The 230,775-nt window shown below is 43.9% G+C and overlaps 4 protein-coding genes, 7 non-coding genes and 1 pseudogene across 38 annotated transcripts; 1 reads left to right on the forward strand and 11 right to left on the reverse strand.

The window, feature by feature from the left end:
• Positions 1-666: 666 nt before the first annotated feature.
• On the reverse strand, positions 667-25,825 carry MTMR4 (myotubularin related protein 4). 10 transcript variants are annotated; one of them, XM_067716030.1, is made up of 21 exons: positions 25,749-25,825; positions 25,285-25,343; positions 24,867-25,171; positions 23,381-23,419; positions 19,589-19,678; positions 19,115-19,231; positions 18,518-18,600; positions 16,364-16,524; positions 16,153-16,249; positions 15,837-15,950; positions 14,336-14,532; positions 13,970-14,098; positions 13,344-13,455; positions 12,650-12,845; positions 12,225-12,410; positions 11,964-12,134; positions 11,659-11,813; positions 5,233-6,634; positions 3,437-3,547; positions 3,129-3,217; positions 667-2,911 (listed from the first exon to the last, which is right to left on the reverse strand). In XM_067716030.1, the coding sequence occupies exons 4-21, from the start codon at positions 23,381-23,383 to the stop codon at positions 2,734-2,736; spliced, it is 3,591 nt and encodes a 1,196-aa protein (XP_067572131.1). In that variant the 5' UTR covers positions 23,384-23,419; positions 24,867-25,171; positions 25,285-25,343; positions 25,749-25,825; the 3' UTR covers positions 667-2,733. The 10 variants fall into 10 exon arrangements, with proteins under 10 accessions (XP_067572131.1, XP_067572125.1, XP_067572127.1 ...); XM_067716024.1 differs by having other exon boundaries at positions 21,103-23,419; XM_067716026.1 differs by having other exon boundaries at positions 21,103-23,419; positions 25,285-25,755.
• Positions 25,826-26,172: 347 nt separating this feature from the next.
• On the reverse strand, positions 26,173-49,013 carry SEPTIN4 (septin 4). Of its 8 annotated transcripts, XM_067716034.1 has the most exons (14): positions 47,519-49,013; positions 46,837-46,881; positions 45,620-45,627; positions 32,280-32,573; positions 31,844-31,937; positions 31,322-31,408; positions 30,695-30,818; positions 27,897-28,031; positions 27,666-27,783; positions 27,476-27,577; positions 27,182-27,278; positions 26,926-27,088; positions 26,667-26,766; positions 26,173-26,395 (listed from the first exon to the last, which is right to left on the reverse strand). In XM_067716034.1, exons 1-14 carry the CDS (start codon positions 49,011-49,013, stop codon positions 26,336-26,338), a joined length of 2,922 nt encoding a protein of 973 aa, XP_067572135.1. In that variant the 3' UTR covers positions 26,173-26,335. The 8 variants fall into 8 exon arrangements, with proteins under 8 accessions (XP_067572135.1, XP_067572138.1, XP_067572136.1 ...); XM_067716037.1 differs by lacking the exons at positions 45,620-45,627; positions 46,837-46,881; positions 47,519-49,013 and adding exons at positions 33,969-33,998; positions 37,511-37,648 and having other exon boundaries at positions 26,193-26,395; XM_067716035.1 differs by lacking the exons at positions 45,620-45,627; positions 46,837-46,881; positions 47,519-49,013 and adding exons at positions 33,969-33,998; positions 34,701-36,920 and having other exon boundaries at positions 26,194-26,395.
• A 13,633-nt stretch (positions 49,014-62,646) lies between these two features.
• Positions 62,647-141,159, reverse strand: TEX14 (testis expressed 14, intercellular bridge forming factor). Of its 8 annotated transcripts, none has more exons than XM_067717086.1 (32): positions 141,024-141,159; positions 119,452-119,566; positions 115,192-115,357; positions 114,229-114,362; positions 112,374-112,455; positions 111,665-111,795; positions 110,440-110,553; positions 109,087-109,210; positions 107,790-107,968; positions 102,698-102,849; positions 101,053-101,243; positions 100,113-100,248; positions 97,815-98,737; positions 94,059-94,165; positions 91,629-91,754; positions 91,340-91,428; positions 90,223-90,516; positions 89,286-89,386; positions 86,641-86,760; positions 84,791-84,857; positions 82,196-82,277; positions 78,710-78,772; positions 78,068-78,195; positions 77,266-77,471; positions 76,131-76,227; positions 74,674-74,748; positions 71,521-71,598; positions 70,330-70,429; positions 67,110-67,202; positions 65,080-65,189; positions 63,809-63,860; positions 62,647-63,003 (listed from the first exon to the last, which is right to left on the reverse strand). In XM_067717086.1, the coding sequence occupies exons 1-32, from the start codon at positions 141,157-141,159 to the stop codon at positions 62,967-62,969; spliced, it is 4,608 nt and encodes a 1,535-aa protein (XP_067573187.1). In that variant the 3' UTR covers positions 62,647-62,966. The 8 variants fall into 8 exon arrangements, with proteins under 8 accessions (XP_067573187.1, XP_067573184.1, XP_067573186.1 ...); XM_067717083.1 differs by having other exon boundaries at positions 63,809-63,896; XM_067717085.1 differs by having other exon boundaries at positions 97,815-98,740.
• LOC137213686 (small nucleolar RNA U3) lies at positions 120,239-120,453 on the reverse strand. The gene has a single exon (XR_010938314.1). It is a non-coding gene; the product is annotated as a small nucleolar RNA U3 (small nucleolar RNA).
• On the reverse strand, positions 123,890-124,103 carry LOC137213684 (small nucleolar RNA U3). Its single transcript, XR_010938312.1, has one exon. It is a non-coding gene; the product is annotated as a small nucleolar RNA U3 (small nucleolar RNA).
• LOC137213687 (small nucleolar RNA U3) lies at positions 128,155-128,364 on the reverse strand. The gene has a single exon (XR_010938315.1). It is a non-coding gene; the product is annotated as a small nucleolar RNA U3 (small nucleolar RNA).
• LOC137213685 (small nucleolar RNA U3) lies at positions 131,017-131,230 on the reverse strand. Its single transcript, XR_010938313.1, has one exon. It is a non-coding gene; the product is annotated as a small nucleolar RNA U3 (small nucleolar RNA).
• On the reverse strand, positions 132,971-133,161 carry LOC137213688 (small nucleolar RNA U3; annotated as a pseudogene).
• Positions 141,160-145,684: 4,525 nt separating the features above from the next.
• On the reverse strand, positions 145,685-145,848 carry LOC137213670 (U1 spliceosomal RNA). Its single transcript, XR_010938298.1, has one exon. It is a non-coding gene; the product is annotated as a U1 spliceosomal RNA (small nuclear RNA).
• Positions 145,849-146,721: 873 nt separating this feature from the next.
• On the reverse strand, positions 146,722-146,885 carry LOC137213672 (U1 spliceosomal RNA). Its single transcript, XR_010938300.1, has one exon. It is a non-coding gene; the product is annotated as a U1 spliceosomal RNA (small nuclear RNA).
• A 17,611-nt stretch (positions 146,886-164,496) lies between these two features.
• LOC137213673 (U1 spliceosomal RNA) lies at positions 164,497-164,660 on the reverse strand. The gene has a single exon (XR_010938301.1). It is a non-coding gene; the product is annotated as a U1 spliceosomal RNA (small nuclear RNA).
• Positions 164,661-176,501: 11,841 nt separating this feature from the next.
• RAD51C (RAD51 paralog C) lies at positions 176,502-230,227 on the forward strand. Of its 5 annotated transcripts, none has more exons than XM_067714096.1 (9): positions 176,502-176,685; positions 178,567-178,825; positions 179,408-179,574; positions 181,032-181,165; positions 191,389-191,520; positions 198,120-198,186; positions 198,895-198,955; positions 205,596-205,659; positions 207,109-210,242. In XM_067714096.1, the coding sequence occupies exons 1-9, from the start codon at positions 176,568-176,570 to the stop codon at positions 207,223-207,225; spliced, it is 1,119 nt and encodes a 372-aa protein (XP_067570197.1). In that variant the 5' UTR covers positions 176,502-176,567; the 3' UTR covers positions 207,226-210,242. The 5 variants fall into 5 exon arrangements, with proteins under 5 accessions (XP_067570197.1, XP_067570202.1, XP_067570200.1 ...); XM_067714101.1 differs by having other exon boundaries at positions 178,567-178,650; positions 179,392-179,574; XM_067714098.1 differs by having other exon boundaries at positions 176,503-176,685; positions 205,599-205,659.
• The last annotated feature ends 548 nt before the right edge of the window (positions 230,228-230,775 follow it).

Here is a 230,775-nt window from a genome sequence, read left to right on the forward strand (position 1 = left end):
CGCCAGGTAGTGTTACGTCCTGCAAAGAGATCGGCCTGGTTAACCCCCGTGGAATGCTGACCCATATTTCCCTGCGGCCGGCGGAGCTGTGGGACTTTAGAATTAAGCAAGTGAGCAGTGGGGCAGTACAAAATCGGACGTTTCTCGACAGAAAAGGGCACAACTCTATAACCTTAGTCCTAACAGTTGAATTGCTTGTCTCTCCAAATAAAAATGGTGATGGTGGTAAGGTATCCTGAATACACAAATTCACCTTTTAGAGAGTAGCATTTTACATGTTATGAAATATACTCTTTTCAGCCAATATTTTTCCCAAGACCGTTTACCCAAAGTGGAAAGAAAACGGAAGGAGCCTGTGAGGAGGGAAGCAGGAAGCAGGGAGACAGGTACAATCCCGTGTGCCTGATCAACCAGCTGGTGAAATTTTAGATATTAAAGAGAAATAAACCTCACATGAGATGGGATAGAACCCTGTAGGATCCATAAGCGTAACTCCCCTATCTGATCAATAACTAAGCTTGTGCTGATAAAAAGAGGGCCATTTAAAAAATGGAAATGGTTGGGAGGAAGGGGTATAATGTTTCAGTCCTTTCTCATGGTCAAAGAAAAAATGAGTATTAAGTTTTCTTAGAAACTGAAAATGAAGAAAAAGACCCAACAAAGCAGCACTAATATAGAGATTTTATTTAAATTGTATCGAGTTTTTACAGCACATTGCATGTTTGTCACAACGCAACTGCACAGTTTGGATTTTTGGCCACATCATGTCACTTACACCCACAAGAGCTCTGAAAGGAGTATTTGATGAATACATCTGAGCTGAGAGCCCAGAGTCTCTCTCCAAGGCCATGCAGTATGTTCACTGATGGGACAGCCCCTCAAAACAGCCACACAAAGTAGACAGATACAGTCTCCTCAAACGTTGCCAATCGAAGTGCAGTGAAAGTCAAGTTAATTAAAAAGCCACTCACAACTGGCAGTAAATTTTAATGACTGAGAAAATGCTTAGAAGAATTTTATTATCAAGACAAGGAATAGTTTGTTATTTTTTCAATGATCTCAGGAATTTCCCGGACACAAAATCTCCATTATTCAACTCCATTTAAACGAAAAAAAGTTCCGCTAGACTGACCTAGTTACGCCAAAACTTTTTAGGTTACATCCATGGCAAGTATAAAAGCACAGATGCTTCTCAGTAGGGCTGAAGAAAAGGTCAGGACAAATAACAGTTCTTGTTCTAAATGCAGATCCTAGTTATTTTCGAATGAAAATTTTTTTTCTAGGAAGAAGCATGAACAAGTAGTAGTTAGACGGCTACCATAATTTTAAAACAGGGTAAGCCTAAGGGTAATTTACCTTCCATACACCAACGAATTAAGTAAAATATATAAGGAAATCCTAGTGGTTTCATTATAGGTCAAGGAGACTGTATCTGTCCCAACCACAGTACATGGCTATATCACTGTATCTTTTGGTTAAGTGCCACTGGTACATATTTAAGATGGAAAAACAAAAACAAAAAAAAACCCTTTGGTCCAAATGGACGCATTTTCTCTCCCAATTTTGGTATCGAGGCTTTATTCTCTTCTGTTTGGGTTCCATTGTTAAGTGCACAGAAATAGACAGCAGCATTTGTACTGAAACCCTCACATACCAAACAGCGTATTCTAGGAGGTAAAAACCAAACACTAGATTCTACCCTCAAGGTGTCAAGTGTTCAGGATAAGAAGCAGTGTGACCCAGAGGAGGCAGCAGCCAAGGGAAGGAGGACATGTGGGAAGAGGGCAATGGAACAACAACCAAAATAAACAGTGTTTTATTTTCATGCCAGGAGAGGATCAGGGTGTAGCTCCTGTGTTAGCACCAGGACAACTAGGAAGAGTCAGGCGCAAAGGGTAGGGCACAATCAGCAAATATTTCACAAGGATAATTTCTGCTTTTCCCTTCTCATTCTTCACAGTGCATACCTCGAGAGCTGCCACTGAGTAACAAAGACTCCTGCCTTCACAGCTCAAAGTAACTGATTTCTGCCAGGACTGAACGTCAGCAGAGTTTTCCTCTGCTCCCAAAAAGGTCTCACTCCCTAAAACTGTCCCCCTAAACTGAATATTCACTGATGCTGGCTGATGAGCCAAGTGAAAAATACAGCAAAACCTCCACTTGCTGAACCAGTCTTTAAACCAAACTCCACAGAAAGACAGAGCTAATGCAACTAGAGGGAGTGCCTCTAAGGACTGAGCCTTCATGCACAGACACAGAGCACAGAGGTACAGGGTATAGTTCATTTCAAATAGGATAGGAATTCCTATCTTATATACTATAATCTGCCTTTTTCAAGGTGGAGGAGAGATGGATCTGGTTATCATTTGGAGTTTGGTTATACATATGCCTTTCTATTGCTGTTTGGGGCACACATCACCAGGCAGTATCTATGAAATCATCATCTTGTGACCCCAGGAGAAAGAAACTGGAGCCACCAACTCAACGTTAAGCTTCCAGACTCTGGGTCTGGATCAGGACCATTACCCCAAGGTAAGGGTCTCACCAGTAGAGGACCTCCTGCCAAATTGGAATTCCTCTGCTCCAGTCTCATGGTACCAAGGAGGATTTCTCAAGACTGTATCTTTGAGCTCTGTGATTTCATGAGCCACACCAAGGAACCTTCAAAACTACACCTGAAGCAGATCCTCCCTTCAAACCTGCTAAAACTGGACAGGTCTTCTCCTCTGGCATTCAACTGGAAGCTGTAGCAATGGGTTTCTTCAGATGTTGGCTCATGAGTTCCCTGGCCCGAGATACTTGGATATGTTCGTAACATGAGTTACAGACGAGAACTGGATCATAGAGTTGTTGATCAGGAATGGGCAACTTCAGGTGGCAGCAGCCAGCACAAAATACATTCCCACAATTTCTGCCAAAGCACAAAGAGGGGAGAGTTCATCAGAAATGCCGATATACTGGGAACGAATGATACTCTGAAAGGCCTTACATGAGTAAAGAAAAAGTTGGGAGAAAACAAAAATAGTTCCTATTAAGATATCTCCATTTTCAGGTTAATTCAGTTTAGTTCATAACTATGTCCCTCAGTAGGCTTTACGAGCCATACTGAATCATAGGCAACATCTTACCTGCAATGGTGTCTGCGTTTGGCCAACCAGAATTCACAGTCACAATTATAGCAATGTGATGCCATATGGTCTGGAACCCAGCGAGTCACCTAACAGAAGGCAAAAGGAAAAATCCCAGGTCCTTGTCAACAGAGTGGAAAAGCAACACTGCAACAAGGAAAGCATCCCAGAAGAAAATGACAAGGCCTAGGCAGCTACTACTGCCCTACAGAGAGACTTGGCTGGGGAAGAACAGGTCAGTCATCTCTGAGAAGTATGAGAACTCACTGGCTTGCAAAAGGACCTGCCACATATTTGCCTGGACATACCTCAGTCTCTTTCTTATCAACAGGTTCCCAGCTTGCTTCTGAAAGGCAGTCTTCACTGTGATCAGAACCAAAATCTTCTGTATCACTGCCATCTGACTCCTTCAAACACGTCTAAAGGAAAAGCAAAGGCATCACCACCATCATCTTCATCAGCGCTAACATTCATTGTTTACTATGCATCAGGCACTGTTTCTAAGTGCATCACATGCGTGACCTTATTTAACTCCTCACAACAATCTTATGATGTATGCTATTATTATCCTCATTTTACAAATAAGGAAACGAAGCCATAGAGAGAGTTAAGAGCTAATAGGTAGTAAACGTGGGATTTGGACCTAGCGTCTGGCTTCAGACCCATGCTCTTTTTTTTTTTTTTTTTTTTTTTTTTTGCGGTACGCGGGCCTCTCACTGTTGTGGCCTCTCGCGTTGCGGAGCACAGTCTCCGGACGCGCAGGCTCAGCAACCATGGCCCACGGGCCCAGCCGCTCCGTGGCATGTGGGATCGTCCCGGAGCAGGGCACGAACCCGTGTCCCCTGCATCGGCAGATGGACTCTCAACCACTGCGCCACCTGGGAAGCCCCCAGACCCATGCTCTTAACCAATATGCTCCATCACAGTATGGAAAGAATATTTCTCCTGTTACATTCTAAATCGCAAACTACAGCCCACAGGCCAATTTGGCCCACTGCCTGTTTTTGTAAGTCAAGTTGGAAGACAGCCACGCTCAATTCATTTACACATGGTCATTATGGCTGCTTCTGTGTAAGACAGAAGAGCCTAGTAGCTGCAAAAGAGACTATATGTCTCACAAAGCCTGAAGTATTTACTGTCTGGCTCTTTACCAAACAAATTTGCTGACTCCTGTTCTAAACCATCACCCTGAATAGTAAGAAGTTGTTAGCCCTGACCATCCCACCAGCAGAGGAGTGGGCAGCAGGCAAGGGGGAATGTCCTAGAGCTGGCTTCTAGAAGCTCCCCGAGGGCTGCTGTGCCAGAACCCAAGGCCTCCTGACCCAGTGAAGCCTAGATAGTCCTCATCACCTCTCACCTGGCTTATTCCAAAACATCCTAACCAGCCTCCCCATCTGGGTTTCATCTGCTTGACACGCTGTTGCTAGGGTAGTAGCACTCTTTTTAGTACTCAATTGTTTTTTTTTTGGCCGTGCCATTCGAAGTCCCTCTAGGGTAGTACTCTTAAATGCAAATCTGATCATGTGACTCACTAGCCAAAACTTTTATTGCCTTGAGGGTAGAATCCACACAACACAGGCACTCAGGCTGACCTTTCTAATCCCTTTCCACTTCCCAAGGTCACCTCCCGCCACACTACCAACTCCCTCCCTCACAGTCCCAGCACAAGTGTGCGCGCATGCACACACGCGTGTGCGAACACACACACACCCCTTTATTCAAGCCATACCGCTGGAGTACCTATTGCCTCCATGCTTCTGCAAATGGTATTTCTTTTTCACTCTCTACATGGCTAAAAGCGACACATTCTTCAGCACTCGGCTCAAGCATTAGCTTCTCAGGAGAGACTTCCCCGAAATTTGACTCCACCCAGGCCCCCAACACCTGATGCTTCCCTCAACACTTAAGAACAGCATTCTAACTGTCTACTTGTCTCTCCCAATAGACTGTGAGCTCCTTGCGAGCAGGGACTACGTCTTTCATCCTACAGCCCAACCCCCTAACTCTGGCACACAGCAAGTACCCAATGAATGGATATGGAATGGGTGAAAGGCTGGACGGAAGGACAGAATGAGTGGCTGCGTGGCAGTAGGCGAGTACTTACAAAATCATCCTCGTAGTCCATGGGGGGCTCTGCTGGAGGGGCGCAGCAGTGGCGGATATCCAGCCTCATCTGAAGCTCACGCACCTGTCGACGTAGCTGTTCCACCTCTTGCTTGTACCCCGCTTCAATCTGCCGTAATCTATGCTGGATCACATCCGTGGGAAAGGGGAGTCCATCGTCATCCAGGTAGAGAGGAGGCACTGGAGAAGGGCAGCTTAGGGGAACAGGCTTCGTGCTGGAGACCTGCTTTGGGTGACCAGACAACCACATCTGGTTGTTTTTTCCTCCTGGACCAGTACAGTGTCCATTGGAATGAGTAGAACAGACCGGTGACCTCACCCCTTCTCTCTGAGCCCACTGTCCCCCGAAGCAAGACCCTGTTGCCCGCATCTGCTTACTGCTCGACCTCTTGCTACAACAGCCGTAGGAAAGCAGCCGCCGAGGGGTGGTCTCCCCGCTCGGGAATGAAGTCACCATCCCTTGGAAGCTGTCCCAGTTGGACCCTAAGAAAGAGAACTCACTGATCTGGCTCTGAGAAATTGGCTTTCGGGCCAGTTCCAATGGCACCTTTCCAAAGCGAGGGTTTTCCAATAACTGCCCATTCCTATTATTCCCTCTTTTGCCCATGTCTTCTTCCCCCTGAATCAGATCTGGCACAGAACCGGGCTGTTCCTGGTGGGAGACACTTGCCACAGACCCTGGGGGGTCTTGGTTTAGAAAGTCGGTGCTTGGGTCTGGAGGAATTTGGCAGGTAGCACTCAGTGGGTTGCAAAGGGTGCCCAGACCGTGAGTTGCAGCACCTCTGGAGGGCACACCTAGCACAGAGTCTAGCTGGGCCTGCTCGGGGGCACCTGTGAGGGAGTCCTGGGAAGACTCAGGAAAATCACAAGTTCCATCACGCTTGTTGGAAACAACTTTATAGAGTTCTCGGACAGCTGCTTTTTCAGGACAATGTTCAGGTGGCTCCTCTGTGCCATCTAAAGTCCTACCCAGCTCATCCTGGGCAGGAGGGTCTGGAGCTGGTGCCTTAGTCTCTTCTAGGACTTTGAACTCAGGATCAGAGGTGCTGCTCTTCGTTTCCTGGGGCACTGCAGCATTAAGCAGCCTGTAACTTGGAGAAGAGCTTCTGTGACTCTTGAAAGGTTTACTGCTCAAGTAGTCTTTCTGGCTGCTGGGCAGAGACGGAGGAAGAGCCGTTTCTCCTACAGTCTGCTGAAGACCTCCTAGCCCAGATTCCACGAAGGTTGCCTCTGATCCCTCAGGATTGCCATGCCAGGGCTCCAGGCCTGCTCTGGCCTCCTGACAGCGGTTATTCAGGTTGGGGTCACTGGACGTGCGCGTCAGGGGGCTGCTTGTGTCACAGGCAGAAAGAAGATCATCCACAGATCTCGTTTTAGGTAATCTGGAATGACAACACACCACTTCCAGGTCAGGAGCTGAGCTACCTCCATATACAGGAATTGGGTCATCAAAGCAATCAAAGCCAGAGTTCACAAGAAATAACAACATTTAAGATTACAGATGACCAATGTGCACTGCAAAGAGTCTACTCTGCAAAGAGTGGAGGACATGAACTCCGGAACCCAGGCTCTGTCCTCAGCTTTCATCAGTCTCACCCCACACAGTCTCCCTGGCAATCTCAACCACTCCTGTGGCTTCAACTGCCTTCTACGCTGATGCCTTCCCAATCTACCCTTCAGGCCAGGACTACATCTCGGCCTCACACCTAATGTCCAACCGCCTCTATCACACATGGCAAGACAGAAAGAAGGTGGGTTCTGGAGCTTGACGATGCTGGCTCTGACGCTGATTAGCTATGTGACTACAAGTAAGCTTTTTAACCTCTCAGACACTTGGTTTCTCTCCTCCATAAAATGACAGTAAATTACCTTGCAGAGATGCTACGAGGATTCAAAATATAGGCAACCAACCGCAAACTAATTAAGACTACACTCACAGGACTTCCCCAGCGGCCCAGTGGTTAAGACTCCGCGCTTCCACTGCAGGGGGCCCAAGTTCGATCTCTGGTTGGGGAACTAAGATCCCACCCACATGCCGCAGGGTGCGGCCAAAATAAATAAATAAATACATAAAGGCTACACTCACGACTCCTCATTTTTACAGCTTTCCTTATTATAAATTATCCCTCCATCACAGGAGTAACCAGCACAGCTTTTTACAACCACTTAGTGGCCGCGTGCTCCTATGAGTCCCAAGTCAGCACGGAAACTTCCCCTCGTGTACAGCACGCAAAGTTCTAGAGGCATTCTGGCACACCAAAGGGGTAACAGACATTTGCAAGAATGACCGCCCTAATTTTTAAAGTTCTAAAGTCCTTGGAGCAACAAAACTTGAGGGAAATTTGCCAGGAAACAGTGGAGACTTCGCTGGACTCCTATTTTCAGACGCCTCAGTCAGCCCAGCCCACACTGAAAAATCCCTCAAAGGTGCAGTTACAACAGAGCTAGCTGATTTTTTTTAAGTGTTTGGTTTTTGAAACTTATTAATACTTCTTTAAAAGTATTCTTGTGTTTGATTTTACTTTCGTGATCAATGTGTGTTTGTGTGGTAACAAATTCCAGGAAGGCAATGACAACAGTTACAATTACAGTCTCTGGAGTCCCACAGCAAGAGCTTGAATCTCACAGCTTGGCAACTTGTTAATTTTTTTCTTTTTCTTTTTTTTTTTTGTTTTACTTTTTACTATGGAAACTTTCAAACATACAAAATAAGTAGAGAGAAGAGTGTGAAGAAATCCAGTGTACTCTTTATCCAGATTCACCAATAGCAACAGCCTGCAGTCGCCCACAGCTGACGCCTGTGTGGACCGAAGGTCTAATTAATAATGCTGGTAGAGACAATCATGCCTGAGGAGTTTGGAACCACGAGAGAGCTCATCCAGCTAATGTGGTCAGGGAAGGCTACACAGACAGAGGAGGATCTGAGCTGGGGAGAGAAGAATGGGTTGTTGCACTTTAATGGAAGAAGAGGAAAGAGAGCAGGACGTTTCTGATCTAGGGAAAGGTAGAACCGAAGGTGAGTCAGGTCAGCTGTTAGAGAAACCATTTCCTTTAAAACCCTTATACAACTACTCCTCTAAATCCAACCCTATCTCGAACTGCCTGCAGCATACCTCCTGTGTGCTGTCAAAATATTTCAGTCCCAACCTGCCGGTATCTCCTCCTTCTCCCTGAACTGACGCATCTTCTCAACTTTTCAGTGTCTATAGGTGGTACTAATATCCTCCTCCTGGTTTCTAAGCTCAGAGACTTGGGACCTTTTTTTTTTTTTTGCGGTACGCGGGCCTCTCACTGTTGTGGCCTCTCCCGTTGCGGAGCACAGCCTCCGGACGCGCAGGCTCAGCAGCCATGGCCCACGGGCCCAGCCGCTATGCGGCACGTGGGATCTTCCCGGACCAGGGCACGAACCCGTGTCCCCTGCATCGGCAGGCGGACTCTCAACCACTGTGCCACCGGGGAAGCCCTGGGACCTGTCTTTGACTGACCTCTTTACTCTTCACTTCCACCCTTCAATGTTCAGGCAACTCCACAGAGTGCTAATGACTTCTCAACAACGTCTGAATTTAATCCTTTCTCTTTTCCAAGGACTCTTCCTTTCATATCTGAATTACAACAGTGCTGGCTGGTCTCTGTGCCTCCAACTACATTGCTCACTGATTAATTCTTGAAAAATCCCATTGTTACCAGGTCACAATGACTTACTATTGACAACTGAATCAAAATAAACTACTCAGGGGCTTCTCTGGTGGCGCAGTGGTTAAGAATCTGCCTGCTAATGCACGGGACACAGCTTCGAGCCCTGGTCCGGGAAGATCGCACATGCCACGGAGCAACTAAGCCCGTATGCCACAACTACTGAGCCTGCGCTCTAGAGCCCACGAGCCACAACTACTGAGCCCGTACGCCACAACTACTGAAACTCACGTGCCTAGAGCCTGTGCTCCTCAACAAGAGAAGCCACCGCAATGAGAAGCCCACGCACCACAACAAAGAATAGCCCCCACTCACCACAACTAGAGAAAGCCCACACACAGCAACAAAGACCCAATGAAGCCAAAAATAAATAAATAAAATAAATTTATAAAAAACAAAATTAACTCCTCAGTATAAAAGCCCTCAATGAACTATCCTGTTTATTTCTTTCTATTCCTCAAAATACCTCTTCCCAAACCCTGCCAGCTCCAGAGAGGTGGTTCTTCTTTTTTAAAAAATTAGAAACTCTCTCATGCTTCTAATTCTTTTGGACCCCTCTCCACTAACCTTGTTACCAAGCTCATAACTCCCATTATTCCATTCATTTGTTTGTTCATTTAAGCATTTACTAAATCACCTATTATGTGCCAGGCCCTGAGCCAGGCACTAGGGACAGTAAAAAGCCATGGTTCCTGCCTGGTCTTCCACGAAAACGTCTCTGAGTAAACAGTCACCCTATGACCCCTTTCTTACTTCTCATTTCTCTAGTAGCTTTGAACAAGACACATTCTTATTCGCTTAGATGCTAACTTAGAATTGTTCTCTAATTGTCCTATGCCTGATCTTACAGCTTTTTAAAGGTATCTTATAGGATCAATATCTTCTATGTCTTTGGTACAGCCCATAAAACCCAGTACAGTACTAGGCAACTTGTAGGTATTTAAGAGACATTTATTGGTTTGAAAACTTAGGTATTGATTTAAGGCCATGGTTGTTAAATGGGTCACAGAACTTATTAAGAATCTGATAAAAAGTTATGGCCCCTCTCCCTAGAAAAGCAAACTTATGAACCTATACTCAAATTCTGCATAGTTTGTGGAAAGAGAAAAATCACAGAATTCCTGAAGCCTATCCATAGGCCCCTGACAACGGACACAGCTCCAAAGACCCTAAAACTAGTAACTTGGGGGTTGGGGGTTTTTGTTTTCCTTTATAATATTCAACCAATTATGTAAGTTATATTTTAATTTTAAAAACCTTCCACCAGTAAACAAAGATCAAAGTTAGAAATGCACATATGCTTCGAACCAGGCATTTTCATTTCTAAGAATTTATCTGGCAGAAACGCCAGCACAAAAGCAAAGGTATACATATACGGTAACACTACTGAACTGTATACTTAAAAATGGTTTAGGGGACTTCCCTGGTGGCGCAGTGGTTAAGAATTCACCTGCCAATGCAGGGGACACGGGTTCGATCCCTGGTCCAGGAAGATCCCACATGCTGCAGAGCAACTAAGCCCATGCGAAACAACTACTGAGCCCATGCGCCACAACTACTGAAGCCTGCACACCTAGAGCCCCGTGCTCCACAACAAGAGAAGCCACCGCAATGAGAAGCCCTCACACCGCAACGAAGAGTAGCCCCCGCTCGCCGCAACTAGAGAAAGCCCGCATGCAGCAATGAAGACCCAACACAGCCAAAAATCAAGAAAATTTTTTTTAAAAAATGGTTTTGATGGTAAATATTGTATGTATTTTACAAAAAAAATTTTTTAAGATATACATATAAGGATGTTAACTAAAACACCCCTTATAATGATTAAAAAATGGGATAAACCTAAATGACCAATCGAAAACTGGTTTTATAAATTTTGATGCACTCTAATTTTGGACTACTATGCAGCCGCTAAAAACAATACAGCAGCTTTATGTGTGCTGTCATGGGTGACATCCTGACACACAGTGGGGAAAACAATTTGCAGAACGGTACACAAAATATGATTGGTTTTGGATTTAAAAAATGTTTCTACACGAGATTGTGAGAGTGGCTGTATCAGTGTAGAGATCAACATCTGGAAGTGCACGCACCAAAGCGCCAGCTGTAGACACCTGTGGGGACAGGGAACAGGGAGGCAGAACTGCCATTTTCTACTGTTATACTGCTTGGCTCTTTTTAAAAACAAAGAACAGATATTACTCTTATAACTTAACCAATCTCCATTCTACTTCCCCCCAAATATTCAGCCAGAATATAACTTTAACTTTTATGTCTCCCTTTAAATTCTGAGGGAGTAATGTGAAGGCTGTTCTCTTTCTGGGAACCCATTTCTCTGGAAGCTAATGCTGGACATAGCAAAGGTTATTACTAAGATAGCAAGGTTCCCACGCCAGTGAACATCGATCAAGACCATTCCCACAAGTCTTCCTGAAATAGTCCTTTCTGTTCTGTTCTCCTCTCCCCTGGGTCTATCACAAAGGGTAATAGCAGCTTGGAAAAAAGGTAACCACTCTTATCTTAAGGACGGACCTTGGGAACATACAGAGTGCCCTCCAAGCTAACTACGAGTCTTGGGCCAAGTTTGGCCTTCAACTGGCTCAAGAGGTTGCTTTAAAATATCTCATAAAAGGAAAAGAACAGCATTTAGGCAAGACACAAAGCAGTTGCTGCCTCCCTAGGGGAGAGAGGAGAGAGCAAAAAGGGCTCTTCTTACCTGTCCAGAGAGCGGCCAGAGAACTCCTGGCTCTGAGCCACCGGGGAAAGGTAGAGGTCCATGCTCTCCTCCCCGAGTGTGCATGGAGATGACGCTGGCAAGTAAACAGCTGTCCAGAGGTGCAGCGCCCGGACGTGACACACGGGGTGCAGGACCTAGGGAAGCAGCCCCGTACGTGGGTTCTGTGAGATGTTTCAGGGCCCCCTTCCTTCCTAAGCCTCTGGGCCCGAGTCCTTCCCGCTGACTCGGCCTTTTCTCCCTGTAGGTCTCCAAGACGCACCTACGGGATAAGGGTGCGGACTTACCATTTCTGAGCCTGATGTGTAGAGGAAGTTGTGGAAGTTCTTATTGCCAGCTCGCAGAAGGGCCCACACGGAGCAGGTTCGCTTGTAGATGTTGCGCTTCTCTCGCTCACAGGGGTTGTTGGCCAGGAACGTGCCGTAGAGACAGGAGTACGTGTGCTGCACCAGCTTTACCTAGACGGCCAAGACAGCTTGCACCGGGCCTGGGCTGCCGGCCCCCACCCTGGCCTCAGGCTCACGGACTTACCAGGCTCACGGACTTACCAGGAACGCTTCATTAAACTCAAACAGGCAGGGAAACTGCTTGAGCAACTGGTGAACAGAATCGAGCCACTGGAGGAACACAGGGCACTGCTCGTTCTGGTCCTCTGCGTTCTCCTGGTGGCCGCAGCGGTCTCCAAACTTGTGCCCAAAATCCAGCCAGTCAGATTCTACTAACACTTGGAAACCCTGCAACAAAGAGGAGGTTCAAGTATAGGGTCTCTCTGGGAAGGCTACTGTGCTCCTTCCAGGGATGCCCGAAGCAGGGGGCTGGCAGCTTCAGAGAAGAACATGCCCAAACCTAGAAGAGGACTTAAAGCCACCAGTGTCCTCTATGGAAAGATCCCCCAAACGGATCCAGAGGGCCTAGTACCTTCCCCAAACGCCCCCTTTCCCTCTGCTCTTTCCCACCCAACCCCTCCGAATACCTCCAACGTCCTGTAATACGGGTCCAGTAGTATTTTGGCCAGGGCTACGATCTGCGGCGTCCGGTCCCAGCCATCTGAGCAGTGCACCAGCACAGGCCGGCCCTCCCGGTCTACTGTATTAGCCACGAGCACAGCTGCCTTCAGCATCACCGACAGGTGCTGCAGCCATTTGGTGCTCTCCAGAGCCGACAACCAGCTACAAGAGAGCAGAGGTCACATCTGTCACTAAGGGCGCCAAGGCTACAACAGTCTCTCCGCCACCCACGGCCAGCCACACCTTAACACAGTCCCCAGTGAGAGCTGAAGCTAAGAGGCCCAGCCCATGGCCTTTCTGCCAAGAGGTGTCTAGCAAGAAGGTAGGGAAAATGGGACCTGGGGTGGACAAGACAGTCTTTGGATCAACAGAGGAATTTGGAAGCATCACACGCACATCTAGAAGCCACTTTCTCTCCCCAGTTCTCTGCGTCCTTGAGGACAACTCATCAAAACAAAAGGAACCCAGTGTCCTGTGGCCGTTCCAAAGCGTTGGCTGAGAAGTGGAAGAAGTGTTCTTGGAACTAGCCCATTGCACCTAGGCCCTCGGGTTTCCTGTGTCTCACACTCCCCAACTCCCCACCAGACCTTCCAAGCACGAGAAGTACTGGGTAAGGGATGAAACTGGAGGGTGGATGGAATCAGAACAGGGAACACCTACTTGCTGGGATCGGGCATCTGGCTACACACAGCGCGGAGGTACTGGAAGCTGTTCCGGATGGCATGGATGTTGGCCATTCCCATGAACACGACCTCACAGTTGGGGTAGTACTCTGCACACATAAGAGGAGAGTGGAGCGTAAGAGCGTGTTCTGGAAACAGGCATCCAGGACGAGAGCAGCCCAGTGGGCAAAGCTTCCCTGCAGGGCAGAGCACTCCAGGACGGGGACTCGATACACTCGGGAGATCTCAATACCCTTTTCCCTCCGGGTGCTCAAGTGCCGTAAGCTAATAGTGATGACGATAACCTCAATGACAACGATGCTCGAGGACTACTAGTAATGACGACATATAGTAAATCCTCAACAAACAGTAGCTGCCCTGTGCCAGTAACTTTATATATGTAACCTCTCTATCGCCCAACAACTTTGCAAGGCATGTTTCAGCCCCACTTTACAGATGAGAAAGTCAAACTCAGACAGATTAAGCAATTTAAGCATAGTCCTAGCCATTGAGTGGCAGAGTCCTGATCCCAGGCCAGGTTTGTTTGGCTCTTTCCACCACACAAGCTGTCCCCAAAGCCACCAGAGCACAGGCTGGCTGCAGTCACTGAGGTAACAGCAATACCTTCACATTCACAACCTCCACCCTTGGCCCGGTTGGCCACCGCCGCCGTGTAGGATCGGGCGTCCAGAATCAGCAGCTTCTGGGGGGCAGCTGTGCTCTCCACTCCGGAGCATGCAGTCAGGGAGGAATCTAAACACACACACAGCAGGGAGAGGACCCTGGGTCGGCCATCTGCCCAGGCGCACCCCACCCTGGGGCACTCCCTTTGATGAGACCCCTCACACGCCATCACCTTTTCGTCCCCACCGAAAGACAGGGACCCAGACACCTTGTGTGTTGTCGTCTTCATCCCACCCTCTCACTTGGAGCCCAGGAGGCCAAGGTGGGAGCCTAGTCCCCAGGGGGCCGACACCACCCACACCTTACCGAAGTCAGCATCACATGCCTCGCCGGCATCACTATTCCCGGTGCTGACAGAGCCCCCAGTGGTCCTTGTCCCTGGGTCCAGGGCACAGGCTTTAGCAATGGACGTGACTAAGTACTCATCATCGGCATTGCGCCAGCCCCACCAGCTGATCTCGGGCTGGCTGCAGCGGGCGATGGCAGCCCCGTTGCGTAGGTGTCTGACAAAACAGAAGAAACCATCAGGCCCTTGGCCTTCACAGCCCCCAGAGGCCCACTGCTGAGACCCCAGGGGGCCAGACCAAGACCTCCAGAGTGAACAGGGGCCACCAGATCATCCAGGCTATGATAACAGCAACCAAAAGCCCTTAACATCTCAAGACGGCTTTACAGTTTACAAAGCACTGTCACACATATTTCTCAAATGCGCTGTGTATTCCCAAGGTGACCTTGACTCATCAAATCTGCACAGCACCTGCTCCAGGTACAGACACCCAGCAGGAGAACAAGCCTGGGCCCAGAGCATGAACAACTCCAAACCTCATGGCTACTACCTGCCTCACAAATGTTTTTTTGTAAAGAACCAGGCAATAAATTTTCATCTTTGGGAGTCACAGCCAATCTCTGTCGCACATTCTTCTCTCTGTGTTTTCTTTTTTTAAATAACCTTTTAAAAATGTAAAAACCGGGACTTCCCTGGTGGCGCAGTGGTTAAGAATCCGCCTGTCAATGCAGGGGACACAGGTTCGAGCCCTGGTCTGGGAAGATCCCACATGCCACAGAGCAACTAAGCCCGTGCGCCACAACTACTGAGCCTGCGCTCTAGAGCCCACGAGCCACAACTACTGAAGCCCGCGCACCTAGAGCCCGTGCTCTGCAACAAGAGAAGCCACGACAATGAGAAGCCCGTGCACCGCAACAAAGAGTAGCCCCCGCTCGCCACAACTAGAGAAAGCCTGTGCGCAGCAACGAAGACCCAATGCAGCCAAAAATAAATAATTTTTTTAAAAAATGTAAAAACCATTCACAGCTCACAGGCTATACACAGAACAGGATACAGGCCGGATTTGGTTCACAGGCCATGGTTTGCCAACCCCTGTTCTAAAGCAATGTTTCACACACACACACACACACACACACACACGCCGGATTTGGTTCACAGGCCATGGTTTGCCAACCCCTGTTCTAAAGCAATGTTTCACACACACACACACACACACACACACACACACACACACACACACACGCAGGTCCTAAAAAGAAAGAAAGAAAAAAGAGAGAGAGAGAGAAAGGAAGGGAGGGAGGGAGGAAGGAAGAAAGGAAGAAAGAAAAATGTGTAAACTCCCCAAAAGCCTCATCCTCAGGAGAAAGAAAACTGAAGCAGTTTTTCTTTTAAAATTATTTCATAGCCACTTCCCGGAAGAGTGTCAATTCCCAGTCAACCACACTGCCGCAGACCTCCACTTCTGACTCTCCTCACTGCACGAAAAGCATCCCCCCACTTCCCCGGCCCCCACCGCCTCACCTATACACAACCACAGGGACCCGCTTCCAGGAGCGGAAGGAAGCCACATTCTGCAGCTCTTTATCTGTGATCCACACGGGAACCAGCAGCTTCTGGGGGTAACTGGGGCACAATCTGAGAAGAGACCAGATGGGGTCATGGAGCTTGATTAAAGACCTGTGATCACAAGATCCCCAGGGATGGCCCTGTGGGCAGAGGGACCAGGAGCCCTCCTCCCCTCACAGAGCCAGGAGCTGTGCCCACCGTGCTTTATCCACACGGGGAGGAAGTCTGGGTCTGGACAGGTGTTCTGGTTCCCCACCCAAGACCCTCTCACTTGTAGTTGCTGTTGATATGCGAGACTCTCCAGACGTTCTGCAGGTCAAAGCCCATCCTCGCAAGCTCGGCCTCCTGCCGACATCGTATGTGCTCTCCTGCAACACAGCCCCCGTGCCTGTCAGCATCCAAGGGCACAGGGTCCAGGGCGGAGGAGGGGTGAGAAGCAAGAGACAAAAAGAAGTCTCCTAACTAGAGCAGCCTGGCCTCACCTGGCTGACACAGGTGGGTGTGCTGGTCCTCCTCAGTCAGCCCCAGGCACCAGGCATGGTAGGCAAAGGCAAACAGGTCCTCAGGCTTCGCGGGTCTCGCCGTGGCCCGACTTAGCCGCGAGAGCCACTCTTGGCACTGCTTGAAAGTGGAGAAGTGGCACCTGCCAGGCAAGAAGCCACGAAGTGAGGCAAGAGGTGAGTGAACTCTGGGGCCATAAGGGTCAAAGACCCAGCCACAAAAAGGCTGTGGGGAGGGGAGACTGCAAAGCAGGAGGTAAGGCATGGGGACCCTGGGGAGGACCGGGGAGACTGGGCAACACCCAAGGGACATTGCCTTGCTGTGACAATTCTCTTCCCAAGAACTCTCGTCCTTGAGACGTAAGGATGCCCTCTAGCGGGGCCCGACCATTTCTTGTATCAAATCTGAATGCCATCAAATCTGGCCCTGAATGTCTGCTACCCCTTGTGTCTTCTCCCATGACTCTCCAGCACAAACCTTCTGTTTCAGGGAGGAAGTCCTACCCATGTCATTCCTGTCTCCTTGGTTTTTCACTTCTGCTTAATAATGTTTCCTCTCAGCCTAGCCATGTCCTACTGATACTCTGAAGAAAGTTGCAGTCCCACCTCTTCCTGGAGGCCTTCCGAGCCTAACCCATCCCACAGACCCCTTCCTCTGTTATTCTTAGTATGCTGGGAGTATTAAACAGTAAGTTTTCCCAGAGCATATTGCCACAGGCTAAGTCTTCCTTTAGCAACTAGACTTTAATCTCCTTGAAGGGAAGGGCAATGCGGATTCCTGTTCTTAATGCCTACAGACCCGAGTACATGGCAGGCTCTAAACTGGGAGTCTTTTTTTTTTTTTAATTAATTTTTATTGGCATATAGTTGATTTACAACATTGTGTTAGTTTCAGGTGTACAGAAAAGTGAATCAGTTATACATATACATATATCCACTTCTTTTTTAGATTCTATTCCCATATAGGTCATTACAGAATATTGAGTAGAGTTCCCTGTGCTATACAGTAGGTTCTTATTAGTCTGGGCATCCTTTTAATAATCCTTCGAGTGATTCCTCTTTCTCTCATATCCAGTCTGTCAGCAAATCCTATCATCTCTACCTTCAAATATCTGACCACTTCTCACCATTTTGATTGCTACCAACCTGGACCAGCCACCATGATTTCTCACCTGGGTAACAGTAATAGCTTCTTAATTAGTCTCCAGTTTCTGCCCTAGCTTTTGTCCCCAACCTTCTTCCATCTTTTCTCAATACAGCAGCCAGAGTGATTCTATAACAGACCACGTCATTCCTTTGCTCAAAACCCTCCAGTGGTTTTCTCACTTCCCTCAAAGTAAAAACCAGTCATTATGACAGCCTGACACCCCTCTTACCTCTCAGATCTTGTATCCCACTATCCTGACCCACTTGCCCTCCACTCCAGCCACACTAGCCTCTTTGCCATTCTTCCATTGTGCCAGGCTCATACCCACCTCAGGGCCTTTGCATGCACTGTCCCCTGTCTGCCACACTCTTCCCCCAAATACCCACATGGTCACTTTCTTCAAGTCTTGACTCAAATGTCACCTTTTCAGTGCAGGCTTCTCTGGTCACTTTGTTTAAACCTACAACCTTCACCCCCATAGCACTCCGTATCCCCTTTCCCTGCTTTATTTTTTAACTTTACATTACCATGATTTAACATATTTTACTTACTATTTACCACTCCTATCTCCCCACTGGAATATAAGCTCCATGAGGGCAGAAAATTGTGTGTTTGTTCCCCGCTGTATCCCCAGTGCTTAGAACAGTCTGGCATAGAGTAGAGTGCTCGATAAATACATGTTAAATGAATAAATAAATGAACCAACAACAATGTGAGTGCTCTGCACCAGACATCACCCTATGTGCTCTCAGATGCATCTTCTCATTTAATCCTTATGAAAACTCCGTGAGCATTATCCCCATTTCTTTAGGTCAAGACACTGTGGATCAGAAAATTGACCCCCCAACCCAGACAAGGTTTTCACTGTTTCTTCCAAATGGGGAAAGGGAGGCAGTATTTTTCCTTTCTTGCTCCAGAGAAACCCTGCAGCAGAGAGGTCTGGACAAGACTGGGGCCAGAGGACCTGAGCGAGGCTCCGTCGTTCTCACCTCACCACTTTGGAGTCCTTGCAGGCGATGTGCAACTGGAACATATCACGGCTCTCCACGCTGTCAATCATCCGGAGGGGGACCTGGAGAGGAAATGCAGACTGGCGCTCACATCCCCCCACTCCACATCACTGCTCATCCCCGCCCCCACCCAGATGCTGATGTATCAATAGAAGGAAGGAAACCAACATTTACTGTGGGCCTCCTAGGTGCCTGGTAACGGTGCTGGGTCCTCTACATATGTGACCCCAATTAATAATCACAAGAAACCACAAGGCAGGTGTTTTCACACCATATTATTAAGGAGGAAATTGCACCTCAGCTGGGTGATTGACCAAGGTCACACAGTTGGTAAGTGGCACTCTTCCAACAAAGCCACTGTGCCCCTAGCAACAGAGTGAGGGAAAGACAGAGAGGGGAAGGGAAAATTAAGTGAGAGAGACAGAAAGATAGACCTGCCGTTAGAGGAAGGACAATAAGAAAAAGAAGGGAACCCCAACTCTTTGGAAACATGATCAAGTAGAGCATTGGAGCAATCCCACCTTGAATTTCACAGGGATTCTGGCTTGGGTGTGGGAGAACAAGACAGAAACTCACGTTGATAACAGAATCCTTGAACTTGATATGCAGCCGGTAGTTGGAGATGGCAATGAGGGCATCAGCTGCGCGGCCCAGGAACTCCACTCCCTCACCCTGCAGCACTGTGAAGGGCACCTGCCGAGGGGCAGAGGGGCCCTCAGTCCAGAAGTCAGTCACCTCTCCATCCCCTCTCCAACCCCTGATCTGTAGGATCTCCTCTGGAAAAGCTGGGCCAAGGCAGGACAAAAGTTCTCTCCATGGTAACAGCACCAGACAACAGCTATACAGGAAAGCTGCCTTTCCTTCCCTGGGGCCAAAGTCTCCATAATGCACATACAGACAGGCTCCCCTCCCTCCAGAGACCAAGGAGCAGGAAGCCGGAGCTCCCACACTAGATCCCCTTGGAGATATTTGGGGTGCGGGAGGGAAGGGAGGGTGTTTTTTAACCAGGCAGGGAGCTCTACCCACCCTGGGCCCCCAACTCTTCCTTACCTGCAGATTCTCCTCCTCTTTCACTAGTTCCTTGGGGGGGAACAGATCCTTGGCTTGGATGTACTCCAGGCTGGGGGGCCCCTCCTCACCCTGTGGGGAAGGCCTCAGCCCTAAGTCACCAGGCTCCGCCTGGCCCATTAGGCCTCATTCTGCTCCCCTCCCCTCAATAAACCCACATACACCCCATACACACTTATAAAGGTTCTGGTCACCAGAGAATGGAAGAGAGACCTGGTTTGGTGGGAGGGGTGAAGTGGAGGGGGAACTCAATCCTCTCAAGCCTAAGAGAAGAGTAAGGTCCACAGAGTAACTGGGAATCTGCGCTCCTCAAAGAGGGAATCTCCTGTAGAGCCAAATTTCCCAAATGAAGGAGAGAAAATGAAGGAAAAGAAAGGCGAATGTAAGGGTAAGACAGAAGTGGGAATGGAAAGTGCTGCCCTGAGAAACAGGAACCAGGTGTGCAGTTGGTCACAGAGACAGGAGGGGACCCAGGCCCCTGAGGCCACCCCACTGAGGCTTCAATCTGGTGGGTGAAGGAGACAAAGAGGAGTGGGTTATGGGATTCAGTCCCAAGCCTCTAGAGGGCCTTCACGGATGCTTTCAAAAAGAGGATGTGCTTTGGAGCTGAGCTTCTCTTCCAGTTAGGCCCGCACTGCTAACAAGCTCCTGCCACCTGCCAAGCAACCTGCCTGACTGCTGATCTGAGGGGAACTCCTGAGGAATACCCACAGCAAGCAGAAGTAACTCCTTCCCAGCCACCAGGGAGGGAGGGGAGAAGAGGGGATCCACGTGCCCGGGAAGAACCAGGGGACCCAGGACAGCCAGGGGAGAGAGAGAGAGGAGGTCTGGCAGATATTGGGGGGGGGGGAAGGGGATAGATAGGGATATCTGAGAGGACAGATGGGGGAAGCTGGGAAGGAGCATTAAACCAGAGGGGGAGGGGGGGTGGCCTGGGAATGATGCAGAGGTACGGAGGCCTGCAGAGGCAGAGAGGCAGGGAAGATGGAGAAGAGAGGCTGGCTGGGGGACAGTCAAGGAGAAAAGACAGGCGTGTCAGGTGAGGGATGGAGTGGTGGAAGGGGGAGGGGACTGGAGCCAGGGAAACAGCTCAGACATCCTGTGCTCCCCGACCAGCCCCCTAACATCCCAGACGGCCTACTAGCCACATCCCACATCCCCAAGCAAGGATGCAGCGGGTGGGCCCAAGATGGAGAGGCGGAGGTAAAGGGATGTACCCCTGCAGGGCGGGGCCTGAAGATCTGCAGTCAAGGGCAGCGGCTTCAGGGCTAAAATGATGGGTCACAGAATTCCAATCCCCGGCCTTCCACAATCCCCGGCACCCGAAGATTAAAGCAAGTCCAAGAAAGAAAAGGGATTATGTCCCTTCCCCTGCCAGGGCCCTTGGTAAGGGGGATGGGCTGAAATTCGGGATCTCAAGGGCTGGCCCTGGGAAGGGCGGCGGGTGCAGCCAGCGTCGGGGTCCCCGGCCCGCCGCAGGCGGGGCCGGCACTTACGAAGCAGCTGAGCATGGAGCAGGAGACGCGGGCGGTCAGGCTCATGGTCGCGGGCGGTCTGGGCCAGCGCACATGTCCCCGGAGCCGCTGCGCTGCCCGCCAGTCTCGGGCGTCCGCCGCATCCCGGCTGCGGGGCCGGCCAGGTGCAGCCGCTGCGGCCAGGAGGCGAGCGCGGGCGGCGGTGCTCGGCGCGCGCCTCTCCCCTCCTCTCCACAATGGAGCGAGCCCAGCTCCGCCCAGGCGAGGGGAGCTCCCCGACCTTGCCGCGCCGGGAAGGCGGGGGCGGGGCGGGTCCCCGGGCCCCGCCCACAGCCCCCTACTCCTCCCTCCCCACCACCCCTCCGCGGCGTGGGAGCGCGTCCTCGGCGGGCTCCTAGGGGCTCCCAGGAGTCTGGGCTGCGGGACTGCCCCGCCCCCCCCACGGCGTGGGAGGGGGCGGCAGGACCGCCTACATCTTTTCATTTCCCATCTTCCCACGTGAGCCACCCCACACCACTGTTTCAGACGTCTGTCCCCACGCCCTCCCCTCCTCTTTGAGTCCCCCCAGTGCCTGCTCGGATTCCCAGGATGAGGCTCACCTCCCTCCACCCGAGGCCCTTTCCAGTTTCTAGGCTCCCTCCTTTCCCTCCAAAACCACCACTCACCATTCCCCAGTCCATCAGTGTCCTCCAATCCCCTGACCTCACTAATCCCACTCCCTTTTTGCCCCTTAGAATGGACACTGGTCTAGTGCCAGTTTGGTCATTACACACTCCTGAGAGGGAAATTCTCTGGGTTTTTTATTCCAAGGTCCCTGCCCAGCCCTACTTCTTCAGCTCCTCCTCTCCCCTTGTTTCACATCCTGTGTCTTCTGGGTAAGAAAGTCCTTCCTGGAGAAAGAATTTCTTAGGCTTGGAAAGAGAAGTGCTGGAACTATGGACCACAGAAGCTATGCAAAAACAAAACTCATGGAGGAGGGAGGGAGTTGGGTAGAGGGCCAGAGAATAAGGGGCAGTGATAAGAGGCTCAAAATGTCACCAAGAGTCACAGAAGGAACCGTTTGGAACCCCACACTCCCTGTCCCTGGTAACTTTCAGAAACCAGGGCTTTTGTTTCGGTTTTGGTCTTGGGGGGGGGAGGGAGGAATAGGAGAAAAACCTGACATTTTATTAAGCGCCTACTATGAGCCGGACATGTTTCAAACATTATCTCACTAAAACCATTCAACTCCCAAAGAAATTAGACTTCAGGCTTACAGAGAAAGTATGCAATTCACCTGAAGTACTTAAGTGGTGGTGCTAGAATTCAAAATTAGACCAGGCTGACTTTTCATTGCATCACAGAAGAGAAAAAGGAAAGGGGCTATCAGTTGGTGGGGGTCAGGACCAGCAGGCTTTCTGAGAAGAGACCAGAACAATACTGCACACCCCACACACCCATGTGTCTGTGGAGGAAAAGAGCGAGTCCTCTCACCAACTGAATGCCTTGACCTGTCCCTAAGCACAGGGGACATGTGAAAGAAATAAAGAGATACAGCCAGAGCAAGGACCTGGTCTGGACCCAGGCTTGTAGCTCCCCACTCCCTTCTCATCTCACTGCTTCCTCCCAGCTCTCAGGGCTTAAGGGGTTCCCTGAACTTGGGGTGAAAGAAGGGCAGTTACAGTTAGTGGAAATTTTATGGGATCATTATAACACACACACACACACACACACACACACACATACACACACACACACACACACACACACACATACACACACACACCGCCCCCAGTGATATTCTGGGCACCTTGAGGGTGCTCTCCTGCTATATATTCAGTCAGCTGTTGCCTACAGTAGCTTAACAGACAGCAGGACCTTGGAGGTAGAGAAGCCCCACAGTTTTAGTGGAGTCGCTCCTGATACAGCACCCACAATATTCAAGGGACCCAGTAGGAAGTACAAGGATCTTGATATAAAGGAGCCCTTGCTTTTCAGACCAGAACAGAGAGCTTCACCCAGGGACCAGGAGAGGCAAGAGAAGGGCCATTATGAAGAGCTAAGGGAGCCAGTGGTAGTGTGGGGAAAGCATGGCATAGCACATACAGAAAAAGATGTCTAGAGGCTTCCCGTCCCCGTGCTGTATATTGGCTGATGTTTTGCAGCCTAAGGAAGCCCTAATTTATCTCCAGGGCAGATGAACCTGCTTAGTTGCTGAACAGAGTAGCCTGGAGCTCAAGGTCCAGGAGAGGCGGGCAGCTTCATGGAGAAAGACACAAGGATTACAGAAAACACAGTGGTCTGAGGAAAGCGTACTCACCATTCTACCGTGGTGAGGGTCCTGGCTACCTGCTTCTCACTGTAGAGCCCGAGAAACATAAGCATAAAGAGCAACATTAACATCACCATAGAATCAACAAATGCCACACATCTACTCCTGAACTTCCCCACAACTCTTATTTGCCTTCCTCGCAGAGCATCCAGCCTCTCCACAAGTCACCATGCTAGACAGAGGCAATGGGAGCTACGTGAGGAGAAGGCAACAAGCGACTCTGCAGGGCATGAAGGCAGCCATCAAGTTCTGGACCAGGACTCAAGAGTCCTGATTCCCAGTCCCAGAAAGAGAAGTAAAACACTCCAAACCCTGTTCTTTGCGGGAGAGCAAAAGAACTGCCAACTCTGAAGAGAGAGAGGCTGCCCAACCAGGGCTCCCTTCTGGCCCTGGTGGGAACGTGAATCCACAAGAGCGCTCTGCCAGCCTCTGAGTCTGGGAGTAGCACCCACCTGACCTGTTTGCTGGGGGCAGAGTCCAGAGCAGAGGACAAGAGGGAGGGGACCACAACCTATGATCAGACGGCAGCAGGGCTGGACATGCCTTGCTGAGTGTACTTGACACCAAGTGGGGTGCAGGTTAGTGGGAGGAGGCCACACAACGGGGACAGAATCAGGCCAGTGCAGGCCTCAGAGTCAGTACCTGTCAAATGGGCCCAAGCAACAGAAATGTCAGGATGGGCCTCCTTGGCCCACTTAGGGAACCACTTAGGGAACCAGGCCCAGGTTTCACTGACATTTTTCTTTATGCCTGCTATCCGAGCTCAGGGGCAGTCCAGCAGTGCCCCGCAGAAGGCTGTGGGGATAAAAGTCTCCATCTGTGGCCCTACCTGCCTCCGTAATCACAGCCCACCCTCCCCATGGGGGAGCCAGCAGACTGCAAGCCAGAGGTGCTGCCTCACCGCCCACTGGCAAGCAGCCTCAGGGAAACGGAGAGAGGGAGAGACGAGGACAGTCCTGGGAGGCCCAGGGTTCCCGGACCTAGGTGATCTGGCCCCGGGGGGGGGGGGGGGGGGCGGGTCAGGCTGACAGGGGAGCCCAGGTACCCAGGTTCTAGGGGCGGAGCCTAAAGACTCGGAGGCGGAGCCCCGAATGACAGAAGGCGGGGCTCACGAAAGCCGGTGGGGCCGGGGCGGGGCCGGGCAAGACGCGGTCGTTGTGGCTCCCAAACTGGCAGTGCACGGGGCACGGTGACTCACCCAGGTGGCGTCCGCCCGACCCTCCGAGGCCGCGCTCTCACTACTTCCGTCTCCCGCAGCTGCGGAGGCCGCGCAGCTTCGACCCCACCACGGTGCCCCTCTCCCCAGCCAATCCTATCTCTGGCCTGTGCCCACCCTGGCCAATAGCCACACCAAGTCCCGCCCTGCCCCCCACCACGCAGCCGCCGCCCTCACTCTTTACGCCGCTCATTGGTCAAATTGGGCAGACGCCCTCCCAGCCTTTAGCCTATCGGGTGCCGGAAGACGAGACTGTACCTGGAGGGAGGAGGCGCGGCGCGGGAGAGGAGACGCGACCAATGGGAAATCACAGCGCGTCCCTGCGGTAGCCAATGGGAGAACAGTAAAAGGGGGGCCGCTAGCTAAGGCGCCAGGGGCCGGAAGTGGGGGCGGTCTGTCGCCTACTGGTAGCGCAATTGAAGGCGGGGCCTTGTAGGGACAGAGGCCTTACAGTCACTTCCGGTGACCACCCCGCCCCCGGGTTACTTCTCAAGTAGATCTCCGGTGGCTCCTTAGTTTATTCATTTTCCGTTTTGGTTTCGCCGCGGTCATCCGTCCCAAAGCTGGAAGGGAGAGAAAGACCCCGAACGCTAAGAGAGGAGGGAGGGCTGGGCCTGAGGCTCCGTCTGGGTCTTCGACTGGCGCGGGGTGGGGGAGGGTTTCCCTTCTTCCGCACCTTGACGTGTTCCTCCAACCTTCACTTTTCATCCGCGAACCGACCCTGCTCTCCGTGACCTGAATGAACGGTGCCTTCAGTTTTGAGAAGACCTCTCACCTGAGAAATAGGACTGAGACTGCCACGAGCTAGCTGCGACCTTCTGGTCTGTAAAGGGTGTGGGGAATAGGACTCTCCCGACGATCTAGCTCTTCGCTCCTCCCTTCCTCTCTCCCACGGGGAGCCAGAGCAGGCAGCAGGGCGGTGGGTGGCCGCTGGAGGTCGCCGTAGCCCCGAGATACCACCAACCCGACAGAAATGGAGAACAGTTGATTCATATTCTCAACCGATAGCTTCAGTTCAGGAGTGGGCCTGAATGCTTTAATAGCAGGCCCCAGGGCCATTATGTCCTCACATGTCTCTTTCTTATAGGACACTGGGACTTTTACTACATTTAGTAAATTCCAGGAAAACTGGAACCTTACCTGTGTTCAGTGCTTTAACTCCAAGGTTTAAAACAGTGTTTGTTGGGACGTCCCTGGTGGTGCAGTGGTTAAGAATCTGCCTGCCAATGCAGGGGACACGGGTTCGAGTCCTGGTCCGGGAAGATCCCACATGCCGTGAAGCAACCAGGCCAGTGCGCCACAACTACTGAGCCTGCACTTTAGAGCCCACGAGCCACAACTACTGAGCCCCCATGCCACAACTACTGAAGCCCGCGTGCCTAGAGCCTGTGCTCCACAACAAGAGAAGCCACTGCAATGAGAAGCCCGTGCACCGCAACGAAGGGTAGCCCCCACTCGCCGCAACTAGAGAAAGCCCGTGCACAGCAACGAAGACCCAACGCAGCCAAAAATAAATAAAATAAATAAATTTATAAAGATACAGACAGTGACACCAGAAGCCACCTACAGATTTGTTAAACTTTATTTCCTCTGAGTCTCTGGGGAGGCAGCAGGGATGTAAGGCGAAGTGGCAGTAGCTGCAGGGGCCTGAGCAGAGCTGGTGCTGGGAGGGGCTGGCATAGGCAGGACGAAGAGGCGGCGTTTAAATATTCAAGGCTGAAAGCCAGCTAATGGGTCTCCTTCATCTGTCTTTGGATTTTGTGCAGCATCTCCTGCATCCGTCGCAGCTGGAACAGGCACATGAATCAAAGTGGGGCCTTTCAGAGAGTCCTATAGATTTAGAGAGGTGCCCCCAACCTCTAATCCCTTCAGCCAGGGCCTTGGTAGCCCCGAGGTGTGATGGAGTCTCTGGGTAGAACCACTAAGCCACCAATCCAGGATCCAGATATGTACCAGGGCCAGGGATATTCCTATTCCCAAACCAAGAGATACTGAGGGTTGTGATTAAGCAGGGGTCCTCTCAGGCTGGCAACCCCTACTGCCCCACCCAACTCTCACCTCCTCATCTTTCTCTCGGATCAGCCTCTCGGTTTCTGGATCTGCCACTGATGGGACAGCAGGAATGGGGAAGTCGGTACCACTCTCTCGAGTCAGTTTGCTGAGGGGGAGGGGAAAGGGGGGTTGGTAAGGCTAGGGAGACCCCAGCACCCGCTTGGATTGAGCCCAGAGCCTATAGAACAAAGGAAGGGCTTTGTCTCACCCAAGGCTGTGTCCCAAACCCCACCCCTGCCAGCTCTGTCCTGGCCTTTGGCCATACTTGCGATTCCGTTCTTTCACCACCAGGCGGGTCATGCTCTGGATGCACTGTGCCCGGTAGTTCTCATAATGTGTCTCCCGGGTCACGTCCTTCAGGTCCTGCATGTGAGTACGCACCAGCATTGTCCGCAGCTTCACAAAGTCGCAGTGCCCTGGGTTTTCCACTGCACAGCAAGGCTAGGGGTCAGCCAGGCGCATGGGTACAGGAGAACCATTGAGGGCAAGGAGATACCCTGGTCACAAGCTCATTGCTTTACCTTCCACAATGCCCCAGGGGTAGAGCCGGCCCCGAACTCGCCGCCCTCTGGCCTCTACCACAGTGTTGCTGCCAATTACAGCAAATGGGATGCTTTCCTGGAAGAAGTTAGGGGTGTCTGTCAACACCGCCATTCTCACCTGTTCCTTTCCACCTTTATCTTCATCTTCTCTGGTTCATGCTAGGAAACCAGGGTCCTCTTCCACCCCAGTAGCCCACCCTTATATAGAATTCTACTTCTCTTTTCTGCCCAGAAGAAACAAGATGGGAAAGGGATGCCCTGGGGTGGCCCCACCTTTAGGGCTTGGTCCTGTAATTTGAAGTCCTCATCCTCGTCAGAGTCACAGTCTGGGAACTGGTAGACCTTGATTCCAAAGTGCTCAATCTCCTCCCGGATCTGGCAAACACATGAGGGGCCCATAGTTCTGGGGACCCCATCCTTTGCAGAAGCCCACCTGCTCCCCTCCCCCACCAGCTTCCCTCACTTTGCGTTTCTTGCGCTCCACTTCCGGAGGTGTCAGTGTGTCCGCCTTTGCCAAGATAGGCACGATGTTGACCCGCTGATGCAGGGCCTTCATAAATTCAACATCCAGTGGCCGGAGCCTGGGGAACAGGAAACTGTGACCACCTGCTAGTGGCAGCCCTGCCCCTGGTGCTCTTGGCCTGTTCCCTTGGCAACACCCGGTGATGCCAGGAGCCTCAGGCTCAGACCATACCCGTGGCCGAAGGGCGAGATGAAGTACAGGCAGCAGTGCACCCTGTTGTCTTGGATGTTCTTGCGGTTCAGGCCACTCTCATCTCGGAAATACTGCTCAAACTGCTGGTCGATGTATTCTGCCACAGGCTTCCAGCTGGGGCAGGGACAGACAAGCAGAGAAACTGGAAGTGAGGGCTGCCTAGTGAGCTCTGGGCCTGCAAGGAGCCCACGCCCCGAGCAGTCTTTTCAAGACTTTGCTATTCCCCGACTTGCTTGATTACATCATTGGGGAGGTACCTGGGTGGGTCAGGGGTGCATCTCAAACACCCTGACAGAAAATCAGACTAAGCACACAGACAGAGGTCAATAAATACTAGCTTGATGAAAGGAAAAGAGCCCAGATGACCAAAGAAAGCAATAAGACTAGCAAGGTGCCGGCAGGTGAAAACCAACTGGAGGCCAGGGCAGCCCTAAGTCAGGTTCGCAGTTCAGCCTCAGAGCCTTTGTTCGTGTGGTTCCATCATCTCCTCCACCTCTCCAAGCCCACTCCATCCTTCAAAGCCATATCCAAGAACCATCTCTCCCATGAAGGGTCCTGTGACTATAGCAATGCACACTGCTCTCCCCTTCCCGTCACCACACACAGAGGTTTTATATATATATATATATTCAACAACCTCAATTTTCAAGTCTCTTGCTCTTCTGTTCTTGAGTTTCATCCTCACTGATAGGTGCCCTGATGGGTGGCCATTATGAGCATCATTATTCTCATTTTATACGTGAAGAAGCTAAATCCAGAGCTGCGAAGAGACTTAATCCAGATCACTTTAGCTAGCAAACTCTCTACCCACTCAGGCTCCTGGCCTTCTGACTCCTAGTTCAGTGTGTCTGCCACCACAATGCCCAACCCACTTACTAAGCTAAGTTTTTACCTGATTGACATGTTAGAGACCTGCTGCGCCCCCCACTCCCCCACTCCCATTGCCACTAGACTGTAAGCCTCCCAGTGACAAGGATTATTTACACTTGTTCTGCATCCCTTAAAATGTCCAGCACAGGCTGGACACCTCATCTGCTGCTTCACTAAATGAGAACACGTGGTGGTGCCCTGCAAACTGTGAGGTGCCAGGCAGGTGAAATTATTATTATTATGAAAGGCAAGAGGAGGTAAGTAGACTGATTGAAGGAGGGAATGATACTTGCTACAGTAGGAGGCAGGTGCTGGTTGGGGCTCGAGTTTCAGGGCGAGCCCAGTTTGCTGAGACGTAGTCCCCGATCCGGAAGGGTGGTGATGACTGGAGACCACCTCAATCCAGCAGGACTATTTACAGAGACCATGCACCATGTACCAGCACAGTGTGTGGCAAGAATATAAGAAGTGGCCCTCCCCTCAAGGCTTAGATCATGAAGTTGAAGATGAACCAATGTGCTGAGCCGAAAGTCACATGTTGTGATGATCAAGCACAAATGGAGGGGATAGTGGTTCAGAGCACAGAAAGGTCCATAAGGGTCTGATCAGTCTGTGAGGCAATTATCCAGGGTCAGCTTCCTGGGCGTGTGACCCGTGCAGTCATACCGGGGCCCTGCGCTCAGAGAGGCCCACGTTTGGTTTATTCTCTGCTGTGGCCATGCTGAAATTCTTAATCATTTCGAACAGGGGACCCCACACTTTTATGTTTCACTGATCCTGAAATTATCATCTTAATATTCATGAGTATAATGTACACAGCCCTGTAAAAACTGTATGCTTTTTTGTTGTTGTTGTTGTTTTTGCGGTACGCGGGCCTCTCACTGCTGTGGCCTCTCCCGTTGTGGAGCACAGGCTCCGGACGCGCAGGCTCAGCGGCCATGGCTCACGGGCCCAGCCACTCCGCGGCATGTGGGATCCTCCCAGACCGGGGCATGAACCCGCGTCCCCTGCATCGGCAGGCGGACTCTCAACCACTGCGCCACCAGGGAAGCCCAAAACTGTATGTTTTTAATGCATATTCACATGCATCTTTCTGGGTTGATTTTCAGATCAACTGGGTGAGGTGGTAAGGCCAGCATTTTTCAGTTGAAGAAATGGGAATGTGGTCATTTGCTCAAGATCACGCAGTTCCTAAATGCTGCATCAAGATCTGAACTCTCAGTCTAGGTGTCTCAGCACCACCCTGCCTAACTCCCTCATCAAAGGCATCACCATTTCTCCTGTCCTTATCACCCATTCTCCTCCTCATCTACTCAGGTCTGTTTGACTGACCATTATCTAAGCATCCTTCTAGTTCCTGAAAAAAATGTCAGGGATGATTGCGGTGGGGCTGGTAAGCCACCTTTTATTTTGGCAGGTGGCCTAGAGGGTCCCGGGAGTTTAAACAAAGTTCCACCCATGCTCTCCCTTTGCCTCTTATTTCTCCCCTCACCCCTCCCTCCACGCACTCTCACGTCTTTAATAACTTGCTTGTAACACCTAAAATGTTGCTGGTGAAAGGAATGGAAGGAGGGAGGGTGACAACTTCTGACCACCTACTATGTGTCAGGCACTGTGCTACACGTTTTCACATGTGTTTGCTTTCTTGAGGCTCTTCTTTCCTATCTGTGTCCTCAACCCCATTCTAGAATTGTGGGTCAAATCAACGGAACATTAGAGATCATCTGTTCCAAGGCCTTCCCTCTCACTTTACAGAGACAGCTGTCCGGTAAAGGGCAGTGGCACGCTCGAGGGCACAAACCCCTTCTTCTTGACACTTGTGGGTGTGTCTGAGCCTATGTGCGCCCCTGTGTGTGTGTACGGAGTTGGTGGGGGTCGGGGCAGGGGCTGTGCTTGGTCAGACATACCACTCTGTGTTGTTGACCGCATCCCCAAAACCCGGTGTGTCCACAATGGTGAGCCGCAGCTTCACACCCTTCTCTTCTATGTCCACTGCATGTTTAGTGATCTCCACTGTTTGCATGATCCGCTCTGGAGAAGGGGGAAACTGAGGCCAGGGCAAGGGCAAGGGCCTGCCCAGTCAGGACACACCACCCACCCCAGCCAGTGCTGCCCAGACTGCCTCACCCACACTGCCCCCCTTCCCGCCCCCGGGGGCTGCCTGAGGGCCTGTTCTCTGGGAACCAGCAAGGAGCACATTTCCCAACACAGGAAATGCCGGTGGCTGTTGGCTCTGGCCCCAGCCTCTTCTCTGCTCCCGGCTCTTTTCTCGGATTCCTGGAATCCTTTGGGGGTCAGAGACTCACTCCAAGAGCAGGACTCTGGTCCCTGCCCTGCTTCGGCACCCAAATCTTTAGGGAGCCGGCTGGTGGGCTTCCAGGCCAAATAGGCCTACAGAGAGATGCCAGCAGTCTCTCTAGGAAGCCATGGCTTCCTGCGTGCTGGGGAAGGTCCCATCCCTCAGAGCCTGCAGTCAGTTCGATTTCCCAAGTCAGCTCTGCCTGCCTGTCTCCACGCTCCTCTCCTTTCCTCACCTTCAGCACTGAGGAGTTTCCGGTCCCGGTACAGATCAGTGAGGAAGAGGCTATTGACGAGAGTGGATTTCCCCAGACCAGACTCTCCTGACAGGGGAGAGAGGACAGAGGCACCAAATCAGATCTGTAACCAAGAGGCAACCCCGCCGGACCAAGGTGGCGGGGTTGCGGGGGCAGCTGCTCTCTCATCTAATTGGGAAGAGACTAAACTACAGCAGAGCTGGAAGAGCTCGTCCAGCCTTCTCATTTGGATGAGGCCCAGACAGGATAAGAGATTGCCCAAGGTCACACAGAGAAAGGCAACTACTAGAAAGCTGAGGGTTAAATATTCTTTGTACCTTGTCACCACCCCCTCTCCTGCAACATATACATACTTTTGGCCACCCGCGTCTCCCAACTATTTTGCAAAAAGGCACAGCCCCTGGCTTTCTCCTGCCCTACCCATGCCCACTCCCCACATATAGACCATCCCCACTTGAGACACCTCTTGCCCAGCCCTGCCCTGCCCCACCCCTCCTCTACCTGCCACCATGAGGGTAAAGTCAAAGCCTTTCTTCACGGACTTTCGGTGGACTTGATTGGGAAGGGTCGCAAAGCCCACATACTCCTTGTCATCCTAGTGGACGAGAAGGCAGAGTGCATCAGGGTATAGGCAGAAGAACCCCAGGACCAACGCCAGCCTTAAAGAGCAGAGTCAGCCTCCTTTGAGGCCCCACCTGGGGCTACCAGCTGGGCTCCCGTCCCTGCTGGTATTGTCAGTTTCCAACATACCTGGGGGGTGACACCACAGAGTTGGGGCCAACACAGGACAGAGAGGGGCTCCAGCTCAGCACGCACATGCGTGCGCACGCACACACACACACGTGCACGTACACACACGCTCGGGCTCCCTCTCCTCCCTCCCTGGGTCCTCCTGCACCAGCCCACTGAGAGGCAAAGGCAGGGCTGGACGCTCTACCTCAGAGGAGTCATAGGGATCGAGCTTGCCCCACGGGCTGCGGGGCCGAGCTGAGGGGCTGAGAGGGGCTGAGGCAGAGATGTACTGCTGGCTGTCAGAGGGCTGGGGCCACGAAGGGGGTCTGAACTCCAGGTCATCCTGGCAGAGGTCCGAGGCCTGGGGCCTCGGCTCCAGGATTTGGGGCCTGGACACCCAGGTCTTGGCCTCTGGTTGGTGGTAGGTCTCGCTTCCTGGGAAATCCTTCACGAACTTGTTCAGTTCTGCATCATCCGCGTCCTCCAGAAAGCGCTTGATCTGAGGGTTCGGGGTGGGGGGAGGTAGGCGGGCAGGTGGCAGGAAGGGAAGAATGAAGGAGGAAGACAGGAGAAGGCGAGAGGGAGAAAGGAAAGCACTTATGGTTACAAGGGAAAGAAACTGCACAGGCGGCCAAGCCAGAGGAAGCGCTCACCATCCCTCCCGCAACTGCTCACATGCCTCCCTGGTGCAAGGGTCCAAGACGTCAGGAAAGGCCCTGGGGTCCAGCAGCAGCCCTGGGCAGCCCCCAGAGCCCTTGCAAACTGCTCCAGTTTGGGAACTGAGGTAGCTCCAGTCCCAATGGTCCCTCTCAGCAGGGCACTTGTTGAGGCTGCCCTTCCAAGCCAGGACCAGGGACTGCCCCAAAGGCCAGGAAGTCAGGCTGAATGAGCGGGAGTGGACAGAGGCATCAGAGCCGAGAGGAGACTGTGGCTCAGGACTCAAGGAGCGTGCAGACAGCCAGAATGGGGTAGGGGCAGGAGGGAGCGAGGGAGGGGAGAAGGGAGCTCCCAGCCCCAGGCAAATCAAGGGTCTCTTCGCCTCCTGTCACTGCAGGCGCTGAGCTCTGGGACTGAGGTGCAGACTCTACTGCAGGTGCTCACTCCCCAGGACTCACTGCCCAGAACTCAGTACAGCTGACCTGACCCCCCTTATTCCAGACACTGAGCCACACAGAGCCTGAGCCTGGGCCCCAGGAGCGAAGGGGAAACCTGCCAGTGGATGCTGAGTGTGGGTGAAGGGGAGCTGGGAGGGACCAGGTGAGGGAGGACGGCAGGACACTTCTGACAGCCCCCAACGGTGAGGGATGTATAGGGGGAAGCACCCGCAGCTGCCCCTTGCCCCCTGTGCCCAGAGATAGGCTTTAGCCTGCAGTGCGGGAGGGGGTCTGGTCTCAACTGTGAACCGCACGGGTGGTAGGCAGCGAGGGGCTGGCTCCTCTGTGGAGACCTGCTCCACTCCATCTCCAGCTGGGAAGGCAGGTCACTGCCCCCCCGCCAACTCTGACCCTCAGCTCCAGACCCTAAAGCTTCCTCTCTCTCCTTTGGGGCCAGCCCCCTTTGCGGAGTGCCTGGCGGTGCTGGGCTCAGCTCGGCCTCACAAAACCCACGTGCCTCCCCCAGACAACGGACAAGGGCCGGCTTCACAGGCTGACTCACCCTCTGGGAATCAGCCAAGCCAGCGGGGGCTACCCCAGACCACTGTGGAGTCCCAGTCAGGGTGAGGGGAGATAACACGGCCGCGGTCTTCCTGCAGGCCCCCGTTTTACAAAGGGAAGAACTGAGGGATGCAGTCACGCCGCCAGGTTTATGCAGAGGGAAGGGACTAGAGGGGGAGGCTAGAGGGGAAAGTCCCCTAGGAGCTACTTCCAGGCGGTCGCCTCTCAAGTCCCCATACCTGCTTATAGCCGTAGTCTCCAGGGCTTGCCTAGACAGGAAAAGGGGCCTTTTAGACGGAAACTGGAAACAGCAGGTAGGGGCCAAGTGGCCAGACGAGACAGTCCTGAGGCAAGCCTGACCCAACAGGCTTTTTCTTACCCACAGTATTTGTGGGGGCCGGTGGGGTGACCACACATCCCAGTTTATGTTTGTTGTTCTGGCATAACTGCCCCTTTTCACTCTGCAAAGTGTCCCAGCCTGGACGATTAATTATATGGCAACAGAGAAGGGATGGGGCTGAGGATGGCAGCTGAAGAGTCTGGGGAATTCGGGGAAATCCTGCCCCTCTGCACAACCCCACAGTGACGCAGCAGTCGGTCTGGGGGTCAGGCTGAGGGTGGGAGAGAGAGGACTGCACTCCGCCTGGTTTCCCCAGAGGCACTGAGCGGCGGGGCTGCAAGGAAGGGAGAAAGGAAGGCACTGATGGAGACCCCCAGCCCTTGCAATCTTCAAGTAGAGTCGCCAGGAACCCAGTACCACTCTCCATGCCAGGGAGCTGCTCATCAGCACGGAGGGGCCCACAGGGGCTCTAGACAAGGAGTTAGGACACGAGGGGCCTCACCTCCTGTCTGTCCTTCCCTGCCCCCGGCTCCGCCAGTGACCAAATCATTTTCTGACTTTGAGCCCCAATCCCAGACAATGCAGGGGGAAGACAGGGCGGGTCCACCCATCTCCCAGAGCAGCACCTTACCCCAGCTTCAGTTCTGTCCTCAGGGACAGAACTGCCTTGCCATCCCAGTGAACGGTCCATGTCCCACGCTTCAGACTCCCTGTCAGCAAGCTCTAGGTCTAATTTTATCTCCCAAGAAAAGTTCCTCACACACAGAAACAGCCTGGTCTTGATGCTCTTGTTGGAATCCAGCGTCCTGACTTGCTCCTTTCCCTTTCTCTCTGACCCCCCTGTGTCTGTCAGGGGCCAAAAAAGCCTGTGGAATGTCCTTCCCCAACCCCTCCTCCTCCCTTCCCGTGGCTCCCACCCTCCAAGGACAGCTCAGCTGCAGCAGGATCACTCGTTTTTTCTGCAGTCCCCTCCTCCTCTGATTGGCTGCTCCGTGATGCCTGCCCGCTGCCTACCCCGATGGGCAGAGCACCAGCCTCCCAAGTCTGTCTGCAACACAGGCTCTTGATCCACTTGGCCTCTCCTGTAACCCCCAAGGACACTGAGGCCTGTCAGAGGGTTGAGACCTGTCCCCAAGGTGACCTGGTCCATCAGTACGTGGGGCAGCTACCCAGGAGACTCCAGTCCCAAAGGATTCCAATCTCTTTCACCTTAACTTCAAGCAGTGCTGAAGTAGTGTGGGGTGTCCTATAATCCCCTGGGTGTATGTTCTCTTAGGAATGGCCCCACTTTTCTTCCCAGTGTCCCTCTGTGTTCTCTCAGTGGAGAACCGCACTGCCTTCAGAAATCCGCCCCTAGATTTCCCTGCAGAAAGTCCCAGCCACAGAGAGGCCTTTGCTGCAGGGATTCCTTCCATACTAGGATACCTGACCTCTGACTCATGGGGACCTGTATCACTTTCATCACCCCATCACTTTCAGAGAGTCAGCAGGGGAGCTGCTAACACTTGGTCTCTGAGGGGCATGAGTTCAGGTCAAGGAGAGGCTGGGATCCCAGAGGCTTCCAAGTTGCCGATTAGGTGGGAGACAAACTGAGGGACCTAACTGGGAGCAGATGGAGCACTTGACTAGGAGTCAGGAGGCCAGTGTTTCTGGTTTGGCTAGAAATACCCTTTGTGATTTTGAATAGTGTCTTAATTTCAGGGCCCTAATGTCCAATTATGAATGGCCCTTCCTTGCCTCCCAGGAAGGCTGGGGAAAGAAAGCACTCCCAGATGACAGATACCTCAAGCTGCTTTGAACCTGGGGAGAGAAGGTACATCTCAAGTCACAGGATGGTTATTCATGTTAGCCAAGTCCTTCTTTTTGCATGCCAATTCAAAACCCCTGGGGCTCCTGGGCTGGGGAGCTCTCCCCACTGATCTCTGAAGCAGCTGGATGCCTGATCTCCTTTCACAAAGTGACCCTCATAGAGAAGTCTGGCTTGACATGAACCCCGTCAGCTTAAGGACTGGGCTGGCTTGAGGCAGGGGCCTGAGGCTGAGGACTCTGGTGCTGACAGGGTGCCTTTAAATACAGAGGAACAGGGTGGCCTCAGCCAAGCTGAAGCACCGAGACCTCAGCTGAACTGAACTTAGTGTGTGGCAGAAAAAGCCCCTCTCGGCCCCTGCACTAGGGACACTTGGCACTAAGAACAATCAGTGCTCCCCCAGGCTTCCATCCCTGGGACAATCAGTCTGTCCGTCCCCATGTGAGGAGAAGGATGGGGGCAGGGATAAAGACAGGCACCACTTGGCCTCTCCCAGGAAACCCCCCTTTGGGGAAGGTCACAGTGTCACCAAGACTTCCTGGCCAAGACTTGGGCCTCGGCCTGGACACAGCTTGAGAGAGAAGAGCCCAAAAGGCTGGCCTTTCTAGACCTGGAAGCTTCTGATTCCACAGGGCCCGGGGAGTTCCTCTCTGGAGGCTGCCCACAGCCAACATCCTGCCCCACAGGCTGGTCACGGATCTCCTCCTGTTGTAAACAGCCTGTGCTTCCCAATGCAGAGGGCAAAGGCTAGGGGGCTTCCAGACTGGGAGGAGAAGCTGGCATAGGGCCTGGAGGCCCTGACACTCAGCATAATGTGCTTGTGGCAGGCTCTGGCAATGATGGCAGGAAAAGAGCTTACACCCTCACGGCCAAACATCAAAACTTCCTACCTGGGGGGTCTTCAGGGTGGTTGGCTGGGGTTACTGTTTCTCCTCCCACCACAGGCAGGTGGCAGGAATGAGTTCCCTCCACCCTCCATCACTGCAGAGGGACCTGGTTTGGGGGAGGGGGGAGGATGCAGCAGGAGGAAGATTCCCCATGGTTCCTGTCTCAGAGGCAGAGGGATATAGCTGATTCCACGGGGTAGGATGGTGGCTGGGCCTCCCTCTCTCTGAGGTCCCTGGGCAGATGGTGCTGTGGGAAGGGAGGGCCCAAACGTCTCACCATCCCTCTTGGCGAGGCAGGCAGTGTTTGCGGGCCTCCTGTGTGTGTTTTCCAAGGAAGTTGGTGCTGGTCCCTGAGCCTAGGGTAGGTGGGCGAGGAAGAGTCACCCAGGTAACAGCTGATCTAGGCAAGGGTGGGGACCCTCGCCTCCGCCCCTGCCTGACTCACTCACCCCAGCCCACCAGCGCGTCTCGGCCGGCGCCCCCTCCCCACCCAGCACGGACCCACCCCTCCGTCTAAGAACGGGGCAGCACCCCGGTGGCCGGGGCCCACTCCGTGTCCGCTCGCATCAGAAGAAGAAACTTGGGAGCAGCGACGCAGCGCCGTCCGCCAGCCTGCCTGTGCCCGCGGCAGGCGACAGCGCCTCCCGCCCCGCACAGCCTGGACTGCGGCGCCGCGGGTCTCGGCGAAGCCGCCCGGGAGCGGCGGGCCCTGCGCGCCCGGCCCCGCCCCGCGCCCGCCAGCCTTACCATGGCTGCAGCCCGGGCCGGGCCGGCTCCGCCTGGACAGCGCCCGAGCGACCCGCGGCCGGAGCTGCGTGCCGACCTCACCACACCGCCTGCCCCCGCCCGCCGCCCAGAGAGCGGACCGGCCGGGGGCGGGGCCCGGCGGCGGGGCCCGGCGGCGGGGGGCGGGGCGGGGCGGGGCGGCCCCGGGGCGGGGCCTGCACCTCCGCGGCGCGGGGAGCCGGCGCAGGCTGGGCAAGGGGTGGCCGGCCCGCCGTGGGGCTTTGCAGCTCTCGACCCCCGGAGACAGAGTGCGGAGAGGCGTTCGAGACAGGGCTTCTCTGGTCACTTGGCTCTTCCTCACTCAGGCCCTAAAGAGTGGCCTGCCCAGGCAGCGCAGCACCGTGGGGGCTTGAGCCAGTCCCCAAAGAAAAAGGAAGGGCCCACCTGGTGTCCCCAGGAGAAGAAACCTTTGGAAGGAGAGGGGGGTTTGCCTCACAGGTTGGGGAGAAACGATCAGTTAGAGTCCACAAGGAGAGTCCACAAGGTTTGTGGGAATTGAACCCAGCTGATGTCCAAGTTACTGATTGTCCATACCGTCTGTACACCTCCTAAGGTGGAATGTCAGACAATCTCCACCTCCAGCCAAGCTGTGAGGAAGAGACAGGAGGTTCCCTTCGTGCAAGAGCCTACATTAAAGATTAAAGAGGATTTGCTGCATAAGTTATCCCGGATCATCTGTTGGAAGAATGGAAGGGAGAGGCTGAGTGGCCTTTCCGGGGAAGTGAAGCCTTGCCTGTGGCTGTGGAAGGCGGTGAGGGCCTCAGGAGAGGCCATGCTGGGCAAGCAGGTGAGATGCTGTGGGAACAGAATCCCCAGCAGCTTTAGAGGCATTAGAGGCTCAGAAGGGTCAGCAGCAGCTAGGAGAACATAGATGCTTAGGGGGTGGGGAGTTGGTGGGGATTTCCTGAGCTAATACAGGTCTGAGCTGGTCAGGCTTCTGTGGAAGTTTCCAGCAGCATGCCCCTCCCTGACTTCCAAGAGTCCTCTTCCAGGGCAGACTGACTGGCTTGAATACCTTTTAGACAAAACTGAGGCCACAGGCATGGCCCGCTCCCTCTATTGGTAGAAGTGCTAGAGGCCTGCCTACACTATTTCAGTGTGATCCGTGACCCAGTGGTCTTGGTTGGGATCTGTCAAAACTCGGCAGAGAGAGGGAGGGGGCCTGGGTACCACAGGTGAGATCAGGTTCAGAAAACATGGGACTGCTATTGAATATTTGGCAATGGTGGGCTGGAGGATAGAAGGGGTGTCATTGCTTAAAGAAGTGCAGGGAGCCCGGGTTCGATCCCTGGTTGGGGAACTAGATCCCGCATGCATGCTGCAACTAAGAGTTCGCATGCCGCAACTAAGGAGCCCACATGCTGCAACTAAGAAATCCGCATTCCGCAACAAAGTTCCTGTGTGCCACAACTAAGACCCACTGCAGCCAAAATAAATAACAAATAAATAAATTTAAAAAAAAAAAAAAGAATACCTCTTGGATGCTTCAGTCTGCAAGGCCTGGACTGTGAGTGCTGGGCCCAAGGGAGAAAGCCTATGTCAAGGAAGACAGGCCCTATCACAAAGGCTTATTTTCCACAATCATAATGTCCCTCCTTCCCCCAGTTCTGGCTGCTGCTCAAGTGTAGACACAAACACATCTCAGCTAGTAGCTCATCCTCAGCTGCAGCTGGAATCCCAGCTCTGCTCAGGCACCTGCTGCCCAGACCCCAGAGAGCCCTGTGTTTCCTAAGGCATGTTGGTGCCAGCTTGCTTTGAAGGAAGTGAGGCCCCAAAAGAGGGAGGGACCATGGAACTCATGGTCTTGATGGTCGCAGGCCCAACATGAAGCATGGGCTGGGCAAAATAAAAGCCTAAGGTAGACTCTGGGTCACTACCTATACAGCCCCGCATGCTAGCCCTGTAGCAATTCAGGGGTCTCCGTGAGAACTTGGCCCGGGAGTAAGTCCCCATGCCAGCTCTGGCAACTATCTCACTGCCTGAAAGTCCCTTCCCCTCCCTGTGCTTCTGTTTCCCCCGTTGAGAGAGAGGATTGTTCTACCCTCAACTCCAGCTCTCATGTTCTGTATTGGGACAGGTAGAGTCTGACACTTGGTCAGAAGCAGGGCTGAGATATAGCAGCCCTTGTGTGAGTCACTGATCACTGTGTGCTCTGTGCCACCACCAGCCAGCAGGTTGTCTGGCCAACCTTACCTCAGTGCCCCTCAGCTCTTGGAGCTCTGGTTCTCTCTTGAAATTCAACATCCCAGGAGTTCCCTGGTTTCCTAGTGGTTAGGATTCCAGGCTTTCACTGCTGGGGCCTGGGTTCAGTCCCTGGTTGGGGAACTGAGATCCTGCAAGCCGTGCAGGCAGAAAAAGGAAGGAAGGAAGGAAGGAAGGAAGGAAGGAAGGAAGGAAGGAAGGAAGGGAGGGAGGGAGGGAGGGAGGGAGGGAGGGAGGGAGGGAGGGAGGGAGGGAGGGAGGAATTCAACATCCCACCAGGCATTGATGTCCTTGACTAGGGTACAATTTCCGGGGCACTGCTGGGGTCGGGTATTCAAGCCAAGCGTCTGGAGAGTCGCCACACACCTTGCACAGAGGATGATTCTTCTGGGAAACTCATATCAGCAACCACGGCCCCAGTCTGCTGTCCTGGGCCCCCTCTACTTAGATCAGGCTAATATGGTCTTTACGGAAAACCTCCTGGCCGCCCCCTCCACTGGATCTTTCCTGCCCGCGCATGGGTGAAGGGTATATGGCACAGTGATGGCAAACAAGGATGCTGCACTTGGGCCAAGCCAGGGCCCAGGTCCAAAGTCAAGAATAAAGAGTAATTACCACTGGAAATCAGGACTTCAGATCTGCCTGACTAGCAAAGGCCACATTTGCCTCTCGGTAGCAGTTTCCCTTAAGTGGTGCAAGAACTAATAGTACCCCTGCCCCAGAGGTGTTGAGTCAGTGATGATACAGTCAGAGAGCCCTGGTGGAGCCAAACGTCTATCTATCACTGGCTTGTGTCTTTCAAGGAAACCTTAGCCAGTCTGTCCGGCAAGGTCTGTGCAGAGGCAAGAAACCAAAATACCCTAAGCCTCACTCCTTCCCTTGTTGCTCCCCAGTGTCCCATGATCCTGGGGCAGGCACGAGATGTGGGCAGCAAGGTCAGGGAACACAGTGTTTCCTGGCACCTGCTGAACGGCCGCAGCAAGGGACAGTTCCAGAGCCAACAGGATGATAGAAGCCAGCCAGAGGGCCCTTCCAACGTCCTCTCTGTGGCAGGACAGGGCACAGGAGGCTCAGGGATGGAAGGGATTTGCACACCTCCTAATACCACTACCCCCTGCGTGTCTGACTCCCTTCAATTCCCCCTCCCTTGACCTTCCAGCCTCTGCTCGAATATCTTCCATGGCCAAAAACTCATTGGCTCTAACAGCTGCCCTTCAATCTTTGGGTGGTGAGTTACCACCACCTGAGCCAAAGTCTGTCTCCCCCTGCTGTTGACCCTCCAAGGGCCTCCATGCTGGAAGCTTCGCTGACTCGTTGCCCTGGACTTTGTTTGTCCTTTGATATTCACTTCCTTCCAAGTGATCCATCTGTATACTTTTCTCTCCAAATTAACCACAAGCCCCTCAAGGATGGGGAGTATGTTTTCTATTTTAACCTCTACTCACTTCAACTCAGTGAATATGTCACGCGATGTCTGCCTGGGTGATCAGGCCTCTGCCCCCAAGAGATGTCTGATCGATATGGATTGACCAAGAGGAATCATTGCTTAGTTTCCACTCTGATTCTGGAGTACAGACAAGCCTTGAGGCTATGGGCTTCGCTGACCCATAACCTGCCCTTCATTCTGGCTGTTTACCAGCTCACGCTGACCTCCCAGCCTCTCAGTTCAAAGGCAGAGACCCAGATGTTACCCCCACTACAACCTTTCCTCTCACAATTCTTGATATCTAACGGTGCTACTGAAATATCAGGAAGTTATCTCCCAGGAATATGTGACTACAGAAAAAGAGTTTATACACCACACAGAAGAGTTTATGAACCCCTGGGGCAAGATGCTCCCTAGAGCGCTCCAGGCACTGATGAGCAAGCCCTGGGCCTCGGTGTCTTCATCTGTGAAATAGGGAGAAAAAGTCTACCTCATAGGTTTGCTGTGAAGATTCACTAAGGCGATACACTTAGCGCAGGTATAATCACTAAAATGAATGGCAGCTATTATCTCAGCTAACACCGAAATGATCAACACCAAACTAGCAACCGCCAACTGTGACTATTTCAAATGCCTTCCCTCCGAAGAATGAGCATGTGCATGTGTAATGGGTGTAGAGGGATGGGAGAGAAGACTTAGTCTAACGTGACATTGGAATGACCATGCTGCCACCAACTGTGGAGTCAGCTTCTCCAGCTAGACACCACTCTATCTCTAGAAAACAGGTCTTGGTCTCAGACTTATTGAACCCAATTCCCCAACACAGCCACTGTTGAGAGCCCTGGAGCTAGATGACTTTGCCGGTGGTAGGTGTGCCAAGGAAATGACTGGCTGACACAGTCCTCCCATCTACAGTGTCAGCGTCTGAGCTTCCCTCAGGAGCTGCCTTGCATTCTGTCCTCCTCCAGGCCTGCATTCAGCCCCCAAGGTGCAGCTGTCTCTTGCTTCTCCCCTCGTGGCAGCTGGGCCAAAGGCAGCTGAGCAGAGGAGGGTGAAGGGACATGATCATTTCTGTCACTCAGGACAGCCTTCCTCTGGCTGAGCAGCTGTCAGATGGCTTCTGCGTTACAGATTTTCTTTCTCATCTGAGTATGCACCTGCCCTCTGAGACCAAGCTGCCCAGTCTACTCAGGCCCACTGTCTCTCTTCTTACCTGAAAAACCCACCACTTTAAACAGCACCGAACTACTCTGATAGAAATGTGTAATGTTGGAGATGGGTTCCAGGCAGGGAACCAAGTAGCTTCTGGAAATACACTAGAAAGTCCAAAGTGGATGTGGCTGGTTCTTCCCTATGTGTGCTCATGCTGGGCAGAACAAAAAAGTGAAGGGATTCTGCCATCAAGCTCGGGAGGAAGGCATAGCATTTTCCTGCCCTCATTGCACGGACAGAGGGAGCAATCTGCCCAGGTCTCCCGGTGGAGGTAGGACATTACCCCCCTGCCCTGTGCTTCCAGAGGCTCTTGCTGAGGCATACCACACCACCTGTCCTAGGGTGGCCAACTGTCCCGGTTTGCTCAGGACTCAGGGAGTTCCCAGGATGCAAGACTTTCAATGTTAAAGTCAGGAGCACCCGGGGCAAACCCTGATGAGTTGGTCAACCTAGCCTGTGCCCAAAATAGCAAGTCTGGGCCAGAGGTCTCCAGCCTCCCATCCTGCTCTGGGCTTGACTGCCCACGGTAGCTGCAGTGAACAAGGTACCATCTGACAGGAAAAGCAGCGGGGTAGCGAGGGTCAGGCTGCTATGAAAAGCCTCCCAAGGTGCCCTGCCCCATTTTCAGCAGCTCTGCTCCATCCTTTCAACAACCCCCTTCCCTTTCAACTATGAGCCTCTGTACAAAGCAAGAGAAAATGAGGGGGTAGGAAAATGATTCTGGGGTTCCCTCCAGACAGCCCATACCCTAGGATCCTGTTAACATCCCCAGGAATGCGGAGCCTCCCTGTGCTGCTCCTAGGCTCTGGGTCCTTCCTTGCCAAGTTAGTCTACCTGAGCAAAACTTCCCTGTGACTCAGGAGCCAAGAGGAGGCTGGCCGTCCCATCCCCCAGGGACAAATGACATGTCACCCTTAAGATACTGAAGTGTGCCTTAGGTATCACTGAAACAGCCTCCTCTTGTTCCTGGCCTGTTTTCCAGAGTTGATTCCTTGCATAATTGATAGAGCAGGGAGTAAACCACCTTGTCCCCTGACAGCACATCCAAGGGTGAGTAGGTTAGGTGCCTTGAGGACACAGGATCTTGGGACCAGGGCAGCCCCTCCCAACAAGAGCTGCTTTATTCCAGGGAATTCCCCAGGGTTGTGTGAGAAGACAGCCCCCGCTGACCGCAGAGGGCACCATCAGGACCTTCCTATTGAGCTTCTGCTAGTTCTGGTACCAAAAAAAACCCCACCAGGAATGTTTCCCTCAGTCCAGCATAACCTCCTCCGGGAAGACTCCAGTCCCTAATGTCCCAAACCAAGGATGAGAAGCATCTGTCTACCCTGCTCCTTAGACAAAAAGGTCTTGAGGGGCCGCCTGGGAGGAGGCTGAATCACGCTGCGTCCCCAGCTGTGGACCCAGAAGGGCTTGTGAAGCTCAGCAACAAACAGGCTGCCATCCACGAGCCAGGCGCCATGGATGGGCCACCAGAGAATTCCTGCCGGGAATGGAATCTGGACCAGACTCCACAGTCAACCATTCCTAGATGAGAGGAACCAGAGGCCTTGGACACCAGCACCACAGAGTCTTCATCCTGGGACTGCCTGTGGGCCATGCAGCCTAGGGAGCAGTCTGAGGAAGGCCTAGCTCTTGCACACCCTGTGAGGAGAGTACCGGGCCCACCTCCATGCCACCCACTTCCAGAGATCCAGAGAAGACCAGCAGGCCCCGCTGCCTGGGAGTCTTCTCTTCCCAGCTTCTGGGGAGCAGCTCTGCTGCTGAACAGGCTGGAGAGCTGCAATTATCGAGACAGGATAAGAGCTATTTTGAGAAGGAGCCGTCCTGCTGCCAAGGCTTTTGACTTCCTAAACTAAAACAAGATGCATAAAGAAAGAGGGCAAGCTGGAGGAAAACAGGGAGGAACTTGCTCTGTCAAAAGCATCACATCCTGAATGAGGGGAAATACTAATCCCTTCCCAAAGGTATAGGTTTGCATCAAGGGGTGAACAAGAGGCTGGCTGTTAAGATATCCCCCCGCCGCCGGCTTTGGGAAGGAGTGGGTAACCTGACCGCCTCCCCGCAAAGTCCCTGCTGACTCCCTCTCTCCTAAGACCCTCCAAGGGCACTTATTCAGTCTGTTGCATTCATTTGAACATTTGAGCACGGACTATTTCATATTGTTGTTTCAATGTTTCCTGCCCATATGTCTTATCTCCCCATCCAGATGGTAAGTTTCTCAAGGCCAAAGAATGTGTGTGCGAGGCTTCAACGGTTTCCTCAATAGTGCCTAGCAGAGTGCTAAGCATCTGAATAAAAACTCTTTATGGAAGGAAGGGAGAAAAGGAGAAAGGAAGGAAGAGAGAAAGGCAGGAGGGAGAGAAGGATTTACTGTCTTGCATGGAGATAATCTCTAAAAGTAGCTGCTCCCACCCACAGCTGAGCCCAGGGCCCAGGGCTAGACAAGCAGCCATGGCAGAGGGGGGTGGCAGCCGCATTTCTGGCACATCCCCCGCAGCTGTTCTGGCTGTTGTCCCCTGCCACACGCACATCTCATTTGTCTTTTGCACCTGTAGTCAACTGTCCATCCTGGGCTAGTCCATTAGAGGCCATGCTGGACTTTGGGTAAGGGAGAGATATGGCAAGACAAAGAACAAAGGCAAAAGAGCTTGGACTATCTTATCAAACATGGACCAAGAAGAATGAAAGTACTTATAGGAACAACGCACTGTGAAATCAGGACACGCTTTGCCAAATTCAGGACACAGGGCTGCCGAGAGCAGAGTTCACCTTGTGCCTTTCCAAGTTGAGGACTCAAATAGTGTGTAACCCAGAAAAATGTCCCCTTTCTGGAGTGCCCTAGGCTGGAGAGGGGAGAGCCAAGCGGGATGGGTCCAGTCTATGGCTTCCCAGACAGCCTTCCCACAGAGCACTTGGCAGGATTCATCGTTTGCCAAAAGGTCTCTACTCCTTCTCTCCAGCGTTGCAACTAGCTCTGGTACCTTCATGTAAATGCCCCTCTGGGGAGATGCAGCCCCACAGGTGCACAGCTTGGCAAGTGGAACACAGGCTAGATTTCAGCCCCTGCTTCTCTGCCAGGTGCCCTTGTGCAGTGAACAACCTGCCCAACCATAGGGAGCACCTCTGTCTGTCTCCTTTCACATCTGCTTCCATTAAAGGGTAAGAGAGGCACCTGGATAAGGGGGAGCACGGAAAGACGGGAAGTAACTTCCCAGGGGCGTTCTTACCTCCTCATCTGTCATAATGGAGAGAGTAGAAGCCAGGCATTCCCAGGGGGTCAGCAAATGGAACTCAGAGAGTGCCAACAGGAGGGGAAAAAGAGAATTTTACTAAAGATGTCCAGTGAACTTGGGCACAACCTGGCCCAAATCCCTTCCTAGTCCAAAGTGGCCCAAATAACAATGGCTAGCATTTACTGTGTGCTCACTGTTGCCAGGCACCATGCTAAGTGCTTTACGTGTAATAGCTTGGTGAGTCCTTGCAGGAACCTTAAGAGGAAGCCATTGTTCCTAATAACAGATGGGGAAACTAATGATTGGAGAGGTAAAATAACTTACCCAAGGTCACAGTCAGAAAATAGTGGACACAGGGCTCAAACCCAATAATAAAATTCTAAAAACCTCTCCTTTATGGATCTTTGCTCCCTCTGAGGGGCAGGACTCCTGGTGGGGACTGGACTGCATTCCCAGGGCTCTCTCCTCTCTAGGAACGTCCTCATCTAGAGCCCTGGCCTCTCTTGTGCTCATAGGGCTGGAGCATGTTTTGGTCCATAACGCTTGAAGCAGGAATTCCTTGCCACTAAGATGCTCTGTATTAGGACTGGTTCCCACCTTCCCTCCTATCAGAGAGGTCAAGAGCACAAAGTGAGTGTGGGGGGAGGGGGGTCAGACCCTGGGGATTCTCAAGTTGGCTGGCTGCAGGACCCACTGATATCCTCACCTAGACATCCCTGGAGAGCCTGCCAGGGCGGCAGCCAATAAGTACCTCCCAGATCCTGGGATGGGGGCTTGAAGAGGGTTCTGAGGAAGCAGAGACACACGTGGGGATACCCCCTCAACCTGAATAAGTTTGGAGTTAGCCCTGAGTGAGACCATGAAGCAGGTCACTTGTGTTAACGGGGCTTTTGGTGTTTGCTTTTCATCACATGGTAGGTAAAGACCAGCTAATCTGAAAGGCCATGGGCTTAAATCGTTCTCCATTCCGAAAGTGACTCCTTCCCATTAAAAGGAGACTCTTGAGAATGAAAAAAGTTTCCAAGTCCCAAAGGAATGACTCTAATGGTAGAATTTTAGGCAAGATGAGACGTTCCTCTGCCCCTTCAAGTCAGAATCCCAGCACGGGCCATCCTAACAGATCTGGCTCTGCGGATACAGAGCCACCCTCCCAACTGTCCTCCTGCCTCCCAGCCCCCCAGAGTGGACCCACAGGAGGGAAAAGCACAGACCTTTTAGCCACCAGATGACACGATTGTACATTTCCTCAGAGACATCTGAAAGTAACAGAGATTGTTGCTCTTTTTTTCTCTCTGTGGGATACACGCCCCCTCCCCTCACTGCTTAACATCTCCCTTTCTAGCTCCACGTTTCTCCACACAAAGGTGCCCTCAGCCCTTGATGTCTCCAAGAAGCTCCTCCAGCCTGAGACTAAATATCACATTCCCACCCTCCCTCTCCCTTTTTCCCCACCCTCTCTTTGTGCCACTGTTAATGCCTCTCCCCCCTTGGAAGTCTAAGTCCCAGCTCATTTATGGCCCACTTTGTGGCCAGAATATTTACCTGAGGACCCTATTCTCTTTACCAGCTCAGTTCTTTATCTTCACTCTCGGGAAGTAGCTTCCCACCCTGCAAACCACTCTCTACTACCTTCCATTGAAAGGCTAAGCAGCGTTGCCTGGAAGAGTCAATGCCTGACTCTGGCCCAAGCATCGTCATCGATGTCATTAGCTTGGAGCTCAGAGAAGCTGGTGGGGAAGGAATGGAGCAATGGGCTCAAGGAGGGGTCTAGCTTTGGCTCTGAAAGGAGGGCAGCTCTGAGGCCCAGAATGCAGAGGGAGAACTTCTTGCCCACCCCAGCCTCCCACCTCACTAAATTGGGGCTGCACCTGGGTAGTCTGCTTCTTCACATACCCAAGAAGAAAGCACTAAACCTTTGAATGGGTTGTTTGGAGGTGTGCTTGCGGACCTGTGACACTTCCCTCAGCGGTTCCGGGCTTGGAGACTCCTTTGGTGATGGTGGTGGTGATGGACTTGGCTTCCCTCTCGGGGACATGAGATCCTCACAGAAAGGGCTTGATTCCATTTCAAAAAAGGACATTGAAGGGTCTACGGGAGAAGGGGACTTAGGCTCGGAATCAAGTGTTATTGGCTGGCTTTGGGGCATTTCAACTTCAGGGTTGAGTAAGGCCCACCATGAGGAGTCTGGCCCATATCTCGGTAAGGACCGAGGGGGTAAGGGCCGAGGGGTCAGTTCCAGTTCTGCATGGACAGAGGGCTTTCCAGAGGGCTCTGGATGCCTAAGTGTGGGTCCTGAGGACACATAATTACTTTTTGAGGGTCTTGTGGTATGCTGCTTATAGATGGGCTCTGGAGTGACAAACGTGGAAGATTTGCAGGGGCTCTCAGACATGGCTCGAGATGTCACACGGGAAGCTGACTGTCCCCCGGGGGAGACGGTGACCTTGTGGCCACCCTCACTGTCTCCTCGGATTGAGGACTTCACGTTGGGCTCCACTTCTGATGATATTAAGACCTTTGGGAAGGACTTGGTTTCAGTGTAGACAGAATGCTTGCGGATAGACTCAGGCTCTGGGAGCATAGAAACTTTGCGTCCACCATCCAAATCTTTAAGGAAGGAGAGTCTGAGGGATGATTCCAAGTTCATACTTGTATGCAAGGCCTTAGGGTCTGTGTAAATTGAGTTTTCACAGCCCATTTCAGATTCTTGGCCAGGGGTCCGTCTCTGGGTCGGTCGAGAGACTGTACAGATGCGGCTGCCGCTGCGTTCCGGGCTAAAGGGTCTCCTTGGAGATCTGATATTAGCAGCAGTCAAACTCTTTCGAGTGGGTTCAGTTTGGACTGCTTCATCCTTTGGATAAACCAAAGGCCTATGGGGAACTCTGACCCCTTGTGGGTACTGGACCTTGGAGGGTGGGTCTTCTTCTAAGATTGTGAAGTTGTCCTTCTGGTTGACAAAACTCAACCGGCGAGAGGATTTGGCCTCTGGAATTAATGAGTAGCGATTATTGATATCACGCCCTGGTTTGCTCTCACCCCATCTTCTAGCTGCTTGCTCTCTGGATGTACTAACATTCTGCTGGATCTGGACGGCATGGCGGTATGCTTCAGATTTTGATCGGATCTCGGTTCGACAGCTGGGTGCTCCGGAGAGGCCTGGCCCTGAGTTGGGGGTGATAGATCCAGGGTACTCTGAGGCTAAGTGGGGAATGGTGGAATGCCCAGCTTCTGATCTTCGATGGGCTGAAGGGATCATGGAGGCCGTGCCACGCCGCTGGCTTGAGGCAAGATCGTATTCGTGTCCTCGCTGAGGGGTTGTGTTAGTAACCTCGGCCCCTTTCTGTGCTGAAACTGCGACCTTGGACCCACCTTTATTTGTCTTGACCATAGGATAGATTGAGCCTCTGTGGGTAGAGCCCATATTTTAACGGCTGGCTTGTATTCAGGGTCCTGATGAAGCCTGAATATTTACCCTCAGTTTTAAAACCTGCTGTTCTTGCACTCCCACAAAGGTGGCTGTTGCTCTCCAAGTGTCTCCAATAGTCCCCTTAGCTACCTGCCTGGTGATGTCATAAAGGAAGGAGCCTCCTATGAAATATTCTGGGATACAGCCACAATTCTTCAGATACTCTTACGTAGTAACTGCAAGGAAACTGTGGATTTGTCTTTGGAGCTGACACCACCAAAGCTTTGACCAAGCTCTCAGCAAAACAAGGATTCCCTGGTGTGTATAACGAAGGCTGTAGATCCTCCCTTACTCTCCCCAGGTTCTAGGAATTCCCAGAGACTCATCCAGAGAGAAGGAATCAGCCTGAACATGCTACTAAGGCAAGGCTACTCAAATCAATCACGCTGTGTAGCCCCAGTTTTAATAAGGTGCAAGGTACAAAATTGTCCCAATTTGGTTTGGAACTGCACTATATATAAGGCAAAAAAATAGAACTCCAGCTTTTTACAGGTTTCATGGGTGATTTGGTTGGTCCTGGGGTGAAAAGCCGGGTTGCTCAAATCCTAAATTCTCACACATTCTTGGCCCAGGAGTGAGTGTAGGATTGTAGAAGGGATTTGGAGTCAGTCATCGGTTTCAATCACAAATGGCTACTTGTGTACCTTGGACAAGTTACTTGACTTGCATGAGACTTGGTTTCTTCATCTGGAAACCATTGCCTGGTAGGTGCATGTCCCACAATAAATGTTAGTGTCCTTTCTCATGATTCCCTCCTCTCAGCTATCATGATCAGCTGGACTCCAGTCCTTTCTTGATTTGAAGAGTGACTTTCCAACTTGGATGAGCATTTTGGATAAGAGAGAGACACTGTCATCTTTCTCTGCCTTTCACACACTGCTTCTCCCAGTCTCTGACACAGACCCTACCGTATCCAGCATTTCACAGTTGACTCTGAAGGGTCATGGCAGTTATGGGATGTTCAGAATCACTGTTTCTGGATCTTTATATTCAGACTTGATTAGAGACATAAAGTTAAAATTTTTAAAAATCCACTTTTTTTTTTGGACACAATGTGCAGCTTGCGGGATCTTAGTTCCCCAGCCAGGGATTGAACCCGGGCACCAGCAGTGAACGCACCAAGTGCTAATCACTGGACCACCAGGGAATTCCCGGAAAACCCACGTTTTTATGTATCAGGAATCTCAATAGATTGAGAAACTATGAGTTACTGACACAGGGCCTATTTAGCCTTCTCTCGCTCCCGAGTCCCAGGTCCTTCTCTCACTTCTGCTCCCTGATTCCCACCTGCACCCCAGGCTCAGGAAAGAGCAGCAATGTTTTGTAGTACATAGTTTTCACAGTGCAAGTGTTTCATCGTCTTGGTTAATTCCTAAGTATTTTATTCTCTTTGATGCTATTATAAATGGAATTGCTTTTATAATTTCCCTTTCAGATGGTTCATTGTTCATATATGGAAATGCAACATATTTTGGTATGTTGCCTTTGTATCCTGCTACTTAGCTGAATTCATTGATTAGTTCTAATGTTTTTGTGTGTGGACTCTTTAGGGTTTTCCACATACAAGCTCATACCATCTGCAGAGATAATTTTACTTCTTCCTTTCTAATTTGTATGCCTTTTCTTTTTCTTGCCCAATTGCTCTGGCTAGAACTTCAAGAATTATGTTGAATAGAAGTGGTGAAAGCAAGAATCCTTCTTTTCTTCCTAATCTTTGAGGAAAAGTTTTCAGTCTTTCCATACCATGGAGTATGATGTTTGCCATGGGCTTTCAAATATAGCTATTATATTGAGGTAATTTCCTTCTATTCCTAGTTTGTTGAATGTTTTTATCATGAAGGCTGTTGAATTTTCTCAAATGCTTTTTCTGCATCAATTGAGATGGTCATGTGGTTTTTTTCTTTCATTATATTGATACGGCATATTACATTGATTGATTTTTATATATTGAAACATCCTTGCATTCCAGGAATAAATCCCAGTTGGTCATGGTGTATAATCTTTTCAATATGCTGCTGAATCCTGTCTGCTAGTATTTTGTTGAGGATTTTTCCACCAATGTTCATAAAGGATATTGGTTTGTATTTTTTTCTTGTAGAGTCTTTGTCTGGCTTTGGTATCAGGGTAAAACTGGCCTCGGAATGAGTTAGGAAATGCTCCCTACTCTGTAGTTTTTTAGAAAAGTTTGAGGATTTGGTATTAGTTCTTCTTTAATTTTTTTTAATATATATTTATTTATTTGGCTGTGCCGGGTCTTAGGTGCAGCATGCAGGATCTTTGTTGCAGCATGTGGGCTCCTTTAGTAGCAGCATGCAGGATCTAGTTCTGCAATCAGGGACTGAACCCAGGCCCTCTGCAATGGGAGTGTGGAGTCTTAGCCACGGGACCACCAGGGAAGTCCCTCTTCTTTAAATTTTTGGTAGGCAGTCCAGTGGTTAAGATTTCACACTCCCAATGCAGGGGTCATGGGTTCGATCCCTCGTTGAGGAACTAAGATCCCGCATGCTGCACAACATGGCCACAAAAAAAATAATAAAATAAAATACAAAAAAAATTTTGGTAGAATTCACCAGTGAAGCCATCAGGCCCAGGACTTCTTTTTTTTTAACATTTACTTTTTTTTTTAAATTTATTTTCTTAATTTTTTTGGCTGTGTCGGGTCTTAGTTGCAGCATGTGGGATCTTCGTTGAGGCATGCGGAATGTTTCATTGCGACGCATGGGCTTCTCTCTAGTTGTGGTGTACAGGTTTTCTCTCTCTAGTCATTGCACACAGGCTCTGGGGCTCATGGGCTCTGTAGTTTGTGGCACGCAGGTTCTCTCATTGAGGTGCACAAGCTCAGTAGTTGTAGCGCACAGGCTTAGTTGCTCCATGGCATGTTGGATCTTAGTTCCCCTACCAGGGATTGAACCGGCATCCTCTGCATTGGAAGGTGAATTCTTTACCACTGGACCACCAGGGAAGTCCCCAGGACTTTTCTTTGTTGAAAGATTTTTCAATACTGATTCAAGCTCCTTACTAACTGTAGGTCTACTCAGATTTTCTATTTCTTTGTGATCTAGTCTTGGTAGGTTTTCTGTGTCTAAGAATTTGTCCATTCATCTAGGTTGTACAAAATTTTCTTTGTTGCATATAATTGTTCATAGTATTCTCTTATAATCCTTTTTATTTCTGTAGAATCAGTAGTAATAGTCTCACTTTAATTTCTGATTTTAGCAATTTGAGACTTTTTTTTCTTAGTCCATCTAGCTAAAGGTTTGTCAATTTTGTTGATCTTTTTGAAGAACCAACTTTTGGTTTCACTGGTGTTCTGTATTGTTTTCTATTCTCTATTTCATTTATCTTTGTTCTAATCTTTATTTCCTTTATTCTGCTAGTTTGGGGTTTAGTTTGTTTTTCTTTTCCTAGTTCCTTAAGTTATAAAGTTACATAGTTAACTTGAGATCCTTACTTTTTAATAAATATTTATAGCTATAATTTTCCCACTTAGTACAGTTTTTGCTGTGCCCTGTAAGTGTTGGTATGTTGTGTTTTTGTTTTAATTCATCTCATAGCATTTTCTAATTTCTTGTGATTTCTTCTTTGATCCATTGGTTGTTTAAAAGCGTGTTTATTTCCACGATTTTTTGAATTTTCCAGTTTCCCTTTTTTGTTTGTTTGTTTTTTGTTTTGCGGTACGTGGGCCTCTCACCGCTGTGGCCTCTCCCGTCGCGGAGCACAGGCTCCGGACGCGCAGGCTCAGCGGCCATGGCTCACGGGCACAGCCGCTCTGCGGCATGCGGGATCCTCCCGGACCGGGGCACGAACCCGTGTCCCCTGCATCGGCAGGCGGACTCTCAACCACTGCGCCACCAGGGAAGCCCCCAGTTTCCCTTTTGTTATTGATTTCTAACTTCATCCCAATGTGGTAAAAGAAGAGACTTCGTATATCTATCTTTTAAATGTTATTGAGATTTAATTTGTGGCCTAACATATGATCTATCCTGGAAAATGTTCCACGGGTACTTAAGCAGAACGTGTATTCTGTTATTGTTGTTGGGTAGAGTGTTTTGTATATGTCTATAAATCTACTTGGCTCGTTGTGTTGTTTAAGTCCTCTGTTTCCTTACTAATCTTCCGTCTGGTTGTTCTATCCGTTACTGTGAGTGGGTTTTTGAAGTCTCCAATTATTATTATAGAATTGTCTATTTCTCCCTGAAGTTCTGTCATTTTTTCTTTATATATTTTGACAGTCTATCATTAGGCACATAAATATTTATCATTATTATGTCTTCTTTCTGCATTGAACCTTTTATTAATATATAATGTCCTTCTTTGTCCCCTGTAAACTTTGATATAGTCAACTGTCTGATAGTATAGCCACCCCTGCTCTCTTTTGGTTACTATTTGCATGGAATACCGTTTACCATCCTTTCACTTTCAACCTGTTTGTGTCTTTGGATCTCAAGTGAGTCTCCTGTAGACAGCATAGAGTTGGATCATGTATTTTTTTTTTAACATCTTTATTGGAGTATAATTGCTTTACAATGGTGTGTTAGTTTCTGCTTTATAACAAAATGAATCAGCCACACATATACATACATCCCCGTATCTCCTCCCTCTGCATCTCCCTCCCACCCCCCCCATCCCACCCCTCTAGGTGGTCACAAAGCACCCAGCTGATCTCCCTGTGCTACGCGGCTGCTTCCGACTAGCTATCGGTTTTACATTTGGTAGTGTATATATGCCCATGCCACTCTCTTACTTTGTCCCAGCTTACCCTTCCCCCTCCCCGTGTCTTCAAGTCCATTCTCTAGTAGGTCTGTGTCTTTATTCCTGTCCTGCCCCTAGGTTCTTCGTGACCATTTTTTTTTTTTTAGATTCCATATATATGTGTTAGCATACGGTATTTGTTTTTCTCTTCTTACTTCACTCTGTATGACAGACTCTAAGTCCATCCACACCTCACTACAAATAACTCAATTTCATTTCTTTTTATGGCTGAGTAATATTCCGTTGTATATATGTGCCACATCTTCTTTATCCATTCATCTGTTGATGGACACTTAGGTTGCTTCCATGTCCTGGCTATTGTATATAGTGCTGCAATGAACATTGTGGTACATGACTCTTTTTGAATTATGGTTTTCTCAGGGTACATGCCCAGTAGTGGGATTGCTGGGTCGTATGGTAGTTCTATTTTTAGTTTTTTAAGGCACCTCCATACTGTTCTCCACAGTGGCTGTATTAATTTACTTTCCCACCAACAGTGCAAGAGGGCTCCCTTTTCTCCACAGCCTCTCCAGCATTTATTGTTTGTAGATTTTTTGATGATGGCCGTTCTGACTGGTGTGAGATGATATCTCATTGTAGTTTTGATTTGCATTTCTCTAATGATTAGTGATGTTGAGCATCCTTTCATGTGTTTGTTGGCAATCTGTATATCTTCTTTGGAGAAATGTTTATTTAGGTCTTTTGCCCATTTTTGGATTGGGTTGTTTGTTTTTTTGATATTAAGCTGCACGAGCTGCTTGTAAATTTTGGAGATTAATCCTCTGTCAGTTGCTTCATTTGCAAATATTTTCTCCCATTATGAGGGTTGTCTTTTTGTCTTGTTTATGGTTTCCTTTGCTGTACAAAAGCTTTGAAGTTTCATTAGGTCCCATTTGTTTATTTTTGTTTTTATTTCCATTTCTCTAGGAGGTGGGTCAAAAAGGATCTGGCTGTGATTTATGTCATAGAGTGTTCTGCCTATGTTTTCCTCTAGGATCATGTGTTTTTATCCATTCTGTCAATCTCTGTCTTTTGATTGGAGAGCTTGATTCAATTACATTTGAAATAATTCCTGATAAGGAGGGTCTTATTTCTGTCGTTATGCTATTTGTTTTCTGTACGCCTTATAGCTTTTTGTCCCAAATTTCCTGCATTACTGTCTTTTGTGTTTAGTTGATTTTCTGTAGTGAAATGTTTGAATTCCTTTCTCTTTTCCTTTTGTCTATTTTCTTTAACTGTTTCCTTTGTGGTAACCATGGGGATTACATTTAGCATCCTAAAGTTGTAACACTCTAAGTTGAATTTGTACCAGTTTAACTTCAATAACATACTAAAACTCTGCTCCTTTACATCTCCATCCCCACTCCTTTCAGTTGTTGATGATACAAAATTATAAACTGCATTTAAATGCATTAGTCCCTCAAATTATGTAGAAAGCAAGATATGGAGTTAACAAACCATAGTTACAGTAATACTAGCATTTACACTAATAACTGCTCTTTTTTCCCTTAAACGTATTAGTGTCTTAAATTATGTAGAAAACAAAAAGTGCATTTACAAACCATTGTTACAAGAATACTAGCTTTTATAATTACCCATGCATTTACCTTTATTGAGATCTTTATTTCTCCATGTGTCTTTGAGTTACTGTCTAGTATCCTTTCATTTCACCTTGCAGGACTCCCTTAATCATTTCTTACAGGGTAGGTCTGGTGCTTACAAACTCTCAGCTTTTGTTTATCTGGGAATATATTAATTTCTCCCTCACTTTTGAAGGACAGTTTTGTCATATACAGAATTCCTGGTTGACAGTTTTACTCTTCTAGCAATTTGAATATACCAACCCACTGTCTTCTGACCTTAAAATTTTCTGATGAGAAATTGTCTTCCGATAATCTTATTGAGGATTTCTTTATATGACTATTTGTCTCTCTCTTACTGCTTTCAAGATTTTCTCTTTGAGAACAAACGTACGGACACCAAAGGGGGGAAAGCAGCGAGGGTGTGTGTGTGATGAATTGGGAGATTGGGATTGACATGTATACACTGATGTGTATAAAATGGATGACTAATAAGAACCCACTGTATAAAAGAATAAATTAAAAAAAAAGATTTTCTCTTTGCATTTGTCTCTTTAAAGTTTGATTAAATGAGTCTCAGTGTGGGGCTCTTTGAGCTCATCTTATTTGGAGTTTATTGAGATTCTTGAATGTTTATATTCATGTATTTAATCAAATTTGGGGAGTTTTCGGCCATTATTTCTTCAAATATTCTCTCTCCCCCTTTTTCTCTCTTCTCTTTCTAGGACTCCCACTATGCATATGTTGGTCTGCTTGATGGTGTCCTATAGGTCCCTTAAGGCTCTGTTCACTTTTCTTCAATCTTTTTTCTTTCTGTTCCTCAGACTTGATAATTTCATTGCCCTAGCTTCAAGTTTCCTGATTCCTTCTTCTGCCTGCTCAAATCTGCCTTTGACTCCCTTTAGTGAATTTTTCATTTCAGATATTGTACTTTTCAGCTCCACAATTTCTTTTTGGTTTCTTTTTTTCTATCTCTTTACTGATATTTCACTTTTTTTTACACATGATTTTCATGACTTTCTCTACGTCTTCCTTTAGTTCTCTGAGCATCTTCAAAAGTTGTTTTAAAGTCTTTGTCTAGTATATCTGTCATCAGGTATTTTTCAGTGACAATTTCTGTTGATTTATTTCTTTCCTTTGAATGGGTCATCTTTTAAATTTTTTTTTTTGTTTATGCTTTGCGATTTTTTTGTTGAACTGGACATTTGAATCTAATAATGTTATAACCCTGGAAATCACTTTTTAGCAGGGTCTATAATCCCCCTGCTCAACCTCCAGCCTTCTATCACCCTCCCCACAACTTACTTTGCTCAACCACACTGACCTTTTGCTGCTCCAGTGTGGCGCTTCCTGTGGGGTCTTTGCAGTTGCTTTTCTCCTTGCTGGAATGCTCACCCACCAGAGTCACAAAACCTGGCAACTTCTTTTCATTCCAGTAGAAGCTCAAAGGTCACTTCTTCAGAGCAGCCTTCCCTTGAATATCTTTTCTAATGTTAATTGTCCCCCTGTGGAATCGTTATCACTTTAACTTATTTATCTTCTTCATAGCACTTATTACTAATAAAACTATCTATTTATTCATTTAATGGCTGTAGACTCAAGGAGAGGAGGATTTCTGCTTTGTTCACTATTTCTCCAGCACCTAGAGTGGTGCCTGGCACAGAGAAGTCATTCAAAAAACATTTGTTGAATGTGAGACTGGATGCAGTAGGCCACTTGAGGAGGCTGTTGCAGTGGCCCGAGAGTTACTAGTGGTCAGATGAGGGTAGCAGCAGCAGAGACACAAAGAAGTGGGTATAAGGGACATGTGTTTTGGAGGTTGAAACAAAGAAGTCTTTTTTCTTTTCCAATTTTTTTTTATTGAAGTACAGTTGATTTACAATGTTGTGGCAATCTCTGCTGTACAGCAAAGTGACTCAGTTATACGCACACAGACATATATATATACACATATATATACATATGTATAGTTTGCATATATATATACATACACACACCCCACACACACACCCCCACACACATATATATAGTTCACATCTACCAACCCGAAACTCCCAGTCCATCCCTCTCTTGGCAACCACAAGTCTGTTCTCTCTCTGAGTCTGTTTCTGTTTTGTAGATAGGTTCATTTGTGTCATATTTTAGATTCCACATATAAGTGATATCATACGGTATTTGTCTTTTTTTTTTTTTTTGGCTGCACTGGGTCTTTAATGCTACACACGGGCTTTCTCTTTGTGGCGAGTGGGGGCTACTCTTCGTTGCGGTGAGCAGGCTTCTCATTGTGGTGCCTTCTCGTTGCGGAGCACAGGCTCTAGGCACGCAGGCTTCGGTAGGTGCAGCATGCGGACTCAGTAGTTGTGGCACGTGGGCCCTAGAGCACGCAGTCTTCAGTAGTTGTGGTGCGTGGGCTCAGTAGTTGTAGCGCACGGGCTTAGCTCTCCGTGGCATGTGGGATCTTCCGAGACCAGGGATCGAACCCATGTCCCCAGCATTGGCAGGCAGATTCTTAACTGCTGCACCACCAGGGAAGTCCCTGTCTTTCTCTTTCTGACTTACTTCACTTAGTATAATCTCTAGCTGCATCCATGTGGTGGCAAATGGCATTTTTTTCTGTTTTATGGATGAGTAATATTCCATTGTGTATATGTACCACATCTTCTTTATCCATTCATCTGTTGATAGACATTTAGGTTGTTTCCATGTTTTGGCTATTGTGAATAGCGCTGCTGTGAACACTGGGGTGCATGTATCTTTTTGAATTAGAGTTCTGTCCAGGTATATTCCCAGGAGTGAGACTGCTGGATCATATGGTAATTCTATTTTTAGTTTTCTGAGGAACCTCCATACTGTTTTCCATAGTGGCTTTACCAACTTACATTCTCACCAACAGTGTAGGAGGGATCCCTTTTCTCCACATCCTCTCCAGAATTGAAACAAGTAAGTCTTAACACATTACTGACCAGGTGATTTTTGCAGAAACTAATGCTTGTGGCCATAATATGCCTCGGGCCAAAAATGTGTTAATGATTGATATTTTGATGTAAGGAGTGAAGGAATGGGAGGAGTCAAGAATGACTCCTGGGTTTCTGGTTTGAGTGGCTGAGTGAACAGTAATACCATTAGTTGGAAGGGGAATTCTGAAGATGAAGAAGGTTTGTGATTAAGACCATGGGTTCAGTTCTGGGTACTACCAGTAAGACACCTGAAAGAAACCCAAGTGGAGACACTGAATACATAGCTACATGGGTAGCTATATGGGCTCAGAGAAGAGGTCTGGTCGTAAACTTGCAATACAAATCTGGAAGTTGTCAGCATATAGAAGCTAAGGGAAGCAACGGGTGTGAGCAAAGTCTCTTAGGAGGAAAGCTTGAAGTAAGGAAAGGTAGAGGTGAAAGGAATGTAAAAAAACAATCCCTTTTAAAATCACATCAAAAAAAAGAAAAAAACCTTAGGAATAAACCTGACCAAGGAGGTGAAAGACATATATGCTGAGAACTATAAAACATTAATAAAGGAAACTAAAGATGATTCAAAGAAATGGAAAGGTATCCCATGCTCCTGGATTGGAAGAATTGTTAAAATGGCCATACCACCCAAAGCAATCTCCAGGTTTAATGTGATCCCTATCAAATTACCCTTGACATGTTTCACAGAACTAGAACAAATAATCCTAAAATTCATATGGAACCATAAAAGACCCATAATTGCCAAAGCAATCCTGAGGAAAAAGAACAAAGCAGGAGGCATAACCCTCCCAGACATCAGACAGTACTACAAAGCTACAGTAATCAAAGCAGACTGGTATTGGCACAAAAACAGACATATGGATCAACAGAACAGAATAGAGAGCCCCGAAACAAACTTAGGAGTTTTATGGTGTCATGTCTTATATTTAAGTCTGTAGGCCCATTTTGAGTTTATTTTTGTATATGGTGTGAAGGAGTGTCCTAACTTCATTGATTTACATGTGGCTGTCCAACTTTCCCACCACCACTTGCTGAAGAGACTGTCTTTTCTCCCATTGTATTATTCTTGCCTCCTTTGTTGAAGATTAATTGGCCATAGGTGTGTGGAAGAGAACACAGGCAAAACATTCTCTGACAAAAATAAAATCGTACCAATGTTTTCTTAGGTCAGTCTCCCAAGGCAACAGAAATAAAAGAAAAAATAAGCAAATGGGACCTAATCAAACTTACAAGCTTTTGTACAGCAAAGGAAACCATAAACAAAATGAAAAGCCAACTTAAAGACTGGGAGAAAATATCTGTAAATGATGTGACCAACAAGGGCTTAATTTCCAAAATATACAAACAGCTCATACAACTCAATAACAAAAAAACAAACAACCTAATTGAAAAATGGGCAGAAGACCTAAACAGACATTTCTCCAAAGAAGACATACAGAGTGCCAACAGGTATGTGAAAAGATGCTCAACATTGCTAATTATTAGAGAAATGCAAATCAAAACTACAATGAGGTAGCACCTCACATTGGTCAAAATGGCCATCATTAAAAAGTCTACAAATAGCAAATATTGGAGAGGGTGTGGAGAAAAGGGAACCCTCGTACACTGTTGGTGGGAATGTAAATTGGTGCAGCCAGTATGGAGAACAGTACGGAAGTTCCTTAAAAAACTAAAAATAGAGTTGTCATATGATCCAGAAATCCCACCCTTGGGCATATATCCAGACAAAACTATAATTTAAAAGATACATGCACCCCTATGTTCAAAGCAGCACTATTCAGAATAGCCAAAACATGGAAACAACCTACATGTCTCAACAGATGAATGGATTAAGAAGATGTGGTACATATATACAATGGAATACTACTCAGCCATAAAAGTGAAAGAAAGAAAGAATGCCATTTGCAGCAACATGGATGGACCTAGACATTATCATACTAAGTGAAGTAAGTCAGACAGAGAAAGACAAATACCATATGATATCACTTACATGTGGAATCTAGAATATGACACAAATGAACTTATCTACAAAACAGAAACAGATTCACAGGTATTGATAACAGACTTGTTGTTACCAAGAGGGAGGGGGGTGGGGAAGGGATGGATTGGGAGTTTGGGATTAGCAGATACGAACTACTATATATAAAATAGATAAACAATAAGGTCCTACTGTATAGCACAGGGAATTATATTCAATATCCTGTGATAAAACATAATGAAAAAGAATAAAGAAAAGGATGTAGGTATATCTGAATTACTTTGCTGTTCAGCAGAAATTAACACAGCACTGTAACTCAGCTATACTTTAATAAAGTAAATTTTAAAAAGAAAAGGTAAAGGCAGAACCCCAAAGGAGGCTGAGATGGAATAACCAGAGAAATAGAAGGAAAACCAGATTGTAACATAAGGGAGCCAAGGGAACAGTCTGAGAGCAAACTGGACAACGAGGCCAGAAGAGTGTCCCTGGGATTTAGGAATATGGAAGTCATTGGTAACGTTAGGATTGCCTGAGAATGGAAGGAGCAGAGTTCAGATTATAGTGGGTTGAAGAGTGAGGCGGAGGTGAGGCACTAAAGACAGCAGGTGTAGACAACTCTTTTAAGAACTCTAACTGCAGTGGGGGGAAAGAGATGGGGCAGTGGCTGGAAAGGGACGTGGGATCCAGGGAATACTTTTTTTTTTTTTTTTTGGCCGCACCACACGGCATGAGGGATGCTAGTTCCCTGACCAGGGGTCGAACCAGTGCCCCCAACAATGGAAGCACAGAGTCTTAACCGCTGGACTGCCAGGAAAATCCAGGGAATACTTTTTAACAATGGGAAAAATCCAAGTGCGTCAACTGATGAAAAGAAGCTAATAAAGAAGGGGTTGGAGATACTAAGAAGGGAGATAATAACCTGAGAAGGATAACTCTGAGCAGACAGAAGATGAGACTGGCCTTGGATGGGAAGAGAGACACTTCCTTCAGTGTAACGTGGAGGAAAGTATCAATAGAAAGAATACATGTAGAAAAGGTCCACCTCTAGTTTAGGGTAGACTGATTTACCTACAACTGTTCTACCTACAACCGTTTACCTACAACTGTCACAGAGACAGATGTGACTACTTGTTAGTAGTGTTGGTGGTGGGAAGCTGATTTGTTCCCATCTGATGGCTAATTTCTCTGTAAAGTTGGAGGTAAGTCATCTGTTAAATGTTGATGGGAAGTGAAGAATAAAAGTTTGAAATAACAGCTGCTGAAGAGTAGGAAAAGCAGCATACTAAAGAAATACAGTGAGAGTGCCACGTGCAGGAAAAGCACCAAGTATATAAAGTACCTGGCACATAACAGGTGCTCCATAACCAATAAACAATATCTATCAACATTATTATTGTTAACATTGGCCAATATTACATAGTCACTGGCCAGACAGAAGAGTCTACTCTGTAGACAAAGGATTACAAACCACGTCAGTGCGAGTCTGTAGCCTTTATGAATACTAATAGATCATACTGTAATTTCATATCTTACCATTTATCATGATATGTCTATTAGCTCTTACATTTTTATGTATGTTGGTTTTGTCTCACCATATAAAGCTTTTTGAGAGGAAGTACTGCATGTTACTAAGTCTCTGTATCCCTCAAAGTTTCGTATTATTTGTAAAGTAATTTGTCATGGGTTTCCTCTGGTTACAATGGCAAGCCACTGTTTCCTTGCTTTAAAATGGTCAAATAAACTTGTACCTTCCTGTTTTATTTGTGCAGGGTAAAATTTTGGGGAGCTAAGAACTGTATGAATATGACCGTCCACAAGAGGAACTATCCGGTTTTCACAAACAAAAGACCTACTACCTACAGATAAAATGTTAGCTGGCTAGCACCGCACAAGAGGCTAAGTTAGAGAAAATATTGTGATCTTTCTTACCATAGTTTCATTCTTCTAAGACACTAAGGATGTGAGGTGTAAACTGAAATATACAGAGATGATGTTTGTTCACCTTAAAGAGTTCAAAATATTTTGGGCTTTTATTCCTACCTACACTTTTATCATGTAAGTCAATTGTAGCTGGAACGGGAATATGGCAATCCCGGTGAAGAGGAGGGCAATATTTCTGTAATAAAACATGGATGACTGGTGCCAGTTTGTACGATGGGTGGTAGCAGTAGTTATTTACTTGTCAAACTTTATAACAGAATTCAAAACTTCTTTGCGTGGCAGGTCCTCTCCCAACAACTAAAACACAGAAATATATCTTACAGCTGAAACCTAACTGATAGTAAAAGGAAACATTTTATTATATAACAGGAGTTGAAGTGTTTGAAAATTTATATTAAAAAACCAAACACCATTCTGGACACAACGAGAAAGCTTTACAATCAAAACTACCGTTTACTTTTCAGAAATCTGACTGAAAACAAATGGTTAACTGTGCTGCAAACAAACAAGTCATTCTGTCTATTGTGGCGGCTAAACAAAGTGTGAGCAATGGAACCACAGCCCTAATGGTGACTGAAGCAGACGAGGGAAGAAGGGAGCTCATGAGCAGGATACTCAAACGCAGGCCAGGAGTCCATCTATGGTCCACTTCCGGTCAGTCTGGCAAGTCACTCTGATCCAGCACGATTATCCTGAACAAAAAAGGGAGTTTCGAGTTGGTGTGATGTTTCTTAAAGACACAAACAACAGCCTCTTTTTATTCAACTGAATTCAAAGGAAAGAAACTTTGATCTTTATAATCAAGCGAGATTATGATAAGCTAGTGTATCACGGAAAGGTAAAGCATTTCGAGAACAGCATCTTCTGTACTCCCTCCATCTAAAACCGTTCTTGTGGGACCTCCCTGGTGGCGAAGTGGTTAAGAATCTGCCTGCCAATGCAGGGAACACGGGTTCGATCCCTGGTCTGGGAAGATCCCACATGCTGCGGAGCAGTTAAGTCCATGCGCCACAACCACTGAGCCTGCGTGCCACAACTACTGAGCACACGCGCCACAACTACTGAAGCCCACGCACTCTAGGGCCTGTGTGCTGTAACTACTGAGCCCGCGTGCTGCAACTACTGAAGCCCGCATGCCTAGAGCCCGTGCTCCGCAACAAGAGAAGCCACCACAATGAGAAGTCTGCTCACCGCAATGAAGAGTAGGCCCCGCTCGCTGCAACTAGAGAAAGCCCACGTGCAGCAACGAAGACCCAAGACAGCCAAAAAAAAAAAAAAAACCCTTCTTGTGCTGTCTACCAATTATGTAATCAAAGTTGGCATTAATTTCCCCTTGTATTTTAATTAACTATAAACATTAGCATTTTTAAAACTGAGTAACTCTGAATTCAAGTCTTTGTCAGTAATGTTTATTTAGATACTGGTACATGTTTAAAGTCTATTCATGTTGTCTATAAACAATGGACTTTGACTTACAAACATCTGACATCTCATTACCTGGATGGTTCGGACCAACCCAGTCGCTTCCAAAAACAGGGTTTTAGTTCCTCTTGATAGGAGGAAGAAAAAACAACTTGATTACTTCCTGGGTCAAAGGGTGAGAGCATTCAGAAGTCACATTAGTACTCTCTCTAGTTTAGGGTGGACTGTTTTCTCTCCATCAATTGTTTTCTTCTACAGAGATAGAATCTTTCTAAAAACACAGATACTGGGCTTCCACTCCTAACATCCTGCAGCTCCCTGTCATAGAAATGGACACAAATGATGCTAATTTCACAAAGTCCCTGCATTATGTTCTCGGTGAATTCAATACTAGCTGAACGCTCACACACTCTGGGCCTTGTGCCAGTCAGGGTCCTGGAGGAAACAGAATGCACCCCCAGGCCCTTTAATGAAGTGACTACTTACAGAGGTGTTGTCAGAATTAAGGGAGCAAACAAGGTATGGCAAAGCATCCAGCAACTAGCAGCAGTGGGAAGCCATTATCACCCCTAAGTCTGAAGAGACTGGGGTTGGGGGGGGAGAGGCGGGGCAGAACAGTTACTGGAACCCAGTGAGAGCTAGAACTGGGAAGGATGGGCTGCACCATAGAAGCTGTGCTTGTTGAGGGACCTCACTTCCACACAGAGATGAGGTGCTGAGGTAGGCAGTAAGGCAAGTAATATCCCAACTATCTGATCTTCTGCTGGGCTCTCCCATTGGCCAAGAGGAAGCCGGCTGGCCAGGAAGCCCAGCAGATTCAGTTCACAAGGGTCAGCATCCTGGGGCACAAAGCAGGGAAGAAAAAGGAGAAGAATGAGAATGGACTGGGGAAGGGATAAAAGGGATACCAGATGATCTGAAAGAGTTAATGACGCTAACTTCCTGAGTAGGAGGAACTTAAATATAGGAGGGCATCATTTGTGAATGGCGCCTTAAAGCTCTATCAAAACAGTTTTGAAATTAAGGTTTGTACTTTTCACATTACTTGTAGACGCCACTTAAATTCCACAATTTATGATTTCTTATCTTTTGAAGACACATTTGAAGGAAAACGTCTTTCCAGACAATATGAGCCTGGCTGAAGGCTTGCTTTAGAAATAGAATTGGCTATTGTTACTGTTTTGTGATAAAGACATAATTGGCATTTAACAGAAAACCTGGGCTGAACTACAGGGGAAAAGTGTAGGAGGATTATGTATAGCATCTGGGAAACATTTCTAAATAACTTTGATGCTCATGGAAGCCCAAGGACTCCAGGCTACATTGTAAATGAACATCCAACTCACCTTCTTCAGAAGTCCCTAAAAAGCTTTCTGATTTCCTTCTCTCTGGCGTGATGCTTTCTTCCCCTTTTCTCTTCTTTTCACCAACTTCTTGATCTTTGGTATTTGTCTCCCTTCAATGACAATGACTTTGGTCATTAAACCATGTGCACAATGGCCAGGGGAACAGCACTGCACTCCCAAGGAAATATGATAATAACTAGAGCTAACTGTGCGTTCCCTATGGAACAGTTCAAGTGCTGTAATGTATATTAACTCATTTAATTCTCATCACAACTATATAAGGTAGTTAAGTGATGAGAAAACTGAGGCACAAAGAAGTTAAATTAATGCCCAGTAAGTCCTAGAGCTGGGATGGACCCAGGAAGTCTGACTCAGACGCTGCTCTCAACCACTAGGCTGTATTGTCCCAAAGGAAAAAAGCATTTCACTTATGTTGTAATCGGTGTCCTTTTTACAACCACATGTATTTTTATTACCTTATCTTCATTTCCTAAAACTCTCAATATCTAACTGCAGTATCTAACAATTGAAAACCACATTTGTCAAACCAGTAAGCAGAAACCAACTCCCCACTCAACTATAAGCTCCTTAAGGGCAGAGACATCCTATCCCTCTGCATCTCTAGCCCCTAGCACAGTGCTCAGCTCACTGACAGTGCTCAACAGATGATGGATGAATCAAACTGACATGGTTTAGGGACTTTTCTTCTGTTTTCATCTGGTGGATATTCAAAATAAAATATGCAAAGTGAGAGAGAAAATAAAGCCAACTAGGGTGAAAAGGATTTTTTTTCCTCCTAACCTCTCATCACTAATAGAATCACAGGCTCTAAAGTTGGAGGAGGTTATCTATTACCTCCGTCCAAATGCCCTGGACCAGAGAGTCATGCAGCCTACGCTCGGGTGGGAGGAGCTGCTGTTAAAGTTAGTGTAGAGGCAGCTGTTTCTCTATCAGATTGCTGTGGCCATTAGAAAGCTTGTGCTTTACTGAATAAAGATCTCTTACTCTGCAGTTTCTAGTCAGTGGCTCTGTCCTTTGGGGCAGAAGAGAGTAAGCTGACTCTCTTCACTTTACAATATTTCAGGTATTTGGGGGCAGCTATCAAATTCTCTACTCCATTTGCTCTTCTCAGACTGAGCCTTCCCAGCTCCTTCAGCTGTTCTCACATGACAAGGTTTCCAGACTTCTAGCTGTTCTGTGGCCACCCTCTTCTGTTCGTTGACCGTTAAAGTGTGACACCCCAAAGGAGCCCCACATGAGTTCCAGGAGTCCGCTAGCTAGCCTAAGACAGCACCGTGACCTGGGCTGCACATTTCTGTCTGTTCGGCATCAGTGCTGCACTGACCTTTTCAGCAACTGCATCAAGCTGAGGTCTCATGGAGTCGCTGTCCATGTCTTCTTCAGGGGGAATTTCTTGAATTCTTACCACATCTCAAAATGCATGCTAAATGCTGGGCGTATAAAAATAAGACGTACTTCCCATCTTCAATGAAATTACAGGTGAGTAGGAGCTTTCGATCAAAAAATGCTCCATTAGGTCAGATCTCTCACATTCTATACTTTTGGATCTAAATGCTCACTTTTATCTTTCAGAGAAATCTAACATTTCCACCTGTCAAGACCATTTTGAAGCCACAGTTTATCTGCCCATCACATTAGCATTTATCCTTAGATTTGTGTTATCTAAAAATTTGATAAGCATGCCTTTTCTGATTTAATTCGAATGACCAATGAAAATGTTGAAGGTGACAGGGCCTAGACACAGCAATCTTAGAGGCCTGTCTCTATACTAATATCAGTCTGCTAGTCAGTATCTTGAGCACTGTGGGTGGCTGGAGGAAGAGGAGGGAGACAGAAGGCAGGGCTGGCTTATCTAGAGCAATGTAACGCCATCACCAAACATTCCTTCTCCGAGGAGTCCATGTACTTCCTAAAAAACTAAAATCTATCTTTTTCAAAAAACTGAACTAAAATCTAGTCCCCCTTCCTAAAAAAGAAAAAAAAATGATCCCCTGATGGAGAAGAATAACCTTGCCGAGCACTTGGGGAGACCCTGTAGCTCCGTGCTGTCCTCAGGTGGCTGCAGCCATCTTTCCAGGTCCTCATCAAGCGTAGAGTGAGCTCTGTGCAAGGGCAAGTGAAGAGAATTGAGACAGCAATCATTCCCCTTCTCCCTTGACAAGGAGGCGTAGCACTCTGGAGCGGGAAAGGACCTTCAAACTCCTGCTTTCACTATACACATGAGAAAATGAGAGCTCGGTGAGACTGTACCTGGAGTTGTAGTGGTCACTCAGATCCGATTTAAATGTGCACCAGAACCCTCCTTTAGCCTCTTGACAAAAAAGCCCAAAGTGTGATATTAGACTCTGTCTCAATTCTAGATCATTACATCAATTTCCACCTGAGGCTAGAAATGTACACTCATTCCCACAAGTTTTTCAGATTAAGAACTGCCTCTGAGGCTACTGGATGCAGAGAATGTGTTTTCAGAAGGCCTGAAAAGTCCCAACCATCTGAAAAAATATCTTCCACTCTGGCTTGGTGCCAAGGACTGAGATGACTGAGCATCTGTGGGCATCTACCTGTGTCTAGCATAGCCAGCCCTTTTGAAAAAGGAAGAGACAATGATAATAGTAGCTAACTTTTGATAATGTGCAAAGCACTTCATATCTGTATAACCAAATGTAATTTGGCCTTCTTGAGCTACTCTTCTTTTGCCTTAAATAATGGCTAGATATTTACCGAAGGTGTTTGGGGGAGATGGAATGAATGGAGTTACATCATACATTATAGACAAAAGGTTCATAAAACTTTTAAAAGTTTACCTTCCTCCCCCTTTGCCTCTTTGTCTTCTCTGTCTCACCCCCACACACACACCAAAAAACCCTCTCCCCACTTCCTCTCAGGTCCCAGGGCTCTAGTCTCCTCACTTCCTGTCCAGGTCTCTCTCTTTTCCTTCCTTGTGGAGAATAGTTTAGCCCTTGAAGAGTGTGACAGAAACTGGATTCACTACCCAAAAGTTATTCATAACACTCTCCTCCCTTACCTTCCTCTTCTACAGCAGCTGAAAGCTAAAAACTCAATTTCCAGTCTCCCTGGCAACCAAGGGTGGCCATGCGTCACATCTGGCCAAGGAGATATAAGTAGGCATCTGCTGAGAAGGGCTTCTAGGAAAGCTTTTGCTTTCCAGATAAAAAGACATAAAGTTGGCTAGACTATTCCTTTGCCCCACCCTCTTATTTCTGCCTGGAGTATGGATAGCAGCCACCTTGTCCAGGAGTTGACAAGCCTGAAAACAAAGGCCAACATGCTCTGTCTGGTAGAGCAGAAAGCTCAGAAGAGCCTAAGTCCCTGGTAGCATCATTGAGCTGCTACGCCAGCCATGCCCTGCCAACCTCCGGGCTTCATGTCATGTGAGACAAACTAATTTAAACACGATGGTGGGGTTTTCTAACGTTTGCAGCTGAAAGTATTCTGCAGGGCTTCCCCAAGGATTTGCTGGTCCAGGGTGAGGATGAAGCAAGTGGTGTAAGTGTAGATCCATAGCCTCTCTTTCTTTAAAACGTAAACATTTTGTTCATCATGGATTTGGTTTTGCATTAGTATTGATTTTTAAAAATATGGCATCAAAATAGTACTTTTCTTGACTTCTGAGTTTTTTGGTGCCTCCTTCAATTTTGTGCCCAAGGAGTGTGTTGCACTCACCTCCCTCGAGTCCTGGCCCTGAATAACAGTTCGGACAAAGCAAGAAATGTTAGGAGGCAAAGGAGGTGATCTGAAGTGGTTTACCTTACAACACAGGTCAAAGGAGAGCTCCAAGTCAAGAATGGAATTGGGTTTCTTGAGGCAAACTTGTGTTTTCAGACTGAATTGTCTGGATGGTTGCCTCCATCTTCTCTTATTTGGCTAGAAAGATCTAAAAATTCTCTTTAAAATGCTTTGAAAGAAACTGAAACCGATGTTTGCCTCACAAAATGAAGTAAAAACAAAAACAACAAACAACAACTTTACAAGAAAAAAATAAATAATCCTATTAAAAAATGGGCAAAGGACTAGGATATTTCTCCAAAGAAGATATATAAATGGCCTTCTGCATATGAAAAGATGCCCAACATCGCTAATCATTAGGGAAATGCAAATCAAAACCACAATGAGATATCACCTCGCACCTATCAAAAAAACAGAAACACCACCACCCTGGTGGTCCAGTGGTTAAAACTCCGTGCTTCCACTGCAGGGGGCACAGGTTCAATCCCTGGTCGGGGAACTAAGATCCCGCATGCCGCTTGGCACAGCCAAAAAAAAAAAAACAAAACAGAAAATAACAAGTATTGGCAAGGATCTGGAGAAAGTGGAAGTCTTGTACACTGTTTGTGGGAATGTAAAATGGTGCAGCTGTTGTGGAAAACAGGATGGCATTTCCTCAAAAAAATAAAAATAGATTTACCATATGATCCAGCAATACCACTTCTGGGTATATATCCAAAAGAAATGAAAGCAGGGTGTGTCGAAGAGCTATTTGCACACTCACACTCAGAGCAGCATTACAGTAGTCAAAAGGTGGAAGCAACCCAGTGTTCACTAACAGATGAATGGATAAACAAAATGTGATACACACACACACAATGGAATTCAGCCTTAAGAAGAAAGGAAATTCTGATGCATGCTACATGGATGAACCCTGAAGACATTATGCTGAGTGAAATAAGCCAGTGACAAAACAACAAACACCGGAGGGAGATGCAAGAGGGAGGGGATATGGTGATATATGTATACGTATAACTGATACACTTTGTTATACAGCAGAAACTAACACACCATTGTAAAGCAATTATACTCCAATAAAGATGTTCAAAAAAAAAAAAAGAATAGTGAAACTCAGAGAAACAGAGAGTAGAACTGTGGTTGCTGGGGACTGAGGGGAGGGGGAAATGGGGAGTTGTTGTTTAATGGGTATAGAGTTTCAGTTTTGCAAGATGAAAAAGTTCTGGAGATCAGTTGCACAACAATGTGAATATACGTAGCACTACTGAAATGTACACTTAAAAATTTTGTGTTATATGTATTTTATAACAATTAAGGACTTTTTAAAAAAAAACAAAAAAAGCCTTTTAGGAATAGGGGCTATAAGGATAGTATGACAAGAGACCATTATTTCCTTATTTGTCAATATCAGAAGAAAAACTAATATAAACTAACACTATAGTTTTTTCAAACACTTTAAAAAAAAAATCCAGCTTTTTCTGTTACCTCTCTGTATCCTCTTCTAGATCCTGAGTTTCTTTGGTCCAAAGCATACTGCTGTCTTCTTTATTACTGTTAGTTTCTTGTTCTTCTAAATGCCTTTGATCTAAAAACAGTTGAAAGACTTAACTTTAGAACAAAAAAAATTTTGAGAAAACCTGCCTTAAAATGGAGTGCAGGACTTCCCTGGTGGCCCAGTGGTTAAGAATCTGCCTGTCAATGCAGGGGACATGGGTTCAATCCCTGGTCCGGGAAGATCCCACATGCCGCGGAGCAACTAGATCTGTGCGCCACAACTACTGAGCCTGTGGTCTAAAGCCCGCAAGCCACAACTACTGAGCCCACGTGCCGCAACTACTAAAGCCCGTGCGCCTAGAGCCTGTGCTCTGCAACAAGAGAAGCCACCGCAGTGAGAAGCCCACACATCACAATGAAGAGTAGCCCCCCACTCGCCGCTACTAGAGAAAGCCCGTGTGCAGCAACGGAGACCCAACGCAGCCAAAAAAAAAAAAAAAATGGAGTGCAAAAAATTAAGGCTAATCAGTGGACCCTGAAGTCTGCAATGCACGGGTTCCCCTCTTCCCACAAGAGCAGGGGGCCAGGTGGCAATCTGCAGGGCGCCTGTATCCACAGCAGCTGCTTCTGAGGTCTGGGGAGCTCTTTGCCAGGCGAAACGGCAGGAAGCCTTGCCTGTGCCAAGGCTCGAGAGAGACAGAGGAAAGAAATGGCACATAAAAGAGGAGGCAAGAGTCCCTGAAAACAAATTGTACAGATTTATTCTGGGGGGCCACCCTCTTCCCATTTGTTAGATGTTTCCAGATTGGAGCCAGGGAAGGAATTTGGGTGGGGAAGGGTAGTGCCCTTTACTGTATGCCAGGCATTTTACATATGCTACCTCATTTCATCCTGCCAGCAGTCCTATGAAGGGAAGGAGACTAACATTTGTTAAGTATCTTACAACGTACCAGGCACTATGCATGCACATCATTAGGTAGGAGTTATCATTCTCATTTTACATATGAGGATAACTGAAGCTCAGAGACATTAAACAGTCTGTCATACCAAAGTAAGTAGTGGAGTCAGAATTGAGGTGGAGTGTGCCTGACCTCAAGGTCCACACTCACCCAAATGTACCACTGTGCTTCCAAGGACAGTTACAGCAAAATCTGATGAGAAGGAGCTGGGGATTTGGCTTACCACTTGCAGCGATGCCCAGATGACTTGCTGTGTTCTCATCCCGCACTGTGGATGAGGCCTGCTGCCGCTTCAGGTGCTCTGTCACAACATAGAGCAGAAAGCAACTTATTTCTTCTTTTGCATGTCACATCATCCTCTAGGGCAGTGGTTCTCAAACAGTACTCCTCAGACCAGCAGCCTCAGTATAACCTGAGAACTTGTTAGGTATGCAAATTCTCAGGCCACATCTCAGGCTTACTGAATCAGAAACTCTGGGGGTGGGGATGGTGTAGCAAGCCCTCCAGGTGCTTCTGATGCCTGATGAAGTTTGAGAACCACTGCCTTAGGCATCCAATCCCACGTAACACTAAAAATAAAAGTAAAAATAATGATGATGGGGGCTTCCCTGGTGGCGCAGTGGTTGAGAGTCCACCTGCCGATGCAGGGGACACGGGTTCGTGCCCCGGTCCGGGAGGATCCCATATGTGGAGCGGCTGGGCCGCTGAGCCTGCGCGTCCAGAGCCTGCGCATCTGGAGCCTGTGCTCCGCAATGGGAGAGGCCACAACAGTGAGAGGCCCGCATAACGCAAAAAAAAAAAAATGATCATGATAGGTAACACTTGCAGAGCTCTAAGTGGCAGGTACTATTTCTAATTTGCATACATTAATTCAAGATTAATATTCACAATTAATCTTCACAATACCCTATGAGATTGATCACATTATTGTTATTCTTGTTTAACAGATGAGGAAATTAAGGTAAAGAAAGGTTAAGGAGGGACTTCCCTGGCTGGTGGTCCAGTGGGTAAGACTCCACGCTCCCAATGCAGGGGGCCTGGGTTCAATCCCTGGTCAGTAGAACTAGATCCTGCATGCCTGCCGCAGCAAAGATCCCGCGTGCCTCAATGAAGACCCAGGGCAGCCAAGATAAATACTTTTTTAAAAAAAGGAAGGCTAAGGAACTTGCCTAGAATCACACAGATACTAAGAGGTGTAACTGGACTTTGAATTCAGGCAGTCTAGCTCTAAGGCTTATGCTCTTAATCTCTACTTTATATACTCTCTCAAAAAGTTGGTAAATTCAGAGTAGTCCAAATCTTTCCCTATCTCTGTTGGCCTAAAGTACACATTTTTGATCTGGTCTGTAGAGAGACAAAAGGCAAAGAATAAAATTTCCAGTTCCTAACGAATTGATCATTAGACTAAGACAAGCGTCTGCTAAACTCAGTGCACTGCTTCACGTGTGTCAGGCGCTCAGTTTCCTCAAAGTGCTCCCCAGAGCCCATCAGAGAGACAGCTGGGAGGCAGCACAGACGGGACCCCTGGGCTCACCGGCACGGCCCTGTTGTGTGCAGGCACAGGTCTTGCCCTTCTAGCAGGTCAGGAAGCAAGCCCTCCCTGGCAGCCCCTGGGCATCAAGGGGCCCCATAAGGTCATTTAATATAATCTGAAATTTTTAAATCCATTTTTATCTTTGTTAGAGGTAGTCCCTTGTTGATCTTACAAGATTCTAAAGGACCCTCCCCTTTAGGCCCTGGACGGAAGCCTGGAGTTGTGGATGTGTGCCCTTCAAAAGAGTAGGTGTCAGCTCCAGGTCACTCCCCAAAGCTCTCCTGAGAGGAAACAACGAGAGTGATGATAAACAATAATCAGGTAGGCACACCCGTTATTAGGAGAAACTACTCAGGTGCCCTCTGCCCTTTATCTTTCTGGAAAATTACTGACCCATCTCAAAGTACAAGACATCGCCTAGAAACCTGGCCCAGATAATTCCCATAAGCGAAATGAGGAAGAGTTTCTGCAGAGCACACTGGGGTACAGCAATGCCAAGAGGCCGGCTGCAGAAGCCTGGTGACAGCTGCTGAGATGGGGGGTGGGGGTCCACATTGTGACTGCAGAGAGAGGAGAGCAGGATCCAGAGGAAAAGTATCGCTAAGGTCTAACTGCAAAGGAGCCTACAAGTACTGTCCTAAGCCGTGACCAAAAAACAGACGGCACTGAGAATCTACCTGAGCGGGACACGAGGGGCTGACCTCTACTCTCACAAGCAGTAGTTCCATGAGTATGTGAAGGAGAGCAACTGGAGGGGAGGAATTTGCAGGGACCCCTTAGGGGGTTCCAGGGGAGGCAGACTGGTGCTGGGGTGGGAGCCCTAAGAGCCAACAACCCTGTGACCCGCACAACCCTGTGGCACTGGGCGAGGGGTGTGGTGAGGCAAGAAGGGCCTATGACTACAGAAAAGAAAGAAACCGAGGGAGGCTTTGGCAGCTCTGACCGGCTCCACCCAAGTTTGTAAGGCCAACAAGCCAGGGGCTAGGGGTTGGGTAGCCTAGACCGTATCTGTCCATTGAGTCATTCAACTCCCTCTTCCTGATGAAACACAAAACCTCAGGGACCCTGAAAATCAAGAGATTCCCCTTAGGAAACTCCCTACTGTTCCCATACCAAGAACTGTACCATCAGAGGTCTGATGAGATGTGCCCTCTGAGAGTGAGGGGCTGGTCAGCCAGGCTGTCACGAAGAGGGCAGTCAGTCCTCGCTGGAGAAGCAAACCACCTGCCCCAAATGTTTCTATCACCATGCTCCATTTACTTTCAGCATCAGCTCAGCTGGGCAGGCCAGCTGATCAGCTGCAACTAAAATTGAGCAGGTATCCCTCAGTCTCTGCCTGAAATGGAAAATTCTGGTCTCATTAGGTCTTGTGCCACTGACTTCCCTGCCCTCAGGAAAGGGATTCATCCACAATGCCAATACCTTTAATATCTCCTGCTAATGGCAAAACAGAAAGCATGGGGTGTTTTGGCCGAGTTGCCAGACTTCAGTATAGCTGAAGTATGGCTAGTTTGGTGCAAAAAGGAGCTAAGAATTCTTTTAATAAAACAAGTTCATCATAATAAACCACTTGAACATTGTTATTTCCTCTTAGAATCATTACCGTAGGCCCTTTAAGTAACAAAATGACAACAGACACAGACCAATTATCCTGGCCAGGCTTCAGTAGTAGTCTGAGGCCCATTTTATTGGAAAACGGTCTCTTCCAGAATTCTGTACATTCAATCAAACCTTTATAGGGCCTGCGGTACTAGTGCTCTCACCTGAGACAAAGAACCATATGTGGTCAGTGACCATAAGAAGCAGGGCCATGGAGTATATTCTGCATTGAGCATGCCTTACCGATTTCGTCAAGCAGCTCCTGAGGTGGTGGTGGCAGCTCATCAATGTGATGTTGCGAGATGGCTTCTACTAGTTCTTAAAAAAGATAAAGGAGAAAGTGACTTACTGCCTTCCTAGACCTGAACTAGGTTTTCGAGGCTTCGACGTGGATGTGACTTAGGATTTCTCAATGATGAAACAAGCTAAGATGGGGAGAAAACCTCTTATATTAACGGTCCTAATTGAGACTTCATATGTGAAAGGCTTTTCTCTCCCTTTTACTCTAAACCCTTTCCTACATCACACCTCACCTCAGTACCACTTGATCTGTGCCCCTCCCCAAGGATATTTGAGGGAGGTGAGGTATAAATTCTTACTAAGAGGCCGGGGTTCCAATTTGGACCAAGACTGCTGGAGGGATATAGAAGCTCTAGACCCGTCAAAATGAAAAAGTGGGAGGCCTTTCTCTACAGATTATCAGGCCAGGGGATATGGGAGACCATACTCTGGGCCTTCACGTAAGGGCTCAATTATAACATTAACCAAAACCCCTCAGCATAGTTCACAATATCTCTATCCCCCGAGGGAAATTCTGAGTTGTACCAAAGACACAAGACAATAAGATTAATGGAGCAAAGGCAATTACACCTCAACAGCTGTTAACGCTCTCATACCCTTTGATCTGGAAATTGTCTTCTAAGACTCTATCCTAAGGACAAGATCAGAGGTTCAGATAAAGATTTCTGTACAAAGAGCAAAAGTTGGAAAACAACATAAATCTTCAACATAAGGGCATGGTTAAGCAACATAAGTAGAATGGACTACTATGCAGCCATCACATATATTTATGAATAATTTTTACTGACAAGTAGAAATCCTAAAATATATCATTAAAGAAAAAGAAGCAGGCCAGAGCTGATACACTATATGATCTCAACTATGCTAAGAAAAAGAATATATATATATATATATATATACAGCCCCCAAATATATATATATATATATTCTTTTATATATATTTGGGGGCTGTGTATATATATACATATACCAAAATACTACAAGAGGTTAAAAAATGATGGTAGAGGGACTTCCCTGGCAGTCCAGTGGTTAAGACTTCGCCTTCTAATGCAGGGGGTGCAGGTTTAATCCCTGGTTGGGGAGCTAAGATCCCACATGCCTCGAGGCCAAAAAACCAAAACATAAAACAGAAGCCATATTGTAACAAATTCAATAAAGACTTTAAAAATGGTCCACATCAAAAAAAACTTAAAAAAAAATAATGGTAGAATGGTCGTGGTTTTCTCTTTTAAGCTCGTCTGTATTCTCTAAGTTTTCTATAATGAGCATGTTTTACTTTTATAGTCAGGGGAAATTAGCATTTTTGTTTGAATCTGCTATAGCCATCAAAGAAGAGATGAAGTCTCCCTTAAACTGGTTTACGATTATGAACTTGTATTTTAATATTAAACACAGGGTACCTTTTGGCAGGCTCCTCCTCTGAGTGGCACGGGATGATGTGTCAGGTGCCTTGGCAATGCTGGAGGAACCAGCCCCAGTAAATGCAGGCAATCTTTTCTACAAGTAAGACATAAACATGGTAACCGACACGTGTATTAAGCTAAAAAGGCCTGTTAAGCTCAGTCATTTCCAAGATTAATCTCGTGTATCACTGATGGAAGAAGCTACTTGTTTTGTTGACTGAGTCAAACATTCAAACGTTATCTCCTCTCGGAAGCCTTCCCACCCCCTTTGCCTCCACAGCGCTCAGTTTTTACCTCTGTGTTACATCCTGCCAGTCTTTCTCAACAGGCAGTGAGCTCCTTCAGGGCGCGGACTTTCCTAGTCACTATGCCTAGAAAAGGGCCTGGCATAGTGCCTGGCACTTAGAACCTGCCCCATTAACAGTTTGTTGAACAAGAGCATAAAATTCTTTATTTCCCTACTTCAGAGTGAGACCTTTTGTGAGTCAAATGCCCAGAGAAGATGACAGTCGATTTTTCACTGAGGGCCAAACAAGTAATCAATCTGCCTACAGAAAGGTCAGTCAACAGGTTTTTAATGAGCAGAACCAAGTAAGGAACTTTCAGTTTTCTTGAAGAGACTACACATATGAAGTATGAGGGAGAGAGAGAAAGGAAACCAACAAACAAACAGCACGGGGAGGGGAAGGAAGCAAGGAGAAGGTACCATTAAGTGTTTTTACTGCAGATTATTGGTTCAGGAGTTCAGAAAAGGTAGAGATCAATCGAAACTCTCAGAGAACTAACCAGAGGAGGCGTCAAGAAGGAAGCAGAACTCAAGCCTCCTCTTAGTATGTAAGACATGGTTAGGTAGAAAGAACAATGCAGATGAACAATGCATCATAAGCTATCGCAGCAGACGGATCTTTCGAGAAATCGACAAACATTATCTCTGGGGGAAAAAAGAGGGCACAAAAACCCAGGATCCATTCTACAATACAGACTCAGAGAGGAGCCCCAGGGAAGCCTGGAGAGGATCCAGCTTATTTCTTGCTTTCTTCGTAAAACAGACACGGAGAAATCTTGGCCTTTTGGATCACTGACGCCTTTGGACTCACTCCAAGAGTGTGCAGCGCAGAGTCAGTATACTTACGAGATTAGTCAGTCTTGAAGGAAGAGTTTCAGAGGAAGTAAGAAGGGAGTCTAGGCTCTTTGCTTTCTCTCGGACAGTTGTAAATTTATCAGACAAAGTTTGAATAGATTCTTGACTCTTCCAGAACGAGGTAGACCCTGTTTTAACCTGAAACGTGATACTTTCAAGACAGTCCTTATACTGACTAGAAGCTGAAGAAATTGACCCTGTTGTAGAAAAGAGGGCAGTTAGTGTCTGAATCCTTTACATTATTTAAAAACAACAAAAAGAAGCCCCCACAAAACTCTATACCTGGAACAGGGATTTTCCAAATTGTCAATAACTGAAATAATCACTGATCACTGATGATAGTCTCTAAACTTGGGAGAGACTACAGGGAGATTATTTGAACCACAAATATACTGGAAAAAAGGACACTAGAGAGAGGATATTTGATGCTGGCTGTATGCAGTTGCAGGACCCAGAGCTATGTATGTTTAAGCACAAGGTACTGTTTTAAGTTACTAACTCTAGAGAATCCAATGTATTTGCACTAAATTCAACAGTGCTTCAAGTACAAAGTAGACGCTGCATTTGCATGTCTCTATCGCTAGAGTTTAAAAATCTCCTTATAGCTGGTTAATCACCACCACCACAGCTACCTGGCCTCCCATGAGATTATCCCCTTCAGCTCTGACCCTAAAGAAACCCCTCTGTACTGTGAGAAAACACTGTGGGTCTGCTCCTGCAGCCTGGCTTCCCATAGCCAGCGAGGCAGGGGCTGTTAGTCCCTTTCCCAGAACATCCCCCTGCGAGTTATTACCTGGGCTGAGCGGAGTGCTGACACTAGTAGGTGCGTGGTTTATTTTGGGTGTTTTGCATAAGACGTCCTTAAAAGAACTGCCTTGTTCATAGGAGATACTAGACAGGTCTTGAATGTCTGTCAGTGATCTAAAGAATTAAAAGCACAGAGTAATTGGGAGATGTTTACAAAAATCAAACACTATATTCCTAAGAGGTACTTTTTAAAGATGCTCTTCACAAAAATCTTTATTTGGCAAGTGGCCAAAATCAGAGAATATCTTAGAATATCCATAAGATATCTATAAGATATGTAAGATATCTTAAAGAGAATATTAGAGAATATCTTAAAAAGAGATACTAACTTTAAACATATCTCAGCAGCTAAAAATAAATTCCATAGGTGAAAGTCTATTTATGTGGCAAACAGATTTAATCTACCTCAAGTATAACTTCTATTCTTCTTATCCCTGTGTTTCCTTGATTAAGATGCTGTTAATTTAGATCACTCATCACAACAGTTTTTTGGTGAAAGAAGAAACAGGCTCACATTAAATGTATACATAAAAATGGGAAGAACACAGACTCCTACAAACAAGGAAATACTCTTCCCCTAAAACCAAGACTTTGCACAGAATCCTTAGGCAACTTTTGGTGGCCATACATGTCTTTCTCTTCCATTTCCTTTGGTGACTCCTTTAATGTCTCCTCTTGTTCGTCTTCAATACTGTAAGAGAGAAAGTGAGAAAACTATGTAAATCCCCTGTCAGCAGAGTGCAATATCGTGGTACAAGGCACCAGTTACTGGCCCAGTGTGAGAGGCAGCTGGAAGGGCACTAAGCTCAAAGTGGAAAGTGAGGGTTCTGATCCTGGCTCTGCTACTGACTAGCCACATGTTCTCAGGGATGTCTGGGTATCTGTTTCCTCTTCAGAGGCTGAATAAATACTCTCTAAGGGTCAGCCCATCTGAAATCAGCCAACGATGCTACTGGCTGAGCAAGCTCCTGAGGAAATCAACAGAGCATGGGAACTTTGCTGTGGATGGATGATGGAGCAAAGGGCACAGCCATGGGGTCTTACCAACTGTGAAACAGCTTCTTGGCATGGAGTATCAGGGGAGGCCAAGAGAGGCTTGTGCCAAAAAATGGCCAGAAAAGAATTCTGAAGACAAACTTGACCTGCTTCTACTTTAACCAATATTTAAGATTCATTTTCAATATTCAAACACAAACTATAAGCCAGATCCCATGCTAAATCCTTCCAAATGTTTCCACGTTTTTAATCTTTGCACAATCCTGTGAGACCAATGGTATAAAGGAAAGAGCATGGATTTTGGATTGAGTTGTGACTATTAATTCTGTTCACTAAATATTTGTTTCTCCTGCTAAGCACAATGTAGGACAGTACTTTCTGGCCCTCCTAATTTACATAAATGGCCATATGACTTGTTTTAACCAGTGAAATGCAAGTGAAAGTGATGTGATTCACTTTGGGGCAGAAACTTTAAAAGCCTAGTGCACAATTCACCATGTTCCCTTTTTTCCTGCCTCAGTAAGAAAGGAAGCACAAAGACGGAGTCTCCCTCAGTGTGGATTTCTGATGGAAGGTAGAGTAGCACAGAACACTCCTGGTGATGGACGTGGAGCACGAGCACAAAATAAATTTTTGTTGCTTTAAGCCACTAAAATCTGGGGGTTGTGTGTTACATAACATAATCTAGCCTATCCTAATGATATAGCTACTTACTAACTGTACAACCTAAGGAAAAAACCCTCTGCTTTCTGTATTGGCAAAATGAGAGGGTTGTTATATGAATCAGATTTGACAAAACAGAGTACCTGGCATATTGTCACTACTTAGGAAATACTAGCTATCATTATTATAGATAAGGAAACTGAGGTCCAGAAAAGAGAAAGTAAATTGAATGCTATTGTACCAGGCACTTCATCTCTGTTATTAGTTTTTGAATTAATCTTTTTATTTTGAAATAACTGTATGTATATTCACATGCAGTTCTTTTTCTTTTTTTTTTTAATCTATGGCTGCGTTGGGTCTTTGTTGCTGCACTCTGGCTTTCTCTAGTCGCAGCGAGCGGGGGCTACTCTTCCTTGCGGTACACGGGCTTCTCATTGCGGTGGCTTCTCTTGTTGAGGAGCATGGGCTCTAGAGCGCAGGCTCAAGTAGTTGTGGCACACGGGCCTAGTTGCTCCGTGGCATGTGGGATCTTCCCAGACCAGGGCTCGAACCTGTGTCCCCTGCATTAGCAGGCGGATTCTTAACCACTGCACCACCAGGGAAGTCCACATGCAGTTTTAAGAAATACACTTTACCCAGCTTCCCTCAATGGTGACATCTTGCAAATCTATTGAGCAATATCATAACCAAGATATCAACATTGATACAGTCAAGATACAGAACATTTCCACCACAAGGACCCCTCACGTTGCCCTTTTATAGCCATGTCCATTTCCCCCCCACTCCCATCGCTTTCTTAACCCCTAGAAACCACTCATTTAGTCTTTATTTCTACAATTTTATCATTTCAAGAATGGTATAAATGTAGAATCATATAGTAAATAACTTTGCAGGGGTTGCTTTTTCCACTCAGCATAATTCTCTGGAGACTTGTCCCAGTTGCTGCATGTACCAACAGTTCATGCTTTTTTATTGCTGAGGAGCATTCCATGGTATGGATGTAACACAGTCCATTAAACCATTCACTTGTTAGATAACATCTGGGTTTCCAGATTTTGGCTATTATGAATAAAGTTTCTATAAACATTCATGTATGTGTTGGGTTTTTAAAATATTTATTTATTTATTTGTTTTTTGGCTGCATCGGGTCTTAGTTGCAGCATGCAGGCTCTTCATTGCAGTGTGCGGGCTTCTCTCTAGTTGTGGCATGCGGTTTTTCTCTCTCCAGTCGTGGTGCGCAGGCTCCAGAGCGTATGCGCTCTGTAGTTTGCAGCACGCGGGCTCTCTCGTTGAGGTGCACAAGCTCAGTCATTGTGGCACGTGGGCTTAGTTGCCCCGCCGCATGTGGGATCTTAGTTCCCTGACCAGGTATGGAGCCCATGTTCCCTGCATTGGAAGGCGGATTCTTTACCACTGGACCACCAGGGAAGTCCCATGTATGTGTTTTCATGTAAACGTAATTCTTCATTTCTCTGGGTAAATGCCCAGAAGTCATATTATTACTTTTAATCTCTATGTCAACATTCCCAGTAAGAATTCTTTTCTTTTTTGAATTTAGAATCTTCCATTTATTCAATAGAATTGAAAATATATTATTTAAGAGAGGTGAAAAAATAAAACTCAATGTTGTCTACAGAAACTTTCCTTAACCAGATGGAATTTCTCTTTCTCATTTGTAAAAGTAAAAAAAAACAAAGTAGCTTTTTCTTTCAAAAGTAGTATGCACCCATGGTGGAACATTCCAACAGCAAAGAAGGTTATAAGAATAAAAGAAAAACCTCTGGACTCTCTCTCTAGAGTTAACCACTGTATAGACGTCCAGAAATGTCGACACACTACAAGGATTATAGGTATCTCCCTTCCCTCTCATTTTTACACAGATGGTATTAAATTACATACACTGTTGTGCATTTTTTTCAATTAACAATATGTCCAGTGATGATTCTTATTGCTATTTTACAAATGGGGAGCTAGAAGAGAGGGGTTGAGAAATCTGACCAAGTTAGAAAAGCAGAGTCAGGATCTGAATACAGATAACAACTCCTTTTCACGACGCCTCACAATTCTGCTGAACAAGTCCTCACAAAGCTAAGCTGCCCAAAGCTTACTGTTATAACATGGTGGCTATTATATTTGAAGAAGAGCAACATGTAAATATGGGGCATTACCATCAAATAACATTACTTCTTTGAGTCTGAAACTGTGAATAAAATAATAGCATAGGGGGCTTCCCTGGTGGCGCAGTGGTTGAGAGTCCGCCTGCCGATGCAGGGGACGCGGGTTCGTGCCCCAGTCCGGGAAGATCCCACATGCCGCGGAGCGGCTGGGCCCGTGAGCCATGGCCACCGAGCCTGCGCGTCCGGAGGCTGTGCTCCGCAACGGGAGAGGCCGCAGTAGTGAGAGGCCCGCGTACCGCAAAAAAAGTAAAAATAAAAAAAATAATAATAGCATATACCTTTGTATAGGTTGGAATTGAGACCTGGTCAAAATTTCAGCTTTCTTTCCAAGGTTTTTTCTCATTTGGAACTTTTCTTCACCTGAAAGAATAAAGTACATGCATTTTTTAGTGAATTTTTGCCAACCCAGATGATTACTTTCATTCTCGAGAATTTTCCTTGGTCTGATCCAGAATAAGAAATAATCTACATAAACAGAGTGCTTCCTAGTTGGGTTTGGAGTGAGCACTGTAGAAGAGGTTTTTGCTCTGAAAGTTTATTTCCCTTGCTCAGAGGGGAGAACTATATTCTGACTCTCAGAATACAATCAAGCCATTTACTGGCCTTTCAGTTATAACTGCACAGTTATTTCTGGAGACAAATGTTGTTTTGTCTTTTCAGGAAGGCAAACTGACCTGGTTCCTGTCAACAGACACCAGGGGGCGTTGAAACCAAGAACTGTTTGTTCACTAAAGATTCCAAATAGAAAAGACCACTAAGAGCAACTAAGAGCAACTAAGCCCCTGCACCACAACTAGTGAGCCCCCGTGCCACAACTACGGAAGCCCACACGCCTAGAGCCCGTGCTCCGCAACAAGAGAAGCCACTGCAATAAGAAGCCCGTGCACCACAAGGAAGAGTAGCCCCTGCTCGCCACAACTAGAGAAAAGCCTGCGTGCAGCAACAAAGACCCAGTGCAGCCAAAAATAAATAAAATTAAATAAATAAATGAAAATTTTAAGAAAATGAAAAGAAAAGACCAATGTTCTGGGCATTCCCAGAACATTAACTGTGTCTCTTGGCCACCAAACACCACTTAATGAGTGGGGATGGGGTCTTGAGTACTAAGGAGCTAATTCAACTGTCTTCTGTTCTCGTTGGCCTCAAGCATCTGAAGTCACTCCTCCCCAGCTCTTAGTAAGGCCTCTGGACACACGGGGCCAGTATCCATTTTCCTTTCCACCATTACATAGCTCTGGTTTATAGAGAAGAGGACAGACAGACCAGCCTGCCCCGCTGGCAAATGCTCATGATCCGCCTGCCATTCCTTAGGTCCAGGAGGTAGTCTGGTAGGCCCACTATAAAAGTGCCACCTTCAGCAGAAGCCAAGCTACTCTGAAACCCCACCAGTAGAGAAGCCTAGGGGTTCTTCTTCTTTCCACCCCTTTTCAAATGCCTAGAAAGCGTAAACACCTGGAAAGCATAAATGAATTCCTAATAAGCACAATTTAGACCTGGAGGGGAACTTAGAGATTTTAGAGTGTAACTTTCTCCTTTACTTTACATGGAGGGAAAGTGGGGCCCTCAGGTGGAGTGACATGCCCAAGGTAATGCACAAAAAAAATCAGTGGCAGAACTGGGCTTGGAACCCAGCATGTATGCAACTTTTATCCCTGTTGTATTGCCTGGTATGGAGAGGATATATTGATATATCAGAGCCCTAGTGAAAAAGGGGGAGGAGAAGGGCTAAAAGGAGGAAACAGAGTAGAAATCAGAGGCTTCTACATGTACTTTAGATGTTTGTATCCAACTAGCCCTGGTTTTCTGACCTGCCTGCCCCATAACTTCTCTATCCTACTCAACTCTCTTCCAAACACTAGTGAAGTGGCCATGTACAGGTCAGGCTCACACAGAAAGTGATCATGGGCAGAGGCTCCACAGAAAGAGCTGGGTGGCCAGAGACCCAGGTTTGGGAACTTTAAATACATATTGTCCTGAGAATTTAACTGTTCATCTAAAAGCTTACAGCTTCTTAAAATGCTTGTGCCTGTGACGGGGGCCTGCATCAGGTTAGAGATGGCAGCTGGAGTATGCAGCAGGAGGAAGGGAGTATGGTCGGAACCTAAACCCACCCAGCCCGGGTTCAGACTGTTGAGACACGACCCTGGACCGAGCTACATGGCTTAGTAGGTGGATAACCTTGGTTTTAAAAATGGATGGTTGCATACCTTAAAAGAGCGAAAGTGCACAATTTTTAAAATGCCTGTATCAGAACCTGTGGTTCACTTGTATCTTGTCTTGTGTCACACCCCAGCTGCTGATCCAAGGTTAATTTACCATGTAACGGGAAGCAGTTGCTAAGCTATAGAGAACCCAAGGCCTCCCAAGGGAAGGACATTATATTCACTGTACTGTTGGCTATTATTAACCCTTTGCTAAGATGCCAAGCAACCAAAGGAAAATGATGGTGGAACTCTGCCTTTTGGGGAAGAAAAGGACATGGAAACCTAGTTCTGGTTGTCGCTGTGTCAATAACTAGCTGTGTGGCCTAGGTCAATCCCTCAGGTCAGCTCAGCAAAGATAACTGAACACATGCTATGTGCCACAAAAGAGCCTGAAATCTAGGGAAAGAGACTACAGGGGGAAAATAGAAGAAGAAGCAACTGCTATAACGTATGCTATAAGAATGCAAGGGGAGGTAGAAATAACATGATGTATGGATGTCATGAGACTAGTGAGGGGCAGGGGAAATCACTGAGCCTAAGTTTTCTCATCTGTAAAATGAAAGGCCTGGAAGGTTATTTCTAAGGACCTTTCCAGCTCTAAACATGTGTGATCTGACAGAAAGTAAAGATGAGGGACTCTCAAAGGAATCTGCCCTGAGGGCTTATTACCAGAGGCTTGAGGTCGGGCACAAGCATGTTGTATTCCTTCAAAGTCTTCTTCAATGGGACTTGAGGTCTGCAAAAGAATGAAAGAGCAAAGAAAGGAGGGTCACTGGAGGCAGACATATCATCAGAAGGTGGAGAGAGAATTTCTTGATGTTCTTAAACCTTGAAAATCTTCATAAGGTTCCTACATCTTCTATAGAAAAAGAACAAACGTTCATCACAGACATTAAGAACTTATTTGTACTATGTGTTCTTCCTCAACAACAAGCCCTCCCCCACCTCCCATTCTGAGGTGGAATCGGGTGACTTTCCCCTTCATCATCCCCTCCTCACCACAACCTTCCAACAAAGATGTTTTGATTCCTGGGAGCTTTATCAGAAAAGCCAAAGAAGGTAGGAAAAACGGCCCAGACTGCAAAGCTACTCTATGGGGTGACCAGTCAGAACACTGGTTCCTTTGAGGGGAGGCAGGGAGTGGGAGGAAACACAAGGAGGTCTTTTGGGGGATCAAGAATGGTCTATTTCTTGATTTGGGTGCTGGCTACATGAGTGTGTTCAGCATGTAAAATTTCATGAGCTGTACACTAAAGACGTGTGTAGTCTTCTCCGTTATACTTTTTATATACATCTACATGTTACATGTATATACATATGTATGTTACATGTATATACATATGTATGTATATATACTTTATACATTTCTATTAAAGATTTTCTTAATGTCCCAGTCCACCGTAAAACCAAGAATGTTTAAAGGATTAATAATGGAAAATTGCTCTAATTGAGTTTTCAGAAGCGCCAACAAGTGGAAACTACGCGTTTTGATGCATCACTGAGTTCTTCTTGTCAGTCAAATGCTGTGACTGACATGTACAATCCTCTCTTTCCTCTTCCGTACCTTCCATATTGGTAAAAGAACCCCCAAAAGTGGCAGGTTAGGGGACAGGTGAGGTAAAAATAACATAAGTAAATAAGAGAATCCAATAAGTTTCATTTTATAAATGAAAATATTCTGTACAAACAGGTTCTTGCAAAAGCTAAGCAGATCCCAGAGAAAGCCCTGTGTACTGGACAGCCTCACATTCACTGCTGACACTGTGACTCTATTCCTGGCTCTCTCACCACTAAATCTGGCCAGGCCAGGGCTAATTCCCTACATCTGCGTTTGCCAGTTCTTCACACAGAGGAATAACAGCAGGCTGCCTTCTCTTCCCTTCAGGAAGGATGTGTGAATTGGGTAACATGAAGGAAAGTGTTTTGAAAAAAGAAGTACAAAGTGCTGTACAAATGCAGGAGCCACAATTTTGGGAGAAATTGCTTATGACCTTCATTATCAAAAATCTTATTTTTCACGTTTTTTCAAAACACACAAAAACACTGATAAATTGACATTATATACTTTTATGTGTAAGCTATTTTTCTTAATAAAAATAATTTTAAAGGAATAAGGCAACAGAAAAGCTGAAGATGTACTTTATCCTGAACTGTAAATTTTTACCTCTAGGGGCTTCCCTGGTGGTACAGTGGTTGAGAATACGCCTGCCAATGCAAGGGACACAAGTTCAAGCCCTGGTCCGGGAAGATCCCACATGCCGTGGAGCAGCTAAGCCTGTGCACCACAACTACTGAGCCTGTGCTCAAGAGCCCGCAAGCCACAACTACTGAAGCCCTCATGCCTAGAGCCCATGCTCCACAACAAGAGAAGCCACCGCAATGAGAAGCCTGGGCACCACAATGAAGAGTAGCCCCTGCTCACCTCAACTAGAGAAAGCCCACGCACAGCAACGAAGACCCAATGCAGCCAAAAATAAAAACAAACAAATAAATAAATTTATTAAAAAAAATTTTTTTACCTCTAGAGCCAAGTTTTCTTGAGCAGTTGAGGAGTAAAAATATTCATGGTCTGGAGTTAAAACTTCATCTGTTATGTCTTCAGAAGACTCTGGTGAACAAGTTGGTTGCACGGACTGATCCTATTAATAAGGTAGGAAATCACTTTTAAGTTGGTGTTTATTGTAAACAAATCCCTTTACAGCTGGATGCAGTGTTAATGATGGGGTATCAAAAATTACTCTGTGGTCGGGGTGACACTCTCTGAGACCTTCCTGCCTACTTGCACCTCTGGCCCTCCTTCCCCACTGTGAGCTGTGACCCCCTGGAGCAGGCCCTCCTTCCCCACTGTGAGCTGTGAACCCCCTGGAGCAAATGTGACAAATGACAGTCCTGAATCTCAACATCCTTACCTGCACAGTGGAAGTGGGGGGAGGTTGGGTGACCTTTTTGCTCTAAAATTCACAGGAAGAAAAAAGTCCCTAGACAACTCAAGCTGGGGACTGAATTTAAACACCCTGATCCTCAAGAGCCTAGATACAGTCCATGTGTTGGCATTGTCCTCCAGGCTGAGGCTGCTCAGAACTGGGACTCCCTCAGGTATTCCCGTTTAAAGGCAAGTGAAGAAGCATGATTTTGGGGCTTCCCTGGTGGTGCAGTGGTTAAGAATCCGCCAATGCAGGGGACACAGGTTCGAGCCCTGGTCCAGGAAGATCCCACATGCCGCGGAGCAACTAAGCCCGTGTGCCACAACTACTGAGCCTGCACTCTAGAGCCCGTGAGCCACAACTACAGAGCCTGCATGCCTGGAGCCCGTGCTCCACAACAAGAGAAGCCACCACAGTGAGAAGCCTGCGCACCGCAACGAAGAGCAGCCCCCGCTCTCCGCAACTAGAAAAAGCCCGTGTGCAGCAACAAAGACCCAACACAGCCAAAAATAAATAAATTAATTAAATAAATTTATAAATAAAAAAAAGAAGCATGATTTTAAAAATAGCAATGCAATCTCAACAATAAAAACAAAATAAAGTAAGTTATTTCTTCAGCATCTCCACTCTGCCCCTTCCTTTTTTGCTCTTTCTCTACATTCAGGCCCTGATCACCACATGGCCAGACAACTGGCTCCTTTCCTCATCTTCAGTCATCCCTTTGCAGAGGTTTTGTGGTTTATTTCCTTGGACATTGCTTTTGCCATACTTCCTCCTCTGTGCACTTAGCAGCTGCTTTCCTCAACCTCTCCTGTCAAACTGAAATTTCTCAGACAAGCTTGGCCTCCCATACATTCCCCACTTCCCTGACAGAGATGCTTCCCAGCCAAGCCAGTATGCTGAATGTGGCACATCCTTCCAGCCCTCACATGGGAGAAAGAATAAATTGTCCTGTGAACAGTTTGTGTGCTATGATTACTACAATAGTATGTTCTTCAAAAGACCTCTAATGTTATCACACCTGGCTTTTTACATTGTTTCATTCTCAGCTGCTGTTTATATTCTTTAAATGATCCTGGGCCCACGTCAATGGTGATTACAAAAATTCTGGTTCCTTGCTCTGGCTGGACTATGGCCCAACTGCATGCCTGAAGAATGCACTAAATCCCGGAAGCAAGGCTGTAACCCCAATGCAAATGCTAGGATATGACTGTATCCCAGAGATCTTGCTGAGGCAGAGGTTTCAGGCATGAACACCTTCCTTCCACTGAGTTGAAAGCTGAATTTGGGTCTTAGGTGACATTCCAGGTGAAGGTACTCCCATCGCAACCCTGGCCTTGTACTTCAATCTGACCTGAGTCACGAGCTTTGGTAGCTGACAGTGCTTTAAGAGTTAGTCTTGGGACTTCCCTAGTGGCGCAGTGGTTAAGAATCTGCCTGCCAATGTAGGGGACATGGGATCGATCCCTGGTCCAGGAAGATCCCACATGACGTGGAGCAACTAAGCCCGTGCGCCACAACCACTGAGCCTGTGCTCTAGAGCCCGCGAGCCACAACTACTGAAGCCCTCGTGCCTAGGGCCCGTGCTCCGCAACAAGAGAAGTCACCGCACTGAGAAGCCCGCACACCAAAACGAAGAGTAGACCCCACTCTCGCCACAACTAGAGAAAGCCTGCGCGCAGCAACGAAGACCCAGCACAGCCAAAAATTAATTAATTAATTAAGAAAAAAAAGAGTTGGTCTTGTCTAGCCAACTTGACAGAAAGCTCAAGGGTCAGAGCTGAATATAACACTTGTCTGTGTTTTCCCCAAGCTCCGATATACACAATGCTTTGAGTTGAACTAACTCAAAAAGTATCAGGCAGGGCTTCCCTGGTGGCGCAGTGGTTGAGAGTCCGCCTGCCGATGCAGGGGACACGGGTTCGTGCCCCGGTCCGGGAGGATCCCACGTGCCGCGGAGCGGCTGGGCCCGTGAGCCATGGCCGCTGAGCCTGCGCGTCCGGAGCCTGTGCTCCGCAGCAGGAGAGGCCACAACAGTGAGAGGCTTGCATACCGCAAAAAAAAAAAAAAAAAAGTATGAGGCAGGGAGGAAAGACTTCTTCTTTCATGTCAGAGACACGAGGGCACATGCTCCAACAAAAAAGAACTAAGACAGATATTATTTCAATGTCATAATACATGACAACTCAGTTCTAGTAGGTCTTTGGGTTCAAGTTGGCTCTCCAGGCAGTATGACTCACGCTGTAAGACTGCTCAACAACCACAGGTGCATCCGAATTTTCTTGAAGGACTTCCCCATGCTCTGGCTGCTCATTTTTTCTGGGGGGCAGGTGCCTGGTACCTAATAATTATAACACAATCATTGTCATTTGGTGATATTCAAATGGCATGGAAGGGGCGAAGGGTGGCATGAGAAAAGAGATGTAGGCATATTCTGCCAAGGGTGGCCATGTTTCATATGTCAAATCGAAGTGGAGACTGTTAGGCTAGTCTGGCCCCAGCACGTGGCCCTGGATCAGCCACCCTTTTGCCTACCCATTCAAGAGCGATGCTTGACAAGGAACAGATTTTAAATACCAAAAAAATCCAAACCAATAGATTTTCTACCTAAGATAAATAATAATTTAGATGTACCTTCCTTTGATTTGCAAACAACTGTGAAACGATATCCCATGCCCTGATTGCAAGCAAATTACCAGGTAGAAATACACACTCTTCAGTTTTCACCTACAAATCTCTAAAAGTGATGACAGTAAATGCCGTTTGTCTCTAAGTTCCTCAGGCATAGACTCTCTGAGAGCCACTGGAATTTTTCTGGCTTAAAATGCAACGCAAAGAAGGGGGCAGTATGGAGTGGCCTTCCACCAATGCCTTCAGGTAAAAGGTTCGATTCTTTGTGAGGTTAGACCCAGATCCAGGGTCAGTGCATGGAGATTATTTTACTTCCTTTGGACAAAGGAATCTGCTCTGGTAATAGAAAAACTCATGAATCTCTGGACTTCTTTACCTGTCTGAAGGACAGTGGGATTAGAAGGGTATGCTGCTTTCCCCTGGAATTCAGGATTCCCAGACAGGTAGGAAAGAAGACCAAAGGAAATATTCTAGGAGGTTTACTTATTTTTGAGAGCTGACAACTTGATAGAGCTCACCTACCCTGACTCGTCCAACTGAACTTACCGCTGAAACTTCGAGGCCCTGGCTGTCTGCCATGCTGGTCACTGCTGCGGTCACTGCTGCGGTCACTGCTGTCTGTTTTGTCACACTTGCCATTTCCTCCTGGCTCATCATTTTTCTTGGGATGCTCTACAGCTTGCTGCCAATCCACGTGCTCAGGGACCTTAATGGGGGGCTGCAGCAGGGGATCAGGCCTGTTTTCAGCCTCATTTTCTAAAGTCACACTACTCTGAGGATGCCAAGGAGGTACTGCCAGCTGCCCAGTAGCTGCTTTCTCTGCCATTTCTTTCACCTCCGCTGGATGTAAGAGAAAGCAGCGTTTAAAAGATCACTGTGAATGCTGGAAACAAAAGCTTTAGATTCTTAAAGAGTTATGTCATATTTTATAGCTCATATTGTCACAATGATTGCGTTTTTGGAATTGCATCATCCTTAGCTTGGCCTGAAGCAGAGGAGAGAATTGATGATAGAGTAAGGGAAAGGCAGAATTTCAGTTAGTTACAGTGCTTTTTGCTGAATTAGAGTAAAAAGTAACAGGAAACTTGTAGACGGACCTTCTTGCTGTGAAGATTTTATAAGAAAATGACATCTGAAGCCCCTAGTCTGTAGAGACTCATGGAAGGAATTCCATTGAGTCTGTCTAGCCTTTCTAGACCACGCTGAGCTCATATTTGGGGAGTACGCATGTATGTGTTCATGTGTGTTTTCACTTCCATTTTCTCTACTTTTGCAATGTCACTTACAAGATTAGACTGATACAAAAGGATAATGCCCACAAAATATGTGAAAGTGACACTGCAAGCTCTCTACCTTAATAATGTTATATATTAAACATCTATATTGTGTGTTTTTACTGCATGTGTTATATAGCACACATACATATATATATATGTATACACATGTAAAATAGAAGAATTTCCTATATAGTACAGAAATGAATAAAGCACTTCTCTCTGCAGTGTGTAATCAGAAAGGTCTTGCTTTTAAAATGGAACGATCTAAAAAGAAAAGAATATGGGAGAACAATGCAATACAGGCTGTGTACTTACAGATGACAACAAGGTTAGAAAGATACTTTAAATTTCATTTTGTTCAACAGAATCCATGACTTTATACTCACTTTTCCATTTTAAGTGTATCTCTCCAGCATCTTCATTATTTCTTGACTTTGTGTTACAGATTTTAGAAGACACAGATTCCATACTGATCCTGAATTGCATAGATTTGGAGGAAGGGAGTGAGTGGACACAAACACATCAGTTTGCTCAAGTTCCTGGCACAACCCCAAGCCCATCAACCCACCCGGAGGACTGTCCCCTATTACTCTGAGCCGTTCCTGAGATTGCACTGACTCCGACCCACCACCAGGGAGCACTAGACTTCCCAACGTTCCGCCCGCAAGGCTCTACCTGGAAGAGCCTCGGCCAGGGGTGGATGACGTGAGTGGTCCCTGTGGGTGGCCTGGCACAGTGAGGAGTGCACCACTGAGCTGTGTCGTTCTGGTTTGGGCACTGGACTCTCTAGGCCTTCCCTGGCTAAGAAATAAAAGGAGTGGGTTAGAAGATCTCGAGGTAGAAGACCCACAACTGAAACACAGCTGCACCAGACAGAATGCTGGTTACTTGGGCTGTAGCAGAGCCCTGCCACGATGCCACAGAACATAGGTGAAGGTTCAGTAGCTGTTCCTGCCCTTTGATCAGAATCCTCTGGTAATATGCACACCTGCATATCAGTGATAGCACAATAGCTAACATTTATAAAGATGGTCTTGAGGCACCAGGGGCTCTGAAGAACATTCAGAGATCTTCAGCCTAGTTTCACTGAGTTCGAGACCATGTCCTGCCACTGGCTAGCTGTCTGACTTTGGCAAACTTCAATCTCTCTGGGCCAAGGTTTCCTCGTCTGCAAAACAAGGGAGTTTCTTTTTCCTCTAAATATTCCATTATAATATATATGTTATCACCTATTAAACTAACTCTTTGAAAATGTGTGATCTATGGCATATATGTGAATTCCCTTTTATCCAGAATACCCCACTGTCCCACTGGATCAGAGTGCAGAGACTTTTGAATTGGAAAGGTCACATCCAATCAGTTTCTTTGAAGAGCAATTTGGCAATAGCTATCAAGAATCTTTAAAATGTTCAAACCCTCTGAGCTAGTAACTCTGCTTCTGAGAATCTATCAAGGACATAACTCAAAATACAAAAAAAAAAATTTACTGACAAGTCACTGTAGCCCTATTCATAACAGGAAAACAAAAAATAAAGAATAAAACAACCTAAAATTCAACAATTGGGGAAATTCAACAATTTCAAAGTAAGTTTACAGGATGTTTTTAATAACAAGGGATAACCATGTTCTAAGATAAAGCAAAAACTGAGGATACAAAATTGCCTACATGTATATAATTACAATTTTTTTAAGCATACAGAAAGAGTAGGTGGATTGGTAGCAAAGTGTTAAACTTTTCTTTAGTCAGTTTTTGTTCTCCTGGGGGAAGAGGGTGGAGCTGGGCAGGCGAAGCCACAACTACAGCTTTTGCTTTGTCATCCAGTGGCTATACTATCACCCTATATGCCTCTGTCAATGATGTGACTGCTAAACTCTCTGATGCCAGTTAGGTGGTTCTTCAGTTAATTTCCTTTGTAAAGGTAAAATACACTGATCTAAAATGTCTGGGCATTTTCCTTGATTCTCCCTTAATGTACATATTTAACCAAAATGAATGGAACAGCAAATTTGTCATTAGTTTTAGTCACCACTGGGGGTACGTACAAAATTTTCTTTCCAGGAGGACTGACTTCAAGCTGTGGATTAATGTTGCCACTTAACCACAGAAAAGGAAAACTAAATTGATATAATACTCTATCTTGAAAAACATTTATTGCTCCATTAATAATTCCTCCTATGCAGGGACTGCCCTGGTGGTCCGGTGGGTAAGACTCCGTGCTTCCAATGCAGGGGGCCTGGGTTCGATCCCTGATCAGGAACTAGATCCTGCATGCATGCCACAGCTAAGAGTCCACATGCCACAACCAAGAGTTCTCATGCCGCAACTAAGTGTCTGCATTATGCAACTAAGAGTCCGCATGCCGCAACTAAGACCCGATGCAGCCAAAATAAATAAATAATTTAAAAATAATAATAATTCCTCTTATGCAAAATAAAATTTGTTTTACCTAAGTTCTTAAAAACCCAGCATACGCATACTCTCCTTCTGGTGATTTGTGCTGAAACCAATTCATTTTGTTGATCTGGCTAAAAATCAGAGGCCGCAAGGTAACAATGATACTGTTCAACCCCCTCCTTCTGTCCCCCAGAGTCAGTGATGCTTATTTTGAACAACACTGGTTTTCACATAGTTTGGTTTCTGTAGCACTGGTGCATGGAATACTTGGCAATTCTTTTTATAAGAAAAACAATCTGGGGACTTCCCTGGTGGTCCAGTGGTTAAGAATCTGTGCTTCCAATGCAGGGGGTGCAAGTTCAGTACCTGGTTGGGGAACTAAGATCCCACATGCTGCGCGGTGCAACCAAAAAAAAACAAAAAACCCACAATCTGGGCAGTTTCAGAAAGGCAGGATGCTTTACTTTTGACAACTGATGAGTTCTGTGTGGCTAACCTGCCAGCCACTTGATGTCCCCTGCAAGTCTCCATTATACCACTATTCTCACTTACACAACGGAGAGAACTTGCCAAGATCTGTTTCTGTGTTACTATGCCCCATCTCTCACAATCTCTTTGTCACTAGACATATGAAGATCATTAAGTGGCCTCAGGGTCACATGGGAGTCTAAAGACATGGTGACACAAAGAACAATACAATGTTAACCCACCTGCTGGTATTTTGGTTCCTGTTTCTTTCCAAACTGTCCTTGGCTCCGTGAGTGGGCTGAAATTGTTCACCTCTGCTCTGTTTTCCAGGACCACAAAGAGATGGCAGCTTAAAAATCAGTAGACATGTTTCAGTGCTTTGATGAAGGAATTCCTCTTCCCTTCACTCTCACATTCTATATATATATATATATATATATATTTTTTTTTTTTTTTTTGGCTGCGTTGGGTCTTCGTTGCTGTGCGCAGGCTTTCTCTAGTTGCCGTGAGTGGGGGCTACTCTTCGTTGCGGTGCACGGGCTTCTCATTGTGGTGGCTTCTCTTGTTGTGGAGCATGGGCTCTAGGCGCGCGGGCTTCAGTAGTTGTGGCACGCACGGGCTTAGTTGCTCCGCGGCATGGGGGATCTTCCCGGACCAGGGCTCGAACATGTGTCCCCTGCATTGGCAGGCGGATTCTTAACCACTGGGCCACAAGGGAAGTCCCTTCACATTCTATTTTTAAAGCCATTCTCGCTAAGTGTGTAGAACTAACCAGACCTCTCAAGACAATTTCATTTTGCATGTTTCACATCTAGTAACGCATCTCTTAGCTGGAGGCCTATACATAGAAATGTTGGCCCCCAGGACTCCAGGCTGAACAGGGCACAAGTGGAGAAGGAGCAGACAAAATAGACATCAAAAATCCCCAAACTTGGACTTCCCTGGTGGCTCAGTGGTTAAGAATCCGCCTGCCAATGCAGGGGACACAGGTTCGAGCCCTGGTCCGGGAGGATCCCACATGCCGCGGAGCAGCTAAGCCCGTGCGCCACAACTGCCGAGACTGCACTCTGGAGCCCAAGTGCCACAACCACTGAGCCCGAGCGCCACAACTACTGAAGCCCGCACGCCTAGAGCCCGTGCTCCGCAACATGACACCACAATCAGAAGCCCGCTCGCCGCAACTAGAGAAAGCCCGCGCGCAGCAACAAAGACCCAACGCAGCCAAAAATAAAAATAAATAAATACATACATAAATAAATAAATTTATTTTTTAAAAAAATCCCCAAACTTTCCCCTATATTATTTAAGGCAGCAGGTTTTGTGGCAGGAGCCCCAGGCCCTGGGTTCTAGTCTGACCTTTGCTCAGACTAACCTAAGAGAGCCTTATGTTTCAGTTTCCTCATCCATAAAACAGGGACCATAATATCTACCTAAATCCACCAGGGGGATGCTATGAAAATAAAACACAACAACAAAAAAAGGCCACAATACTTCGGAAATAGTAGAAGCAAAATAAATGAAAGTCTATGCCCTTTATCCAAAAGAAAGACTTTGGGATCTGCTTACTCCAATTTTAACAAACTTAGTTAATTATATTTCCTAACCTATTAAGGCAACAAATGTGAGATTTGGGGATGGCAGCAAGGTGCCTAAAGGTGAGAAGATACATAAAAATGATCATAATCTCTCTGGAATATGACCTCCAGAGGCTCTTCTGTGGCGGCAGCATTGTACCATGGAACATCACAATAACAGATGTTCAGAAAAATGTCATGGTCACCAAGGAAAGGCCAGTATATATTTAGAATATATCCAAAACAGGTATTTAGAATAATGGGAAGTTTGTAATGTTTTCATTCAGTATGATTAAAAATTTGAGAATGGAGAAATTAAAAGAATGAATTTCAATTGTCTGAAAAAATCATTGAGGTGAAAATGCCTTACTCCTGATTATGCTAGAAAACCAGGGCACACTTTTTAAAGAACAATTGAAATACGGTGTAATCGTTTTCCCCATAGTCTCATGTACTAGTAGGTGGCTTCCAACAATGACTGTCATCAATTCCTTCCCTCCCTGCCATTTGGGAGCTGGAATCTACTTCCCTCCCCTTGAATCTGTGCTGGCTTCATGACTTTGACCAACAGAAAAGCAGCAGAAGTGACACTGTCCTAGTTTTTAAGAGGCCTGGCCGCTTCAGCTTTCACTTGGGAAGCCAGCTGCCATGCTGCAGAGAAGCTTGGGTGAATGAAAAGCCAAGCGTGGAGAGAGGCCCTCTGGGGGAGCCTAAGGCACCAGACAGGTAAGTGAAGCCTTCTTGGACCTTCTTGCCCAGCCCAGCCTCCAGCTGAATGCAGTCGAGGGGGTGATCCCAGCCGGTGCCACATGGAATGGAGGAATCACTCAGTTAAGCCCTGTCTTATTCCTGACCCACAGAATTATGAGAAATAATAAAACATTGTTATTTTAAGTCACTAAGTTTGGGCTTTTGTTGTTGTTGTCAGACAGCAATAGGTAACCAAAACACAGTATACAATAAAAGTTATTTCTAATGGTTTTCTAGCAAACTCTAACTTCCAATAGAAACAGAAAAATTAAGAATCTAAGTAAATTCTTTGTGCCTCCTCTTTACATAAAAACAAATGCCAAGGCTTTTCCAAATGTTCTAAGTGAGGACTGAAGCCTCACTGAAATTCAGCAAGGAACAGTGAAACAGCACGAGACTGGGAGTCAGAAACCTGCCCCTGACCAGCTGTGGGCCTCGGCAGTAGCGCAGCAAGGCATGGGGGTTAAGTGGGAGTCGTCTGCCCTGTGCAGGCCTAAGTGGGTGCACTGCAGGTGGAGGATTTTAAAACAATAATAAAACTCACCAAAAGCCTGCTTTTTATTACCATGAGCCAGAAACTCTGAATAATTTTAGTAATAAGATCTTCCTTCCAATGGTGCTGACCTCTCCTACTCCACCCCGCTCTCAGCCACACCAGTGGACCTTGGAAAGTTTAAGTCTCTGAGCTTGAGCTTCACACTCTGTAAAAGGATGGGCTCGATCCACCTCTAAAATTCTGATTCAAGAGGCAGCCAGCTCTGCATGTGTGAACTTGTTCAAATTCATTCGTTTAGTTCTTCCCTCAATGACTGTTTATCAAGTACCTTCTACGTGCTAGGCCCCCTTCTTGGTGTGGGGACACAGCATGAGTAAGACCCGTCCTTAAGAAGCTCATGGAGGAACCACTCTTCAACCCATGGTTTCTCACATCCTCTGAGGCAACTTCTTTGACTATCGAGTCCCTCTGTCCCCCACTGGTGTCTGAAATACTCATAGTAGAGCCTGTGGTTCATTCATCATAATATCCCAGGGTCTAATAAATAGCCTCTTGCTCTATAAATGTTTGTTGAATGAGTGAATGAATGAATGAATAAGCAATTTAAAATGGGGATTAATACCTGCCCAAGATACCATATTTGGTGAGCTGAACTATATAAAAGTGTCAATACTTGATTATTTTAACCTATAGAACAACAACTTCACATGGTTCAAACTTCTCTGAATTTACAGAGAAGGACATGGGCTGTGTGCTGGGTTTGGAACAGGAGGTGAAGAGTTATCTATCTTGGGCTTCCCTGGTGGCGCAGTGGTTGGGAGTCCGCCTGCCGATGCAGGGGACACGGGTTCGTGCCCCGGTCCGGGAAGATCCCACATGCCGCGGAGCGGCTGGGCCCGTGAGCCATGGCCGCTGAGCCTGCGCGTCCGGAGCCTGTGCTCCGCGGCGGGAGAGGCCACAATAGTGAGAGGCCCGCGAACCACAAAAAAAAAAAAAAAAAAAAAAAAAAGAGTCATCTATCTTGGAATTCCAACCTAGAGGCCTTACTTCCCAAAGCCAAGAGGACCCCACTGTGAGCTGGCTGTGCTGACATCCGTCCTTGCTCGCAGGTCAGGGGCAAGGCTGAGCCCGGCTCCAGATCCTGCTTGTGCTGCCCTGCCCCCACTTCTCAGCCTTACCTGTTGGCCCTTCTCCGGCTGATCCCTAGTGCTTTCTTCAGGGACTTGGGGGAAAGGGGTGAAAGGTGTCCAGCCACAGCTGCTTCTTTTCTTGGACCTTTTGCCAAAATGTCCTCCTTGAAAGTCTCTCATTGTTCTTGGAGACTTTGCTAGGGTCGGGCAGTTGCCCTCAGTGTCCGGCTGCAGGTTCCCTGGCAGCTGCATGGCAGGAGGAATATAGCTTGAAGCTTGGGGGCCCAGGGCTGAAGGCCAGTCATAGCCGTTTGCAAACTCTCTTGAGGAAGCCCACAGAGACCTGCCCTCCTGCTCCTTCTGTGTCATCTCAAGCTTATCTATTTTCTGTTGAATACTCCTCAGCAAATTGGCATTCTGGTGCATTAAGGTCTGTGAAATCTTTAGATTCAGCACACACTTACTGATGTACTGCTCGGTCAGGGACCTGTTGCTCACGTTGCCCTTGGCTCCTCTGGCTGGCTCAGGCAGGCTGGGTGAACTCAGTGAACCACTCTGCCAGCCCCAGTCCTCAAAGGAGAGCTCCGTGTCAGCTTCTGAAGAGCTGCTGTCTTCATGGGAAAAACAGCATGCCTCTCTCTCCATCTTTTCCAACTCTTCTTCCATGGACTTGAGTTCATCTACCTGGTTTTGTCTGGCCCTCTCAAGAGATGAACCAGTTCCTGGGGGCTCTTCCTCTTTGTCATCTCCCATGTCCAGGCAGCCTGAGTAGATTTCGTTGATTTCGAAGCTGCAGAGGCTCGCCTGATCTGGGCTGGAGCTCCTGGCCTCTTCCCCCACAGAGCAAGCAGAAGAAGCAGCGTCTTGGTTCTGTGTCTCCTGGGCCTCCAGACTTGGGTCTGGGACCAGAGGCTCTGGTGTTGCTTTCTTGGTGAGAGTGGAGTGACCCCTTGGTGAATGAAGCTGACCACCTGCTGAAAAGAGTAGCAACATGCAGCTGATTAAAGTAATTGCAGCAGCTCAGCAGCCTTGGCTTGTTGCTCCAGCAGCATGAGAACACAGAAAAAAGCTTTTTATCTTCCCACTCCCTTTCCAGTTAGGAAGACTACCAGATACACACACAGAGGGTGAGAGGGTATTTCTAACTATTTTGACGTGGGTTGAGATAGAAAATTTGGGGGACTTCCCTGGTGGTGAAGTGGTTAAGACTGGGTGCTCCCAATGCAGGGGGCCCGGGTTCGATCCCTGGTCAGGGAACTAGATCCCACATGCATGCTGCAACTAAGGAGTCCACCTGCCACAACTAAGGAGCCCACCTGCTGCATCTAAGACCCAGTGCAACCAAATAAATATATATATATGTATATGTAAGGGAAAAAAAAAAAGAAAATTTGGGAAGGATCAAACCCGGGAGGAAATGTTCTAAGCTTAAGTTATAGTATGTTCAAAACATGCATAACTTCAGGACAAGCAAATTACAGGCCCCTGAATCTTAGGACTAAATTCATACTTTACACTAAAGGTGTTTGAATATTCATGTCAGTTCAAGTTGTGCTCTTTGTGAGCATCTGATAAAAGAAGCTGAGACACTGCCCAAGAAGCCACTGCACTGAGAGAGATAATACCTCAAAAAATAACTCCAGGACTGACTACCCACCACCCCTGGTTGATGGTGTAAGCTCGCAGAGAATGGGTCGAAGGAGCCAAAGTAATAAGAGCTTGGAGGGCCATTCTGGAGGCTTCCAGGCCTGTCCAAAGAGTCAGAGAATAGTCACTTGGCTAGAATCCAAAGGCCTATGTTCCAGGTGTGTAATAAACCTGGAATTGTGAGCAAGCCACAACCTCTCTGAACCTTAGTTTTCGCATCTGGAATATGAGGGCATCAAGCCAGATGATTGCAAGGTCCTTTCCAGCTCAGAGCTCTAAGGTTTCCAAGTGTACTAAAAAGCAGTAAGGCTTTAGAAGAAAGGTTGGAAGGAAACACCAAAATGTTAACAAATTATTTCTGACGAATTAAAATGTTAAGTAATCTTCTTTGTATTGTTTAGAATTTTCTATAATGAGCAGATAATAGTTTTAAATTTTAAAATCACCATTTTTATTTGTGAAACAATTAAATACATTCCTAAATCATACTAGAAAGAAACAGATTGTTACTGCACAGTTCTGGATCCAATCAAGGTGTATATGGAGCCCAAAAAGTTTAACTTAATAATTTTAAGGATCTTGATTTTTCCCTAAGGCATCCATCCTTCCCAGTATAAGTTATGAGTATAGTTTGGAGGAGTTGATTAGTTACAGCTCTCAGAACACAATCATGTCAAAACCTGTGGGTTAAGGCCATACCTGCTTCCTTCAGCTCTTTTATTTGCAATGGATGTTCTGAAGTCACTCCTAAACAGACATTGACATCAGGATGGAGTTCATATCTCTGCACCCTGGGACTCTCAGTTGGCTGAGTTCTCTGGGCTCCAATAAAATCCTGTAACAAGGGAAGTACTGGCAAGGACATATCTGCAATCATCTGAATGTCACTGGTGTTTTAGAAACATATCTAGGTGTCAAACAAACCCCCCGTTACCCCAGTTGGGTAGACTGACTGTAGTCCTGATAAATGAATTAACTGTTAATTACCAATATTTAAAAAGTAATAACAGGGACTTCCCTGGTGGCACAGTGATTAAGAATCTGCCTGCCAATGCAGGGGACATGGGTTCAATCCCTGGTCCGGGAAGATCCCACATGCCGCGGAGCAACTAAGCTCGTGCACCGCAACTACTGAGCCGGCGCTCTAGAGCCTGCGAGTCACAACTACTGAGCCCGTGTGCCACAACTACTGAAGCCCGTGCCCCTAGAGCCCGTGCTCCCCAACAAGAGAAGACACCACAATGAGAAGCCTGCTCACCGCAACGAAGAGTAGCCCCCACTCGCCACAACTAGAGAAAGCCCACGTACAGCAACAAAGACCCAATGCAGCCAAAAATACAAAAAAAAATAATAAATTTTTAAGAAAAGTAGTAACAGTAGCTGTCATTCATTGAATCGCACTGTGTGCCTACAGGGTGTCCCTTTTATGTACTGACACTCCGCAGCCTCCCTCCACAATTCCCTGCTGCCCTCACCAAGTTAGGCAGTTAGAATTTTCTTGGGAACACAGAAAGGGTGTAATGAAATGAGGATTTCCAAAATATCCTACAACTTGGTCTCTAGCTTCTTCTTGGTCTCTAACTCCCTATCCCCTGAGATAGGTAAGCAGAAATAAACTCCCAACAACTTCACAGCTTACCTTTAAGTCATTTTTCAGAATATACTGGATATCTTGAAGGTTCATAGTTCGGTCTTTCTGCTTGACCTGGATGCCTGACTTAACAATGTCATAGTAAGGTTTCGGAAGCCTGACATCAGCTTCTAAATAATTTCCCGACACTATGGTTTCTTTAATAACTGAGCCATCTAAGTCATCCCAGGGTATGCTGTCTGTTAAGGAAAAAGCCATAGGAAGGAGAGACATTAAGAAATCACATGAAATTGTCTAACCTTTGTCAAGTCACTCAACCTCTTTAAAATTAACTTCTTTCTGTAGAAAAACTACTGGAAGCCCAATAACAAAGGAGAAACCACTTGACCCAAATAACAGGGAAATCCCTGCCACAGAGACAGGAAAAAATAGTGTCAGACTCATGCAGGTATGGACTCTCTGCTGGCAGACCTAGGGACCACAGGGGAATGTTTCCTGGTGTCAAGTAGGCTTGCCCAATACATTCATGTCATGGAAGGTGTGGTTTTTGCCTCTGAGACTGTAAACACTGCTAAATGGGGGCTGATTCTCACCCCCTTAGTGAATGTGGCATGTATGCCTTCACCTTAGAGTTCTATATGTTTGGAAGGGTTTCTATGTCTTTTAAGTGACACTGCTTATACATACGCTGGATTCTGGGTGTGTTTGATTTCACAGTTTACTTCTCAGAGGCCAGTCCTTTCCCCTCGTTTATAAGTTCTTAACATAGAGAACAGACTTGCGGTTGCCAAAAGGGATGGGGGAAAGGAGTTTGGAGTTGGTAGATGCAAACTATTACATTTAGAATGGATAGACAACAAGGTCCTAATGTATACCACAGGGAACTATATTCAATATTGAACTATAGGGCTTCCCTGGTGGTGCAGTGGTTGAGAGTCTGCCTGCTAATGCAGGGGACACGGGTTCGAGCCCTGGTCTGGGAGGATCCCACATGCCTGCCGTGGAGCAACTAGGCCCGTGAGCCACAACTACTGAACCTGCGTGTCTGGAGCCTGTGCTCCGCAACAAGAGAAGCCACGATAGTGAGAGGCCCATGCACCGCGACGAAGAGTGGCCCCCACTTGCCATAACTAGAGAAAGCCCTCGCACAGAAACGAAGACCCAACACAGCAAAATAAATTAATAAACTCCTACCCCAAACATCTTCTTTAAAAATATATATATATTGAACTATATTCAATATGGTTTTTCAATATGAGAAACCAAAATGGAAAAGAATACAAAAAAAGAATGTCTATATGTGTATAACTGAGTCACTTTGCTGTACAGCAGAGACTGCACAACATTGTACATCAGCTACACTTCAATTTAAAAAAAAGTTCTTAAGAGGCACCTTACAGAGACCCACCCCTAAGCATTGACAGCAATATTCAGTTTAAAAACGCTCCTTGGATTAAATGCATTACCACTGACAGGCTGATAGGTGAGCTTTGCTGAGTCTTAAAGAACAGGTTAAAAGAGAAAGATTTCTGGGAGATCATCTTATACCTTCCATAAACCCAAAGAGGTTTCCTTAAAGAAGTTTTTTTTGCCCGTGTCCTGCATTTTCATAAAACTAAGTAACACTTGGGGGAAAAAAAATTCAACCTAAGAATAGGGACTTTGGTCACCATCAATGAGCTCTTTGATCTACCTGTTAAAATCTCCTGTATGATCACAGAAAAGCTGTAGACGTCTGACTTCACTGTGGCTGCCTTCTGTAAGATCACCTCCGGGGCGGCCCAGTTGTAAAGCTGGGTGGGGAGGGATACTCGAGTCAGGTCCTTGTGTACACCTCCATCCCGGCTACGGAAGGAAACACAAAGTAGGGCTCATGTCTTAAAGGATCACTGTGATCACCATGCCGCACATGTGTGAAAACATTTGCCTCTGAAGCCTGACAACCTCCTTGAGCTTCCAGAAACCAGCTAGACCCTGAGCTAACCCACACTGCCTGCTATTCCAACGCCTGCAACTCCTTACCGTTCCTACCCGAGCAGGCCCTGCCCTGCCTCCCACCTCATCTGGCCGCTCTCTCCTGCTCACTCACTCCGCTCAAGTCACAGGGGCCCTCTTTCAGTTTCTCCAGCATGTCAAGTACATCACCACTTCAGGTCTGTGCACCAGTGGCTTCTTCTGCGTGGCATGCTCTGCCCACAGATCCTAGCACGACTGGCTGCTTCTTGTAATTAAAGTATTAGCTCATAACACATATATGTGGAATCTCAAAAAAAAAAAAAAAGGTTCTGAAGAACCTAGGGGCAGGGCAGGAATAAAGACGCAGACGTAGAGAATGGACCTGGGGACACGGGGAGGGGAAAGGGTAAGCTGGGACGAAGTGACAGAGTAGCATGGACATATATACGCTACCAAATGTAAAATAGATGGCTAGTGGGAAGCTGCTGCATAGCACAGGGAGATCAGCTCGGTGCTTTGTGACCACCTAGAGGGGTGGGATAGGGAGGGTGGGAGGGAGACGCAAGAGGGAGGGGATATGGGGATACATGTATACATATAGCTGATTCATTTTGTTATACAGCAGAAACTAACACAACAATGTAAAGCAATTATACTCCAATAAAGATGTAAAAAAAAAAGTATTAGCTCAAAAATCACCTCCTCGGAGAGGACTTACCTGACAACCTAATGTAAAGTAGTCCCAATTTATTGGCTTCAGAGCACTTATTATCTGAATTTCTTGTTCATTGATTTATTGTTTATAATCTGTCTCCCCTCCACCAAAGTCAGCTCCACGAGGGTAGGCCACTTATCTGTCTCTTGTATCACCGTATCTCTAAACTTATACCAGGGCCTCAATGCTTACCTTTTGATTGAATGAACCTAAGACCCTTTCAAGAACCCCCTCAAGCCCCACCTGCTTTATCAAAGCCTTCTGAGACTCTTCCAGCTCTTCGTGATTGCTTCTTTTCTGAGCTCTGCCCTCTTGGGAACGAGCCCTCTCAGTTTAGCACTCAAAGGTTCACTGATTGGCTTGAATAACTCAACTTCACAACCAGGCTCTTTGAGAACTAAGTCAGAGTATCCTAAATGTCTTCTGGGCCAAAGAGAGTCCTCAGGGTGACCAGCACTGACTTCTGCCCACAGCTGTCATGAGCATCAAATGAGATCACACGTGTGGGAACACTCGGTGAACCATAAAGCACTAAGCAAGTAAGGAATTAATATGAACATTATGGTAGGCATTTGGTAAAGACTTGGTGACTGCTGGTTGATAATTAAGAATTAAGTTTTTGGGAATTCCCTGGAGGTCCAGTGGTCAGGACTTGGCGCTGTTACTGCTGGGGCCCGGGTTCAGTCTCCCGCGGGGAACTAAGATCCTGCAAGCCGTGCAGCGTGGCCAAAAAAAAAAATTAAGTTCCTAAAAAGCAAGTAACCAGAAGTTCTTTTTGCTGGCAAAGGAAAGCTTTTAGAGGATGGGATGGACTTCTCAGACTTTGAACAAACTTCCCTAAGTAATATTTCTTCCGGTAGAACTTTTGATAGATGGCAATGAGTTCAGGAAGCCATGAAGCTATAAAAGACCGTATTTTTGTTTTGTTTTCTCTCTTTTTTTTAAAAAAAAGATGGTACATTTAGACTCTTTAGTTGTATTGCTCAATAGGCAAGTGTGGCCTAGGTGTCATGTGAACAGCATGGATACACATGCAAATATTATATTAGTATCACAGGAAAAGCAATGTCGTGTTTTATTGTCAGAGAGATATTCTGAGGACCTAGCACACTTGGCTCTTCACCTTGTAGGCTGACTGTCCAAAGGAGACACTTACTGACCCTCTTGGGCCTCTCAGGCTGCCTAAGGCAAGGGACAAGTTATTTACAATCAGGATTTATATCCTTTCTCTTTTACTTCCACTCTTCTGATCCCTCTTCCTTCTCTGTTAACGCTAGTGGGGTGTAGGAAGGGAGTTTCTTTTCTGGCTGTCATTCCATGGTAGTTATTTTTCTGGGCTTCAGCTCTGACATCATTAAAATTACATTTGGCTATGGCTATGTGATACCACTTGCAAGGTCAATTCCAGCTCTAAAGATTCCATTAAGAAGGAGCTGAAGAATAGGAGAAACTGCTGTATCATTTTTACACCAAGAGATGGAGTGCTACCCTTAACGATGACATTCAACAACTGTACCGGCCTGAATAGAGTGCTACCAAAAATAAATGCAGAACTGAAAGCTGTTTTGTATTCTTGGGTAATCAACTCACATTATGAGCTGTCAAATGTTGCTGACGGACATTTCTGACCAAAGTTCCATTCTGAGGTCAACAAGCCCAAAAGAACTCACACTTTCCTACCCATTTACTTCACAGCCCCTCACTTGACCAGTCTGTGGACCCCAGCTTCTCGGTGCATCTCACATCTTTCCGTTCTATTTTGGTTCCTTGGTCACCACCACCAGGCCCTGCCCTGTGGCCTCCTGGCTGGTTTTTCTACCTTCAACCTCCAATCCATCCTGCCCCTATAAGCCAGGAAACGTCCTCTACCACCTGATTCTAGCCACAGCTGGGTAACCTCAGACCACCTCTTCACCTCTCTGGGCCCCAGTTTCCTCTTCTATAAAAGGACAGCGTTGGGCCTGGCCATCTCCAAAGCTCCATTTCACCCTAGGATTCACATTTCTACTGGAGAGCTCAAGTCAAAGAAACTGTTATACCTCCATTTCAACAACAGATGGCGCCGCATCACTGGCAAACAGCTTGGGTTCTGTCAGCCTTCTTGAAAAGCCTGTTATCAACGGCAAAAATGTCCAAATCCCTTAGGTTCTACTGCCCTTGAACACACAGCCAAAGTGGTGAACCCTGTTCTGAATCATTTCAAAGTTTCCCTTCAGCTAGACTCAACCATTCACTTCAAATGCTTCCTGAGCACTTACTGTGTGGCAGGCTTGAGGTGGATGCTAAAGATGAACAACTCACGGTCCCTGCCCTCTCGGACGGAGCTCGCCACTGGGGGGGCAGAGACACTCGGCTGCAGGCGAGTGAAATATGCTCAGTGAGGTGGGGACAGGGCTTCAGTACAGGCTTCACGGGGTGTGGTGGGAGACTGTGTCAGAAGTGAGTTTAAAAGGATAAAAGGGAGTGTCAGGTACTCCGGAGGCAAGGAGCAGAGCGCTGGGAAATGGCGTGGACTGAAAGTGTCTTCAGATGGCCAGGCAGAGTGGGAGGTGATGAGCATGGCACTGTAGGCGGAGCCCGACCTTGGAAGGCTTCTCACCCTGCAAAGTGCCGGGACTTAATCTTCTAGGCCATGGGAGCCACTGGGATTGAGAATGGACCAGATCTGAGACTGAGCCACTCAACTGGCGACAGCTGTTTGACCTCCACCGGTTCCCACATGGAAAACTGCTCCAGTCACACCCTAACTGTTCCCCTGCTTCTCTCTCGTCCCGTCACAGCCCCTTCTCCACATGGCAGGAGTGAGGGGGTCTGCTTAACCTGTAAATTTCAGCCATGACACCATTCTGCTCAAAAAAAACATTCACAGCATCCCCGTGTTCTTAGGGTTAAATTCAAACTCTTTGCCAAGGTCCATGAGGTCAAGCACAATCTGGTCCCTGCTCCCCTCTCCAGGCAGAGAGACCAAGGGCTCATGCGGTCAAGGAACTGAGTCTTTCCACTTCATTCATTTAAACAACATGCTGAGTTCCCACTTATTCTAGGCATCTGAGACATGGCAGCGGATAAAACAGAAATCCCTGCCCTGGTAGAGGTTTTCATGTAGTGAGAGAAGTATATTATGAACATGTGAGCAGCAAAGACCTGCTGAGAGACTCAGAAACAAAGCCTCAGCGATGGTGGTAGGTGAGGACCAGGGTAGGTGGAGGTAAGCAGATCTAAGCCATGGGTCTGCCCGTGGCTGAGGCCTCACAGCAGCACAGGAACAACCCTGGGCCTAGGGCTCAGAGCTGTGGACGACAGCAAGGAAGCACAGGGGAGATCCTCTGCTCCCCAGAACCTAGGGGCAGGAGATAGGAGCCAGCCCTCAACTCTCAGGAGGACTCTGACTCCTGCCAAATGGGAAGTGAAGCCCATCCACCAACCCTTGAATAAGGGCATTGTTTTTTGTCACTGCTTCCCTCACAGCACTGATCCCCACCCATCGGGACCAGGACCGCAACGCTCACCAGCACCCATCGCCTTCTCGCGCCTTCCAGGATGCACAGCTGTGGTGCATTTCCCAGCCTCCCTGCAGAGGTGACTGGGCTCTGGCCAGTGTAAAGCGGGAAGCGACAATGCACACGCTGCAGGTAGTCCCTAAGCCCCGCTGCGTCCCTCCAGGCTTGCTCTTGCTCGTTGACCAGCATGCAGAGGATACAGTGGGGGGACTGAGGCCTGGGGGATGGTGGAGCCACAGCGGGGAGGAACGTGGAACATAGTGAATGCCGCCACCACCCCCTCCCACACACACACACACACACCAGAGTGCAATGTGAGTGAGAAATACTTCGGTTGTGTGAAGCCACAGAAAATTTTGAAAACTTATACATGCTGGCTAATGTGTGCTCATGCTTGTTAAATGTTTATTAAAATGAGAATGTCCTGAGCAGAAATAACTTCCCCAAAGTCCCTCTAACCTTGGCTGACAGGGCAAGGCATTGGGAAACCTCCTCCTCCATGGATTGCCAGCTCAGCCCCCCAATGAGGAGTCAAGCCCAGATCAGATTCTCTCTCTATAGCAAAGCACCCCCAGGGAGATCCTGATTGGACGTCATGATTGAGGTGCACCCACCTTTCCATCATGTACTCCAGGTTGGTCAGCCTCGCTTCCCCTGTGGAGACGATGTGGATGGCGTAGGAGCTGAGGGAACGGTGGATAAAGCCCCGAGAATGCAGGTATCTCAGGGCGTCGGAGGTCTGGAGTAGCAGATGCACGATCACCTCCATGTGCAGTATGGGGAACTGGGCCCGCTGCAAGCAAGAGATCAACCACCAGAACAAAGGGGACTGCGGCCCCCGACACTGTAGAATGCTTTGTAGTTCCCAAAGTCTTTTCAACTGATCTCCACGACAGCCACATAGTGTGCCCATTTCATAGCGGGGAACCTAAAGCTCAGGGAAGTTAAGTGATCGGCCTAAGGGCCCACTGACCCAGGGCCCCTGGCTCCAAACCGGGGTTCCTTTCCCTCAGCCAAGCTGCTTGATACCATGAAAAATGAGGAGAAAAGTCCTCAAAGCCTGGTACACACCTCCAGAGTGGGCCTGCCACCACCAGCAATGCACCTGCCCCGCTCTCCATCCCCAGCCAAGCCTGTGCTGCGGGAGAACCTAGACACGTTAAGGACACTCCACCCCCTACCCCAGTCAGATGACCTAGAAAGTTCATCCTAGGAGGACAGAAATTCACTCACACCAAAGTACCCAATCATAACAGGTCTCTCCCCAGAGAAGGGGCATTTTAAGTTAACGTCCTCACCCAAGGAGAGGAAAGGGAACTAGGACACTAACAGGAGGTGCTCAGGCAGGAGGAACGGCGAGCCATTTCAGGGAAGAGCCCTTCCTGGAGGATCTCTTCTCACTCCAGCCCAGGGTCTTTAGAACAAAGTCATGGAGAAAGGAAAACAAATCTTTCAGGACCTCTCTGAAGCCACATGTCAGCCCAAAGCATGTTTCCCAAGGAGTCTGTGGGTCAGGGAATATGTCCCTGCCTCCACCAGGAAGTCTGAAAAGGGAGAGGGGACTGATAAAGACTTGCATATAAAGGTCCTGCAGGGCACCAGTGAAAATACTGGGAAGTAAGACCAGAGGCTGTTTGATTATAGTTAGCTAAAAGTGTGGCTATGTGATTTCTAGGTCTACTGAGCTCTTAGATGTCTGATAAAAAAGCAAGACAAACAGTAATACAATCACACTCGTTCCAACGTGCTCATCAGCCTTACATGGTGTGTTATATAGCTCCCACAGAGTAAAGAATGAAGAGGTTTCTCAACTCTTCTGCTGGGGGAGAAGGAAGAGGGAGGAAGGGAAGGGAGAGCTGGGGCGGGGGGTGGGGGGGAGCAAGGGAAAAACCCAGGGAAACGGCCATTTACCCGTTCATGGAGGACAGAGAACAGCGTGCCGACGGCGACACGCTCGTACACGAGGCGGGTCTTCTGCAGGCCCTGGAACAGGCACACAGCCATCAGCTGTAGCAGGTGAGGGTGCCGCAACTTGCTGCAGAGGGAAGGAGGCTTCTGATGAGGCAGAGGGAAGAGGACATGATGGAAGATGGGCGCTTTCCTTTCTTCTTGGCACCCTGAACGCACTCCATACAAATACTATTTGCACAGAATGTTCTTCCAAGAAAGGGGGATAGGGTGGGAGTAGGGGTCTCTGTTGGTGGAACCCTTGACCTTTCACTGATCGGAACCTGAGGGCTTAGAGTCATCAACGACAATGTCACTAAGAGCTACTAAGCAAGGCACTTTACACACATCAACTTGATCCTAACAACCAGTTGCAAGAAAGGTACCATTACAGTTACACTCATTTTAGAGATGAGGAAACCAAGGTCAGGGAGATGTCAGGCCCAAGGTCATAGACCCTCACATCAAAATCCACGCTGTGGGGACTTCCCTGGTGGTCTAGCGCTTAAGAATACACCTTCTAATGCAGGGGACGTGGGTTTGATCCCTGGTCACGGAACTAAGATCCCACGTGCCACAGGGCAACTGAGCCCATGTGCTGCAACTACTGAGCCCGTGCACCGCAAAGGAAGATCCCGCGTGCTGCAATAAGACCCGACACAGCAATAAATAAATAAATATTAAAAAAAAAAAATCCATGCTGCGTCTATGAGCCCTTCCAGCCTCCTTGAGTCCCTTTAGGATGACTTCTCCAAAAGGAAGGATCTGGCTTTACAGGAGTTGAGTGATTTCCTCAGGAGAGAACTCGATGAGCCAGGGCCTATTCCAAGGCCTCAGCAGCCCTGGTATGAAACCGAGGATGGATTTCCTGCCCCTTTGAAAGATTAACCCCTGAGCCACAGGAAACTTAAGGTACTGAGACCCATCAGCGTGTCCTCAAAGGAGAGACATGGTTCCTCAGACACGTGGGTCTCCAGCAGAGCCATGCTCTATGAAGATAGTCTTGCACACGCCGACCTGATGGGCACAGGGCCCAAAATAAGGTGGGCCTCAGGGGCTGCAGAAGAGCCCGCCAGGCCTGAAGGCTGCACCTCAGAGACATGTGTCACGGGGAGTTGGTCAGCTGACAGAACTGAGCCCCTACCGTCCCCACACTCAGGCTATTCATGAGTTCTTCTTCTTTCTTGGCAGCCCTGGGAAGTCAAATCAACCTACAATGAGGAAACGCTGAGGCTGAGGGGGCTGGTCTCCACCCTCAGGCACAGCCCTGCACAGCCCCGAACTTGGGTCTGAAATGCTCTTGGGTTTTCTTCTCACCTGCTGTGCTCTAGCTCAGCAATTAACAAGTCAGCCAGCCGCCGCCTGCGGCAGTGCGGGTGGGTGGGAAGATGCAGCTCCTTCACTGTGACCCTGCTCCCGTTCCACAGCAGGCTACAAGGGCAGGAGAGAGTGGGAGCAGAAGGGAGTGAGCAGCCACTGCTTCAGTGAGGAGCTCTGTAGCCAGAGATCAGAGAAGCAGTGTTTATACAGACTCTGTAAAGCCCCCACCCCAGCACTGCTGGGTCCTCCCTCCTACCACCCCCGGGGGCCTAAAGCACTTCAGGGACTTAGTGCAGGTGGCAGGAAGTCACTGAAGGATTTAAGGGAGGGAGGGACTTGATCAGGTTTGTATTTTAGAAAGACAAGGGTACCAGCAGCATGGGGAATGGGAGGGCAGGGGTGGTCTGGAGAATGAGACGCCAGTTAGGAGGCTAGCCTGGGGGAGGGACAGTGATGACGTGGGCAAAGGCCACAGCAGTGGACAGAAGAAGAGGGGATGTGACAACAGATCTGCGGCACGGGCAGGAAAACAAGAAGCATATCTGCAGGGGGTACAGAGCCTTGCGGGTCTGCAGAGGCCTTTTTAGAAGGGTGTGACTTCTAAGCAGGGAAGAGGCAGCCAGGTTCAAGGAGGACAAGAGACCTTGGCCAGGACAGCTCCTGTGATCCCGCAGCAGGCAGGCCTCTGGGGACTGAGAACGTCCCAGGGGCTTTCATCACAGCCAAATCCTAGTACTGCCGCCTCTGCTGCATTTGGCTGGTGAGAGCCATGCAGGGCTTCAGTACCCTTTGACCTGAGGCCAGACAGTCACACCTATGCTGCCTCTAATTCTCTAGAGAGTAGAAAGGTTGAAACACTGTCATGAGTAATCTTTCAGAGCGGTTGTTCTCAACAAGGGGCCATTTGGCCTTGTCTGTAGACATTTTGGTTGTCACAATCACAAATGTAGGGGGTTGAGGGGAGGCAAACACAGCTGCTACTGGCATCTAGTGAGTAGAAACCAGGGACGCTCCTAAACATCCTACAGTGCACAGGACAGCCCCCAACAATAAAGGATAACAAAAATGTCAATGGTGTCCTGGCTGAGAAATGCTTATCTAGACATCTGCTTTTCAGTGTGTCCTTGTGTTTGGGCAGAAACCCTCCACACACAAGGATGTCACTAAAGTCCATCCTTCCTGTGGGACTAAGTCTCACCTCCACTGGCCAGCTTCCACTTACTTGGTCATGACCATGTAGGGGCCACTGAAGAAAGAGAAGGCGGGCTCATCGTCAGCTTGAATCACTTCCTTTTCTCCAATTACTGGAAGAGATCCTAGGTAAGCCAGCTGCGTGCCCCCTGTGAGATAAAACTGAAAGCAAAGCACAGCTTCAAATGGTGGGGAGAAACTCCTCCAGAACTTTACCAGCCAGCTAAAAATAGAGAGAGCTGCTAGTTATCAATTTGCTGAATACCCCTATGCACCGGACATAATTCTTTTTATTATCTTTAATCTTCCAAGAGGCGCTGCAAGGTTGTAATACCCTTTCCCTTTTGCTGGCGAGGAAACCAGAGGCTCACGGAAAGAGGTCAGATGCCGGCCTGAAGCACCAGGCCTCAGGCGCCTCTTGAGACACCCACAGAACATGCCTGGGGCCTTCGCTGGGAATTAAAGGATCATTGTCTAAAACTCCCCAAATCTAGCCCAAAGGCATTCAAGAGAACTCTCCGAGGTTTTCATCATTTTTCAGTAAGGACAAGAACACTAAGAGGTGGTACTTGTCCTGCAAGAGCAGTAAAGAACAAAAAAAAACACTTTGGAGAGGGAGTATTTTAACTTTCCACAGGAAGGAAGAGTTGGACACAGTTGTGGGCCCTGGGGCCAGAGCCAGGGCCGGGCGATTCCCCAGTTAGTCCTGCAAACATTGAGTGTTGGTAGCAACCTCTTACCTTTCCAAAGCCAAAGCTGTAGATATTTTGGGCAGAAATGACTCCAGCTTTAGGCAGTCGGTTAGGAGAGCCATTAGGGCTTCTAGAAATATTTAAAAGAGGAGGAGAAAAGTAAGGATTAACTACCCATATCTAGAGGAACAACGCTGAACCAAGCTGTCAGAATGCGTCGTTGGTTTTGTCTTTACTGCTTGACAGTGGAAGTCAGCCTCTGAGAGGGCCGCAGTGACTCCCATTTCCTGGTATTCATGCCCTTGTGTAGCCACACACAGGTCAGAGAGGGCTGGCCTGTTAACCTAATGGAATACTGCAGAAATGACGGAGTGGTGTGAGTTCCAAGGCCAGACCCCCGGGACTTCTGCCCTGATCTCTCTCGCAGCACTTGCTCTAGAGGAGGCCAGTTGCCATGTTGTGAGGACACTCCAGCAGCCTAATGGGGAGGCCCAACACCCAGCACCAATTTGCTAGCCATGCAAGTGAACCACCTTGGAACTGGATCCTCCAGTTCCAGATGACTGCAGCCCAAGCTGCATCTTGACCACATCTTCATGAGAAACCCTGAGCCAGAGCCACCCAACTCAGCCATTCCTATTGGAATGGCTGAGTTGGGTGTAGCCATTCCTGACCTACAGAAATTATGTGAGATACAAATATTTATTGTTGTTTGAAGCCACTAAGTTTGGGATTAGTACAACAGATAACGAACAGAGATGGTCAAAGTTGGAAAGAATCATAAAGCATACCTTGTCCAACTTTCTCATTTTACAGATGGGAAAAATGGAGCCAGAAAGGGGAAACCTGCTGGCCTGAGGTCACAAAACAGCAGCAGGGACTAGGCTTTGGCTCTTTTAGAAGGAACTTGGTCTGCCAAGATCCTAACGCTGGCAGGAGCAGAGGTGTGAGAGATGGAATAGCTGAACCAAGCATGGGCTCCAAGGCCAGATGGGGGATTTGGGAGTTTAACCTGATAGCCTTGGGGAAGACCCTGAAAGGGTTTTTAGCAGTGAGTGGCACAATTCGATTTTCATTTTTAAAAGGTCATTCTGGATGTTGAGTAAAGAACCAAGATGGACAAGAGTGGCAGCCAGAAGAGCAGTTAGGAGTAACTGGTCCTCGAGGGAATCGTTAACTCATCTTGCATGAGAAGCATCCAGGTCATGAGAGGAAAACCAGGACTCAGTGTGCACAGAATGGGATGCGGGAGCCTGTGAAGAGTGTGACAAGTCTACTCACCCTGATCACAGAAAAAGATGCTGTCAGAGAAAATCAAAATGGAAAGAATTTTCCACATATAAATCCTAAGTCTTAAAGCCCAGGGAACTTAAAATAACTCTCCTGAGCGTGAAGAGAAGCCTGGATGGAGCTCACCTCCTGCAGCTGTGATGGGGACAAGGGGAGGCTGCCCACCCAGGTGGCAGCAAGTCTTACACCAGCTTAAAACAGCCCAAGGAACCTTAAATTAAGCATTTGTGTCTTTTGCAACCTTAGGATATAAAGGATGCATGTTCCAATAAAGGAACACGTTTTCCATGGTTCCGAGATGACAAAAAAAAAAAAGCTAGCCAGCTGCTCTGCTAAGAAAGTGTTTTCTGCTGGGCAGCCCAGGCCTGAAAAGTTCCTTCCTTCCCTGCTAACCATGGGGTGGTTCCCACTGGAGCCCAGAATTCATTTCCCCCAGACGTTCCTGGAAGCCGGGGGACAACTGAAGGTTTTCATGGCAATGTCCTCTCCCTCCAAGCTCACCCCTTTGGGTGGGCCAGTTGCTGGAAGGGACCAATGTGGAGGGGACCGAGGGCTCCCACAAGGAAGGCGGGGGTGATGCAGAACATCCCAGTCTGCTTGAGGCAGCACTCACCCCTGCATGAGGCCCCCAAACCGGGGCAGGCCACAGATGAGCCGCTGAGGGGAGTCAATCTTCAGGAGGTCATAGGAGAAGCCCTGGATGATGGCCTGCATGTGCGCGGCACAGCGCTGCATGAACTCCACCATCTGCAACACACGGCAGAGACAGTCAATGCCCACACAGCTAATGGCCACCCTGGCCTTCAGTGGGATTGGAATGGTCTGAGGGGAGTGCTCTGAGGAGACAGAAGCCCCCCACAGGGAAATCTCAGGAAAGGGAAGGGCCCAAGTGACTTCCTAAAGATATGGAATGAGATATGGAATGAGATTCCATATCCTAAAGACATGGAATGAGATTTTCAGGGAGCTCATTTGGCAATAATTGCCTCCAAATCCTTCATTCAACGGATGAGGAAACTGAGGCAGGAGGAGTATTTTAACTTTTGTCCAAGGCCCAATAGCTATTGAGCAGGAGAACCAGAGGGAAGGGACTCTGCCCATCTCCCCCTTCCCTCCACGTGCCCTTTACATTTGTTAGATTATTTAGCCCTCATTAAAACACATTATGCCTGCCAGCGAGTGGCTACAGACAAGTTACTTAATGTCAATGCACTTCAGTTTCCTCATCTGTAAAATGGGGACAATAATAGTACCTACCTGAGAGGGTTGTTGTAAAGATTAAATGAGTATTTAATTTAATTCAGAACGTCTGATGCACGACAAGTGCTAGTTAAGGGTCAGACGAAATTACAGTTGTTCTCCCTCCCCACTGAATGGATGACCAGAAAAGTTCACTAGACTTGCCCAAGGTTTACAGTTGGTTAACTTGCTTCAACCCAGGCCTGTGTGTCCAATGTCAATGGCAAGGCCACTACAAGTCCTGTGCTGCCCTCAGGACCAGCCTCTGCCCCTGGGCGCCTGACTCCCAGCCCTGTGCTCTGCCTTGGTTGTGCCTGCAGAGCAAGCCCACACTTACCGCGGTGCCGCGTTCCTTCCCTGCTGCCAGAGCCCAGGTCTGCGGGCTCTGACCCCTCTCATCATGGAGTCGAAGATCACCCCCTGCATCCAGCAGTTTGCTGAGGATCCACTGATTGCCTGAAAACGCTGCTGCATGGATAGGAGTGCTCCCATCAAAGCAGCGGCTGGAGATGGGGGAGGGGTACAATGAGTGTCCATGGCAACACTCTTCCCCTTCCATGGGTAACACAGGGCTCCTTTTCTACAAAGGCAACCTTTGGTGATGAGAACTGTAACAACACCATTTGTGAGGCCTAACAACACCTATCTGGGGCCTCACAGAAGCTTTATATACATCCCCCTTTTCCATGTTTACCTCCACCCTTCAAGGCAGTATTATTTCTCAATTTATAGATGAGGAAACGAAAGGGCAAAGCCAAGATTCACACCCAGGTATGGGTCTGGTTCGAAATCCAGTGTTCTTTCCCCACAGCCCCCTGATACTGGCTGCCCTGAAGCAATTTCTTCACGTCTGTAGCACCCTGTGGTCAGGCTGGTGAAGCACAGCCTCACCAGAGACCACCTCATGTGAGAATGTCTCTACCTCCCAAGTCCTATGGTGAGGCCCATAGACCTTGGCATCAGCAATCTGGTCAAGCATCTACAGCTCAGAAAAATTTAACCAAAACCAGTAAACTATCTGAGACATGAAGGGACAGCCTTTGTGAGATGTAGAGATGTGATGTGTAGCTGTGGTTTCCTAACCTGGTTGCACGTCAGAATCACCTGCAGAGCTTGCTTGCTCTTTTTTTTTTTTTTTTTTGGCCGCACCCAGCAGCATGCGGGATCTTAGTTCCTTGACCAGGGATCAAACCCCCGCACTCCCTGCAGTTGGGAGTGTGGAGTCTTAACCACTGGACCACCAGGAAAGTCCCAGAGCTTGCTCTCTTTAATTTAAAATGAAACACAAATGGTAGGAGGAAGCAGAAAGGGAAGGAGAAGAAGAAATAAAATGAAAAAGGAGATAATAAAGATAAGAAGAAAGTCTCCCAATTCCAGACCCATACACAGTTCTCTTGCCGAGAGGCAGCTACTGTTACAAGTTTTTGTATCCTTCCAGAAATTTTCTATGCATATACAAGTAGGAATAAGAATATGCTATATTAGGAATTCCCTGGCAGTCCAGTGGTTAGGACTCAGCACTTTCACTGCTGAGGGCCTGAGTTCAATCCCTGGTCGGGGAACTAAGATCACACAAGCCGCATGGTGTGGCCAAAACAAAAAGAACGTGCTACATTAACTGTTATGCTTTTACATTTTTTCATTTAATAGTATATCTTGGAGGGAATTCCCTGGTGGCGCAGTGGTTAAGAATCCGCCTGCCAATGCAGGGGACACAGGTTCAAGCCCTGGTCCAGGAAGATCCCACATGCTGTGGAGCAACTAGGCCCATGCGCCACAACTACTGAGCCTGCGCTCTAGAGCCCGCAAGCCACAACTACTGAACCCACGTGCCACAACTACTGAAGCCCATGCGCCTACAGCCTGTGCTCTGCAACAAGAGAAGCCACAGCAATGAGAAGCCCACGCACTGCAACAAAGAACAGCCCCACTCGCCACAACTAGAGAAAGCCCACGTGCAGCAATGAAGACCCAACATGGCCATAAATAAATAAATAAATAAATAATTTAAAGTATATGTTGGAGAATTTTCCATATGAGAACATACAAGTCACCTCAATTCTTTTTTAACAGCTGCATAGTATTCCAATGTACAGATTTACCATAATTTACTTAATAAGTCATTGGGATATTTGTCAAAAATACAGATTCTCAGACTATACAACAGACTGAATCATAACCTGCAAGCATAGAGCCCAGGAATGTGTACTTTTTACAAGTTCCCCAGCTGACGCCAATGAGGCTGGCCTGTACCCAGGCATCTGGGAACCGCTGGGATATCTCATTGTGAGCTCTCCCTTATTGCTGGGTCTGATAAGCAGTCCAGCACACTGCGCTATGGGAAATGTAATATCCTCCTTGCTTTATTATTTTTTTGTTTATTTAGTTATTTTGCGATACGCGGGCCTCTCACTGTCGTGGCCTCTCCCTTTGTGGAGCACAGGCTCCGGACGCACAGGCTCAGTGGCCATGGCTCACAGGCCCAGCCGCTCCGCGGCATGTGGGATCTTCCCAGACCGGGGCACGAACCCGTGACCCCTGCATTGGCAGGTGGACTCTCAACGACTGCACCACCAGCGAAGCCCCCTCCTTGCTTTAAAAATAAATTTGTATAATGTTTTACAGCCTTCTAATCATTCTTCCCATAAATAGTAAGAGAGCTGGGTAGGGAGAGAGAAGATATTATTTGTCATTTCTTGTGAATGCTAAGGAAGAAAAAAATAATGTTTTCTATACCCAACTAACCCTTACAAGGGAATCCAGGTCCAAGTGATATCAAAATGTGTATTGTTTTATTAATTTATCCTAGAGGTTGAGAACTGGAGGCCCACAGATTGATTTGGCAACCCAGAGGCATGTTTTATTTGGTCCACATAGTGTTTATAAAAAGAATTTAAAGTAATGGACAATACTTAACACTTTGGGGATTTCACAATAAAAACTGGGATTTCCAGCCTCTTGGAAATTTGGAAGATTTGGCCTCCATGGCTTCCTTTTCTGCCCAGCTGCAACAGATGCTCCTTAGACAGAGCCTGTACCCACTGACCCCACTTAGTCCTGCAGGCATCTGACTCTGTGACCTCAATAAGCCCAGGCCATCACAGCATTTCCACTGAGCACTTAGGAATACAACTTCCCTCCAGAAATTTCCCTTCCCTTGATGGAACATATTTTTAAGGTACATGAAAGCATTCCTATCACAAAATAAAAAGCTACAGGGTCTGCCTTCTTCCTCTTGATATTGTCCTTTCCCACCTCCCCCTGGCATCATGGGGATTTCTAAAAAGGGAACTTCTTCAGGTGCTGGGCTCCTGGTCTCAAACCCTATCATTAACACAATGCACCATTATGGACCAGCCATTTAAACTTTCTGGAATATTAAAGGTTTGAATAATTTCTTCTTTAAAGAACCTAGCTCTAAACTTCCACAAAACAGATGCAAATGCAGATGACTAGAAAATGCTGCATTTTTGCTGAGGAACTGCAGGGCTAATATGGCCTCTCTACAAAGCTGTTATCTGCAAACATCAAGTGAGATAGCCCTTTATTTCTGAGTTTTGATATTAAACACTGATACAGTAGAGACAAATATGCAAATATGCAAGTCCAGAAAAATTCTGGAAGGAAACAAAGCAAAATGTGCACTGTGTTATGTCTGGGTTTCAGAATTCTCATGCTGATTGGTTTTTTTCTTTATACTTCTCCAAGCTTCCAAGGTTTTTCCCACTAAGCAAACAATCTTATAACAACATACAAGCTTTCAACATCAATACTTAAAAAAAAAAAAATTAAGCGGCCTCCTTCTGTAAGATGGGAAAGCTATTTTATGACTTATGATTGTGTTTATTCTGGCATTCCTGTGAAAATCGGCTGGAATCATATAAACGCTCGAAATCTGTTTCTGGTTCTGTCCAATGGGAACTGTAAAAATACCTGCTGTTCCCTGTCGAAGAGCTGGTTGTAAAGCTTTAGTGAGCTAGTGCCTGGGAAGGCCCTGGAAAAAGCAAAAGTCCTCCACAAAGAGAAGAAATGTTCACTTGTCGTTGATTCATTACATTGTGTTGCTGTTCCATATTAAAATTTGGACTCAGATTCTTTTAAACCACAACTACAAAAGTCATCCTGACAAAGTGATGCCAAATATATTAATTGGTGAAGAACTTGGTTGTGGGGTATGTTAAAGTGCAGATCATAGAAACTACAAAGCGCGGTGGAAATACATAAACAGTACTTGTTAATGACTAAATGAGTAGAAAGGCTCACTTATTTCACAGGGTCTAGTAAAACTGCTTAGAAAACTCCTTATTTACAGTTAAAAGCATGTTTCTGGTAATTTCCTGGTGGTCCAATGGTTAGGTCTCTGTGCTTCCACTGCTGGGGGCCCAGGTTCCACCCCTGGTTGGGAAACTAAGACACTGCAAGTTGCACAACCAAAAAAGTGAAATAAACAAAAGCATGATTCAACGTTAGGTAATACAAATGTATTTCATGGGCATAAATTAGTGAACGTTCTTTTAAAATCTTACCAAATTAGTTTCCAAATACCTCAATTCATTTTAAAAACTTATTTTCTAGGTAGTGATGTCATTGTACTTACTGATTTGGATCTGATCCATAATCCACCAGGACATCAACTAATTTTGTAAGGCCTAATAATGCAGCAATAAAAAGCGCTGTCTGGCCCAGGGAGTTAACTGCATCGACATACACGCCTGCAAAGAAAACACCAGGATCAACACAAACACACAACAAAAATTAAGCTTTGTTTTTACAGTATTTTTAATGTATTACTAATGCAATTTCCCTTTTTTTAAGAAAAAGAAAAATGATAAACCTTCAGTAGTCCAAATAACACAGAAAGTCTCATATCAAAAGTAAACCACCATCTTTACCTTAAAGTGCTAAATACAGGAAAACGTTGCTAAAACATTTCACCACACGCTGCTACACGGAAAAGGAAAAGCAAATTAAAATTCCTCTTCGTTTTAAAATTCACCAACAGCCAACAATTTATATCATACACTGTATAAAAAGCCCAATGTCACTACTCCAACCATTTGCTAAAAACAGACAAAAAGAACAAACCACAACACTATAATCTCCCTACATGCACTGCAAGTAAGAAAAATAACAAAACCCAACTCTCAATTATTACCCACTTCAAAAAACTGAACTCACTCCTAACTAAACCACCACTACAAACCCGATACAGCAGTAACACCTTAAACAACATTTAACAGCAATCCCAAAACACGATAATAAAACAAAAAAACCCTCCCTAACCGACTTATGGTACGTAACATATGCACATGCCCTCTGACCCCTCCCACAATATCAACCAAAATATGATGAACGTCTATTCATAATACATTATTCAAACCGAAACCACTCAGACTGCGTTCGTCTCCCTCTTACTCTTCAAAATGAAGAGAAGAACGATCATCAACGGCTAAAGGCAGCTGCAAACACAACACCAAAAGCCAACTTCACGCTCAGGAGAGAACACTCCATCTCTTCCTCGTGGGTTCGGGTGCTCTACACGTTCAGAGAAACTTCTCTAGTAACGAACTATAGAAATGATCCCTGAAAGTATAGTCTTAACACAACCGTCGCTGTTTTTCCGAGGTGGAGGAAATGCACACATATTTTACTGATGGTTACTTTTTCTTACACCGCTATTCTTTTTGAAATGTACACTGGAATACGTTGTCTGAAGAATCTTTCCACTACCGAAGCCGACAAAGCATTTTGAACCCTTCTACGTTTCAGAAAACATTTCAAGTTGTCAATTTAATTAACATACGGTTTTTAAACAGCCAATCACACGCCAGTTATTTCCAACCCCGCCCCGTTTCGCGCAGCAGTTCCGCAGCATCAAGATTACGTAAAACGCTTACGACTACAACGTGCGCCGCAGTTTGAGGACTCGCCTCGTTTTAGCCTGGCGCTGGAAGTGAGATGTCTCACGAGAAAAACTTACAAGACAAAGTGGATGCTGAAAGCAAAGACCCGAAGCCAAAAACCTATGACGTTTGCAAAGCACACCATTTATGTTGTGATCAAAATAGCAAACATATAAATATTATTTGGAATTTTTTTCCAAACCAAGGAATATTTATGTAGATAAAAATTGTCTTTAAATAAGCAAGATAATACATCATTACCCTGCTTAAAGCTTTAGTAGCTTCCCAACTCTTGGGCTAAAGATAGAATTTCTCTAAATAGTTTACAGGGACTTCCCTGGGGTCCAGTGGTTAAGACTCCGCTTCCACCGCAGGGGGAGCCGGTTTCATCCCTGGTCAGGGAACTAGGATCCCGCATGCCACAAGGCAAGGCCAGAAAAGAAATACTTTACAAGGTCCAGCACAGCCTGGCCCATACGCACCTCTCCAGCCTTATTTTGCACCAAATTCCCTCCCCCTCACTTCAGCCATAATGAACCACGTACTGTTTTCCACATACTCATCGTGTTCCTTTGCACAAGCTGTTCTCTCCGCCAGGAACGTTAGAAACGGTGGATATTTCACCTAACTCTGGAATATTCAATAAACCAATACAACATGGTGCCTGGCTTGAAATAGTGGGAAGAAAGTTAAACTTCTCATAAAACTTGAAAAAAACTGAAAAATGAGAAAACATTCACTGCTGGAGAAGAGGTGGGAAAACAGACACTCCTAAATGCAGTTGGCAGTGTGAACTGTTACAATGCTTTTGGAAAGCAATGCGGCAGTATCTATTAAAAACCTGAACCAGAAATCCTGCTTTGAATATTAAAAACCCATTATGTAAAGATTCATTACAAAGTATTTTATCAAAGCATTGTTTCTGGTTATACAAAACTGCAAAAAAATAAATCTTAATATCCACCATTAGAGGCACAGCTGAATAAATTATGGTACATACAGACAATAAAATATTAAGCAGTTAATTTAAATGAATTAGATCTCTATCGATTAGAATAGAGATAGACAAGATGTACTATTGAAAGCAAAAATCTAATAAGCAGGCAGGCAACTTTAGGGAGTTCAATCAATGAGTGGTATTAGCTAACCAACCAGGGAACTCCCTGAATATATGCTGTTTAATAAGGGCAGTTTTCAAAGGCATTACCACCTCCAACACGAAATTAAGCCTGCTTTTACTTAAAGGGAACTATATCACATCATATTCAGTAGAATTAAGAGATTTTGTTGATTTTTCTAGCCCATGGTTCAATGACAAGTGTGATATATTAAGAGACCCAACATAAAACCAGAAGAGATTCCTAAAGTAGATGTCAGGAAAAATATCTGATTTATTAGCCTGGAAAAATTTAAAAGGGAGTCTCAAAAATCAGAAGAAAAATGTTTAGATGAAGAAAATGAAAAACAAATCAGCGTACTAGACTAACAAGGCGAATTTTAAATTGCATTTAGCTAAACAAGCATCATAGAAGAAAAAATCATAGCACTGAGGGGGAAAAGAACAAACCATCTTAAAACAATTAAGGATATATCACAATTATGTTTAAAGCTACTTTAAATCCATTTCCCTTGTAAACCTTCCTCTCTTATATATAGCTCACTACAAGATCTGTTTGTCAATCAACAGAGTATGAAGGACCAGACATGTATCTATTTCCCTGCAGTATATTCCAGGCCTAATTTACCCAGGAAAAGTAGCAACAGCACAGAAACCCTTCATTCAAAAAGGCAGATGGAGGATACTAACTACTTTAACACCCATTGAAGGGGGGGGGAAAAAAAGACTCAATTGCCATAGACTGACAAAATCACCTTTAAGAATAACATGAAGAAGGCTTCCCTGCAGGTGCAGTGGTTAAGAATCCGCCTGCCAATGCAGGGGACACAGGTTCGAGCCCTGGCCCGGGACAATCTCACATGCCAGAGAGCAGCTAAGCCTGTGCGTCACAACTACTGAGCCTGCGCTCTAGAGCCCGAGCCAAAACTACTGAGCCCACGTGCTGCAACTACTGAAACCCACGCACGTAGAGCCCGTGCTCCACAACAAGGGAAGCCACTGCAAGGAGAAGCCCGTGCACCGCAGTGAAGAGTAGGCCCCACTTGACACAACTAGAGAAAACCTGCGAACAGCAAAGAAGACCCAACGCAGCCAAAGATAAATTTAGAAAAAAAAAAATTTATGAATAAAGTAACAAAAACTGTAGTTCTGTGGTGTTCTGCTGCTTTGGGGGAGCCGGAGGGATTCCCAAAATGTGGTAATTCTGTACATTTTTACTGAATTTTTTTTAAACTTTAGACTTATCACCTTTATTTTTAAACATCAGCACGTCTGTTGAGTTTATTTTCATTTTTTGTCTTTTTTGGCCCCGCTGCGCAGCTTTCGGGATATTAGTTCCCTAACCAGGGACTGAACCAAAGCCCTGGTGGTGAAATCACCGAGTCCTAACCACCAGGGAATTCCCGTAGACTATATTCGTGAAAAAATCACTTGCCACTTGAATACGAAAGGTTATGCACTCCAACCCCTACAAACAAAAACAATCACTTCAAGGTGGGCTACGCTTTTCTTTCAAAAAAAAAAAGCAACCATTTATACAGGACTTTAACATGTTCCAGATCATGTACTGACCCCTTAACTTGAATCACGCCGTTTCATATTGGAAATAACCCTAATCATCAAAAACTTTTAAAAAGCAAATACAATCAAAAAAATACCTTTTATCAACAAATGATTGGAGAAAAGGGATATGAGATAAACACAAGAGACTTGACTGACAGGGAGCAAAAAAGCCTCTGTAGATTTCAATTAAGAGATAAGGGTCTCCCAATGGAAAGGAACTCCCTTCTACAAAACAGAAATACAACGAAGATCCTTTCAACAACCAGAGAACCGAAAAACAGCATGGACAGCAGAAGAACTTGTACACTGACTGAAAAATCACACCGTAAGCCACCCCAAACCCTAGCTACCTACGGACTATCGCAAGACACAAAAAGTGAAGCAAACAAGAAAGAGAAACACGAAAAAAAGCCACCCCCACTGTTCTTTAACGAGACACAACTACAAACGAACCCACTCAGACGGCGCTCTCTCCCTCTTTCTCTCCCTAAGGAAGAGAAGAACGATCATCAATGGCTAGTGACAGCTGCAAAAACAACGCCAAGAGCCAGCTTCACGCTCAGGAGAGAACACTGCGTCTCCTCCTCGTGGGTTCGGGTGCTCTACACGTTCAGAGAAACTTCTCTAGTAACGAACTATAGAAATGATCCCTGAAAGTATAGTCTTGACCATAGCTCGCCGGTCACTGCTGGGTCTGTGGGAGCCGCACACTTTACACTGACGGCGAGATCGTTTCCCCGTTCCTAAGTCTACTGGAAAAAAGAGAAAGAGCTCTTCCAATACAATCTTTCAAGTGCTATCACTTACCAACTCATTTTAACATTTTAACTGGAAATGTAATTTAACAAGTTTTAAAACAGCCACACTTAATTAACATAATACTGAATGACAGCCAATGACAACCCGCGTCTTTAAAGCCCAGGAGGCGTTCCCTCCACAGATCTGGTAAAACCACCTTGCCCCTGAAAAGCTATAAAGGAAAGGGTGGGCCGTTGCCTTTGCTAGTGAGAACCTAGCTGATTCCATTGAGCAATAAGATATATGTAAGATATATATTATCTTAGCTGTTTCATTCAAAGCTGTCCTACAGGTTTGACTTTCAAACTCTGGTAAGAGGTCACCGTGACTGAGGCAGGGAAAGGGGGACTGGCTGGCTGAGAACCAGTGCCGGAAGGCAGAACCTTTTGGCTTTTTACCACATGACCGTATTACCTGTTCACACTTTCTGAGTTTTTAAAAGACACCTGGTTGCTGCATCTGACATCATTTCTTCCCTCCACAAATACCTGAGTGCCAGCTACGACAATACTAGCTACCATTTATCGTGAGCTTGACAGGCACCGGTCATCGTTCTAAGTGCTTTAACTATGAGATCAATACAAGTATATGCCAGTTTTATGGACAGGGGAACTGAGGCACAGAAAGGCTAGGTAACTTGCCTGAGGTCTGTTAAACAGCCGAGCTGGTAGGTGTCACCTTAACCATCATCCCAGTTTTCCATGTTGTAAAATAAAGACACTCTAGGCACTGGGCAAACAGAGGCCCCTACTCACAAAAAGCTTACATTCTAGTGAGGGAGAGAGCTGACGACAAACACCCAAGAGGACCAGAGGATGAGGCACGCAGAGGATTTTAAGTGTCGGAACAGAGAGGGACTTGGTGGCTACTTTAGATCTGGGTGCTCAGGGAAGGCCTCTCTTTGGAGGTTGCATTTAAGCAGAGAAAACAACGAATGGAAGGCAAAGACCCAAGGAAAGGAACAAGGTTGTGTGTTTCAGCAACTGAAGACAGCTGGAGAACACAGGGTAGGAGGGAGGGGGCAGGTGCAGGCAGGCAGGCAGGTATCTGCGGATTTTCCAGGCAAGGCCTGGGGAGCCTGGATTTTAAGTGTGAAGGGAAGCCACTGGGAGGTCTGAAGCTGTGGAGACCACTTGTGAGGCCACTGCCACCGTGTCTGTAGGAGACAGCACGGTGGCTCGCATTTGGGCTCGGCAAGGAAGAAGGAGAAACGTGGGCTGTTCCGGAAGTTGAGTTGACAGGATGGGACTCACTGGTGGCCTTGCTGCAGGAGGTGGGGTGGGGTGTCAGGGAAGGAGGTTTCAAAGGCTGACATGTTGGTTTGTGCCTGGAACAACTCAATGGATGGTGCTGCTACAGGGAAGACTGGGAAGAGACAGGGATTTCTCTTCTAAAGGAGGGGCTGCCTCACAATGGCGGAAGGGAGTGCTCAACTACTGTACTTGCTTTAACTGATTTAACCTTTAGAGCCACCCCACGTGTTGATGCTATTAGTACTACACCTACCTGCTTTACAGAGGGACAGACTGGGGTCAAGGAACTTCCCATGAACCCACAGCTAATAAATAACAGACCAAGGAGTCAATTCCAGAGCATATACCGCTTCTCTCACAGCTCCCGACCTTTAAAGAGGACCAAGGACTAATTTAGGCTCACAGTGAAAGCTTGGCCACTGCGGATCCAGAAGGAGAAAATCATGGAGGAACTACATGGTGCATGGCTACAGTGGAAGAAAGAGAAATGGACTGCAATCTGGGGATGTGCTTCCAAGACCAGGAGCTTCAATAGCAGGGAAGTGGAGCGGGCACACCCTCAGGAGGTGCCTTTTCCTCACCTGCTGCCTAGGGTGATTAGTTAATTCCTTCTTTATTCTCAACTCTCCTACCCCTCCTCACCAGCCTCCCTCAGCAATGATCTTTCCTCGTACTTGGCAAAGAACTAGAAGCCCATCAGTTGAAAAGCCCCCAGTGTGGTCACATTCCATGGAGGAACCCACCTACCTCTGAACTCCTCCTCTTCTCTGGCTGACTCAAAGGCTTCCTGCCTGGGGGGAGCTGCTCCCTCCCACAACTCAGTTTCTCCTTTTCCACTCAGTCTTTCCAACTGCATTCTCACTTGCTCTCCCAACCTAATTAAACCCTAAATGCATCCCCCCATCTTACCGCTTCCCCCAGCTGAATGCACACCCACCCCTATGCTCTCCATCACAGCCTGAGTTCTCCTGGGAGCTCTTTCCACCAACTGGCAAGCCTTCACATCCCTCCAGTGATCAATCCACCCCTACCTAGCCAGTTTCTGTTTCCATTTCCCACACAGGGCCAGTGGATACTTTTCCATCAGCATCTTAATGTCTCATCTGCTCTCCATACACTTCACTGTGTCCCGCTGGGCTTCCATCAAGCACCCTCACGCGGTTTGCCGCCCACCTCTCTGGCTGCTCCTTCTTGGTCTGCTGTGGGAGTTCTAACTCCTTTGCCATACATCCGCTAAAAGTCAGAAATCTCTCCTAAACGTGCCCTAAACTGAACTCTACCATCACTGCCCACCCCATTGCACCACCTGATTCAGTTCCTCCTCCATTTCCCCCGTTAACACATGGAACCACCATCCACCCATCTGTTCAAGTCCCAAGACCCGGCAATTATCCTTGACAGCTCCTCTCGCCCATACCGTCAGTGAACCTGATGAAATAAAATGTTATATTTCAAGGCAGGACTAGAAAAAATTAAACATAAAATTCTGTGTGTGTGTGTGTGTGTGTGTGTGTGTTTGGGCCTCCTCCCTCCTTCCCAAGTGCAGTGTGCATCTGCATTACATGTTAATCAGAGCACCTCAAAGATGGGAGTGCCCGCTCAACCGTAAAGATCCATATTTCTTCATTCTGACACCAGCAATGGGACTTCTTAAAAGAATAGAGTTCTTTCTGAACTCCATAAGGGGTCACAGCGTCTTGCTGCTTACTCTGTACAAGCTCACCTGGACTACCTGTTCCTTGGTGAACTTTATGTAAATTATCAGTATGTCATTTTGAGGTACTACAATTCTCTGTCTGGAAAACGTATATGACTGTGTCTTCGACTTCTAACAGCTTTCTGAAAATCTGCTTCTTGTGTTATAATCCTCAGATTGGCTCAAATAAAACTCCCTTTTTTTCCTTCTTGATAGTTAATTGAATTTTCGTCAACAAATCAACCCCCCCAAGTCCTGTCTACTTTACCACTTAAATATCTTTCATGTCTGGTGTTTCTCTACCATCGCTACCATCTTCTCCCAGGTAGATGAATGCAGTAGGTGCCTAACTGGTCCTCACACTTGCCACCTCACCCCTCCCCATAAGTATCATCGCCACATAGCTTTTAGAGTGACCTTAAAGTGCACAGCTGATGTAGTCACTCTCCTTCAATAGCTGCCCACTACCCTTAGCTCTCTGCCCACCGTGCTTTGGCCAAACTCCGCCTTCTTTCATTCCTCCTCTGCGCTAAAGTCCTATAAACCCTAGTCCTACATATGTCGTATTTCCTTAGCTTGGACTGAGATACAGAGAAAGAAATCACCATAGAGGCCAAGAAGGGATGTCTGCCTAGCTGTGTTGGGAGAGAGTGACTCGACTGACAGAAAGGAGAGTAGAGAAAGGGGAGGTAATTTTGTTTCAGTACCCTGGGGCTGCACCTGTTGTGTGAAAAAGCTCATGACCTGTAAATCCAATCAGAAAACAAAAACCAAACTGCATCTGACAGATTCTTCCTCATTTCACTGAAAAAAATCACGGCTTACACAATAGTCAGGTCAGGATAAAGACCACATCTACTACACAGGTTAAAAAGCGTTGTGCACCTGGAACACGTGAAAAACAAATACAGAAAACGGCCCCCTAGCGGAAACCAATCATCTACATTCTGAGACAGTAACATAAGAAGAAACCACTGAGATGGTGTTCCCTCCCTCTACTTACTCCTCCAGAGGAAAAGAACAGTCATCAAAGGCAAAAGGCAGTTACAGAAGCAATACCAAGAGCTGGCTTCACACTCAGAGGAGAACCCGCCTCCTCGTGGACTTCGAGGACTCTACACAGGAACCTTGGAACCTCGTCCAGTAACAACCTATAGAAATAACTCCTAAAACCATAATAATGGCTTTAACCCCACAACTCTGCTGGGTCCGTGGCAGCCACATACTTTTTATGGATGGTGACATTTTTCCACATTCCCCTCGTTTCAGAAATATCATATTAAATGATTTTCTTTTCTTTCTTGCTTGCTTTCTTTTCTTCCTTTCTTCCTCTCTCTCTCTCTCTCCTTCCTCTCTTCCTTTCCCTTTTTTTTTGATCACACCGTGCAGCTTACAGAATCTTAGTTCCCTGACCAGGCACTGAACCCGGGCCCTTGGCAGTGAAAGCGCTGAGTCCTAACCACTGGACCGTCAGGGAACTCCCAGGAATATCATATAAATGATTTTCAAACTGTTGTTACTGAGCCAAACTTGGGTCTACTTGCCCACACACAGTAAAGCCAATTGACTGACACTTGGCTGTGGTGATAGACGGTGCAGCAGTTTACTGCAGGGCGCCAAGCAAGGAGTTCAGGCCTTTTAAGCACTGGCTACCTGGACTCCTTGCTTGGTTCCCCGCACTAAATGCTGCACTTTCCTTCACCACAAGCTGGTGTCAGTAGATTGGCTTTACTGCAGGCGGGCAAGCGGATCCAAGTTTGGCTCGGTAACAATTTTGGACTCAAGACCTTGGCGTTGCCAGCAAAAGGTCCCATAGGGTCCTGTTCAGTTACACTGTCATTTCATACACAACTTTAAAAAATTCTGAACACTCTTAAGAGGTTTTGTTTGTTTGTTTGTTTTGTTTTTTCCTTTAAGGAACTAAGACTTAGGGATTTCCGTCGAGGTCCAGTGGTTAAGGCTCCACACTTCCATTGCAGGGGGCGTGGGTTTGATCCTTGATTCGGGAACTAAGATCCCGCATGCTGCATGGCTTGGCCAAAAAAAAAAAAGGAAAAGGGATACTAAGACTTACAGTTCTTAATTGACCTATTACAGACAGACAGACAGACAGACAGACAATCAGAACCTACTGCCTTTCTGTTTCTAAAAACACTAACAACACTGCCGGGACTAATTTAAGACAAAGGTGTGCTCAGGTGCCTCAGATTAGTTTTCAAATCTTAAATACTACAGGCGGTGTCTGTGGGTGAGATTATTTTATTTTAATAAGATTTATTATTTAAATATTACTATATTTAAATAATAATGATAAATATTAACAACAAAATTTAAATAATATTTAAATATTTAGATAATATTTAAATAATAATAAAAGATCTTCTTTTAACCTTTTAAGATCCTAAATTTCGATTTGAGCCTTTTGAGACATTCTGCTGGTTACTCACGTGAGTGTGGATGTGAGGGGTGCATATTGGGCTCACCTGGGTAAGTATTTCTCTCAAAATAATGTACCGGGCCAATCTTAAGTGTGGAACAAAGAGGTGTATTTTGAAGCACTTCTCTTCATTAAAAAAAAATATATATAGGGCTTCCCTGGTGGCGCAGTGGTTAAGAATCAGGCGGGCCCAGCTTCGAGCCCTGGCCTGGAAGGATCTCACATGCTGGAGAGCAACTAAGCCCGTGCGCCACAACTACAGAGCATGCGCTCTAGGGCCCGCGAGTCACAACTACTGAAGCCTGCGTGCCTAGAACCCGTGCTCCGCAACAAGAGAAGCCACCGCAGTGAGAAGCCCGCGCACCGCAACGAAGAGTAGCCCCCGCTCGCCACAACCAGGGGAAGCCCTTGCTCAGCAACGAAGACCCAACGCAGCCAAAGATGAATTAAAAAAAAAATTTTTTTTTTTAATAAAGTAACAAAAACTGTAGTTTTGTGGTATTCTGGTGTTTTGGGGGAGCCGGAGGGATTCCCGAAATGTGGTAATTCTGTACATTTTTACTGAATTTTTTTTAAACTTTTAATTGTTATCACCTTTATTGTTAATCAGCAGGTCTGTTTAAAGTTCACTTTCATTTTTGGTCTTTTTTGGCCCCGCTAGGCAGCTTTCCGGATCTTAGTTCCCTGACCAGGGACTGAACCAGAGCCCTGGCGGTGAAAACACCTAACCACCAGGAAATTCCCGTAGGCTATATTTGTGAAAAAATCACTTGCCACCTGAATACGAAAGGTTATGCACCCCCAACCCCTACCAACAAAAACCATCACTTCACGGCGGGCTACGCTTTTCTTTGAAAAAGAAAAAGCTATCATTTCTACAGTACTTTAATACTTCCAGGCCATGTACTAACCCCCTAACTTGGATCACGTCGTTTAATCTTGGAAATAACCCTAAAAGATGGAGGAAACGGAAACTTATAATGTGTCCCCTTGAAGTCTAGAATATTCATCATCAAAAATTTCTAAAAAACAAATACAGTGAAAAAAATACCCTTAATCAACAAATGATTAGAGAAAAAGGATATGAGATAAACACAAGGGACTTTGACTGACAAGGAGCAAAACCACCTTCATAGATTACAATTAAGGAATAAGGAACTCCCTCCTACAAGTCAGAAGTACAACAAAGATGAACAAGAAACAACAACCGGAGAACCCAGAAACAGCAAGGTAAGCACCAGAACTTGAACACTCACTGAAATCACACAGTAAGCCACCACAAGCCCTAGCTATCTACAAACTATCGCGAGACACAAAAAGTGAAGTAAACAAGAAAGAGAAACACGAAAAAAAGCCACCCCCACTGTTCTTTAACGAGACACAACTACAAACGAACCCACTCAGACGGCGCTCTCTCCCTCTTTCTCTCCCTAAGGAAGAGAAGAACGATCATCAATGGCTAGTGACAGCTGCAAAAACAACGCCAAGAGCCAGCTTCACGCTCAGGAAAGGACACTGCGTCTCCTCCTCGTGGGTTCGGGTGCTCTACACGTTCAGAGAAACTTCTCTAGTAACGAACTATAGAAATGATCCCTGAAAGTATAGTCTTGACCATAGCTCGCAGGTCACTGCTGGGTCTGTGGGAGCCGCACACTTTACACTGACGGCGAGATCGTTTCCCCGTTCCTAAGTCTACTGGAAAAAAGAGAAAGAGCTCTTCCAATACAATCTTTCAAGTGCTATCACTTACCAACTCATTTTAACATTTTAACTGGAAATGTAATTTAACAAGTTTTAAAACAGCCACACTTAATTAACATAATACTGAATGACAGCCAATGACAACCCGCGTCTTTAAAGCCCAGGAGGCGTTCCCTCCACAGATCTGGTAAAACCACCTTGCCCCTGAAAAGCTATAAAGGAAAGGGTGGGCCGTTGCCTTTGCTAGTGAGAACCTAGCTGATTCCATTGAGCAATAAGATATATGTAAGATATATATTATCTTAGCTGTTTCATTCAAAGCTGTCCTACAGGTTTGACTTTCAAACTCTGGTAAGAGGTCACCGTGACTGAGGCAGGGAAAGGGGGACTGGCTGGCTGAGAACCAGTGCCGGAAGGCAGAACCTTTTGGCTTTTTACCACATGACCGTATTACCTGTTCACACTTTCTGAGATTTTAAAAGACACCTGGTTGCTGCATCTGACATCATTTCTTCCCTCCACAAATACCTGAGTGCCAGCTACGACAATACTAGCTACCATTTATCGTGAGCTTGACAGGCACCGGTCATCGTTCTAAGTGCTTTAACTATGAGATCAATACAAGTATATGCCAGTTTTATGGACAGGGGAACTGAGGCACAGAAAGGCTAGGTAACTTGCCTCAGGTCTGTTAAACAGCCGAGCTGGTAGGTGTCACCTTAACCATCATCCCAGTTTTCCATGTTGTAAAATAAAGACACTCTAGGCACTGGGCAAACAGAGGCCCCTACTCACAAAAAGCTTACATTCTAGTGAGGGAGAGAGCTGACGACAAACACCCAAGAGGACCAGAGGATGAGGCACGCAGAGGATTTTAAGTGTCGGAACAGAGAGGGACTTGGTGGCTACTTTAGATCTGGGTGCTCAGGGAAGGCCTCTCTTTGGAGGTTGCATTTAAGCAGAGAAAACAACGAATGGAAGGCAAAGACCCAAGGAAAGGAACAAGGTTGTGTGTTTCAGCAACTGAAGACAGCTGGAGAACACAGGGTAGGAGGGAGGGGGCAGGTGCAGGCAGGCAGGCAGGTATCTGCGGATTTTCCAGGCAAGGCCTGGGGAGCCTGGATTTTAAGTGTGAAGGGAAGCCACTGGGAGGTCTGAAGCTGTGGAGACCACTTGTGAGGCCACTGCCACCGTGTCTGTAGGAGACAGCACGGTGGCTCGCATTTGGGCTCGGCAAGGAAGAAGGAGAAACGTGGGCTGTTCCGGAAGTTGAGTTGACAGGATGGGACTCACTGGTGGCCTTGCTGCAGGAGGTGGGGTGGGGTGTCAGGGAAGGAGGTTTCAAAGGCTGACATGTTGGTTTGTGCCTGGAACAACTCAATGGATGGTGCTGCTACAGGGAAGACTGGGAAGAGACAGGGATTTCTCTTCTAAAGGAGGGGCTGCCTCACAATGGCGGAAGGGAGTGCTCAACTACTGTACTTGCTTTAACGATATTTCTAAAGCTTGAACTTTGAAACCACATGGTGAGTAAGGAAAAAAAGAAACCTAACTTGGTTAGAAACAACCTACATAGCTAAACCGCTATAAGTGTAAAAAAAAAAAAAGCACTCTGATTGTTCTTTAGCGGAACAGAATTACAAACAAAACCGCTCAATGAGCGTTCTCTTCTTAAGAACAAGACCGATCATCAACATGTAGTAGTAACTGTAAAAACAACACCAGGGGCCGCCTTCACGCTCAGAATAAAACACTACATCTCCACGGCTTCGGGTGTTCTAACATGGCCTTCAAACTTTATCTAACAACAAACCACAAAAATTAGCTTTATATCTACAACCTTAATCTGGACATCGAAGTCCCTGCTGGGTACGTGGCAGCCGCCCACCTTTTACTGATGGCGACAGTTTTGTCAAGTCCCTCGCCCCCGGAGAAACATTTTTTATCTTATATCCCATAACTACTCCGTGAAAGGGCAAAGTTCAAAACACCATTTTCGCCCGTAAACCTTCCAGAAACACTTCAAAGCAGCAACAGGCCTCATCAACATACGGCTTCCTGGCAGGCAATCACGCGCTGCGCGCATGACTCCTACCCAAGGCTGCTATTACCCCGTCCCCCGGGTCCAGGACGGGTCGCGTCGCCCCTCTGTAGGCTAAGCAAACGAGCTTCCCGCCACCGATCCCTCTGGACTGCCTCTTGCCTGCTGGAGAAATCCGCTGACTTGGAGAGACCAGGTTTCCTTTGCCTTGAAAAAGAGAGTTGGGGGAAGAAGGACAAAAGAGGGACACAGAACTAGTGTAATCCCGCATAATAACGAAGGTACCCATGGTGGTTTATGAGTGCCTTCTCCATGATAGGCATTTTAACCCATTGTCTCACTTCATCCTCTAAACAAGTGAAGGAAAAGGGTGTGATTATTTCCCCATTCTCATACATGCTGGCTAGAGCATCCGTCACACAGGTCCTCAAGTGAACCACAGGTAGGTACTAGGTACATTTGGCACTGGATCAAGTCTGGGTTCTTTCTGGAAAGCCAAGGTGTTTCCATCAGGAGTTCTAGTCTCCAATTGAATTCATTTCTCTAAGAAAGCACTAAAGGGAATTCCCTGGTGGTCCAGTGGTTAGGACTCCCCGCTTTCACGGCAGTGGGCTGGGGTTCGATCCCTGGTCGGGGAACTAAGATCCCACACAGTGGCAAAAAATTTTTTTAAAAAGCACTAAATACACCATCCCTCAAAGTTCAGCCTTGAATGACTGATCTTCCTGGCTTCCAAATCTCAGAGGAAGCCGACCCATTTACTTGTGGCAAAAGTTGGTCCCAGGGACTTCCCTGGTGGCGCAGTGGTTAAGAATCCACCTGCCAATGCAGGGGACACGGGTCAAGCCCTGGTCCAGGAAGATCCCACATGCCGCGGAGCAACTAAGCCCGTGTGCCACAACTACTGAGCCTGCACACTAGAGCCCATGAGCCACAACTGCTGAGCCCTCATGCCACAACTACTGAAGTCTGCACGCCTAGAGCCTGTGCTCTGCAACAAGAGAAGCTAGCACAAAGGGAAGCCAGCACACCACAACAATGTGTAGCCCCCGCTCGCCACAACTAGAGAAAGCCTGCGCACAGCAAAGCAACGAAGACCCAACACAGCCAAAAATAAATAACAATAAAATAAAAAAATTTATTAAAAAAAAAAAAGTTGGTCCCAGCTTCTCCTCAAAGAACACACCTGATATACGATGGTGGGTAACTGTTTTCATCATTTAACTTCCTGTTGCAAAGATGCTTCTGACGTCCTCCAGCATGCCAGAAAGCACAGTACTGCATGGACATACACGTGGTTTCCTGAATCAACCACATTTTTATTGCATCATAGTGACATGACTAACGTGACTCTCAGGTTCATCTCATCTAACCACTTCTAATAGAATCTCCTTAGAGACAGCCAAATGCTCTGAATTAAATCCCTTCAGGGAAACGGACAGTGTTGGGGCAAAAAGTTCTGGGACACATCTCCTTGGGGTCAGAGCAGGTTCCTTATGTCTTAAAGAGTTATAAAGTGCCTTCCAGTCACTTTCACCCAAGGGCCCCTTGTCTTTGGTCTGGGCCCTTCCTTATCTAAGACTTTTCCACTCTGTGTTTCTCCACCCTTTCTGTGGATCCCTCACCATCCATGCCATCCCTTGGCCTCCTATGAGCAGATTCTCAGCTCTCGTCACCTTCTCCAGATGCCTTCCCTCACTTTCCCAGCTAACAGTGACCACTATGTGCTTTGTGTCCCTAATTATCCTTGTAAGTGCCTCTACATAGCTCACTGTGTTATAAATGCATTTATTTTCCCCTACTCAACTGTGAGGTCTTCAAAAGCAGGAACCAGGTCATATTTATCTTTGCATCTGCAGTCCCTTGCCAGCCATAGTAGATGCCCAACAAATGCAGACTAACTGAATGCATGATGAATCAATGTATGTATTGTTATTTCCCTCAACCTGGTAACTGACATAACTGTTGGGAACCACCTGGTTTTCCCCTCCTTTTTTCTCTACTCCTGCCCCAACAAGGGCACCCTGTCTGTAAAACAGTGAGATTCCTGCCAGCAGGGTTTTCAGCCCTCTTCGCTTGATCATCCTTGGTTTCAAAACATGGATATGCAGACAGATCTCTTCTGGGCTGCTGGCTCATATACCCAGCTTCTATTTGATATTCCACTTAGCTGAATCACAGGTGTCTAACTCAGCTGGTCCAGACTGACTTCCAATAGCTTCTTTCCCAAACCTATTCCTCTTTCTGGCAATGACACCACATTCAACCCAGTTGCTCAAACCAAAAACAAGTCATCCGACTCTTTTCTCCCTCTCCTCACATACCTCAGAGCTTTCCGCAGCCAGAGCAACCATTTAGAAATAGAACTCTACTCTCAGGTATCTGGCACAAGAGCTCCTACAACCCTTGGAATTTCCTTAGCGTTAGGAGTGATAAGCGTCTCTGGGATGCTGATGAGATGACTCTCGGCTGAGGGGTTCTGGGATAGCTTCAGGATGGGCTGGTCACCAGAAAGACCAAGACCAATTCATGATTAGAGGGTTGGGACTTTCAGCTCTGCCACAACCCTCCACTTCAAACCTTGTCCCACCTCCAGCAGGAGAGAGGGGCTGAAGATTGAGATCAGTCACCAATGGCCAAATCAATCATGCCTAAATAATGAAACCTCCATAAAACCCCTAACTGATCAGGTCTGGAGAACTTCCAGGTTGGTAAACTGACTGAAGTGCTGGAAGGGTGGTGTACCCCAAGAGGGCATGGAAGCTCCAAGCGCTCACACACACGCCATGCCTTGCCCTAAATCTCTTTCATCTGGCTGTTCCTGAATTGTGTTCTTTGTTATAAACCATATTAATAATTACATAAAATGTTAATGGACTAAACCCTCCAGTTAAAAGGCAGAGAGTATCAGAATGGATTTTAAAGCACAAATCCCAACCCTGTGCTCTCTACAGAAGACATATGTTAACTCTAAAGATATTCCATAAATAGTAAGCATAAGGAGTCTGAAGCGGCTGTACAGCAGAAGAAGTAGACTTCAAGACAACGAGTATTACCAGAGCTACGAAGGGACATCTCATAATGATAATAGGGTCGATTCACCAGGAAGCTGTAACCATCCTAAATACGGAGGCACCTATTACCAAAATCCTTCCAACAGCCCACGAGGCCTGGTGTGGTTTCAGATTACCTTGCCAGCTTCACCCCCATACCACTCTCTCCCACCACTTTGCCTTTTCCTCCAACTCAAGTGATCCACACACTTCTCTTTTCTATCCTCAGGGCCTTTGCATCCCTTTAAACCTCCCTTGCCTCCAACTTTTACCTTTTACTTCTTTCCCGTCAACGTTTCTTCTTTAGGGCCCAAGCCTAAATATCACTTTCTCTTGGAATTTTCCCTTGATTACCTCCCAGATGAGGCTGAGATGTACCTTTTGTGTTCCTTCGCCTCCTGCCCTTCTCAGGACTGCAATTACCGACTCATGTCTGTTTCTTCTGCTGGATTATACTCTCTGGAAGGCAGGGCTGTACATCGTTCCTTGGCTGCTCTAACCCCGAGGCTCAATTAATATACATGTAATAAAAAAATGAATGAAGTCTAGTCTGAGGTTCTGGAACTCATCCTTTGGGTTTTAGAACTCATATAATCTGTAGTATCTGGTCTTCTGAGTGGGATGAACTAAGCAGGATGCGATCAGGAAACAACTTCTCCTCTACTACCCTCAAGGACACTCTGTCAGTTAGTTCTCGCAGCCCCTGTCCTGAGAGGCACCTCAGGCAGATTGCATGCTCTTTCAGTCACGCTGAGGCAGTCAAAGCACAGTCTCATTTCAGGTAATAAATTGCCCAGTCCTTCTGAAATCAAAACCTCTTCCTTGCTCTTCCACTCCTCTGATCTCAAGGCTGTTTCTGACAACTCCAGAGCTGAAGCAGGGAGAGAACCAATGAGATGACAAGCGGCAAAGGCCTTTGTATTTAGCTGATGCTCTTTGTTGCCTGTGGCTTTGTCCTAATGCCTGCTCTTTTGTGGGAGGGGTTAGTGGGTCCTTCAGGTATCTCCACTCTACTGCACACCGCCCTAATGCAGGCCATTGCCCTCTCCTGCTGACTTCTTTTTTTTTTTTTAATTTTTATTGGAGTATAGTTGATTTACAATGTTGTGTTAGTTTCTGCTGTACAGCTAAGTGAATCAGTTATACATATACATATATCCACTCTTTTTTAGATTCTTTTCCCATATAGGTCATTATAGAGTACTGAGTAGAGTCCCCTATGCTACACAGTAGGTCCTTATTAGTTATCTGTTTTATATATAGTAGTGTGTGTATGTTAATCCCAATCTCCAAATTTATCCCTCCCGTCCCCTTTACACGCTGATAACCAAAAGTTTGTTTTCTACGTCTGTGACTCTCTTTCTGTTTTGTAAGTTCATTCGTTATCATTTTTTAAGATTCCACATATAAGCGATATCATATGGTATTTGTCTTTCTCTGTCTGACCTACTTCACTTAGTATGATAATCTCTAGGTCCATCCATGTTGATGCAAATGGCATTAATTCATTCTTTGTTATGTCTGAGTAATATTCCACCAGTTATAAGTACTACATCTTCTTTATCCATTCATCTGTTGATGGACATTTAGGTTGCTTCCATGTTTTGGCTATTATAAATAGTGCTGCTATGAACACTGGGGTGCATGTATCTTTTTGAATTAGAGTTTTCTCCAGATATATGCCTAAGAGTGGTATATGGTAGTTCTATTTTTAGATTTTTTTTTTTTTTGCAGTACGCGGGCCTCTCACTGTTGTGGCCTCTCCCGTTGCGGAGCACAGGCTCCGGATGCGCAGGCTCAGCGGCCATGGCTCACGGGCCCAGCCGCTCCGCGGCATGTGGGATCTTCCCGGACCGGGGCATGAACCCGTGTCCCCTGCATCGGCAGGCGGACTCTCAACCACTGTGCCACCAGGGAAGCCCTATTTTTAGTTTTTTAAGAAACCTCCATACTGTTCTCCATAATGGTTGTACCAATTTTCATTCTCACCAACAGTGTAGAAGGGTTCCGTTTTCTCCACAGCCTCTCCAGCATTTATTGTTTGTAGACTTTTTGATGACAGCCATTCTGACCAGTGTGAGATGATACCTCAATGTAGTTCTGGTTTTCATTTCTGCTGACTTCTTGCTACATCTCCAGCCTCTCTGTTGGGATTCTTCCTTTCTTCATAGGTGAGGTCCGTTTAGATGGCTCAGCTACTCTGCATAGAGTCCACCTACCCCACAACTGATGAAAGTATGGCTACTCCAGAAGCTGATCTCTTATGCGCATCCAGCCAACAAGAACTGCTCCAGGTAGGAGGCAGATGGCAGTCCTCCTGACCCCTAAATTCCAGGTAACATGCCAGGTTCTATTCATGCTACCTTGGTGGCAGCTGGGGTGGGCTGGCATGTTTCTGTTGTTCAGCAGGCTGGGCCATAGGCTCCCAACTCTCCTGCTTGTAGGCATCACACATCACAACTCTCTCCATGAGGTTCACCTGAATGGCCTCTTACTAGGCTTGAGGCTGGGAAAGAGGGAAAAGCCACAGCATTCTATTCCTGTGAATGCCTTTGAAACAATCTTTCCATTGACACTCCCACCGCTACCCCATCACCTTCTCTTAGATAGGCCTGACGTGGGTGATGGAGTTGAAGGTCCAAGATCATTTTGGCCATCTCCTAAGAAGCCTTGCTTTAGACTGTGGGGGCATTTATCACCCCTTGTTCTTCACTCTGAGGATTTAGACGAAATTTCCAGGCACAGATAAAGTCCTGCTTCATATCCAGTTATACCTGTCAACCTCATCCCCTGCTCTAGTTTAATGTCAAAAATTTGAAGATGCATTAAGTCAGAGAAAGACAAGTATTGTATGATATCACTTATATGTGGAAGCTAAAAATAAAACAAACTAGTGAATCTGACAAAGAAGACTCACAGATATAGAGAACAAACTAGTCCTTACCAGTGGGGAGAAGGAAGTGGGGAGGAGCAGAACAGGGGTAGGGGATTAAGAGGTACAAACTACAATGTATAAAATAAGTAAGCTACAAGGGTATATCGTACAACACAGGGAATATAGCCAATAGCTTATAATAACTATAAGTGGAGTATAACTTTTAAAAATTGTGAATCACTATGTTGTACACCTGAAACTTACATAATATTGTATATTAACTGTACCTCAAAAAAAAGAGTTTTAAAAAAAAGAATTTGAAGATGCAGAACATTCAGGAGATGTCTAGGAGATAAAAAATGTCCTAGAACTCTGCTTCTGATACTGGAGGATGTGGATAGACAGACACTAGAAGTCATAGCATACCTATCTTGAACATCAATTTTTATATTAAAACATGAATGTGTTATGAGGTAAAGTGCAAAATCTTTGAGGGGGTAGAAAACAGAAACTTTCGAATAAATTGAGTTCACCATCAGCCACTTCATCTATAGATTCTAGGGGTGGTACATGGAAACCCTTGAGATCTTTTTTTTTTGGCCCACACTGCACAGCATGTGGGATCTTATTTCCCTGACCAGGGATAGAACCTGTGCCCCCTGCATTGGAAGCACGGAGTCTTAACCATTGGACTGCCAGGGAAGACCCCAGAAGCACCTGAAAAGTTTTTGAGAGAAGTATTTTTGGGGTAGTTGGGTCCTACAAAAACTGGTGTTACGGGACTTCCCTGGTGGTCCAGTGGGTAAGACTCCACGCTCCCAATGCAGGGGGCCCGGGTTCAATCTCTGGTCAGGGAACTAGATCCTGCATGCCTGCCGCAGCAAAGATCCCGCATGCTGCAACTAAGACCCGGCGCAGGCAAAATAAATAAATAAATAAACATTAAAAACAAAACAAAACTGGTGTTACCTTTCTGGAAGTCCTCAGGAATACTGTTGAGGCAAATAGAGAAACACTGTAGAAAAATTAGGTCACCCTGACTGTTCCACAAACCAGCTGAGAGAAGCCTTATAAGCCTTCCCTTTAATACTAAGGAGGAAGAGGGGGAATCTCACAGGTCTTCTGGTTATTTTAGAAAAAGCAGGTCTGGATCTCTAGATCAGGGGCAAATACCAGCAGAGGTTTTGTTTGTGTATGTTTTTTTGTGTTTGTTTGTTTGTTCTTTCGAAGATTGCCTGAGCTATGTTTCTTATTTCTGTCTGCTCTACAGGCTGAGGTGCCTGTAGCCTACAGCAAAAAACAGAAACAAACCCAAAACACCCTGAAAACAAAAGTACCAAGTGCCTCTAAAGAGCAAGGAAGAAGAGAGCTGTCAAAACTGGCCTTCTCTCCACCATAGGCCTCAGAAGACTTAGTGGGCAGAGTAGATTTGAAGGAGAAAAGGGAATCAGGCAGAATCCAAGGTGGGTGGCTGGGGCCTGAGGAGAAACCCTCAGGAGCCTAATGGTTGGAAGACTTTATGGTTCCTTAGCACATAACAAAACAAAACAGCCTCCACCAATTTAAGACCGCTAATGAACAATCTGACTGCACTGGTAAAGAACATCTCATCTCTAAACTTAACTTCCAGTTTCCCCAAGAACTCACAGTTTTATGATGTACCTGGTTTTCCTTCTGATGTTATTCAGTGATGTGAATCAAGTCACATCTGCCATTTCAATACGGTGCCTACCTTTCTTAAGAATCTTCTTCACTTTCACATAGTTCCCCTGTTTGACATACTCGTGAAGCTGTGCTTCCAAGGAGTCATTTCTTAACGAACCAAGTTGAACAGGACAGGGGACTGGAAGATGAACGGCCCGAGACATCCTGTTTCAAAAGAAAGCAACATGCTCTAACTGAATCAGAAATGCAAGGAAAAAAATGTCGATTCTTTCACATTTCTTTCACTTCTTGTCCATTTTCATTGATAATGAACAGCATTAGGGGACAATTACTGAAATTCTACAAGATTAGGGACTTCCCTGGTGGTCCAGTGGTTAAGACTCTGCGCTTCCACTGCCAGGGGCCCGGGTTTGATCCCTGGTCAGGGAACTAAGATCCCACATGCCGCGTGGCATGGCCAAAAAATGTAAAAATAAATTCTACAAGATTAAAGTTTATTCTCAATGTTACTGTTGAAATTGAAGAACTCAACATATTTATCATCAATTCCTTGAAGTGAAAAAGTGACGACTACCAAAAATTAAAATCAGAAATACATGTATTTGTTGCGTCATTAAGACAATTAGGAGAGTATTAACTTTGTGGGATTTTTTTGTTTTGTTTTTTGCGGCTTGCGGGATCTTAGTTCCCCGACCAGGGATTGAACCCACACCCTCGGGAGTGAAAGCACGGAGTCCTAACCATTGGACTGCCAGGGAATTCCCGGAGGGTATTAACTTTGAACGGCTAGTATACAAATGCAGTCATTTATGTAGGAAAGTAGATAGTATGTGTGTTGGGTTCCCCGTTCAGACTCTGAAGTTCTCGTCCTGGCTCTGTCACCTCCCTAACTGTGTGACCTTGGAGAAATTATATAACTGATGGGCCTCAATTTCCTCATCTGTAAATGGGGGTAATAATAACCAGAGAGCTGCTGAGACGTTAAATAAAATCTTAGAACTCTGTAAAGTGCTTAGAACTCTGCCTGGCACCAAGGAGCTCTCAGTAGCTGTTAGCTGCTACTGTGCACACAAGAACCATGCAAAGAAGTTTAAACTTTCCACAGGTGTAGCATCCACACCTGACCAGTGATTGTGGTATACCTACCATGTGTCTCACAGGTGACAGGTACTGTGTAAGTCACCTAAAATAGGATCACTGTCATCACAATGCTTGGTCTAGCAGGGCAGACAAGTGGCACCAGGCTGGTATTCCCCAGACAGTGGATAAGAGGAGGAAGCCCCATTTGCATGAATCAACAAGCGTGCATATCAGGGGCATAACTGAGTGCTCCATGGAGAGACACAGAGGGTGGGATATGAGGTAAAGTGAAACAAACACCAGAAAGGTTGACACATTCTGTGGGTCTTCCCCAGCCAAGAGGCTTTTAGGTTACTGAGAAGTAACTCCCTCTTAATTTAACTACTGATAAAATGTGGAAATGCTAATAACTTGAGTGTTTTAACTTTATTTTCTCTGTATTTGTTACTAGCCATGTCAGTGCCTATAGCATCCTAGTAATCACAACATTGTTAAGCAAAGCGACTCAGAAAATATTGTTTGGTTTAAGTATGAGCTGAAGCTTTTATAACTTTCCTTCCCCACCCCACCCCCCTTTCTGCCTCCCTACTATTTCCAGGCATTAAAAAGGAGTAGCATATTTCTATTTGATTTACATAGATAAAGTCTTTGAAGAGGTGATTAAGTTAAAATGAGGCTGTTAGAATGAGGCCATAATCCAATACAATTGGTGTCCTTATAAGAAGAAGGAGACACCCAGGGCACTTGCACAGAGGAACAACCATGTGAATAGGCAGCAAGAGAGTGGCCATCTGCAAACCAAGGAGAGAAGCTTCAGAAGAACCCGGCCCTATCGGCACCTTGATCTTGGACTTCTAGCCTCCAGAACCTTCAGAAAGTAAATTTCTGTAGTTTAATCCATCCAGTCTGTAGTATTTTGTTATGGCAGTCCTAGCAAACTAATACACTAATAATAGCTAGATATGGCATATGAATATGCATATAGTTTTATTTTAGTTTAGTAAAGGCACGGGTCGTTTTAATAATTATAAAGGGAAAAGTTTAATATTTTAAATAAATATTAAAAAAATAAAAAGTGCTTATCACCAATTGAAATAATCTACTAAAAAAAAAAGTGGAAAATATTCCTGAAAGGGGAGTCTACAGTTACTATCTCCACTTCATTCATCCATTCAGCTGGAATGGTCTGCTAGTGTGTTATTCTCCCCCATACCCCTGACAGTGGGCTGCTGGCCAAAGCCCCCAATATCTTCTTCTTTCTAAAAAAATATTTATTTATTTGGCTGCGTCGGGTCTTAGTTGTGGTGTGAGGGTTATTCGTTGTTCCGTATGGGCTTAGTGGCCCCGCGGCATGTGGGATCTTAGTTCCCCAACCAGGGATCAAACCCACGTCCCCTGCATTGGAAGGAGGACTCTTAACCACTGGACGACCAGGGAAGTCCCCCAGTATCTTCTTACACCTGGACAAATCCAATGTGCATTTTCAGGCTCTGTCACACTGGAATGTTCGCCTGTATGTAACACTGCCTTTATTCCTTCTTTATTTTATTGTGGTAAAAATATACACAGCATTGGGCTTCCCTGGTGGCGCAGTGGTTGGGAGTGCGCCTGCCGATGCAGGGGACACGGGTTCGTGCCCCGGTCCGGGAAGATCCCACATGCTGCGGAGTGGCTGGGCCCGTGAGCCATGGCCGCTGAGCCTGCGCGTCCGGAGCCTGTGCTCCGCAACGGGAGAGACCACAACAGTGAGAGGCCCGCGTAAGGCAAAAAAAAAAAAAATATATATATATATATATATATATATACACACACACACACACACATACATAGTATTTACCACTTTAAACAAATTTAAAGTGTTCAGTGGCATGAATATATTCACACTGTCGTACTACAGTCACTACCATCCATCTCTCCATACCCCGTTAGATACTAACTCTGCATTTTCTCCCTCTCCCCTCTCTCAGGCCCTGGCAACCACCAATTTACTTTCTGTGTCTATGAATTTGACTACACTTGGTGCTTCACGTAAGTGGAAACATTTATTTGTCCTTTTGTGACCCACGTATTTCACTATGTCCTCAAGATTCATCCATGTTGTAGCATATTTCAGAATATCCTTCCTTTTTTAAGGCTGAATAATTTCCCACTATGTATATACACCCCATTTTGTTTATCCATTAATCCATTGATGGACACGGGTTGATTCCACCTTTGGCTATTGTGAATAATGCTGCTATGAATATGAGTGTTCCAATATCTCTTTAAATCCCTGTTTTCAATTATTTAGGGTATATACCCAGAAGTAGAATTGTTGGATTAATTTTTTCAGGAATGGCCATACTGTTGAGAAATGGAATACTGCCTGCCATATCAGTAAACAAAGGATGTCACAGTCGTGATTGCAGCCGCCGCCGACGGTGAGCTAGTGAGCCCTGAGGGAACTCAGGAAAGAAAAGAATACCTGCCACCTAGCAGCCATCAGACTGCAGTCACTCCGTAGGGTGAACCCTGAGGAAACTCAGGATATGAAAACACAGGATACTGGCCCCAGATAGCTGAGGGGCACATCAGAGGAATGATTTCGGTGAGCCCAGACTCTTGCATCTTCCCATACACAGAAAAGCGCTAAATTCCTTACCTTAAGATATCTGGTTTTCTTTAATTAACAACAATCTTCTGACGTTCAGACTATCTACGCTCTGTTGCAAAACTCATATATCCTGGCTGGCCCCCTCACTTCCTCGGAGCAGTTCTCTCCGGGTTACTTGAGATGCTGCCTCCCAAGCTTTAAGTCCTAAAAATCCTCGCCAAATAAAATAAACTCTCAAGTTCTGGGTAGGTTGTGAATAATTTTTTAGTCGACACTGTTTGCTATAGTGGCTGGACCATTTACATTATCACCAGCACTGAAAAAGTGTCCCAATTTTTCCAGATTTTCACCAATACTTGCTTTATTATTTAGTAATAGTCATTTTTATGTTTTTCAACCTTTTAAAACTTTTTATTTAATTGCATTTACACCAACACATGATGACTACATTTTGACATAAAATGTTTAAAATAATACAGGTAAGTTTAAAACCGCAGACCCGCTTCAGTTTCATACGTTTTCTACTTTTTTTCCCTAAAGCTGGAGAACATGCACGTTCCTGAGAATCTGGCCTTCGACTGAACTAATCATTTACATGCTAACAACCACTCCCTGAATGTTTTTAGTCTTGCTCCCTTTTCTTCTTCAATCATCCCACTCTTTAAAAATGCCGTCTCTAGAGTACATAGTGAGGTAACTTCACTCTAAATTCCCCCTACACATTTTACTGTCGTAAATTTGGTCGTTTTCCCCTCGATGGACGCCAGCATTCTGCAAGAACGATAAACGCTGAATTAACAAACATCATCGCACAACTGCGAATCAAAAACGAAATTTTAAAGTTCTTGGTTCTATAACATCCATACAATTCTTAGCTCTCACAGTTGTCCCAGAAACTCGGGATATTTTCTAGAGAAGTTTCCCTCTGAAAACACCAAAACCATGGAAACCACCCCAAAACCGCATTCTAACAAAACAATAACATTAAACGCAGTTATCACACTTTACTAAGATAATTAAGATAACCGAAATTTCTATTTTTAAACTAAGTTTATCAGGGGAAAGCGCGAACGCAGTCCCCCACTACCACAAATTATGCAGTCGAGTTTCCCACATTTGGGGAAATCGCAGGGGTCAGCACATCCGGAGTGCAATGGATAAGCCTCGCCCTGGGAAAACCACCTTCGTGATCATGGTATCTCCCCTGCCAGGTAAGTATGAGTTGCTTCAGCTGCCTGGCACCTCACCCTCAGATACGAAACATTTGACACTTACGGTCACTCACTTCACGCAAGCTCTAGACCCTCACTTACGAATAAAAACTTCTCCAAACTATAAAAACCCTGACAAAAACATTTCGTATACCGGAAAACTTGCAAAATAATAATAAATGTATGTACAATGTGAGCAAGACCAGCAGACACTGCGCTCATTTACATACTCCAAGCACTTTTAATGACGTCATTCTTCTGCGCGGGACAAACCTATCCCGGGTTTTGTTGATGTGGTAGGCTAAATAATGAAAAACCCTCCGTCCGCCCTGTCTACATCCTAGTCTTCGCAACCTGTAAATATTACTTCCTTTTGTGTCACAACAGATTTTACAGATGTAATTAAAGCTTTGAAATTAGGTGGGGCAACAGCATAGCGAATTACCTAGAGACCACCAATGTAATCAGAAACCCTTACACAGAAGACACAGATATCAACAGAAGGTGCTAAGCAGCGGGCTTTCAAAGACAGCAGAAAAAAGCCGCAAACGGACTTGCCGGCAAAAAACAAGGGAATCACCTCCTAAATCTCGAACGTCTAAAGTAAAAGAACTTCGACTGTTTTAAGTCCCTAAAGCTGACAGTAACTCACTGCAAACGCAACGCGACGAACTCCCTCATCAAACAAAGAAACGTAAGTTTAAAAATACCTTAAAAAAGAAATAAAAACAACTGACGTACGGTTAAGCCCAGAAAACAAAAAATATTAAAATTATTATTAGGGCAAACCTAGTCTAAAAAAAACTAAAAGCAACAATGAAAACCGCTAACTCACTAACGACATAACGAAAGACAAATACTTTCATTTCAACATTTCATATCAGGGGAGAGCGCGAACGCAGTCCCCCACTACCACAAATTATGCAGTCGAGTTTCCCACATTTGGGGAAATCGCAGGGGTCAGCACATCCGGAGTGCAATGGATAAGCCTCGCCCTGGGAAAACCACCTTCGTGATCATGGTATCTCCCCTGCCAGGTAAGTATGAATTGTAGTCACTCCCTGGCACCTCACCCTCGAACTCAGCACACAATACACTTATGGTCAATTATATTCCAAGTTCTTTAGGCCTTTGGTTGGAAACTGCAGGATTATTCATATGACACTGACCAGGATACATCCTTTGAACGTTCAGCGGAAATTCTGCCCAGCGAAGAACGAAATCCAACCAGCAGGCGACGCGCCCCTCATCTACATATCCCCGCCTCTTGTCACTCAACGTCACTCCTTTTGGAGAAGCGGTCAGTTCGCTCTAGCTATGCCTCGTGCCGACCCCAAAGACGATCATCGACAAGTGTAGCTGAAAAGATTGTTCAATTCCTTGTCTTGGCAGGCATACGCAAAAATTACGGCGTAGATTTGTCACACGTCCTAGTACTGCGCCGCAGGGGCGGGCAGGGCAGTTGCGGGCGGCCGGGGGCGCGCGGCCCTCAGAGGAAGAGGGCCGCACTGTCGGTTCTGCGAGCCTGACTCGCTGCTCCACTATGGGACTAGGTCATACCCTCAAGTCTCTCTCAACCTCCATTTCCCAAAAGTGTAAAGTGGGAATACTACTGCCTGCCTACTTCACAAGATTTCTGTGGGAGCTGAACAGGAGAACGCGGGTCAAACGCAGCCTCGAGCCCCTCACCCGACCCAGGTCATTCCGCTCCTGGACAGGTGTCCGTGCGGTTGGGGACGCAAATCCGACTTCAGCAAGATTCAAACCTCTGCATGCTCGGCGCAAAGATAAGCAGCACCTGGCCTGGATTTGGTAACAAAGCGAGCGCTCCTCTGTTCTTTTTGGACAGCGAAAATACATGACACACTGTTTTCCTTTCTGCCCTTGCTGGCTAGGCTCTCTGGGCAAAACAACTCTGCATCAACTAGGGCGTCAAGGACTTGGTGGTGTGCGGGAGGCAAAACTTTACCTCTCCTCTGTTAGGGTCTCCGGCCCAGCCTGAAAATTACACTGGCATAGACGGTTTACCAGGATAAAAGCATACATATTTATTTAACAGAAGTGTACAGGAGCCCTCATAAGGAAACGAAGGCCCAAAGAAGTGGAAATCTGAATGTTTTTATATTAAGTTGAACAACGAGTGACAACTGTGGAAAAGTAACTAACATATATGGGGAGGCTAAAGGAAGATAATTATTTTAACAAGACCTGTTTGTACAGAAATCTCGGCTTTGTCCCCCTTCTCTGCAATGTTTCTTTCCCCTGGGTTAGGGAAAACATCTTTCAGTTGGGAGTTTTACCTCCTGCTTCTAGGAAGACAAAAGGAGGTCAGACCACTCTTCTTACATACTTGCTGTTTTTCAGTGCTTTTAGCTCAAAAGAATCCTTATGCTAAAGTGACACATTTTGGGGTGGCATATTTTTGCAACCCTTTGGTAGTTATTTCCCTTAGTCCATATGATTTTTTAAGTGCTTTGTTTTGCATTTTGGATGGTATTTTTAATTATTAAAATAGCGATGAAATTTTCCTTGCAGGTAATTAGGAAAAGACAGAAAAGTGTTTTTTAAATATTAAAATTAACCACATTCCCACTACGAAATTACCACTGTTAACACTTTGATATTATATATGGTAACTCCAATTCTCTACGCATATCTCTACGCATATATTTTTAATACAATTATACTACACACGATGTTTTGTAACATTTTACATTCATGTTGTTATATGTTGTCATATGTTGTCATAGATAATTTATATCAATGTTCTATCGCTTCTAGTTTATTGCCATATATATATAAAACAATGAACAGCCTTGTAGATATATCTTTGTGAATAATTAATGATGATTTCTTAGGGTAATTTCTAGTAGTTTTCTCTGTTATTTTAATATTTTAGTCATCTTAAGAAATACCTTAAATTATTTGAGGGAGGAGAGGTGACATATGATATTTTTAAACTCTAAAAACTACTTTTCCCTGCTTCCTTTCATCTTTCAAAGTCCAGATCTCTTTCTAATTTCAGGGTTCATAGTTAATTATAAAAAGAGTTTCAAGTTTGTTAAGAAGGAGAAGAAAGCCTAAATTGCAGTAACACTGCATGCAAAAAAGGCAGCATATGAAATAGAATATATACTACAATTAAAACTGTTTCTAAAAAGGCAAAATTTAAGACACTTAAAGGAAATACATCAAAATGCAAAGTAACATAATCATATCAGTGTCAATACAGAAGAATGGACTAATGTATTTTCCCCTACATATTCTGTAACATGACTATATTACTTATAATGAAAAAATAATTTAACACTAATTATATACATCTACTGCCCAAAATATGTTCATACATTTTGACCCAGAAATGTCATTTAATTTAACTATAGAAAGTAATTCTAGAGAAAAACTATGCCCTATGCATAGGGTGTTCATTATAGAATTACAAAAAAATCAAAATCACCCAAAAACCCTAGAATCAAAGCAAGAGAGAAAGGGAGTATTAAGCAAACAATAATAATATAATAACGATTAACAATGTGAAAGACATTTTTATTATTTAAGGTTAAGAGGGAAAAAGGTTATGAAACGGTATGTATACCATGACTGGAATTTTGTAAAAATGTATATCCTTAAGGAAAATTACTGGAAGGAAATGCACTGAAATGATATCAGTATTACTGGTTGTGAGATACAGGTTACAGACTTTCAATGATATTGTTAGACTGTTTTTTTTTTTTTTCATTAAGAGAAGACCAAGTCCTGGTGGAACCATTACAAGAAATAGCTGGCACAGTATTTAGTTTTGAACACAGGCTTTAGCATCAGATAGACTTAGATTCAAATTGTGATTTTTATCATATTTTAGGTATCTGTGCTTGATTTTGTCCTCTAGGAACAATAATTATTAGTAATAATTATGGTGAATATATATGTGTATATATATATACATACACATACACATACATACATACATATATTTATACACAGAATAAAACAACTCAGTGACCAACTAACTCAAAGTCCCCAAATAAGCCAAGGTGGAGAGGCACAGACCCTCCCTCAGCACAGTAGGTATTTGGAGAATTCCCACCTACCTGGGGAGTGGTGGCACCAGCACACTTACCAACCTCTCTCAGATCATGGCTTCCCCTGCCAACTAAGATTTCTGTCCCAACAGACATGGCCCTCACTCTGTGAGTCTCACCTCATCTCTGAATTTCCACCCATCTCTTAGCTTCGTCCGAGTCAAGGAAAGGCTGATGTTCAGAAATATCATGAGCGTGGCAGTAATTTTTAAAAGCTGCCTTTTGTTATATAAGTTTACAGAGCAGGTTCAACTGTCAAGAAGTCCATGGTGCCAACACACTGAATCTAAATGTCTACTACCAGGAAAGCTTGAGCAATTCTACACTCTGCACAGACACCCTGCATTTCAGGGAGCTGAACCCATTCACTTCTGATGCACACTGGCCCCGGTTTTGCATTTCCATCCACAGGGCTCTGCAATATAAACCACAGTCACTCTACTTAGACATTTACTAGATACTCTCATCCACAAAGTGTGATCCAGCCCATCTCCGTTATATGATATAATTTCATTATTGAACTACCTTTCTAATTTCATTCTAGGCAGTTGGTTTGCTGTTTCCATGGTATCCCTGAATGCCACAGCACTGAGTCCTCTAGGACTATCTGTGTCCCCCACAGATATGATTTCACAGATATTCTAAAGCTCTTTTTGCTATGCTGAGGGAACTATTTCTTTCTTTTTAAAATTTTTATTGGCGTGCAGTTGATTTACAATGTTGTGTTAGTTTCAGGTGTACAGCAAAGTGAATCAGTTATACATATACATATATCCACTCTTTTTTAGATTCTTTTTCCATATAGGCCATTAGTGAGTATTGAGTAGAGTTCCCTGTGCTATACAGTCAGTCCATATGGGAACTATATTTCTGATAACCACATTGCCTACTCCAGTATTTTCAACATTCACAAATTGTCCTTGAGTTTCTGTGAGTGCTACTAATGATGGAAAAAACAAAAACAAAAACCCGTTCTCAAGTTGTTACTCGTGTAAGTAGTAACTTACAGCCACTTAAACTTAAGGTGCCAGCAACTAGCCTAGGCACGGGCGATACTAAGAGTAATAATGCAGAGAGAGATTCTGCCTGTAATAAATAAGATCACAACCTGTAGGGGAAACAGACCTGCCAGAATTATAGGAGAAGAGTAATGAGCACTAATAAAAGGGTTAAGGACCACATTATGACTCTGAAGGATCCTACACACTTTTGCCTTTGTGGACCCTTCCTCCATGAAATACGTGTAAAAAGATGACATTATTATATACAACATTTTCTTCCACCTAAAAATTCATCTTTTTTTCTTCTGATTTTAAAAGAAGTGCTTTATGCAGCACTGTGCCTACAGTACCTAGTAATGTTTAAGTCCTTTCTGGGTTCAGTGGTGGTTTGGGTGGATCCCAGGCAGCTTCGCAGACAGAGAGCTGAATGTCGAAGTATGCATTTTCAAGATTGATGAGGGGGACTTCCCTGGTGGCACAGTGGTTAAGAAACCGCCTGCCAATGCAGGGCACACGGGTTCGAGCCCTGGTCCGGGAAGATCCCACACACCGCTAGGCCCGTGTGCCACAACTACTGAGCCTGCACGCCACAATTACTGAAGCCCGCGTGTGTACAGCCCGTGCTCTGCAACAAGAGAAGCCACCGCAATGAGAAGCCCGCGCACCGCAATGAAGATAGCCCCTGCTCACCACAACCAGAGAAAGCCTGTGCGCAGCAACGAAGATGCAACACAGCCAATAAATAAATAAATAAATAAATAAAAACAGTGAATTGATTTAAAAAAATATATATATTGATGAGGGAAGACAGGGCATTCCAGGAAGAAGGAGCATGTTATAGAAGTAACACAGCCAGACCTCCTGGAGACTTTTTCAAAATAAGGGAGAAATGATGTCCAATAGAATATAATGTGAACAACATGTAATTTTAAGCTTTGGTAGCCATATATAAAAGGGTAAAAGAAACCACCTGAAAATAGTTTTAATAACCTGCTTTACTTATTCCAATATATCCAAAATGGTTATCACTGCAAAATTTAGCCAGCCTAAAAAAAATTGAGATATAGTAACACTCCTTTTTTACATAACTAAAAATGTTCAAAACCCTTTAGGTAAACCTGCCCTTACGGCAGGTCAACTCAGATCCTAAACGTCAGATGGCTGAAGTTAAACACAATCCTACCAGGAAAAACCCTATACCTGGCAAAAGAATGTTTCATGGTGGCTTAGCATTTAAGATCTTTATATCACTCTGTCTCTGTATCATATTCACCACCACCCACTACGTCATGTGATAAATCCTTCAGTATTAGATTAAAATGAGCTACTAGACCCTTAGAAAAGAGTCTTGAATGACATGTCTTTAAGATACAAAGAGAACAGGGAAAAGCATGAATGCAGTCCCCCACTACCACAAATTATGCAGTCGAGTTTCCCACATTTGGGGAAATCACAGGGGTCAGCACATCCGGAGTGCAATTGAGGCAGGAGATAGATGGGCTCCCGGCTAGACATTTACAACTGGCCTCCTGTTCACACTTCCTGAACAAGTGGGTGAGAAGAAGATGGGCTCCAGGCCAGACACTCATTACCAGCACCCCCGTTTACACTTCCTGAAGCAAGAGCCAAACGGGCTCTATGACTACATATTTATGACCTGACTCCTGTCTGTATTTCTAGATCTGCACTTCGATATAAAAACCAGCAACAGAAATAAGGTAAATAACAGGACATTGGACATTTTTATGGAAGGGACAGAGTGGAACTAAACCCTATTAAAAGATCAAGAGGTCATACATTTCCCATCCTTAGGGCAAGGAAAACATTGCACATGTGCAGAAAGGCTCCTTGGGGGTCAAAAAGAGGGGGCACCACCGCATAATTATGTGATGCTAAGGCTGTCCCATAGGCCTCTGGGCTGGAATCCATCTTGGAAAAAAGTTCAGCACGGCGTGTTGGGGCGGCTCCGAGGGCAGGTCAGGTGTGGAAAAAGAAACCAGATGATTGGCCAAAGGTAAACAAAGACCCGGAAGACCTGCCCTATATAAATGACCTAACCGCTTCTTTACTGCACTCCTCCTCATTAGGGAGGACGCCCACATCCTTTCTCTCTGGGTGTGCATCTCTGCCCTGCTTCTGTCTTAACTAAACAGTTTCTCTGTGTGCTCTCCCAGTTTTTGCCTCCGTGAGAAATGCATTTTTCACTGGGGGCAAGGGCCAGGAGGTGCAGTGGCTAAGATTCCTGGTTTTCATCCAGGCTACCCAGGTTCAACGCCTGGGCAGGGAATCAAGATCTCGCTTCAGGCCACCACTCACTGCTGCCTCTCCAAGATCACAACGGATAAGCCTCGCCCTGGATAAACCACCTACGTGATCCTGGTATCTCCCCTGCCAGGTCAGTATGAACCGAGGTTGACCCCAGCACTACCCGCGGCTGCGCACACCACCATAAGGCCTGGGTCACTCCTGAAAGGACTCCAATTGGCCTTTATCTTAGCGATCCAAATAAACAGATTTTCGAACTATCTTAGTACTGGTAATAGATAATCAAGCACGTCTTTCCAGGAAACGCGGTTCCAAATGCCCTGTGTCTTTCATGGACCTACTCCACCTCCCGCCTTAGGTCCCGCGCAGCCCGGCAGGTCCGAGCCGGCAGCCGCGCCTCCTGTGGGCTGCTTCGGGAGGCCGCTTCCTCCAGCAACCAGCCCGACCAGGATACTTTCCTGACACAAACCCACCCCTCTCCCAACGCTGGCGTAACTGAAGGTCTCCGGATCTCCTTGTGTGGAGTCCCCTGGAGCAAACGGACGCGACAGAGCTTTTTAGTCGCCAGCCGACTTCAGCCGGCGTCCTTGCCTGGATCGCAACGCTCCATACCAGCCCCGCACCATTTCCTCCCGTTCCAAGAGCGGGAGGAGCAGAGCATGAAATCGAGAATATCCTGGCTACGTGCTAGCGGTTGGACTCCAATTCAGTGCTCACACTGCACGATTCGAGATAAGCTTCTAGCCTCTGAATCGGCTCCTCAGTTTGTACAGAATGAGGAGGAACCATCCAGTCAGATCTCCCACTCAGCTCAGCGCCCCGCCCCCGCCCAGGCTTTGTCTCCTGCCCCTGCTCCTGCCCTGTTAACACGCACCCACCCCACCTTCTGAGAATGGACAGTGTCCTCAGCGAACAGACGGGGTCCATTCCTACCTTTCCCTCTGGAGTTTTTCTTTCTCCTGATCTCTGTGAGTTTCTCTTTTTCGCTAAGAGATATATGTGAAAAACCTGTTTTGTTGCTGTTCTATTCTCCCAGCATTTTATGTTTTGAACCAGGATTAAGTTTCTGTTAGCCTCCTGTCTACTTATTGCCAGAGAGGGCCGTCTGACCTCTCAGTTCACTAGACTCTTCACTCAAGATCCCATTTGACTCACTAGCCCCTCATCCACCTCATCCCCGCCCCCCGCCCACCATGCTGCAGCACAGCACACTTGCTCCACCTGGTCCTAGATCCAGGACTCATCTCCTCTACACCCATTCTCCCCAGCACTGCTGGAGGAAGTCGTGATTCTCCCACTCCAGATTCATGCAAACTGCACCCACATCTTCACTGCTACTTGGCTTTCCTTTTATACATATCTTTTAAATTCCCTCAACCCTGATGTTTCAAACCTCTACCTAAACCAGTGGTTCTCAGTGACCATGCCACCACTCCCAAGGGGTAGTTTTGAAAATCTGTGGGGACATTTTTGTTTCCTTGTGTTGCCATGCCAAGCATTTACATATTAAAATATTTTACTATAACATTTTATTTTTATTTCTCCTTTATATTACAGTTAGGACATTTATATCATTTGTGGGGGAAGTATATGTAGTTATATTTTCTAGGAACATCTTGAACATTCGTATTTTCTACGAACATACTATGAATAATAAAGGAAACATTACTACTCGCCAAAGGGGACCCTAGGTTTGACAGAATTGAGAACCACAACTGTAATCCAATCACACCCATATATCCTCTTTGTAGGAGGGAGAATAATTTAGCTTCTCTTTTATTTCAAAAGTACAAATGAATGCTCTTTCCCATCATCTACTGAATCAATGTCTGGGTATGAGACCTGGGTGTGTGCACGTTTAACATGCTTTCCAGGTAATTCTTACACTGAAGTTTGAGAGCCACTGGGCCCAGCCTCTCTGTTGTGTCAGAGAAAGAGACATCACCTTTCTTCTTAAGCCTCTCATTCCACATATGCTCCCAATCCCATCCTCTCTGATCTCAGCCCTTTCCATTGCCCTGGGTTTAGCACCTCTCCTTTCAAACATACAAAGGTGTCCCTTTATCCAGAAAAGGACAGACCCCCTACAGTAGTATCCTCTTGCTTTCCATAGTCCCCCTACAGTACTATTCTCTTGCCCTCCTTTCTTGGATCTTAGGAGTTAATTCATTGATTTAACATCACATTTATGGAATAGCTCCTACATGTCAAGACACTATTCTGTGGCTTTACAGATGTTATCTCATTCAATTCTCAACAATTCCTTTTTAGGTTGTGCAGACAAAAGAAGAGCAAAGAGTGTTTTGCTCAACATCGAATTCTGCAAAGATTAACCTGCTGCAGTCACTGACGAACAGTGCACTCTGTGCTTCAGACAGAAGAGATTAAGGCGATAAAAGGATGAAGCACTCTGTGCTCCAGTCTGAGGAAATTAAGACACTAAGAGGATGCTCTGTGCTTTGGACAAACAGGCTCTTAGATACTTAGATGTATCTCAGGAAGAATTTTAATGAACCCAGCTTCTTGCATCTTCCCATACAGGGAAAAGAACTAAAATCATTAACTTGTGATGTATGTTCTTTGTGACTAGCAGTAATCTTTTACCAAGTTACATACCTGACTGCATGTATTCCCCACCAAAAAAATCATATATAAACTAGCCTCTCCCTCACCTCTTCAGAGCAGTTTCTCAGAGCTACTGAGAGGCTATCTCCTGGGCTATAGTCCTCAGTAAGACCCTGAAGCAAACTTAACTCACAATGTTTACATTGTGCATTTTTCTTTCTATTGGCAGTTGTCACTATTACTATTATTCCCCATTTTAGAGATGAAGAAAATGAGGTACAAGACAGTTAGCTAATTTACCTAAAACCACCCAGTTAGACAGTAGCAGAACTAGTGAGAGTCCATGTTCTTAACCTCTACACTCAGTGGCTTATAGACTGATACACAGTTGACCATTGATCAACACAGGTTTGAACTGCATGGATTCACTTATATGTGGATTTTTTCCATAAATAAGTACTACAGGATCCAAGGGTGCAGATACAGAGGAACTGCAGATACAGAGGGCCACCTATAAATTACACACAGATTTTTGACTGCATGGAGGGTTGGTGCCCCTAACCCCCGCATTTTTCAAGGGTCAAAGCCTCATTATAGTCAGAGTCTACTAACCTGTGGAGAAAACATCAGGTTAGAAAGACTGGGAGAATTAATCTCCCGAGAGCAAAGCTGGAAAATCCTCCGAAACAATTAAAGTCCCTTTGGCATCAGGGAACCTAAGAGAGCAAAGGATTAGGACCCTCTCAGCGTCATGTGGTCAAAGAAATAGCGGAAGGTGTTCTCAAGCCCTGGAACTATGGGGAGTTTCCGAGATGTACTGATTGTTTAATTTGTAGACTGATTTCTTCTTCAGCTTTAAACTGAGCAACTTGGTCTTCTCCACTCCATTCACTAAAAGTTACTAATGTGGCCAACACATATTATACTTGTTTTCTTGCCATTTCCCCCTACTGCATCAAAAGCAGAAAATGACTGCATTTTTTCAAAGCTCACTAATGACTACTGACTATGAAAGTGGTCACCTCTGCTCTCTCTCCAGCTTTTTTCAGGGGGGTTCCTTTTCCTCTCTTGTTCTCTAATTGAGGCAATTCTGCAAAGCCCAGTCCTTGACTGCTGTATTTTTCAGCTTGCATGCTCTTTCCTCAAAAATTGATCCCACCTTCCTGATGCCAAATATGATGTGAATTCAACTATTCAACTAGGCCCGTTCTATAGCTTGCTTCCAAATCTTCATCTCATACAATTATGTCTCAACCCCAGCAGAAATTTATAAATAATACTCATATCCTGGGCTGCTGATTAACTGAATGGCCTGTCATCTCTCCAATATAAACAGCCAGTAGTAGACTCCAGACAAATGTGAGTTACTGGTAACTAAATACTGCTGGGAGTGGGAGTGGCAGAGCATCTTCTGGACTAGACTTTCGGTAGACCACAACAAAAAGAGAGCCTCTGCTGCCACAAACTATAATTGGAAGAGTCAGGGGGTGAGCTGCAAACTGGGAAACCAATTCTGTGATCTCTTCACAGCCACAGCTGCATGATCTGGGCTTTTACTACGTAACCTCCTCAGTAATCACCATACCTTGCCTATACTTTCCCCTCCATCCCCGTTTACTCCTCACTTCCCAAAATACCTGTTGTTGGATTTACTTCTCCTCCAAGTAGCACAACCTCTTTAATATAGTAGCACATTTGATTTTTAAAGTAGAGACGTCATCCTAAAAGTAAAGGCTTTTAACTCACACAGCCTTTCATTTACATAATTACATCACAAGCTCCCAGCTGACACATAGTTCCCCCCAACCTCAAATTTAAAAGATAGGAAAACAAAAAAGCCAAACAAAAAAACACGTTTTGGGAAAGAAGTTCTGATTTTAAAAGTAACCATTCAGCCTTTGGGAAAACTGAAGAGTACAAAGGAAAAAAATCACGGCAAATTCTACATTTTATGGTGTTAAGTCTACCCGCCAGCTCCCTGCCGTGGTTTGTTCGTTTATTGCCATTCCTCCCCCTCTTTTTTTTTTCGGTATGCGGGCCTCTCACTGTTGTTGCCTCTCCCGTTGCGGAGCACAGGCTCAGCGGCCATGGCTCACGAGCCCAGCCGCTCCGCGGCATGTGGGATCTTCCCAGACCGGGGCACGAACCCGTGTCCCCTGCATCGGCAGGCGGACTCTCAACCAATGCGTCACCAGGGAAGCCCAGAGTATTTGTCTTTATCTGACTTACTTCACTAACCATAATATGCTCTAGGTCGAGACTTCCCTGGCAGTCCAGTGGTTATTTTTGTTGTTGTTGTTGTTGTTATTAATATTTATTTATTTGGCTGCATCAGGTCTTAGTTGCGGCACTCGGGATCTTCGTTGTGGCATGTGGGATGGATCTTTCATTGCAGTGTGCCGGCTCAGTTGCTCTGCAGCATGTGGCATCTTAGTTCCCTGACCAGGGATCGAACCCACATCCCCTGCATTGGAAGGCGGATTTTTAACCACTGGACCACCAGGGAAGTCCTGGTCCAGTGGTTAAGACTTCGCCTTCTAATGCAGGGGATGCGGGTTTGATCCCTAGTCAGGGAGCTAAGATCCCACATGCCTTGTGGCCAAAAAACCAAAACATAAAACAGAAGCAATATTGTAACAAATTCAATAAAGACTTTAAAAATGGTCCCATCAAAAAATTTTTAAAAAGATTATAAACTTTAAAAAAATGCTCTAGGTCTATCCATGTTGTTGCAAATGGCAGAAATGCATTCTTTTTTATGGCTGGTTAATATTCCATTGTGTGTGTATATCTATATCTATATATCTATATATCTTCTTTATCCATTCATCTGCTGATGGACACTTAGGTTGCTTCTATATATTAGCTATTGTATTAAACAATGCTGTTATGAACAACGGGGTGCATGTCATCTTTTTGAATTAGTGCTTTCATTTTTTTCGGATATATACTCAGGAGTGGAATTGCTGGATCATGTGGTAGTTCCATTTTTAATTTTTTTAGCACCCTTCATACTGTTTTCCACAGTGGTTGCACCAATTTACATTCCCACCAACAGTGTACAAGGATTCCCTTTTCTCCACATCCTTGCCAACATTTGTTATTTGTGGTCTTTTTGATGATAGCCATTCCGACAGGTATGAAAATCGTGGTTTTGATCTGCATTTCTCTGATGATTAGCAGTGTTGAGTATATTTTCACATGCCTGTTGGCCATCTGTATATCTTCTTTGGAAGAATATCTATTGATGTCTTCTGCCCATTTTTAAATTGGGGGTTTTTTTGATATTGAGTTGTATGAGCTGTTTGTATATTTTGGATATTAACCTCTTATCGGTCATACCATTTGTAAATATTTTCTCCCATTCATTAGGTTGTCTTTTTGTTTTGTCGATGGTTTCCTTTGCTGTGCAAAAGTTTGTAAGCTTAGTTAGGTCCCATTTGCTTATTTTTGCTTTTGTTTCTTTTGCCTTAGGAGACATCTTAAAAAATATCAGTACGATTTTTTTTTAAAGCATTTATTTATTTATTTTTATTTGGTTGCGCCGGGTCTTAGTTGCGGCTCACGGGCTCCTTAGTTGTGGCATGCGAACTCTTAGTTGCGGCATGCATGTGGGATCTAGTTCCCTGACCAGGAATTGAACCCGGGCCCCCCACATTGGGAGCACAGTCTTAACCACTGTGCCACCAGGGAAGTCCCTCACTTATGATACATGCCAAAGAGTGTTCTGCTTTGTTCTTTTGTAGGAGCTTTATGGTTTCAGGTCTGAAATGACAGTTTTGAATGGATCAGCCTTAGGTTCTGAAATGGTTGTTTTTAAAAGGGGGGATTAAAAAAGCACACAGATTGAGTTGTTTCCATACTCTAGCAAAGTTAAACATCTATTCCCAGTAGTACAAGAGACTCCACCACAACTCAGAGAAAAAGTCTCTACAGACTGCAGCCTCTCTATTTTGTGCGTGTGTGTGAAGTTTTTTACATCAGGCCATGAGCCAACACCTGCCTCAATCACTGGAGCCTAAAGTCACTTCTTTATCACTGCTTACCCATGGAGCTAAGGGGATTGATTATAAACAGGGTGAAAAGAAGCCACCAGAACGACTAAGACAGCAGTATAACCCTGGTAAAATCATTTTGGAGTTGTACCAGAGATTGGCCTGGTTTCTGTCAAGTCAGTTTTAGGACACAGTAACACCCGTATGTGACCCTGAGCACAGTCCAAACTGTGCCTATATTACTGCCTCACTTTTTCTCTGCCTGGCATTCAGAGCTACTTCACCTACTAGACTGCAGGCCTCTAGAGCAGGGTTTTTCTTTTTTCTCTTTTTTTTCAGTAGTAATGATTTTGTGTATTTCATTCGATCTTTTTATTTTTTTATTACTTTTTTAAACATCTTTATTGGTATAATGCAGGGCTTTTCTTGTTTGTTTCTTTTAAAATAGTTGGAATATGGGAATTCCCTGGCAGTCCAGTGGTTAAGACTCCGTGCTTCCACTGCAGGGGCCTGGGTTCGATCCCTGGTTGGGGAACTAAGATCCCACAAGCCACATGGCATGACCAGAAAAAAAAATAGTCAAAATAACACAACATATAATTACTACATATATTACTTTACCCATTAACTTCATACTCTCTTTAAAAACTTACAGGAAGCATAATTTTATTATTATTATTTTTTTATTTTTTATTTTTTTTGCAGTACGCGGGCCTCTCACTGTCGTGGCCTAGACCGTTGCGGAGCACAGGCTCCGGATGCGCAGGCCCAGCGGCCATGGCTCACGGGCCCAGCTGCTCTGCAGCATGTGGGATCTTCCCGGACCAGGGCACGAACCCATGTCCCCTGCATCGGCAGGCGGACTCCCAACCACTGCACCACCAGGGAAGCACTAGGAAACATAATTTTAAATTTCTGCATGACAGTCCATCTTATGACTGGATTGTAATTCATATAATCATTCCCCTTATTACTGGACATTTAGGTTGGTTCAATTTTTCACTACTGTAAATAATTCTGGGCTCTGGATAGAGATGGTACATTGAACATCTATAAATTTCACTTCCTTCCAAAACCCCACAAAAACTTCGGAAAAGAAATTTTTAAAAGGCAACAACTTTCAAGGATGGAGAGACAGAAGGGACATGAGCAACATATTTTTGATAGTTATAAATGAGAAATGACTGAACTAGACCAGGGACCCCCAAATCTTAAGCCAGTTCTGGGGAAAGCTGAAAACTAACCCAACTGACACTGCAGAGTACTCAAAAAACTCCAGATTTAACAGTGCCAGAACCTCTAGAACCAGGTGAAATGAGAGAATACTAAGAAACCAGGCTGATGGAAAGCTGTCTCAGAAAAGATGTCCAAACCCCTCTCTCCCCATGCTGCTGGATAACCGGCCCACCCTGGCACTATCTAGAGTGGTGAGAAAGACAGGAGGAAGGTACAACTGAGGTCCTCTGGAGAAGACCTGAAGCTCAGGTAAAAGTTTAAACAGTTACTGAAAAGAGGATATACATATGCATTCCAAAGGCTAAATGCTGAGACCTCCTCCCTCTCATCCTCCATTTAGTTTCCAGAACGCTGGCAACCAAGCCTTTACCTTCCAGGATACTGAAAGATTCCTCTGAGTAATGTGAACACCCTAGAACAAAGTCCCAAAGATGTTGACATGGGCTTCCTCTACAAAGGTGTAGGGAGATCACTGCAGGGAAGCAGAAAGACCGTACAGCCTCACCTTGACCAGCTCCCTAATTGTTAACAGGAGGAGACAATCATAATAGCAGCTCAACCAAACAACCAAAAGAAGACAATATGGAGGAGACAGACGATGCAAAAGGAAAAAAACTAAAAAAGAAAATAAAACACAATCATTAAAACCTTCAGAGATATAAGAAGATTTTGCATCTGAAAAATAAGTACAAGAAGTTATACAAAGCAGAAACTAAGAACAACAAAAAAAGAGGTCTTAAAGATATGATTGTAGAAATAAAAAACAGAATACATGGGTTCAGCAAAAAAGATGAATAGATGGAAAATACATTTTTTTTTCCTAATTAGAGGACCACTGTAGGAGTTCTAATAACCAAATATGGAGAGTTCTAGAAAAATTAAAAACCAAGGGGAGGGGACTTCCCTGGTGGCACAGTGGTTAAGAATCCGCCTGCCAATGCAGGAGATTCGGGTTCGAGCCCTGGTCTGGGAAAATCCCACATGCTGTGGAACAACTAAGCCCATGTGCCACAACTACTGAGGCTGCGCTCTAGAACCTGTGAGCCACAACTACTGAGCCTGCATGCCACAACTACTGAAGCCCACGCACCTAGAGCCTGTGCTCCACAACGAGAAGCCACTGCAATGAGAAGCCTGCACACCGCAACGAAGAGTACCCCCCACTCGCCGCAACTAGAGAAAGTCCGTGCACAGCAATGAAGACCCAATGCAGCCAAAAATCAATCAATCAATAAATTAATTAAATTAAATAACTATAATAAAAACCAAGGGGAGGAAATCACCAATGAAATAATTCAAGACAATTTCTCAACACGGAAGACTTTCTGGTCGAAAGGGTCCTCATCAAGTGCCCCATACAATGAATGGCTATAAGATACACATCATTAGGAAATTACAAAAAATGAAAATAAAGAGATAATTCTTCAACTTTTCTGAAAATGAAAATATCAGTCACATATGTCATGTAAACAGTATAAGGAATTAGAAAGTCTTCTCAATAGCTTCTAGAGGCTATAAGTCAAAAAGTGATGTCTTTCAAATCATGAAGAAAAAGTTAACTCCAACCTAGAATCTGATACCCATTTAAACTATTACACCTATGCAGCAATCTGAAAGAACAAAGGGTTTAGGTAGAAGAAAAATAGAAGTAGATAGATCTCCAGAAGAAAAAAAAAAAACCTGCATTTAAACTAATAAGACTACCTGATATGATTTACCCTATGGAAAAACCAGAGGCTATTGGAAAGTGTGGGAAGAATTAGGAATAGGTAAAAGAAAAGTAACCAAATGAAAAAAGGTAAAAATTAAACAGAGGGGGAGAATTCCCTGGTGGCCAGTGGTTAGGATTCCACGCTTCCACTGCAGGGGGCACAGGTTCAATCCCTGGTGGGGGAACTAAGATCCTGCATGCTGCACTGCATGGCCAAAAAAAAAAAAACCACCAAAAGGGGAAAAAAACTAACCAGAGGAAAAATAAAATTAAAGGAAACAATGACATTCAATGACAATGCTCTGCTGTGAATAATGTTTGCCTAAGAATAATATGAACACTGAATACTGATTTAACCAAGTGATTTAACCAAATGGTTTTTAAACTAAATTAGGAAAAATAGAGAAGAAATGGTGGTGCAAGAGAGCTAAATCTTCATTTACATTATCAAAAATAGGCAATGTCAAAAATGGATGCATTAAAGGATAATATTTTAGATATTATTTAAATATCTAATTAGATATTATCTAAATATCTAGATATTTCTGGTTTAGAAACACAGAGGTTCATAAATTTCAGAAGAATCAAATTTTAGTTGTTTTTAGAGTGGAAAGTGTCTCCGTCTGAAGGGGACCTGGAGAACAGGAAGAAGTAGGCAAAGAACTTAGTTTAGAAACCTAAAAGGACTATTTGATTTTCTAAACGAAGTATATGTGTTATTTGGATACAAATTTTAAAAACATGCTGCAAAATATCTGTACTTTGTGTCTCTCATGTTCAGTTTTAAACAAAGGCCCCAGAACAGCACTCAGGTAACTATCTTTATCAGGTGAGTACTTAAACTTAGAAGCCAACTGAGGGATCATATTTTTATATTTCAGGCCCTGGTCAGATTGCTGAGAGTCAGGAAGTGACTAAGTACAGATGGACAAGGATTTGTTCTAAAAGAGAAGCAGCAGGAACTGCTTTTACAAGACAGGTAAACATGAGTGTGAAGATCACTAGAAATCCTCAGAATAGCTAGATCTGGAAACTAGGAAGAACCAGAACACACCATACCCTGAAACTGAAACGCAAGCAATCAGCAGCACATACAGGAATAGCAGCTGTTTGCAGATATATTCTAGTTTACAGCAATCGATTCTCAAAGACACTAGTAGGGGACCTTTAAAAATACCCACATCCAATCCAGATGAAGCATTCATTATATAATAAATGAGAGACGGATCTATTAAAACGGTTCAAAACTCCCAAATTCAGGTACTGCAAAGAAAAATAGCTACTTAAGAGAAAAACATCCTGGTTATTTCAACGCCCTCAAGAACCTAGTTTTCAAATTGAAACTAAACCAATCAGAATTAAACCTTAATTCTCGTTTTTCACCGTACACAAAATCAGGAAAAAACCAAATAAAATTAACATTCATTTCACTGCCACAAACTAAACGGATCTTCTTGCTTTGAAAAAAACACCGCGGAGCGGAAGTTAATCATCCCTTTGCCCAAAAGCGTAAAACTCACACTCTCCACCCTCATACCTCACACCAATATAAGACCCCATTAACTTGGACTCTACCTGCCTAGGAGGAGACGTGGGTACATTCTAATCTCAGCGCCCTCTCTAAGAAATCACCAACTCCGATTTTTAACGATCACAGGCAAAGTACGAAAAGAAATCTCCCCAGAAACAGAAAAACTGAGACAAATTTTTTCTCAGAACACTTCCCCTAACGTGCCAGAAACTACCCAACCCATAGAATAAAAACCTATGATACGAAACTTCCTTTAATAAACAAAAGAAACAGGGGAGAGCGCGAACGCAGTCCCCCACTACCACAAATTATGCAGTCGAGTTTCCCACATTTGGGGAAATCGCAGGGGTCAGCACATCCGGAGTGCAATGGATAAGCCTCGCCCTGGGAAAACCACCTTCGTGATCATGGTGTCTCCCCTGCCAGGTAAGTATGAGTTACTAGCAGTCGCTGGTACCTCACCCTCAGATTCAAATCACTCTAAAGATAGGGTCACTTTTCTCATGCACTTTACAACCCAACCCCCACTGCTGGAATACAGTTTCCAAACTATAATTACCATGCAGCAATATTTTGTATATCTAGATATTGCCAAATCTTAGGAAATACAATGCCTAGTGTAAGAATTACCGGCAGTCACTGCTCTTATCTACATGTTCCACACCCCTTTTGCTGATCTCATTCACTGCGTCCTTTTCCTGGTATAGTTAGTGGAATGAAAAAGGCAAAGACGCTCTACGGATATAAAGGTAACAAATTCGTTCCTTCCTTCAAGGGCTTGGAGCTAATGACGTCGCTGTGATTCTGGCGCAGTTCAGCAAGCCGATATTCACGTAACAGAAAGAGCAAGTCTGAAAAGATGAAATTTGGCAAAAGTACATTAAAAAATTCAGTCCAGGAAGTGCTAAAAATAGGCTGTCAGTTCAAAGCTTCAAGCAAAAGTACAAAATATGCTCTTTCAAATATGCAGCATATGATCACCCTCACTTGCAAGAGCAGTTACACAAACACTAATTCTAAACCAAGTAAGTGGAAAACTCACAAAACGCTCCCTCCTACAGCAGGTATTTGGATAAGCCGTAGGGGGTCTGTTCAGCTGGAGTGTGATGACCCTCACCGTTGGAAATCACTTTTGTGATCAAGAGTGTCTCCTCTCCTAAGCAAGACTAAGTTGTGTTTCGATTTATCCTTAAACCCTGTTGTGCCCAACATTACAAGCACAGGGTCATTCGTTTGCTTTTTCATGGGTGTCTGAAATCCAAAACAAGACTACTGAAGAATCAATCTATCCTACAAGAAACTCTGGGGACTTCCCTGGTTGCACAGTGGTTGGGAACCCGCCTGCCAATGCAGGGGACAAGGGTTTGATCCCTGGTCCAGGAAGATCCCACATGCTGCAGAGCAACTAAGCCCGTGCACCCCAACTACTGAGCCTGCGCTCTAGAGCCCCTGAGCCACAACTACTGAGCCCACGTGCCACAACTGCTGAGCCCGCAGCCACAACTACTGAAGCCCGCACACCTAGAGCCCGTGCTCTGCAACAAGAGAAGCCACCACAGTGAGAAGCACGTGCACCGCAATGAAAAGTAGCTCCTGCCCGCTGCAACTAGAGAAAGCCCACACACAGCAACGAAGACCCAACGCAGCCAAAAATAAATAAATAAAATAAATTAAAAAAAAAAAAGAAACTCCTGGGCCCTCCTACACTATATTAGCCACTTCAAAAAGGGCAAATCCCGTCTCAGGTAGTGGTTAATGTATCACATATTCCACATCCACATAATCAATATTATCATTCTTCTTAATCTCTCCTTCCTGCGTCAGTGTATATTAGAATTGGAGTTTCCAAGTTTAACTGTTCTTCAGTTGTCTCTCCAAAATCACACTAGAACTACCCTACTTCTCAAGTCTTTTTATCCTACAGAAGGACTCTTCTGGTATTCTCTCCTCCATCAAAATAAATTAACCAGAGTTTTATATCTTTTTTTTTTTTTTCCCACCTGCGCCACACAGCTTTTGCAGGATCTTAGTTCCTCCACCAGGGGTGGATCCTGGGCCCACCGCAGTGAAAGCACTGGGTCCTAACCACTGGACCACCAGGGAATTCCCAAGTTTTGTATCTTTAAAACAGAAAGAAATAACACTATTTGTAAAAATTATCTTATTAAAAACCAGCAAGCAATAACTGAGAACACATAGGTATCTGAGATGGAGAGAGAAAAAAATACTGGGGTGGGTGGAAGAAGGAGGTCATGATGTGAACTGCAGCTATTCCTGAAGTCTGTCTACCAGTTTGATTTTTATAAACTCTCTCCTCCAAAGAAAGTATTATGTAACATATATACTCATATACACATATACATAAACATACATGCATATGTAATCTAGAAACAAAATATCTGCATTTTGTTTTGTGAAATAGAAGTTAGACATCTTGAAATCTGGTTGGGAACCACATACATAAGGGAAAAAAGTGGTATCTATGAAGTAGACTACCGTTATCACCAAACAACTCTTAAATTCAAAATGCCATTTTCAGAAGATCTGTGAGTAGCAGTGCTTTCTTTTTATTTATTTATAAAGTATAGTTGATTTACAATATTGTGTTAGGTTTGGGTGTAGAACAAAGTGATTCAGTGTATATATATATATATATATATATATACACACACACACATATATATTTTTTAGATTCTTTTCACCATAGGTTATTACAAGATATTGAATTTAGTAACCTGTGTTATATAGTAAGTCTTTATTGCTTATCTATTTTATGTATAGTAGTTTGTATATGTTAATCCCATATTACTAATTTTTCCCTCCCCCTGCCTCCTTTCCCCTTTGGTAACCATAAGTTTTCTATGACTGTGAGTCTGTTTCTGTTTTTTACATAGATTCATTTGTATTATTTTTTAGATTCTGTATTGTGATATCATATTGTATTTGTCTTTCTCTGTCTGACTTACTTCACATAGTATATTCTCCAGGTCCATCCATGTTGTTGCAAAAGGCAATAATTTCATTCTTTTTTATGGTTGAGTAATATTCCATTATATATATACATACACACACACACACACACACACACACACACACACACACACATATACACACTGACCACATCTTAAACCAGTCATCTGTTGATGGGCACTTGGGTTGTTTCCATGTCTTTGCTATTGTAATAGTGCTAGCAGTGCTATTTTATTTTACTTTTCATTTCATTTCATTTCATTTCATTTTTTGGCTGCTCGGCTTGTGGGATGTTACTTCCCTGACCATGGAACAAACCCAAGCCCTTGGTGCAGTGAAAGTAACCACTGGACCACCAGGGAATTCCCTAGCAGCACTTTCTTAAATAACAGAGTCCTTCCCAAGGCTAGTTTCAGTGTTTCATGAGAACTTCATTGTTACTGACCTAGTTATCAAAATGTCTGTCCAAGACAGTCTGCCTTAGGGCAAAAGGTGACTGTCCATTCTCTTGTAGCTCAAGCACATTAAAACATTAATGCTACAATCCTCACAGAAGCCCTGCAGAGCTTAACATCCTTTGAGGAGAGCCACAACATTTCTTTGATGAGAAAAATATAAGGAAATACATGCGTTTATGTTAAATACTAACATAAGTTAGCATAGAAAAAGTAGAGAAGCTTCTTAGTTCATTTTACAAAGGTTGCAAAACTCTGCTGCCAGAAAGAGTATTATAGATGTAATCATCTCACAGATTAATCTTACTTATGAACAAAAATGCAAATCTCGTAACTAAGCCTATAAAATCTTTATGACCCGAATCTAATAGAATATTAAAAGAACATACACAATAACTAAATAGGTTTTATACCAGGAATATAGGACCTACGTACATAAAAGTATATGATAGGGACTTCCCCAGGTGGTCCAGTGGTCAAGAATCCGAGCTTCCACTGCAGGGGTTCGGGTTCGGGGAACTCAGATCCCTCATACTTTGCAGCGCGGCCAAAAAAAAAAAAAGTATATGATAAAGGTAGCATTTCATATAGGTAGGGGAAAACATCAATTACCTAATAAAGAATACTTAGAAAATTGGCTCACCACTGGAAAGGAAAAAAAAAATGCTTCCTTCCTTCCTCCTACTTTACATTTTAAAAAATCAGATAGATTAAAATATTCAAATTAAATCATAAACCATATGTAGAAAAAATACAGATGATTATGCTTATAATAATTTTGAAGAAAAGAAAGACTTTTTTTTGGCTGAGCCTAATGGCTTGCAGGATCTTAGTTCCCTGCACCCCCTGCAGTGGAAGCCCAGAGTCCTAACCACTGGACCACCAGGGAATTCCCAAGAAAAGACTTTCTATGCATGTTACCAAAGTAAGAATTAAATGTAAGTTTGCATATACATAACCTCAATAAAATAGAAAACTTCATAAAGTTTAAATACACATGACAAAGTGGGAAGATATCTGCAGTATACAGATTAGGTAAATAGCCTGTATGATACAATATGCATGTGAGAGAGAGTTGGCAGCATATGGATTTTGGTTTTTTGTGTTTTTTTCTTTTTGGCTGTGTTGGGTCTTTGTTGCTGCGCGCGGGCTTTCCTCTGGTTGCGGCGAGTGGGGGCTACTCTTCGTTGTGGTGCGCGGGCTTCTCATGCAGTGGCTTCTCTTGTTGTGGAGCACAGGCTCTAGGCGCGTGGGCTTCAGTAGTTGTGGTGTGTGGGCTCAGTAGTTGTGGCTCGCGGGCTCTAGAGTGCAGGCTCAGTAGTTGTGGCACACGGGCTTCGTTGCTCTGTGGCATGTGGGATCTCCCCGGCCCAAAGCTCGAACCCGTGTCCCCTGCCTTGGCAGGTGGATTCTTAACCACTGCGCCACCAGGGAAGCCCTTCTGTGTTTTTTTTTAATTTATTTTTGGCTGCATCAGGTCTTCATTGCTGTGCATGGGCTTTCTCTAGTTGTGGCGAGCAGAGGCTACTCTTCATTGTGGTGTGAGGGCTTCTCATTGCGGTGGCTTCTCTTGTTGCAGAGGGCGGGCTCTAGGTGCACAGGCTTCAGTATTTGTGGCACAAGGGCTCAGTAGTTGTGGCACGTGGGCTCTAGAGCACAGGCTCAGTAGTTGTGGTGCACGGGCTTAGTTGCTCCACAGCATGTGGGATCTTCCTGGACCAGGGCTCGAACCCGTGTACCCTGCCTTGACAGGCAGATCCTTAACCACTGCTCCACCACAGAAGTCCCTGGATTTCGGGTTTTAACATCAGACAAAACTGAGCAGAATGCTTGGCCTTTCATAATAAACATTAGTTATTGTTTCTAATAATAAAAACATAGACCTATTACAAATACATATTTTAATTAAAAGTAGCCTAGTTAGAGACTTCCCTGGTGGTCCACTGAATTGCCAGAGAATTCCCAAAGATGGTAAATTTTACGTTATGTGTATCTTGCCACTATTAAAAATTAAAAGTGGGCAAATGATATAATGAGACAGTTACAATGATAAAATACACTTGGCTAATAAAATTATTATATGAAAAGACTTTTAACCTCTCTTAGTCATAAAAGATAATAATAACCATTTAAAGTCAATTATACCTCAATTTTAAAAACTCACCATTTAAAGACTGCTAAAGGCCAGTGCTAGGGTGGAGGCAGGAAAACCAGTCCTCATACACTGTTAGTAGGAGTGTAAGTCGTGCAAACATTTGGCAATGAGATTCAAAATGGGGAATTCCTTGGTGGTCCAGTGGTTAGGACTTAACGCTTTCACTGCCGTGGCCCAGGGTTCAATCCCTGGTCAGGGACCTAAGATCCTGCAAGCCATGCGGCCTAGCCAAAAAATAAAAAAAAGATTCAAAATGAAAATGTGCGTACTTTTTGACCTAGGAATTCTACTACCAGAAATGTATTGAGAGAGAGACAGAGAGAGAGCATGCGCTTGAGAGTAACCACAAGGGCACACATGGGCATCCTCGAAAAAGCGAGCTCCAGAGCACACAGTACCTCATCACAGCAAAAAACTGGAAATAATTCAACTGTCTTTATAGGCTACTGATTAGAAAGATGGGCCAATTAGGATTGAATAATATCCAGCCATTAAACTTAATTTTAAAATAGTTTTTAATCATATGGAGAAAGTTTTTGACAAAATATTAAGTGAAAAACAAGATATATACATTTCTTCACAATTTGATCACAACTATCATAACTCAAATAAATGCATTATATGAAGTTATAAGAAGATTAAAATAAACCAAAATGTTAACACTATTATCTCTGAGTGAAACTGAGTCCCCTTAAAACTGAGTTCCTCTGCTGAGTTTATGATTAACCTCTCAATTCAGAACTTTATTCCCTTTCTTGTCCTCCACCTGTTTCCCCTCAAGACTGTGGGGTAGCAAAGAAAAGGGAGGGATTGTAACTGAGCAGGACCCTATGGGGCCTTCCCAGGACAGAACCCCTGTCCCCATGTCCTCTGCCTGCCTTTTGTTTGTAGAAAAACTTTAGCCTCCTAGGCCTTCCAAGAGTTCCAAAGAGTGAATTTAATCAGAGAAGTGAGAAAATGCAGAAACAAAAGAAAACAATCAAGCAAAACAAAATAATAATAGTTAATAGCCATTAAACAAAGTCAAGGAAGTTTAGCTCCTCCTTAAGGGCTATAGATAATATTCTGAGCCATATTCTTGGGCTGTTTTGCAGATACTGAAACCCCCACCAGGTGAAAGAAGTTAACTGCATGCTGACCACAAGTACATTGACCCCAGACAGGCTGGAACCAGAATGCTGATGATGTTGACTCTCAATGACCTCAGCACCAACCAATCAGAAGAATGTCCATGAGCTGATCAAGCACCCCACAACCGTCTCTCTCATCCTGTCTTTAAGCCATTGGGGAGTTTGGGTCTTTTGATCATTAGCTGCCCATAGGCCTTGCTTGGCTTTACAATAAATGCTGTACTTTCCTTCACCACAACCCAGTGCCAGTAGATTGGCTTTACTGTGCATGGTGAGTCGACCCAAGTTTGGTTCAGTAACATGAACTGAAGAAAAGATCTATGAACATGGAAGCACCCTAAATGTCCATTGACAGATAAATGGATAAAGAAGATCTGGTACATATCTACACATACACACACACACACACACACACACACACACACACACAAAATGACATATTATTCAGCCATAAAAAAGAATGAAATAATGCCATTTCCATGGATGGACCTAGGGATTATCATACTGAGTGAAGTAAGTCAGATAAAGACAAATATCATATGATATCACTTATATGTGGAATCTAAAAAATATGATACAAATGAACTTATTTACAAAACAGAAACAGACTCACAGACATAGAAAACAAATTTATGGTTACCAAAGGGAAAAGGGCAGGGGGTTAAATTAGGAATTTGGGATTAACAGATAAACACTACTATAAATAAAATAGATAAACAACAAGGACCTATTGTAGGGCACAGGGAAGTATATTCAATATCTTATAATAGTGTATAATGAAAAGAATCTGAAAAAATATATATATATGTATAACTGAATCACTTTGCTATATACCTAAAACATTGTAAATCAATTATACTTCAATTAAAAAAATTTTAAATAACAAAATAAAATAAAAAAGAAAAGGTCTATAAATCAGTTTTATGTTCTTTATATTTTTGGTATTTTATTTGTTTTCTACTTCCCACACGTATATATTTCCCACCTACTTAAGAGTACAAAACAAAAAAAAAATGAGAGAGGTCAATCACCTAATCATCCATTCTTTTAACAAATATATACTGAGCACCTCCTATAAGCCATACACTGGGCTAGGGGCTCTAGGAAAACGAGTAAAATCCACATGGTCCCTGTTCTACTGAATCTTTCATTCTAGTTGGGTAGACATATGCTAAATAACTGATCACACAAAGACATCTGGTGTTATGAGAGCCTTAAAGGGGAGATCTGACCTAGTTTCAAGGGGGCTTGTTGGAGGTAGAGGTTCAGAGTCAGAGAAGAGATCAATGAATGCTGAGATTTGAAGGATAAATAAATAGTAGTTAATTGGGTGAAGCAGTGAGGCATGTTGTGGCACACACATGGAATTAAGACCAGAGTGGCTGGAGTGTAAAGAGTAAAGGTGAGACAGGACTTCCCTGGTGGTCCAGTGGGTGAGATTCCACGCTCCCAATGCAGGGGGCCCAGGTTTGATTCCTGGTCGGGGAACTAGATCCTGCATGCATGCCGCAACTAAGAAGACTGCATGCTGCAACTAAGACCCGGGGCAGCCAAAATAAATAAATAAATAGATAGATAGATAGATAGATTAAAAAAAAAAAAGAGTAAAGGGGAGAGAGGGAAAGGATGCAACTAAAGAGGAAACAGGAGCCAGAACATGCAAGACTTTTTGTAAGTCTTATTAAGAAATTTGGTCTTTATCCCAAGAGTAAAATAGGGAGTTATAGGAAATGAAATATACTCTAGAAAGGACCCTGTCTGCAGCATGGGAGAACAGACTAGAGGGAAGGGGAAGACAAGATGCAGAGAGACCTGCTAAAAGGCTCTTGCAGTACCTATAAGAGAAATGATGGGGACTTCCCTGGAGGTCTAGTGGTTAGACTTCACCTTCTAATGCAGGGGGTGTGGGTTTGATCCCTGACCCCTGGTCGGGTAACTAAGATCCCACATGCCTCACAGCCAAAAAACCAAAACATAAAACAGAAGCCGTACTGTAACAAATTCAATAAAGAATTTGAAAATGGTCCACATAAAAAAAATCTTCAAAAAACAAAAAAGAGAGAAATGGTGACAGCTTGGCCTAGAAAAAGAGACATGGACATGATCGAGATATTTTAGAGAGAAAATTGATAGGGTTTGTGGTTATAGTGAAGATGGAGACTTAAAGGGAAGGAGGTGTGGAAGATTCCTAGGTTTCTGGTTTGTGCAGATGGAAGGACGGATATTCAGTTCACGGAGGTAGGGAATGCAGGAAGAGGACAAAAAGATTTTGGGATGGGCTGAAGATAATGAGTTAGGTTTAAGATAGGCTGAGTTGGAGATTTAGCACTGTGCTGTATGCAATTAGATATTTGCATCTGGAGGTCAGAGAACAGGTTAGAGCTAGAAAAATAAATTTACAAATTATTGGTGTATAGTCACTGAACTGTGAATGTGAATAAGAGAGACAGAGAGAGAATGAAAGAACCAGAAAGGAGAGGAGACAACAGAACTGGATAGTCAGTGAAAGGTCAGCTATGGGGCCTTATAGTAACATTTCATGCCCTGGTTATGGAGGATAAAATTGTAAGCGAGTCAGAAAAGCCAGATGCCTAGGAATGAAATCAGAGTGTGGCATCACAAAAGTCAAGTGAGAACAATGTCTAAGAGTTTGGGGACAACAAATATTTTGAACTCCCATTATGTACAAGGCCTTGTGAAATTGATATTGCTATTCCAAATGTACATGTTTGAGGCCTTAAGCTTTATCACAACCATCTCTAAAGCTAAACCTTGATTCAGAGGTTTTTTCTTAGTCCAAACAGCACTCATTTATCTTTCCCATTCTCAAATTCACTTGAACACGCAAGGTCACCAGTTTTAAAAGTTCTATGTTCTTATGCTAAAAGAAAATAAACTTCTCAGCTATAACAGAAATATTCACATTATTCCTCTCCCACAGCTCTAGAAAATAGCCCACTCAGCATGAAAATGTGTCCTTATTTGAATACTTAATTATAGATATTGACAGCATATCAGTAACTCACGCCTACCCTTAGTATTGTATCTAGATTACAACACAAGTCAGAAAGGCAACACACCTCAATAATAATCCTGATTAAGGCTCCATGAGGGCATAGATTCTTTTGTTAGTCCTGTCACCCTGAACAAAACTAGTGGTTAAATATTTAATGTTGCTTAAGTGATCCAATCTTCAATGTGCTAGTTTTAAATTGGGACCTGGGTAAACTGTTCACAGGATTACTATAAGGATCAAGTCAAATAAAATAAAATACGTAAAAGCACTTTTCTTTGGCACTTTACAACTGTAGGCATTGTTTTCCTTTTAAAGGCTCATAGCATTGGCACTCTGAGCTAGGTGTTCAATGAGGCTTTATTCGACTGAATATACATATTATAATATTTTTAAGTGGAGAAAAAACTTAAGATTTATTATGTACCTTTTCTGTCTAAACACTTCATATTTGTTCATTTAATCTTTCTTACAACCCCTAATGGAAGAAATATTATTATCTTCCATTTGCAGGCGAGGAAACTGAGTAACTTGCTGAAAGTTTCACAGTTGGTTATTTCCCAAGATGTGATACAAACCCAAATTTGTATGACTCCAAAGCTCATGCTAGTTTCCCCATAACAGTACTTCTCAAAATCAAGTAACCCTAAATTGCAAAGGAAAATAATAACATACTCGCAGGAAAATCTGGGAGACTACTGAAATATCCAGTTTAAACTGGATCTTTCTTCAAACTATTATGTTTATCTTAAAATTTATACTCGCATTTTACTCTACAATATATTAATGCTTGTTTAACAGAAAATGTTTTAACTGGCTCACCACTTATCTCATTCAATTCTTCCCTCTCTAAAGAAATATTTGAGAAAACCTGACAGTATAGGAAGGTGCACCTTCCATAAAAATCCCACAGCATTATTTCCTGGCGCCTGACCTCATAAAACTGGATCCCAGTTTGAAAGCCTGACTATAGAGCAAACTGCATTAAAGATATCTTAAGAATGATGATGAAAACAATAATTATTATAGCAACTCAAGGGTCAGGATAAGATATTAATGATGCGTAACAGTATAACTACAGATAGAGTCGACTAGTTTAACTCCCCACTGCTAACGAAACAAAATTCTAACACGACCGATTCCACTGCGTTTCACTGAACGACCTGAAGAGCTATCCCTGAGTATGTTAACACCATCTCTTCTTCACCCAGGACCCTGGTTACTTGATAAGTATAAGCATGAATTCTCCCAGTGGAAAACATTTATATAATGTTCCCTGTATGTCCAGATGTGTAACACACTAGAAGATAAGCAACGTACAGAGTGGCAAATAAACCACATTTTGACTAGTCCTACCAGACTTTTCCTGCCCTATCAAATGGGGGACACATACTTCTAGAATTTTCCCCCCACCCCCACTCCAAGAGCTACCTCACAATTTGGAGGTAGCTCAGGGAAGAAAAAAGGGTACTAGGTTTTAACTTCGGTTTCAAAAAAACTGCTCTGAGATTCCATGTCCTTATGCTCCTTGCGGCATGGCTGTGGGCATTGGAAATGTGTAGGATTTGCTAACGCGGTCAGCTCATTTCCTTCCTTAGAGCTTATGTACTTAAAGGGCTCTGATTTGCAATATTTAGGGAGTTCCTTTAAGCTAGGAAGAAAGGTCAAGGCTAAGAATCGTCGCCTAAAGGAACGGAATGAGTTTCTCCCTTAAATTATACTCTCCTGGGCAAGGAAAGACTTCACAAGCCACCTTCCAAACCGCCTCTCAATTCCCCCCCAAATTCTCTATTTTAGAAGTGGCCCCTTGCCAACTCAGTACCAGAATAGGAGCTCTGGCGTAGCCCAACTCCTCCCGCTCAAGGACCGGAGGAGCCCACGCCCAGCCCACTATGGGGACTATACTTGCTTACTTATCCAGCTACTTCTAGGCAGGCCGTGAAGAACTAACGGTCTCAAACCATCACGCTCCAGACTCGACTCGCGCGCGGCAAGACGTGGGTGGCTGCGGGGATTCGGCGCCGACCGCGCCCAGAGGCTCTGGGGGGCTGTCCCACAATCCCTCGCGAGAGCGAGGGCGGGAAAGGTGAGGGGGCCTAGCAAGGGGGACATCCGGCAAGAAGACCCAAGACCCTGGAACCCTATTACGAGGATGGAGAGTATTCTTTATACGACTGTTCCGTACCCCAAACCGGTAACATGCCAGTGTCTGTGCGTATCTTAGCTCCCATTCGGGGAGATCATTCCTACTAACAACCTTGAGGCCTCCACCCAACAGGTCAGGGTGGAGGTGAGGAAATGTGGTAAGACCCACTGGGCCTGGCTTTGCATCTTGCGGTCTCCATCCATCTTTTTATTGTCAGGATGTACGTTTGATATGCAAACTTTAAATGGGATTTGGAAGAATCACGATGGAAACGGGGCAACGTATGTAAGTGACCAGACTTCCGCACAGCCGCAGAGCCGCAGAGCCCCAAAGCCCAAGGCCGCGTGCAGCCACGCCGCGGACCCCACCCTTCCGCCTTACGTCTGACGTCACGTGGCGTGGCGGGTGCGCGTGCGCGGGCTTGGCCGCTTCTGCGTCTGCGCAACTACGGGCGTAGGTGTTCGGCTTTGAAATGCAGCGGGATTTAGTGAGTTTGCCCCTGTCCCCAGCGGTGAGGGTGAAGCTGGTGTCTGCAGGTTTCCAGACTGCTGAGGAACTCCTAGAGGTGAAACCCTCCGAGCTCAGCAAAGGTAACGGACTCCCATTACAAGCTGAGGCACTCTGGCCGCTGTCGGGGCCGCCTCCATCCCCGTTCTCGGCCAGATGCTGCCGCCGCCCAGCGCCGCGTTTACACCGTGAAATAGCTCCTTGACTCCACTTAAGTGTGGTTTGAATGGTTAGAACTGTGGTCTTGGAAACATTCACCAGTTGCTTTCTCTGCCAGTGGCTGCTGAAGCCTCTGAGGATTATCTCATTTATACTCAAAAGAACCCTTTTAACGTGGACTATTATGTTCAGTATATAGATGAAGGAACTGATGCTTGGGAGGCTAAGTAACTTTTCATTATGAGTGGGCTAGGAAGTTGTGGAGGCAGGATTGAAATCCAGACAGGCTAATTTTCGCTGTTACAAAATCCAAGGGGCAGGGATTAAATTTAAGAAACGCACTGTTCGTGATAGGATGAGGTAAATTAAGAGTGACAAAGGGAGTAGAATCCCCAGAACCTGGAGAAAGCAGTAGAAAGAAGACATCGCTTCTCTTAATGTAATTCACTGAAAAAAAAACCCCAAACTCACATTCCAGAACACTGTAGATTATATGTTGGTGGGAACCACTTCCTTCTGAGGTACACAAAAGTGAAGCTGTCTGCAGTCACTCTCACTGCGCACATTACACTACAGTATGCCCAGAACTGTGTTATTAAGATAGAACAGAATTTTAAGGCATTTCCCTTAACGATTGAAAATAAGGTTTCAACTCTCCACTCAAGAACAAATGTTGTAAAGCCAATGTTAACTATTTGTCTTAAGTCTTATGCCAAAGACTGTATCCCCCAAAGTTTGATGGGCTCATTTTCATTCAACAGGTTGGTTTTACAAAAAAGAAATGAGAAAATCTGAATGATAATAGTAGCTAACAATTATTAAGCATTTTGGATGGGCTTAGTGTTCTACCAAGGTTTTTATGTGTGTTGTTTCATTCCCATTTTGTAGAAGAAAAGTCTGAGGCATAAATAAGTAACTTGCCCATGCGTAGTAACTACATAGTAAGTGGTGCGGTCAGGAATGAGAAACCGAAGTAATCAGATGAGTTAAGGCTCTTAAATTGGATGGAATTTTCATTTCCTTAGGACCATTTATGTCTTTTGTTAGCACCAAATTTATAGTTCATATCCTTACCCAATCAAGCACTGATATATCAAACTCATAAGTGATATCCTCTCCATTATTTCTTCCATAAGCAGCTTGTTTTGTAATTTCCATTTTACTTCTTAGGCCATGTTGTCAGGAATGAAATTGTATAGTTGAGGAAGCATAAGTGTATTGTTTAAGCTATTGGTGCATCAAATAATTTTTCTTATTAAATAGTTTGCAGTGATCCATGAATTTTTCATTCCAATGTTTTCATGAATAATACATGCACGTGCACTTCTTAAATCTGCATCTTGTTTTAGGCAGTTAAAGAGGCCATTTTTCATTCTTTTCTAAAAAATAATTTGTATACCTTATGAGAGCAAGTTTATTATGGCTTCATAAGACCAAAAGAGATAGTAAAAGACCAAAGAGATAGTAAAAGGACCAAAAGGAAAAAAAAAGGACATTTTCATTTCTACCTTCTGAGATAGATACTCTTGTAGGTACTCAGAAATGCTTTAGAGGCTTAGGTTTCTCAATTCTGTTTCTGAGGTAATAGATAAATCTTTTAAGTATGTGAAGACTAAGAAAATATAGATAAATGCCTTTATTAACTTGAAAAATTAAATAGTTAATCGAATGTTACATTTTTATGTTTCTGTACTCTTGGCATCATTCTTGTTATTTAAAAATTAAAGTTAATGAAGACAGCTCAATAACATATGACTTTTAAATTTCTAAAATCAGATGTTTTTGTTTCTGTTTCTTACTTTCAGAAGTTGGGATATCTAAAGAGGAAGCCTTAGAAACTCTGCAAATTATAAGAAGAGAATGTCTCACAAATAAAACAAGTTATTCTGGTACAGCTGAGTCAGGCAAGAAGTGCACAGCACTGGAACTTCTTGAGCAGGAGCATACCCAGAGTTTCATAATTACCTTCTGTTCAGCACTAGATAATATTCTTGGGGGTGGCATACCCTTAACCAAAACAACAGAAATTTGTGGTGCACCAGGTGTTGGAAAAACACAATTATGGTAAAATAAAATGTTCTCTTACATTTATGTAAGTAACAGAGTATTGTGTTGTGGGTGTACAGTTAGGAGACCAAAAAAAGCATGTATGTGCTCTTAATTTTGTGTGTCTGTATGTGTGCATCAAACAAATCAACATTTGCCTTACTTCACCCCATCTTGATAAATTGATACAATTATTCTGATATTCAAAAGTGTTTCTTTTGCAACAGTATATTGTGGTCAGTGGGGTCAATAAGCAGTCTTCTACTTTATTATAGAATTAATTCCTGAGAATATATTTGAAAGCCAAATGTTTGAAAGTAGATTTTTGTATAATAAAGGGTTCCATTCCCAGAAGCCTAAAAACCACTAAAGAGTCCTTAATTGTGGTTTTATAGGCACACCCTCCCCCTAATCCATTCATCAATTGATTCACATATGTTTGGAGACGTGGAGAGTCAACCATCTCTGTTACTTTGCAGAGTATATTTATACCTATAAAATCTTTAGTGGTATCTAATGGGTTGTGATTTGGAGTTTGAAAAACACTGCCTTAGATGATCATGATAATGATTTGGTCATTTCAGTTCTTTCTCTTGACAGTATGCAGTTGGCAGTAGATGTGCAGATACCAGAATGTTTTGGAGGAGTGGAAGGTGAAGCAGTTTTTATTGATACAGAGGGGAGTTTTATGGTTGATAGAGTGGTAGACCTTGCTAATGCCTGCATTCAGCACCTGCAGCTTATAGCAGAAACACATATGGGAGAAGGTAAGTTGGCAAGTGCTCTTTTTTCTGTATAATAAAAGTAATTTTCATTTGTATCCATCTAAAGCAAGAGACCATTTGGAACGTGAAGCTTAATGACCGTGTACTAGTATTAAACTCTCATACTTCTCTTACAAATTGAGAAATGCTACACCTGGGCTGGCCTTTTTGTCCCCTTTTATGGCCCTCACTTTTTACTGCAGGAGCTCTGGGACAAACCTATATTTCAATGTATGACTTCAAATCATCATGCTCTGGCCTGCCAGGTGTTAGCTAATGTTACTGGACACCTTACTGTGAGTATTAAATGTTGTGTCAATGCATTTAGTGTATATTGACTTTCATACTGGTTTTTCCAAAAACCAAGTGTGGCCTTGAAAAATCATGTCTGGAAATGTTTGGAAAATTAGGCTGATTGACCTTATGTGGCTCTGAGTAGTATGTAATTGACTTCACAACTATGTTAATTGTATTGTTAAAAGTGTTGGGAAGTTTTTCTGCGCTTATTATGTGGAAATAAAGTGTTAGATTAAAAAAGTTTTTTTTAAGGTAATTTGTTTTCTAGTTCTTGTCCTTCAGTTACTCATAAAATTAAATGGTTTCTGGTTTGACTGTTTTCTTTTGCTTTTCTTTTGCTTTATTGTATTTTATTTTTTGGATGTGCATTTTTTCTAGAAATTTTAAAAAACATAAAGCTTTTCCTAAGATGTTTGTATTCCCTTTAAATGAATATAATCAGCTGAATATTTTTATTTTCATTGTAGTACTAGGTGTCCTTTTTAACCAATGACCAGTATATCTATTGAAAGTCCTGTAAGCTATCCATGTCACAGGTGTAATTTGTAATAGTGTCTTAAGATCTTGTAAATATTGTGGATGTAGCACTGGAATATAGTTTTTAATGAGTGGTGTGTGATTAAGCTGTTGTTTTTGGTTAAAAATGAACTGGTTAAATGTATATTTGTAATAGGAAATATTTTCTGAAATTTAATTTCTTGGTTTTTCTTTCAGCATTAAAACTTAAGTACATTTTTAAATGCAATGATTTTTAACTTGTTTCTCTCTGAAATATGTCCAGAACCAATCTGGTTATTTTTAAAAAAACAAATCTAAGGAGAGAATTTTATATCATTGTTTCTACTTAAATACCAAATTATACTGTGGCATTTAAGGGAAAAATATGCTGCTTTTCAACATTTTTCCTTTTAACTTTTAATTTGGAGTCTTATGAAAAAAACAAGAAAGAAGTTCCATTGTGTTACTTCTATTCAATGGAAGCCAATAACTAGAAATATGAAAAGATAGACATTAAAACTCTAGTTGTGTATGTGTCTAAATTTTTAGTCTAGTATGTAAGGAAACAGTGGAAAAGGTGAAAATAAGAGGTCAGGAATTATGAAATGATAGTTTGTGAAATGACAGGTAAAACTATTTTAAAATTGTTTTGTTGTTTATTTCAGAGCACCCAAAAGCTTTGCAGGATTTCACTCTTGAAAATATTCTTTCCCATATTTATTATTTTCGTTGTCGTGACTACACAGAGCTACTGGCACAAGTTTATCTGCTTCCAGACTTCCTTTCAGAACACTCAAAGGTATGGCTCAATGTTTATCAGGTTGAGGAGGCTCTCTTTTATTCCTGATTAGTTGATTGTTTTTATCATGAAAGGTGTTGGGTTTTGTCAGATGCTTTTTCGGAATCAACTGAGACGATTATGTGGCTTTTTTCGCCCATCCTATTAATCTGGTGTGTTTCATTGATTGATTTTCATATTAAACCACCTTTGCATTCCTAGGATAAATCCTGCTTGATCATGATATATAATCCTTTTAATATACTACAAGATTCAGTTTCCTAGTATTTTATTGAGGATTTTTACATCTGTAATTGGTCTGTGGTTTTCTTTGCTGGTGATGTCTTTGTCTGGCTTTGGTATCAGTGTAATATTGGCTTCATAAAATGAGTTAGGAAGTTCCCTTCTCTACTTTTCAGAATACTTTGAGAACAATTGGTGTAAATTCTTTAAACATTTTATAGAATTCACTGGTGAAGCCATCTGGTCCTGATTTTTTCTTTGTTGAAAGGCTTTTGATTACTGATCCAATCTCTTGTTATAAATCTATTCAGATTTTCTGTGTCTTCAGTCAGTTTTGGTAGTTTGTGTCTTTCAATGAGTTTGTCCATTTCATCTAGGTTATCTAATTTTTTGGCATACAAATGTTCATTATATTCTCTTTGTTTTTTATTTCTATAAGATTAGTAGTAATGTCCTTACTTTCATTCCTGACTGGAGTGATTTGCACCTTCTCTCTTTTTCTTAGTCACTTTAGTTAAAGGCTTGTCAATTTTGTTGATCTTTTCAAAGAATCAACTTTTTTTCTTTTTCTTTTTTTTAAAAATCTCTCTCTTTTTTAAAAAACTAATTAATTAATTAATTTTATTTTTGGCTGCGTTGGGTCCTTCATAGCCGCGCGGGCTTTCTCTAGTTGTGGCGAGTAGGGGCTACTCTTCGTTGCAGTGCGTGGGCTTCTCATTGCGCTGGCTCCTCTTGCTGTGGAGCACGGGCTCTGGGCACGTGGGCTTCAGTAGTTGTGGCATGCAGGCTCAGTAGTTGTGGCGCACGGGCTTAGTTGCTCCACGGCATGTGGGATCTTCCCAGACTAGGGCTTGAACCTGTGTCCCCTGAACTGGCAGTCAGATTCTTAACCACTGCACCACCAGGGAAGTCCCTCAAAGAATCAACTTTTGATTTCAGTGATTTTTCCAATTGTTTGTCTCTTGTCTATTTTGATTATTTCAACTTTAATTTTCATTACTTTCTTCTACTTTATTTGGGATTAGTTTGCTCTTCTTTTTCTGGTTCTTTTAAGTAGAATTTTAGGATATTGGTTTGAGATCTTTATTTCTTTTTAAAAAACCATTTATTTGTTTATTTGCTGCACCATGTGGCTTGTGGAATCTTAGTTCCCCAACCAGGGATTGAATCCAGGCCCTTGGCAATGAGAGTGTGCAGTCCTAACTGCTGCACTGCCAGGAAATTCCCTTTTTTTAAAAAATATAGTTGTTTAGAGCTGTACGTTCTCCTCTGAGCACTGCTTTTACTGTATCCCATAAATTTTGGTATATTATTTTTTAATATTCATTTATCTTTAAGTACATTCAAATTTCCATTTTGAGTTCTTTGACTCTTTGTTTATTTAAGAGTGTGTTGGGCTTCCCTGGTGGCGCAGTTGTTGAGAGTCTGCCTGCCGATGCAGGGGACACGGGTTTGTGCCCCGGTCCGGGAAGATCCCACATGCCGCGGAGCGGCTGGGCCCATGAGCCATGGCCTCTGAGCCTGCGCGTCCAGAGCCTGTGCTCTGCAACGGGAGAGGCCACAACAGTGAGAGGCCCACGTACCGCAAAAAAAAAAAAAAAAAAAAAAAGAGTGTGTTGTTTGATTTCCACATATTTGTGAATTTTTCAAATGTCCTTTTGTTGGTTTCTAATTTTATTCCATTCTGGTCAGAGAAGATAACAATGATTCCATCTTTATAAATTTGAGACTTATTTTGTGACCTAACATCTGGTCTATGCAGGAGGACGTTCCATGTGCACTTGAGAAGAATGTGTAGTCTGCTGTTGAGTGGAGTGTTGTATGTATAGATCTGCTAATTCTAGTTGATTTATAGTGTTGTTAAGTTTTTTCTTTCCTTGTTTATCTTTTGTCCAGTTATATCCATCATTGAATATGAGCTGTTTGAAATTGCCAGTTATTACTGTAGAACTGTCTTGTTTCTTTCTTTGATTTAAAAAAAAATTTATTTTTAAAAATTATTAATTAATTAATTTTTGGCTGCATTGGGTCTCCTTTGCTGCACGCGGGCCTTCTCTAGTTGCAGCAAGTGGGGACTACTCTTCATTGAGGTGCGTGGGCTTCTCATTGCCGTGGCTTCTCTTGTTGAGGAGCACAGGCTCTAGGCATGCGGGCTTCAGTAGTTTTGGCTCGCGGACTCTAGAGCTCAGGCTCAGTAGATGTGATGCACCGGCTTAGTTGCTCCAAGGCATGTGGGATCTTCCTTGACCAGAGCTCAAACCCATGTCCCCAGCATTGGCAGGTGGATTCTTAACCACTATGCCACCAGGAAAGTCCTCTTTCTTTAATTTTATCAGTTTTTGCTTTATATATTTTAGGGCTTTGTTGTTAGGTCTCTATATATTTATAATTGTTATATCTTCTTTTTGCTTTTTTTGGCTTTCGGGATCTTAGTTCCCTGACCAGGAATTGAACCCAGGCCATGGCAGTGAAAACACCAAGTCCTAACCACCGCACCGCCAGGGAATTCCCTGTAATTGTTATATCTTCTTAATGGACTGACCCTTTTATTATTATACAGTGTCCTTCTTTGTCTCTTGTAACAGTATTTGTCTTAAAGTCTCTTTTGTCTGGCCACTCCAGCTCTCTTTGGTTACTGTTTGCAGGGAATATCTTTTTCCATCCTTTCACACCTAACTTGTATGTATCTTTGGACTTAAAGTGAGTTTCTTGTAGAAAGCCTACAGCTGGGTCATTTTTTAAATCCATTCTGCCAATCTCTGCCTTTTAATTGGAGAGTTTAATTCATTTACGTTTAACGTGCTTGCTCATAGGGAGGTACTTCTGCCATTTTGCTGGGTTTTTTTCTATATGTCTTATACCTTATTTCTCAATTTTTCCATTACTGCCTTCTTTTTTTTATTAGATAGTTATTTTCTAGTATACCATTTTGATTCCCTTGTTTCTTTTACTATATATTTTTTAGTTATTAGTTGCAAAATTGCTGGATCATATGGTAATTCTATGTTTAACTTTTTGAGGCCTTGCAAAACTGTTTTTCACAGTTGCTGAACCATTTTACATTCCCACCACCAATGCAGTGGTAAATGGGATTGTTTCCTTAATTTCTCTTTCTGATCTTTTGTTGTTAGTGTATAGAAATGCAACAGATTTCTGTTTATTAATTTTGTATCCTGCAACTTTACCAAATTCATTGATGAGCTCTAATTACCGTTTATTTCTGGTTATAAATTATTTTCTGGGGAATTCCCTGATGGTCCAGTAGTTAGGGCTCTGTGCTCTCACTGCCAAGGGCCTGAGTTCGATCCCTGGTCAGGGAACTAAAACCCCAGAAGCCATGCGGTGTGGCCGTAAATAAATAAATAAATTTCTGTATTTTCCTCAAAATATGGACCATAAGGTTGACTATTACAGAATTTTCTTGCATTTTGTTTACATCAGGATTTTTCCCTAAGAGGTTTTCATCAATTTGAACTTTGCTGAACTTATTTATCCATATCTGACCTATGCCATTATTTGGCAAAATTAAGCTACCAATAAGCACTTGATGGCTGTCCAATTCAGCAAAGAAGCTGCTCCCCTCACTGAGGAACAGGTACTGTTTTAACATAAACGCTGGTTGCTATTTTTGCTTACATTAACAAGCATGATGAAAGTGAAACAACAGAGGTGTATTTTTTTGCTGAATTGATTAGCTTCCTGTGTTACTGTTGTTGAGGAATTTGATGAATTTTTACCATTTCTGTTTTTCCTTTTTTTCTTCCCCAACCTCCTAATTTATCTCTCTCCTCCCACCTTTCCCCTTTGGTAGCCATAAGTTTGTTTTCTAAGTCTGTGAGTCTGTTTCTGTTTTGTAAATAAGTTTGTATCATTTTTTAGATTTCACATATAAGTGATACCATATGATATTTGTCTGTCTGGCTTACTTAGTATGGTAATCTTTAGGTCTATTCATGTTGCTGCAAATGGCATTATTTGATTCTTTTTTATGGCTGAGTAATATTCCATTGTATATATGTACCACATCTTCTTTATCCATTCATCTGTTGATGGATATTTAGGTCGCTTCCATGTCCCGGTTATTGTAAATACTGCTCCAGTGAACATTTGGTGCATGTAAATATCTTTTCGAATTTTGGTTTTCTCCAGATTTATGCCCAGGAGTGCAATTGCTGGATCATATGGTAGCTCTATTTTTAGTTTTTTGAGGAACCTCCATGTTGTTCTCCATAGTGCCTGTAACAATTTACATTCCCACCAACAGTGTAGGAGTGTTCCCTTTTCTCCACACCCTCTCCATCATTTATTGTTTGTAGATTTTTTGATGATGGCCATTCTGACTGGTGTGAGGTGATACCTCACTGTAGTTTTGATTTGCATTTTTCCAATAATTAGCTATGTTGAGCATCTTTTCATGTGTTTGTTGGCCATCTGTATGTCTTCTTTGGAGAAATGTCTGTTTAGGTCTTCTGCCCATTTTTTGATTGGGTTGTTTGTTTTTTTGATACTGAGCTGCTTGTAAATTGTGGAGATTAATCTCGTCTGTTGCTTCATTTGCAAATATTTTCTCCCATACTGAGGGTTGTCTTTTTGTCTTGTTTATGGTTTACTTTGCTGTGCAAGAGCTTTTAAGTTTCATTAGGTCCCATTCGTTTATTTTTGTTTTTATTTTCGTTACTCTAGGAAGTGGGTCAAAAAAGATCTTGCTGTGATTTATGTCAAAGAGTGTTCTGCCTATGTTTTCCTCTAAGAGTTTGATAGTGTCTGGCGTTACATTTAGGTCTTTAATCCATTTTGAGTTTATTTTTGTGTATGGTGTTCATTCTTTTTCATGTAGCTGTCCAGTTTTCCCAGCACCACTTACTGAGGATTTTTCCCTAAGAGGTAAAAAGACCAGAAATCTAGATGACTGGTTGTGACAGGAAGTATGTTCTTAAGTGCTTCTCACAATTTTTATGTTCTTATATTCTTTCTTTATGGGGTCTTTTTTTTTTTTTTTTTTTGTGGTACTTGGGCCTCTCACTGTGGTGGCCTCTCCCATTGTGGAGCACAGGCTCCGGACGCGCAGGCTCAGCGGCCATGGCTCACGGGCCCAGCCACTCCGCGGCATGTGGGATCCTCCCGGACTGGGGCACGAACCCATGTCCCCTGCATCAGCAGACGGACCTTCAACCACTGCGCCACCAGGGAAGCCCTATGGGGTCTTTATTGAGCCTTATTTTGTGAAAATGGAAAATATGGTTATTTTGCTGACATTACAGTATTTTGATACATCCTCAGTTTTTTCATTTTCCTACACTGAACAATTTATCTGTGATATGGGAAAGACCTCATATCTCTAATAAACCACTCTTAGTGTCAGTGAATAGTAAGAAAAGAAGGAATATCAAATGGAGTCATCCCATGATCCATTTACCCAAAATTTCTTCTTTGTTAATTGCACAAAGGAAAGAACTGCTGGCAGAAGGGAATTACACTACACAAAATGTTTCTGAAACATAAAGAGTTTAAAACTCTCTTGGATTCCTAATTTTTATTTTAAAAAATTCACTTTGGAGGGAATTCCCTTCCAGTGGTTAGGACTCTGCATTTCCACTGCAGTGGGCATGAGTTTGATCCCTGGTCGAGGGGAGCTAAGTTTCCTACAAGCCACAGGGCATGACCAAAATAAAAATTCACGCTGGTAACTTCTTTTCTTTAAGATTTTTTTTCTTGATGTGGACCATTTTTATTTTATTTTATTTTATTTTATTTATTTATTTAAATGGTTCTTTTCTCATTTTTTAAAAGATTTTTATTATTTATGGCTGCGTTGAGTCTTCATTGCTGCATGCGGGCTTTCTCTCGTTGCAGTGAGTGGGGGCTACTCTTCGTTGCGGTGTGTGGGCTTCTTGTTGCGGTGGCTTCTCTTGTTGCAGAGCACAGGCTGTAGATGCGCAGGCTTCAGTAGTTGTGGCTCTGGGTGTCTAGAGCACAGACTCAGTAGTTGTGGCACACGGGCTTAGTTGCTCCGTGGCATGTGGGATATTCCCAGACCAGGGCTCGAACCCATGTCCCCTGCATTGGTAGGCGGATTTTTAACCACTGCACCACCAGGGAAGTCCCTGATATGTACCACTTTTAAAGTCTTTATTGAATTTGTTTCAACATTGCTTCTGTTTTATATTTTGGTTTTTTGGCCGCGAGGCATGTGGGATCTTAGCTTCCCGACCAGGGATCAAACCTGCACCCCCTGCATTGAAAGATGAAGTCTTAACTACTGGACTGCAAGGGAAGTCCCATGTTGGTGACTTTTTAAGTTCAGCTTTTATGAGTTGAATGACAGTGCTTGTTTTTTGGTTTTTGTTTGTTTGTTTGTTTGACAATGCTTGTTTTATTCTACCCACTCACACTCTGTACTTCATCGACTTTCTGTCATTCGGTATAATCTGCCTTTTTGAGAGACCAAGGAAACTCACCAGAGAATATTCAGGAGCTTGCTCCCTAAACTTGGAGAAAAGCCATGAGTGTGACAGTTACCACTTAACAGAAGTCCAGATCTTTGTATTTCAGCCACTTTCAGTAAAATCTGTACTGTAGAGAGGAAAACAGCCTATTTCTATTCTTGCATTATAGGTTAGGCTGTATAGCTCCTCTGGTTTGAGCAGAGAGGTCCTTGGATGCCCTAGATATTTGGGACTCGTCGCGAATACCCTAGGACCAAAACTTGCAATTATATAGTGTTTTCCTGTGGAGTATTTTTCTTCTTTTGATTTGAGTTAATGATCATTCCTAGTTATTGGATTCATTTTCCAAAAGTAGAAGCATATTTCCTCATTTTTTTGTGTAGTTCACAATGCAATGGATACAGACAGAACACTTAAAAAAAATTTATTGAAGTATTGGTGATTTACAGTGTCTTGTTAATTTCTGCGGTACAGCAAAGTGATGCTTCCCTCCTTCACCCCCCTGCCCCTTGGCAACCACAAGTCTGTTCTCTACAGACACAACACATTTTTAAGGTCAATCTGATTATGACATTTTTTTTCCCATCGCTTTATTAAAAGTCTAGACAACCAGCAGAACAAATCAAGTCCTGATCTGTAACTGATTTGCTTGCTGATTTCCATGTAGTAAATACTGCTATCGGGCTTCCCTGGTGGCGCAGTGGTTGAGAGTCCGCCTGCTGATGCAGGGGACACGGGTTCGTGCCCCGGTCCGGGAAGATCCCACATGCCGCGGAGCGGCTGGGCCCATGAGCCATGGCCTCTGGACCTGCGCGTCCGGAGCCTGTGCTCCGCAACGGGAGAGGCCCACATACCGCAAAAAAAAAAAAAAAAAAAAAAAAACACACGAAAATACTCCTATCATGGCTGGTATCATGTATGATGTCATTGGACATGGAGTAGAGAAGAAACAATGCACATCATTATGTAATGTTTGCACTATAAAGGTAAAATAGATGTAAATAACCTTAAAAGCATAGATAATAGTAAAATGTAGTAGGAATGAGTTTTCAGTATTTATTATCCATATTTTAATGTATATAGCTTAATTTTACTAATGACTGTATTTAATGATGGATTTGTAAAATTTCTAAAAATTTAGCACCTGGCTCAGGAGCTTGTAGGATTTGGCCTCAGCACACCATTGATTCTTTCTGATGTAATTTCCTCCTGTTCCCCCTCACTACTTTTTTTCTGACCCTTTAAACATGCCAAACTTGTTTGTGTCTTAGGGCCTTTGCCCTTCCGCATCCTTGTATGTGGGTTGTCTTTCCCTCCTAGAGGTTCTTATCCAGGACTCAGTTCTATTGAGTCCTTACGGATGCCTTCCTTACATCTAGTCTAAGTTAGCTTCCCTCTACCCCTTCACCTACTTATTCTTTGTCATTTCACCCAGTTTTAGTTTCTTTTTTGCTCCTATCATCATCAGAAATTATCTTATTCAGAGCTTCTGAGTTGGTGAACCCGTTGGGGTGCTAGGAGAATGGCTCTCGGAGAGAACATGGAAGCTCCGTGTCCCTTCCCCATACCTTCTCTATGCATCTCTTCCATCTGGCTGTTTCTGAGTTATATCCTTCTTTTTTTTTTTTTTTAATTGAAGTGTAGTTGATTTACAATGTTGTGTTAGTTTCTGGTATACAGCAAAGTGATTTGGTTATACATATATACGCATATTCTTTTTCATATTTTTTTTCCATTGTACTTTATCACAGGCTATTGAATATAGTTCCCTGTTCTGTACAATAGGACCTTGTTGTTTATCTATTTTATATATAGTAGTTTGTACCTGCTAATCCCAAACTGCTAATTTATCCCTCCCCCATCCCCTTTCCTCTTTAGTAACTACAAGTTTGTTTTCTATGTCTGTGAGTCTGTTTCTGTTTTGTAAATAAGTTCACTTGTGTCATATTTTAGATTCCACAGGTAAGTGATATCATATGTATTTGTGTTTCTCTTTCTGACTTACTTCACTTAGTATGATAATCTCTAGGTCCATCCATGTTGCTGCACATGGCACTATTTCATTCATCTTTATGGCTGACTAGTATTCCATTGTGTATGTGTACCACAGTTTCTTTATCCCTTCATCTGTTGATGGACATTTAGGTTGCTTGCATGTCTTGGCTACTGTGAATAGTGCTGCTATGAACATTGGGGTACATGTATCTTTTGAATTATAGTTTTCTCCAGATATATGCCTAGGAGTGGGATAGCTGGATCCTATGGCACTGAGTTATATCCTTTTATAATAAACTTGCAATTCATTGAGTAAAAAAAAAAGAAATTATCTTATTCATATATTTGTTTGCACATTAATTGTCCCTTACTTCACTAGAACGTAAGCTCCAAGAGAACAGGGATCTTATTTCTTGTTCCCCAATGCCTGGAACAGTGACTAGCATATAGTAGGTGTCAAATAAATATTTGTTGAATGAAGGAATGAATAAAAGATATAAAAATGTCTTACTAAAACAGTGCTTCACAAAAGCTTGTTCTTTAGCTTAGTCCTCATTAGGTAGAAAAATATATATAATCTTATAGTATTTTGTTTGTTTACATTTAGATTAATTTCCAGATTCTATTTGTTCTTGGATCTTAGGTTATATATTATACTAACTTCACCATAAGAGCCATTATTTAGATCAGATTAGAAATGAAACTGTCATGAAAATGTTTATCATCTGTAAGTGAACTTTCTTGATTAGAATTCAAGACAAACCTGCCTCTTCCTGAACTCTATCTTATGACAGATTCTGTAATGGTTAGTTGCCCTATAGTATGTTTTAAATTAAGAAGAAAAAGTATATCAAAAATTAAGCTTTTGGAAAAAAAACAAAACAAAAAAAAAACGGAAGGGCTTCCCTGGTGGCGCAATGGTTGAGAGTTCACCCGCTGATGCAGGGGACACGGGTTCGTGCCCCAGTCCGGGAAGGTCCCACATGCCGCGGAGTGGCTGCGCCCGTGAGCCATGGCTGCTGAGCCTGTGCGTCTGGAGCCTGTTGCTCCGCAACGGGAGAGTCCACAATGGTGAGAGGCCCATGTACCGCAAAAAGAAAAAAAAAATTAAGCTTTTGAAAAAGGTTTTATAATTTAATATTTGAGCGTTTGGTTTTTTTTTTCAACATAAAAAGAACCCTGAAGGTAAAATTGACATTTAGTTGAGAAATTGGTTTTGCTAAGATTTCAAGTGCTTTTCATCAGTACACCTCTGTAAAGACTGGGTGTAGTGGCAAATTGCAAGAAAATTGTAATTGCCCCTTTTTCTTTTGTTGAATTACTTTTTTAAGATGATAAATTATCAAACCAGAGTACATTTTAACTTTTGGTGACTAGTGCAGAAAGCACTGAACAGATTTATACCTGACCAAAATGAAGCCTTTGGAGAGTTGGAAATAGAACCCTGGATTTTAAGGTTTTTTGTTTTTTGTTTTCCTGTGATGGACTCTGCTTTTTGGTTGCCATTTATTATTTTATTTTAAATACCAAACCTAATATCATTATCTCTTCTTTATTTAGGTTCGATTAGTGATAGTGGATGGTATTGCTTTTCCTTTTCGTCATGACCTAGATGACCTACCTCTTCGTACTCGGTTACTAAATGGCCTAGCGCAGCAAATGATCAGCCTTGCAAATAACCACAGATTAGCTGTAAGTATTACTACTAAAGGGAGTTTTATTATAAAGTCAAGATTATATAAAATGTTAAAGTCTAGGGAATTCCCTGGCAGTCTAGTGGTTAGGATTTCATGCTTCCACTGAAGGGGGCACAGATTTGATCCCTGGTCAGGGAACTAAGATCCCGCATGCCACACGCACGACCAAATATAAATAAATAAATAAAAGTAAAAAAATAAAATGTTACAGTCTAGAAATAGCAAAAATAGAATTTGCTTGACTAAAAGCAAATAATATAGATATACAGTTCTGAATGTAGTTTTGTTTTGGTTTGGTTTCTATAAAAAATATTAAATCCAGTCATAAGTGTTGTATATCAGTTTTCCTGGCAAATGAAAAGCATAATCAAGATGCCATGTTATAAAAATGGACTTTGATAAAGAAATGCCATCTTTGATAATTGCATTGTTTTCTTTGTAACATACTTGACGTTTTTCAGGTGAGCTCTTCCAACATCCCCATTTTTCTTTTACTCTGAGTCTTTGATTATTACGTAGTGTATAATCACAGACTCAGATAGAAAAATTACATAGTGTAAACAACCTAGATGTTTAGAGGTGGAGCTAATGCTTCTAGATTTGTAGTGTGAGGAGAGACATAAAGATAAGTTCAGAAGTAAAGAGATAAAAGGAGTGAGGTAGGGGATTCCCTGGTGGTCCAGTGGTTAGGACTCTGCACTTCCACTGCAGTGGGTGCGAATTCGATCCCTGGTCGGGGAACTGAGATCCTGCGTGCTGTGTGTTTGTGGCCAAAAAAAACCAAAACCAAAACAAAAAAAAGGAGTGAGGTAAAAACTTTTTTTTATTGCCTGTTTTCACTTCTCTCTTTGCAATCTCATCCTACCACTGACACAAATATACACACTTGTCTGGGAGGGAGATGGGAGAAGATCAAACTGCTTACCTTGATTTTCTTGTCTTCACCGCCAATTAGAGTCCTTTGCACAAGGCTGTAATACATCATATGTAAATAACTCCTCAATAAAATAATTTCAAAACATACTTTTTTCTTTTGAGTTTTTAGATTTTTTTTTGCCATATGCTGAAAACATAGTGTCCTGTCTTTGAATTATTTCTTGGCATTAATTTGTAATTTAGCATTCTGTTAATATCAGTGAAGAGTCCCCAGTAGGGGGCACTCAAGGCTAATGGGTTGCATAGTTCCTTAGGTTTTTGTTTTTTAACAGAAATAGCTTCATCTTTTCTGATTAAAAAAGTAATCTAGGGAGTTCCCTGGTGGTCTAGTGGTTAGGATTCCAGGCTTTCACTGCCATGGCCTGGGTTCAATCCCTGATTGGGGAACTGATATCCTGCAAGCTGTGCTGCACGGCTCAGCCAAAAAAAAAAAAAAGTAATCTACATAACAACATGGAATACTATGCAGTGTTTAAGAAGAGTAATGTAAATATACATGCACTAACATGGAAGAAGATATATCCAGATATATGAGTAAGTGAAAAAATTCAACTTACATAATAATATATTTAGGGTGATCCCAATTTTTTTTTTTTTTTTTTTTTTGCGGTACACAGGCCTCTCACTGTTGTGGCCTCTCCCGTTGCGGAGCACAGGCTCCTGATGCGCAGGCTCAGCGGCCAGGGCTCACGGGCCTAGCCGCTCCGCGGCATGTGGGATCTTCCCGGACCGAGGCACAAACCCGTGTCCCCTGCATTGGCAGGCAGACTCTCAACCACTGCGGCACCAGGGAAGCCCAGTGATCCCAATTTTTGAAGAAAACAGAAGTTATATATGTACATTTATATTTATACATATGAAGAAAAAGATCTGAAAGGACCAAAACATTTACAGTAGCTACTTCTAGAGGTAGGACTTTGTGGGTTGAGTGTATATTTTCTCCTCTTAGTTTAAAATTCTTCTTTACTTGATTTTTAATTTCCCAGTTAGCATCTGTAGAAGCATGTATGACCTTTGCTAATAAGTACATTTTACAATTTTAAGTTATATTTGCTTGCTGTAAAAAAAGTTTTAAGCAATCAAAAGTGTAGAAAGTAAGCAATTATATTATCTATTACCCAGAGTTGATTATTGTTGAGTTTGTTGTATATATTTTTCCAAACTTATTCTGTGTAAACATTTACATATTTTTTAAGTGAAATCATATTAAAATCAATCAAACAAACAGTTGTTTTTTACTTAATATACTATGAACCTCTTCCCATACATACTAGTTTATAAATGTACCTTACCTTAACATCTATATAGTATTCTACTGTATGGTTGTGGCATAGTTTTTTAACCACCTCTCTCTCTATTGATCGTCTTTAAAGTTGGCTCCAGTGTTTCACCATGTAAAACACCATGTAAAACACTGGAGTCAACAACTTTATATATGCTTCTTTGTCCGTGTGTCCAGTCATTTCTGAAAGTATTAAGCCAGTGAGATATCCCTATTTTTAAACCTTTTGTAATATATTATCAAATTGCCCTCAGAAAGCGTATCCCAAAGTATATTCTCTACAACAATGAATGGGAATCCTTTCTTTTTTTTTTTTTTAGTTCAGTGGGGAAAAGATAGAATTTTATTTATTTTGTTGATTTGAATAGTATAAAGAACTCCCATATAACCTTTCCCAAGGTTTGCTTTTTCATTCTTATTCTCTCTCCCCACTCTCTTTCTGTACATACACAAACACACACACAGAGTTTATGTATATATTTTTCTGAACACTTTGAAAAGAGTTGCATATATCATATCCTTTTACCTGATAATATTCAGTGTGTATTTCCTAAGAACAAGAAATATTCTCATATGTGTCCACAGTATAGTTATCAAATGTAGGAAATTTAATATTGATACAGCACTTTAGTATATAATCCATATTCCTGTTCTGTCAATTATCCCAACGATGTCCTTCACAGCAAATTTTTCCCGTTCTTTTTGCCAACTGGAATCGCATATTGCCTTTAGATGTTGTATCTCTTTAGTTGCCTTTCTTTGTTTTTGTGACATTACTGTATTGAAGAATAGAAGCCAGTGATTTTAGAGATTATCTCTTAATTTTGGGTTTCTGTGGGGACTTCCCTGGCCGTCCAGTGGTTAAGACTCCACGCTCCCAATGCAGGGGCACGGACGGGTTCAATCCCTGGTTGGGGAACTAAGATCCCACATGCCACATGGCTTGGCAAAAAAAAAAAAGTTACAATTTTGGGTTTCTGTGATGTTTCCTCTTGATTAGATTCCAATTATACTTTTTTTCTAAAATAGAAGATAGACTTTTTTTTTGAGATATTTTGATTTACAATATTATGTTAATTTCATGTGTATAACATGCATGAGAATTCTTGTTTTCCCACTTCTTTACCAACTTTGAGTCTTTTAAGTCTTTGCAGACTGATATGGAGGGAGTCCTTCTAGAGATGCATTTATTTGATTATTATCAGAAAAAAATTTAACAGCTCTATTAGATATAATTAACATAGCATAAAATTAACCCTTTTAAATCATAGTTCAGTGCTTTTTAGTATATTTGCAGAGTTGTGCAACCATCACAGCTATCTAATTTTAGAAAATTTCCGTCACCCCCAGAAAGAACTCCCTTACCCATTAACCATCATTCCCCATTGCACCCTTCCTTCAGCCACTAACAACCACTAGTCTGCTTTCTGTCTCTATGGATTTGTCTTTTTGGATATTTTATATAAATAGAATCATACAATATGTGGTCTTTTATGTCTGGCTTCTTCTTTTTTTTTTTTTTTGCTGTATGAGGGCCTCTCACTGTTGTGGCCTCTCCTGTTGCGGAGCGCAGGCTCAGCGGCCATGGCCCGTGGGCCCAGCCACTCTGCGGCATGTGGGATCTTCCCGGACCGGGGCATGAACCCATGTCCCCTGCATCGGCAGGCAGACTCTCAACCACTGCACCACCAGGGAAGCCCACAGAAGTATTTTTAAAGCAGTGAAGTTTATAATTTTAAAGTGATTATTACTTCACTATTTTTTTTAATTAATTTATTTATTTTTGGCTGCGTTGGGTCTTCCTTGCTACGCGCGGACTTTCTCTAATTGCGTTGCTGTTCGTGGACTTCTCATTGCGGTGGCTTCTCCCGTTGTGGAGCACCAGCTCTAGGCGTGCAGGCTCAGTAGTTGTGGCGCTCGGGCCTAGTTGCTCCGTGGTATGTGGGATCTTCCCAGACCAGGGCTCGGACCCTTGTTCCCTGCATTGGCATGCAGATTCTTAACCACTGCGCCACCAGGGAAGTCCCCACTTCACTATTTTAAGACCCATTCTTTTTTAATTTTTTTGGCCGTGCTGCGCAGCTTGCGGGATCTCAATTCCCCGACCAGGGATTGAACCCCGGGCCATGGCAGTGAAAGCCCATAATCCTATCCACTAGTCCACTAGGGAACTCCCAAGACTCATTCTTTAGGAGCTTGGAGTAATCACACAGTAATTTTCATTTATGTCATGGTAAACCCAACATTTTTGCAGAAATACTGTTAATTATAAGTATATGCTAACAATGCAAATTCTTATTTTGGGATGTTGAACAACTAGTAAGCCAGTATGTCTATTTACAATTTCCTCAAGATGTGTAATGGATAATGTGTAAGATGTGTAATATTCTCTAAGCCAATGCTGTCTGGTAGAGCTTTCTACAAAGAAGAAAATGCTCAGGACTTCCCTGGTGACACAGTAGTTTAGAATCCACCTGCCAATGCAGGGTACACGGGTTTGATCCCTGGCGTGAGAAGATCCCACATGTCATGGAGCAACTAAGCCTGTGCGCCACAACTACTGAGCCTGTGCTCTAGAACCCACAAGCCACAACTACTGAGCCCACGTGCCGCAACTACTGAAGCCTGCGCGCGTAGAGCCTGTGCTCTGCAACAGGAGAAACCACCGCAATGAGAAGCCCACCTACCACAATGAGGAGTAGCCCCCGCTCGCTGCAACTAGAGAAAGCCTGAACACAGCAACAAAGACCCAATGCAGCCAAAAAAAGAAAAAAAGATGAAAATGCTCAGTCTGATATAGTAGTTCCATGGGTGTTGAGCACTTGAAATGTGGCTAATGCTGCAGAGGAAGTGAATTTCTAGTTTTAATTAGTTTTAAAAAGCTATATGTGGCTCATGGCTGCAGAATTGAATAGTGCACCTTTAACCAAAAAGTGTTGGTGTAAGTAAATATCCCAGTTGCTAAAGATTAAACACTTGATAGTGTGTAAAGAGTATTGTTCAACATGTTGTGGATGCCAGTAAGACATATATTTTAGTGAATTACCAATTTAAATTCCTGCTTAGCTTGTTCTGAGATACCTGGAATAAGGTAACACATGGGAAAACCACTATGGCACTTAAGGGGAGAGGAACTAAGAGGAAGTGCTGTCATCCAGTTTGTGCTTGACTGAGATCTAGATGGATCACAGATTTCTCCTTCGTAGATAAACAGAAACTTTAGGGTGTTGACCACTGTGGTGGGAACAGCCAAACAGCCTTTTCTTTTCAGTTTTCTTAAGAAATAGATGACTTTTTTAGAGTAGGTATCTTTTCTTATTGCTTTTCTTAGAAGTTCTTTATCAGTTTCAGCTTGAAGTAGTATCTGTCTTATTTCTGGAGGGAAGATCTGTATTGGAACAATATTTAAAATAACCATTTCTGGAGAATTTTAGATGAGAAGGTGCCAGATAATCTGACTTTTACTATATTAAGGTAGCCTTAAACACTTTCTTTATCTCTACTCTAAAATTACTATCTTTTGGTACTTCCCTGGAGGTCCAGTGGTTAAGACTTCGTGCTTCCACTGCAGGGGGCACGAATTCGATCCCTGGTTGAGGAACTAAGATCCCGCATGCCATGCGGTGCGGCCAAAGAATAAGTAAATAAAATAAAATTACTATCTTTCTAAACATGGAATCTTTTCTATAGGCCACTATCTAATCCAAAAGAATTAGCAATATTTTTAGCCTTGAGGGCATCTGTGAGTAAGGCAACACCTATATCTCTATTACCAGCAGACTAGCATAGTCATAATTTTTGGGTCAGTTGATCTGTTACTGGGTTTTATCTTTTCCCAGTTCTTCTATTATACTGTGCTCTCTTTATGATTTTAGATCTCTTCTCATAATTCTTTGCCTCAGTTTTTTTTTTCTGTAAAATCATAAGTGGTAATACTGTCTCTCCCCTAAAAGTATAAACATTGAGTTATTTATTAAGGATTTTATATTCCTTTGAGTAAATATATTCTAGAGAGGCAACAGTGGTAAAGAACACAGATTCCCATGTCTCCTGTGCTCCTAGTTATGAAGTTTTTACACATGGTCTCTTTAGATCTTTATGTATTATCTACTATATTTTTTTCCTTCCATTATCACAATAAGAACTTCTTTGTTCTAGTCTGTTAAAAAATGTTTTATATTCAGTAGAATCATGTATTCAGATAATTTTACTCATTTTTATGGGTAATATCTAAAAAATATATGAGAAAAGTTTTCATTACCTACATATATCTTTCTTTAAATTAGATTATATTCAGAATACTAAAATCACGTGACTATTTACTTGATAAATTTGGGAGGAGACTCACCTAATTTTCTCACATTTTGTTTTTGTAGGTAATTTTAACCAATCAGATGACAACAAAGATTGATAAAAATCAGGCCTTGCTGGTTCCTGCACTGGGTAGGCAATTAATCAAATAAACATTTTTAAATACATTTTTTTCTACCTCTTTCATTTGATGCTTGTTGAGTACTGTAAGCTCCATGAAAGTAGAGAAGACTGTCTTATTCACTGATAAATCTTAGTGTGGAGCACAGTGCCTTTAGATACTGACTCATCCTTTCAGTTGTTTAACATTTATTGAGCATCTACTCTCTGGCAACTCTTGTGTCAGGTACTTAGCATATAAATATTCATAAGATGACTCCCTCAGAAAGCGCAGTCTTAGGAGGAGTGCTGAATCCATTTAAATACAAATCAAACTGTAATGAATAGGCTTATGACTCTAACCTTACTCGTGGCTTTGTTAGAACACAGTGCTTCAAGGTTTATTTGTACTAAAATCTTTAAGAATATTCTGTCAGAGCTTTTGCTTTTCTTCTGGTGGTCTGAAATACGTTAGTAAGCCTGATGATAAGGAAGATTGACAAATATGTTGACTCAAACTACGAAGTTTTCTAAAAGCAAATAGAGGATAGTGATAATGATCTGCAGTATTGCCACAGATAGGTGAAAATCTATTAATCTCAGGATGTTACCCATGTACCAGGTTTTTTGAAACCAGATATACTTTTGTTATGTTAAATTAAGCAAAGTAAAACTGTATTTGGTCAGAGGCATTCTGAGAGACTTATAACTCAGTCAGTTACCATGTTCTTTTTCCCTCAGGGGAAAGTTGGGGGCATGCTGCTACAATACGACTAATCTTTCATTGGGACCAGAAGCGAAGGTCAGTATAGAAATAAGTTAAAAATTCTGAGTATTGGGTTAATTACACTGAACATTTATCAGTTTCTTAGAGCTAGTCCAGTGGATTAGATCTACAGTGCCCCATGAACTAAAGCTTTTGTTGCCTTCATTACCTAGAGCAAACATAGAAACATGTTGTTATACTGCACATTTAACTGCCTAGGAAATTCTTCGGAATATTGAAATGATGGGGTGCTCCTGAAATAAGTAGGTGGCCAAAGAATGCTACCTTCTAAAGCTCTTTGAAATCAAGTACCATTTATTAACCATGCAGAGGGAGGTAGGTACTCTGTGTTCCTGGAAGGGATTGAAAGAAGAGTAAAATCAGGACAAAAGGAAAACTTTTGAGGTTAGCTTTAGATTATGTGGAAAATAGGATGGTTTTTCTTAGTTTGTTAATATATTTCCTGTGTGAAATTGTGTCTGTTTTTGTTTTCTTTTATATTTTCCTGTCCTACTTTTATTATCCAGTTACTTACTTGCCTTTCACAAGTATTGTTCTTTAAAATAAAACTGTGAAAAAAAAAATAAATAAAATAAAATAAAATAAAACTGTGGCAGCATGAAACCTTTGTTTTTAAAGCTGCTGAGCAAATGAACAAACCACCTTTCATTTTTTTTAAATAGGCAATTGAAAGCCGTGGAGTCTTTTATTCTATACTTCTAGAAATGTCAGATTTATGCCAACATCTCTGCTTTGAAGTTAATTGGTATAACCTAGAGAACTTGGTTTGGAAATACTCCAATAAAATAGGGAAATTGAGACAGCATGTGGGCAAAAATGGAAAAAAGGATTGCTTAAAGACATATTGGGTCTGGTCAGAGATACTATCTATTTCTTTTTCTGCATTTCTTCATTCTTGTACAAAGTGAAAAAAATCAAGCCTGACCAAGTTAGGTTTTACTGACCCTGAGCTCATAGCTGACCCTATTATATTTGTATACATCTTTTATAACTAGTTCATGCAGTTTGTGTCTCTTTTAAAGCTGGCATTTCCAAAGACCTCAGGTAACTTTTTTTCCCCATAATACATAGTGCTTTACATTCAACTCCCATCCCTCCAATTCTGTAAATAAGTCATTGTGTACTGGATTCACAAAAGCAATTCTTTTCTCAGCAACAAACCGTATTGTAAAGATTGGCAGCAGTTCTCCAGATGAGAGTCTTTTGAACATATTGCTTATATTTTCCCAGATTTAGGTTTCTGGAAAGCACATACCACTATTTAAGTGTTATTAGAAGTTCCCCTTGAGCTAGTATACAGTAGTAGTCTTCCACTATTATTCTAGTATTACATACTCACTAATAGAATACATCTAAGAGTGAGAAAAATAATAGGAGCAGAGAAAGATGTTTCTTTCATCTTTTTATGCATTCGTCAGAAGGAGAAGTTTGCTGCCTTTGTCAAATTCTAGAAGTTAGCATTGGTTAGGCACCCATGAGATCAGAAAATCATCCTTACTTTCTTAAGAGTTAACCATTTTATGACTTCAGCTTCTTACTAATCTTTCCCAAGAAATTGGTGGCGTAGAACACTGACATTGAATAGATAGATTTAGGGGAAATGTGCTGTTCTATGAATTTTTACCTGTATTCCATACTATCATTTTAATAAGTGCTTGCTTGTGCTAGGTATTTAACTGGGCACCTTGTATACAACATTTCATATAATCCCTTCAATAGCTATTTAAAAAAAATTAAATATAGTTGATATACCCTATTATGGAAGTTACAGGTATACAGTATAGTGATTCACAATTTTTAAAGGTTATGCTCCATTTATAGTTATTATAAAATATTGGCTATATTTGCTGTGTTGTACAGTGTATCCTTGTAGCTTATTTTATACATAGTAGTTTGTACCTCTTAATCCCCTACTCTTGTATTGCCCCCTCCTTCTCCCCACTGGTAACCACTAATTTATTCTCTATATCTGTGAGTCCTTCAATAACTCTTAGAAAACGCTGTGCCAATTATCACTAGCAGTGAGAAGATCAAGGCACAGAAAGATTAAAAAGTAGTAAATAATAGCTACCATTTTTTGAATATTTATTAACTGTTCTTTATTATGCTAAGTGCTCTGTGTATGTATATATATAATTTCATTTTATTTTCCAAATAACTATGAAATAGGTAGTAGTATCCACATTTTTTAGCTGACTTTATAATAGAGTCCATTCCTTTTCTCCTATAATTGCTGTTTCTAGAATGTTATTATATTATTGCATTGATTGCCAGCGAATCTGAAGGTGTAGCTCTTATCCTCCTTTTTAGGTAAAAACCTTTTTCTCCAAACTGCTTTTTTTCCTAGGCTGTAGATATATGATAAGTAATGTACATACTTTATAGAATCAGAATAAGTTGACCTCGTTTAATAAAATCAACATAGTTTTGTTCTTCATTGTTTGAAATCTGATACCTTTAAGTTATTAAAGTTGTATGAAATCTTGTATGTGTTTTAAAATTTAGTTTATCTTGAAAGGATGGAAATAGAAACTCATGCTGGGGGAAAATAGTTATAAAAATGAACACTTATAGTTTGAGCAGAAAACTAAAGACCTTGACTAGGCAAATTTACATGGAGAATTGAATTTAAGTGTTCCGCCTCATGCCCCAGTCCCTATCTTCACTAGAAACGCCTGATTTTTACCCTTTGATTAATAATGGAATAACATTCCAATAGTTATTAAGAGAAATACTTTTGTCTCTGTCCGGTATGTTGTGTGGGTTTTCCTCCAGTTTGCATATTCATGATAAGATGAGGCCAAGATTGTTCAGAATTATACCACTGTTTGCCAAGGAGATCTGGTGGTAGAGTGGAGTAATACATCAACACCCCCGCGCAGTGTTTCATATGTGTCTCAGTTTTAAAGCACAAATTGTGCTTCTGTCCTGTTTCTTCCTGACCTAAACTATGTAGTTCAGCCATATGTTAAGCTTCATCTCAGCTGGGGCCATGAGCCAAGTGATTCTTTGGTTTAGTTTGTTGTTTAAAAAGATCTCTTGAGGGCTTCCCTGGTGACGCAGTGGTTGAGAGTCCGCCTGCTGATGCAGGGGACATGGGTTCGTGCCCCGGTCCAGGAAGATCCCATATGCCGCGGAGTGGCTGGGCCTGTGGGCCATGGCCGCTGAGCCTGCGCATCCGGAGCCTATGCTCCGCAATGGGAGAGGCCACAGCAGTGAGAGGCCCGCGTACCACAAAAAAAAAAAAATCTCTTGAGATGCAGACGTGAAATATAAATTTTATTTTTACCTAGAAATTTGAGGAAGATTTTCAAACTTAATGCCCATTTGATGTTAGGATTATTAATAAACATATAAATGCTTCTTAAAATCTTATTTGCTTTTCAATAATTTTCTCAGAGAAGTTGGATGTACTGGGTACCTTTTTGGACATATGGTGATATGAGGTGATTTAGATACTACTTTTTCAGAAGGTTAGCTAATTTTTGTTTCATTGAATCAAAAAGTGTGATTTTTTGGGGGGGGCTTCCCTGGTGGCGCAGTGGTTGAGAGCCCGCCTGCCAATGCAGGGGACACGGGTTCGTGCCCCGGTCCGGGAAGATCCCACATGCCGCGGAGCGGCTGGGCCCGTGAGCCATGGCCGCTGAGCCTGCGCGTCCGGAGCCTGTGCTCCGCAACGGGAGAGGCCACAACAGTGAGAGGCCCGCGTACCGCAAAACAAACAAACAAAAACAAAAGTGTGATTTTTTTAATAAGATAGATTTAAATACTCCATGCCTCTATTTTTTCTGTTTTATTTTGCGTTAAAGATAGACCATCAGCCCTAAAGCATTGTAAAAGTTGATGATTTCACTCCCTAACACAATTATTCTTATATTACATATTACTTAACAGTTATTTTATTTATGCAGACAGTTGCAATTACAAAGATATGACATTTTGGATTCTTCTATTCTCATCCTGACAGAACAAACCTAAAAGCTAATGGATGATGGTCTCTGATTGCTTCTCTTTTGAATTATGCCTGAGTAGGGGCCAATTTCAAAATTAAGAGAGTACCATCATAAACCAAGATGTCTTTTTGAATTATTTTTGAAAACAAATCAACATTATATGACATTTAAAGAAATGATCCGTTTAACTCTGAGAGGCTATGATTTTTCTCTAAGTTAGAATCCTTATTTTGTACAGTTATATCAGTTGTTTAAAATTGTGGTAAAGTAGGGAATTCCCTGGCGTCCAGTGGTTAGGACTGCACTTCCACTGTAGGGGGGCACAGGTTCGATCCCTGCTCAGGGAACTAAGATCCTGCATTCTGCGTGCTGCGGCCAAAAAAAAAAATTGTGGTAAAGTATATGTAACAAAGAATTTACCATTTTAACCATTTAAGTGTACGATTCTGTGGCGTGAAGTACATTCATATTATTTTACAGTCATCACCACCATCCATCTCCAGACCTTTTTCATCTTCCCAAACTGAAACTCCATGCTTATTAAATACTAATTCCCCATCCTCCCCTCCTACCAGCCCCTGGGAACCACCATTCTACCTTCTGTCTCTATGAATTTGACTGCTCTAGGCACCTCATATAAGCAGAAGCATACAATATTGGTCCTTTTGTGACTGGCTTTATTTGACTTAGCGTAAAGTCTTTAAGGTTCATTGTAGCATATGTCAGAATTCCTTTCCTTTTTAAGACTGAGCAATATTCCATGGTGTGTATATACCACCTTTTGTTTATCCATTCATTCATCTGTCAGACACTTGGGTTGCTTCTACCTTTTAGCTATTGTGAATAAATTATATCAGTTTTAAAGTAATTTTTAAAAGACACTTTAAAAGTTTTTGCTTAGGGACTTCCCTGGCGGTCCAGTGATTAAGACCCCATGCTTCCACTGCAGGGGGCGCGGGTTTGATCCCTGGTCAGGGAACTAAGATCCCACATGCCACATGGTGCGGCCAAAAAAAAAAAATTTTTTTTTCTTATACAGTTAACCAGTGAACAACAAGGGTTTGAATTGCATGGGTCTACTTATAGGCAGATTTTTTTCAATAAATGTAGTATCTGTATTTTCATTTTACAGATCTTTTAAGTGTGGGGAAGAGTTTTTTTGTGTTCAATTGGAGATTAGAGTATGTGGAGTTAAAAGAGCTAGGGTTTGAGTCCTGATTCTATCTAAACTGTTTCAGCTTCCTGCCCTTGGGTGACTCATTTATCAATTCCTTTGTTTTTGAAGCAGAGTATTTGGATTTTGGACTGCACAGGGTTGGTGCCCCTAACCCCTGCATTGTTCAAGGGTCATCTGTATTTGTTGCTGTTACGGTATTTGAGCATAGTTAATAAGAGTTTAGAATTTTATTTCTCAACTGCTTTCAGCTTTCAGTTTTATATTATTTACTTTGTAGAGTACACAATAAAATCATACCTAAACAGACCTTGTCCTGTTTTGACAGCAATTTTTCTGAACATAAGCATTTTGAAAGAATGTGTTTTCCTAGATTATTTGTATTCGTATAATATGAGTATGTGTTCCTCATTTAAATACCAAGAAATTGTCTTAATAATTCCATTATAACACGTAAAAAAATACACAAGTACTGTAGAAAATTTGAAAAATGTAGATAACTAAACAAAAAAACAACTTTTACCTTGTAACAACAACTTAACTTTTTGATTGTAGTTTTTTTTGGTTTTGTTTGTTTTAATATTTATTTATTTATTTTGGCTGCGCCAGATCTTAGTTGCAGCATGCATGTGGGATCTAGTTCCCCGACCAGGGATCGAACGCAGACCCCCTGCATTGGGAGCATGGAGTCTTACCCACTGAACCACCAGGGAAGTCCCTTTGATTGTAGTCTTTTAGTAATTTTTCTATATAATGTATATGTACAAGCATTCATAAATGTGGGCTCATACAGTATAACTTATACTTCATATATTATTAATATTTTCCAATCTCATTAAATATTTTCTTCCACTTTATTTTCTTAAGTGTAAATAGCATCTTGTCATGTATAAAATAATTTATTTGAATCAGTCATTGGCCTTTTTGGTTGTTTTAAAATTTCACTTATGTAAACAAATCTATTGTGGGTTTTTTTGTTTTTTTTTAATTTATTTTTATTTTTATTTTATTTTTGGCTATGTTGGGTCTTTGTTGCTGCACGCGGGCTTTCCCTGGTTGCGGTGAGCGGGGGCTATTCTTCGTTGCAGTGCGCGGGCTTCTCACTGCAGTGGAGCCTGGGCTCTAGGCGCGTGGGCTTCAGTAGTTGTGGCACGTGGGCTCTGTAGTTGTGGCTCGCGGCTGTAGAGCACAGGCTCAGTAGTTGTGGCGCATGGGCTTATTTGCTCCGCGGCATGTGGGATCTTCCCAGACCAAGGCTCGAACCCATGTCCCCTGCATTGGCAGGCGGATCCTTAACCACTGTGCCACCGGGGAAGCCCATATTGTTATTATATGTAATAATTATTACATGTATATATATAGCTCTTGTTTTAAGGGAGTATTTTTGATATTTCTTTGCTTTCTGTGTTCTTAGCGAACAAAATAATAGAATTATAGTAAAAAGCTATGAATTTAAATTATGAAATCAGTCGTCTGAACTAATTAATTAAGATCATGTGTTTGTGTATATTTATTCTTTTTCTCTAAGCAGGTTGGCAACATTGTACAAATCACCAAGCCAGAAGGATGCTACAGTACTATTTCAAATCACAGTCAGTATTATTTGGTTAGAGTGGGATTTTGGTGTTAGTGGGCAGTAATTATCTCAAGAGAGCATTTACAAATTGCTTCTGTTAACTTCTGTAGGCAGCAAGCATATTTGAGGACAGCTTTTGACGCTTAGAACATTATCCCCAAAATAGTAGTATATGTAAGAATTCTCTAGTCACAATTAAACTGAAATTTATTCTTAAGAACAGAGGAAATACTTATTTATAGGGGAGTGTGCTCCGTGCCATGTGTAATGTCAGGATATTAGATTTTTAAAGTGAAAGTCGTTAAAGATTTTCAGAAAAGAAAAAAATACCAGCATTACTCATTTTGATCTATCATAGTCATCAAATATATCCCACTTTTTTCTTTTTTTATTGAAGTATAGTTGATATGTAAAATTATATAAGTTACACGTGTACATTATAGTGATTCACAATTTTTAAAGGTTATACTCCATTTATAGTTATTGTAAAATACTGGCTATATTCCCCATGTTGTACAATAATATCCTGGTAGTTTATTTTATGCATAGTGTTGTAGTTTGTACATCTCAATCCCCTACCTCATTATTGCCCCTCCCCACTTTCCTCTTCCCACTGGTGACCACTAGTTTGTTCTCTGTATGTGTAAGTCTGCTTCTTTTTTGTTGTATTCACTAGTTTCTTGTTGTTTTTTTAGATTCCACATATAAGTGAAATATATCCCACTTTAAAGTGTTAATTTTCCAGTAATTTTACATCATAGAAAATAAATTTTTGGCTAAAATAATGCATATTTATCAATAGTGTTGAATCAGATATATTCTTAGTGTCTCATTTTTTAAGGACAAAAACAGAAATAGAAGGAGATTCTGAAACTGAATTATCTACTTAGTCTTTGCATGTAAAAGTGCATTTAAAGTATCTAATCGGGACATTTTATTTTAGCGTATTTATTTTTATTGGGGTATAGTTGTTTTACAATGTTGTGTTAGTTTCTATTGTACAGCGAAGTGGAGTTCCCTGTGCTATACAGCAGGTTCTCATTAGTTATCTGTTTTATACATATTAGTGTATATATGTCAATCCCAATCTCCCAATTCATTAGAGTATTTAATTGTGAAAATATTTCTAAAGTACCTGAGTAATTAGTGCATGTTAATTCCTTTCACCTCTTCTAATAGAGCCACTGTAAAGTTTGTTAGGATTGACTTTTAGAGAATGTTTTTATAATGTACTGTATTTCTGTGTGTGTGTATGTATAAGTAAAGACATACACATACTCTAGATAAAAATTACCCCATTGTAGCCCTGGCTATCTTTGAGGTTTATCCTCTTCATTCACAGTGGTTGATAACTTCTATCCCAAGAATAAAGTAGCTCTTTTATCAATTACTTTAAAATATTTGGAAGACCAGTTGTTATTTTAGATGTTCTTAAAGCATACTTGTATATTTTTTCATTTTGCAGCCTCAGGGATTTAGAGATGCTGTTGTTGCTACTGCATGTTCATTGCAAACAGAAGGTTCATTGAATATCCGGAAGCGGTCACGGGACTCAGAGGAAGAAAAGGAATCCAAAGACTAGTCTCAGAGTATACATGTGTATTGATGCTGTGAGAGATGCAGTGCTTACAAGTAGTAGACTCGTTACTTTAGAATATAAACACTATGGCGTGAATGAATCCAGTCTATATTAAGTGAATGGTGAATGAATGGATCAGGTCTATATTAAGTGAAAACACTTAACAAATAGGATTCTCTGAAAGTTTTTCTAAACTAAGCAGTGTTCTACAGTTGTATTTAACCCTGTTTTCATTTTCAATAACATTCAGTAGAGATGATACAGTTATTGTATTTTGCAAATGTGGAAAGCTGATCGCTTGTGGCCAATCTGAATTTAATATTCAGACTGTTTTCTCCTCCTTTCTTTGCCAATTGCCTAGACATTTCTAGGAAGAAAAGATTTTTTTCACATTCCTATTGTGCTCTCCTCTTTAAATGTAGCTTTGATAATTCTTAAAAATGACATGTTTCCATTATGAAGAAAAGCCAGCACCATGAGTCAGCATATCATTACATTCAGTTTATGAGTAGGATACACATTTTGGATGACCAGTCTGATCTTAGTGACCCCGATCCTAAAATCTAAGTCATTTGTTCATTTTTTAATGTTATTTTGTAACATTAAAGGAAGGACTTTAGAGTTGTTATCCCATCTAGAACATTGACTGGAACATACATCTATGTTGTCAAGTTGATAAGCTCACAGTCATTTATTTCTATATTTTTGAAACATGGTGTGATCCAGTTCTAGGTGTATTGACATTTTTCCTTTGAATAATCTTAATACTGCTTGAATAAATTAAAAATTTGGATTCTTGAGTGGTTTCAAAATTTAAAAATGTTTTGGTACCTGGTTCTTAGTGCTTCTTAATTCATTTACAAAATTTACTTTAACTCCCAGTGGAAGAAAATTATTTAAGTAATTGAATATTATATACCGTGACAACCATATTTTCCAGACTTCAGTGACAGTTGGTATTTCCTGTCCCAGACTGAACACTAAATTCATAAAATTTAAAAAATGTAATTATTCTGTAATTGATTATACATAGACTAACCATAGTTGGCAAGGACTTTTTAAAGAATGAAAATAGGCACTGCTAACAATTATACCAGGACATAAATCAGGACTGTCCCAGGCAAATCAGGCTTATGGTCATCCTAATTATGTAAGACTAATTTCAAATGACTACTTTAGTATAGGATAACTAATTGTAACTATCTTATTTTTGAGCACTTTAAGGCATATGGTTTTTTTTTTTTTTTTTTTTTTTTTTTTTGTGGTACGTGGGCCTCTCACTGTTGTGGCCTTTCCCGTTGCGGAGCACAGGCTCCAGACATGCAGGCTCAGCGGCCATGGCTCACGGGCCCAGCCGCTCCGCGGCATGTGGGATCTTCCCGGGCCGGGGCATGAACCCGCGTCCCCTGCATCGGCAGGCAGACTCTCAACCACTGCACCACCAGGGAAGCCCCATATGTTTTTATTATAATTAATGCAATCATTATAAAAAATTACCTGTCATTTTATATTCTATCTACTCAAATCATAACGTCAAGAGAGTAAGGGGGTTGTTAAGTGATAAATATCAGTGTTACCAGGCATCAGATACTGTTAAGAGATCATTTTATAAAGCATTATAACACTGTACTTTAAAAGAACTATGAGACCCCAAAATGGATTAAAGACCTAAATGTAAGGCCAGACACTATCAAACTCTTAGAGGAAAACATAGGCAGAACACTCTGACATAAATCACAAGATCCTTTTTGACTCACCTCCTAGAGGAATGGAAATAAACACAAAAATAAACAAATGGGACCTAATGAAACTTAAAAGCTTTTGCACAGTAAAGGAAACCATAAACAAGACAAAAAGACAACCCTCAGAATGGGAGAAAATATTTGCAAATGAAGCAACTGACAAAGGATTAATCTCCAAAATTTACAAGCAGCTCATGCAGCTCAATATCAAAAAAACAAACAACCCAATCCAAAAATGGGCAGAAGACCTAAATAAACGTTTCTCCAAAGAAGATATACAGATTGCCAACAAACACATGAAAGAATGCTCAACATCATTAATCATTAGAGAAATGCAAATCAAAACTACAATGAGATATCATCTCACACCAGTCAGAATGGCCATCATCAAAAAATCTACAAACAATAAATGCTGGAGAGGGTGTGGAGAAAAGGGAGCCCTCTTGCACTGTTGGTGGGAATGTAAATTGATACAGCCACTATGGAGAACAGTATGGAGATTCCTTAAAAAACTAAAAATAGAACTACCATACGACCCAGCAATCCCACTACTGGGCATATACTCTGAGAAAACCATAATTCAAAAAGAGTCATGTACCAAAATGTTCATTGCAGCTCTATTTACAATAGCCAGGACATGGAAGCAACCTAAGTGTCCATCAACAGATGAATGGATAAAGAAGATGTGGCACGTATATACAATGGAATATTACTCAGCCATAAAAAGAAGTGAAATTGAGTTATTTGTAGTGAGGTGGATGGACCTAGAGTCTCATACAGAGTGAAGTAAGTCAGAAATACCATATGCTAACACATATATGGAATCTAAGGGAAAAAAATGGTCATGGAGAACCGAGGGGCAAGACGTGAATAAAGACACAGACCTACTAGAGAATGGACTTGAGGATATGGGGAGGGGGAGGGGTAAGCTGGGACAAAGTGAGAGAGTGGCATGGACATATATACACTACCAAACGTAAAATAGATAGCTAGTGGGAAGCAGCCGCACAGCACAGAGAGATCAGCTCGGTGCTTTGTGACCACCTAGAGGGGTGGGAGGGAGGGAGACACGAGGGAAGAGAGATGGGAACATATGTATATGTATAACTGATTCACTTTGTTATAAAGCAGAAACCATTGTAAGGCAATTATATTCTAATAAAGATGTTAAAAAAAATGAGACCCTGAATATTGACAAAGCCAAGTGTATTTTTTTTTCAAGTGTATTTCTTTTTGTTGCAACTCTTTTTAAATAAAATTTTCATATAGCCTTTCAAAGTTGTGCTGCTGAAAAGATATTTATTTTTCTAGTTATAATATACACTTAGTCCGCTTGGGCTGCAGAAACAAAATACCATAGACTTACACAACAGAATTTTCTCATGGTATTTTCTCAGTGTCCCAGTATGGTCTGGTTCTGGTAAGGGCTGTCTTCCTTGCTTGCAGACAGCTGCCTTCTCACTGTTGGCTCACAAGGACTTTCCTAGGTGAATGCGCAGAGATAGAGACCGTTCTCTCTTCCTGTCTTATAAGACCACCAATCCTGTGAGAAATCCACCCTTATAACCTCATTTAACATTAATTACCTCCTAAAAGCCCTATCTCCAAATAGTCACATTGGAGGTAGGGCTTCAACATATGAATTTTGAGAGGACACATTTCAGTCCATAGCATTCTGCCGCTGGTCCCCGCAAATTCATGTCCTTCTCACATGCAAAATACATTCTATCCCAACAGCCCCCAAAGTCTTAACTCATTCCAGCATCAACTCTAAAGTACAAAGTCTGATTAAAATAATCTCTAAATCAGATGCCAGTGAGATTCCAGGTACAGTTTTTTTTTTTAATATTTATTTTTATTTGGTTGTGCTGGGTCTTAGTTGTGGCGTGTGAACTCTTAGTTGCGGCATACGTGTGGGATTTAGTTCCCTGACCAGGGATTGAACCCGGGCCGCCTGTGTTGGGAGTGGGGAAGTCCTCAGGTACAGTTCTTTCTGAGGCAGAATTCTTCTCCAGCTGTGAACCTGTGAAACCTGACAAGTCTTTCCGAAATACAATGGTAGGATAGACATTCTCATTCTAAAGGAAGAAATCAGAAGGAAAAATGGAGTGATGGGTCCCCAGGAAGTCCAAAACCTAGCCAGGCAAATTCCATTAGATCTTAAGGCTTGACATTAATCCTTTTTGGTTTGATACTCTGCCTTCCAGGCCCACTGGCATGGCAGCATCACCCCACAACTCTAGGTGGAGGTTCTGCCCCTGACCTCTGGCAGAGGCCATCTGGCCTGTTGAAAATGAGGTAGTATCCCTGATGACCTCTGAATGGCCTTCAGGGTCATTTTTCCCTCTTCTTGAAGAATAGCTGATGTTTGCAGCAAAATAGCTCTCCAGTCCTTTCAAATCCAAGAAGTCGGTCAGCCTTCCTTCACTTTGTCCTGTCTCTAACCCCTTCAGTTCAAACTGGCATTGTTTTGGCTCTTATAATACCATAAGCTTTTTATGGAGTGATGATCCAGCCACACCCTTGATGTCCTCATCAGAACATGCTGTCTAATTTGCAATATAGATAGGCTGAGAATTTTCCAAATTTTTAGGTTCCGGTTCCTTTTTGCTTAACAATTTCTTCATATATCTCATTTTGCATTTTACTATAAACAGGAGGAGCCAAGCCACTCCATCAGTACTTCACTTAGAAACCTCAGCTAAATAGCCAGTTTCATTACTTGGAAGTTCTATCTTCCACAGAACACTAAATTCAGCCAGTTCTTTGCCACTTTATAACAAGGGTCACCTTTTCTCCAGTTTCCAATAACATGTTCCTCATTTCCATTTCAGATCTCACCAGAATCACCTTTAATACCCATATTTCTAGCATGCCACCTCCAAACTCTTCCAGCCTCCACCCATTACTGTTCCAAAGTTTCTTCCACATTTTTAGGTATTCCTTAAAGCAACACCCCACTTCTCAATACTAAAATCTGTAGTAGTAGCTTGTGCTGCCGTGGCAAAATCCCATAGATTGGGTGGCTTAAAAGAAGTTTATTTTCTCACAGTTCTAGAGGCTAGAAGTCCAAGATAATGGTGCTAGCAGGTTGTTTCTGGTATAATAGGAGATCTCTTCCATGGCCTCTTCTCACTATGTTCTCACATGATGGTTAGAGATTGAGAGCATGAGTGAGCAAGCTTTCAGGTGTCTGTTCTTATAATGGTGCTAATTCTATCATAAGGACCCTGCTCTTCTGACCTCATTTAACCTTAATTACCTCCTAAAAGCCCTGTCACCAAGTATAATCACATTGGAGGTTAGAGAATAAGAATAACATAAGAACTTTGGGGAGACACAATTCAGTCTGTAACACTATAGGAAACAAAATACACATAAGTATAATTAAAAAAAAATTATATAGTATTGTAACCTGCTTTTTAAAATTCTTAATATATCCTCATGTATTCCACATAACTAAATTTTTCTTTGACTTTTTAAAAAATAAATAAATTTATTTATTTATTTATGGCTGCATTGGGTTTTTGTTGCTCCGCGCGGGCTTTCTCTAGTTGCAGAGAGCGGGGGCTACTCTTCGTTGTGGTGCGCAGGCTTCTCGTTGCGGTGGCTTCTCGTGGAGCACGGGCTCTAGGCGCACGGGTTTCAGTAGTTGTGGTGTACGGGCTCAGTAGTTGTGGCTCATGGGCTCTAGAGCACAGGCTCAGTAGTTGTGGCGCACGGGCTTAGTTGGCTCCGCGGCATGTGGGATCTTCCTGGACCAAAGCTCGAACCCATGTCCCCTGCGTTGGCAGGTGGATTCTTAACCACTGCGCCACCAGGGAAGTCCCTCTGTGATAGTTTTTAATGGTTGTGCATACTCTTAAAACTTCTTTTTGGAGTTTTAGTTATTACTGTATTTTTAGTGTTATAAACAACACTTCTAATAAGCATGTAAGTTCCTTTTTAAAGAAATCGAAATTATGATTTGTATCATAATGTATGATTTGTATTAATTTCCTCTTGCTGCTTGTAATAAATTACTATAGGTTAGTGGCTTAAAAGAGCACAAGTCTGGGGAGTTCCCTGGCAGGCCAGTGGTTAGGACTTTGAACTCTTACTGCAGAGGGCCCGGGTTTGATCCCTGGTTGGGGAACTAAGATCCCAGAAGCCATGTGATGTGGTGCAGCCAAAAATAAAATAAAAATACAACAAGAACACAAGTCTGAAAGCAGTTTCAAAGGGCTAAAATCAAGGTGTCAGCAGGCCTGCATCCTCCTGGAGGGTCTTTGGGAAAATCTGTTTCGTTGCTTTTTCTAGCTTCTAGAAACTGCCTGCATTCCTTGGTTCATAGCCCATCTTCAAAGACTGCAGCGTAGCATCCTCCAGTCTCTCTCTTTCTATGTTTCCATCACCTTTTTCTCACTCTCCTCCTGCCCTCCCTTTAAAAGGACACTTGGGATTACATTTAGGGCCCAGTCAGATAATCCAGGATAATATCCCCATCTTGAGGTCTTAATTTAATCATATCTGCAAAGTCCCTTTCGCATGTAAATTAGGATTCACAAATTTCGAGGATTAGGATGGAAACGTTTTGGGGAAGCCACTATTCAGCCCCTCAAATCATGTGGCAACATGATTCAAGAAATAATGATCTTTGGGTAATTCATATGTAATATGCACATTAAAGTTCGAAAAGCACTGGGACAGATATTCTACCATTTTTCAACTTTTCATAGATGGTTATTCCCATTTATGAAACAGAAAGAAAAAAGAGGATAGTTCCTTAGCTTTTTGCAAGCTTTATTTTTAAGGAGTATATTTTTTCTTAATTATAAAATATGTAGAACAGGCATACCTCAGAAATAGTGTGGTTTGGTACCAGGCCACTGCAATAAAGCAAATATTAAAGCAAGTCACACAAACTTTTTTGGTTTCCCAGTACATACAAAAGTTTTGTTTATACCATACTGTAGTTTATTAAGTGTGCAGTAGCATTATGTCTAAAAAAAAAGTACACACCTTAATTAAAAATACTTTATTGCCTAAAAATACTTTATTGCTAAAAACTGCAAGCTTTCTTTTTTTTAAAATATAGCACTCTTTTTATATATATATATTTTAATTTATTTATTTTTGGCTGCGTTGAGTCTTAGTTGCGGCGCACGGGCTCCAGAGCGCATGGGCTCTGTAGTTGCAGCACGCGGGCTTAGTTGCCTTGTGGTACGTGGGATCTTAGTTCCCTGACCAGGGATCAAACCTGCGTCCCCTGCATTGGAAGGTGGATTCTTAACCACTGGACCACGAGGGAAGTCCCTAAAAGCTGCAAGCTTTCAACGAGCCATAATCTTCTTGCAAGAGTAACAACAAAGATCGTTGATCACAGATCAACATAACAAATATAACAATAATGAAGTTTGAAATATTGCAAGAATTACTAAAAATGTGACACAGAGACATGAAATGAGCAAATACTGTTGGGAAAATGGCGCAATAAACTTGCTCAGTAAAGGGTTGTCACAAACCTTCAGTTTGTAAAAAATAATATCTGTGAAGCAAAATAAAATGAGATATGCCTGTAATTTTTAAAACATGCAGACACTTTTTAAAAGTAATTCTTCCTTGGTTTTACAAACATTTTATCCTTTATTGAAACTGTATTTTTTCCCAACGTATTATCACTTTTAGCTTCAATTCTGGAGATATGTAACACAAAATATATAGTGCCTTATGATTTTGAGACACTTTTACATCATTTAATTTGATCTTTCTAGCAACTCTGTCAGTTAGGTGTGATAGGCTGGCCTGTATGCTTTCATTCTTTTCATCTATCCATCCCTCCATCCCTCCATCAATCCATCCATCCATCTACTGCGTAACACATACACATTTAACAACGGCTTGTATGAATAAATATTTCAAATAAGATTTAGAACCTTTGGTCATGCATAGGATGGTGTTTCTGAACATTTTTTATTATAAAATAAATATAGGTAATTTAATAGTGGTCTTTTAAATTTTTTTTTTTTAAGATTGGGATAAAATAGTACTTAAAATTTGCCATTTTAACCATTTTTAAGTGTATAATTCAGTGACATTTTTAATTGTTGTAGGACCATCTCCACTATTTTATTTATTTTTTGGGGGTGTGTGTTGGGTCTTCGATGCTGCACGTGGGCTTTTTCTAGTTGCGGCCAGCAGGGGCTACTCTTCGTTGCGATGCACAGGCTTTTCATTGCAGTGGTTTCTCTTGTTGTGGATCATGGGCTCTAGGCGCGCAGGCTTCAGTATTTGTGGTGCATGGACTCAGTAGTTGTGGCACATGGGCTTAGTTGCTCCGCAGCATGTGGGATCTTCCTGACCAGAGATTGAACCCGTGTCCCCTGCATTGGCAGGCGGATTCTTTACCACTGTGCCACCAGGGAAGTCCCTCCAGTATTTTAAAAACTTTTCATCACCCAAACAGAGACTCTGTACCCATTAAGCAATAACTCTTCATTATTTCCTCCACCAGCTCCTGGTAATCTCTACTCTACTTTCTATTTCTATGAATTTGCTTATCATATATATTTCATATAAGTGATAAGACTCATACAATATTTTTCCTTTTGTGTCTGGCTTGTTTCGCTTAGCATAATGTTTTCAAGGTTCATCCATGTTGTAGCATGTAGAAGAACTTCAGTCCTTTTTATGCCTATGTAATATTCCATTGTGTGTATATACCACATTTTGCTTATCCATTCATCTGTTGATAGACATTTGGGTTGTTTCTAATAGTGTTTTAATATAACTGTATATGAGTAAACTTTTTGTTTCTTGAAACTTTTATTGATTTTTATTTATCAAGTTTGGGACAGTTAATTTGTCTTTGGAATATTTTCAAGCTATTCCTAGTAGCTTAAATTTTAACCCTAATAGACTTATTTTCATTTCCCAGATCAGCTATTTTAATTTTCTCTCTAATTACTGTATTTTGTTTTTCTTGTTAATAATGTTCTTACTAAAATGTTTACAACTAGTTACCAGTGATAAAATTAAAATAAAATGTGGTAGAGAGAAGATAGGACTAGAGTCAGAAGACCTGGATCCTAATTCCAGCCGAGACATTAATAAGCCATGTCAATTTAAACACCTTTATTTTCTCATGCCCTTCTCTTATAAAATTTATAAAATAAGATAGGACTGAGAGGAGCTTCAAGATGGCGAAAGAGTAAGACGTAGAGATCACCTTCCTCTCCACAAATACATCAGAAATATATCTACATGTGGAACAGCTCCTACAGAACACCTACTGAACGCTGGCAGAAGACCTCAGACCTCCCAAAAGGCAAGAAACTCCCCAGGTGCCTGGGTAGGGCAAAAGAAAAAAGAAAAAACAGACAAAAGAATAGGGACGGGACCTGCACCAGTGGGAGGGAGCCGTGAAGGAGGAAAGGTTTCCACACACTAGGAAGCCCCTTCGCGGGTGGAGACTGCGGGTGGCAGAGGGGGGGAAGCTTTGGAGCCGTGGAGGAGAGCGCAGCAACAGGGGTGCGGAGGGCAAAGTGGAGAGATTCCCGCACAGAAGATCAGGGCCGACCAGCACTCACCAGCCCGAGAGGCTTGTCTGCTCACCCGCCGGGGCGGGCGGGGGTTGGGAGCTGAGGCTCGGGCTTCGGAGGTCGGACCCCAGGGAGAGGAGTGGGGTTGGCTGTGTGAACACAGCCTGAAGGGGGCTAGTGCGCCACAGCTAGCCAGGAGGGAGTCCAGGAAAAGTCTGGAACTGCTGAAGAGGCAAGAGACTTTTTCTTGCCTCTTTGTTTCCTGGTGCGCGAGGAGAGGGGATTAAGAACGCCGCTTAAAAGGAGCTCCGAGATGGGCGCGAGCTGCGGCTATCAGCGCGGACCCCAGAGACGGGCGTGGGACGCTAAGGCTGCTGCTGCCGCCACCAAGAAGCCTGTGTGCGAGCACAGGTCACTATCCACACTGCCCCTCCCGGGAGCTTGTGTAGCCCCGCCACTGCCAGGGTCCCGTGATCCAGGGACAACTTCCCAGGGAGAACGCACGGCGCCTTAGGCTGGTGCAATGTCATGCTGGCCTCTGCCGCCTAGGCTCGCCCCGCACTCTGTACCCCTCCGTCCCCCTGGCCTGAGTGAGCCAGAGCCCCCGAATCAGCTGCTCCTTTAACCCCATCCTGTCTGAGGGAAGAACAGACGCCCTCAGGCAACCTACACACAGAGGCGGGGCCAAATCCAAAACTGAACCCCAGGAGCTGTGCGAACGAAGAAGAGAAAGGGAAATTTCTCCCAGCAGCCTCAGGAGCAGCGGATTAAATCTCGAAAATCAACTTGATGTACCCTGTATCTGTGGAATACCTGAATAGACAACGAATCATCCCAAAATGAGGAGGTGGACTTTGGGAGCAAAGATATATATATTTTTTTCACTTTTTCTCTTTTTGTGAGTGTGTATGTGTATGCTTCTCTGTGTGATTTTGACTGTATAGCTTTGCTTTTACCATTTGTCCTAAGGTTCTGCCTGTATGTTTTTTTGTTTTGGTTTGGCTTTTTTTACTTCTTAAAATTTTTTTCTTAATAATTATTTTTTATTTTATTTTACTTTATCTTCTTTCTTTCTTTCTTTCCTTCTATATTTTTCTCCCTTTTATTCTGAGCCATGTGGATGACAGGCTCTTGGTGCTCTAGCCAGGCGTCAGGGCTGTGATTCTGAGGTGGGAGAGCCAAGTTCAGACACTGGTCCACAAGAGACCTCCCAACTCCACGTAATATCAAATGGCGAAAATCTCCCAGAGATCCCCATCTCAACGCCAAGACCCAACTTCACTCAACGACCAGCAAGCTGCAGTGCTGGACACTCTATGCCAAACAGCTGGCAAGACAGGAACAGTGTACGAAAGGGAGACCCCAAACACAGTAAGTTAAGCAAAATGAGAAGACAGAAAAACACACAGCAGATGAAGGAGCAAGGCAAAAACCCACCAGACCTAACAAAGGAAGAGGAAATAGGCAGTCTACCTGAAAAAGAATTCAGAATAATGATAGTAAAGATGATCCAAAATCTTGGAAATAGAATAGAGAAAATGCAAGAAACATTTAAGAAGGGCCTAGAAGAACTAAAGAGCAAACAAACAGTGATGAAGAACACAATAAGTGAAATTAAAAATGCTCTAGAAGGGATCAATAGCAGAATAACTAAGGCAGCAGAACGGATAAGTGACCTGGAAGATAAAATAGTGGAAATAACTACTGCAGAGCAGAATAAAGAAAAAAGAATTAAAAGAATTGAGGACAGTCTCAGAGACCTCTGGGACAACATTAAACACACCAACATTTGAATTATAGGGGTGCCAGAAGAAGAAGAGAAAAAGAAAGGGACTGAGAAAATATTTGAAGAGATTATAGTTGAAAACTTCCCTAATATGGGAAAGGAAATAGTTAATCAAGTCCAGGAAGCAAAGAGAGTCCCATACAGGATAAATCCAAGGAGAAACTTGCCAAGACACATATTAATCAAACTCTCAAAAATTAAATACAAAGAACAAATATTAAAAGCAGCAAGGGAAAAACAACAAATAACACACAAGGGAATGCCCATAAGGTTAACAGCTGGTCTTTCAGCAGAAACTCAGCAAGCCAGAAGGGAGTGACAGGACATATTTAAAGTGATGAAGGAGAAAAACCTACAACCAAGATTACTCTACCCAGCAAGGATCTCATTCAGATTTGACAGAGAAATTAAAAGCTTTACAGACAAGCAAAAGCTAAGAGAATTCAGCACCACCATGGAGAACAGTATGGAGGTGCCTTAAAAAACTAAAAATAGAACTACCATATGACCCAGTAATCCCACTACTGGGCAAATACCCTGAGAAAACCATAATTCAAAAAGAGTCATGTACCAAAATGTTCATTGCAGCTCTATTTACAATAGACAGGACATGGAAGCAACCTAAGTGTCCATCAACAGATGAATGGATAAAGAAGATGTGGCACATATATACAATGGAATATTACTCAGCCATAAAAGGAAATGAAATTGAGTTATTTGTAGTGAGGTGGATGGACCTAGAGTCTGTCATTGAGAGTGAAGTAAGTCAGAAAGAGAAAAACAAATACCATATGCTAACACATATATATGGAATCTAAGAAAACAAAAATGGTCATAGAGAACCTAGGGGCAAGACGTGAATAAAGACACAGATCTACTAGAGAATGGACTTGAGGATATGAGGAGGGGGAAGGGTAAGCTGGGACAAAGTGAGAGAGTGGCATGGACATATATACGCTACCAAACGTAAAATAGATAGCTAGTGGGAAGCAGTTGCATGGCACAGGGAGATCAGCTTGGTGCTTTGTGACCACCTAGCTAGAGGAGTGGGATAGGGAGGATGGGAGGGAGGGAGACGCAAGAGGGAAGAGATATGGGAACGCATGTATATGTATAACTGATTTACTTTGTTATAAAGCAGAAACTAACACACCATTGTAAAGCAATTATACTCCAATAAAGATGTCAAAAAAAAAAAGATAGGACTAAATGATTGCTAAATTCATTGGTCAAAATTTTGTGGTTTCTGTTTTTGCAGAGGCGTTTATTAAATATTCACTTTAAATGAACAATACTGGAAATATGGAAGAGTGACATTTACACATTTTTAATTTTAAAAATCAATAATTCTAGGGTTTCCATTCCAATATATTGCATTTCAATTTTGAGACATGATGTTGAAATGTTCTATTACGTTTTAGAAAAACCCACTGAGTTGCAGGAGAGAGGCTGGCTTAACGTCAGTGCCTAAATTTACTGTTACTGTTAGAATTTACAGAACATTTTGCTCCCTTAGAACTGATTTTGGCATAAAACATGTTGACAAGATTTCATGTGTTTTCGACCACAATATATTCCTTTGCCTGTTTTCAGTTTTAGTTCACCATTGACTTAGGCCTTTTTTGCTTCAGCTATCCATTTGACTCTCGTTATGTATAGTAAGATGTGAGTTTTTAAATACATCGATACTCAGATAGTGATTTTACATATAGCTTATTTTATGAGAATGTAAAAGTTGGGGTCACTCAGAAGAGCTTGAGAACTTATGGAAATTATGTTCTACCTATTTTCAAAATTTAAAAATTAACACAGATAAGAAAAAGTGAAGTAGCAAAGTAAAGAGAATTTATATTAAGTTATATAAACCAAGGCAAAGAGGCAAACATAATTGATTATATAACTCTTGGTCTAATAATGGGAAACATAATTGCTATCATTAGCTCTTCAAGAGAAAAATGTTTTTCTGGTCTTTGTTTTTTATTTTATTTTTTAATTTTTTTTTTTACTAAGCAATATTTGCACAAGATTTGAAATTCAGTGAAAAGTAAGTCTTCTTTCCTCCCCTGTACCTTAGTCACTCAGTTCATTTTTAGGGGGCAGTCATCATTACCAGTTTCTTGTGTGATCTTCTAGAGCTATTCCATGTATCTAAAATATAAATATAATTTTTCTTCAACACCTAAATCTTAACCCAAACTGCACCTTATTTTTGTATTGGTACATATAGAATTTTCTCAATTAAAAAATTACTGTGTGATATTCCATTGTACCAATATCGTTTTATTTAATCATTCTTAAATTGATGGATATTTAGATTAATCAAATTTTTCGTGAGGATATAAGGAATTGGTCAGAGTGTATGTGCATTTAGAATTTTGATCGATGTTGCCCACATATCCTCCAGAGATACTACCAATGTATACTTCCACCAATGTTCTTTGAGAGAGGCTGTTTATGCCCTTAACATCATATTTTATCTTTTTTGCCAATTTGATAAGTTTATTAAAATGACATCTCATAGTGTGATATTAACATTTTCTTGTTCTTTTCTCTTTTTATAAGTGAGTTTGAATGTTTTTTGATTTGCTTACAAGTTACTCTGTTTCCTTTTCTATGAACTGACTGTTCTTATTTTTTGTCCATTTTTTTATTGGGTGGTTGGTCTTTTTAATCTGTGAGAGTTCTTTACATATTAAGGAAGGTATTAGGCCTTTGTGATATGGCAGATATTTTCCCCAGTTTTTCTTATTTTTTTGTCTCACAGAAATTAGATATTTATGTTGTCAGTTTTTCACTTTTGTTTGAGTTGTGTGTCCTATTTAGACCTTCCCATTCTATGATTATTAAATAATCCCATTTTTTCTTAGAGAACTGTAAACAAATGTAATTTTATGTTTAAATCTCTCCATCTGGAATTTATTTGTATGTTAACCATGGCCTTGAGTTTTGAATTTGACAAAGGGCCCCTGAGTAAGTGGTGTCTCAGAAGGCAGTTAGATGAAAAATGCCAATGTATTCTATCTTATATCAGCCAAACTCTAAAGGCAAGTTCTATGTAGGACAATTAGTGAAATATGGTAGTATTATAGCTAATGCATTTTTCTTCATGAATTTTGGGGTTTATTCATTCATTTATTTAATAAATATTAATTTTTTTTTAATCAGCCAGAATTGGATTCTGTTTGTAGTGACAGAATCCGGTTGAATGTGCACTTTTCTCTCTTAACCTCTAAAGAATTATTCTAGTCCTTATTTCAGTCGTCATGTTAATCCTCTTTTGTGTCCCAAATCAACATGTTAAGCTCTATCACCCATGCTCCAAATCCACTGCAATCTGTTTTAAATTAACAATGTCATAGTTTTATCAAATATTTGACATATATAAAACCAAACCCATTTTTCCCCAAATTGGTTTCCTTTTTCTACTTCATTTCTCTTAATGTCAGAACCTTTCTCAAAGACTTACTCTCACAATAACTACATATCTAGTCAGTTGCCAAATTATTAATTCTATAACAGGTATGCTCAAGTGTCAGCAAGTTGTACTCTAAGAACTTGGAAATTAGAGAAATAAGTTTGTTTTTTGGCTGTGTTGGGTTTCATTGCTGCACGTGGGCTTTCTCTAGTTGCAGCGAGTGGGGGCTACTGTTCATTGTGGTGAGTGGGCTTCTCATTGCAGTGGCTTCTCGTTGCAGAGCATGGGCTCTAGGCATGCGGGCTTCAGTAGTTGTGGCACACAGGCTCAGTAGTTGTGGCACGCAGGCTCAGTAGTTGTGGCATACGGGCTTAGTTGCTCTGTGCCATGTGGGCTCTTCCCAGACCAGAGATCGAACCCGTGTCCCCTGCTTTGGCAGGCGGATTCTTAACCACTGCACCGCCAGGGAAGACCCTAGAGAAATAAGTTTGCTCTCAGGATTAAACTATGGAATCTTCAAGACCCCTTACTAATAGTAGCTAACATTTACTGTATGTTACAGAAATAATAGGAAGGCAGAAAAAGCCAGCTTGGAAATGCATAACCTAGTTAATTAGTTCCAGAGCCCCAGACAGCAGGGACCATAGGAATGGTCTCATGGTAGGAGCCCACTGAGGTGAATGAACTATCACCCTTCTCTATCCTTATTACTTGGTCAGGATTCAAAGTCAGGGGAGAGAATATTCTACTGACCTAACTTAGGTCAGTGTCTGACCCCGGAATGTGGTAGCATCTGGGGGAAAACGTCAGTACAGTTATATGTGGCTTCTGCAAGAGGAGGCCTACCAAAACTGCATACAGTGTAGGAGAGGTAATTCCCTCAAAGAGATTGAGATGCTGCTAGCAAAGGGGTATAGCTGCTGGGCAACCAAAAACAAGGAATGTACATTTTAATTTACGACTTGCTCAAAGTCATACTACTAGGAAACAGCCTATCCGAAAGTCAAAATAAGTCTAACTGCAGAGTCCACGCTCTTATATTAATGAAGTGGTTCTCAGCTTGGGGTGATTTTGCCTCCCAGGGGACATTTAGGAGATATGTTGCTCATCACAATAGCTAGGGACAGGTGCCACTGGCATCTAGTGGATAAAGATCAGGTATGCTGCTAAACATCCTAAAATGTACGTTACAGGCCCCCATAACAAAGAATTACTGGGCCCAAAATATCAATTACGTTTAGGTTAGAAACTCTAACCTGGGAAAATATGGCATAGGGCCATATTCTTTAAATGTGTCAATCAGAAGTGTTGGCAAGCAATAGAGTATGGTAGAAAAAGGATCAAAATGGAGCTAACTTTGGTTTAACCACTCAAGCCCTGCTCAAGGGAACGAGGGTCCTTCTTAGATTGGTCCTGATAGCTGATCCTGATTGTGGAAATGGTTGCATGAGGCTCTCTTGGTTTGATGCTTTAAATATGAAATGAACTCTTGTCTGATCCCATGCACGTTAGTTATCAATTTGTTGATAGTTTGATTTCCCAGGTACTTTGGTTATAGCCAGATTGATACAATTGTCTGGTCTCAATGGAAGTAGTAGTTCTCATTGTAAATTCATATGTTGTCATTGTGATTTTTATACATCAGTTTCTTATGAGATTTGTTAGTGTCAGTTAAGATACTCCCGTGTAATTAAGTTTGGAAAACTCAAATTTCTTTTTTTCCCCCAGTTTATTGAGACATAATTCAAGGTGTACATAATGGTTTGACTTACATATATTGTAAAATGATTACTGCAATAAGTTTGGTTAGCATCCATCACCTCATATAGATACAATTAAAATAGAAAGCAAAAAGAAAAAAAATTTTTTCCTTGGGATGAGAACTATTAGGATTTACTCTCTTGACTTTCATGTATATCATATAGCAGTGTTAACTATAATCATCATGCATGTATCCCTGATACTTATTCATCTTGTAACTGGAAGTTTGTACTTTTTGACCACCTTTCTCCAATTCCCCCTTCCCCAACACTCTGCCTCTGGTAACCTCAGATCTGATCTCATTTTCTATGGGTTTGTTTGTTTTCGATTCTATAAATATGTGAGCTCATACAGTGTTTGTCTTTCTCTGTGTGACTTACTTCACTTAGCATAATGCCCTCAATGCCCATCCATGCTGTTGCAAATGGCAGGATTTCCTCATTTTATTTTTTTTGGCCACACCACGCAGCATGTGGGATCTTAGTTCCCTGACCAGGGATCGAACCTGTGCCCCCTGCAGTGGAACTGTGGAGTCCTAACCACTGGACCTCCAGGGAAGTTCCCAGGATTTCCTCATTTTTTTTTGTGGCTGAATAATATTCTATTGTATGTATGTATATGTATATATGCATATATATATATATATGTATTCCACAATTTCTTTATCCAATAATCCATTGATGGACACTTAGGTTGTGGAACACTCAAATTTCTGAGCTTCCAAGTTTAAGTTGCTAAACTTTGTCATAAATTCATGCAGGTAAATGTCACTATGGTAGTTTCAAGATGAATTCTTTGACACTCCTCCCATCAGGAGGTTGGGGTATATTATGTCCCCTTCTCTTGTATCCACATGTGCCTATTACTGCTTTGACCAATAGAGTACCACGGAAGTAATGCTATTGATTTATGACACCAGGTCACACCTTCTGTCTTATTCACTGAAATACTCAATCTTGGAACTCTAAGCTACCATGTAAGACCTCTGATTGCCCTAAGGCCATTGGAGACATTATGTGTGGGCATTACAGTTGACAGTCCCAGCTGAGCTCCCAGTTAACAGCCAGCCTCAACTGCCAGTTTGGCAACACAATCAAATTAATATCCTGAAAATAATTTACATATTAGTCATTTTATTGCTTAATTTTTTTTCAATATAAATGGAAAAAAGTAGAATATGAGTGAGTCTCTTGGACATCTAGCCATGATTTTATCCCTAACCAACTGCTATCAGGCTGCAACCTCACGAGACCTGCAAGTGAGAACCACCTAGCTGAGCCCAGTCAACCTACAGAGCTGTGAAATACAGTAAAGTGCTTTTTGTTTTATTTACTTATTTATTTATTGTGCTGTACACTCAACCTATAATGTTCTATTTTAATTGTCCTAATCGTTTTCAAATTTGTCTCCCAGTTACAGGTAGTGTTGTTCTTTTTTTTTTTTAATTTTTATTGGAGTATAGTTGATTTACAATGTTGTGTTAGTTTCAGGTGTACAGCAAAGTGAATCAGTTATACATATACATATATCCACTCTTTTTTAGATTGTTTTCCCATACACACCATTATAGAGTATTGAGTAGAGTTCCCTGTGCTATACAGTAGGTCCTTATTAGGTCGTTTTTGTTTTAGCCACTAAGTTTTGCAGTAGTTTGTTTTGCAGCAATAGATAGCCAGAATAGCCACTTGAGAGCCTCTCTGGGTGGGTTACTGGCTCTTCCTAAGTTGCATCTTCAGGTGTCTTCTTAGAATTTCAGATCTTCCTGTAGAGTGTCTTTTAGTTTCTTGTGTTCATCTTCATTCCCACTGACACCATTCTCTTCTGTACTCTCATTATCTTCCATTGCCCAACTGATCTTTCAGCCTTCAGTGTTTCTTCTGAAAGAATATTTGTATATTAATTTTCTTAAAACACAGTTTTCATCATGTTTCTTTCAAAAATCAATATTTTTGCCAATATTTGGAACAAATGTAATTCCATCTCCCAGTACAGTTTAGATCTAATCTTGAACTTTTGCCATGACCATAAACTTTATACCTTAAACAGTCATAAAATTATTTTTTCAGAGATACAAAATTCCAGGATTTTATGTGACACTTAAAAAAGATACTTGAAAAATAATTTTATATATGAATGACCCAAGTTTATTTTGCATAAATATTGATTTGCTGCCTTTGTGCAAATAACTGCAATGCATTGTGCAAATAACTGCATGCATTTAGGTATATGGAGGTTCTTCAAATCTTAATAGCCCCAACTTGCAAAATTACTGGAAACCACATGTGCTATATTGGTGCCAGATATGTCATTTATAGATCACTCTTTCATAAGCCAGAAAACCAATTCATATGCCCAAATCATTTCCTTTCTGGAGAAGCTACATTGTATCAGCATGGTTACCATGTGTGGTAATTGGTAATGTCTGTGCCACATGGCTTACTTTACCCTTGTCCAACCCAGCTATTCTACCACTTATGATTACCATATGTTACAGCACTCTAGGTTAATGGAATCGTTTCCATCTTCCCCTCTAGTCACAAATGTCACTGTGGCTCAATTCCATCAGCTCCACACTCAATGAAGAATAAAGTGTCTGGTATTATCTGAGCATAGGAGACACCTTTGTGTGGAGTTTTCATATTTAGTTGTCTGCTTCCTTTTCATTTAAAAAAGCAGTTGGCAAAATAAAATAAAATAAAATAAAAAAGCAGTTGGACTTTTTGATGAATGCTCCAGAGTGGGTAATAGGCATCTGCTGACTAAAAGAGAACATGATCAATATCACTCAATTCTTGCATGTATTTATTCTAAGTAAATATATAAAGGGAATTAGGGCTTCCCTTGTGGCGCAGTGGTTAAGAATCCACCTGCCAATGCAGGGGACACGGGTTCGAGCCCTGGTCCTGGAAGATCCCACATGCTGTGGAGCAGCTAAGCCCGTGTGCCACAACTACTGAGCCTGCGCTCTAGAGCCCGTGAGGCACAACTACTGACCCCGCGTGCTATAACTACTGAGCCCGCGTGCTATAACTACTGAAGCCCGCGCGCCTAAAGCCAATGCTCCGCAACAAGAGAAGCCACCGCAATGAGAAGCCCGTGCGCCGCAATGAAGAGTAGCCCCCACTCTCCACAACTAGAGAAAGCCCACGCACAGCAAGACGCAATGCAGACAAAAATAAATAAATTAATTAATTAAAAAAAAATTAGATAATATAGGTTTTTTTAACCACCATAAAGTGCTTTTTGGTTTTTGTAAAGTGAAAACTAGTAGCAAAATGTTGAAGTGGATTTTTTTGAGTCAATTCATTTTATTTTTTAATTTTTTAAAAATGTATTTATTTATTTGTCTGTGCTGGGTCTTAGTTGTGGCATGCGGGATCTTCGTTGTGGCGTGTGGGATCTTTAGTTGTGGCATGTGGGATCTTTTAGTTGCGGCATGCAGGATCTTTAGTTCTGGCATGCAATCTCTTAGTTGTGACATGTGGGATCTAGTTCCCTGACCAGGGATTGAACCCAGGCCACCTGCATTGGGAGCACGGAGTCTTAGCCACTGGACTACCAGGGAAGTCCCTGGAGTCAATTCATTTTAGAAGAACCATTTATTATAGAAGGAATATATTACATCTTTGCCATTTATAGTATCCTCATCAGAAATTACCATCAACACCTGCCCTCTTCCTATTTCATAAGCATGTCATAATAAGTTAATTTTTTTTTATTCCTCAAAGAACTAAGCAAGATTAAAAAAAGATTGTTATCATTAATGGTTAAAACATTAAGAAAAAAGTTAGAACCTGTTTTGGGGACTTCTTTGCTTTTTAAAACTGATGAAAATAGTGCATGTGGACCTGTTATTACCTGATGTGATTTTTAATTTTGACACCTGTGGACTCTTGCTGCAGTATGAACATATTAGCCATCAAGAGAAGAGGAATAATCAGTAATATAGCAGTAATATTTTTGGCAGCAAATGGATATGATTTAAAAGTTATAATATTAATCTAGGATGTAGAGGATGTAGGTAGGGTATATTGAGAAGAAAGGAGGAAGATGTTCTTATTTGAAAACATTTATGTGCTCAGTTTTTTCAGTTGACAGGTATTCTCTTGCTCCCTACAAGTCAGTTTGACGACACAATCGAATTAATATCTTTAAAAGTGGGCTTCCCTGGTGGTGCAGTGGTTAAGAATCTGCCTGCCGATGCAAGGGACACGGGTTCGAGCTCTAGTCCGGGAAGATCCCACATGCTGCGGAGCAACTAATCCCGTGCGCCACAATTACTGAGCCTGAGCTCTAGAGCCCGCAGGCCACAACTACTGACCCCACATGCCACAGCTACTGAAGCCTGCGTGCCTGGAGCCTGTGCTCCACAACAAGAGAAGCCACGACAATAAGAAGCCCGCGCACTGCAACGAAGGGTAGCCCCCGCTCACCGCAACTAGAGAAAGCCCGCGCAGCAACAAAGACCCAAAAGAGCTAAAAATAAATAAAAAAATATGTATATCTTAAAAAGTACTTATATATTAGTTATCGTTCCATCAATTGAAAAAATATGAATGAGAAATTACACAGTTTTATATTTGCAATATAACATTCGTCATTAGGCCTAGCCTTAAACATTTGCCTAGGCACTAGACCACAGATATATGTAAGTCCCTCTCACAGTTTCCCCAATTATTAACATCTTACACTAGTGAGGTACATTTGTTACAACTGATGAGCCAATATTGATACATTATTATTAACCAAAGTACATAGTTTACACTAGGAATCACTGTGTTGTATGTTCTATGGCTTTTGACAAATGTCTAATGATTTGTATCCACCATTGTAGTATCATACAGAATAGTCTTTGCTTCCCTAAAAATCCCATGTTCTACCTATTCATCCTTCCCTCCTTACCCTTGAACCACTAGCAGCCTATTCATAATTTTTAATTCCAGGAAATCATTTACTGCTGACTTCAAGTAAACTCAGTGTTCGAGTAGTACCTTTGAAGACCTAAACTTGCTTTAATGTCAGCTTGGTCCATTTAAGTTCTTTTATATATATATTTTATCATTCTTTAAAGTATTATTTGTTATTGTGTCAATTGAGATCCAGTTAAGAAAACAGAGGGAATAGAATACAGGAAATTGGTTACACAAGTGATAGAAGAGCTAAAAAGCCAAAAGGGGAAGGTGAGGCAGTGTCTTAGTCTGGTTGGGCTGCTAAAACAAAAAAACCATAAATATGGTGGCTTATAAACAACAGGAATTTATTTCTCACAGTTCTGGAGGCTAGGAGTTCCATGAACAGCGTTCTGGCAGATTCAGTGTCTGGCACAGACAGCAGGTTTTTACTGTGTTCTCACATTTAGAAAGGAGAGGGGTCTCTCTTGGACCTCATTTTTTTTTTTTTAACATCTTTATTGGAGTATAATTGCTTTACAATGGTGTGTTAGTTTTTGCTTTACAACAAAGTGAATCAGCTATACATACACATATATCCCCATATCTCTTCCCTCTTGTGTCTCCCTCCCTCCCACCCTCCCTATCCCACCCCTCTAGGTGGTTGGACCTCATCTTTTTTTTTTTTTTCTTTTCAGTATGCGGTCCTTTCACTGTTGTGGCCTCTCCCGTTGCAGAGCACAGGCTCCGGACGCGCAGGCTCAGCAGCCATGACTCACGGGCCTAGCCGCTCCGCGGCATGTGGGATCTTCCCGGACCGGGGCACGAACCCGTGTCCCCTGCATCAGCAGGCAGACTCTCAACCACTGCGCCACCTGGGAAGCCCGGACCTCATCTTTAATGGCACTAATCCCATTCATGAGGGCTGTGCCCTCATAACCTAATCACTTCCCAAAGGCCCCACCTCCTAATACCTTCACTTTGGGGGTTTGGATTTAAACACAAGAATTTTTGGAGAACACAAATATTCAGTCCATAGCAGGCAAGATTAGGAAGCTAAAACCAGCTACCATCTCTAGGCTGATGGACAAATGGAAGAAGATGATGTTTCTGGAGCTCAGGGACTGGTGTCACAGACAAAAGCTGGAATTCCAATGGACAGGTTTAGAGGGAGCAAAGCTATAAAGGAGATGCAGCAAGCATTAGGACTGAGGTAGGGGACAGGGAAGAAATATCTTGGCTTTTTTCCTTTCCTTCCACCTTCCAATTTCCTGCCGATGTCGCCCACTGGGCAAATCTCAGCTGGAAGTCAGCTGTCAAGGAACCTGGTGAATGCAGCTTGAAAGAGTCAGTATCTCTACAATACAGAGGAGAGCAAGGTAGGAGAAGGAATGGATATGAGAACAAAAAGACTAAACAGTAGTCAATTCTTTTTAACTTTAAAAATCAACTTTATTGAGGTATAATTTACATACAATACACTTATTTAAAATGTACACTTTGATTATTTTTGACAAATACACCTATATAACCACCCAGTCAAGACATCAAACATTCTAATCACCCCCACAAAATTCTGTCTTAATCCTTTGCCATGAATCATCCACCCCACATCAGTCCTAGGCAATCACTAATCTGCTTTTTGTTACTATAGTTTTGCCTATTCTAGAATTTCATATAAATGGAATCGTGGAGTATGTACTCTTCTGCGCCTGGATTGTTTTTACTCAGCATGTTTTTGAGATTCACCCACGTTTTTGTGTTTATCAGTAGTTGATTTTTTTTTTTTGCTGAGTTGTAGTCCATTGTATGAATATACTCTAATTTGTTTATCCGTTCATCTACTGATGGACATGTGGGTTATTTCCAAGTTTGAGCTGTTATGAATAAAGTTATTGAAAACATTTATATACAAGGTTTTTTTGGTGATGTGTATCTGTGTATGTGTTTGGTGGATGTGTTTTCATTTCTTGTGGGTAAATATTTGGGAGAGGGATTACTGGGTCATATAAGAAACTGCCCAACTCAACAATTCTCTTTAATCTTTTTTATTTTTTAAATTTTTATTCTTTTGGCCGCACTGTGCGGCTTGTGGGATCTTAGTTCCCCGACCAGGGATTGAGCCTGGGCCCTTGGCAGTGAAAGCACTGAGTCCCAGTCACTGGACCACCAGGGAATTCCCCTCTTTAATATTATAAATATCATCATTACAATGAATGTCAATGAAAGAACATGTGCATTTCCTCCAAAGAGCTAAGGGTTAGAGGGAGAACAATTCTTATGACAAATCTCAAAAAAAAAAAACTTAAAAACACTTAATACATATGTCTTTTATAGCTCAATATTTTAAAATAGACAGCAAGAAAGGGGATTAGGGAAGTATAAGAGGAGAGGAACTGAAGAGGAAAGTAAAGCAATGCAAAATAATGACTAAAAAGAC

The sequence above is a fragment of the Pseudorca crassidens genome, chromosome 19, assembly GCF_039906515.1.
Source record: "Pseudorca crassidens isolate mPseCra1 chromosome 19, mPseCra1.hap1, whole genome shotgun sequence".
NCBI lineage: Eukaryota > Metazoa > Chordata > Mammalia > Artiodactyla > Delphinidae > Pseudorca > Pseudorca crassidens.

Coding starts and splice junctions, on each gene's coding strand:
- MTMR4 (XM_067716024.1), bottom strand. CDS start 21,564: ATGAAAAGATGTAGGCGGTCCTGCCGCCCCCTCCCACGCCGTGGGGGG. Junction 18,601..19,114: donor TCAAGGATTCTGTTATCAAC/GTGAGTTTCTGT, acceptor TTTCCTCTCCAG/GTCCCCCTCCGGATGATTGA. Junction 11,814..11,963: donor ACACATCAGGCTCAGAAATG/GTAAGTCCGCAC, acceptor CTGCTTCCCTAG/GTCCTGCACCCCGTGTGTCA.
- SEPTIN4 (XM_067716034.1), bottom strand. CDS start 49,013: ATGGTCAAGACAAATAAAGGTGGGTCCAAGGTCGCAGTTTCAGCACAG. Junction 31,938..32,279: donor ATCCCTATGACTCCTCTGAG/GTAGAGCGTCCA, acceptor CTCGTCCACTAG/GATGACAAGGAGTATGTGGG. Junction 27,279..27,475: donor TACAGGACCAAGCCCTAAAG/GTGGGGCCACCC, acceptor AACTTCTTCCAG/GAAAGCATCCCATTTGCTGT.
- TEX14 (XM_067717082.1), bottom strand. CDS start 141,159: ATGTCTCGGGCCGTTCATCTTCCAGTCCCCTGTCCTGTTCAACTTGGT. Junction 115,358..119,451: donor TATGGATCAGATCCAAATCA/GTAAGTACAATG, acceptor CCCCATCTCCAG/CCGCTGCTTTGATGGGAGCA. Junction 67,203..70,329: donor CTAGAAGAGGATACAGAGAG/GTAACAGAAAAA, acceptor GCCCTTGCACAG/AGCTCACTCTACGCTTGATG.
- RAD51C (XM_067714096.1), top strand. CDS start 176,568: ATGCAGCGGGATTTAGTGAGTTTGCCCCTGTCCCCAGCGGTGAGGGTG. Junction 178,826..179,407: donor GTTGGAAAAACACAATTATG/GTAAAATAAAAT, acceptor TTCTCTTGACAG/TATGCAGTTGGCAGTAGATG. Junction 181,166..191,388: donor TCCTTTCAGAACACTCAAAG/GTATGGCTCAAT, acceptor TTCTTTATTTAG/GTTCGATTAGTGATAGTGGA.